The sequence below is a fragment of the Amblyraja radiata genome, chromosome 2, assembly GCF_010909765.2.
Source record: "Amblyraja radiata isolate CabotCenter1 chromosome 2, sAmbRad1.1.pri, whole genome shotgun sequence".
In the NCBI taxonomy this organism is placed as follows: domain Eukaryota; kingdom Metazoa; phylum Chordata; class Chondrichthyes; order Rajiformes; family Rajidae; genus Amblyraja; species Amblyraja radiata.
The window spans coordinates 38,878,857-39,167,214 of NC_045957.1; the positions used below are offsets into that span (position 1 = coordinate 38,878,857).

At 44.7% G+C, this 288,358-nt stretch overlaps 1 protein-coding gene and 1 long non-coding RNA gene across 8 annotated transcripts; both read left to right on the forward strand.

Moving 5' to 3' along the window:
- Positions 1-12,682: 12,682 nt before the first annotated feature.
- On the forward strand, positions 12,683-25,425 carry LOC116988507. Its single transcript, XR_004415967.1, has 3 exons — positions 12,683-12,835; positions 18,564-18,571; positions 25,397-25,425. It is a non-coding gene; the product is annotated as an uncharacterized LOC116988507 (long non-coding RNA).
- A 6,951-nt stretch (positions 25,426-32,376) lies between these two features.
- zeb1 (zinc finger E-box binding homeobox 1) lies at positions 32,377-213,401 on the forward strand. 7 transcript variants are annotated; one of them, XM_033045331.1, is made up of 9 exons: positions 32,377-32,482; positions 145,715-145,921; positions 154,941-155,003; positions 166,346-166,534; positions 175,334-175,536; positions 186,372-186,480; positions 195,238-197,003; positions 198,503-198,701; positions 210,845-213,401. In XM_033045331.1, exons 3-9 carry the CDS (start codon positions 154,982-154,984, stop codon positions 211,687-211,689), a joined length of 3,333 nt encoding a protein of 1,110 aa, XP_032901222.1. In that variant the 5' UTR covers positions 32,377-32,482; positions 145,715-145,921; positions 154,941-154,981; the 3' UTR covers positions 211,690-213,401. The 7 variants fall into 7 exon arrangements, with proteins under 7 accessions (XP_032901222.1, XP_032901177.1, XP_032901188.1 ...); XM_033045286.1 differs by lacking the exon at positions 32,377-32,482 and adding an exon at positions 32,627-32,797; XM_033045297.1 differs by lacking the exon at positions 32,377-32,482 and adding an exon at positions 32,627-32,797 and having other exon boundaries at positions 198,521-198,701.
- Positions 213,402-288,358: the final 74,957 nt, after the last annotated feature.

The window sequence follows — 288,358 nt, forward strand, 5'->3', positions numbered from 1 at the left end:
GGAAAACATGATTAACCTGTGCTGAAAACTGCCAAGTGACCAAGGATGACAAAGAGATTGCCCGCATGAATAATCTTTCTGGTGATCATCACCAGAGTGATGACAAAGCTGCGGGGTTTGCTCAGGCTTGAAAATTTGCACTATTCAAGGATATATCAGTGAAAAGGTTAGGGATCTGGAAATGAATGAGGGAGATGCATGTCTTCTCTGGCCATTTTGAAAAATGGAAGTGACATAGAGACTTTGTGAAGACAAGCTTGAGGTTAGCTGGAACAATGCTTGACCTGAGAGTGGAATTAGGTGTGTAAGAAGGAACTGCAAGTGCTGGTTTAAACCAAAGATAGACACAAAAAGCTGGAGTAACTCAGCGGGTCAGACAGCATCTCTGGAGAAAATTACGTTTTGGGTCGAGATCCTTCTTCAGACTGAGAGTCGGGGGAGAGGGAAACGAGAGATATAGACGATGATGTAGAGAGAAATAGAACAAATGAATGAAAGATGTGCAAACAAGTAACGATGATAAAGGCAACTGGCCATCGTGAGTTGTGGCCTGGGTGAAAATGAGTTACTGACAATGAGACACAACAAAACTAGTACACTGACTTGAGTGGGGTAGGGTTGAAGAGAGAGGGGCGATGCAAGGATTACTTGAAGATAGAGAAATCAATTTCATACCGCTGGGGTGTAAGCTGCCCAAGCGAAATATGGGGTGCTGTTCCTCCAATTTGTGCTGGGTCTCACTCTGACAGATGATATTAGATGAATGAGATGGATTGGATGCTAAGAGTGATGTGCTGGCCTTGGTATTGGTAATAGGCTTACTATTGTTGCATGGACCAGAATGCAGTGAAAAACTTTGTCTTGCATGCTATCCAGGTAAATCGCACCACAATGATACAATTAAACCATACATGAGTACGACAGTACAATGTTCATAAATCAGAGGAGTGGAATTTAATCCATTGGCCCATTGAGTCTACTCCTCCACTCGATCATGGGACGTTCTTTTAGGAAGGAGATGGGGAGAAGTTCCTTTAGTCAGAGTGTGGTGAATCTGTGGAATTCTTTGCCCCAGAAGGCTGTGGAGGCCAAGTCAGTGGATATTTTTAAGGCAGAGGTAGATAGATTTTTAATTAGTACGGGTGTCAGGGGTTATGGGGAGAAGGCAGGAGAATGGGGTTAGGAGGGAGAGATAGATCAGTCATGATGGAATGGCGGTGTAGACTTGATGGGCCGAATGGCCGAATTCTGCTCCTATCACTAGTGACCTTATGACCTTATGACCTTATGGCTGATCTATCTTTTCTTCTCAACCGCATTGTTGAGAACAATGGCAGCCTGAATAATTGAACAAAAACTGTTGAACAAAGAACATGAGGACTTGATAGATGGTCAGAGGGGCTACGTGAGTGGTGTGAGTATCTGAGCTGTGCAAGGTTGATCAGACAACGCAAGCCTGAAATGATATCACAGATTGTGGGGGCTGGGGGCTAGAAGGAAAATGTAGGGTTGCAAGGATAATGTGACAATGTGAAGGACAATCAGAAAATTCAAGGCCTGCAGAATTATTCTGGAAATGTAGGGTTTGCAGGAGTCTGAAGAAGGGTCTCAACCCGAAACGTTTTCCTTTGCTCCATAGATGCTGCCTCACCCACTGAGTTTCTCCAGCATTTTTGTCTCCCATGGAGGAGAACAAGTTGAGTCTAAGAATGTGGGACTTTCCGGAGTGGTCAGCACATGCCGGTCTGCAAGGATGGGCCAAGAATACAAGGCTTTAAGGGATGTTCACAAAATGCTGAGCCAGCAAGCTATGAGAAAATGCAGGTTCATAGAATGTGGCCTATGTAGAATGGATCAGAGAATGCCGGGCCTTCTATGTAGTATAGGGATGTGGGTACTGCAAGGCTAGTCCAGTTTAGTTTAGAGATACAGCGCGGAAACTGGCCCTACGGCACACCGAATCCGCGCCGACCACCGATCCCCGAACACTAACACTATCCTACACACTGGGACAATTAAAAATTTTACCGAAGCCAATTAACCTGCAAACCTGTACGTCTTTGGAGTGTGGGAGGAAACCGGAGATCCTGGAGAAAAACCCACGCGGGTCACGGGGATAACAAAAACAAAAGTCTGTACAGACAAGTACCCGTAGTCAGGATCGAACCCGGGTCTCTGGCGCTGTGAGGCGGTAGCTCTACCGCTACACCCCCGTGCCGCCCACCAGAGTCAGAGAATGATCAAGGAATGAATGCAAGGCCTACAAGTTACAGAATATGGGATCAGAAGAACAAGCGGCCTGCAGGATAGCTCAGAATGTGCAAGGCCTGTGGAGATGGTGCAGCCTGCAATGATGCTAACAGGGTGTGAGGTCTGGAGGAATGATTCACAAAGCAGGATCTTTCCAAGGATGAAAGATTTATCTAAGATTGGCCAGGGAGTGTGGGGCTTGTACAATGTGTTGCAGAATGTAATTTTGTGACAGGACTAGTAGCGAGGAGATGGTGGTGGAATGTGGGACTTGTCAGGGTGATTTGAGAACACGAGACACAACCTAGAGAACAATGGAATGTGCAAAGATAGTCAGAGCACAATATTCAGCGGATATTTTTAAGGCAGAGATGGATAGATTCTTGATTAGTACGTGTTACAGGTTGATGGTGAGCAGGCAGGAGAATGGGGTTAGAGGGAGAGATAGCTTCAGCCATGATGAATGCGACGGGTAGACTGGATGGGCTGAATGGCACAATACTAGATAGTCTGAAACATCCTGAAGAAGGTTCGGCAAATATTAGAACGTCGAGCCATGTTCCTGTCGCTCATAGATGCTGCTGACAGCTGTGTTCCTCCAGGCAATTTGTGTTGTACCTCCGGGCACATATAAGATCCTATTCTTGTATGACCTGACCCTGGCAGGCTGAAAGGAGGCATGGTCAAGATAATTAGGACTGTGAAGATGTGTTCAGAGAGGGCCAACTGTGCAAGTAGAATCGCAAGAATGGACTCAGAAAGTGGGTGCCCATTAAAGTTAGGTCACTTAGTTTAATTGGGAGATACAGCGCAGAAAAGGGCAAATATTCGCCCCACCTAGTCCGCGCCGACCATCGATTTCCCCTAACATAACACTACCCTACATTACAGTTGTGGGCAATTTTACACTTATACCAAGGCCAATTTACCTACAAACCTCTACATCTTCAGAGTGTGGGAGCAAACCGAAGATCTCGGAGAAAACCCACGCAGGTCACGGGGAGAACGTGCAAACTCCGTACAGGCAGCACCCGTAGTCAGGATCGAACCCGGGTCTCCGGCGCGGCGAGCGCTGTAAGGCAGCAACTCTGCCGCTGCGCCACCACCGGCGGCCACAGGGTCAGTCACAGAATGCGGGCCTTGAACAAAGGGATGAGCCGAGAGCTACGAGAATAGTCAGAGAGTTCAGGGCTCCTCTGTGATGGCCAGGGAATGGAGGGCCTGCAAGGGTACTTGTGAAGAGCAGAGTCAATAAACATGGTTCAAGGCACGGAACATTAAATCTCCAGTTTTTAAATAATTATTTTTCTACTCTACTGAGACTTACCCTCGTTTGGACAGCTTCCCACATTTGCTGTCATGAAATTCTAGCTGGAAGAGTATATCAATTGCTGCACTGGTCAGTGAATTTAATTACAGGAGGACAATTTGCCCAAATGCTGATATAAATAAGCCAGGCTTTCAATGTTTCTTTCTAAACTGGACACTTCACCCCCAGCAGTTGAGGATTATTGGCACTTTGTTGGCCTGCTTTGTCATTCCCAACGTATGCAATTGGATTAAATCAAATACTTCAAAGCACTGCAAAGATAATGTTCAGGAGTCCGTTTCGTAGACTGACAGATAATAGCACTTTCATAAATGATTACAGTACGTGATTATTCAAGAAGTACTGGGACAACACATCACACAGTACAGCAGGAAAGTGCATTAAAAATAAAAGTATTAGCTGTTGAAAGCTGGTGCCATACTCCTGCCTAGGCTCCAATGTTCTACCAGTGGATGCTGAAATCACTTTTGGCTCTGTTAGCAGGTGTCAGCTTTAACTATCTATCTGCTGCCTACATACCCATAGCCGGGGTCAAGGAAAGAGCGTTCACATCGCGGCCCTGTTTCCACCAATCTTTCCACCACCACGCACAAGAAGCACAAGAAGCGACAAGACAGACACCATTGTATGCAGATGCCGAGAAGTGCGTTCAGCTCTGGCTGAACAACTTCTAATCTTGTGTGTGGATTCGACAAGAAGAAGATACCTCTAGCCCACTGGTCACAGTTGAAGCTCAAACTTGGTGCAGGTAAATGTTTCGGGGTTACTTTTACAGCGGTATTTGATTTCAATTTAACTTGTGGGTCTGCTTCATGTGATGGAATAAAATAACTGTGGGAAATGGGTTGTCTATTCGCTGCGTAGAAATTCGGCAGTGAGCAGCCCCGAACCTTAGATATGTTATGTCACCTTATGCCTCCACCCTTTGAGGCAAACGCTGCCCTTTCAGAAACTGCCGTCCGACAAAACAAACGGAACATAGCATCGCGATTTCTGATAGATTTGTTACAATAGCAAAAAAACATCTCACCGATGTAGAGTGAACTGAGTTTGCCTTGCGCTGATTTATTTTTGCTCTCAGATACAATGCAGGATAATGTAATAATAGTTATTACGTTGCATTTAAATACTAATTCTGTCATTCTTAGCTGTGAAAACTTTCCTTTGACTTCTCTAGGTAAGTTAGGTGACAGTGATGATAGCATATAATGATAGCATATAGTCTACCTTATAGCATATAATTATGTGAGTTAGCTCTTTCTGAACTAGTTTATTGCAGCATTTTATCAGTTATGATTTAATGACTTTGAAATAATACATTTTATTCAATTTATAATTGGTGCCCTTATTTATTAAAAACAGAAACATATCACCTCCTGTCATTGAATTTCAATGCCAGTTTTTAGCCTGTTCTCCTGTCTTAGCAATGTACTTCTACAGCATTTCAAGCTTCTAAAAAAATTACAATTTGCCCACAATTTGATAACATCTGCAAATGTAACCATTAATTCTTCTTGAGCACATCTAAATAATTGGTTTAGTCAGTAAGTGGAAGTGGCCCAGATACTGAACTCTGGGGGTTACAGTAATCTTATAGAAACTTACAAAATTCTTAAGGGGTTGGACAGGCTAGATGCAGGAAGATTGTTCCCGATGTTGGGGAAGTCCAGAACAGGGGGTCACACTTTAAGGATAAGGGGGAAGTCTTTTAGGACCGAGATGAGGAAAACATTTTTCACACAGAGAGTGGTGAATCTCTGGAATTCTCTGCCACAGAAGGTAGTTGAGGCCAGTTCATTGGCTATATTTAAGAGGGAGTTAGATGTGGCCCTTGTGGCTAAGGGGATCAGGGGGTATGGAGAGAAGGCAGGTACGGGATACCGAGTTGGATGATCAGCCATGATCATATTGAATGGCGGTGCAGGCTCGAAGGGCCGAATGGCCTACTCCTGCACCTATTTTCTATGTTTCTATGTTTCTCCCTTAAACTTCTAAAAGATTGTGTTTTCACTCCTAGGTAGATAAAATTGCTGGAGAAACTCAGCGGGTGAGGCAGCATCTATGGAGCGAAGGAATAGGTTACGTTTCGGGTCGAGACCCTTCTTCAGACTGATGTGGGGGTGGGGGACGGGATGAAGAAAGGATGAGGTGGAGACAATAGGCTGTGGGAGAGCTGGGAAGGGGAGGGGAAAGAGGGAGAAAGCAGGAACTACCTGAAATTGGAGAAGTCAATGTTCATACTGCTGGGGTGTAAACTACCCAAGCAAAATATGAGGTGTTGCTCCTCCATAGCATCTCTGGAGAGAGGGAATGGGTAACGTTTCGGGTCGAGACCCTTCTTCAGACTGAAAGAGTTGAACTGCAGTGCAGGCACAGATTCAGGGCCTCTTTTCAAAGCCATTGTCAACACTTCATATTCAGGGCCTCTTTTCCAAGCCATTGTCAACACTTTCATTGAAGTGCACAAGATGTAGGTATGTTGCAAAGCCTACCTGAAGCGTCGCTGAAAATCTGTCGCTGCAGGTGTGCGCGATTTTGGCGCCGTTTAGAGGGGGCGGGTTTAAAACGCAATTTTCTCTAGGCTGTTCAAATCGAAGATGTTCAGCCTAGTTAATTATTAACGAAAAATCGCTGAAAGACCCCGTCGCAAAAGCTATTATTAGTTTTAATGGCCTCGTATAATAGTTATAGTAGTTTAAAAATCAATCTCTAAACCCGCGACCACCGGCAGCTGTCAGGGTCTCATAGAGCAAATAATTGAAGGTATGCTGCTTATTTTTACATTAAAAAGGGCTTCTTAAGATCCCTTTATACAAAGTTTAATATTGCGAGTAGCTCATTTTGGGCCCATTATATCCTGCAGTATTTTTCTGGGCATTTGAGGGCACAAATCTACCGCAATGTGAACGTTCTAAACCAGCGCGTTCACAGGATCCCACTAGAAAGCTGATTTAAAATGGACTTTAATTTACAGCAATTAAACACTAAATTCCTTCCATTTGGCCTATAAATTAATGTAAATTAGATTTAAAAATCATGTTTTATTGTGAATTATTTATGAATATTATTTGGACACTTAGGCTATTTAAAAATGTTAATCATTTATTAAGAAATGGATAGATGTTTAGATCTAGTAATTGAAGTTTGAAATTAGCTACACTTGGGTAACTAACTAATTATATGTTTTAATTTCAGGTCATCCAAGTAAGATTATTTTATATTTGTTTCAGAATGGTTCAATCTACGATAACTGAAAATTTCATTCAGTTCTCTTAATTTTTAAGAAGGTTATGGGCTTTTGACTGTCCACGATCACAGCTTTTTTGTTATGTCCATAGAAAATCAATAGGGAACAAGATGCTAATTTCCGAGTATGAAAATGGCCATAACTTTTTAAATACTTGAGATATGAAAGTGAATTAGGTGTCAAATTAAACTTCTTTTTATGCTTTATCTGATGGGATAAATTACAGACTTGATTTTTTAAATCTCAAAACTTTGTAACATTGCTACAAGATGGCCCTCATTTTCAAGGTAAGCAAGGCAAACTACCCATAAACAAACTGCCTTGTTGTACCACACTGTCCTCCACAATAAAGGTTTATGCAGCGATCCAGAAAATTATCAATCACTTGCCATATCTCAGGAGTCGCCCATCAATGATCAAATTCACCATTGCTTTTAATTGGCCAGTCCAGCCTTTGGTAATTTGAGGGAAAGGGGGTTTGAAGATCAACACATGCCTGGGAAAACATTAAGAAACAATGTTGAAAGCCTGGGATTGTTTGAGGATGTTACCAGGCCTGGAGGGTTTGAGTTACAAGGGGAGGCTGGATAGACTGGGACTGTTCTTGTAGGAGAGCAGAACACTGAGGGGTGACCTTATGAGGTGAATAGCCACAGTCTTTTTGCACGGGCAGGAGAGTCCAAATCTAGAGAGCATGGATTTAAGGTAAGAGGGGAAAGATTCAAAAGGGATTTGAGGTGCAACTTTTTCCACACAGAGGTGGTGCATTTATGGAACACGCTGCCAGAGGAAGTGGTAGATCTGGGTGGGGCAAGTTTTTTTTGTACAGGGACAGTGATGAGCATTTGTAACACGTAATCAAGGATGGTAGTGGAAGCAGGTACAATTGGAACATTTAAGAGTCTTTTAGATAGGTACATGGATATGCAGGGAATGGAGGGATATGGACTATGTGAGGACAGAGGAGATTTGTTTAACATGGTATTAAGGGGCTGTCCCTCTGCGGCGACCTAATCCGCGAGTTTAGAAGAGTTTGCCCTCGACTCATACTCGCAGCATGGTCGACACGAGGTCCCAGGAGGTCTTTGTAACTCTCCTTCATGCTCAAGAGTAGTCCCCGTGTACTCGAGGCCTCAGCTAGGTCACGGCGTTTTTTTCAATATGTTGAAAAATGCCCGCGAGTAAAAAAAGGTCGCCATGGAAAAAATCGATACTTTTTTTACTCGTAGGTTTAGTCGAGGTAGGTCGTGGTAGGTCGGCATGTTAGTCGTAGGTAATCGAGGGTAGTCGAAGGTAATCGAAGGTAGTCGAAGGTAGTTGTAGATAGTCTTCAACATAGTCGAAGGAAGGTCGAAGGAGATCGAAGGAGGTCGTCTTCACTCTCCACTATTCGGTGTCCAATTTTCCCGTAGCTAGTCGAAGCTGGTCTTCTACATAGTCGAAGCTGGTCTTCTACATAGTCGAAGGAGGTCTTCAACATGACATTTTTTCAAACTCTCCTAAACTCTTCTAAACTCGCCAATTAGGTTTCCGCAGTGGGACAGCACCTTTATACTTGCATCAAGAGATAATTAGATTTAACTCTTAGGGCTGGGATGTGGGGAGAAAGCAGGAACAGGGTACTGATTCTGGATGATCAGCCATGATCATATTGAATGGTGGTGCAGGCTCGAAGGGCCGAATGGCCTACTCCTGCACCTATTTTCAATGTTTCTAATTACAACATTTAAAAGACAGGGATAGGACAGGTTTGGAGAAATACTGGTCAGATGCAAGCCAGAGGGACTAGTTCAGTTGGGCAACTTGGTGGGCAGGGTCAAAGTTGGGCTGAAGGCATATTTCCGGGCTGCATAGCTCAATGACCCTGTGAGCTGCTTCCTGAACCACAGTGTGGATTCTGTCCATCCAGAGGCACAATTGACCCACTCTTCATCACATAACTCCAAGAAAAATGCAGGGAGTAGCAGCAGCCATTATAAATGCTCCCCTTTATCTCGTTCAATAGGAAGGGCCTGTGGAACACCCTGATAAAATCTGGTTTCCCACAAAAATTAATCTCCATTTTTCTTGCTCCATGAAGGCACGGATAGTAACCAATAGTCCATAAATGAACGATTCAGAGTGAAGACTGAGTCTGGCGATGTGATGTGATTGACCTGACACTTTGCTCAATCGTCCCGGCTGCAATATTGCTTCGCACCTCCAGAGAATGAAGCTAATCTTCAGAACCGATGGGAAGCTGTTCAATCTACAGGACAATGAAGGAGTAGATGGTAGAAGCAAAAAGCTGGAGTAACTCAGCGGGACAGGCAGCATCTCTGGAGAGAAGGTGACGTTTTGGGTCGACACCCTTCTTCAGACTGACGGAGTTGAACCACAGTGCTGGCACAATGTTTTTGCATTGCTCGTGTTCACTTTCACTGACGTACACAAGATGGGCCTCACGATCAACATAAACAAGGCAAGCTACCCGTAATCAAACTGCCTTGTTGTCCTCGACAATGAAGGCTCATGGAGCGATCCAGAAAAACATCAATCACTTGCCATATCTCAGGAGTCAACCATCATTGATCAAATTCACCATTGCTTTTAATTGGCCAGACCAGCCTTTGGTAATTTGAGGTGAAGGATATTTTGAAGATCAAGACAAACTGCTCGTCCACTGGGCAACAATGATCACTGCCCTCCTCTGTGCATCTGAGACCTACACTACCTACAGGAGGCATCTGAAGGCACTGGCAAAATACCATCAACGGTGTCCCTGCCACGTTGACTGGAAGAAGAGAGGAGCCAATGTCAGTGTCCACTCCCAGTAGCATGGCTCTAGTTACACTCCGGAGGCACCATTGGGATGGCCACATTGTTCACATGCCCACACCAGACTCCTTAAACAGACACTCCATTCTGAGTGTAAACCAGTATCTGTTTAGTTTAGTTTAGTTTATTGTCACGTGTGAACAGTGAAAAGCTTTTGTTGCGTGCTAACCAGTCAGCGGAAAGACAATGCATGATTACAATATGACTACAGTGTGCAGTTCCTTCCTACACACTCTATTCCGAGCTCTGTTATGAGTACAGATTACCAGGTGAAGAGAGGAAAAGATTCAAGGATGTGTTCAGTACTTGCTTGAAGAATGCACCATCTCCACTTAGAACCTCTGACCCATACTGCTCGATGTGGAGAAGGAGAATTCTGGATGGCATTGAGATGCATCATGAGCACATGCAGCTATGGAGGTAAGTGTGCACAGTCGAGGCAAGTGTGCACAATGGGGGTAAGTGTGCACAGTGGAGGTGAGTGTGCACAATGGAGGTAAGCGTGCACAATGGAGGTCAGTGTGCACAATGGGGGCAAGTGTGCACAGTGGAGGTGAGTGTGCACAATGGAGGTAAGCGTGCACAATGGAGGTCAGTGTGCACAATGGGGATAAGTGTGCACAATGGGGGTAAGTGTGCACAATGCGGGTAAGTGTGCACAGTGGAGGTAAGTGTGCACAATGGAGGCAAGTGTGCACAATGGGGGTAAGTGTGCACAATGCGGGTAAGTGTGCACAGTGGAGGTAAGTGTGCACAATGGAGGCAAGTGTGCACAATGGGGGTAGGTGTGAACAATAGGGGTAAGTGTGCACAATGCGGGTAAGTGTGCACAGTGGGGGCAAGTGTGCACAATGGAGGTAAGTGCGCACCACCACCCACCTGACCATTCAAGGTGCTGCCAACTACCCAATCTATGAAATGGTCTATAGTTCCCATATTAGCCTCATTGGCCACCTCAGAACCCACAGTTGAGTACCAGTAAAGTTGCTGCTTTACAGCGCCAGAGACCCGGGTTCGATCCTGACTGCGGGTGCGTGTCTGTACGGAGGCTGTACGTTCTCCCCGGGACCAGTGTGTGTTTTCTCTGAGATCTTCCGTTTCCTCCCACACTCCCAAGACGTACAGGTTTGTAGGTTAATTGAGTTGGTATAATTGTAAATTGTCCCTAGTGTGTGTAGGGTAGTGATAGTGTGCGGGGAGCGCTGGTCGGCGCGGACTTGTTGGGCCGAAGGGCCTGTTTCATGCTGTATCTCTAAACTAAACTAAAAGGAAGAAATAAAAGAAAAAGATGCAGCAGGACTGTTTTGTTCTTTCTAATGAATTTTCCACTCACTGTCTCCACGTAATTTGCCTGTTCGAACGGCCTGACATGTCAAACCTTTTAACTTCTCTCCATGGTCACTCTCCACATACCTGCAATGAAGTCTTCTTACTGCAGCTTTATTTGCACTTGTTAATATTGGAGCCAAATGTTCAATGTAACAAAGCAATAAATGTGGGGTGAGGAAATGTGAAGCTGTGCCTCTCTCTTATCCCAAAGGATGCAAGGCAAAGTCCATGAAGTTCTGTCAAAAGAGATAGAAAAAGATGGAGGAAATAAAAGAATACAAAGTTTAGTGCTGACTTGTATTGTTGCAAGTTCCCCAATATACAAAGATGACTATGGTCACCAGACCATCATCTCCCAGACCTGAAATCTCCCCCACCATAGCCTCCAACCTTACAGTTCCACAACCCCGCACAACCCATTTCTCTCTCCTACCTCTCCACAGGCAGAACTGCCCTGGCAGACCCATCGCTTCTGCCTGCCCCTGCCCCTGCCCCAGCCAATTAATCTCCAAATACCTCGATTCACTCTTGTCCCTCCTTGTCCGGTCACTTCCGACCCACTTCCGAAGATACTTCACACATTCTTCAATACTTCAATAACTTTAGAATCCTCGGCTCCCAATGCATCATCTTTACTGTGGGCGTCCAGTCCCTTTACATCTGCATTCCCCACCAGGTAGGTCTCCGGGCACTCCGGTTCGTCTTTCAACAGAAACCCAATCATTTCTTCCCTCAACCAACACTCTCCTCCATCTGGCGGAACTTGACCTCACCCTGAACTGAGGTTTTGTCTCCTTTCGCTCTCATCAAGTCAAACGTGTTGCCATGTGAACTGGCATGGGCCCCAGTAATACCTGCCTCTTTGTTGGTTACCTTGAAGAGTCCTTGTTCCAAACATACCCCATGGAAGGGAATGGAATATGTTATATTGCCACATGTCACAAGCACAGTGAGGTTCTTTGTCTGCGTACCCAATGTGTACAAATAGCGGCCACCTACGGCGCTGACAACGTTACAAAGCATGCCAGCTCCTCCACCCCTCCCCCCCCCCCCCCCCCCCCCCCCCCCCACCCACATGCCGGGTCCCCATTGCCCATTGTCCTTCCTCCCCATTGCCCAGCACCATGTCCCAACCTTTTCTCTGTAATATCGACGACTGTTTCAGGGCTGCCTCCTCCACCCGTGCAGAACTCGTTGAGTTCATTGATTTTAGACAATAGACAATAGGTGCAGGAGTAGGCCATTCGGCCCTTTGCCCCAGCACCAGCACTGCCATTCACTGTGATCATGGCTGATCATTTACAATCAGTACCCCGTTCCTGCCTTCTCCCCATATCCCTTGACTCCGCTATCTTTAAGAGCTATATCTAACTCTCCCTTGAAAGCATCCAGAGAATTGGCATCCGCTGCCTTCTGAGGCAGAGAATTCCACAGATTCACAACTCTCTGTGTGAAAAGGTTTCCCTCATCTCTGTTCTAAAAGGCCTACCCCTTATTCTTAAACTGTGGCCCCTGGTTCTGGACTCCCCCAACATCGGGAACATTCTTCCCGCATCTAGCGTGTTCAATCACTTAAGAATTGTATATGTTTCTATAACATCTCCTCTCATCCTTCTAAATTCCACTGAATATGTCCAGTCGATCCATATGTCAGTCCCGCCATCCTGGGAATTAACCTGGTGAACGTATGCGGCACTCCCTCAATCGTGAACATGTTTCCTGCCTCTAGCGTGTCGAACCCCTTAATAATCTTATATGTTTCAATTAGATATCCTCTCATCCTTCTAAATTCCAGATTATACAAACCCAGTCTCTCCATTCGTTCGACACATGACAGTCCCGCCATCCCGGGAATTGACCTGGTGAACCTTCGCTGCACTCCCTCAATAGCAAGAATGTCCTTCCTCAAATTTTGGAGACGAAAACTGCACACAATAGTTTAGTACTAACTTCCACCTTGACCTCAAATTCACGGACTATCTCTGTCACCTTTCTCAATATTTCAGTCTCCATCGCAGGGAGCGGACTGTTGACTGGTGTTTACTACAAATCCACTGACTCCCACAGTTACCTTGACCACCCTGCAACTTGCAGGAACGCCAGCCCTTACTCTCAATTTCTCCAACTTCACCACATCTGTTCCCAAGGTGAGGCATTCTCCTCGAGGGTATCCTCTTTCTTCAGGAAACACGCTATCCTGCTGTTGTGGATGGATCCCTCACCCCTGCCTCCTCTGTGTGACGAGGTTCTGCTCTTTTTCCCTCTTGCTCCAGATGGAACAAGGATAGCGGAGTCAGGAGATATGGGGAGAAGGCAGGAACCGGGCACTGATTGGGGATGATCAGCCATGATCACATTGAATGGCGGTGAATGGCCTACTCCTGCACCTATTGTCTATTGATAGAGTTGCCCTGGTCCTTATCTTCCACCACACCAGCTTCCATATCCAACACATCATTCTCCGACTTTTCTGCCACTTCCAACGTGATCCCACCACCAGTCACATCTTCCCGTCCCCTCTCCTTTTTGCTTTCTGCAGAAACCACTCCCTCCGCAACTCCTTGGCTCACTTATCCCACCCCCTCCCAACCTGACCCCTCCCCGGGTACTTTACCCTGCAACTGCGAGAGCTAACAACAGCCCCTGCATCTCCCCCGTCACCTCCATCCACGAACCCCAGTATCCCTTGCAAATCAGTCCGAAGTTCTTGCGGGCTGCATCAAACCTATTTTTCTGCATTTCATAGTCACAGAGTGATATAGCGTGCAAACAGGCTCATTGGCCCAACTTGCCCACACCGGCCAACATGTCCCAGCTACACTAGTCTCACCTGCCTGCGTTTGGTCCATATTCCTCCAAACCTGTCCCATCCATGTACCTATCTAAATGTTTAGTCATAGAGTGATACAGTGTGGAAACAGGCCCTTTGGCCCAACACCCACCACCCTTTGTGTGAAAAAGTTACCCCTCAGATTCCTATTAAATCTTATCCCCTTCACCTTAAACCTATGTCCTCTGGTCCTCGATTGGCCCTACTCTGAGCAAGAGACTCTGTGCATCTACCCAATCTATTCCTCCCATGATTTTATACACCTCTATAAGATCACCCCTCGTCCTCCTGTGCTCCAGGGAATAGAGACCCAGCCTACTCAACCTCTCCCTATGGCTCACACCCTCTAGTCCTGGCAACATCCTCGTAAATCTGCCCTGTACCTGTTGCAGCTTGACAACACCTTTCCTATAACATGGTGCCCAGAACTGAACACAATATCCTAAATGCGGTCTCACCAACATCTTATACAAAGACCATGTGGCCTCTTTTACATCGGCGAGACCAGGCACTTGCCTGACAATGCCTACTGGATATTTCAGTTGTTAACCATTTTATCTCCCTTGCCATTCCCACACTGACCTTTCTGTCCTTGGCCTCCTCCATTGCCAAAGATGGGCCACACACAAACTGGAAGAACAACACCTAATATCCTACTTGGCTAGCTCATGACCAACAGCATGGACACTGAATTTTCCAATTTGGAGTAATGACCTCTGGCCCATCTCTCTTCCCTGTGGCCAGGGCCGGCCTTAAGCCGATTGGACCGATGGCTCCCAATTGGGCCCCGCGAGTAAGGGGGCCCCGCGCCGGAGTAATCTACTCTCGGCTCAGGGAGGTGGGAGAGAGGGGCAGAGAGTAGAGAGGTGGAGGGGGAAGAAAGGGGTAGACGGGGAGGGAGGTGTGAGGGGGAATGGAGAAGGAGGTGGGTCGTTCGCTCACGGCAGCGCTCCCGCCCCTCCAGTCGCCGTGCTTCACGCACACAGCCCCGGCTCCACCCCTCTCTCTCCCCGGGAAGACGCGGTGAACAATACACGGAGGGCCGGGCCGGGTCTACAGGCCTTGGCTGGGAACTTGGGGCTCACCAAAATTGTTCCCAATTGGGCCCCGCAACTCTTAAGGCCGGCCCTGCCTGTGGCCCACCCTGTTGGTGCACACCCATTTATATCACTATCTCCCACCCTCCCTGCTCCTTCTCTCCCTCGTACATTCATCTCCCATCCTCGAGTCCCTCATTTCCCTTTTATTCCCCGCTCTTTCCCCTCAACCTCCTGTCCTCTTGCACCTAGATCTCTCCCTCTGGCTTCACATTCCACTCTTGTTCTCTCTGAGTCTCCTTTCCGCCTCTAGCCTTTGCCACTTACTCCATCCATTTGCCAATCACCCCCCCCCCCCCCCCCCTTGCCTGTATCCACCAATCCCTTGCCAGAAGATAGACACAAAATGCTGGAGTAACTCAGCGGGACAGGCAGCATCTCTGGAGAGAAGGAACGGGCGACGTTTTGGGTCGAGACCCTTTTTCAGACTGGCACTTGCCAGGCTTTGTCCTGCCCCCACCTTCCTCTTCCAGCTTTCTCCCGCTTAATACTACCAGTTTGAAGAAGGGTCTTGACCTGAAACGTTGCCTGTCCATTTCCGCCAGACCCGCTGAGTTCCTCCAACACTTTCTGTTTTGAACATGGTCTTAAGTCTTACTATTAAAAGTTGACGTGTCTATCAACCGATCTGTCGTCACCAAGCAGAAGGGCGTGGAAGAGAACAAGTAGCGTAAGAGTAAGTAAGGGGAGAGACGTTTTATGACTGTTGGCAGAACAATTTCCATCCTGAGATAAATAAAGTTCTATTGTATTGTATCGGATATGGCGACACTCTGGTGCATTTCGGTATTAAGAAGGAGCGGTGGTTAAAATCATGGAATGTATAAGGATTGATAGTATCGCCTGTTACTAGAGGAAGCATGGGAAGAGATGGACGTGTACGAGTTGAGAGTTTTCCATTTTCACTACAGGTGAGGCACCAGGAACCTGGAGGATAGTTCACTGCTCTTTTATTTAACAAGAGCAGCAGGGATAAGCCAGGTAACTATAGGCTAGTGAGCCTATATTGGGTTGAGTGGCATTGGGTAGATTGGTATAAATGGGCGGCACAGTGGCGCAGCCGTAAAGTTGTTGCCTTGCAGCACCGGAGACCCAGGTTCAATCCTGACTACCGGTGCTGCCTGTAGGGAGTTTGTATGTTCTCCCTGTGGCCATGTGGGCTTTCTCTGGGTGCTCCGGTTTCCTCCCACACTCCAAAGACATGCTGGTTTGTAGGTTAATTGGCTTTGGTAAGTTGTAAAATTGTCCCTAATATGTAGGATAGTGTTAATGTACTGGGTGATCGCTGATCTGCGTGGACTCGGTGGGCCGAAGGGCCTGTCTCGGCACAGAATCTTAAAGTCTAAAAAAAGTCTGAATCGGGTAGATGGTCAGATCTTTATCAGGCAATATCTTCAAGCAATCCCAGGTAGCTTAGGTTGAACAGTGGGTTATTTAGCCTTTGTCTGTTCCGAACTTAGATATGTATTCTTTGTGGTTTAGAAGATATACGGGCAATCTTATTCTAATGTATAAGTTCCTTGGGGGGCACGTCAAAGCGGATGTCGAGATGTTTCCAGGCGCAGAGAATCTCAAATAAGAGGCATTGTTACAGGATTAGGAGTTGTAATTTAAAACTGAGGTGCCTGGCAACAATGGTTCAACGCTGCTTTAGTGTCACATGTGTGAGGTGCAAACTCACAGTGACATTATTTTTTATACAAACAGTCCAGTAGACTAATTAGTACAGGTGTCAGAGGTTATGGGGAGAAGGCAGGAGAATGGGGTTAGGAGGGAGAGATAGATCAGCCATGATTGTATGGCGGAGTAGACTAGATGGGCCGAATGGTCTAATTCTACACCTATCACTTATGACCTTATGACTATACCACCCCCTGATTAGCAGTTGTACAGAAATAGTCCACTGAGCCCGCATGCATGAGTCACCATCGACGGTGCCATTTTCCAAGCCCAGTCCATGCTCCGGTTGTTAAGAGCAGTGGCCAATTCAGGCAAGTCCCAGGCTGCTGTGGGCCTCCCACCATCGTTCTTCCCTTGGTCGACCAGTAAACGACGCCCTTTCCTCGCCCGTCCACCTTTGTTCCCAAACATCTTTGCAAGAGGGTGATGAATTTCTGGAAATCTCTGCTATAGAGTGTTGAGGAAAAGAGACAATTCAGGTATATAAAAAAGAAGCAGATACACTTGTAGAACTAGTACCCACGAGATGATGAGGCATGGAGCAGATCGACCCATATGTTCATATTCGATGGTGGAGCAAGTTTGAGGGGCTGTTGCTGATGCCCCTGTCCCACTTAGGCACATTTTTAGCTGACTACAGGCGACTAGGCTGTTGCCACATGGTCGCAGGGGTGTCGCCTGTATGGTCGTGAGCAGTCTCCTCTGTCGCCCAAAGAATCGTAGCCTTTTTCTGGTCGTCGCTGCATTTTCAAATGTTTAAAACTTTTCGTCGACAGTCGGAGACAGTGGGTTTGACGCCAATGAGCGTAGCTTAACTTCTCCTGACGTAGGTGCTGTCGTAGCCTGTCGCCAGGTGACGTAGGTTGTCGCCGGGTGCTGACTTTGGTGAATTCCATTGGCGGCTACCTACGCCATCCTACATCTACCGGCGACAGGTACCGGTGACTAGGTGGTAGGTTGTTGTAGACATTGTCGTGGACATTGTTACCTTGTCGTAGCTTGTTGCGGGTGGACGTAGGTTGTCTTGATTGTCTAAGGTGTGGTCATAGGTGGACGTCCTAATGGGTCGCCGGTTGTCGGTAGCTTACCGTAGCTGGACGTCGACTAGGTGGTAGGTTGTTGTAGACATTGCGTGGACATTGTTGTAGGGGGATCCAGACGCCTATTTTTCGGCGACCTGCTACGACTATGACAGTCGCTGGCAGTCGCCTAAAAATAGCCTAAGTGGGACAGGCCCATAACTTCTATTTTCTTTTATTTTTATGTATCGGCATTAGTATTGGTATTGTTTTCTTATTTTCTTGTGTACTAAGTTAGAGTAAAAAGGTTTGTTTGTGTGGGACCCAGTCAAATCATACTATGACATAGGTTGGGAGTTCGGGACTACAGCATTAGTTTATGCGAGGATGGTGTAATAGTCTGGTGTCAGTGGGGACGCAGCTATTCCTGAATCTGGTGATACGAGCTTCCGTATCTTCTGCCAGATGGGAGTGGGGAGAAGGGGTGGAATGATTGGAGGGTAAATGGTCCTAGGTTCTTGATTATGTTGCAAGCTTTTCACTGTACCTCAGTACACGTGACAATCAACTAAACTGAAACTGAGATGGAGTTGATGCAGTGGGGGAGGAAGCGGCTGCTTTGTGTTATATACTAAGCTACATCCATGACCATCTGCATTTCTTGCGGCCTTGGGCAAAGCTGCTGCCAAATCAAACTATAATGAATACATATAGTATCTATATTACTAAAAATCTGATCTTGACCACTTCCTGTTGTTCTGTATATTGATTTTAGAAAAAATGCTGCCACTTACGCTGTGATTTTTGGCCATCTTACTCAGAGTCTCCCTCCGCTGCGCAGGACAAGTGGATTTTTCCCATTGATGAAAAATAAAAGAGTTGTTAGTGTTTAAAAAATGTTGAGATTCTCTCTCCTGAAGGCCATGCCCCGTCCGGTGGGACTATAAAACCCGGAAGTGTGGAGGTTCCTCAGTTATCTGCAAGATGGGGGAGCGAGAGGTTGCAATTCTCAGTCTGAGCTGTGAATAACACTGAACACATGTATACTAAACTGTGAGTGGTTTTACTGACCTATTAGTGCCCTTAATGTGGTTTGAAAATATCATTTGGAAATGCTAAGCTGTGTTGTCTTTGGTTTGGAAATGCTAAAGCTGTGTTGCCTTTGGTTTGGAAATGCTAAAGCTGTGTTGCCTTTGGTTTGGAAATGCTAAAGCTGTGTTGCCTTTGGTTTGGAAATGCTAAAGCTGTGTTGCCTAAGGTTTGGAAATGCTAAAGCTGTGTTGCCTAAAGTTTGGAAATGCTAAAGCTGTGTTGCCTAATTAAAGTTGCCTTGCCTAACTAAAGTTGCCTTGCCTAATTAAAGTTGCTTTGCCTAATTAAAGTTACCTTGCCTAATTAAAGTTGCCTTGCCTAATTAAAGTTGCCTTGCCTTCGATATAATTAAAAGTCTAATCTTGACCATTTTCTGTTTGCGCTTTATATTGATTTTAGAAAAAACCCTACCACGTACAGCTGTGATTTTTGGCCATCTAACTCAGAGTTCCCCTCCGTTCATCAGGTGCCGAGGATTTTTCCCATCGATGAAAAATAAAAGTTATTAGTGTTTATAAAATGTTGAGATTTTCTCTCATGAAGGCCACGCCCCTTCCGGAGGGACTATAAAACCCGGAACTGTGGAGGTACCTCAGTTCTCTGCAAGATGGGGGAGCGAGAGGTCGCAATTCTCAGTCTGTGAATAACACTGAACACATGTCTACTAAACTGTTTTCAAGAAGGGACTGCAGATGCTGGAAAATCGAAGGTACACAAAAATGCTGGAGAAACTCAGCGGGTGCAGCAGCATCTATGGAGCGAAGGAGATAGGTAACGTTTCGGGCCGAAACCCTTCTTCAGACTGATAGGGGGTGGCGGGGAGAAGGAAGGAAAAAGGGAGGAGGAGGAGCCCGAGAGCTGGGGGATGGGAGGAGAGCTCGAGGGCTAAGGAAGAGGAGGCGTTCCACACCAGGACATCTGAAATGTCCTCGTTCTTCAGGGAACGGGGATTCCCCTCCTCCACCATAGATGAGGCTCGCACCAGGGTCTCTTCCATACCCCGCAACACTGCTCTCTCTCCCCATCCCCGCACTCGCAACAAGGGCAGAGTCCCCCCAGTCCTCACCTTTCACCCCACCAGCCGTCACATACAACAAATAATCCTACGTCATTTTCGCCATCTCCAACGTGACCCCACCACTCGCCACATCTTCCCATCTCCCCCAATGTCTGCCTTCTGCAAAGACCGCTCCCTCCGTAACTCCCTTGTCAATTCTTCCCTTCCCTCCCGTACCACCCCCTCCCCGGGCACTTTCCGTTGCAACTGCAAGAAATGCAACACCTGTCCCTTCACCTCCCCCCTCCACTCCATTCAAGGACCCAAGCAGTCGTTCCAGGTGCGACAGAGGTTCACCTGTATCTCCTCCAACCTCATCTACTGCATCCGCTGCTCTAGATGTCAGCTGATCTACATCGGTGAGACTAAGCGGAGGTTGGGCGATCGTTTCGCAAGAACCTACCTGACCTCCCGGTGGCTCAGCACTTCAACTCCACCTCCCATTCCCAATCCGACCTCTCTGTCCTGGGTCTCCTCCATTGCCAGAGTGAGCAACACCGGAAATTGGAGGAACAGCACCTCGTATTCCGCTTGGGGAGCCTGCATCCGGATGGCATGAACATTGAATTCTCCCAGTTTTGTTAGCCCTTGCTGTCTCCTCCCCTTCCTTAGCCCTCGAGCTGTCTCCTCCCATCTTTGGCCAGCTTACTCAGAGTCCCCCTCCGCTCATTTGGTGCCGTGGATTTTTCCCATCGATGAAAAAGAAAGGAGTTATTAGTGTTTAAAAAATGTTGAGATTCTCTCTTCTGTCAATCATGCCATTCTGGTGGGAGGGGGGAGGGACTATAAAACCCAGAAGTGTGGACGTGGCTCAGTCTCTGCAAGATGGAGGAGGGAGAGGTCACGTCTCGCTGTCTTTAGTGGCCTTGCACCCTGCTTGAAATGGTATGAAACTGCACATGAATTTGGTGGCCTTGCACCCTGCTTGAAGTGGTATAAAACTGCACTTGAATTTGGTGGCCTTGCACCCTGCCTGAAATGGAATTTCAAGGAATAGCCGTGAGTGAACTGACAGCCCACCAGCCGTGAGTGAGTGAGCTGCCAGCACACAAGGCTTGAGTGACTGATCTGCCAGGCCAAGAATCCATTCGGCCCACAATTTCCATACTAGCCCTCTGGAAACCAGTCCCTTCAACCCACAACACCCATACTAGCGCTCCAGAAAGCACCCCCCCCCCTCACTGGCCACCAATATTGGAATTGGTGGAGAGGTGGAATATTGCGTTGGGGGACCCGCCCTCCCGTGTGATGCTGGCACCCAACGGGTCCCACATAGTCTAGTGCTTTCTATAGTGCATCTGCAGAAGTATATATATTGACTTCTCTAACTTCATGTGCCAACCCTTGATTTCCCTCTCTCTCCATCCCTCCCGCATCCAAGTTCTCTGACTAGTTTGACTGTCCTCCTGATTAATTTTTACTTTGTATGCCCGGTTGTCACCTTCCCTAGCATACAGTGATCTATTCTACATTTTCCTTGACCTTCGTCTCCTTTGATCTCTCGTTTTCACACCTTGCCCTTCCATATCTCTCGTTTCCCTCTCCCGACTCTGTCTGAAGAATGGTCTTGACCCGAAACGTCACCCATTCCTTCTATCCAGAGACGCTACCTGTTCAGCTGAGTTACTCCAGCATTTTGTGTCTATCTTCGGTGTAAACCGGCATCTGCAGTTCCTTTCTACAGATGTCGTTGGAGACATGCTGAACGTAACATAGAAAATAGTTGCAGGAGTAGGCCATTCGGCCCTTCGAGCCAGCACTGCCATTCAATATGCTCATGGCTGATCATCCAAAATCAGCACCCCATTCCTGCTTTCTCCCCATATCCCTAGATTCCGTTAGCCCTAAGAGCTAAATCTAACTCTCTCTTGAAAACATCCAGTGAATTGGCCTCCACTGCCTTCTGTAGCAGAGAATTCCACAGATTCACAACTCTCTGGGTGAAATAGTTTTTCCTCATCTCAGTCCTAAATGGCCTACCCCTTATTCTTAAACTGTGACCCCTGGTTCTGGACTCAAGTTCAAGTTCAAGTTCAAGTTAGTTTATTGTCATGTGTCCCTGTATAGGACAATGAAATTCTTGCTTTGCTTAAGCACACAGAAAATAGTAGGCATTTACTACAAAACAGATAAATGTGTCCATATACCATGATATAAATATATACACACATGAATAAATAAACTGATAGTGCAAATAACAGAAAGTGGTTGGTAATAATCAGAGTTTTGTCCGAGCCAGGTTTAATAGCCTGATGGCTGAGGGGAAGTAACTATTCCTGAACCTGGTTGTTGCAGTCTTCAGGCTCCTGTACCTTCTACCTGAAGGTAGCAGGGAGATGAGTGTGTGGCCAGGATGGTGTGGGTCTTTCATGATACTGCCAGCCTTTTTGAGGCAGCGACTGCGATAGATCCCCTCGATGGAAGGAAGGTCAGAGCCGATGATGGACTGGGCAGTGTTTACTACTTTTTGTAGTCTTTTCCTTTCCAGGGCGCTCAAATTGCCGAACCAAGCCACGATGCAACCGGTCAGCATGCTCTCGACTGTGCACCTGTAGAAGTTAGAGAGAGTCTTCCTTGACAATCCAACTCTCCGGAATCTTCTCAGGAAGTAGAGGCGCTGATGTGCTTTTTTGATGATTGCATTAGTGTTCTCGGACCAGGAAAGATCTTCAGAGATGTGCACGCCCAGGAATTTGAAGCTCTTGACCCTTTCAACCATCGACCCGTTGATATAAATGGGGCTGTGGGTCCCCCTCCTACTCCTTCCAAAGTCCACAATCAGTTCCTTGGTTTTGCTGGTGTTGAGGGCCAGGTTATTGCGCTGGCACCATATGGACAGTTGCTCGATCTCTCTTCTGTACTCTGACTCATCCCCATCAGTGATACGCCCCACAATAGTGGTGTCGTCAGCGAACTTGATGATGGAGTTCGCACTGTGGTTCGCTACGCAGTCATGGGTATAGAGTGAGTACAGCAGGGGGCTGAGCACGCAGCCTTGAGGTGCTCCCGTGCTGATTGTTATCGAGGCTGACACATTTCCACCAATACAAACAGACTGTGGTCTGTGGACGAGGAAGTCGAGGATCCAGTTGCAGAGGGATGCGCAGAGACCCAGTTCTTCGAGTTTGGTAACCAGTTTGGAGGGGATGATTGTGTTAAATGCCGAGCTGTAATCAATGAATAACAGCCTGACATATGAGTTTTTGTTGTCCAAGTGGTCCAGTGCGGAGTGGAGGGCCAGCGAGATCGCATCCACCGTTGATCTGTTGTGGCGGTACGCGAACTGCAGTGGGTCCAGGTTTTTGTCGATGTAGGAGTTGATTTGCTCCATGATCAACCTCTCAAAGCACTTCATCACCACCGGCGTTAGTGCCACTGGTCGATAGTCATTGAGGCATGTCACCTTACTCTTCTTGGGCACCGGTATAATTGATGCCCTTTTAAAGCAGGTGGGGACCTCAGACCTCAGAAGTGAGAGATTGAAAATGTCCGTAACATCGGGAACATTCTTCCTGCATCTAGCTTGTCGAATCCCTTAAGAATTGTATACGTTTCTTTCAAATCTCCTCTCATCCTAAATTCCAGTGAATATAAGCCCAGTCGATCCATATGCCAGTCATGCCATCCCGGGAATTAACCTGGTGAACCTATGCTGCACTCCCTCAATAGCAAGAATGGGCTTCCTCAAAATTAGAAGACCAAAACTGCACACAATACTCCAGGTGTGGTCTCACCAGGGCCCAGTACAACTGCAGTAGGACCTCCTTGCTCCTATACTCAAATCCTCTTGCTATGAAGGCCAACATGCCATTCGCTTTCTTCACTGCCTGCTGTACCCGCATGCTTACTTTCAGTGACTGATGTACAAGGACACCCAGGTCTTGTTGCACCTCCCCTTCTCTTAATCTGACACATTTCAGATAACTTCCTTAATCTTCAGAAGAAGTAGAAGCGTGCTTTCTTGGACATACATCAGTGTGGTTGGTCCAAGACAAATTGTTGCTAATAATCACCCTTCAGAACTTGTGGCTCTTGACCATTTCCACTTTGGCACCATTGATGTTTATTTGGCGAATGTAAACCATCTCTTTTCCTGAAATTAATAACTAGCTCCTTTGCCTAGCTGACATTGAGGGAGAGGTTGATATCATCATACCATGCTACTAATCTCTTCACAGAAGCCTGTGGAGACCAAGTCAGTGGATATTTTGAAGGCAGAGATAGATTCTTGATTAGTACAGGTGTCAGAGGATATGGGGAGAAGGCAGGAGAATGGGGTTAGGAGGGAGAGATAGATCAGCCATGATTGAATGGCAGAGTAGACTTGATGGGCCGAATCACCTAATTCTACTCCTATCACTTATGACCTTATGTCCTTATAGTACTCCATCTTGTCCTTGTTTGAGATCTGGCCTACTACTGAGGTGTCATATTTGAACTAGCTGCAGTAAGCAACCTGAACATAGAAAATATTCTAGGTGTGACCATGTTAGTGCTCAGTGCAGGTCTGTTATCACCTTCTAGCATTTGCATGCTCTTTGTCTCGCCCTCTCTCAGTGTTTTGTTTGTTTTCCTGTACCACTGCAGCACACACTGATGTTGGTCTCTGGAAACAATTCGCCAGGAGACCAGATCCCTCTCCAGGATTTTGTCCTATAGCCCGGAGACATTCGGATTAAATTTTCTAATCCTAAAATTCTGGTAGGGAAAGAGGGCACCACTCACATGGAGATTCAAGGTTAATGGTGGAAACGGGGGGGGGGAAAAGCAACATTTTGTGGAAACGGAAGATCTAAAATATGTCACCTTCTTCTAGCTAACAATGAGCTATTCTACATTTTTCTTGACCCGCATCCTCTTTGTCTTGTTGTCACACCTTACACTATCTCTATGTCTCCCTCTCCCCTGACTCTCAGTCTGAAGAAGAGTCTCGATCCGAAAAGTCACCCATTCCTTCTCTCCAGAGATGCTGCCTGTCCCGCTGAGTTACTCCAGCATTTTGTGTCTTATCTTCGGTGGAAACCAGCATCTGCAGTTCCTTCCAACACGTAAACACGGTCTGTCTGGAGCTGAGACCAGAAAAGCTGCATCATTTCAGATACAGCGGGAGGTACTGTATCCGATGTTCAAGATGTTGATACATCGGCGAGACCATAGACTGGGCGATCGTTTCACTGAACACCTTCATTCAGTCTCACTGAACCTACCTGATCTCCCGGTTGCTAAACACTTGAATTCTCTTTCCTATTCCCACAATGACCTTTCTGTCATTGGCGTCCTCCATTGTCAGATTGAGGCTAAACGCAAATTGGAGGAACAGCAACTCATATTTCGCTTGGGCACTGAGAGAGGGGGAGACAAAGAGCATGCAAATGCTAGAAGGTGATAATAGACCTGCACTGAGCACTAACATGGTCACACCTAGAATATTATTATTTAATTTATCTAACTTCAGGTACCACGGAATTCCCTATCTCTCTATCCAACCAAGTCGCACCAGCTTCTCGTTTTCACCCAACAAACAGCTAACAATGGCCTGTTTCCATTATCATCCGTTACTTTTTTTGCATACCTTTCATTCATTGTTCTTTATCTCTCTACATCATCGTCTACATCTCTCGTTTCCCTTATCCCTAACCAGTCTGAAGAAGGGTCTCGACCCGAAACGTCACCCATTCCTTCTCTCCAGAGATGCTGCCTGTCCTGCTGAGTTACTCCAGCATTTTGTGTCCACCTTCCATTTCAGAGACAGTTGGAGAGCTAGATACACTCCACGAACATTTGGGAGGGAGAAGGTTCCTTGTTGCAGTTGGCCCTAGAGGGTAATCATTCAGCTGGTGTCTGGGATTGCTCGCTGACGGCCGTAAAGCGACGGGCGGCGTTAGCGAGGCAGGAGGGAGGGGGAATCCCAGCAACGTTTGTTCGACCCAGCAACGCGTAAAGCTGCTTTTAGTGGGAAGCACGGTGCAAGTGTTTCAATGCAACAGTCGCCGTCTGCAGCAGTCCCCGTGGTTGTGTCTGGGAAGAGGCAGGACCCACCCCTGCCCAGGGGAGGGGGGGATTGCACAGTTGTGCCTGTGCGAGGGTTTGACAAAGCAATCGCAACACCCGGGAGAGGCGCAGCTTCACCAAAAAAGTGCGAGTCATCTCACTTGTTCATTTCAACGCCCAGAATGTCACAGTTGTCTGTCTGCACCAAACAGTGTGCTAATTAAACTTCAAAAGTAACTCGACGGCTGTGAAACATATCGGCCGGTGGGTGGATGGGTCCCGGCAAAAATTTCACGCCGTTTTTTTTCTTCTCTTTTTTTTCAATAAAAACAAAACCCACGCTTTGCATTGGGTCAGGAGATGGCCAAATGTAATCGGCCATTTTAGCGGAGGCGCTGCTCTTTGCACCACGTAATGGGATCTGACCTTCCGACCCAGGCCAGGCATGTCCAAGGGTCCCTTCATCAGAATCAAACTCGTTCTTTCATCGCTGCAACCGTGCAATGCGGGCAAGAAGCGAGACGGTGGGGGTTTCGGGGCTCGTCAGTCCCCCCCCCCCCATCAGTCGTTAAATAGCCCATTGCCAGTGAAATCCGCTTTAACTTGGGGGAGAAGCGGCCTGTTTCCTTTATCATCGTCACTTTTTTGCATTTATTTCATTCATTTGTTCTACATCATCGTCTATATCTCCCCTTTCCCCCCGACTCTCAGTCTGAGGAAGGGTCTCGACCCGAGAGGTCACCCATTCCTTCTCTCCAGAGCCGCTGCCTGTCTCGCTGAGTTACTCCAGCATTTTGTGTCTGAAGCGGGTGACTGACTGTCCGGCGGCGCTCTGGGCTGCCAGTGGCTGCAGATGGGAAGGGAACTCCCCCACCATCCTGGCACACACTTCTTTCCTGCCAAATAACGCACAGCCACTCTGAATTCCGCTTGGATTGCTTGTTGCTTTGCGAACGCGGGCAAAAGAAGAGATTTATCCCGAAGATAGACACAAAAAGCTGGAGTAACTCAGCAAGTCAGGCAGCACCTCTGGAGAGGAGGAATAGGTGACGTTTCAGTTGGAGACCCTTCTTCAGACTGAGAGTCAGGAGGGAGAGGGAAGCGAGAGATATAGACGGTGATGTAGAGAGGTGTGGAACAAATGTGTGAAAGCTATGCAAACATATGCAAGCTAACAATGCCCTGTTTCCTTTGTCACCGCTACTTTTTTGCATATCTTTCTTATTCATTTGTTCTATACCTCTCCACATCACCGTCTATACCTCTCGTTTCCTTTTCCCCTGACTCTCAGCATGAAGAAGAGGCTCCACCAGAAACGCCACCTATTTCTTCTCTCCAGAGATGCTGGCTGTCCCGCTGAGTTACTAACTGCAGGTTCTATTAAACCAGCATCTGCAGTTCCTTCCTACACTATTTATCCCATTCCCTTTATACAATTCTGTTCACACCAGTGAGCAAGGACAAACCCTGTAGCCGCAGTAAGACAGACAAACTCAAGCGGCAGTGCAAGTCTTGCTGTTAGTTTTAGACGTTTATACTGACTAACAGGAGGGCAAATAACTTGAGTGATCAGTGTGAACTTTTTTTTAAACTATATAATCAATCAAATCGATTGGGGGATACAATGACAAAATTATTTGAATAATGAGGAAAAAAATCCCAACCAATCCCAAAGTTCTCTGGCGGAATTGTGAAATAGTTTTTAAAAGTTTACAAAATGTAGAAATAAAAAAGTTTTTAAAATAGTTTTAAAAATTAAAATGAAGGGTTAGAATTAATAATAGGATTGACGAATGGTATGTTGCGAGTGGTGTTATTGCAGATGGCACAAAATAAGCAAATTATAACATGACGATTGTGACACTCTTTGAAAGGCGAATGTATTTAGACCTTTTTGCTTAATTTGTTTCCACGCAGCAGAATACGGTGAGTTGCAGAATAAGATTTCATATAATACTCTACAGGCGTTTACGATTGGATGCACGCAATACTGGTAATTCCCGTTCGTTTTACACCAAAACAGTAACCGCACTTCCTGATCAATCCGTTGGCCTCCGGAGATCGGAAACGCACCTAATGAACGCAGGAAGACATGGACACTAAATGCTGGTGTAACTCAACAGGTCGGGCAGCATCTCTGGCGAAAAAGCATGGGACCCGAAATGTCACCCATCCTTTTTCTCCAGAGATACCATTTGACCCGCTGAGTTACTCCAGCATTTAGTGTCTATCTTCGGTATAAACCAGCATCTGCATTTCCTTCCCACATATAATAAATGCACCTTTTTCTCTTTCAAAATAGGAATCCGTTTTCGTGGATGTATGAACTCCGAGCTCGTAGCATTTTCAAAAAACCTGCCAATCTATATTGTCATGAATAAAAAATGTCTCTTAATTTTGGTTGCAATAATTCACATGTCCAATGTCAATTTATGGAGTACTTAAGCGACCTCAACGCCATGCAGCATAAATTCTACACCCGCCACCACTGGTAATCTCCAAAACATGTATTTAGAGGTCGCATATTTATTTAAGAAAAAGCATATATATTATTTTTAACATGGGAGTAATTTAGATATGATCGGTAAAATAGGTTTTTAAAGTGGACATCCATTTTGCATCTGAATAGCAAATTCCCTTTAACTAAAATGTTTTTTTTACAGATTTAAATTTCCAGAGTTGCTATTGGTTTCACGTTCTCCTCCTTTGGGAATGTGGAAAACATGACCCATACCAGAAGTGATTCCAAAGAACAAGTGACTTCACACACAATGGGAAGTTGTTTTACTTCTGGCTATGAAATTAACATAGAATTATAGAATGATTACAGCACAGAAGGCCATTTGGCCCAATCTGTCCACATTGGCTCACCATCAAAATAATCCACTTGTTTGTCCCAGCTTCTTCTCTGTACCCATGCAACCTTTTCTCACTGAACCTACTTCCATCCCATCTGCATGCAATGCATTCCAGATTCCATCCAGATGCTGCATATAGAAATATTTTCCTTACTTACTTTTGGTTCTCTTCCCTTTTTTAATTGAAACATGTAACCATTAGTCCTCAAACCCACCACCAAAAGGAAGACTCATCATCTTTTTATATATTTCCATCATATTTTCCCTCAGTCTTCACGCCCTCTAATCTATCCTTGTAACTCTCATCCTTCATCCCAAGAACCAATCCAAAGTTTGGCATTCCTGCTTTTGTACGCTATGTCTCGATTCATAACACCCCAATTGTGTATGGCTGATTAACCAAGCTTTTCACTATTTCTAGCCACAAGTGACAATAAACTAAGCTACTTTGATAACCTCCCTGCTACCTTCAAAGATTTGTGCACAGATACCCCAGATCCTTCTGGCCTGAACCCTTTTCGACCATTGTCCTTTATTCTACATAGCATCTCTTTTTTCTGCCTACCAAAATGGGGCCCTCACATTTCTCAGCATTAAACCTCCCCTGTCATGTCTGCCCACTCCATCAGCCTGCTTATATTTTGACAGTTTGTCATGATCCTAAGTTATGTGCTACAAAAAAGTAAATTTGGAAATGTTGTCATTTGCATTTCCAAATCTAAGCTATTAATATGGAACCAAAAAAGCAATGGGCATACCACTACTCACCTTCTTTCAGTCGTAAGAAAAACATTCACCATGACTCCTTGTGTGTTACTCGGCTAACTTTGAATCTGAGTTAATGATGGCCCTTTTTGTCCAATATGCATTAACTCTGCTGAGATGTCTGTTATGTAGCATCTTCTCAAAACTCTTCTGGAAGTTCATAAATGTTCTATCAAACTGGTTAAAAACCATTTCCCATCAACAAAATCATGATGGCATCCTTTAATTAAACTAATGTTTCTCCATGTAACTATTAATGTTGCCCTGGATTGATATTTCTGAAAGCTTCCCTACCACTGAGCATAAACTGTCAGGTGTCTAGTTTCAGGCCTTATCCTTGCATCCTTTTGAACAAGGGAGTAACATTTGTAACTCTCCAGACCTTTGGCATTATTTTTACATCCAATGAACAGTGGAAACTTATGGTTAGTGCCTCTGTGATTTCTTCTGTTTCTTCCTCAAATTCTTAAAAAGCATCCCACAAGACTTTGTAGATCTTTAGAACACCTTTTGGATTCCCATTTATGTCGACAGATAATCCATATCTCATATAGTCCAATTGTCTCTTGTTTTAAATTTTACTTCCCCTGATTTTTTTTTTTGGAAAGCCATTTCTCACTGGTCTTTCCAATCAGACATGAGTAATATTCAGCCTTTTTGGTCTTTATCTTCCTCTGTATATCTTTCATTATCTTCAAAGCTCTGGATTTGTTTGTTCTCCCTTTGAGAATATTTCACATGAAAATCTGCCTGAACTGTACCCAAGCTATTTCTATCTTAAAGTTCTATGTTTTATGACATTTTTGCATGTTAACCTCTGGTTCCAATCTACCTGAGCCAGATTGATATTGGACTTTCTCCATTTAATTTTTTTTTAAATTTTGGACTTGTCTTTCTCTATAGCAAATCTAAAATTTATGATCACTTTCTCCTAAATGTACCCCTTCTGAAACTTGGCTCCCTTGATCTAACTCATTACCCAGAATCAAATCCAGCAATTCCCCTTTCCTCTTTGGATCAGAAACATATTGCTCAGGAATATCATCCTGAGCACATTTTAGGATCTCTTTGCTCTCTATGGCCTCATCATTATTACAATCCCTGTTTAACTTTGTTGGACAATGAAAGACTCCAATGTAACTAATGCATAGTTTTTGCACATCTACAATTTCCCTGAATAGTCATAGAGTGATACAGCTTAGAAACAGGCCCTTCGGCCCAACTTGCCCACATCGGCCAACATGTCCCAGCTACACTAGTCCCACCTTGCCTGCATTTGGCCCGTATCCCTCCAAACCTGTCCTATCTTTGTACCTGTCTAGCTGTTTCTTAAATTTTGGAAATGTCCCTGCCTCAACTACCTCCTCTGGCAGCTTGTTCCATACACCCACCACCCTTTGTGTGAAAAAGTTACCCCTCAAATACCTATTAAATCTTTTCCCCTTCACCTTAAACCCATATCCTCTTGTCCTTGATTTGCCTACTCTGGGCAAGAGAGTGTGTTCACATACCCAATCTATTCATCTCATGATTTTATACTATATTTGATCCTCCATACTTCTCCCATGTGATAAATTTTAGTCATTCTTTAATACCATTTTTGTTTATTTTAATGCATACAGAATTTAGTTTTGAAGCATAATGCACCATTACTTAAAGGAATGTGTAGCCATGATGCACATTATTGGTTCTCCTCTCAGTCCAAGCTTGATAATTAAAAATTGCTCCAATTGAAAATCAGCTTCCAATTTATAGCAGTCACTTTTATATCTCTGTCTGTTTATTTATAAAAAAGTCAATTTTATACATTTTAATTTCCATGCATATGTATTCCACTTTATATAATCTCATAAATGGTATAATGGTCTCATATATAACAAAAAATATATATACCTTTTCTATCTAATGTATAATGATACATATAATTCATATACAAACTGATCTGATATATACAATTTATTTATATACAGGTCACATACATTAAATATATACTCTGGATAGAAGGAATTTCTATCCTTCTATCCAGAGATTCCTTCCATCCAGTGATGCTGTCTGGCCCGCTGAGTTACTCCAGTATCTTGTCTTATCTTCGGTGTAAGCCAGCATCTGCAGTTCCTTCCTCCACTTAAAACATGTACAGCATGGCTGTAACAAATACACCCGAGTGAAATATTTGTATCTTTATCCCCCCCCCCCTTTCTTTCCATCTACGGTGCATGTTGGTGTTGCTGCTGATGCCACACACACAAAATCTCTGGGCACTTTGCTCATACTTTTAAATTTCCCGCGGCACATTGAAAATTCTGCCGCAAAACCCTTAAACCCGAGGAGGGTTGTATGAGCCAGAGGGGGGGGGGGGGGAGAGGAGGGGGACAGAGAAAGATAGAGTGTGTGGGAGAGGAGGGGGACAGAGAAAGATAGAGTGTGTGGGAGAGGAGAGGGGAAAGAGAGATCGAGTGTGTGGAGGAGAGAGATTGTGTGTGTGTGTGTGTGGAGAGGAGGGGGAAGAGAAAGAGAGTGTGTGTGTGTGTGTGTGGAGAGGAGAAGGAAAGAAAGAGAGAGTGCGTGTGGAGAGGAGAGGGGGGGGAAGAGAAAGAGAGAGAGTGTGTGGAGAGGGGGGGAACGCAACAGTTGTGTGTGGTGGCGAGGGGGGCGTCGCCCGGCTCGAGTGTGTGTGGCTAGGAGGGGGAGACGCGAAAGAGAGGTGCGTGTGGGCCAGTCGGGGGGGGCGGACGCCCAGCGAGTTGGTGTGTGGCAGGGGGGGGGGAGCGAGCGCGTGTGTTTGCGCGGGGGCCTCGCAAGCTGTGTGTGTGGAGAGGAGAGGAGGGGGAGAAGAGAAAGAGAGAGTGTGTGGAGAGGAGGGGGAGAAGAGAAAGAGAGAGTGTGTGTGGAGAGGAGAGGAGGGGGAGAAGAGAAAAAGTGTGTGTGTGTTGAGGGGTGGTGAGAGGGGGGGAGAGAAACAGCAATCTGCAGGAGGGTTAAAACCTCCCCCTGCTGCCACAGGGAGCGCTGGCAAAGGGGTGGGGGGTGGGGGGCTGGCTGGTGTGGCCGGGCTCTGGGTGGGGGGGGGGGGGGGGCTGGAGTGAGCAAAGCTGGCGAGCGAGAAGAGTCGGCGGAGAGGTAAGTGTGTCGCAAAAAAAAAAAAAAAAAAAAAAAAAAAAAAAAGCCCAAACAGAGAGAGAGCGAGAGAAAAAAAAATTATAAAAAAGTGTCGCAAAGAAGTATTGGCTGGGCTGGGCTGGCTTGCTGGTGGGTGGGTGGGTGGGGGTGGTTGCTTGCTTGCTGCTTGCTGCTTGCATGCATGCATACATACATGCGTCCTGGAATTTGACAGCGCTTATCAATGAAACGAGAGAGGGAGAGGGAGAGAGCGGATCATGGCGGATGGCCCCAGGTGTAAGCGCAGAAAGCAGGCCAACCCCAGGAGGAAAAACGGTGAGACCCGCTGCCCTGAGGCTGGGGGGGAGAGGGAGGGAGGAGGGGGTGGAGGTGGAGGGTGAGGTGGAGGTGGAGGTGGGTGAGTGGAGGAGGAGAGGAGGAGAGGGGAGAGGAGAGGCCCGGAGGGTGTGTGTGTGTGTGAGGGGGGACAGGGTGTGTGTGTGTGTGTGAGGTGGAGGAGGAGGAGAGGCCAAGTTCCCCCTCACACACACACACACCCGGGATAAAACTGAGAAGAAACAAAAGAAGGAAGGAACAAAAAAAAACTTCAACTCGGGGTAGAAAGAGAGGGAGAGAGGGAGGGGGGAGAGGAGAGAGAGAGAGTCGCCGATCTCATCGTGAAGGAGAGAGAGAGAAATATATATTTTCAACCCCCCCCCCCCCATTGGCCCGGCTTTTATTATTATTATTTGCTGAGAGAAAGGAAAGTGCCGTTAAAGTTGTGAGGCGGCGATTGTAGCCGGAGTGTGAGTGTGGAGTGAGTGTGGAGTGAGAGTGCGTGGTTTGTTTTACCTGCTGGGCCGGGCTGGGCTGGGCTGGGCCGGGCGCCTAGCGGTTCACTCACTCACTCACTCACCCTGTGTCCCTGGACCGTTATACGGCGCTGATCCTGATCCTGATCCTGCTGCTGCTGCAGCCGCTCACACACTCACTCACACACACACTCGTCTCTCTCGTCTCTCACACTCACTCACACACACACTCGTCTCTCACTCTCACACACTCTCTCCCCTCTCACTCTCACACACTCCCTCCACTCTCACACTCCCTCCACTCACACTCTCTTCCCCCTCTCACTCTCTCACTCCCTCTACTCACACTCTCTCACACTCCCTCCACCCCCTCTCACACTCACACTTTCTTTCCCCTTTCACACTCACTCCACTCCCACCCTCCCTCCACTCTCTCCCCTCTCACTCCCTCCTCTCACACTCTCTCTCCCCTCTCACACTCTCTTTCCCCTCTCACACTCTCACACTCCCTCCACTCTCCTCTCACACTCACCCCTCTCACTCCCTCCACTCACACTCTCTCCCCTCGTTTCTCTCTTATCCCTCGTTTCTCTCTTATTCCTCTCTTCCCCTCCCCCCCCTCTCTTCCTCTCCCCCATCCCCCCCTCTCTTCTCCCTCTCCTCCCCTCTCTTCCTCTCCTCCTCCCCCTCCCTCCTCCCTCCTCCCTCCTCCCTCTCTTCCCTTCCCCTTCTCGCTTCCCCTCTCCCTCTCTTTTTCTTCGCTTCCTCTCTTCCTCTCCCCCCCTCTCCTCTCTCTCTCTCTCCCCCTCCCTCCCTCTGCTCTTTATCTGTTCAGACAGCCGCCTCCACCCAGCCCGGGGCCATCAATGCAAGACAGCAACACATACATACACATACACATACACACACACATACACACACACACATATACACACACATACACACACACATACACATACACACACACACACACACACACACTATATATATATATATATATATATATGTATATATAAACTCCAGCACTTTGCCGCCTCTTCACCTACAAACTGTTTTTTTGGCCAGCACAGTAAAATGCAGTATCATATATATTCTCCAAAATTCCCCTTTTTTTAATACACTATATCGGGGGGGAAAAAGAGAAACTTAGTACCTGACGCAGTCGGGGTTAAAATTGTTTATAAGAGGAAGCAAGACTTTTATTTTTGTTTCTCGGTGGGTCCGATGTAAACACAAACTGTTTTACGAAGTTTTTGTTTATGGCTCAATTTGCAAAGGAAGGATTTGGTTGAAATGCGTGTCGTTTGGTCGTGGTACCAATGTGGTGGTAATGGTTTGCGTGAATTGCGGGGCCTCTGGGTCGCTTCGCTGAGTCGGGGACCCTCGGCGAAACAGCTATATAAGGAATACATTTACATTGCAGCCTGGAAGTAGTTGCATTTTTTTCTCTCCCTCTTCTTCATTTGCTTATTTAAAGTTTATTGTGAGTGTATGCGGAGGCTGTTTCTCAACGGTGACTATGGAATAGTGCCTTCTTCAGGGTGCACGTTACATTTCACTTCGAGAGTTGCAATGATTTTTATGTGCATTTTTATTTAGAAAGGTAGAGATTTATTTTCCTTCGGGAAAATGCAAGTGAACGGTGTGCTCATGAGCATCACCGCTCCTGCATTTTAATGGCTATTGTGTATTTTCCAAGTGCAATGATCAATTTTTAAATCCTACATTTTTGGAATAATTATCTGTTTGTTTATAATGTATGCGTTTGTCAGGTTAAATGGATCTATTTAAAAAAAAAAAAGAATATTTTCCCATAATGGTTGATGCTAAGTTGATGGGCTTTTCCCGCTGACGAAATTGTGACATGTGCGCTTGCCGCTGCGAGCGAGGGAGAGAAGGGAGGGAGACCGATGTAAACATGTTTACCTGAAAAAATGGGACTGCGACGGTGTTTAAAAATGGCTAGAAAACCCGGAACCTGCCTCTTAATCTACCGTGGCCGTCTGTAAACCCGATAGCAATGTGATAACCCAGCGGGATTTTATATAAAAAAAAGAAAAAGTATCTCCGTTCAGCAGGAGAAAACGATTCCTGGTTGTGGTGTCGAGGCGAACTGACAGGCTACAGCAAATGGCAACGTGTGCAGGTAGAAATGGTGTTAGTTTCAGCCCCCTCTGTCTGCTTCAATCTCCAGGGAGAGATTTATTTACCATGGTTGCAGTAAGGTTATTTTCCTTTGTGTTTTGTGCGGGCATAATCTGTTAAAGGTACTTTAATTTATTTATTTTACCAGTCCTTTAGCATTTTTAGATTTAATTTTGGAACTGCCCCCATGGATCTTGGAAATAGGGATGTATAGAGGTAGATCATATTTATTTTTATTTTTTTTGAAATCCACGACATGCACGCCATCGTATGCATTTCGTCTCGGTGTGTCTGTCGTTCCTTCTCTATATATGTGTTCCGGGGAGGGGTGTACTGGTCGTTAATATCTGATTAGATTGACGCCTGGAAGCTCCCGCAGAGGAGTGAGTGGAGGAGGGGAGGGGAGGGGGAAGAATGAGCATGTTTTCTGTTGGGTGGTGGTTATTGTGCAGGACTTGTCCACAGGTAACAAATGCGATCAACGCATTACAGATTTTTTTTATTTTTAAAAAAACATTGTGTTCCTGCACCTTTGCCTTCCATGGGAAAAAAAACAATTTTGTTAACGGATTGCACATTATGTTAAACGAGAGCTCTGTATCTTTAATCCTATTGGAGCAGTAATAAATCTTTAATTTTTCCAAGTCTCTGCCTATACTCTGTCTGCCCACTAGGGTAGCTTTTTTTATTTTTAAATTGTCCAGGTTAAAGTAATTATAAATCTGTTTTTTTGTTGTTGTTTACAAATTGGAAACTTCACAATTTGTTAATTGGTCATCTTATATTCGGTTTTTTGATTTCTTTATGTGCTCTAACTTTTAAGAGTATCTTATCTAAATATCAGTTTGTACTCCACTGCTTCATTCCAGTCAGTTTCATCCAGCAATGTACTAACTACAAGATACCCCCTTTTCACGTGAATAGATTTTCTTTCTTTTGAAATGGAAATCACGAGAGTTTTGGCATGGGTTTCCCCATGTTATTGTCCAATTTGGAAACGCTTATTTTGATTTGTATGTAAAAGTAAACCTCTATACTTCACAACAGGTGCTGAGAATATCAGCAAAAATCAACTTCTTAATTTAAATCTTGTGTGGAAAAAACAGCTATGGGTTCAGGCTGGCCACGAAGAATTGCGATCATTTCGACTCTTAAAGTTTGAGAGGCAAAGAACTGAAGTAAGCGACGAGAAACAGAAACTACTGATTTAAAAATAAATGTAAGGCGGATGATTCTTGACTCTATATAAAACTTGTACATGCTGGATTTACTTATGAAAGCCTTATTTTACTAGGCTCATGTTTGTAGATCAATCACTATTGCTGATTATGAAGTTAAGCGAATTGTGGTCTTCATTGCTTCATACAAAGTTGACTTCAAGTTAAGCACTTTAAGCATAAATAAACCTGAGTAATTATATTTGGGTTTGTGAAGGTGAAGAATGTTAGTGTTGAAGGTTGGAATGCAGGGTTTGCTTTTCAATACTTGGTGTCAGCATCCCATGCAGTTGGGTGCGAATTGGAAATAACATATAAGCGTAAATTGTTCCAACCCCAGAACTCTATATCAGATATCCAGTTATCTTTAATGATCTCGTTTGAGCTGTGGTCTATGGTCGTCAGGTACCAGATAGAGTGGCAAACATTTTACTTTCATTAATGGTGCATTATGTTTGCCTTATTTTGCTAACTGGTTCGCTGAATAAGTGAAATACAGCACCATCGTCATGTTAATAACCAAAAACAAAGCATTTAACCGCTGCATCCAAAGGAGCCATTATCCAACGGGAAGAGTTTTGTGCTCACATTTACAGCTCAGATACTCTTCCAAAGTAAGCTACTCCAGAATTCTGTGCCCAAACTCAGCAGGAGGCCAGCATACAAAGTACTGCTGAGTGACCCTTGACCCAGAGACTTGAATGCCTTGGTATGATTTCACTTTCACTGTATCCTTTGTCAAAGTGAATGCTTGTCAGATCAGATGTGTGTACAGACCTTTTTCAGCAAATTTGCCTGAAGGAAAGAACAAAGCAGTAGGTCATCCTGGGCATTATCCTTGTGTTTGTTTTCTGTAGTGCAGGATGGGGGAGGGGTTCTTCTTAGTTCTGAGGAGGTACCGAGCATCCACTGTAGTAGTAGGTCGGTATTTTATTTTCTGTTAGCTTCAAGAGTGGTCTTGTTCTTTACTCTGAATATGTATAGATAACTGACCAACTGATCCATGCGTCAAGCGCACCAGCTGATTTGTGTACAAAGAAAGTAGGAAGAAGAAAATGAAGGTGGAAAATACAGTGCCCACATCTTGAAGATTAGACAAATACGCCTTGAGTGTTTTTACACATTCCGTTTGTGCAGTGTAACCTGTGCGTAAGTGATAACATCTCTCGCTTTAATCATCTCATTTATTTCTAGGAAGAGTGTGTATTTCAATGATTTCATTTTTGCACTTTTTCTGAACTGTGAAGATTTAGCTAATGAGTTTAAAATTAGCAGTTGTTCTTGTTCTAATAACCAGAGTCCTTTTTGGCTAAACCTTGCATTGTTCACTGGCATGGTTCAGAAATTGGTCAGTTACGTGCAGAAAAGCACAGGGAGAAAGGCCTAGTTACCTTTTATAGATTGTTCGCTGTACCTCATACAGTTTCTGCATTAAAAGAAAGGGCCTATTCACTGATTTCAGTGCAGAGAGGCACGAGTCTTTTCATACTATGCTTGTGGGAATTTTTATTCCAAATTTACTCACAGTGTTTGTTGGAATATCAAAGATTAGCATTGCAATCATGGCTGCTGGGAACAAAAATGTTTGCAGTTTTATTTTTGTATCTTCAAAATGTGATATGTTGTGGTTGATATTTAAATCTGAACAGAACAATATTATAATATTATAACACAATTGCAATATTATGCCATTTTAGAGTATGTTACATTTGATGGCACTCTTAAGTGACTTGGAATAATGACCTTGTTTCTGAGGTCACCCATGGAACCTCTTCAAACTTTCAAACCACTAACTGTTCAGCCGTTGCCTAAGTTGTACAGTAATTTAAACTTGAGTCTTCAAATAGTTTAGTTTAGTTTATTGTCACGTGTACCGAGGTACAGTGACAAGCTGAGTATGACATGTTATACATTGGGGAGGGGGGGGAAAATGATGGAAGAAATGATAATATAAGCACTTCTTAAATTAGAATTTTGCGATGGAAAGTTTATTTAAAACTTGGGGTTTGCAGAGATTCTGATGGGGTCAATTTTTAGCTGCTATGTTCATGCTTTGTCCAGAATCGTCTACATACCGATGTTGTTTTCCATGTTATTGCAAATTAAGTGGAATAAATTTGAGGAAGTTGGACAGGAATCTGGACCGGTAGAGTAGTGGATGTGTATCCCCTTCTGCTTTATTTGTATGTCAACTAATTTTCAGTATGTATTAGAATTTGGACAGCTGATTAAGACATTATCTGTTTTACAGTAGTGTGTAGGGGGTCGTTAGATTGCAACCTTCACGTGGTCCACCCTGTTTCAACGAATGCAATCAACCCGGCGTGCACTTTCAAATAAGATCAAATAGAACAAGTTGTCCTACAACTTTAGGCTGTGCACGCCATACGCAAGAAGAAGAAGAAGAAGTAGTGTGTAGGAAGGTACTGCGGATGCTGGTCTCCCCTGACTTCAGTCTGAAGGAGGGTCTGGACCCGAAACGTCCCCCATTCCTTCTCTCCAGAGATGCTGCCTGTCCCGCTGAGTTACTCCAGCATTTTGTGTCTATCTTCATGTCTGTTTTACAGTTAGGTGGGTGCTAATGCCATTTGGGAGTCAATAATAGTTAAATGAGCCCTTTTATTTTATTTGTTTTTGTCCTTTTTTGCTCTAGCTGAATGGGGCTTGTGCTAAGAAGCACGAGGTCGCAACTGTTTATTTCTGCTTTGGCGAGATGAACAACTTCATAGCAGGGGAGTCTACTTTGGTTCCCTGAAGAAAGTTTGCCAGTACTGTAGCAATAAATGATTTAAAATATAATTTGAAATATTTCTGGATTCAAATCCAATAGATTAATTGGCCTGAGAAATGTTAATGTATAACAATAGTGTTCGATTCTTTAATTGCCTGGCACCAGGAGCCTTCCGCAGGGAGGCGTTAAGACGGAGTTTTATGAATGGCCTTGGGAGCTCTAATAAAACTGACATAACTTAGCATTATGTTTGGTGTTATGCCTAGCAGAAAGGTTAATGATTTTGTTGTCAACCGATAACTCAATCCTGCAACATCAGTCAGAACTTTCTCAGGGTAATGTCCTGGACCTGTCCACGTTCAGTAGCTTCGTCAATGACTTCCCTCCACTAGAAGGTCAAAATCAGTTATTGAAAATACTACCACCGAGGGAGTTGGATTGGAATGTAGACCAGTAGGATGCTATTTTTTGTTTGTGCAGCGTTTAGCTCTATTTAAAATTCCTGAGACAGGGAGGCAGTCTGCCTACATGCAGCTGGTTCTGAACAGTGTGCAGGTCTAATCTAATAATTGTAACGTTCACACTGTATGGGTGCCGACATGTAAGAAGCGAACTACTTTCCCTTGAAGTTCAATGGAATCACCGTAAATATGCTCCATCCCCAGCCTTAAAGAGATGTGGTGAGAATAGGAGAGATGCTACTGATCAAAACTTAAAATATACGTAGATTACATTTTATCACTGTATGCTTCGTTGTCACCTTCCCCTGGCTAACAATGATCTATCCAACATTTTCCTTGAGCTTTGTCCCCTTTGATGTCTCGTTTTCACACCTTACCCTTCCTTATCTCTGTCTCCCTCGCCCCTGACTCTCAGTCTGAAGAAGGGACTCGTCCAGCACCTACACAGAGAAAGTCAGAGGTGGTTATTCTGTGTTGGATGACCCGTGTCCAACTCGAGCTGGGCAGGTGCCTGTTTCCTTGCTCTATACCTCAAGTTCAAGTTCAAGTTAGTTTATTGTCATGTGTCCCTGTATAGGACAATGAAATTCTTGCTTTGCTTAAGCACACAGAAAATAGTAGGCATTTACTACAAAACAGATAAATGTGTCCATATACCATGATATAAATATATACACACATGAATAAATAAACTGGTAGTGCAAATAACAGAAAGTGGTTGCTAATAATCAGAGTTTTGTCCGAGCCAGGTTTAATAGCCTGATGGCTGAGGGGAAGTAGCTATTCCTGAACCTGGTTGTTGCAGTCTTCAGGCTCCTGTACCTTCTACCTGAAGGTAGCAGGGAGATCAGTGTGTGGCCAGGATGGTGTGGGTCTTTGATGATACTGCCAGCCTTTTTGAGGCAGCGACTGCGATAAATCCCCTCGATGGAAGGAAGGTCAGAGCCGATGATGGACTGGGCAGTGTTTACTACTTTTTGTAATCTTTTCCTCTCCAGGGCGCTCAAATTTCCGAACCGACTGTGCACCTGTAGAAGTTAGAGAGAGTCTTCCTTGACAATCCGACTCTCCGTAATCTTCTCAGGAAGTAGAGGCGCTGATGAGCTTTTTTGATAATTGCGTTCGTGTTCTCGGACCAGGAAAGATCTTCAGAGATGTGCACCCCCAAGAATTTGAAGTTCGTGACCCTTTCAACCATCGACCCGTTGATATAAATGGGGCTGTGGGTCCCCCTCCTACTCCTTCCAAAGTCCACAATCAGTTCCTTGGTTTTGCTGGTGATCAGGGCCAGGTTATTGCGCTGGCACCATATGGACAGTTGCTCGATCTCTCTTCTGTACTCTGACTCATCCCCATCAGTGATACGCCCCACAATAGTGGTGTCGTCAGCGAACTTGATGATGGAGTTCGCACTGTGGTTCGCTACGCAGTCATGGGTATAGAGTGAGTACAGCAGGGGGCTGAGCTATGTATGTACACTACAAAGTATATTGACACCATAAAGACTTAAATCATGATTTTGATGGAGTATTTTCTGTTGGCGGGGAAGGGTGCGTTTGCAGTAACGCTCATTCGCGCACTGCACTTGATTGGAACCTCACCCATCCACCAACATGTCGTGGCTGATGTAGCTAGTCGTAAAGCACAGAAATAGATGATTTGGCCCACCATGCATGCTCTTTATTTACAAGATGCATCGCGTCTCGTAAATGAACTAAGGTTGTTTGTGCAGCACGTCCCACACCCACAACTTCCATCACGTGGCAGGAAATGGTAGTTGGATGAGAACACATTAACCTCCAAATCACATGGCATTATGATTTTGATACATATTGCATATTTCTTCGCAGCTGGCTCGGTGAAAATCCTGTAATTCCTTGCCTGGCACTGCAGATGGCAGCAAGGCTCAATGACAGCCAGCTTGAAGTCCTGTAGCAATGGGCAACCATTGAGGCATCAATCCTGAGTGAAATTTCCTTAAATAAAGATCACATTAAAAATAAGATGAAAGCAATAATGAATATGGAAACGAATGAATTAGTAGCAGCGTACTCTGCCCTTAAAACCGGCATCGCCATTTAATAATATAACCAGTCCGACGGGAACTATGAATATCTGCCCACCTTTGGAAACCTAATTTCCCCTTTGCTTATCATATAAGCAGATAGCTATGATTTAAGAATGGCCAATGAATCTGCCGTTACTGTCCCTTGAGGAAGAGCGTTTCAAAGGCTCGTGACCGCAGAAAACATTTTGCTTTATCTTTGTTGCAAACCCTTATTTTTAAATAGGAGACATTCTTTCTGTTAAGACCCAGCATGATGTTATGTTTCAATCAAACTATTGCTCGCTGGTCCAGACTCTAGCAGGTGCAACCTACACAGCACAGGTATTAGTCGAGCAAACCACCTCTGAACTGGCTTCAATCCACTTGCATCTATCTTTAAATAATAAGACACAACCGCTGATGTGATCTCATAGAAGCCTTGCAGTATTGAAGTATTTTCGAGGTTTCGACTTTAACTGCGAACGGAAAACGTCAAATAGTTTAGAGATACAGCACGGAAACAGGCCCATCGGCCTACAGAGTCCGCACCAACCAGTGATCCCCGTGCACTAACTCTACCCTACACAAACCAGGGGCAATTGACACTCATACCAAGCCAATTAACCTGCAAACCTGTACGTCTTTGGAGTGTGGGAGGATACCGGAGTTCCCGGAGAAAACCCTCGCAGGTCACGGGGCGAACGTACAAACTCCGACATACGGACAAACACCCATAGTCCGGATCGAATTCGGGTCACCCGCGCTGTAAGGCAGCAACTTTACCGCTGCACCACCGTAGCACAGAAAATATGAACCACTTCTCATATCTTCGGAGCCGTCGGGTAGCGCTGGCCTATAACAATTATGAAATTCACTGTCACCTTCAATGCAGAAGTATTGCCTTTAGTCAATTGAAGAAAACGCTAATTGGTCAAGACCTGACCAAAACGCATGGTTTATTGGGCTGCAGTGATCTCTACCAAGGGTCTAGACCCGAAACATCACAAATCCCTTCTTTCCAGAGATGCTGCCTGTCCCGCTGAGTTACTCCAGCATTTTGTGTCTATCTTCGATTTTAAACCAGCAGTTCTTTCCGACACTATATATTTCTGAGACCTGTCTACAGCAGGCATCTCAAGGTGCTAGAATAAGAAGATCTTGGCGCTGCAAGATCCTCAAATCTATTGAGAGGGTCAGTGAACTTATGTTAGTTCCTCTCCCATTACAACGTCTCCAGAATTGAGGGTCCAGGTACCCTCAGTCAATTGGATTGGGCATGCTGCAAGATTTGCATAACCAATGCTAGACAACCAAACTCTTCTGAGATCTGTGTTTGGAAGCAATTACCAAATAGAGAAAGGACAAAATTGATGGGTGGGCTCAAAGTCTCAAGCCTCCGAGGAAAATTGCCGCATCCACATTTAGTCCTGGGAATCTCTGGTTCTTCTCTATTCGAAGTGGAGAAGGAGCGCATAAATCTGTCAGTTCCACATTGGTCATGTTAACCACCTCAACACCCACAAAACCAGAATGGATGCAAGTCATCCCCAGTCCCAAGATACTGCTGTAAAAAAATGTATAACTGAAGCATAACCTCTCCTATGTGTGTGTTCCGTTGCCCCCCAAAAAATGTTGTTAGCTTTCCTAATTGATTGCTGTATATGTTCACTCCTCTTTTGAATTGTGCAATAGGGCGCCCGATTCCTGTGCAACACCATGCATATCTCAGAGTTATAGCAGTGCAGTGGTAGAGCTACTGCCTTACAGCGTCAGAGACCCGGGTTTGATCCTGACTCCACGTGCTCTCTGTACGGAGTTTGCACGTTCTCCCCGTGACCGCGTGGGCTTTCTCCGGGTGCTCCGGTTTCCTCCCACATTCCAAAGACGTGCAGGTTTGTAGATTAATTGGTCTCTGTAAATTGTCCTTAGTGCATAGGATAGATGGTTGATTGTTGGTCGGTGCAGACTCGGTGGGTCGAAGGGCCTGTTGCAATGCTGTGTCTCTAAATTAAACTGAAAGCACTGCAGTCCTTGCTATTTAAACAAAGTGGCTTCTTTATTATTTATTTAATACGGACAATTTAGCATTTTCCTACTTCATGCACTGTGCCAGATTGCTTTCCATGTGGTAAACCTATCTTAGTTTAGAGATACAGCACGGAAACAGGCCCTTCAGCCCACCAAGACCGCACCGACCAGCAATCCCCCCACACCAACGCCATCCTAAACACACCGGGGACAATTTACAAATTTACCGAAGACAATTAACCTACAAACCTGTACGTCTTTGGAGTGTGGGAGGAAACCGGAGCTCCCGGAGAAAATCAAGGCGGTCACGGGGAGAACGTATAGACAGCACCCGTAGACAGGATCGAAGCTGGCTCTCTGGCGCTGCAAGGCTGCAACTCTACCGCTGTGTCACCGTGCGGCCCCATTCTGTATCCCTTAGATTGGATGAAGGATGTTTGATCTAAAATGTTAACTCGGTTCCTCTTTCCACTTGCTGAGCGTTTCCAACGTTTTCTGTTTTTGATTTTAGATTTCTAACAGCTGCAATTTTTCATCTTGATTCTGTATTCCTTTAGGGCCTGTCCCACTTTCACGACTTAATTCAAAACCTCTGCTGAGTTTAAAGGACCTAAAAAAAAATCAGGATCGTGGTAATCTACAAACTCCTACAACCTTCCACGACTATGTTCACAAACTCCTACGAACTCCTACGAGTATGTCTACACGACTATTTCGATGCCCTCCTTACGAGTAAAAAGTTGCAATTTTTCATCCCGACCATTCTTTTTTACTCGTGGACATTTTTTACCAAACTGGGAAAAACGTCCCAACTTACCTGATGCCACGAGTACCTACGGCTGGCATAACGGGCCGCTACGATATATCTACCAACTCCTACGACCTCCTATGGACTCGTTACGAACATTCTGCGAGTTTGAATCGAGGGGAAAACTCGGGAGAATTCGTGAATAACTAGTGAAAGTGGGACAGGCCCTTTTGTATTCTCATGCCTCGTCACAACCTCTCTGTCTTTGTCATTTATATTTCTGTTCCAAAATCCTTTTGTTTTTCAATGCAGTTTGATCACCAACATATTTCACTTGATGTTTTCAAGAGAGAGTTAGATTTAGCCCTTAGGGCCAAGGGAATCGAGGAAAAAGCCGGGACGGGGTACTGATTTTGGACGATCAGCCATGATCATATTGAATTGATCATATTGCTGGCTTGAAGGGCCGAATGGCCTACTCCTGCACCTATTCTCCACGTTTCTATTTGTGAATGTTGACACTTTATTTTTTGGTGGAATCACTGCATTCAAACTCTCTTATCGGGGCTCTTCTATTTGTAGTCATCTGGCACAGGAATGTCCTGCATGGTTTTGGTGACTGGAATATTCAGATAAAAGCCTCAATCTATTTTGATTATATTTAAAGTCACTAATTAAAAATGTTAACTCAAATTTGCTACATGTATCTCCCAAATTACCCTATGACTGATTTGGTCAGTTAAAATCTCGCAACAGCAGTTTTCCTTGGTTTTTTCCCCTTGACCTTTTCTTGTTTGTTTATTTTAAATTCTATTCATGTCGAACAGTTATATGACGAATCAGTTGCAAGAGGTTCAAACAAATTAATTAATGGGATGAAAGATCATCCTTTTTTTTTCATCCTGCCCCGCTTCCCCTTCCTCTTTCATTACTATTCTTTCTTTCCGTGAAACTTCCTCCTTCCATTTAAAGTCATTTTGTGTTTTGTTTTTTCAAAGATAGACACAAAAAGCTGTAGTAACTCAGCGGATCAGACAGCATCTCTGGAGAAAAGGAATGGGTGACGTTTAGGGTCGAGACCCTTCTTCAGACCCTTCTTTAATCTGAAGAAGGATCTCGACCCGAAACATCACCTATTCCTTCTCTCCAGAGATGCTGCCTGACCTGCTGAGTTACTCCCTCTTCAGTCTGAAGAAAGGTCTCGACCCGATACGTCACCTATTCCTTCTCTCCAGAGATGCTGTCTGACCCGCTGAGTTACTCCAGCTTTTTGTGTCTATCTTCAGTTTAACCCAGCATGCTTCCTACACTATTTATCCCATTTCCTTTATACAACAACTATGTTCGCACCAGTGAGGAAGGACAAACCCTGTAGCCACAGTAAGACAGACAAACTCAAACGACAGTGCAAGTCTTGCTGTTAGTTTTAGACGTTTATGCTGACTAACAGGAGGGCAAATAACTTGAGTGATCCGTGTGAACGTTTTTTTAAACTATATAATCAATCAAATAAACTGGGGATCAAATAAAGTGGATGGGTGCCACTTTAATTGGGTGTCACCTTTTCCTTTTCTCCAGAGATGCTGCTTGACCCGTTGACTCACTCCAACTTTTTGTGTCTATCTTCTGTTTTATCCAGCATCTGCAGTTCCTTCCGACACAGGTGTTTTTGTCCCCCGCTTATTGAAATAAACGGTAGTTTCTCTTGATTTTATTGCTTCCCAGGGTCTGAAAAAGTGGAAGGACTTCTAATCTGTCTTTTCTCCCATTATAAGCCTGGTATTATCTAACTGTTGAGCCTTGTTTTGTTGTCCTGTTTCTTCACATGCCTGTCAACTTCGCCCTGATTCTCCTACCATCTGCCAACACTAGGGGACATCAGTCGTCATAAGCCTTTCAAAACTTAATGTTGAAACTAGAATTGCATTCAAAAGACTTTCAGTAATTTTAAAATTCATATTTGAACTTCTAATTGGTTAAAGAATTTCACTGTATTTACTTCTGGTCTGCTAAAGTGGTTATTTTAACTTCGCTGGCAGGAAACTGACAGAAGTTGATCCAAGTGGAAAGTGAAGAAGAATTGGAGGTGATCAAATTCAGTAAAGGGGCTGTCCCACTGCGGCGACCTAATCCGCGAGTTCTGGCGAGTTTGCCTTCGACTCATACTCGCAGCATGGTCGACACGAGGTCCCAGGAGGTCTTTGTAACTCTCCTTCATGCTCAAGAGTAGTCCCCGCATACTAGAGACCTCAGCTATGTCGTGGCATATTTGGAAAAATGCCCTTGAGTAAAAAAAGGTCACCATGGAAAAAATCGATACTTTTTTTACTCATTGGTTTAGTCGAAGTAGATCGTAGTAGGTCAGCATGTTATAGGTAATCGAGGGTAGTCGAAGGTAATCGAAGGTAGTCGTAGATAGTCTTCAACATAGTCGAAGGGAGGTCGAAGGAGGTCGTCTTCACTCTCCACTATTCGGTGTCCAATTTTCCTGAAGTTAGTCGTAGCTAGTCTTCAACATAGTCGAAGGAGGTCTTCTATATGACATTTTTTCAAACTCTCCTAAATTCTTCTAAAGTCTCCAATTAGGTCGCCGCAGTGGGACAGCCCCTTTAGAGTCTTGCCATGTTGTTTAGGCTGTTTGTTAAATTGTTTTCAGTGCCGCCCCTGGCAACGCGTTCAGAGCCATAACAGCTTCTTGTGCACGCTGGGTACACTCCATGCCAGTGAATGTTCACAGCTAGTTGTTGAGCAATGTAACTATGGTCTGGATGCAAATTTCCCCAGCTATTCTGCGAACAGGTGGTAACTGGTACCTAACCACACTGTCATTGTTGAAATCATTAAATCGCAGATGTGGGCAGCACTCATTTTACACGCATGCACCTGTTGAACCTACCGTGTGAGGTCTGCTGTGCATAGATAGAAATAAATATGACTTGTTGACCCATACAGATTTGCTTGAGAAAATTCTGTTTATTTTTGCTCAAAAAGAGGAGTTTTGATTATTACTCAAACTTGTTGTGCTTTAATTAACATAGAAACATAGAAAATAGGTGCAGGAGTAGGCCATTCGGCCCTTCGAGCCAGCACCGTCATTCAATATGATCATGGCTGATCATCCAAAATCAGTACCCCGTTCCTGCTTTCTCCCCATATCCCTTGATTCCGTTAGCCCGAAGAGCTCTATCTAACTCTCTCTTTAAAACATCCAGTGAATTGGCCTCCACTGCTTTCTGTGGCAGCGAATTCCACAGATTCACAACTCTCTGGCTGAAAATGTTTTTCCTCATCACAGTCCTAAATGGCCTACCCCTTATTCTTAAACTGTGACCCCTGGTTCTGGACTCTCCCAGATTTTAATTTAAAAATAAGCTTGAGCGGTTTAATATTTTTGTTTTCTCTTTTCTCTTGCGCAGCAATTAAATTCCAAATGCAAATTGGCATGTGTTGAACCACTTGAGGTTACATTGTTTTATTTGGTCAGACTTGAACATATTTGATGAAGTTTCCTGATTTAGAGGGAGAACAAAAGGAGGGAATTTGTATTTTAATTTTCTTGTTAAATATTCATGGTCTGAATTGAACGCCTGGTTATAGTCGTAACATTTTGAGTAATAGTGAATTTATAAAGGAATCAACAGAGACCAAATAAGGCTCAGTTGTGGCAGATGTTATCAGCGTACAGTGCTATGTAACAAACTTGTGGAGGAAGTCGCGTCTGTGGAGGTAGAGGGATAGTCACATTTTGAATCGAGACCCTGCATCAGGACTGAGAGCGTAGTTTACTGTAGTTTATTAGTTTAGGGATACAGTGCGGAAACAGGCCCTTCGGCCCACCGAGTCCGCACCGGCCAGCAATCCCCGCACACTAACACTATCCCTACACACGCTAGGCACAATTTTACATTTATACCAAGCCAATTAACCTACAAACCTGTACGTCTTTGGAGTGTGGGAGACAATAGACAATAGGTGCAGGAGTAGGCCATTCGGCCCTTCGAGCCAGCACCGCCATTCAATGTGATCATGGCTGATCATCCCCAATCAGTACCCCGTTCCTGCCTTCTCCCCATATCCCCTGACTCCGCTATTTTTAAGAGCCCTATCTAGCTCTCTCTTGAAAGCATCCAGAGAACCGGCCTCCACCGCCCTCTGAGGCAGAGAGGAAACCAAAGATCTTGGAAAAAACCCACACAGGGTCACGGGGAGAACGTACAAACTCCGTACAGAGAAGCACCCGTAGTCAGGGGCGAACCCGGGTCTCAAGGCAGCAAGTCTACCTCTTTGGCACCGTGCCGCTGTGCAGAAGAGAGATGGTCAGTATCATTTGAAGGAACTGGCAGGTGATATTTGGGGCCAAGTGGAGAGGAGGATGATGAGCAGATGGAGCCAGGTTGGGAGAGGGTGGAAGTTGAGTTGGAGACTGGAAGGTGATAAGCGGAGTCAGTAAAGTGCTAAAGATTCTGGAAGGTGATAATTGGAATCAGGTAATGGAGCAAAGTAACAGTTGAGATAAACTGGGTAGATCAGATGGCCAACATGCCATTCAATCCAGTTCACTGATGTCTCGTTTGTATTATTATTAAGTCAATATATTGGTAACATTTTAATAATCAGACAAAAATAATGCTGCTTGAGAAAAATTGCAAAAAACTTTAAACTCCGTACTATAAAAAATTAATTTACAGAAATTGAAGTTATTGTGCAAGCATTTTGCTCCGTGATAATGTTGTCAGCTGCTCATAAAAGTTGATGTTACGTCAATACTGTTGGCATCCGTCCATACGTGAGAGATGATGGTGCGGCTTTGATGCGTCCTGTGCGGAGAGAGGGAAGGTTTCATCGGTGGTTGCATTTTCTACTGTGGCTGACTTGGCCCATCTGTGACAGGCAAACGCTCCTTCAGCATCCACAGGTGAAGTTGTCTCTGGCCGTTGTATTGGCGAACGTGTTGCTGTTGCCGTTGACCATTTTGTGGTGTTGGCACCTGGCCTCCAGCATCTTCAACCACATGCTGACGTACTACTTCATACCCACCTGGAGGTCCTTGCTCCACCTCTCCCGGTCCTCAGCAGCAGCTTCCCAGTTGTCAGTGCCAATGTTAAAATTTGTGGTGTCTCCTTTAATCGTATCCTTGTAGTGAAGGTCTTCCCCTTGGCCTCTGTGCATTGGCGACCTCCCTGTACAGTACATCTCTGGGGATGTGTCCAATTTCCATCCTGTGAACATGTCCATGCCAGCGGAGACACTTCTGCTTCAGGACCGTAGGGATGCTGGGCGTGTTGGTCGGTGAGAGGACAGATTCATTGGTGATTTTGTTCTGCCAAGAAACTCCCAGGATGCGACAAGGACAGTGGAATAGAAAATAATTCAATTTCCTTCCTTGGTGTGGATAGGTTGTCCAACCTTCACTGCTCCACCGTGATGTGCTCATGATGCTTGCTTTATAAACAGTTATCCTGGTCTTGATTGTGAGTTTCTTGTTCTTCCATGCCCGCTTGGTGAGCCTCCAAAATGTGGTTGTTGCCATTCCTGTACATGAATTGATTTCCTCATCCAGAGAGTGGCTATCACTCACTGCAGATCCTAGGTAGGTGGATTTGTTGACAGTTTCCAGCGGAGTGGTGTTTTGGGTGATTTCAGGGGGGAGTGGAGTGGCCTGACCCATGACAACAGTCATCTTAACGCTGATTGTCAGCTAGTATTTGTTGCAAGCGTGAGACAGCCCCTGATGTCCTTCTAACGTTGGGGAGATGAGTGCAGCATCATCAGCGTACAGGAGTTCCCCTCTAAGCACAATTATCGCCTTGCATACCATGAAAAACTATATTTATCTACTTGAGTGACTTGAGTGGTGTAAAAGTACTTCACATACTAATATTGTGCAGGGCAGCTTGACTGCAACACTGGATCAAGGAAAAAAATATGCTTACTTCTACAATTACATTTTGCATTCCTTCCTCCGTGGAAATGTGTTTGTTAGTGGCCTGCCCTTAATTTCTTGCAAAATTCAACAAATCTGCTCATGTGACGATAATCTTTGGTGAACCAAATTTTTCAAATGTGCACCATTTTAATTAAACTAGTCCAGTTGTGTGTTGTCTCATCGAGGACACAATGCTCACGATAGTCTTATTATTATAGGTTTGTTGCTGAGAAGAATTGCCAATTCCGCAAGCATTCTTGCATGACGATTACCTGAGGCGAACCAAATGTTCAAATGTGCACCCACTTAATGAAACCAGTGCAATTGTGTGTTGTCGCATTGCGGACACAATGTTCACGATAGCCTATTAGGATAGATTTGTTGCTGAGAAGAGTTGCGGTTTAGAAATCTAGTTGGTTGCACAGGAGAATGCAAATAAAATATCTTCTCATTCTTTGTTGCTCAGCTTTCAGGTGAAGTGATTGCAGATGTAGCCGGCAATAAGAACGACCCCCGCCCTCGGGATCCTCCTCCTCCCTTTTCCCTTCCTTCTACCCCGCACCCCCCACCAGTCTGAAGAAGGGTTTCGGCCCGAAACGTCGCCTATTTCCTTCGCTCCATAGATGCTGCTGCACCCGCTGAGTTTCTCCAGCATTTTTGTGTACCTTCGATCTTCCAGCATCTGCAGTTCCTTCTTGAACAATAAGAAAAGCCAGCTTTGTAATCATTTATCATGGGAGGAACTGATTACAAATTTAGGAAGATTAAGCTTTACACTTTAACACCAAACACATTAACTGCTCCTCCCATTGCCATACTCGCTTTCCTGTCCTGGGCTTCCTCCACTGTCAGAGTGAGGCCCAACGCAAATAGGAACAGCACCTCATATCTTGCTTGGGCAGCTTCCCCTAACTTCAAGTAACCAATGCTTTCCCTTTCTCTCTGTCCCTCCCCCAACCTAGTTCTCCGACTAGTTTCACTATCCTCTCCTTACTCTCAACCTGAAGAAGGGTCTCGACCCGAAGCGTCGCCCGTTCCTTTCTCCAGAGATGCTGCCTGTCCCGCTGAGTTACTCCAGCATTTTGTGTCTATCTTCGGTGTAAACCGGCATCTGCAGTTCCTTCCAAGACAATTGTAAGATCAATTTAGCAATTGAAGCAGAGAGGACACTTTTTTTTACAATGCATTGAAAATCTGTTTAATGTTTCATCAACAACATGTATGAACGTCAGCCTTGGGGCACCCCCGACTGAATAATGTGACTTTGTTATTGTTTCCCACCTGAGCTGTTCTTGCGACTTCTGAGGCGAGCAATGCACGTGCCAGACATAAGGCCACCAGGTAGAGATGGCCTAAATTAAGCCCAAGAGAATAAAAAGGGCCAGGCGTGGGGCCATTCACCTAAAAGCATTTGATCCTAGATTATTTTTAGCTAATGAGCCCACGGCACCCTTGAGGGAAAAACTGTTTCAGTTTCAGTTTAGTTTATTGTCACGTGTACCGAGGTACAGTGAAAAGCTTTTGTTGTGTGCTAACCAGTCAGCAGAAAGACAATACCCGATTACAATCGAGCCACTTACAGTGTATAGATGCATGATAAGGGAATAACGTTTAGTGCAAGGTAAAGCCAGTCAAGTCCGATCAAAGATAGTCTGAGGGTCACCAATGAGGTAGATAGTAGTTCAGGACCACTCCCTACTTATGGTAGGGCGGTTCAATTGCCTGATGACTGCTGGGAAGAAACTGTCCCTGAATCTGGAGGTGTGCGTTTTCACACTTCTATACCTTTTGCCCGATGGGAGAGGGGAGAAGAGGGAGTGGCCAGGGCACGACTCAAGCTTGATTATGCTGCTGGCCTTGCCGAGGTATAAAATAGTCCATTAATATGGCTAAATTTCACTTGTTAAATTTCTAAATGATTGTTTCGTTGTTTTGGTTTATCAGGATACCCTGCGTTTCATTCAGTCGATGAATTTGTAATTAATCTAACATTTCCAGATAGCATAGGAGAGAAAGTGACGTGGTAAGTTTCACCATGTTAGTTGTCACCAGGATGTTTAATACCTTTCACTATGACTGAATCGATATTAGTTCTTGGCATTAAAATCAGATTCTTGTGTGCTTCATGCATGATCATTGTAAACATGGTCAATTGGACAGCTGTAACTTTGAGAAGATTTAGGGAAATGCAAAAATGTTGCCATCAAGTGAATCCCCTTAACATTTTGTTGGTCTGCAATAGACATAGAAGGAGGATAGATACCCTGTATTTATTTATTGATATCATGAACTATTCTCTAGATAACACAAACAATATAAGCTTTGTTTAGAGACACAGCCGGAAACAGGCCTTTAGGCCCGGCGACCAGCGATCCCCGCACACTAACACTATCCTATAACACACTGGGGACAATTTACATTTACACCAAGCTGATTAACCTACAAACCTGTACGTCTTTGGAGTGTGGGAGGAAACCGAAGATCTCGGGGGAAACCCACGTGGGTCAGGAGGAGAATGTACAAACTCCGTACAGACAAGCACCCGTAGTCGGGATCGAATCTGGGTCTCCGCCGCTGCGCCACCGTGCCGCCCTAGTTGTTAAATTAAGTGTTAAGGGCCTGTCCCCCGAGCATGGGACTCCATGCAGCAAGCACGACCTAAAGGGCCTGTCCCCCGAGCATGCGACTGCATGCGGCAAGCGCGACCAAACAAGAAGCGGGGGCCGCGCGGAGGTCGAGTGAGTGACTGCGGGCCGGCAAGCCGTTGCCGCGCGGAATTTTTGAACACGGTCAGTTTTTCGGAGCCCAGTGCGATGTCGGGACCAGCTCCGCACAACCGAGCGATCGAAGTGGGACCGGCCCCGCGAGGCCATACGGCTCAAGCGACCACGTTAGGTCGCGCTTGGCGCATGGAGTCGCATGCTCGTGGGACAGGCCCTTTAGTTGCTGGCAATAAAAATGGTCGTCTTGCTTTGCTGCTTCCCACCCTTATCTTAACTTTCCAAAGATCAGGTGAATGGTCTCTTTGCTTGTGCAAAAATGCTTTGATGGCTTTCTTTATGCCAAACATAATTTTACATGTTTTTACTAGTAGTGTGAATCTTTCAAGCTAGCTACGTAGCAGCCTGTAAAACAATATTCATTCTGTTCAATTAAAAGTTTTTGTGTCGGGTCTCGTTCTCGTCTGTTTTTGGAATCACCTGCTTTATAAATTATTTGCAGGTAGAACTTTGTATCAGGAGTGATTTCAATCTGTTGTGCAAGTGAGGTGAGATCAAGTGAGGGGTGGAGGAAGTTACCTTGTACGTGGACACCTTGTTTATACAAGCAAAAGGGCAAAGTGGACATGAAATGAAAATAATGTGCTTATTTACTCGGCATATTTACATAAGACACATCAAACCAAGCCACTTTCATTCTGTCTTGCAGCTAAAATTGAGTCTGTTTGATCTGACAATGTTAATGGAGAAGCAATAGATTATCTCCCAAGTTACTGATTAGTGTGGCAGTTTAAGTATTAGTTAATTTGTTCTTTTGCACCTTACTGCAAATTGATATATTTTTTTTCCCATTGGAACTTCCATACTCTGGTGTGGTTTATAAGAATGGCAGTGAAATAACAACAATAATTTATCAATGTGTAGGAAGGAACTGCAGATGCTGGTTTAAACCGATGATAGACCCAAAATGCTGGAGTAATTCAGCGGGACAGGCAGCATCTTGATGCTGCCTGTCACGCTGAGTTACTCCAACATTTTGTGTCCAATAATTTATCAATGATCATTATTAGTTCTGATTTCCATCGGCATAGACAACCAAAGGCAGCTTCTCCTCTCTGATAATAGTGCCTGCTGTAAATGTTAGGTAGACAAAAATGCTGGAGAATCTCAGCGGGTGAGGCAGCATCTATGGAGCGAAGGAAATAGGTGACGTTTCGGGTCGAGAAATGTTATGCTGGATTATGTGCTGAAACTGTCAACCCTCTGACCTAGAGGGACAAATGGTGTCAGCTGGGCCAAGGTCACCCTGGTTAACATAATAACCTATTGCGTGTTAGGATCCAGTTTGAATTTAACCTGTAGGAAGGAACTGCAGATGCTGGTTTACACCAAAGATAGACATGAAATGCTGGAGTAACTCAGCGGGACAGGCAGCATCTCTGGAGAGAAGGAATGGGTGACGTTTCGGGTTTAGACCCATTTTCAGACTGAGTCTTCTGGCGGGAAATCCTCCCAATTATAAGAGCTTAATTTTGATAACTCCCCCTTTGCTTAAAGTCAAAGATTTATACAACACAGAAACGGGCCCTTCGGCCCAACACTTCCATACTGACTGAGTTGTCTACCTGAGCTAGTTACACTTGTTTGTTTTTCGGCAAATATCTCTTTAAATCTTTCCTATCCATGTACTTGTCAAAATTTATTTTAGACATTACAATTGTAGTTGCCTTTACCACAGCTCACAGTTCGTTGCATTTACTCATCACCCCTCTGTGAGAAAAAGTTGCTTCTCAAGTTCCCATTAAATCCTTTCCCACTCACCTTAAATTCATGCCCTCTAGTCATAGTCATAGAGTGATACAGCGTGGAAACAGACCGTGCGGCCCAACTTGCCCACATCAGCCAACATGCCCCAGCTACACTCGTCCCACCTGCCTGCGCTTGGTCCATATCCTTCTAAACCTGTCCCATCCATGTACCTGTCTAACTGTTTAGAGTCATAGAGTGAAACAGTGTGGAAACGGGCCCAACTTGCCCACACTGGCCAACATGTCCCAGCTATTCTATTCCCACCTGCCTATTGTTTCTTAAATGTTGGGATAGTCCCAGCCTCAACTATCTCCTCTGGCAGCTTGTTCCATACACCCACCATCCTTTGTGTGTAACAGTTACCCCTCAGATTCCAATTACATCTTTTCCCCTTCACCGCAAACCTATTTTTACACTCCCCTACCATAGCGAATTGTCTGTGGCCATTCACCTAATCCATGCCCCTCATGATTTTGTAAACCACTATAATGTAGTCCCCTCAGCCTCGTTCGCTCCAAGGAAAGCAGTCCTGGCCTCTCCAATCTCTCTTTATGACTCAAGTCCTTCATTTATTTTTTTCTGCATCTTCTCCAGCTTTAGCACATGATAGTAAGGCAGTCAGAACTACACTCGATCCTTCAAATGCAGCCTCTGCAATGCCTTGTTCAGCTGCAAGGTGACGACATTGCAGCTCTTGTATCAATGCCCTGCCCGATGAAGACAAATGTGCGATATGCCTTCATTACCACCCTATCTACCTGTGTCGCCATTTTCTGGCAACTACCCTTTGGACTTTGTCCAATAACATTCACTAGGGCCCTGCCATTCACTGAGCATATCTTGCCCTTATTTAACTTCACGAAATACATCACTTCACACTGGTTTGAGTTAAATTCCATCAAACAATCCTTTGCTCATTTTCTGAGTTCTTGATCCCATTGTGACAAGAAAGGGGCGGCACGGTGGCGCAGCGGTAGAGTTGCTGCCCTACAGCGCTTGCAGCGCCAGAGACCCGGGTTCGGTCCTGGCTACGGGTGCTGTCGGTACGGAGTTTGTACGTTCTTCCCGTGACCGCGTGAGGTTTCTCCGAGATCTTCGGTTTCCTCCCACACTCCAAAGACGTACGGGTTAGTAGTTTAATTGGCTTGGTATGAGTGTAAATTGTCCCTAGTGTGTGAAGGACAGTGTTAATGTGTGGGGATCGCTGGTCGGCGTGCTCGGTAGGCCGAAGGGCCTGTTTCCGCGCTGTGTCTAAACTAAACTAAACTAAACTAAACGGATACGCAAACGTACACTGATATATGTGATATTCGTAGATTAAAATGCACTGTTGAAATAGAAAGCTTAATGTGTCATGTTCTTATCAGATAATAAGTTGTTTTATTATAATAACAACTTAAACTGCCACGGCAATCAGTAATTTGGGAAATAATCTATTGCTTCTGGATTAAAGTATGACAAATATTCAGCTGGTCAGACTGCATCTTTCAAGTAAGAGCAGAATGTGTGTAAGACAGCCTTCTCAGGCATCTATTAAGATGCAGAGGAAGGGGGTGAGAACACATTGGCGAGTTAAGGTAAGGAGAGTGAAAGGAAAAAGATAAATGGCAGGGTAGATTATGCTGCAGAGCAAACGAACACTGCAAAGAAACAGGTCCTTCAGCCCATCGTGCTGCTTCGACAATGATGCCAATGTAAACTAATCCAATCCGCCTGCATGAGGTCAGTATTCCTCTGTTTCTTGCCTGTTCACTTGTCTGTCTAAAAGCCTCTGACTTAAGGGGCTGTCCCACTTGGGCGACCTAATCCGCAAATTCTGGCGAGTTTGCCCTCGACTCATACTCGCAGCATGGTCGACACGAGATCGTAGGAGGTCCTCGTAACTCTCCTTCATGCTCGAGAGTGGTCTTCGCGTACTCGAGACCTCAGCTAGGTCGCGGCGTTTTTTTCAATATGTTAAAAAAATGCCCGCGAGTAAAAAAAGGTCGCCGTGGAAAATAACGATACTTTTTTATACTCGTAGGTTTAGTTGTAGTAGGTCGGCATGTTCGTCGTGGGTAATCGAGGGTAGTCGAAGGAGGTCGTCTTCACTTTCCACTATTCTTTGTCCAATTTTCCCGAAGTTAGTCGTAGCTAGTCGAAGCTAGTCTTCAACATAGTCGAGGAGGTCTTCAACATGACATTTTTTCAAACTCTCCTAAACTCTTCTAAACTCGCCAATTAGGTCGCCCAAGTGGGACAGCCCCTTTAAACTATCAAACTTTCTTTCACCACCTTCCCAGGCAGCATACTCCAGACACCCACCATGCTCTGTTTAAAACAAAATGCCTCTCAGGTCTCTTTGAAAAATTTCCCCCCGCCACACCTTAAACATATACTCTCTAGTTTTTGATATTTCTACCTTGGGGCAAAAAGACTCTGTTATTTAACCTATGAATGCTTCATATAAGTTTATAGACCTCTATCAATTTGCCACGCATCCTTCGCTCCAGAGAGGACTCCAGTGTGTCCTACCTTCATTTAGTTAATATCCAATCCAGACAGTAATGACTATGCAGAGGTTGGACTATGAAGAGATTTTTCTTAATAGAATGAAAAGCCCCAGACCCGATTTGTCAATGATGTTTCTTACTTATGAACTTATTTGGGAAGGTATAGTGGGAAGAGGTGTGGGTGTAAGTAGACATGTAACACAGATTAGAATCTTGTGAAGAGTATGGTGAAACGGTGAGGGGTAATCTAGCAATGTTACAAAATTTTGAGATTTTAAAAATCAAGTCTGCAATTTATCCCATCAGATAAAGCATAAAAAGAAGTTTAATTTGACACCTAATTCACTTTCATATCTTCAGTATTAAAAAAGCTATGGCCATTTTCATACTCGGAAATTAGCATCTTGTTCTCTATTGATTTTCCATTGACTTAACACAAAAGCTGTGATCAAGAACAGTCTAAAGCCCATAACTTTATTAAAAATTAAGAGAACTGAAAGAAATTTTCAGTTATTATAGATTGAAGCATTCTGAAACAAATATTAAACAATCTTACTTGGATGACCTGAAATTAAAGCATATAATTAGTTAGTTACCCAATTGTAGCTAATTCCAAAATTCAATTACTAGATCTAAACATCTATCCATTACTTAAGGAAAGATTAACATTTTTAAATAGCCTAAGTGTCCAAAGAACATTCACACAATAATTCACAATAAAACATGATTTTTAAATCTCATTGACATTTATTTATAGGCCAAATGGAAGGGATTTAGTGTTCAATTGCTGTAAATTAATGGCCATTTAAATCAGCTTGCGAGTGGGATTTTGTGGAACGCGATGGTTTGGAACGCTGCCATTGCGGTGGATTTGAAGCCCATATGGCATGAAAGATAATGCGGGATTGAATGGGCCCCCAAGTCAGCTACTCGCAACATAAAATTTTGTATAAAAGGATCTTAAGAAGCCCTTTTTAATGTAAAAATAAACAACCTACCTTGCCTTGTCCCCTACATGAGATCCGTCCCGTTGTCGGGGTTCGCGGCTTTAGAGGAATGATTTTTATTCTACTATAACAATTAAATAACCCAATTTAGTTTAAAAATACCTGCAACGAACGAATTTCGCAGCGATTTTTCGTCAGCAACTAAGTAGGCTGAACAACACCGATTTCAACAGCCTAGAGAAAATCGCGTTTTAAACCCGCTCCCCTCTCAAAGGCGCCAAAGTCGCGCACACGGGCAGCGGCAGAACTGCAGCGCCGCTGAAGGTAAGTTTTGCAACATACCTAGGTAATCCGCTTGAGGTGAGATGATGAATGATAATCTGAAGAATGGAGGCGATGCTGCTACCTTTTATCTCCTTTCCCACAGTACAAGACCAAAAACCAATTGTTCCAAGTGAAACAGCAGCTTTAAATTTAGTATCTTGTATTTGTTGCTTACGATAGATATGGTGTCTTCTATGTCATAATCGTACAGAGTGGAAACAGGCTCTTCAGCCCAACTGGCCCATGTGAACCAACATGCCCCATCTGTACTAGTGCCCCCATCTATACTAGTTCCATATGTCTGCATTTGATCTATATCCCTCTAAACCTATACTATGCACTACCCTCCTCCCTGACTCTCAGTCTGATGAAGGGTCTCGACCGAAAACGTCACCTATTCCTTTTCTCCGGAGATGCTGCCTGTCCCGCTGAGCTACTCCAACATTTTGTGTTTATGTGTAAGAAAGAACTGCAGATGCTGGTTTAAATCGAAGGTAGACACAAAATGCTGGAGTAACTCAGCGGGTGAGGCAGCATCTCTGGAGAGAAGAAATGGGTTGAGACCCTTCTTCAGAAGTGTCTATACAGGTGCACAACCTTTTATCCGGAGTTCCGGAAACCGAAAAGCTCCGAAAACCGGACATTTTTTCCAGGATGTCGTCTGTACACCAAAGCTCGTGTTTGGCGCCAAACTTGACCCGAAACGACCCACGGTCAACCCAGGTCTGTACTACTGTAGCGGCTGCCTCCTCCCCGGAGACCGGGGAGACACTTAAACATCTGTAAATCATTGCTTAAATGTTAGTCAGTTAGTTTGGAGGGCTTTTATGTGAAGGGGGGGGGTTGTAGCTCCGACCCCGGCAACTCTACCCCTGGCTGCGCGGCGCTCCAAATCCAGCGCGGCCCGCGGCCGGACGCCCGCAGCCCCCAGCTCCGCAATGTTGGGAGTCGGCGGCCACAGCGCTCTGGAGCTTACTGCACGGCGACCCGGTAAGGCATTGCCCGCTCCCCGCCTCTCCGACCAGGTAGGGGACTAAGAATTAAAGTTTCCCCCTTCACCCCCCCCCCACCACATAAAATCCCTCCAAACTAACTGACTAACATTTAAGCAATGATCTACAATGATTCCCCGGTCTCCGGGGAGGAGGCAGCCGCTCCAGACTTTTCAAGCCGCCCGCGCTACCTACCTAATCTACGCTAAAAATCTTGCATTCGGAAATCAGAAAAATTCCGAAATCCGAGGAGTGTCTGGTCCCAAGGCTTTCGGATAAAAGGTTGTGCACCTGTACTAGGTATGTACAAGGCAAACTTTTTTAAACTTTGTGATAGTACCTGCCTCAACTACCACCTCCAGCAGCTCATTCCACACACCTACCACCCTTTGTATAAAATTGTCGTCCCTCAGGTCCTTCTAAATATTTTCCCCCTCACCTTAAACCTATTTTCTCTGGTTCTTGATTCCCCTACTATGCATAAAAGACACTGTGCATTAACCCTATCTATTCCTCTTATGATCTTTTACGCCTCTTTCATCCTCCTGTGCTCCGAGGAATAAACTCGTAGCCTGCTCAACCTCTCCCTGTAGCTGAAGCCCTGGAGTCCTGGCAACTTCCTCGTAAATCTTCTCTGCACCCCTTCCAGCTTAACAACATCTTTCCTATAACAGGGTTGCCAAAACTGAACACAATACTCCATGGTGGCACTGGAGTGATGTTGCCTCACAGCTCCAGGGACCCGGCTTGGATCCTGACTACGGGTGCTGTCTGTACGGAGTTTGTACCTTCTCCCGTGACTGCATGGGTTTTCTCCGGGCGCTCCAGTTTCCTCCCACACTCGAAAGACGTAGAGGTTTGTACGTTAATTGGCTTCTGTAAATTGTAAATTGTCCCTAGTATGTAGGATAGTGTTTGTTTGCGGGGATCGCTAGTCAGTGCAGACTCAGTAGGCTGAAGGGCCTGTTTCCGCGCTGTATCTCTAAACTAAACTAAGCTAAACTCCAGATGTGGCCTTACCAATGTCTTGTACAACTGTAACATAGCCTCCCTACTATACTCAATACTCTTGACTGGTGAAGGCCAATGTGCCAAAAGCCTTCTTGGCCACTCCTATCTAGCTCTGTTGCCAATTTCAAGGAACTGAATATCTGCACGCATAGATCCTTCTGCTTTACAACACTCCCCAGAGTTCCATCATTCACTGTGTAGGTCCTGCAATGGTTAGTTTTTCCAAAATATAATACCTCATACTTCTCTGTATTAAACTCCATCAACCATTCCTCAACCCACCTGCCCAACCGATCAAGATCCTGCTGCAATTTGTGATGACCATCTTCACTACAATACCGCCCACTATGTGTCATCTGCAAACTCGCTAATTATACATTGTATGTTCTCATCCAAGTCATTTATATAGATGACAAACAGCAATGGGCCCAGCACCAAACCCTGAGGCACACCATTAGTCACAGGAATGTTTGGGGACGTTACCTAGATTCTGTCTAGATTTGGAAACCAAACTTAGAATAGAATGACGTTGCTATTTAGTGACCTTTTATTGAGTCGTATGTTGATTTCAAGTCAAGTCAAGTCAAGAGAGTTTATTGTCATGTGTCCCAGATAGGACATTGAAATTCTTGCTTTGCTTCAGCACAACAGAATATAGTAGGCATGAATACAGAACATATAAGTGAGTCCATATACCATTATATAAATATATACACACATCAATAAATAAGCAGATAAAGTGCAAATAAACAGATGATGGTCTATTAATGTTCAGAGATTGTTTCAGTTGAGTTTAATAGCCTGATGGCTGTGGGGAAGTAGCTATTTCTGTACCTGGACGTTGCAGTCTTCAGGCTCCTGTACCTTCTACCTGAATGTAGCGGTGAGATGAGTGTGTGGCCAGGATGGTGTGGGTCCTTGATGATGCTGGCAGCCTTTTTGAGGCAGCGACTGCGATAGATCCCCTCGATGGTAGGGAGGTCAGAGCCGATGATGGACTGGGCAGTGTTTACTACTTTTTGTAGTCTGTTCCGCTCCTGGGCGCTCAAGTTGCCGAACCAAGCCACGATGCAGTGAGTCAGTGAGTTTGAAAGGCATCAGTTAATGAGTACCATGTGAAGACAGGAGACACACGAAACTGCAGATGCTGGAATCTTGAGCAAATAGCAACATGCTAGAGGAATATGGCAGTGACTTGCAGAAAGCGCTGTCGGCCAGAGGCTACAACTTAGGCCAAAACAACAGCTGCGTCAACCTGACCGTGCCATAGCTGGTGAAGTAGGGCTCACTGGGGCAGACCAGCGGCATCAGCGCCTAGTTTCAAGGTGAAACGACACAAAGTGCTGGAGTAACTCAGCAGACGGGATCAGTCTGAGGAAGGGTTCCTATATGTATCACCTATCCATGTTCTCCAGAGATGCTTCCTGACTCGCTGAGTTCCTCCAGCACCTTGAGTGTTCTATGCAAAATTCCAAAATCTGCAGTTCCTTGTGTCTACATTTTTATGGTTATTGCATCCTATTTTTATTCATGCTTTGTTATGCATCTCCAGATACCAATAACAAGTCACAATGCCTTCCATCAGGTAGCACCACCACCTTATTAGTTATTCATAGAGTGATGCAGCGTGGAAACAGGCCCCTCGGTCCAACTTGCCCACACCGGCCAACACACTGTCCCAGCTACACCAGTCCCTCCTTTGGCCCATATCCCTCCAAACCTACCTACAAGGGAGACACAAAGAACTACAGATGCTGGAATGTCAAGCATAAAAAAACTGCTGGAGGAAATCAGTGGATCAGGCAGCATCTGTGGCGGGAAATGGAGTGTCGACATTCCTGGTTGGAACCATTCAGTCTGAAGAAGGATCCCAACCCAAAATGTCATCTGTCCATTTCCTTCCACAAATGCTGCCTGGCCCGCTGAGTTCTACAAGCAGTTTCTTTCCATTGGACCGCACCATATCATAGATGCCTCCCCCCCTTTGTCTGCAACTTAAACATGCTTGAGTTCTAACTTTTCTTTATTCAGGTGAAATGATGTCCGCTTGGGATATTATCTGATCTGCTGAGAATTTGCACTATTTCTCTTTTCCCCACAGAATTCTATCATCATTTTTTTTTAAAGCTTTTTCATTATTCCTGGACAAATCTGAGTTCAATTGTTCTGAGCAAATTAAATTTCCAATTCAATTTGGAAAATCAAAATGGTTGGTGCAATGAGAACACCACCTCAGTTTGACTAGAAATGTATTAGTAGCATCAGAACAGTGGTTGCATGAACTCTGCCTCAAATTATTTTCAACTTGGGATAAATCTTTGAGCATTTCTGCACCTGTGTACATGGTTGTGTTATAGTTATTACTACAGTGTCCTTAATTCACGATACCAATTGTTTTATTTCTGTGATATTTCTGCTAGCTTCCAATTAGAAGAAATATACCTTGTGTGAGACTGAAATTGAAACCTGAATTTTCTCAAATGTATACTGATATGTCAAGATTTCAACAGATTTATGCTCCTGGTTTCCTTGGCAAATATCTATATATAACTAAAAGTCTCATCTTGTGTGTATGTATGTATGTATGTTCCCGAAATACAGCCAAAACGGTACAGGATAGCGCTACAATTTTAGGGGCGCCTTACTCACCATTCGCATGGGGTGTGCAGTAGCAGGTTTTGTTCCATTTTACAAAGTAATTCCCTTTATAAACTTGAATTTACTTTATAACGTGAACGGCACTGGACTCCCACTTGCCAGGCGCGTCAGCCCCACCTGCGCAGATGGGGGAGGGTTGCCGGGCTTGCCGCCATTTTCAGATCGTCATTTTGACTGGCATCACAATGGGGAGCCAACGGGTCCACGGGTCGTCTGGTATCTTTATAAATGTGGACCTTGAGGTCCACATTTTGGGCGACACGGTGGTGCTGCTGCCTTACAGTGACAGAAACCCAGGTTCGAACTTGACTACGGGAGTTGCCTGTATGGAGTTTGTACGTTCTCCCTGTGACTGCGTGGGTTTCCTCCAGGTGCTCCGGTTTCTTTGCACATTCCAAAGACGGGCATTTTTGTAGATTAATTGGCTTCTGTAAATTGTCCCTCATGTGTGTAGGATAGAACTAGTGTATTGACGATCACTGTTCAGCATGGGCTCGGTGGACCGAAGGACCTGTTTCCACACTGTATCTCTAAACTAAAACTAAATATAGCTTATAGCTAAAATTACATGGCAAAATTATTAACTCAGTTGATCCCAACAGTAGTAACCTCTGGAACAGTCCCGGTGGCATGTACTAGTGAGGGAAGGAATGGGCAGATGAGTGCGTGGCTCAGGAGTTAGTGCAGGGATTCAGATTTTTAGACCATTGGGATCTCTTCTGGGCAGAATGTGTAGGAAAGAACTGCAGATGCTGGTTTAAATCGAGGGTCAACTCAAAATGGTGGAGTAATATGCCCCTGTCCCACTTAGGAAACCTGAACGGAAACCTCTGGAGACTTTGCGCCCCACCCAAGGTTTCCGTGCGGTTCCTGGAGGTTGCAGGTGGTTGCCGGAGGTTGCAGGTAGTGGAAGCAGATAGGGAGACTGACAAAAACCTCCGGGAACCTCTGGGAACCGCACAGAAACCTTGGGTAGGGCACAAAGTCTCCAGGGGTTTCCGTTCAGGTTTCCTAAGTGGGACAGGGGCATAACTCAGCGGGACAGGCAGCATCTCTGGAGAGAAGGAATGGGTGACGTTTCGGGTCGAGACCCTTTTTCAATCTGAAGAAGGGTCTCGACCCGAAACGTCACCCACTCCAGCATTTTGTGTCTATCTTCTGGGGCAGAGGTGACTTGTACATGAGGGATGGGTTGCATCTGAACTGGAGGGGGACCAATATCCTTGCAGAGAGGTTCGCTGATGCTACTCAGGTGGGTTTAAACTAGAGAGGAAGGGGGGTGGGAACCAGAGTAGTAGGTCAGAAATTGGAAGGAGTGTTGAGAAGTGATGAGAAGATAAAGGTTAGGACCTGTAAGTTTCAAACATTGGGCCGGCAGGGAGAGGATATGGAATATGGTGATGCTAATGGGCTGTGTAGGAAGGAACTGCAGATGCTGGCTTACATCAAAGTGCTGGAGTAAGTCAGTGGGTCAGGCAGCATCTCTGGAGAAGTGGAATGGGTGACGTTTCGGGTCGAGATCCTCCCTCAGACTCACGGGGTGTTTATTTCAATGCAAGGAGTATTACGGAGGAAGTAGATGAACTTAGAGCCTGGATCAATGCATGGGACTATGATGTTGTGGCCATTGTGGAAACATGGTAGAAAGAGGAACACAATTAGATGCTCACTGTCCCGGGGTTCAGGTGTTTCAGATGTGATCGAGAGGGAAGCAAAAGAGGTGCAGGAGTTACGCTACTAATTAGGGAGATTAAGACAGCAGCACTTAGAGAGGACATACAGGACCATTTGTCCCCTGAGGTGATATGGGGAGAGCTTAGAAATAAGAAAGGTGTAAGCACTCTAAATGGATTGTACTATAGGCCCCTGAATAGCAAGAGGGAGATAGAGGAACAGATATGTAGGTTACTGAAAGATGCCAAAGCAACATTGTTGTGTTCGTGGGTGATTTTAACTTCCTCAATATTGACGGGGACTCAATACCAAAGGCTTAGAAGGGGCAGAATGTGAGGGGTGTATCCAAGAGGGTTTCCTGAAACAGTATGCGGGTAGCTTTGTTACACGGCAGGTTGCATCTTACCAACTAGATCGTGGTTTTTTGAGGTGGTGACGAAGTTGGTTGATGAGTGTAGGGTGGTGGATGTTGTCTACGTGGATTTTAGTAAGGCATTTGGTAAAGTCGTCTGTATTTGACCCAGAAGATTAAGTTGCACAAATAGGAATCTGAGGGGTAACCTTTTCACACAGAGGGTGGTGGGTGTATGGAACAAGCTGCCAGAGGAGGTAGTTGAGGCTGGGACTATCCCAACATTTAAGAAACAATAGGCAGGTGGGAATAGAATAGCTGGGACATGTTGGCCAGTGTGGGCAAGTTGGGCCCGTTTCCACACTGTTTCACTCTATGACTCTAAACAGTTAGACAGATACATGGATGGGACAGGTTTAGAAGGATAAGGACCAAGCGCAGGCAGGTGGGACTAGTGTAGCTCGGACATTGTTGGCTGGTGTGGGCAAATTGGGCCGAAGGGCCTGTTTCCACACTGTATCACTCTGTAACTCCATGCATGCATGTTTTCACCAATCTTTCCACCACCACGCACAAGAAGCACAAGACAGATACCATCGTATGCAGATGCCGAGAAGTGCGTTCAGTTCTGGCTGAACAACATCTTATCTTGTGTGTGGACTCGATAAGAAGAAGAAGTGTGAATTGGTTTACTGTTAGAAGACAGATGGTGCAGTGAAAGGACACAATTCAGGCTGGACATCTGTGGCCAGTGGAGTTCCGCAAGGATCTGTGCTGGGACCCCTGCTGCTTGTGATGTATATAAATGACTTGGATGGAAACATGGATGGGTTGGTTAGTAAGATTGCAGGTGCAAGATTGCTGGCATCACGAACTGTGAGGCTGTCAAAGTACACAGCGGGATAGAGATCAGTTACAGAAATGGGCGGAGAAATGGCAGATGGAATTTAACCCGAGCAAGTATAAGGTCAAATCTGAGCACTTTTGGAGGTCAAATGTAAGGGGGAAATATATACAATTAATGACATGACCTGATGTACAGAAGGATCTTACGGTCCCAGTCCATAACTCGTTAAACATGGCAGCACAAGTAGATAGTGGTAAAGAGGCATATGGTATGCTTGTTTTCATAGATTGGGGGCATCGAGAACATGTAGGTTACTGAAGTGATGTTGCAGCTTTACAGGACTTTGGTAATGCCGCATTTGGAATATTAAATGCCGTTCTGGTCACCCCAATACATAAAGGGTGTGGAGGCTTCGGAAAGGGTGCAGAGGTTTACCAGAATGATAGACACAAAATGCTGGAGTAACTCAGCGGGTCAGGCGACATCTCTGAAGAAAAGGAATAGGTGACGTTTCGGGTCCCTTCGCGACCGTTCTTCAGACTGAGAGTCGGGGGAGAGGGAAACCAGAGGCATGAAAAGTTACAGAATAAATCAGAACGGGCACTGATGACTCAGGAAAGGTGGAGCCCACAATGGTCCATTGTAGGCTGTGAAAGAGGTGATAACAAAGGGATATGAACAATGAAACTAGCAGGATGACTAGGGTGGGGGAGGGGCAGAGAGAGAGAGAGAGAGAGAGAGAGAGAGAGAGAGAGAGAGAGAGGGAATGCAAGGGTTACTTCAAATGAGAGAACTTGACATTCATACCGCTGGGTTGTAAGCTTTGGATCCAAGCTTTGCAGCAGAATGATGCCTGGATTAGGGAGATACAGGGAGATATTGGACAGATGGATTGTTTTCTCTGGAATGCTGGAGGCTGCAGAGATACCTGATAGAAGTATATAAAATTAGAGAGGCATTGTTCCGGTAGACAGTCAGAATCCCTTTGCCCAGGATGGTAAAACTAGAGGGCATAGCTATAAGGTGCGAGGGGAAAAGTGTAAAGGAAATGTGTGGGGCAGCCTTCTTTACACTGAGTGTGTTGGGTGCCTGGAACATGTAACCAAGGTTGGTGGTTGAGGGCAGGCACAATAGTGGTTAAGAGACTTTTGAATAGGCATATATTTGGACTGTGTGCAGGTCGATAATACATGGTAGACACAAAATGCTGAAGTAACAGGAAGCATCTCTCGATAGAAGGAATGGGTGACGTTTTGGATCGAGACCTTCCTTCAGACATGGTCTTAGCATCATGTTTTGCACTGACATTGTGGGCTGAAGAGTCTGTTCTTGTGCTGTACTGTTCTATGTTTTGATGTTCTAACTGCATACTGCATGCCTTCAATGTAATCATTTTGCACGACTTTAAAATGCAGGACGAGGTCCCCTTAACTGATCTCTGAAATGTTGAGTATACACGTTAGTTTCTGTGAGGAAGGGTGGGGAGGAAATGTGGCGGTGCCTGACAAGCAGTCACGCTCAGAATGCAAATGCGAATGTGTGTGAACTCGTGATCAAGGCTACATGTGTTTTGAATTTCTTCCACATACCTTATCAAAAATCAGAATAGTGACTGTTTGGAAGTCTTACACCAGGTGCAGTCTAAGGTAGTCAAGAGTGTTTTATTGTCATATGTCCCAAAACGGAACAGTGAAATTCTTACTTGCTTCAACAGCCTCTTCATTGAGTGGCAAATTCAGTCATAAGAGGCAAAATGGAGCAGAATTGTTTATGGAGCATTTGACTTTTCCTCATTGTTAACACTTAAGTGTTAAGTCTTAAATTGTTTTTTTGATCCCAATCGCAAAGTTATTACAGTAGCGTGCATTCATGTAGAACAACACAAGGGACTTGCAATGGAAGCAGGTGCTTACTACTAGTTAAGTACAGTGATCTGGGGAGGAAGTCTAAAGATTTGATTTGTGTCGTTATGCTGGCTTTTGACACAAGAAAGCAAGTGAATAAGATCAGTTTGGTTTTGTAAAGTAACAGATAAGAAAATGAATTCATTTACTTGCTTTGAGCTTTAACTATTGCATTTTTAAAGAATGCAGATCTTTATTAGAACTTGGTTACAAGTTAGTACCAAACCTACATGCCACATTGGCACCGTTGTAATTTGTTCTTCATTTTGGTCAGTTGCGAATTTTTAAAGAAATATTAAATGCCCATGAAGAGATCACTGATTGCAGCAATTATAAGTTTTAATCCCATTTAGATTTCATATTTCTGAAGTGAGTATAGTATGCTGATGTATATAAATATTAGTTAGCTAAAATTGTCTTTTTGTATAAATTCATGTGAATAATTTTTTCATTCAAAAAAAAAAAAAATCTGCATAATACAGATGTTGAACTCATCCAACCAACCGTTGGAAAATCGAGTGAACTGTAAAAGTCATTTAAAATCTGCAAAAATTAGATTTTTGTTTGACAAGGGGTACATTCTGTTTTGCATTTTGTGAACAGGCTGCTAAAGAAAATGTAATTGATGTAGAGTTTCATTCTATAAAGACTAGAGCATTAGAACTTTTTAATTCCAGGCATGAACTTGACAAAAAAAACACCAATTTGGCTTTGTTTAAAGGTACAGCATAGAAGCAGGCCATTCGGCCCACCCCGACCAGCGATCCCCGCATATAATAATAATAATAATAATAATGGATGGGATTTATATAGCGCCTTTCTAATACTCAAGGCGCTTTACATCGCATTATTCATACACTCCTCAGTCACACTCGGTGGTGGTAAGCTACTTCTGTAGCCACAGCTGCCCTGGGGCAGACTGACGGAAGCGTGGCTGCCAATCTGCGCCTACGACCCCTCCGACCACCACCAATCACTCACACACATTCACACACATTCACACACAGGCAAAGGTGGGTGAAGTGTCTTGCCCAAGGACACAACGACAGTATGCACTCCAAGCGGGATTCGAACCGGCTACCTTCCGGTTGCCAGCCGAACACTTAGCCCATTGTGCCATCTGTCGTCCCAACACTATCCTACACGCACTAGGGACAATTTTTACATTTTCCAAGCCAATTAACCTACACACCTGCACGTCTTTGGTGTGTGGGAGGAAACCGACGATCTCGGAGAAAACCCACGCGGTCACGGGGAGAACCCACAAACTCCGTACAGACAGCACCCGTAGTCGGGATCGAACCCGGGTCTCCGGCGCTGCATTCGCTGTGAGGCAGCAATTCTACCGCTGCTCCACCGTGCCGCCCCTGATAAGTTCTATCAGAATTTAAAATAGATCATTTGAATCGTGAAGTTTTCCTTCTTGTATTGTGTTGGAATGTTGATAACATAACTGCAGTTGTATAACAGCACCTATCATGGGTGTACCTCTATCCAATAGAATACTGTGTTATTCTCTCAAGTGCCACAAGTCAGGAGCTCTGACCTGAACTGCCTTTGCCTTTTAATCAGCAAGGTCCTACGAAGCATAATGTCGTCACAACTGGTCACTACGGTACAGGAGAGATATGCCTGGTCCCCACACTATAGGAAAGATATGTTTGCCCTGCAGATTACACAATACAGAGGGGATTCACCAGGATGATGTCCGGATTGGAGAATTATCGTTATATAGTGAGACTGGAATGAAGGAGGCTGAGGGATCAGTTCATAAAAATAGATAAGATCATTAGAGGCTCAGATCAAGTGAAAATCGTCTTCCCATGATGAGAGTACCCAGACACATGTGGGTATAGGGTTAGGGTGAGAGATATGAGATTTTAAAGGGGATTTTAGGGGCTATTTTATTAAGAGGGTGATTGATATTTGGAACATGCTTCCAGAGGAGCTGGTAAAATCAGATACAATTACTAGGGTGGCACGGTGGCTCAGTGGTAGAGTTGCTGCTTTACAGCACTTTCAGTGCCAGAGGCCCGGGTTCGATCCTGACTACGGGTGCTGTCTGTACGGAGCTTGTACGTTCTCCCCCATGAGCTTGGGTTTTCTCCGAGACCTTCGGTTTCCTCCCGCTCTCCAAAGACCTTCAGGTTTGTAGGTTAATTGGCTTGGTATAAATGTAAATTGTCCCCAGCATGTGTAGGATAATGTAGGGATCGCTAGTTGGCACAGACTCAGTGGGCCGAAGGGCCTGTCTGTTCTGTATCTCTAAACTAAACTAAACTACTATATTGAAGAGGCATTTAGATATACACTGACATAGACAAGGTATTGAAGGATAAAGACCTAACACTGATTATATGGATGGGCAAAATGGCTGGCATAAATGTCATAGGCCGAAGGTCTCATCGTTATGCTGTACAACTCTGAATCTATATTGTATTTGCTTTGAATTTTTTTATTAGAAAAACAGACGACCTGAAACTTGCCTTCCTTTCATTGGTTTTATTTGTCTTGGTTGTGTTGAATCACAGCAAAGAGTGCCTGGCATGTCTAACGTGCTGCAGGATCGGCAGGGAATTAGCATTCCACTGGACTTCATGAAGATCCAACATTGGCGAGCAATGGTGAGGACTCCCAGAAACCTCAGAACTTGACATTGATGATGATGATGGCCACACAGAAGAAAATCAAATCGTCCTTCGAACCTGCAGGAAAGCTTGCAATCACTGTTGCAAATAAGCTACCTGTTTAGAAACGCAGAGAGCTGCAGATGCTGGTTAACGCACAAAAGGACACAAAGTGCTGGAGTAACTCAGCAGGTCAGGCAGCATCTGAGGGGGGAGAAGAAAGCTGGAAAAGGGAAGAGGTGGGACAAAGGGTGGCAGGCAATGGGCCGACATGGGCGCGGGAGGGGGTTTTCACAGGCGGTTGGTTGGAGCAAAGGCCAGAGATAAGAACAGTAGGTGTGAGACGGGTTTGAAGCGTGCGGGTGTAAAGCCAGGGGTGAGGTAGGTAACAGGAGTGGAAGGGGGTGAGGGAAAAATAGGTTAGAGTCTAGGTGGGGAACAGGGAAGGGTGTGAGGGAAGATGGGGGGGGGGGGGTGTTGTGGGGGTGAAAGCGTGTGTGCGCGGGGGGGGTTAGTTAACCGAAAATTGGAGAATTCAACATTCACACCATTAAGCTACCCAAACAGAATACGAGGTGCTGCTTCTCCAGTTTGGCAGTGGAGCAGACCCAGGACAGAGAGTGAAGGAAGGAACTGCAGATGCTGGTTTAAACCGAAGATAGATACAAAATGCTGGAGTAACTCAGCGGGACAGACAGCACCTCTGGATAGAAGGAATTGGTGAAGTTTCGGGTCGAGACCCTTCTTCGCAAGCCAGAGAGGCTGCATTTTGAGCTGTTCTTGTTTGATTATTTGGTGCATTGCACTCTTGGTAACAGTAATTCAATTTTTTACCACTAAAAACGTTTTTTTGCCAGAACAAATTCATCTTGATCGCTGCAACTTGTCTGTGGTGGTGCATGTGAAACACTTAGAGGACAAAGGGATCATTTGTACTATTTCTTTGTCTAGAAACTTTGCTGTTCTGTCACAGTAACAGATTGAGAGGAATGTTTACCTTTGCTCAACATGGTGGGTTGAAGTATGTTCATAAGGGCCCAGTGCTTGTTGAATAAGGTTTGCAGTGAAAGTTGTTATTGCCTCATGCCTCTGTTATGGCTTTAATGGCTCATTTAAACTGTGATTAACATGTCATGCACCAGTGAAAATGACTCCTGGCAGCATCCTACTAGATTGTTCTTCACCCTTGAACCTAAATAATCAAGAAGCTTGTTATTGAGAAGAAAATCTTGGTTGGCATTTGAAGTTTGTGCTCTTGAGGTGTATCAAGTGCTGGATGTTGGGCCACAGGCATGAAATAATATAAAGTCTGTAAATAACAAAGAGCTCGGAAGTAGGAAAAGAAAAGTGAGGAAGCTGGTAGTTGATTAAGAGATCTGATGAAGGCTGGTTGAATGGTAGCAGATGAAAATGTATACAGAGCAATGTCAAGCATTTTGTATTTTGGTCAGAAGCGAAAGAGAGGCAATATAACAGGGATGGGGAACCTTTTCATGTTGGAATGCCGCATTAAGTTAGCTGTAATCTAATCCAAGAAACCTCAATTAGATATACTTCAAAATGTACATTATTTTGTTAAAATAGCCCTCATGACTTACTGATGTTTTAATTGTGGCCGTCAGTCGGGGAGGATTATTTCGTTGAATCTTCTTTTACTCTTTGGTATTTTAAATACGTTCATTTTAAGATTAAAATAAAAATAATAAAAGATGAACAAAAACATATTAATAAAAATAAAAGGTAGACAAAAAATGCTGGAGAAACTCAGCGAGTGAGGCAGCATCTATTTCCTTCGCTCCATAGATGCTGCCTCACCCACTGAGTTTCTCCAGCATTTTTTGTCTACCATCGATTTTCCAGCATCTGCAGTTCCTTCTTAAATAAAAATAAAAGGATTTGTTCTACAAAATTTGGATTCATTCAAAAGGCCGCACTTAATGGCCTAGAAGGCCGCAGGTTCCCCACCCCTGCAATATAACATGTAGAACTGTTTAGTGAGGTTTAAAAACATTATAATTAATTGCAGTTTTAATCACACCATCTGCACGACACGGTTGCGCAGCGGTAGAGTTGCCGCCTTACAGCGCCAGGGACCCGGATTTCATCCTGACCAGGGGTGCTGTCTGTACGGAATTAGTGTATTCTCCCCGGGACCCGCGTGGGTTTTCTCTGGGATCTCCGGTTTCATCCCACACTCTAAAGACGTGCAGGCTTGTGGGTTAATTGGCTTTGGTAAAATTGTAGAATTTGTCCCTAGTGTGTAGGATAACGTTAGTGTGCGGGGATCGCTGGTCTGCGCGGACTCAGTGGGCCGAAGGGCCAGTTTCCATGCTGAATCCCTAAACTAAACTAAATTTAAATTATAAAGTACAATGTCTATTTTTAATTTTTAACAGGATTCATTTATAATAGTCTTGAATGTCAGTGATATTCAGATAATATTGTGTTCCAATGAGCTGGCAAAGCTGGATGGTGTGCTGCAGTAACTTGACAATTTTTCTAGCAATTTCCGAAATGTGGTTTGCTCTTTTCCTTCCCCATCCTTGTGTGACGATGCAGCATCTTTCCACTGAGAGCTTTGAAGAGCTTTGGGAAAGAGGTTTTCATCAAGGAAGTTACAAAATGCTGCCTCATTGTGAAAGTGAGCAGGTCGATTGCGAATGCCGATCAGTAAATTGAACTGAATTTCATTAAAATGATCTGGTTGTCCATTTGTGTTATTGATGCACGTCAACTGTGATTACGTGGCACGCCTGATTAACACAAATAGCAACAAATGATCTCAATGGAACTTGGGAACAAACATAAATGGAATGTAAATTTTGTACGAATCTTGGAAATTCTGTAGGAAATGGAGTTTAAAAGGCATAAATAGGCTTTTGGTGAATCCATGTTCTTTGACAACTGGTCAAGAGTGTTTTATTGTCATATGTCCCAGATAGAACAATGAAATTCTTACTTGCAGCTGCACAACAGAATATGTAAACACAGTACGCTGTAAACAATATAATAATTTTTTTTACATTTCCTACACTGTTGTGTTTATTTGCCCAAAGGTTCCAGAAATATGGGTTGAAGGAGCCAGTGCCTGTACTAAGGATTCAGTAAAACTGATACTGGATGTTTAAGAAGGAACTGCAGATGCTGGAAAATCAAAGGTAGACAAAAATGCTGGAGAAACTCAGCGGGTAAGGCAGCATCTATGGAGTGAAGGAAATAGAAGGGTTTGAAGAAGTCTGAAGAAGGGTCTCGACCCGAAACGTTGCCTATTTCCTTCGCTCCATAGATGCTGCCTCACCCGCTGAGTTTCTCCAGCATTTTTGTCTAAACTGATACTGGAATTGTGTTTCCCATGGATTGCAATAACGAACTTGGTCATAGGGTATGAAGTTTTCTATGTTGCTTTAGGTGATGCAGGTGTGCCCATACCTTGCTCCTGCATTGCAGCGATCACTGCATCAATCTACTATCTGGAGATCGAAAATGGATCATATCCACACACAGAAGTCTCCAGAGAAGGAAATGTATCCCTTATTGTGGCCACAATAAGCCCTTATTGTGATGGATACTGTTGAGTGGCTCCATCAACGGACACCAAGAATCATGACATGTGTAAGAAGGAACTTCCAATGCTGATTTAAACAGATGACTGACACAGAATGCTGGAGTAATTCAGCGGGTCAGGCAGCATCTCTGGCGAGAAGGAGCACGTGATGTTTCGGGTCGAGACCTTTCTTCAGACTGAGAGTCGGGGGGGTCATGACATGCTGTGGTTCTGTCTGTGGGCCCTGTGTTTTGAAGGGCTGGTCTGGCCATGTTGTCATGGCATGTTTTATTCAGAAGCATCAGGCCATGTTCCCCATGTCTCGCAGACTGTAGGAAGACCTTCAATAACGTGCAGTCGATTGGGTAGTACCCTACATGGAACGCCCCTGAGGCCCTCCAGGGAAAGGAGATGGCGGATTCTGTTAGGTGGTATCCTGACCTGGCAATCAGTTCATATTGCCTGTCATTGGAGCTTCCAAGTAAGCATGCAAACTTTGTTTAGTATAGAGATTACTGCGCGGAAACAGGCCCTTCAGCCCACCGAGCCCGCAGCGGCCAGCGATCCCCGCACATTAACACTACCCGACACACACTGGGGACAATTTTTACATTTATACCAAGCCATTTAATGTACAAACCTGTATGTCTTTGGAGTGGGAGAAAACTGAAGATCTCTGAGAAAAACCGCAGGTCATAAGAGATATCAGTAGAATTAGGCCATTTGGCCCATCAAGTCTACTCCGCCATTCAATCATGGCTGATCTATCTATACCTCCTAACCCCATTCCCCTGCCTTCTCCCCATAACCTTTGACACCCATACTAATCAACAATCTATCTATCTGTGCCTTAAAAATATCCACTGACTTGGCCTCCACAACCTTCAGTGGCAATGAATTCCACAGATTCACCACCCTCTGACTAAAGAAATTACTCCCATCTCCTTCCTAAAAGAACGTCCTTTAATTCTGAGGCTATGACCTAGAATCTCCCACTAGTGGAAATATCCTCTCCACATCCACTCTATCCAAGCCTTTCACTATTCTGTACGTTTCAATGAGGTCCCCCTTATTCTGTTAAACTCCAGCGAGTGCCGACAAATGCTCATCATAGGTTAACCTACTCATTCCTGGGATCATTCTTATAAAGCTCCTCTGGACCCACTCCAGAGCCAGCACATCCTTCCTCAGATATGGTGCCCAAAATTGCTCACGATATTCCAAATGAGGCCTGACCAGCGCCTTGTAGAGCCTCAGCATTACATAGAAACATAGAAATTAGGTGCAGGAGTAGGCCATTCAGCCCTTCGAGCCTGCACCGCCATTCAATATGATCATGGCTGATCATCCAACTCAGTATACCGTACCTGCCTTCTCGCCATACCCTCTGATCCCCTTAGCCACAAGGGCCACATCTAACTCCCTCTTAAATATAGCCAATGAACTGGCCTCAACTACCCTCTGTGGCAGAGAGTTCCAGAGATTCACCACTCTCTGTGTGAAAAAAGTTTTTCTCATCTCGGTTTTAAAGGATTTCCCCCTTATCCTTAAGCTGTGACCCCTTGTCCTGGACTTCCCCAACATCGGGAACAATCTTCCTGCATCTAGCCTGTCCAACCCCTTAAGAATTTTGTAAGTTTCTATAAGATCCCCTCTCAACCTCCTAAATTCTAGAGAGTATAAACCAAGTCTATCCAGTCTTTCTTCATAAGACAGTCCTGACATCCCAGGAATCAGTCAGGTGAACCTTCTCTGCACTCCCTCTATGGCAATAATGTCCTTCCTCAGATTTGGAGACCAAAACTGTACGCAATACTCCAGGTGTGGTCTCACCAAGACCCTGTACAACTGCAGTAGAACCTCCCTGCTCCTATACTCAAATCCTTTTGCTATGTACATCCCTGTTTTTGTATACGAGCCTCTTGAAATAACTCCTGGCATTGAGCTTGCTTAATTTACTATCAATTCGACTTGCAGATTGACCTTTTGGGGATCACAGCACCACTTGTGCTTCAGTGACAGAGTTGGGAACGAGCCCATTATCCAGCTTAATTCTGGAATATGAATTTGCTAAGAATGACTGGAAAGTGATATGGTGGTCATGGTTGGGGTTCATCCCAATCAGCTGAGTGACACAGGACTGTCCTTTCTGTGCTTGGCGATGTACGCAGGGATAATCACGAACTGCTGCGTAAGGGCAGTCAACTTGCCGGGAGGTTTGCTCTGGCCCATCATGTGCAAGGTGGTGCCCATGACTAAACTGCAGCTGGCACATTACAGGGTCAAGAACTATGTACTGAGGGACACAGTGCAGCCACTGTTACGCATTTATGGGGTAGAGGTTTTAGTTTCATGCTTTCCTACTTACACATTGTGGGGCTGGAACGTGCTTTTAAAGAAAAACTCTGGCTTATCCCTGATGGAACGTATGTGCCAGAAAAATTAACTTCATGTGAGTTGTGTATTGCTTGTCCTGCTCTGTGAATGGCAATGCATGAATATACTGAATTATGTATTTGGAAGTTTCATAATTAAAGTATATTGCAGAGGAATGGAGCTTGTAAATGTATTGCAAAAGCAAGGAAGTTTAGTTTAGAGATACAGAGTGGAAACAGGCCCTTTGGTCCGCCGCGTCTGCAGCGACGACCAGCACTAATTTTACCCTACATACGAGGGGTAATTTATAGAAGCCAATTAACCTACAAACCTGAAGGTAGACACAAAACGCTGGAGTAACTCAGCGGGACAGGCAGCATCTCTGGAAGAATGGGTGACATTTCGGGTCGAGACCCTTCTTCCGGAACATCACCCATTCCTTCTACCCAGAGATGCTGCCTGTCCCGCTGAGTTCCTCCAGTATTTTGTGTTTATCTTCGGTTTAAACCAGCATCTGCAGTTCCTTCCTACAACATACAAACCTGCACGTCTTTCGAATGTGGGAAGAAACTGGAGCGCCTGGAGTTTACGGCGAACCTCCCAAAAGTCCGGTTTGGCGGCGACTGGGATTTTCCGTCTAGTTCTGAGCAGTTTTAAAATCCATGAAGAGTGTGCAGAAAAGATAGAACAGATTAATCTTGGGAAGAAGCGGGGTACAATTGCAGAAATAAATTGGAAAGCCGGGGTTATTCTTCCTGGAGCAACAAATATCTGGTAAAGTTGTCATAAATGGTGTGGTGTTTAGATGAATTGAATAATGTTTTCATTGATTGAAGTTGTCCTGAACCAAAACACACTTGGTTTAAGATTTGTTTTTAGATAAGGAAAGCTGAAACTAGTAAGAACTTTATCAGGCTGCTAGTAGTAACAAATTGAAATGTATTGAAAGGGTGATTATAGCTGATTGGGTTGTTGTGTTCAGAAAGGCATTAGCACAGTACATAAAGGAAAACAAACGTGAAATAAATGATTACTGTTTAATGTTTTGTGTGTCATTCCTAACTGTCACTGTATGTCATGTTCTCACTTGCGGGTGGAGCACCAAGGCAAATTCCTTGTATGTGAATACCTGGCCAATAAACCTATTCATTCATTCAAGATGAAGGAAAATTGGCAGCCATGTCTCATTTTCAAAGCTTGTTCTGGAATTCCTTCCTTAACCTCTGCACCTCAGTCTTCCTTAAGCAGCTACTTAAAACCTCCACTATTTGAACAAGCATTTCGTCATCTAACTTGCGACATTTGGTGTCAATTTTGTAAGACAACATTCATGTCAAAGCCTTTGGGCGTTTAACTGTGTTGAAAAGCAACTTGTTTCATATGTATGCTACAAATTTGTGAATATCTTCTTGCTCGTGTACATTGGAAACCACTTTGTTTGAAGTAGTTCTTTATGGAGATGGGCCATTATGCCACTAAACTTCAAACTTTGTAAAGGCTATACATTACCTTGAAGACTAGATTAAACAGTATTTTGCAATTCCTAGCTACGTTAAGGGCCTGTCCCACGTGCATGCGACTCCATGCTGCAAGCGCGACCTAAAGGGCCGGTCCCACCAGCATGCGCTTGTATGCGGCAAGCGCGACCTAGCGTGGTCGCTTGAGCCGTACGGCCTCGCAGGGCCGGTCCCACTTTGATCGCCGGAGCCGTATGGAGTTGTGCAGAGCTGGTCCCGACATCGCGCGGGGCTCCGAAAAACTGACCGTGTTCAAAAATTCTGCACGACAACGGCCTGCCAGCCCGCAGCCGCCTCGACGCCGTACGTCACGCGCGAACTTCCCGCGGACTTCGCTCGAACATCATGTCACTCACTCGACCTCCGCGCGGCCCCCGCTTCTGGTTTGGTCGCGCTTGCCGCATGCAGGCGCATGCTGGTGGGACAGGCCCTTTAGGTCGTGCTTGCCGCATGGAGTCGCATGCTCGTGGGACAGGCCCTTTACATGTGGGCCAAAATACTGGTATAAATTCAATACTACATCTATATGAATTTGGTAAATTCAAAGGTAAATTGTTGAGAGCCTCACTGGTAGTTACACTGTTGGATTTTTTTGTTATTTTTGCCAGTATCATTAACTTGAGCAGTGCTAATGCGCTATTTTTTTTTACTAGTGTTATCATCTTCTCTTCCAAAGTTACTAGATCAGAATCATTAACAATTTGAGACATTGTAAGGGGCCATTTTGGCCATTGTGATTGTTGTGGTACTCTACTGAGCATCTGTTCAGTAGTCATGAAGTAATTTGGTCTTTCAGTGCTCATCTGCATTTGTCCTAAACACTCTGTTTCTGCTGCTATCACCTGTCAGATAGTAAACTCCAGATTACCATCACTCTCTTGGTAAAAAATTAACTTGTCTTCTCCCTAATTCTGCTATCATATAATTTATGCCTCCCAAGTTTTGGTTCCCTGTCCTAAGGAAAATAGATGCTTCATATTATTTATTTTAGGCCCCTAATAGTTTAATCGGGGTGTATCAAATTTCTGGATTGCTTCATTGCCTCCAAAGAAAACAGCCACTCTCTCTAAATTTACCTCAGTGCTGAAATTTTCCAGTCTTGGCCACAGCCTCAAAAATCTTCTCTGTAACCTCTTCACTGCTGTCACATTTTTTTCTATAGTGTGGTAACCAGAGGCCTATATATTGTACTCGAAGCTGTGATTGACCCAAAACGCTGGAGTAGCTCAGCGGGACAGGCAGCATCTCTGGAGCGAAGGGATAGGTGATGTTTCTGGTCGAGACCCTTCTTCAGACTGGTTAGCATTGTATTTAGTTTCAGCACAAGTTTCTTAGTAATGTATTTTGTGTTTTGGAAAATAAGGGAAAGTGTAATTTTTAACCATCTTATCAAATAGTTCTAGACCCTGAACTCCACCAGTCACGAACCTCCAGCCTGAATATCTTCCTTCCACCACAACCGTTTGTCATCTATGAATAAGCTGGATCTGGATCCATATGGCCAAGTAATCGTGAATCCCGAGCATCTTATTTTTCTGATAAGCCCTACTAAACTCCATATAAACAACATCCACCACCCTACCTTCATCAATCTCCTTTGTCACCTCCTCAGAAAACTTAACCGTCAGTAAGGCCGCATACAGCCATGCTGGCTATCCCTAATTAGCCTATTCTCTTCCAAATGGGAGTAAATCCAACATCTTGAATTATTTTACTTTATAGACGTGTCCACAACTTCAATTTAATCACTTTAATGATCTTGCCTCCACAGCACTGAGGTAGGGAACTCCAGAGATTCACTCCCTTTGCGAGAGGAAATTCCTATGCAACCCAGTTTTAAGTGACTGGCCCTTTGAAACAATCTCCCCTCATTTGAGACTAAGCCCATCTTGCATCCAATATGCTGTTCTGGATGGATCACATGAGTTTTTGCTTTTGTGACCAAAATGCCAGGTGGACTTTGTCAAAAGCCTTGCTAAAATCTACATAAATAACAAATGGTTTGAAAGACCTTTGGACAGCTCCATAGATATATATGGTTTAGAGGGATATGGGACAAATGTCGAGCTGGGCATGTTTACGCCCTGTATGACTCTACGGCGACTTTATTTCAGTAAATAAAGGTTAAGGAGGAAGATAGTAAGGAAAAACTGCAACAGGTAATTATACAACAACGCATGACCAGTTTTTACTTGGCTGCAGTGCTCTGAATTTGTGAAGCATTGGATGTATAATTTAGTTTAGAGTTACAACGTGAAAATAGGCCCTTTCGGCCCACCAGGTCCGCGCCGACCAGCAATCCCCGGACATTAACACTATCCTATACCCACTAGGGATAATATTTACATTTACCAATTAACCTACATACCTGTACATCTTTGGAGTGTGGGAAGAAACCGAAGATTTCGGAGAAAACCCACGCAGGTCACGGGGAGAACGTACAAACCCTGTACAGACAATCACCCGTATTCGGCATCGAACACGGGTCTCATCTCTACTGCCGCGCCACCGTGCTGCCCATGTTGTGTGAGATAGACACAAAAAGCTGGTGTAACTCAGCGGGACAGGCAGCATCTTTGGAGAGAAGGAATGGGTGACGTTTCGAGTCGAGACTGAAGCTTGGCCCACTGAGTTACACCAGCATTTTGTGTCCATCTTCGATTTAAACTAGCATCTGCATTTCTTTTCTACATGTGTGAGGTTTTGTGGAAATGGTAGAATCATGAATTAGCATGGAACTCAATGATGTTGCTACAATAGAATCCTGACGTCAAGTGGGCTGTGATGAATGCCGCTGGCTATATTAAATAAAAATTGCAAGAGGAAGAATATTGAAGATATAGTTATTAACGTAAAAGGCAAGGCTTTTATTTATGGTACTGAGAGCGTAGTTGTTTTTAAATAATTGAAACATTTGCTATTTCAAAGGTATATTTATGGACCACCAAATTCCACAAAGGAAATTGAATAATGATTTATACTGCCTGGATTTGTAATTATGGGAGACCTTGAGTTAAAATAGGCTGGGTAAGACATAAGTCTCCAGTTAAAATAGGTTCAGGGAGAACAGCATGAGCTGCTTCTTTGATGAGTGTGTCATAATTACTTAGCTACTTATTACAACTCGGAAGGCAGCAATTCAGGCCTGCGCCTGCTCCCAGCACAGCAATGTCATCAATCCTATCCCCACTCTCGTTATTTTCCGTTGGCTCTGTCTGTAACGCATTCTCGCATGCCCTTAAACTCCCCCGTTTGATTCTTCTCCCACTTTCCTGCAGGAAGGGCTAATTTACAATTGATAATTCGCCAGTCAACATGAATTTGGTACATGGGACCATCCCAAGAGAAAAGAGAGTAGTTAAGGGCCTGTCCCACTCGGGCGTCATTTGCGCGTCACGCAGGTGGCGCGCGAAGATTTTGTGAATCCCAAAATCCTGGGGCGCCGCGCGCGACCGCGCGTCAGAGCCTACGTTACCACGCAGCGTGCACGCGTAATGGACGCCATGCATCGTGCTGCGTAAATGCTGTCGCGTAAATGACGCGCAAATGACGCCCAAGTGGGACAGGCCCTTACGTCACTGGGAGATTACACGATTTCCAGGATTAAGGCCAGGTGTCTGGAGCAGTGAGACGGGAGCATTAACTTCTGTCCCAGTGTGCCATCCTTTTTTCCCCCTCATTTTTCTTGTCCTTTGTCCTCTTTTATTCTCTCCCTGTGTAAAGGCAGAAGGAAGAATAATCAACAACAGGACATGTGTCCCGTTGAGTTACTCCAGCATTTTCAGTGTAAACCAGCATCTGCAGTTCCTTCCTACACATATGTGGCCTGATGCATGTTTTTGACCCAAATGTTGACAATTCCCCTGTACATAAGCTTGTACTCGCTCCTCCGCATGCATTTTTCTTCCTCTTCAGTCCAATGAATGGATTGGGAGGACTAAGCAGGCACAGATTTAAGGGTCAGATTTTCCCAGGGTAAACACAATAGGATTATCACTAATTTATGTTTTTTTTCCATAGGCTCAAAGGAATCTAGCATTATTACACATTGAGAAAAGCTTTGGAAAAGCATGGTCTGCAATTGGGGGATTTCCGTTTTATATGGGGAAATCCCGAAGTTGTTAGAAATGTTAACTATTTTATGCAAGATACAGCCTCATCTCATTCATTTATAAATGTGTTTAGTAAGAGCTGGGCTTCCCTTTCTCTTCTTGTTTGGGCTGTCCCGCAAATCAGTTGGTTGACCCTTTGTTGCACTCTCAAGCTAGTAGACCCTTCGTTTGTCAAAAGTGATCAAAAGTTTACATAGGTATGGAAATTAATTTGCTTAACTTCAAGAACAAGACAATACTTGCTGCAGTTTGTTTATTTTGATGCCCTTTCGGAAATTTGTCTGTGCCTCAAGTTTTCCAATTGGATTTTTGTTTTCCCAAGCATTTTTATTCCTGCCAAAACCTGCCAAATGGTACATTTACGCAAAACACATCTGCTGTAAGGTTGACACAAAAACCTGGAGTAACTCAGCTTTTTGGTCTCGACCTGAAACGTCACCTATTCCTTTTCTCCAGAGATGCTGTCTAACCCGCTGAGTAACTCCAGCTTTTTGTGTCTATCTTCGGTTTAAACCAGCATCTGCAGTTCCTTCCTACACATTTCGACTGCTGAAAAGGTGTTCAGCCCACGTTGTTCCAAAGATGCCCTTTGTCCCATTGAGTCCGCAACAATCATCAACGACCCATATTTGTTTGCAAAGAATTGGATGAGGCAATATTTTTTCTTGTACGGTTATATGATTCTTGGGAAGTGTTCCTCAAAGATTGTTAGAATATTTGAGAGGTTAGAAAACAGAAATAGATGGATTCTTGATAAGTGGATGGGTAAAGTGTTACCACGGAGTTGAGCAGATAAGCCTTGATTATATTAAATGGTGGAACAGGCTCAGGCAGACAAGTAGTTTACTCTTAATCCTAATATGTTCACATGTGCAGTGGAATTGCTCTCACTGGATGGTTGAAGACTATCACTACACTTGTGTGATATATATGTTACTCGCCCCTTAATCACTTTGTCTGCGTGTTATTTAGGCGTGCAGAAATTGATTGCTACATGTTTTTTTGTGAATGGCTGTTAAATTTCGGCATCCTGGCCCTTTCCGTACACTTTCTGGGCCATCTCTACCATCAGGTGTACAATAACTCCAGCACGCTTTCCTATTTTAACTGGTGCTTATTGTTAAACATTCAGAATTATTTGATTTGCCATTGTTGTCAGTCCAGATCCATGTTTCTGTAATAGCGATTGGTTGAATCCATATGGTTTTGTCTGTGCTGTTATCATTCATCAGATTTATTATACATGCTTCGATAGGGTGCTTTGTGCTTTTTAAAATATTTTTCCCGAAGTCACTTTGTTAACGAAGACCAGCTCTGGCTGTGCTCCTGAGTCAGAGATTTTGGGTTCAAGTTACATTCCACAGATCATTGAGCGAGTGGAAGACAGCTGAAGATTCCATCTTTCACATGAGAGTTCAAGCCTAAACTCTGCTCTTGTGGTTTGGCATGAAAGAGCCCACCACACTAGAAGAAGAAGCTGGAAGTTACAGTTTTCAGGCTCCTGTACTTTCTTCCCAAATGCATGAATGACATGAGTGCATGGTCAGGGTAGTATGGGTCCCCTTTTGGATTCTTGTAGATATGAAAAACTCAGCGATGAACAGAAAGTGATTATTTTTCTTTTAATGAGACAGTAAACCAAATGGAGCCATTAAATGGGAAGGAAGAAGGAGTGTGGTGACATATGGCTTTATTTACATCTCCTCTCCAAGAGTCCCTTAATACGTCGCCAATCTAGCCCTTCATGCATTCTCTTCACTTTCCATTGCTCCCATGGTGTTCAGTCACATGTATCATCCTACCGTCTTCAGCTCTTTTCCCTACCGTCCACCACCTCCGCCTTGCAACCGCATTGCCATCTCGCACAGCTGTGTTCTTTAATCTCACTGGGAAAGGTGCACTAGAAGGAAATATGTTGCTTGCTGCTAGAATCATCTGTTACATTGAGGTCCAGAGGGAGTCCTGTCAAAAACCCAAACAAACATGGATATAAACTTCCACATAATGCGACTGAAACTGGCCATTTGTTAAATGGTGTGGGATTTAAACTCTGTATTTGCTTACGACATCCCTCCGTTGCTTGGAGAGGCCTGGAGTGACACATCAAACCGCTTCCCTTTACATGACTGCAATGTCTTGTTGTTTGAATTCCATTCTTGAGTCCTCCTACATTTTGTCCTGGTGCCCATTTAAAAAAAAAAAAGCATGGGATAACGGATTATGCTAGATGCGTACTAAATACACACGGGATGAAGTTTCCCTGCCATCTAGTGGTGCAGATGGCTACGATAGATGACAGGTGGCAAATGTGAATAGCGCATGAATAAGGTCATAAGGAATAGGAGTAGAATGAGGTCATTCGGCCCATCAAGTCTACTCCGCCATTCAATCATGGCTGTTCTATCTCTCCCTCCTAACCCCATTCTCCTGCCTTGTCCCCATAACCCCTGACATCTGTACTAATCAAGAAATATTTATACTATGTCCATAGTTAGAACTAGGCCAATAGTTCTGTGGAGGAAAGTCTTCACTGGAGTTGGTCTGATCATCGCTAGTTGAAAAATTACCAACATTATTCATCGGGGAAATGATGGAGAACCTTCAAGGGGGAATGTTCAATGGTGTTGCTAAATATATGTATTTAATTTTTAAGAGGTAATGGAACAGGAGCAAAATGTCGCGCTGATTGTGTAGGTGATCAGAGTTGCAGGAGAATAAAAACCATGCTATTTTCTGGGTTTTGTATCAATACTGCAAAGGGTCGTATTTCAGATGCACTGTGTTATCATTGCAGGGTTTGAGCTGCACATCTCAGGAGACCCTTTGTACAAAAAATTCAGCCAGCAGTGATAACATTTGTGGCCAACTTCAGTGCTGTGTTAAAGTGTTTGAAGATATTAAACCTAGCACCAAGCTCTTGGTCTACTAGACGGCTATGAACTCTACTCTCCTGAATACTGATGACGCATGAGATTATCAGTATTGGGCAACACAAATGACAGGAAGGGCAGTATAACTGCGGTATTTGTGAATGAGGTATAATTGTAAGTATGCAAGTGAAAGTTGTTGGCGTTGTAGATAGTGAGGAAAGTTGTCTGAAGCTACAGCAGGATATGGATCTGATGATTAGGGCAGCATTGTTAAGCGCCAGAGACCCGGGTTCGATCCTGGCTACTGGTGCTGCCTGTACAGAGTTTGTACGTTCTCCCCGTGAACTGCGTGGGTTTTCTCCAAGATCTTCAGTTTCCTCCCACACTCCAAGAACATACAGGGGTGTAGGTTAATTGGCTTGGTAAAATTGTAAATTGTCCCTAGTGCGTGGAGGATATTGTTAGTGTGCGGGGATCGCTGGTCAGTTCGGACTCGGTGGGCCGAAGGACCTGTTTCCACACTGTATCTCTAAACTAAAAAAAACTAAAAGTTCAGTAGCCTTTCAAAAAAATTAAAATTCTCTGCCTCAGAGGCTGGCTCTGGATGCTTTTAAGAGAGAGGTACACAGAGCTCTTAAAGATAGTGGAGTCAAGGGATATGGGGAGAAGGCAGGAACGGGGTACTGATTGTGGATGATCAGCCATGATCACATTGAATGGCGGTGCTGGCTCGAAGGGCCGAATGGCCTACTCCTGCACCTATTGTCTATTGAGCATCGGTAGATGGAATTTAATCCTGAAAAGTGCAAAGTGATAGTTGTTGAAAAGGCAAATAGGAATAGGACATGGTTAGTAAATGATAGAGCACTCAGGGATGTTGATGAACAGTGAGAGACCAAGGGGTACAAGTGTACATTCCTCCGAAAGGGGAAACGGGTAGGTAGGGTGGTGAGAAGGCATTTGGCATGTTGGTGTCGGCTTGGAATATAAAAATTGGGACGTGATGTTCCAACTTTCTAAAACACTGTTTAGACTGTACTTGGAGTTCTGACCACCACACTATAGGAATGATGTGGTTGCAGGAGGATTCCAGAACGTTGCCTGTATTGGAGACCTTTAATACAATGGGGAGAGATTGGTTTGGCTGAATGAAGGAACCTGAAGGATGATCTAAGTAAAGTGTATACAATTATAAAAGGCATACATAAGACCGAGAGTCAGAACCTTTTGTCCATGGCACTCTGGCACTATCTCGTCGTGCCATGGACCCAGATCACCTCCTCCATCAGGCTATCAGCAGAGAGCAGAGGCCACCCTGACTGAAGTCCCGTCACCCCTTTGCTCCACATGGAAAACAACTCCTAGTATTCATCCAGCCAACTGAGACAAAAGCACACTGGATAGTCACCAAGTGGTCACAGGAGTGGAAGGCGACCTCATCTCCATTACACAGCTACATCTCTTCAACAGATAAAAAGCTGTCCAGGGTCTGAGCTCCCCAGAGGAGCATGGGTGAAGCTCAACAGACTTTGTACTGGAGTTGGGCATTTCAATGCCAGCATGTGGAGAGGGGGGCTCCGCCAGAGCCCACCCTGTGAATGCGGAGCCGAACAACAGACAGCCAACCATGTCATCTCTGGGTGCCCGCTCTACCACCCACCAAATGGAGCTCAGGGCCTGGCAGACATTGCCGCAGAGGCAACAACCTAGCAGCTCAACACCGGCTTGAGATCTAACTATTCCTTTGGTTTATGTTTCATTCGCAAGATGAAGAAGATCCATTATCCAAAAAAAAGGTGGTATTGGTTTTTAGGTGAGAGTAAAGTATTTTAAAGAGAATTTGAGAGGAAAGTCTTTTTTTTAATGCTGAGTGTAGTTGATATCTGGAGCTCACTGCCTGAGAAAGTGTTAGATAAAACCTCTGTTTTAGGTTAGTTTAGAGATACAGTGGAGTCTGTGCTGACCAGCAATACCCGCACACTAACACAATCCTACACACACTTGGGACAATTTACATTTATACCAAGTCAATAAACCTAAAATCCTGCACATCTTTGGTTTGGGAGGAAACCGGAGATCCCGGAGAAAACCCACGCAGGTCACGGGGAGAACGTACAAACTCTGTACAGACAAGCGCCCGTAGTCGGGATCATACCCGGGTCTCCGGTGCTGCATTTTTGCTGTAAGGCAGCAACTCTACCATGAAGGAGAAGATGAATTTGAGCATTTCATTATAGGAAGCATAGCAAAACAAGACGTGGAGCATAGCTTCACTGCCGAGTTGTCAGGAGTGCTCTACAATTTCAAAAATGTGGAGTGTGAACATTCTTCACTGGAGCTGAGTAGGTAGAGTTATCTGATGAAAAGCCTTCACGGTAATTAATTCCTAATGAGATGAATGAAAATGGTTCATTAAGTTTGAATCATGCGAGGGGATTAGAAGAAATTTTCTTCTCAGACTATGTTTAAGATGTCAAATTATCTCCTTCATGTTCATATTGTGCAGAATCTGTTCCTTTTTTTTGTGTGCACAGAGTTGTCTGAAAATGAGGAATCATATAGGATATGGGAGTGAGCAAGTTTAGATCTGGCTCAGATAGACACAAAAAGCCGGAGTAACTCTTCAGTTTGAAGAAGGGTCTCGACCCGAAACGTCACCCATTCCTTCTCTCCAGAGATGCTGCCTGTCCCGCTGAGTTACTCCAGCATTTTGTGTCCGTCTTCGGTTTATCTTCCTTCCTTTGCATTTGGAGAAAAACATCAGTGTAGACAAAATAGTTTATTTTTGTGCTTTAATAAACCCAATATAATGATCTAACCTATATTGTGATTTTATCCTTTTACTGATCTTTAATGCAGTTGTATCTTTGGAAGCTGATGCAGAATTGCAAGGATGTTGCATTTATCAAGTTATGTACAACTATAATGAGGTTTTATAGATTTGGATTAATGTAGCGGTGAGGATTGGTCATTTGCATCAGTGGGTCAATTTGCCCAGGATTTGCATCAGTGGGCAAATTTTATTATTGAAGTCATAGAAAATAATTCTACTTATGGCAGATTTAATCTTAATGAGGTCTCATTTTTTTGCATATGGAGTTTTTAATGTTCCATGCCGTAAATGAACGCTTTAATATCATTTAAAACTGCAAACTGACTAATATCGGTAACCCATTCTAAATTGCAATAACATTTGAAATTTTGCCAGTAAGTACCGTTGGAGAATTCTCTTGCAGCAAACTAAACCTTTAGTGGGCTTGTATTGGTTTAAGTTTATCCCTGGTCTGAGTTACTCCGAGAAATAATTACAGGTTTTGTGGGAGGGAGGAAAAGTGACTGAATTTAAATAATCAGAAAATGATTGCTTCTTTATAGTTGTAATGAATAAAATTACTTTTGTTAAAGTCTCTGTTTTGGAGTTATTGATTATTTAGTTAAGTTTGTCTAGGTCTATAATATTTTTTTGTGATGGCACAATATTATTGCTTGATCAAAACTGTGAAATCTCCTCAAGGTTTGCCTACTTTGAAGAAGTCCTCCTCCTCCATAGATGCTGCCTCACCCGCTGAGTTTCTCCAGCATTTTTGTCTACCTTTGATCAATACTGTGATCAGTCGTTCGCTCGTGTGTCAGACGACGCGTAGCTCGCTGTTGGCTTCCGTTGCCATCCGACATGTTGACAGAATTGGCCGCCTGACGCGTCACTGAGTGCATCGTGTCGTCGTTTTTCCGGGGATCGCCACGAGGCTTCTATCATGATCGCCAATAATGTGATTAAGCTGCTTTAATGGCAAGTCTGGTGCAGGTGCACAAGATGCTTTGCATCTGATCAGGCAAGCTTGACAATGTGCAGGAGAAAGCTCTCTTTACTGGAGCAGAAGGTCACGTAACAATCTGGAGACCAACTATTAAACTCCAAAGATGATGACCAATTCCATGACGCAGTATTCGTTCAGAAGGCAGGTGCAGTGGAGGCTTGGTGCTGAGGCTACCTGATGCATCAGTCTGAAGAATGATCCTGACCAAAACCTATTCACGCTCTCCAGGGATGCTATCTGATGTGCTGAGTTAAGTTCAGTTTAGTTTAGTTTATTGTCACGTGTACCGAGGTACAGTGCAAAGCTTTTGTTGCGTGCGAACCAGTCAACGGGAAGACAATACACGATTACAATCGAGCCATTTACAGTGTATAGATACATGATAAGGGAATAATGTTTAGTGCAAGGTAAAGCCAGCAAAGTCCGGTCAAGGACAATCCGATAAGTAGCTAAGGTAGCTGGTAGTGCAGGACTGCTTTCAGGTTGTGGTAGGATGGTTTAGTTGCCAGATAATTCCATTATTCTGACAATTTGTGTCTTTCTAACTGAAGTCTCTCTACTCCTGTGGAGTTTTGCGTACTAGGTAGAAGTCCAGTATTCATTGTGCAGAAACATACTCTCATTAACAAGTGAAATGCCATTTGAGTGATTGTCGCTGTTAATGGACACATGCCAATTGGGAACTGCGTGCAGTAATCTAGGAGCAATAAGAACCCATTATGCACGTGAGCAGATTGCTCCCCTATTTAGTTTAGTTTAGAGATACGGCGTAGAAACAGGCCCTTCAGCCTTCCAGTCTGAGCCGACCAATGATCACCTGTACACTAGTCCTATCCTACGGACCAGAGACAGTTTACAGCAGCCAATTAGTCTAAAAACCTCTTTGTAATGCGGGAGGAGAATATCCACGTGGTCACAGGGAGAATTTGCAAACTTCGTACAGACAGCACGCACGGTGAGGATCGAACCTGGGTTTCTGGTGTTGTAAGGCAACAACTCTACCGCTGTGCCACCGTGCTCACTCTGAGTAGACTTGTGGCATGCATGAATTCATCTCTTTGAACTTGAGCAACAATTTGTATCGCCGTTCCCTCATAAGCAGAATAGTGACTTTGTGCAGATGAGTGAACTCTGATCACTCCATCTGGGGAAAGAGCATCTCGATCATCTAAAGACATCCAAAATGGGGATGGACAAAAATGGGAAACCCAGCAGCCCCAACGGGGAGGGCTTTGTAAAATAGCACTCGGCAATCAAAACACAACTTCAAGGTTGTCCACAGAGTACATGACTTGAAAACAAAATGTTATAATTCTCTAGGCGGCAGCGGTAGAGTTGCTGCCTTACAGCGCCAGAGACCTGTGTTTGATCCCGACTACGGGCGCTGTCTGTACGGAGTTTTACGTTCCCCCGTGACCTGCGTGGGTTTTCTCCGAGATCTTCGGTTTCCTCCCACACTCCAAGTTAGACAGGTACATGGATAGGATAAGTATGGAGGGATATGGACCAAGTGCAGGCAGGTGGGACAAGTGTAGCTTGGGACATGTTGGCTGGTGTGGGCAAGTTGGGCCAAAGGGCAATATTCCACACTGTATCACCCGATGACTATCTGTCAGGATATTAATTTCCCTACAATTTGACTTGGATTTCCCAGCCCCCATAGAAGAATGTATCTCATTCTGCTTTCCAAAATGAGCAGTTCTCAGGATCGTGATAACAAAACAAGGTAGTGGAAGAAAATGATGAGGTCAAGGCTGGAGTACTTGGATCATTCCATTCACTCAATACATAATCAGTGTTTTGAAAGTAAAGATACCCGATATACAAATTTTAGTAAATTGATCATAAAATGTGCCAAATGTTTGATTTCAGCACATACTTCAGCACAATGAGCTCTGCTTATCCTGATACATGCACTCGTAGGTCTTGGCCTCTTCCCACATGGGGAACTATCCTTCCAGCATGTGCCTGTCAAGTCCGATCAAAAATTTATGTTTCAATAACATCGTGTTTGATTCTTCTAAAACCCTGTGAGTACAGTGCGGTCTTTTTCTCATAAAACAAGACCCTGGTCCCATGAATCAATCCAGTCCGTCTCTGCTGCACTACCTCTGAAGCGAGGAATACCTTAAATGAGGAGGCATAAACTAATCATAGCATTCCAGATATAATCTCAGGAAGCCTATACATTAGCAGCAAGATCTCCTCATCTTTGTGTTTCTATCCTGGCGGCACGGTGGCGCAGCGGTAGAGTTGCTGCCTTACAGCGTTCGCAGCGCCGGGGACCCGAGTTCGATCCTGACTATGGGTGCTGTCTGTCTGTACGTTCTCCCCGTGACCTGCGTAGGTTTTCTCCGAGATCTTCGGTTTCCTCACATTCTCCGGCGACGTACAGGTTTGTAGGCTAATTGGCTCGGTGTATGTGTAAATTGTTCCTTGTGTGTGTAGGATAGTGTTAATGTGCGGGGATCGCTGGTCGGCGCGGACCCGGTGGGCCGAAGGGCCTGTTTCCGAGCTGTACCTCTAAACTAAACTAAACTAAACTATCCCTTGCAAACAAGGCCAGAATTCCATTACCTTTTCAATAAGTTGCTGTAACTGCATAATAATTCTTCTTTGTATTACGCCGGCCAGATATCTCTGAATGCCAACATTTTTATTACCGTAACATTTTAACAGTAGCAACTTTTGTGGTGGTAAATCTTCTGCAGTGGTGGAGAATTCTGGAATGTGAACTCTCCTTAAAAGTTCCTCAGTGTAAATTTTACCAATGATATGCCGTGGACCAACCACATTGAACCGATAGCCAAGAAAACACACCAACGCATCTACTTCCCTAGAAGACTGAGGAAGTTGAGCATGTCTCCAATGACTCTTTATAAACTTGTGCAGATGCACCATAGAAACCATATCAGCGGGCCGCATCACAACTTGGTTTGGGAGCAACTCTTCCCAAAACCGCAAGAAAGTGTAGCAAATTATGGATCCATCACAAGAAGGGTCCAGACCCGAAATGTTACCCGTTTCTTTTATCCGGAGATGCTGCCTGTCCCTCTGAGTTACTTGAGCATTTTGTGCCTATCTTCAGTGCAAACCAGCATCTGCAGTTCCTTCACTACTCATCACACAGACCAGACTCCCCACCAGTGACTCCATCAACAATTCACACTGCCTTGTGGGGCAAAAAATATTTCCCACCCCAATCATTCCTCCTTCCCAATTATCAACCCATCCCATTCCTGCATATCCAGGTTTAGTTTAGAGTTGCAGCTTTTAAACAGGCCCTTCAGCCCACACCAACCATCGATCACCCGTTCAGACTAGTTCTATGTTATCCTACTTTCTCATCCACTACCTACACACTCAGGGGAATATACAGAGGGCATTTAACCTACAAACCTGCACGCATTTGCAGGGAAATTGGAGGAGCCGGACACAGGGAGAACATGCAATTTCTACACAGACAGCACCCAAGGTCAAGATCAAGTATGGGACTCTAGCACCGTGAGGCAGAAGCTCTGCCAACTATGCCACTGTGCTGCCTGGTCTTGTTGCATGCCAGTATGGATTGCTTCATTCGCTGGGAAGTCATGAATAAACAATAGACAATAGGTGCAGGAGTAGGTCATTCGGCCCTTCGAGCCAGCACCGCCATTCAATGTGATCATGACTGATCATCCCCAATCAGTACCCCGTTCCTGCCTTCTCCCCATATCCCCTGACTCCTCTATTTTTAAGAGCCCTATCCTGCTCTCTCTTGAAAGCATCTAGAGAATCTGCCTCCACTGCCCTCTGAGGCAGAGAATTCCACAAAATAGAATCATACTTTGCAATAAGTTGTGAATGGAATTGGTCAATGAACATTCCAACTTCTGACTTCAAACGGAAGGAAAGTAATTGAAGTAGCTGAAGGTGTATAGTGCTGCAAAGTTGCCTTGAGCAACAGCTGCAGTCGTGCCTGGAGCTGGAGTACTTGACCATCAACAACTACAACCATCTTCCTTTATGCATGGTTTAACTTTAAACTTTCCCATTATTGACTGGGACTTGCTCAAGGCAAGAGGATGAGACGGGGTGAATTTGTTAGTTGGATCCAAGAAGATTTCCTTAAACAGCATGTGGATAGTCCGACACGAGGAGGGACCATACTGGACCTTGTATTGGGGAACAAGTCTTGCCAGGTGACTCGTGTTACGTGGAAGAGTATTTCAGAGATGGTGATCACAATTCCGTGAGTTTTAAGATGGTTTTGAATAGGGACAGGTCTGGATGTTGGGGGAAGGTACTTAATTGGGACAAGGCAGATGACAATGTCATCAGGCAGGAGCTAGAATTGGGGGCGGTTGTCACTAGGTAAGTCCACAAATGACATGTGGGAGTCGTTTAAAGGCCAGCTGATCAAAGTGCAGGAGCAACATGTTCCAGTAAGGAGGAGCATTAAGGACGGCAGGGTAAAGGGCCTGTCCCACTGTACGAGGTAATTCAAGAGCTCTCCCGAGTTTCCCCTGATTCGAACTCGGAGAATTACAGTAATAGCCGTTCGTAGGTACTCGCGGCTCTCGTGGACATTTTTCACAGTGCTGAAAAAACTTCACGAGGTACTGCGTTTCCCGAGTACCTGCCGTTAGCATTACGAGCCGCTAAGAGACATCCACGAGCTCCGACGTAGCCGCTATGTACATTCTACGTACTTACCACGAGTTTGATTTTTTTAAATCTCGGGAGAGCTCTTGAATTACTTCGTACAGTGGGACAGGCCCTTTAGGGAATCGTGGATGAAGGAGGTCACCATCGCTTGTGCAACGTCATCTATAAACCACCACCAGAAATTCCGCTTGTTTATCAAATGACATTTTTGCTATAACAGTGAATTGTACAACAGTGAATTTTTAAACAAAAATATCTTGTGTTTGCTTGCATCAACCTTGTGTGACCAATTTGAGTGAACGTTTTAAAGTGTACTATTCTCACCACTTGGCCCTTGCATGTGATTTTTTATGTATGCACATGGAATTATGTGCCATGCAGGATACGAGGAAACATCAACTGATATGCGATCTTGAACAGAAATAATCGAACATGATGATGATTTGTCTCTTAATTTCTTAATGGGAAAAGATACACATTTGTATTGCTGTTGATATATTCCTGAGTACAGCAGACTTCTTGAGAAATGCATTTGAAATGAACTCATAATTTGAGTGATATATAGATAGCATAGTGCTTATTTGATATGTTACAATGATACAATACAATGATACCATTTATTTGTTGTCATTTGAACCTCATTGAGATAGAGTAAAGATGGAGTAACTCAGCGGGTCAGGCAGCATCTCTGGAGAGAAGGAATGGGTGACATTTCTTCTCTCCAGAGATGCTGCCTGTCCCGCTGAGTTACTCCAGCTTTTTGTGTCCATCTCAGAGTTTTGAGATAACTGGGAGTTGATTATTTTTGCTCAGTTGGCCTGCCACATGTGGGTTTCTTAGAGTAAAAGCTTGCTTCTGTATGTATAGATTCCTTGACAGCTGGTGGAATATTTAAAACAAATCCATGTAAAATCAAACTTGAATCTGGTTTGAAATGCTAGCATTGGGTATTCCGAACCAAAATATGTGATAACATTGTATCAATCAACGTTTTGGTTTTGGTCTCCTAATTTGAGGAAGGACATCCTTGTGATTGAGGCAGTGCAGCGTAGGTTCACGAGATTGATCCCTGGGATGGCAGGACTGTCATATGAGGAAAGATTGGAAAGACTAGGCTTGTATTCACTGGAGTTTAGAAGGATGAGGGAGCATCTTATAGAATCATATACAATTATAAAAGGACTGGACAAGCTAGATGCAGGAAAAATGTTCCCAATGTTGGGCAAGTCCAGAACCAGGGGCCACAGTCTTAGAATAAAGGGGAGGCCATTTAAGACGGAGGTGAGAAAAAACTTTTTCACCCAGAGAGTTGTGAATTTATGGAATTCCCTGCCACATACGGCAGTGGAGGCCAAATCACTGGATGGATTTAAGAGAGAGTTAGATTGAGCTCTAGGGACTAGTGCAATCAAGGGATATGAGGAGAAGGCAGGCACGGGTTATTGATTGGGGACGATCAGCCATGATCACAATGAATAGCGGTGCTGGCTCAAAGGGCCGAATGGCCTCCTCCTGCACCTATTTTCTATGTTTCTATGAATCAAAATTGGAACAAGAATATGAACTCAAATTATTGAAGATTAACTCAAAAATTCAATGTTTTGAAGTGAAGCTTGCCCTGAGCAATTTGTAACCAGTTGTAAAATACTCATCCATATACCTAGCTTACGGCATTCATCTTCATTTAAAATAATTCCATAGATTTTACAGATTTGAATAAAAAAGAAGTATCTTATTATGTAGGAAAGAACTGCAGATGCTGGGTTAAATCGAAGGTAGACACAAACTGCTGGAGTAACTCAGCGGGATAGGCAGCATATCTGGAGTGAAGGAACGGGTGACGTTTCGGGTCAAGACCCTTCTTCGGACAAGTATCCAATGTTACCCAAGTATCATATTGTCATGGTCAAATGGTATGTGTACTTTAAATCTCTTGCATTTGGCATTTTCACCTTGAATGTGTGGCAGTGCACCGCCCCATGGTGTGCTTTCTTGGCAATAGATGTGGCTGGTTCAGGACAGTTGCTGATGATATTTATTCTGCGGAACTTGGAAGATTTTGACCATCTCCACTTCAGCGCTATCAATGTGGACTGCGGTGTGTGTACAGCTTCCCTTCCTGAAGTCGATCACAATCTCCGTTGTCTTGCTGAGGAGCGGTTGTTGTCCAGGCACCAGGTTACAAGGTCAGCATTAACCAACCTGACCTCCCGGTGGCTCAGCACTTCAACTCCCCCTCCCATTCCGTATCTGACCTCTCTATCCTGGGCCTCTTCCACAGCCAGAGTGAGCAACACCGGAAATTGGAGGAACAGCACCTCATATTCCGCTTGGGGAGTCTGCATCCTGGTGGCATGAACATTGAATTCTCCCAATTCTGTTAGCCCTTGCTGTCTCCTCCCCTTCCTAGCTCACCCTCAGCCCTCGGGCTCCTCCTTTTTCCTTTCTTCTCCCCGCTTCCCCCCACCCCCCATCTGAAGAAGGGTTTCGGCCCGAAACGTTGCCTATTTCCTTCGCTCCATAGATGCTGCTGCACCCGCTGAGTTTCTCCAGCATTTTTGTCTACCTACAAGGTTCTCAATCTCTTTTCTGTATTCCGTCTCGGTGGTGTCATCTACGACCTTGTAGATTGAGTTGGATTGGTGTTAGGCTGCACAGTTGTGAGTGTATACGGCGTATAGGGGGCTGAGAACGCATCTTTGCTGAGCACCAGTGTAGGGGATTATCGTAGGGGATGAATTTGTCATCTATCCTCACTGGTTGTGGTCTGTTGGTCAGGAAGTCGAGGATCCAGTTGCAGAGGGGAGTGCTGACTCCAAGTACCACGAGTTTGGAGATGAGCTTGGATGGGATTATGGTATTGAAAGCAGAGCTATAGTCTGTAGCGGACACGGAGCTACAGGTCAATGAATACGAGTCTGATGTAGTTGTTCTTCTTATCCAGGTGTTTCAGGGATGAGAGTAGGGTCAGGGAGATGGCATTAGTCATTGGCATTGTGGCGGTGGGCAGTGGAATAAGGCTGCTTGTTTGGCTGAAGTTAATGGGTGCCATAACCAGCCTCTGGAAGCACTTCGTGATGGTGGATGTCAAGACCACTGGATGGTAGTCATTAAGGCATGAGACCCTGCTTTTCTTTGGCACTGGGATGTAGTGACATCTTATCAAGTCGTCTTCTTGAAGCAGATGTGAACCTCAGAACAGAGCAGGGGGAGATTAAAGATGTCCGTGAATGTTCCCACTAATCGATCCATGCAGTTCTGAAGGACGCTGCCAGGGATTCCATCTGGGCCAGTAGCTTTCCGTGGGTTCATCCTCAGGAAAATCGATCTTCTGCAACAGTGACCCTGGGAACAGGCACACGCGAGACCGTCGGGACCAGTGTTAATGTCCTGTTGGCCTTCTGCTCAAAGCGAGCATAGCATGCATTAAGTTCACCAGGGTGGGCTGCACTATCACCAGCGATGCTGCCTGACTTTGCTGTGTGGCCCATTATCGTATTCATGCCTTGCTACAGTCGACAGGTGTCTGAGTAGTAATGCTACTCAGTAGCATAACTACTCAGTATTGTCTCTTGGCATTCCTAATAGCTTTGCGGAGATTGTAGCTATGACAACAACTGAGGTTTTCTTTAAAAAAAATTTTGGGTAGACAATTTCTGCCCTGTTTTTGAAAACAAAATGAATGAACCAAATCATCACTTGTATGATCAGGTAACATTAGAGGCATTTGAATGATTAAAACCCGAGGGGAGGAAAATATGACAAGGCTGGGGTTTCCACAGCTTGCACATCTTTCCAAGCGTTAGTTGCAGAGCTGAATAAAGTGGTGTGGCTATGCCACTGGGGAAGCCCCAGGCTGGAAAATTAAATGAGTGTGCACAGATGCATCAAGCATGAGACTTTTTTGAGGAAGTCATAGAATGATACAGCGTGTAAGCAGGCTCTTCGTCACAGCTTTCCCACAGTGGCCAACATGTCCCAGCTACACTAGTCTCACCTGCCTGTGTTTGGTCCACCTGCCTACCCTCTAAATATGTCCTCTCCATGTATCTGTCTAACTGGTTCTTAAACGTTGGGATAGTCCCAGCCTCAACTACCTCCTCTGGCAGCTTGTTCCACACACTCACCACCTTTTGCGTAAAATAGTTAAGGGCCTGTCCCACTTGGGCGTCATTTGCGCGTCACGCAGATGGCGCGCGAAGATTTTGTACATACAAAATCCTGGGGCGCCGCGCATGACCTGCCTACGTCACCACGCACCATGAATGCGTAATGCGCACCATGTGCACATCACGTGCATGGCACGACGTGCACATCGTGCGTCGTGACGCGTAAATTGCGCGCAAATGACGCCCAAGTCGGACAGGCCCTTTACCCCTCAGATCCCTATTAAATCTTTTCCCCTTCACCTTCAACCTATGTCCTCTGGTCCTCGATTCCCCTAATCTGGACAAGAGACTCTGTGCATCTACCTGATCTTTTCCTCTCATGATTTTGTTCACCTCTATAAGATCACCCCTCATCCTCCTGCACTCCAAAGAATGGAGTCCCAGCCTACTCAACCTCTCCCTATAGCTCACACCCCCCTGGCAATCTTCACCTGTACCCTTTCCAGCTTGACAACAGGGAGTTGCACTTTTTCTGGAAAATAATAGTTCTATACCGATAGCTTTACGAAAACCATTTAAGGATTGTTTCCATTGACAATCTGTACTTGAGTAATTGGATAACTTGTCTAAATGTTCAAGTAAACGAAATATCTGAAAATTTTGAATATCTCATTCAATATAATATGATACTGAAAGCATAATGCAATGAAGTCCATAATATCCCATGATTTTTGTAATCCACACTGATCATATTCTATTTGCTCCAATATGGTGTATACTGTATGTGAGAGAGAGAGACGGAGAGAGACAGAGAGACAGATCATCCCTGAAACATTTTGATTATGATTATTAACAATGGATTAATCTATTAGGTTTGTCAAAGTGTACTTTCTAAAGTGCATCATGTCTAGTTATAATCCGTAAAATTAATTAGAAAATTAACCTTTAATACATACATAATGATGCGAAATTGTTGATTGTTTCCCAGTTTTGTTCATATTATTAATTGTATGCTTATGGTAACCACTCTTTACGAACATTCCCCCTTGTAGATTTTGTCCAAAGTTTTCAATCTCTGCTCACTGATCCTTGAGCCATCCACTAATGGGAATCATATTCCTCCATTTACCTTATCTAAACCAATCATGAATTTGTGCAACTATATCAAGTCTCTTTGAAAGCTTATCTACTCTCAAGAGGGCACACCAAGCTTCCCAAATCTAATCTTGTATCTGAAAATCTTGATCACTGGATAATTGTCTCCAATCTTTTCTGTATCCCTTTCAGGTCCTTCATATCTGCCCAGAGTAAGCTGAGCAGTATTAAACACAGTACCCATGCGTGGCCTGACTCCTATATATCGGCGAGACCAAGCGCAGGCTCGGCGATCGTTTTGCTGAACACCTCCACTCAGTCCGCCTAGACCTACCTGATCTCCCAGGTAAACACTTTAACTCCCCCCCTGACCTTTCTGTCATGGGCCTCCTCCACAGTTGAGTGAGGCCCAACGCAGAGTGAGGCCCAATTGGAGTACTCAGCAGTATGAATATTGACTTCTCTAACTTCATGTAACCCTTGCTTTCCCTCTCTCACCTTCCCTCCCCCATCCTAGTTCTCCGACTAGTTTGACTGTCCTCCTGATTAAATGTTATCTTTGTGTGCCTCGTTGACAGCTTCCCCTAGCTAACAATGATCTATTCTACATATTCATTGCACTTTGTCCCCTTTGATCTCTCGTCTTCATACTTTACCCTTCCATATCTGTTTTCCTCTCCCCGATTCTCAGTCTGAAGATTCAGATTCAGATTCAAACCTTATTGTCATTGTGCAGTGTACAGTACAGAGACAACGAAATGCAGTTAGCATCTCTCCTAGAAGAGCGACATAGAATATGAGCAATAAATAAATATATTTACGTGCATACAGTCATAGTAGTGCAATTATTATTTTTTCCTGTTGGGAGGAGTGTCCGGGGGGGTGGGGCGATTGGCAGTCACCGAGGTACAGTGTTGAGTAGTGTAACAGCCGCAGGGAAGAAGCTGTTCCTGGACCTGCTGGTCCAGCAACGGAGAGACCTGTAGCGCCTCCCGGATGGTAGAAGGGTAAACAGTCTGTGGTTGGGGTGAGAGCAGTCCTTGACGATGCTGAGCGCCCTTCGCAGACAACGCTTGCTTTGGACAGAAGGGCCTCTGAAGAAATGTCACCCGTTCCTTCTCTCCAGAGATGCTGCCTGACCAGCTGAGTTACTCCAGCATTTTGTGTCTATCTTTGGCGTAAACCAGCATCTGCAGGTCCTTCCTACACATGTGGCCTGACGAGTGTGTAGGAAGGAACTGCAGATGCTGGTTTAAACCGAAGATAGACACAAAAAGCTGGAGTAACTCAGCAGGCAGCATCTCTGGAGAGAAGGAATGGGTGAAGTTTCGGGTCGAGACCCTTCTTCAGACTGGTTAGGGATAAGGGAAAAGAGAGATGTAGACGATGGTGTGGAAAGATAAAGAACAATGAATAAAAGCTATGCAAAAAGGTAACAATGATAAAGGAAACAGGCCATTGTAAGTAAACGTCACCCACTCCTTCTCCCCAGAGATGCTGCCTGTCCCGCTGAGTTACTCCAGCATTTTGTGTCTACAGGCCATTGTTAGCTGTTTGTTGGGTGAAAATGAGAAGCTAGTGTGACTTAGGTGGGGGAGGGAGAGAGAGAGAGAGGGAATGCCGGGGCTACCTGCAGTTAGAGAAATCAATATTCATACCATTGGACTGTAAGCTGCCCAAGCGAAATATGAAGTGTTGTTCCTCCAATTTGCTTTTTGCCTCGCTCTGACAATGGAGGAGACCGAGGACAGAAAGGTCTGTGTGGGAATGGGAAGGGGAATTAAAATGTCCAGCAACCAGGAGATCAGGTAGGTTCAGGCGAGCTGAGCAAAGGTGTTTTGCGAAACGATCGCCCAGACTATGTTTGGTTTGACTAGTGTTCTGTACAGGTTCAACTTGACTTTTGTACTCATGTGTGTCTACACATGGAGTGCCTGGTCGCTAATATGATTCATTGACCACTTCCTCACTTTAAAAGATATACCAGGTATAGAGCCGCCCGCCCACATTCTCACGTGACGTTTAGAAACCATGAGCACAGAAACCCAGTTCAATCCACCTCGCCCATGCCGACCACAATCGCTACCTAGGCTAACCCCACTTAACTGCATGACTCCTGTATCCATTTACAAATCTCCTATCTAGGCGGTTGATCAAATGCATGTTGTTTCCACCTCTGCCATCTTTCTGGAAGCTCGTTCCAAGCAAGGACCACCCTCTGTGGGAAAACTTACCCTGCTGGCCTGCTTTAAACTTCTCCCCTCTAATCTTAAACCTGTGTCCTCTAGTCCTAGACTCTTGCTCTGGGAAAAAGATTCTGACTATCTTACCCAAGACTCTCAATTTTATAAACCTCTTAGGCCACCCCTCAAACTCCCTCCCACGTTCCAGTCAGAATAAACCTTGCCTATTTAATCACTCCCTGTAATGACAGCCTTCTGTTCCAGGCAACATCCAGGTGAATCTTTTCTGTAGCCTCTCTGTTGCGACCATATCCTTCTTGTAGTTTGGCTAGAGGGAGAGGATGGACTGGCTAGGACGTTATTCCTTGGAGCTCATGAGTCTGAGGGGTGAGCTTATAGATGTACATTAGATCATGCGCAAAATAGATGGGGTGAATGCAAAGAGTCGTTTACCCAGAGTAGTGGAATCAGAAGCAGAGGATATATGTTTAAGGTGAGAGAAGAAAGATTTAATAGGAACCTGAGGAGCAGCTTTTTTACAAACAGGGTGGTGGCCCTCTGTCTTTCAATGTTGTTATAGTCCTAGCCTCAACTACCTCCAACGGCAGCTCGTTCCATTTATCCACCACCCTTTGTGTGAAAAAAGTTGCCCCTCAGGTTCCGATTAAATCTATCCCCTCTCAACCCTAAATCAATGTCCTCTGGTTCTTGATTTCCTTACTCTGGGTAAAAGACTTTGCATTCACCCTATCTATACCCCTCATGTCTTATACACCTCTATAAGATCATCCTTCATCCACCTGCGCTCCAGGGAATAAAGTCTTACGCACTTCACCCACTCCCATAGTTCAGCCATTTGAGTCCTGGCAATATCAACATAAGTCTTCTCTGCATTCTTTCCAGTTTGACGACATCCTTCCTACAGCACAACTGGCCAAAGTGCAAAAGAATATTTCAATTGTGGCCTCATCAATGTCTTGTACTCCAGTAAAAATAACATACCAACTTTTATACTCAATACCCTACCTGATGAAGGCCAATGTACTGAAAGCCTTCTTGACCACCCTATCTACCTGTGGTACCACTTTCAGGGATCTATGCCATTCACTGTGAAGTTCTTGCCCTGGTTTGACTTCCCCAAATGCAATACCTGACACTTATTTGCATTGAACTCCATTTGACAACCCTTAGCCCACTTGCTCCACTGATCAAGCTCCTGTAAGCCTGTAAGCTTGATAATTAATCAACTACACTGTCCACAACACCACTTATTCTCGAGAGATTGGACAAACCTGGATTGCTATGCAGGTACAGCAGGCAGTGAAGAAAGCAAATGGCATGTTGGCCTTCATAACAAGAGGAGTTGGGTATAGGAGCAAAGAGGTCCTTCTGCAGTTGTACAGGGCCCTAGTGAGACCACACCTGGAATATTGTGTGCAGTTTTGGTCTCCAAATTTTAGGAAGATCATTCTTGCTATTGAGGAAGCGCAGCGTAGGCTCACCAGGTTAATTCCCGGGATGGCGGGAAGTAAAGATAGCGGAGTCAGGGGACATGGGGAGAAGGCAGGAACGGGGTACTGATTGTGGATGATCAGCCATGATCATATTGAATGGCTGGCTTGAAGGGCCGAATGGCCTACTCCTGCACCTATTGTCTATTGAATGGAGGGGTATGGACCTTGTGCAGGCAGATTAGATGATTTGGCATCTGATTTGCAGCTTGTTCATGATATTGCAGTGCCCCTTGAGGAGCAAGCTTATTTAAGTTGGTTGGTGGTCCTCAAAGGAAATGCGGGCTAAAAATCGGGGCATTCGAACTCAATACTTCAATTGTCTGCTCAACATAAGAGTATTCTTCTCTAGGCATAGGAGGGTGTTACCTTTCCTTGCCTGTGCTTCCTCCAAGCCACAAGATCTTTAGTACTGGGTACTTGGAGAGCAATTTCCTTTTAGCTACATTCCTCTGCTGGTGGGATGGCATATTCCCAGGAATTATGGTAAACAATTAGGGTGGCACGGTGGCGCAGCGGTATAGTTGCTGCCTTACAGTGATTGCAGCACCAGAGACCCGGGTTCGAACCCGACTACGGGTGCTGTTTGTACGGAGTTTGTACGTTCTCCCCGTGACCTGCGTGGGTTTTCTCCAAGATCTTCAGTTTCCTCCCACACTCTAAAGACGTACAGGTTTGTAAGTTAATTGGCTTGGTATAAGTGTAAATTGTCCCTAGTGTGTGTAGGATAGTGTTAATTTGCAGGGGATCGCTGGCCGGCGCGGACCCCGTGGGCCGAAGGGCCTGTTTCCTCGTTGTATCTCTAAACTAAAGTAAACTTTAAAAAAAAGTAGTAAGGCTTTATATAAAAATAATAATTCTCTGCTTATGTTATTGTATACAAATGTGACTGTAAGCTTCCCAATGCCTAACGGGATATGTCTACTTCCTAAAGAGGCCTAGGAAGTTTGGCATGTCCCCAACAACTCTCACCAACTTCAATTTCCGTAGAAAGAGTTTTATCGGGATGCATCACAGCTTGGTTTGGGGGCAGCTCTATCCAAGACCGCATGAAATTGCAGCAAATTGTGGACGCATCCCAGAGCATCACACAGACCAACCTCCCTTCCACTGACTGCATTTATACCTCACGCTGCCTCGGCAAGGCCCAGCAGCACAATCAAGGACGAGTCGCGCCCTGGCCACTCCTTATTCTCCCTTCACCCAGCGGGCAAACGAAGTGTGAAAACGCACACCTCCAGATTCAGAAACAGTAAAGGGCCTGTCCTACTTGTGCGTCATTTGCGTGTCATTTACGCGACAGGCTGGTTGTGATTGACGCGCGACAGTCGCGCGAAAATTGTCTAGCAGTACGACAGTCGCGCGCCAAGTGCTCTTGAGGGCCCTGCTTCTTTTGGGAGCCATTTGCGATGTCGTTCGTACTTAATCCGATCTCCGTGGCAAGGATTTTCCCAGTGAAAATTTTTCAAAACTATGCGCGCTCTACCCGGGTGGTCACCTGGTGCGGCGCTCAAATGGCCCGCCGATGGCGTACAGGCGGCGCATGGTTACAGACATTGACGCACGGTGACGCATAATAAATTAGCATGGGCAATGTTCGTGCGGCACCGTGCAAAACCATTCGTCACCACGCGGTACACGTACGCCGTCAGTACGTCAGCGTACGCCGTCAGTACGTCAGCGTACGCCATCAGTACGTCAGCATGCGCAAGGGATATGTCACGCGGGTGGCGCGCGAGGATTTTGAGCATTCAAAATTCCTGGGGCGCCACGTGTTACCGAGTGTCACTGCATACGCCACCACGGCTCATCACCAGTGCGTGACTATCTTTGATCGGACTATCTTTGATCGGACTTTACCTTGCACTAAACGTTATTCCCTTATCATGTATCTTTACTTTGTATTTGTATTGTATTGTATTCAAATTTATTGTCATTGTCTCAATTAGAGACAACAAAATGAATTTCTCTTTACAGTCAGTATCATAAAAATAAATAAATAATAAATAATAAAACATATTAAAAATAAAATAGAATTTAAAAAAAAGCACAAACACAGAAAGTCCACGACACAACATAACACAATGGCACCAAGGTGAGGAAGGCACCATAGTCCAGCCAGCCTCCCCTCTGATCTTCCCAGATGTTCACCCGTGGTCGGGGCCTTCCGAGCACCCGCAGTCGCCACCCCGGGCGGCCCGATGCTCAGGCCCTCTCGCCGGGCTGATGGAACGCAGACGCCGAACCCCGACGGTGAAAATCCTCCTCAGCGGCCCGGGCCTCCCACCGGAGTCCGCAGCTCCCGAGTCCGCAGGCCGAGCCGGGCAGAGTCGCAGGACCCCACGATGTTTGTCAACGCCGCCCGCGTTGGGAGCTCCGCGAACCACAGCTCCATGATGTCGGTGCAGCAGGTCCAGCACTCCGGGCTCCAGGCGACGATCCCCGGTAAGGCATCGCCAGCCCCGCGATGTATCAGCGCTGTCCCGCCGCTGCTGGAGTTCTGGTCGGTCCAGGCAGGAAAGGCCACGCCAATCCAGTAGGTAGGCCGCTGGGGGGGGGGGCGAGGACGCGACTCGAATAATAGTCGCGTCCTCTCCAGGAAGCGACTGAAGGACGGTATCCCCCGCACCGTACCCTCTTCCCCCACATTAAAAAAAACATAAAAAACACACTTCAACATAACAAAAAACCCCGAAAAAACAAAAAGATACCGGGGCTGAAGGTGGAGGCAGCTGGCACCAGTGCCACCGGAAGTACAACTGTAAATGGCTCGATTGTAATTATGTCTTGTCTTTCCGCTGACTGGTTAGCACGTAACAAAAGCTTTTCACTGTACCTCGGTGTACACGTGACAATAAACTAAACTGAACTGAAACTATGTTTTTCCCTCAAGGGTGCTGCAGGCTCAATAGCTAAACCTGCTAATAATCTGGGATCAAATGCTTTTAGGTGAATGGCCCTATGCCTTGCCCTTTGTAATTATGTCTTGTCTTTCCGCTGACTGGTTAGCACGCAACAAAAGCTTTTCACTGTACCTCGGTACACGTGACTATAAACTAAACTGAACTGAACTGAATTAGATAGGGAGTTATGCAGACCAGTAAAGCAAGTTGTCTGTATTTGCCTGTAGACCAGCCTGGCCAATGTATTCACATTTATCCGAAGATGTAAAGAGGTCGACTGGGCTCGATGTGCCTTTGCCGTTTCTAAATCTGGGTATTTAGGATCTGCTGGCACAATATTTATTTTTAGCAGTTTGGTAAAACTGTGTGGCTTGCTAGGCTACATCAGAGGACATTTTAAGTAGCAACCGCATTTCTGTGGATCTGGAGGCACATACAGACAGACTGGTAATTAATGACGGCAGACATTAGTGAACCATCTAGGTTTTGACAAGAGTCTGGCAGCTCTGTGGTCACCATTCCGAATACTAGCTCTTTAATTCCGGGTTATTTAATTAACTGGGTTTGAATTCCACAGCCGTCATGGTGGGATTTTTGCGCTCCTGTCTCCAGATCTTTAGTCTAGGAATCTGGATTACCCATCCAGCCGTTTAACCACAATGTTATCATTCCTGTGACTGTTTTTCATCCCTCATTACCATTTATAATTGGCAAGCTTTATTGTTGCCATCACAATCACCTCATAAATGCTTCCTTTTTCCTGGGAAGTAAATCTAAAATGGTCGTGGCCGGTGGGGGTGGTGGGGGGGAAACTGTGCGACTTTTCCACTCTGCCATCTCCAAGGCTTTGTCCATGTGTTGACTGAACTGTATGTGAACTCTCTGGTTGGTTTTCCTTGCAGGTTTTTTTAACTGAGAATCGTCAGTATGGACTGTCAGATTAATTTTATTAAAATGCGTCAGATAATGAAAATAGTTTGCCTTTGTGAATAGGTGGTAGGAAGCACCTGTCAAGGAATATAATTAGTTTCAAATGCGTTTTACTCATTACAGACATTTGAATTTCCAGAGCTGGCTATCAGGTGCTCAATAAGTTATGCTGCCTATTTTCGGTCAATAAATTGCTAGACCACCTAGATCATCGTTTAAAATATTTTCCCTTCCCACTTCATGGCTGTTATTTTAAGTTGGAGCTGCGGCTATATTTAAAAGTGAAGTAAAAAAGCACTTTTAGCCCTTTGTAAACGACCAAAGTTGAAGCGCAATATTTTATCCCCTGCATTATGTGTATTTTCTGACTTCTAGACAAAGTCAGCTGAAGGATATCTATTCCAAAGAAGCCCGTTTGTTATCCGGGGAAAGATTGTATTCACTGCAGTGGGTCTTGGTAGCAGAGACGGTGAGAGCAGTTGTTAAGGGGGATGGTTCCGGGACGCCAGAACCAACTGTTGAGCCTTCCCTAGGTGTCATGGGCCTAACTCAACGAAACACCAGTGAAGGGGAGGTGCCCACTTGATAACCCCAATGATATACTTGCACCTACACCATCAGCTTTTTTTAATGAGCTTGCTAACATGTGGGTAGCTATTTATTGCATATTGAGTTGGTCATTGTCCTTAGCATAAGTTTGTATAATCAGTTTAGATCAGGCACGTGCCGGCAGGGTAAGCAAGGTAGGCAGTGCCTCCCCTGACTACAATTATGAAAAGGTAATTATTAAATATAAATAGTAAAGATTTCAAATTCATTTACTAAATTCCGTATTTATTATTAAATGGTTATTATTTTGATAATCGATCTTAGGTGGGCATAATTCTCCCGTGCCTTTCATCCGCTGTACGTGTAATACGCGGAACTATGTTCAACTTCAACTGGATGCTGCTTCAAGCTTTTCTGTCCGAGGACGGCGAAAAGCAGCGGGGGAACAGCCGATCTTTGGCTTGAGCCAGTGTGACAGAGCCAGGCCGGGGAGGGGTGGGGGGGGGGAGGGGGGGAAGTGGAGGAGTGCCGGGCAGCAGCATCCGTTGGGAAAAATGTCTGCGTTTTTGGAGGAGAGCTGGGCGGCAGCAGCCGTTATGGTGGCTGGCCAGCAGGAGGCGGAAAAATGAGTGGATTATTTCCAGACCTTCTATGTGTATTTTGTTAGGCTATTCTCATGTGTTGTTTTAACAGCTGTCCCCAGGTTATAGACACTCAACTGATAGACGTAAGAACGGGTTCCCACAATAGTATTCAATTGTGTAGATATGTTCGTTCCTGTCAACGGCAGAACTACTTTCCTCTCTATCTCTCTCCGCGTTTAGTAATTGTTCTTTCTTATCAGTAATGTGCTTTAGATGCCATTCATTACTTCCGTGGAAGAGTGATTATCATATCGAGAGATTTTTGTATCTTTCTGACGTTAGTTTAGAGATACAGCGCAGAAACAGGCCCTTCAGACCAGCGATCCACGCACACATTAACACTATCCTACACACACTACGGAAAATTTACACATACACAAAGCCGATTAACCTACAAACCTTTACGTCTTTGGAGTGTGGGAGGAAACCGAAGATCTCGGAGAAAACCCACGCGATCACAGGGAGAACGTACAAACTCCATAGAGATAGCACCCGTAGTCGGGGTCGAACCAGTGTTGCAAGTGCTGTAAGGCAGAAACTTTACCGCTGCGCCACCGTGGCAAAATTCTGGACAAAATTGGCATATGGATGTCTGTTCCAAAGAAACCCATTTGTTACGTGGGGAAAGCTTATATTTTAACATTGTATGATTAATTTAGATTTATTTTACTTCCAGACCCTGTATTGTTTGTTAGGCTAATGCCATGGCCTAGTTTTTAATTTCTTTAGTCTGTCAGTGGTTATTTTTATGTTATGACAATTTATTTCCATGAAATATTTTACATTTTATTTATCGAGTTATTCAAATGTGCACCAGAAAGGTACCTCTTGAATAATATATTTGAATTCCCAGAAGTAAGTTCCATATTAAGACTTCACATGCAAATGATTTATAACATCTTATATTAAGGCTCCTTTACATATTTAGGTTGAAAATGTTTTCAGGAAGAGAACCTAGGTCTTTTTGATAATTTGTTCTTTTCGCCAAGAGATCACCATTTCAGGTTAGATGCTGTTATTTGTGGAATATATGTAAAGCATAGTTTGCATGAGCTTCCTTATACAATTTGCTGCAAATCACCCAAAGGTGCCAGAGGAGGTAGTTGAGGCTGGGACTATCCCAATGTTTAAGAAACAGTTAGACAGGTACGTGGATAGGGCAGGTTTGGAGGGATATGGACCAAACGCACGTGGGCAGGTGGGACTAGTGTAGCTGGGACACGTTGGCCGGTGTGGGCAAGTGGAGCCGAAGGGCCTGTCTCCACGTTGTATCATTCTTCGACTCTATAAAGCAGTGAAATGTTTTGAGCCTCTGTGTGGTAGTCAAAATCAGGAGATCACCATGAGAAAGCAGGCAAAATAATTCTGGGGAATTCTGGCCCGTCGAGTTACAAATATCTCTTCTGGAAACCCTGTTGTTCAAGTTCTTTAATTTCAGGATTCTCCAGGTGTGTGAGAGTGTCAAATAGATGGAAGTTACAGTGAGGTGGTCGCTGATAAGATGCAGACAGAAAATAGATGGGAGACCACCAGGACAGGGAAACAGGCAGAGAGTGTGCACAAATCCCCTGGGGCCTTTTCCCTTCGACAACGCATATGCTCCTTTGGATACTATTGTGAGGGATGACTGAACAGGGGAGAGCAGCAGCAGCAGTGATCCGGTCTGTGGTGTCGCTCTGGCTCTGAGGCACAGCGGGGAAGGGAAAAGTCAGGCAGACCCACAATGATAGAAGACTCATTAAATAGGGCAGCAGACAGGGGATTCTGTGGCAGCAAACAAAATTCCATGAAGGTGTGTGGAGATTTGGGCAGCTTACAACCCAGCGATATGAATATTTATTTTGTCTCACTTCAAGTAACCCTTGCGTCCCCTATCTCTCCATTCCCTCCCCCACCCACGTTGTATCAGCTTCAAAGTTGTCGTGTTGAGTCTCATTGTCTGTAACTCATTTTCACCCAGCCCACAGCTAACAACGACCTGTTTCCTTCCTCATCGTTACTTTTTTGCATATTAGTTTAGTTTAGTTTAGTTTGGAGATATAGTGCCGAAACAGGCCCTTCGGCCCACTGGGTCCGTGCTGACCAGCGATCCCCGCACAGTAGCACTATCCTACACACACGAGGGACAATTTTTACATTTTACCAAGCCTACAAATCATAGATTTGTTCTATATCTTTCAATATCACCGTTTCTTTCTCTTGTTTCCTGTTCCCCTGACTCTCAGTCTAAAGAAGGGTCTCAATAGTCAACAGGTGCAGGAGTAGGCCATTCGGCCCTTCGAGCCAGCACCGCCATTCAATGTGATCATGGCTGATCATCCCTAATCAGTACCCCGTTCCAGTCTTCTCCCCATATCCCCAGACCGCTATCATTAAGAGCCCTATCTAGCTCTCTCGCACCGACTCGACGGGACGTCACGACCCGAAACGTCACCTATTCCTTTTCTCCAGAGATGCTGTCTGACCCGCTGAGTTACTCCAACTTTTTGTGTGTATATTTTCCAGGGTGGTGTGTTGCCTCCCTGGTGCCAGGGTCCAGGATGTCTCGGAGTGGCTGCATGACATTCTCAAGGGGGGAAAGAGAGCAGCCGGAAGCCATTATGCACCTTGGCACAAATGACATGGATAGGAAGAGGGATGAAGTGCTGCGAACTGAATACAGGGAATTAGTCAGAAGATCAAAGAACGGGACCCCATGGATAGTGATCTCAGGATTAATCCTTGCGGCATGTGCTAGTGAGGAGAGGAACAGGAAGATAGGAAAGATGAATAACAGACAGGAGATGAATAACAACAGACACTGGCTCAGGAGTTGGTGCAGGGGGCAGAGATTCAGATTCGTAGACCATTCAGTTGTCTTATGGGCCAGAGGTAATGGGTAGAAGAAGAACAGATTCCATCTGAGCTAGAGGGGGACCAATAACCTTGTTGGGACCATTGCCAGTACTACTCGGGAGGGTTTAAACTAGAGAGGCAGGGGGATGGGAACCAGTGTAGTAGGTCAGAAATTGGAAGGAGTATTGGGAAGTGGAGAGTAATATATAGAAATGACTTGGACATAAACATAGTTAGACATAAACATTGGTTAGTAAGATTGCAGATGATACCAAGATTGCTGACGTGGCAGACTGTGAGCAAAGATTGTCAAAGTATACAGCGGGATATAGACCAGCTACAGAAATGGGCAGAGAAATGGCAGGTGGAGGTTAGTCCGAATAAGTGCGCGGCGTTGCACTTTGGGTGGTCGAATGTAGGGAATAATATACAATTAATGGCCTGACCCTTAACAGCATGGATGTACAGATCTACAGGAAGTGGGTGGACAAGCTTGGATTGTTTTCTCTGGAACGCCAGAGGTTGCGTGGAGACTTTATAGAAGTATATAAATTATGAAAAGCTTAGCCAAGATGGAAAAATCAAATACTAGAGGGCAAAGCTTTAAGGTGAGGGGCAAAATTTAAAGGAGGTATGCGGGGCAAGTTTTTACACAAAGGGTGGGGAGTGCCTGGAACGTACTGCATCTTAAGAGTCCTTAAGAGACTTTTGAATAGGTAAAAGAAGTATTCATTACTGATGAGTAGTGTAGCTTGAGTGTTTAAGAGATTAATAATCTAATAAGGATATGGCAGATTTGACAGTTCGAACACAAAATTGGCTTTTTATTATGGATCATTGTAAAATAATGGTTATTGGAGGATACTGCATGTATATAATGAATATGTGTTAGTTAAGGTAGAAAATGCTTTCTATTAATCTGTTATCCGATTGTGCAATCTATAAATCATAAATAGACACAGAATGCTGGAGTAACTCAGCGGGACAGGCAGCATCTCTGGAGACAAAGAACGGGTGAGGTTTCGGGTCTAGACTCTTCTTCAGACTATGATTAGAAATATCTGATTAGTGTTTAACTGCTGCAAAATGATCTGAAAAAACATGATCAAATATTGAAACCCGATCCCCAGGAATCAAATTGTTGCCCGAGTCATTACAAGCCTCAATTTTGAGGTTGTTTTCATCTAGTTTGTGCTCTGTGATTGAGGTAGGTAGCGGCAAGTGTTAACATATGCAATTGACATGACGGAAATAACAGCGGGGTAATAGAGCCAAGTTCAAGTTGTTAATCTGCCATTTTAGGATTTAATGGGGACCTTTCAGAGAGTTTTATCACCTAGGTTTTACTCGAGTAAAACTGGTTCACTGTTCTGTTGTGGATTGCACCCTGCCCTAAGCTAGACCAAAAATAATATTTGTGGCTCAGTAAAGCCTACCAGCTGAGACACAGCATTCATTTCCAAATACAGGCAAACCATTTTGCTGTCAACTAAAGCATAGTTTGAAGTGATGCAGTATTTATAAACATACAACAGTGTTTATAAAACTGCAACGGACTACGTAGGTATAAGTATGTTGTCTGCCCAGGTTTACCAGTTATTTGTGTGTGAAGGAACGGCAGATCAAAGATAGACCAAACAAGCTGGAGTAACTCAGCGGGTCAGACAGCATCTCTGGAGAAAAGGAATGGGTGACGTTTCGGGTCGAGACCCTTCTTCAGACTGGGAGTCAGGGGAAAGGGAAACGAGAGATATAGACGGTGATGTAGAGAGATATAGAACAAATGAATGAAAGAAATGCAAAAAAGTTACGATGATAAAGGAAACATTTCTGTTTAAGAAAGAACTGCAGATCCTGGAAAAATCGAAGGTAGACAAAAATGCTGGAGAAACTCAGCGGGTGAGGCAGCATCTATGGAGCGAAGAAATAGGTTACGTTTCGGGTCTCGACCCGAAACGTCACCTATTCCTTCGCTCCATTGATGCTGCCTCACCCGCTGAGTTTCTCCAGCATTTTTATCTACCAATGATAAAGGAAACAGGTCATTTTTGATATCCCACTGAGTCACCCGAGTTTTTTTAATTTACCAGTTATACATTTATCACTTACAGTGCCCTCCATAATGTTTGGGACAAAGACCCATCATTTATTTATTTGCCTCTGTACAATTTGAGATTTGTAATAGAAAAAAACCACATGTGGTTAAAGTGCACATTGTCAGACTTTAAATACACGCCATTTTTTATACATTTTGGTTTCACCATGTAGAAATTACAGCAGTGTTTATACATAGTCCCCCCCATTTCAGGGCGCCATATTGTTTGGGACACAGCAATGTCATGTAAACGAAAGTAGTCATGTTTAATATTTTGATGCATTTGTATGTTTTTACAATACTGGGTACAAAATGTGTGACATCATACATAGGCAAGAGAGTTTTATTGTCATGTGTCCCAGATAGGACAATGAAATTCTTGCTTGCTGCAGCACAACACAATATGTAAACATAATACAGAACGGCAGATAAAACTGAAGTTCACAAATACATTATTTCAACATGATTCAGATTAATCAAAAACCCTCACAGCGGCAGTACATGACAGGGAGAGATAGTTCATGATGTTTGAGAAAATGTAGTTAATGAACAAAATTCCTTGTTTAACATGCGTTCCTATGCGTTTTATTTACACTTTGTTTGGTGTCCACCATAACAGCCTTTACATGAAATTTAGAAAGTCACTTTTTTCTAAAGCATAATAGCTGATTTCTTCACTTTTGCTGTGTTTCAACATGCAAATGTACTTTTGTGCTATAAACATGGAGTATGTGACCAATTTGTACACATTCGGTAGGGGGCACTGCACTGGCAGCAGCCTGTCGGCAGCGTGTCCGTCTTTTTTCAACTTTTTTTTATTTTTTTAGTATGTTTAAAAGTGTGTTTTTAATGTTTCTTTGTGTGTTATGTGTGGGGGGGTAAGGGGGAAACTGTTTCGGCCGCCTCTTCCATGGAGAGGCGACTTTTTCAGGTCGCCTCCCCCGTGGCCTAACAGCATGGATCGGCGCCGACTTTCCCGGAGACGCGCCCGGAGCTTCAGCGGCGGGCGCAGCGTGGACTCTCGGCGTGGAGCGGGTGAGACCTCGCTGGAGGGGAGCGCTCCGTTACGCTGGCCCGCGGCAGCCGGCAGCCTGAAGCCGCAGTCTGCAGAACTCCAGCTGGTGCGGCGTTTACACCCCGGGATCTCACGTTGGGGACCCGGGGGAAGAAGAAGCTTTCACTGCCGGCCCGCGGCCGTCTTCTACCGCGGGTGCGGCATGGACTTATCATCTCCCCTGGAGGGGATCTTCGACCGCCGGCCTTGCAGACAGCGGTGCTTCCGGCTGCGGCACGGCAGGTACTTTAAAACTTTGACCGCCGGCCTGCGGCCTACACCAGCCTGAAGCCGCGGTCTCTGGTTGGGAAGAGCCGATCCTGGACTCACCTTGACTTTGACTTTGTCCCTTACCATCTGGACGCCCGCAGCAACAGCTGTGGAGGGTGGTGGTCCCGACCACGGGGGAAAATGGAGGAGGACTGGCCAAGCTCTGTGCCTTCCACCACAGTGATGAATGCTGTGGTGGATGTTTGTGTAAATTTTTTATTGTGGTTGTGTTCTTTATTATTGTACCGCTGCTGGCAACCCAAATACCACCGACCTTGGTTGTGTGGCAATTAAATTATTTCAAATTATTCAAATTTCAAATTCAAAATTTAGCAATATTCCTGTCATCTACTGAAACGTGTGTTACGCATGTTACACAGTGTCCAAGGGTGAACACCAAAATGAAAGTGGCTCCTGTTTCTTCCAGTATTTCTTTTTTTTGTCATTTCTTTCTCATGTTTTGAATAAACTTTATGGAAGTAATTGTCCATACATAATAAGACACTGCAGGTACATAATTTGATGGAAATATAGCTACTGCAAAATGCTGGTGTTACGCATGTGATGGCGGACACCAAAAATATTCATTAATTTTGGCATGCTGTTGCAGAATCTTGATATTCAGGTTACTTTCTCATCATAATTTCATTATCAATTGAGTTCTTCAAACTAGAAAATGTTCAATCTCCTTAGAAAGTTCTTTGATCTTAATTTACCATTGTGGTGTAACAGTGGTGACTCTAAAATAGTGTGGACAGCAAGAGTAACCACCATTGATTACACTCTTTGAAATATGGCCATTCTGAGCAGTTAATGCCAAATTCATCAAAAGTTTTGCTTATTACTGTGAAACATGCATCTCTGCAAAGCAATAAACTTGAAAATGTTTTGAATTATAATTAAGTTAATGCAGACATTGCCTCTTTATTTCATTGTCAAAGCATGTCACATTTTTGGTGTCCTAAAAATTGATATTTTTGAGATATAAACTGGTTGAATCAGGGAATTCATTTAATTCCTAACTTGATTTTATCTCTACTATCTCTTGCATATTTCAGTAACAACCCTTGAAAAAATTAACACCAAACTACTTGAAACAGTGGACGTTTTTAATGTTCTGTGCTGATATCTCTCCAGTACAGGTGCACAACCTTTTATCCGGAGTTCCGGAAACCGAAAAGCTCCGAAAACCGGACATTTTTTCCAGGATGTCGTCTGCACACCAAAGCTCGTGTTTGGCGCCAAACTTGACCCGAAATGACCCACGGTCAACCCAGGTCTGTACTACTGTAGCGGCTGCCTCCTCCCCGGAGACCGGGGAGACACTTAAACATCTGTAAATCATTGCTTAAATGTTAGTCAGTTAGTTTGGAGGGCTTTTATGTGAAGGGGGGGGAGGGGTGAAGGGAGAAACTTTAATTCTTAGTCCCTTACCTGGTCGGAGAGGCGGGGAGCGGGCAATGCCTTACCGGGTCGCCGTGCAGTAAGCTCCGGAGCGCTGTGGCCGCCGACTCCCAACATCGCGGTGCTGGGGCTGCGGGCGTCCGGCCGCGGGCGGCGCCGGTTGTAACTCCGACCCCGGCAACTCTACCCCTGGCTGCGCGGCGCTCCAAATCCAGCGCGGCCCGCGGCCCGCGGCCGAACGCCCACAGCCCCAGCTCCGCGATGTTGGGAGTCGGCGGCCACAGCGCTCCGGAGCTTACCGCACGGCGACCCGGTAAGGCATTGCCCGCTCCCCGTTGGTATCCCAGCGCTGCAACGCCGCCAACTCCCAACATCGCGGAGCTGGGGCTGCGGGCGTACAGCCGCGGGCGGCGCTGGATTTGGAGCACCGCGCAGCCAGGGTTAGAGTTGCCGGTGTCGGAGCTCCAACCTGCGCCGCCCACGGCCGGACGCCCGCAGCCCCAGCTCCGCGATGTTGGGAGTCGGCGGCCACAGCGCTCCGGAGCTTACTGCACGGCGACCCGGTAAGGCATTGCCCGCTCCCCACCTCTCCGACCAGGTAGGGGACTAAGAATTAAAGTTTCCCCCTTCACCCCCCCCCCCACCACATAAAATCCCTCCAATCTAACTGACTAACATTTAAGCAATGATTTACAATTATTCCCCGGTCTCCGGGGAGGAGGCAGACGCTCCAGACTTTTCAAGCCGCCCGCGCAACCTACCTATTCTACGGAAATCCGAGAAGTGTCTGGTCCCAAGGCTTTCGGATAAAAGGTTGTGCACCTGTATTGTAAAAATGGACATATCCTTTGCATGCAATGACTGCTTGAAGTCTGCGATTCATGGACATCACCCGTTGCTGGGTGTCTTCTCTGGCGATGCTCTGCCAGGCCTGTATTGCAGTCATCTTTAGCTTATGCTTGTTTTGGGGGCTAGTCCCCTTCAGTTTTCTCTTCAGCATATAAAAGGAATGCTCAGTTGGGTTCAGATCGGGTGATTGACGGCCACTCAAGAATTTACCATTTTTTTAGCTTTGAAAACTCCTTTGTTGCTTTAGCAATATGTTTGGGGTCATTGTCTTGCTGTAGAATGAACGGCCGGCCAATGAGTGTTGAGGCATATGTTTGAACTTGAGCAGATAGGATGTGTCTATTTATTTCAGAATTCATTATGCTACTACATCAGCAGTTGTATCATCAATGAAGATAAGTGAGCCAGTACCTTCAGCAGCCATACATGCCCAGACCATAACACCCACACCACCGTGTTTCACAGATGAGGTGGTATGCTTTGGATCTTGGGCAGTTCCTTCTCTCCTCCATACTTTGCTCTTGCCATCATTCTGATATAAGTTCATCTTCGTCTCATCTGTCCACAAGACCTTTTTCCAGAACTGTGGTTGCTCTTTTAAGTACTTCTTGGCAAACTACAACCCGGCCATCCTATTTTTGCAGCTAACCAGTGGTTTGCATCTTGCAGTGTAGCCTCTGTATTTTTGTTCATGAAGGCTTCTGCAGGCAGTGGTCATTGACAAATCTACACCTGACTCCTGATCTGTCAGACAGGTGTCTGTTTTTTTCCCTTAATTATAGAGAGAAATCTTCGGTCTTCCTTGGCCTGTCAGTCCATTTGCGATCAGTAATCTCACCAATGCTTAAGAAAGAACTGCAGATGCTGGAAAAATCGAAGGTAGACAACAATGCTGGAGAAACTCAGCGGGTGAGGCAGCATCTATGCAACGAAGGAATAGGTAACGTTTCGGGTCGAGACCCTTCTTCAGACTGATGTGGGGGGGGGGGGGGGGGAAGAAAGGAAGATGCGGAGTCAGTAGGCTGTGGGAGAGCTGGGAACTACCGTTTCTAGACCTCACAATCTCCATCGCAGGTAACAGACTACTGCAAACCCACTGACTCCCATGGCTATCTGGACTACACTTCTTCCCACCTTGCTTCCTATAAGGACTCTATCCCCTATTCCCCTATGCCACATCTGCACCCAGGATGAGGTGTTCCAAACCAGGGCATCAGAGATGTTGGAGATGTCCTCATTCTTTAGGGAACGGGGATTCCCCTCTTCCACTGTAGATGAGGCTCTCACCAGGGTCTCCTCTATATTCCACAGCTCCGTTCTCACTCCCCATCACCCCACTCGTAACAAGGACAGAGTCCTCCTTGTCCTCACCTTCCACCCTACCAGCCGCCACATACAACAGATAATCCTCCGACATTTTCGCCACCTCCAACAGGATGCCACCACTGGTCACATCTTCCCATCACCTCCCCTTTCGACTTTCCGCAGAGACCACTCCCTCCGTAACTCCCTGGTCAATTTGTCCCTTCCCACCCAAACCACCCCCCTCCACTGGTCCTTTTCCTTGCAACCGCAGGAAATGCTACACTTGTTGCTTTACCTCCCCCCTTGACTCCATCCAAGGACCCAAGCAGTCTTTCCAGGTGCGGCAGAGGTTCACCTGCACCTCCTCCAACCTCATCTATTGCATCCGCTGCTCTAGGTGTCAACTGCTCTACATTGGTGCGACCAAGCAAGACTTGGCGATCGCTTCGCCCAACACCTCCGCTCACTTCGCATTAACCAACCTGATCTCCCGGTGGCTCAGCACTTCAATTCCCCCTCCTATTCCGAATCCAACCTTTTTGTCCTTGGCCTCCTCCGTGGCCAGAGTGAGTCCCACCGCAAATTGGAGGAGCAGCACCTCATATTTCGCTTGGTTAGTTTACACCCCAGTGGTATGAACATTGACCTCCAATTTCAGGTAGTCCTTGCTTTCTCCCTCCTACCCTCCCCTTTCCAGCTCTCCCACAGCCTACTGTCTCCGCCTTTCTTTTTCCCGCCCCCACCACATTAGTCTGAAGAACGGCCTCGACCCAAAACGTCGCCTATTCCTTCGCTCCATAGATGCTGCCTCACCCGCTGAGTTTCTCCAGCATTGTTATCAAGCTCACTAGTGCTCTCTTTCTTCTTAATGATGTTCCAAACAGTTGATTTTGGTAAGCCTAAGGTTTGGCTGATGTCTCTAACACTTTTATTCTTGGTTCTCAGTCTCATAATGGCTTCTTTGACTTTCATTGGCACAACTTTGGTCCTCGTGTTGATAAACAGCAATAAAAGTTTCCAAAGGTGATGGAAAGACTGGAGGAAAGACTAAGTGGTGAGAGCTCTCTTAAACCTGCATTAAGGGGGCAATTAAACACACCTGAGCAATTACAAATGCGTGTGAAGCCATGTGTGCCAAACTTTATCTTCTTCTTCTTGCAAATGAAACATAAACCAAAGGAATAGTTAGATCTAAAGCCGGGTGTTGAGCAGCTAGGTTGTTGGTTCTGCGTCAATGTCTGCCAGGCCCTGAGCTCCATTTGGTGGGTGTTAGAGCGGGCACCCAGAGATGACATGGTTGGCTGTCTGTTGTTCTGCTCCACATTCACAGGCTGGGCTCTGGCGGAGCCCCCATCTCCACATGCTGGCATTGAAACGCCAAACATTATGGTGCCCTGAAATGCGGGGACTATGTATAAACACAGCTGTGACATGGTGAAACCAAAATGTATAAAAATACCCTTTAATAACATCTGACTTTAACCATATGTAATTTTTTTAATTAGAAATCACAAATTGTGGTGGACAGAGGCAAATAAATAAATGATGGGTCTTTGACCCAAACATTATGGAGGGCACTGTAATTTATATCACATATTCAATCTTGACTTCAATCAATAAAATATCGGAAATAATACCTCGTTTATGTAAATGTGGGAAGCTGGTCATAATACCTCAATAGAATGATTTACTCCATTCGGTGATACATGTAAATATATGCATGTATAGAGAATAAAGAAACTTTGAAAACATGTTTAAGAAGGAACTGCAGATGCTGGAACAATCGAAGACAAAAATGCTGGAGAAACGGGTGAGGCAGCATCTATGGAGCGAAGGAATGGGTGACGTTTCTGGTCGAGACCCTTCGTCAGACATTGAAAACATCCTTGAAAACATGTGGTATTTTCATGTTGTAAAGTTTAGTATTGTCAAGAAAATTTGGATTAACTATGTAACTCTTGTCATGATTAAAATAGAGTGAGGGGTACACAGTATCGTCACCATTTTGATGATACCCCTTCTAGTTTCATGATCTTGAGTCAAGGCATTAAGCCTTTCCAGTTATATCCACGTACCCTTACTTTAGAAAGGTTATACTGTATGTTGTGAAATTATGTACAAATATTGTAGTTTCGTTTAGAGATACAGAGCGGAAACAGGCCCTTCGGCCCACCGAGTCCGCGCAGACCAGCGATCCCCGCACACTAACACTGCAGCAGAGACCCATGTTCAATCCCGACTACGGGTGCTGTCTGTACGGAGTTTGTACGTTCTCCCCGTGACCTGCGTGGGTTTTTTCCGAGATCTTCGGTTTCCTCCCACAGTCCAAAGACGTACAGGTGTGTAGGCTAATTGGCTTGGCGTAAATGTAAAATTGTCCCTAGTGTGTTTAGGATAGTGTTAAGGGCCTGTCCCAGTCTGAAGAAGGGTCTCGAGATGTTGCCAGTCCCGCTGAGTTACTCCTGCATTTTGTGTCTATCTCCAATCGTTTTGGCCCCGCTCTGGGAGTAGGAGTGGGGGCGGATCCGGATCCGGATCCACAACGGCCGTGAGCCCCAGGCCGAGCTCGGCGATCGTTTGCCTGTTTCTGCTGCTGTTGGAGGTGAGACGTTGCGCCGCGCCAGGGTCTTGGTCCTGTCCCACTTTGGCCGTCAGTTACGCGACAGGCCGGTGGCGCGCGAAGATTTCGTGCAAGACAAAGTCCACACCCCTCCATGCGCCCGTCCCGCGCTACCCACACGATAGCAGGTCGCGCAAATGGCACATGAATGACGGCCAAGTGGAACAGGCCCTTTAGTGTGTGGGGATCGCTGGTCGGTGCAGACTCGGTGGGCCGAAGAGCCTGTTTTCGCGCTGTATCTCTAAACTAAACTAAATGAAGCTAAACTAAACATCATCGGTATGTGCTGTTTTGCAGCAACATTGACCAGGGAACGTGGATGGTGTGACTCAAGTAGTCAACATGGCCCTTACTTGTCTTTTACAAACATCGCAATCTTGATGGGTTTACTGTGGGCTTTGTGATTTTATTTTTGTTAGTTCTGAGTCTAGGGTCATAATGTTGAGCTCATCATGGCCAGTATGCTTTCTGTTGATAATGTCATGATGATGTTTACTGGTCACTTATGAAACTTATCTGAATTGACAATAAGCCTTTCGAACCTAGGTCAGCTACTGTGCAAGAAAAGTCACCAGGAAAGCCTTTTGTACCCGAGCCGGCTGCCTGCCCCTTTTCCGGGGTTACGTCCGTGCCCGGTGGGGTTAGAAAGGGAATGCGCCCTGTCCACGGGCACCCTAGAGGAGTTCCTGGACCGCTGGGCTCCGCAGGATGTTGAATGCATCCTTGACAAGGAGTGTAAGATAGCTGTATGGTAGTTGATTATGGATATATGTTTGTATTGTATTATGGTGGTGGGTTCTGGTTTGTTTTATTGTAGTGTAATATTTTTTTAATAATTGAATAAATTGTTTGAATTAAACATTTTTTTTAAAGAAAGCCTTTTGGGCCTGGATAGTGAATATCATGAGATACTGTAATTTCCTGAACTAAATTCTGCTGTTACTATGAACAAAAGGATCTTTTCGAAACATATAAAATTCTTAAAGGATTGGACAAGCAAGATGCAGGAAATATGTTCCCTATGTTGGGGGAGTCCAGAACCAGGGGTTACAGTTTAAGAATAAGAGGTAGTCCATTTAGGACTGAGATGAGGAAAAAGTTTTTCTCCCTGACAGTTGTGAATCTGTGGAATTCTCTTCCACAGGAGGCAGGGGAGGCCAATTCACCGGATGTATTCAAGAGAGTTAGATATAGTTCTTTGGGCTAACGGAATCAAGGGATATGAGGAGAAAGCAGGAACGGAGTACTGATTCTGGTTGATCAGCCATGATCATATTGAATGGCGGTGCTGGCTCGAAGGGCCTAATGGGCTACTCCTGCACCTGCTTTCCATGTTTCTATGAAACGTGCTTCAAGAGGTTCAAAAGTACTAAGCTGTCTGTTTGTATTTGGAATTTCCTTGCATAACTAGTGGCTCGTGAAACAGCAGGCGGCCAAGGTGGCGCAGCGGTAGAGTTGCTGCCTTACAGCGCTTCTCCCCATAACCCCTGATACCCTGTATATTGGTGGCATATTGATACACCGTACACATTTTAATTCACTTTTTAAAAATACTATATGTTGTAGAATAACAACATTTCCAGTGAATTGATAAATGTGAAATATGCAAATGAACTAAGGCTCGTATATATGAAAGGGAGCATGGAAATTAGCATGCTGAATCATTGGATGTTACAAATAGCTGCATAGTGTAGTATGTATGTTTTAATGTATCGTATATTTATAATATCAGTCCTTTGGAACTGAAACTGTAAAGCGGTTTCTTGTGGCCTATATTTGTTTCATATTGTTTCATAGCTTCTGTTAAAACGTGTTTTTTTTAATAAAATATTGAAATTGGTCATTTATTCCGCATGCAGAATCTAGTAATATGGATCATATACTTGCTTTGCATTTAGTTACCCTCACATGCAGAATTATTAGTGGGACTTGACTGGCTGTGTTCTTGATGGCAGGTTTTATAGCTAAATTTTTGCTAGCTGGAAAAAGGGCTTGGTCTTCAATCTTTAAAAAAAACCCTTATATCACATAATGAAACTTCAATTTAGCTTCCCACATGATTTTTTTACTTTCATTTCACAATGAAACAATGGAAGAGATGAAACCTTATTATGTCGAATCAGTATTTATATTATAATTGGCTTGAAAATTAATACTTAAATTTGGGCAGACTTGAATTAGCATTGTGGAAAGACAGGCAATGAAAGCTCTCTGCAGATATATGTGTGAAGATGCAATTGTAGATTGTCACATCAGCCAATCTTTATGAATAGTACAAGGTTCATGCAGAATCTGTATTTCATAATCTTTCTTCCTTTTCTGCTGCTTACAAAAATCTACCTCTAAAATCAATTTGAGATTCCAGTCTCATTAAGATAAAAAAACAGAATATGCTCTTCGAAATTTGTATTGCTTGCATATATTCCACAATTTGTAGCGTTGCATATTTGTTATCAATAACTTTGCTTCTTTTCTACATATTATCATTGCTGAATCCTTTGATATTTTGAATAATTCAAAAGACAGTCACAAAACCAACATCTCTAATTAACCCGGACCAAATCTCGAAGACCTTTTCCTCCTATCACGTCCCAACACTTAAACATACACACGTAGGAAGGAACTGCAGATGCTGGTTTACACCTAAGATAGACACAAAATGCTGGAGTAACTCAGCGTGACGGGCAGCATCTCTGGAGAGAAGGAATGGGTGAAGATTCTGGTTGAGACCCTTCTTCAGACTTAGAGTCGGGGGAGAGGGAAACGAAAGATATGGAAGGGTACAAAGAGAATGTAAGGTGTGAAAACGGCAGATCAAAGCGGCCAATGATCCCTTCGGCCAACAATAAACCATTCAACATACCCTTCCTTTCCCTCTCTCTCTCCATCCCTCCCTCACCCTAGTTCTCCGAATAGTTCCAGATTAATTTTACTGTTTATATGCCTCATTGTCACCTTCCCCTCAGCCAACAGTGATCCATTCTACACTTCCTTCATCATTGTCTGCTTTGATCTGTAGTTTTCATACTTTGCCCTTCCATATCTCCAGTTTCCCTCTCCCCTGACTCTCAGTCCGAAGTAGGGTCTCGACCCAACACGTCACCCATTCCTCTCCAGAGATGCTTCCTGTCCCGCTGAGTTACTTCAACATATATCCGCTTACAGTTGTTTCCTATTACCATCATTGAAAACCTTCCAATGACAAACATTTCTCATGGCTATGCCTTTGGCACTGCCAGTCTAGAATTTGACGCAGATATTGTTTGATGATCAGCATACATTTTCTGATCCTTCTGCCTTTGCCAGTAAAGGGGCTGTCCCACTGCGGCGACCTAATCCGTGAGTTCAGACGAGTTTGCCCTCGCCTCATACTCGCAGCATGGTCGACACGAGGTCCTAGAAGGTCTTTGTAACTCTCCTTCATGCTCGAGAGTAGTCTCCGCGCACTCGAGGCCTCAGCTAGGTCACGGCGTATTTTTCAACATGTTGAAAAATGCCCGCGAGTATAAAAATGTCGCCATGGAAATAATCAATACCTTTTTTACTCGTTGGTTTAGTCGTAGTAGGTTGTAGTAGGTCGGCATGTTAGTCGTAGGTAATCGAGGGTAGTCGAAGGTAATCGTAGATAGTCTTCAACATAGTTGAAGGGAGGTCGAAGGAGATCGAAGGAGGTCGTCTTCACTCTCCACTATTCGGTGTCCAATTTTCCCGAAGTTACTCGTAGCTAGTCGAAGCTGGTCTTCAACAAGGTCGAAGGAGGTCTTCTACATACATAAATCAGGGAAGGTAGTGCATCCGTGGATAACAAGGGAAATCAGGGATAGTATCAAAACAAAAGATGAAGCATACAAATTAGCCAGAAAAAGCAGCCTACCAGAGGACTGGGAGAAATTCAGAGTCCAGCAGAGGAGGACAAAGGGCTTAATTAGGAAAGGGAAAATAGATTATGAAAGAAAACTGGCAGGGAACATAAAAACTGACTGCAAAAGTTGTTATAGATATGTGAAGAGAAAAAGATTAGTTAAAACAAATGTAGGTCCCTTGCAGTCAGAAACAGGTGAATTGATCATGGGGAACAAGAACATGGCAGACCAATTAAATAACTACTTTGGTTCTGTCTTCACTAAGGAAGACATAAATATTCTGCCGGAAATAGCAGGGGACCAGGGGTCAAATGAGATGGAGGAACAGTGAAATCCAGGTTAGCCGGGAAGTGGTGTTAGGTAAATTGAATGGATTAAAGTCCGATAAATCCCCAGATAGGCTGCATCCCAGAGTATTTAAGGAAGTAGCCCCAGAAATAGTGGATGCATTAGTGATAATATTTCAAAACTCTTTAGATTCTGGAGTAGTTCCTGAGGATTGGAGAGTAGCTAATGTAACCCCACTTTTTAAAAAGGGAGGGAGAGAGAAAACGTGGAATTACAGACCAGTTAGTCTAACATCGGTAGTGGGGAAACTGTTAGAGTCAGTTATTAAAGATGGGATAGCAGCACATTTGGAAAGTGGTGAAATCATTGGACAAAGTCAGCATGGATTTATAAAAGGTAAATCATGTCTGACGAATCTTATATAATTTTTCGAGGATGTAACTAGTAGAGTGGATAAGGGAGAACCAGTGGATGTGTTATATCTGGACTTTCAGAAGGCTTTCGACAAGGTCCCACATACGAGATTAGTATACAAACTTAAAGCACACAGTATTGGGGGTTCAGTATTGATGTGGATAGAGAACTGGATGGCAGACAGGAAGCAAAGAGTAGGAGTAAACGGGTCCTTTTCAGAATGGCAGGCAGTGACTAGTGGTGTACCGCAAGGCTCAGTGCTGGGACCCCAGCTATTTACAATATATATTAATGATTTGGACGAGGGAATTGAATGCAACATCTCCAAGTTTGCGGATGACACGAAGCTGGGGGGCAGTGTTAACTGTGAGGAGGATGCTAGGAGACGAGGAAACACTTTTTCTCACAGAGAGTTGTGAGTCTGTGGAATTCTCTGCCTCAGAGGGCAGTGGAGGCCGGTTCTCTGGATACTTTCAAGAGAGAGCTAGATAGGGCTCCTAGAGATAGCGGAGTCAGGGGATATGGGGAGAAGGCAGAAACGGGGTACTGATTGGGGATGATCAGTCATGATCACATTGAATGGCGGTGCTGGCTCGAAGGGCCGAATGGCCTACTCCTGCACCTATTGTCTATTGTCTAAACCAAAGATAGATACAAAAAGCTGGAGTAAATCAGCGGGGCAGGCAGCATCTCTGGATAGAAGGAATGGGCGACCCAAAATGTCACCCATTCCCTTCTATCCAGAGATGCTGCCCGTCCCGCTAAGTTACTATGTACACAGAAACTGTTAATTCTGCCCAAATGGTTTTTGCCGAACAAAAAATCATTCCGTTTCACCACTCTCACTCCCATTGTAATCCTTGAAATCATTCTGTGCTTCAAGGTGGAATAGATTAGTGACCTTGCATCAGTAATTGTCTGATTCTTTATTTTTCGTGAGCCAATTTCTGACTTTTTTTGAGCTGAGAGCTAAAATTACATATTTAAGATATTGAGGAGGCTGACAGTCATTTTGCTTTAACTTAAACCTGTGCTCAGAAAAGTGAATTCACTAACCTTTTAACACTTTTGTCTGCTGTTCTCCAAAATTCGTGTCGTATCCTCATTCATTCTGTATCTTTATACTCCCCTTTTTCACTCTCCGCTAGTTCGTGCTTATTTGATTCCCTATGCCTTTCTTTTGATCCTTACTGCATTCACATCTCTCCCACACATCCTATACTAATAGCCATTTAACTATTGGGTCGTTCCTGCCTCCCACAGGAGCAGGTCCCATTAGTGCCATGTTCATCCTCCTCCTCTCACGCCTCGATTTGCCGACATTCTTCTTTAAAATCTCATAGGCGCAGAATTAACCAGAATTAAGCGCGACAGCACTGACGAAATTCCCCAATTAAACCCAAATCAAGGGATGGAATAAAATAGCTCAACAATAAATACATTTAATCCTCGGGCTGCCTCCGACGTCGCTAATTCAAAATTACGAGACTGAGTTGATTAACGATGACTGTTATCAAGTCGTTTTGGTGAAATATTTTTGGTGACTTGCCAATGAACATACTAGTCACTGGTTTCCGAATCAAGGAGAAGGTCTGATGGAATTGGCAGGTTTGCGCTAAGCATGTGCATCAGTGTAACCCAAAGTCATTACTCAGAAAATTTCTCATGTGAAGCAAGCGCTGTCATGTTAACGTTTATGTTGCCCAATTTCTAAGTTGACATAATTAATGTCTGTTTAAAACTAGTGGGAGACTAATACAGTTCAGTAACTACTCAATTGACCTCAACTTAGATGATCATAATTGATATAGTTATTTCAAGTTTTTTTAGTTAATAAGTTTTTTTTTAAATCCATTTTCCCCAGAATTGTTATAGTAGTTTCTCTCCCCTCCCAAACTTCCCTCCGAATTATTAGAAAGTAATTTTGCTCCATTGGTAGCAAGTGGTGCTATTTTGGTTGCTACCCTTGCTAAACAATTTGAATCGATCCATTGGTTCTTTCTCTTTTTAATTTCATTATTAGCCCCAATCCCGTTTAACATAAATCGAGAATGTGTGTTTCTTTTTCTCGTTCCTTTCCTCTTTGTGCAATTTCACAAAAAACTTTATCACACTTTCACTTTGTCCATGGCAGGGCAAAACTACTTTCCTAAATCATACTTACTGTCCAGCATGATGGCTGTTGCCCTTCAGATAAACAATTTGCAAATACATTTTTGGGACATTTTCAATGTGGGGAGGGTTTCACTTGTGCCACCCTTTCAGATCTATGGAGAAGAAGATTTTCCCCTCTGACTCCTAAGCTTTTGACTCCTCGATCGCAGTAAATATATTTTTGTTTTACCGTATCTAAATTCTCATAATTTTTCTATACTGTAAACCCTTGCAATGACAGACCACAGGGGTGGGGGGAGGGGGAAGGATGGTGTCCGTTGTTGCCGCTATAACCGTGTGAGAGTTTAACCCAAGGCCTGGAGGGAAGAAACGCAGCATTTGGGTGAGTTAAACAAGCAAGGATTCACAGGCTGGGAGGGGGACAGAGACCCCGACATCACACATGGTCCAGTGCTCACACTGCCTTCATGCTGCTCTCTCTCTCTCTCTCTACTCCCTCAACCGGGAGCAGGCTACATGGTGCCAGCTTGTTGGGTAACTGGCGGAGGTTGGGATTGGGGGGGCAGTGCAACGGGAGCCTCAGCCCGCTATAACCGAAATTCGCTGCACATTCAACTCTCGCAATAACAGACCTCTGTATCACGGATTTTGGTGATAGCAGACCGAGGCTCCCGTCGTCCCCGCGCCTCACTTCTGCCAGTACCCAACGACCTGGCGCCATGCTCAGTTTAGTTTACTGTCACGTGTGCAGTGAAAATCTTTTGTTGGCATGCTTCCGGTTACATGAGTGGAGAGAGCGTGCGGCATGAAGGCGGCGGCGTAAGGACCTGGCCCACTCCTGGTGCGCTGCATATGGGGTTCCCCAACCCGTGAATTCCTGCTTGTTTATGCCCACTCCCATACCATGTTTCTACCTATCCGGCCTGGGGTTCATCTTTAGTCAGAGGGTAGCTAATCTGTGGAACTCATTGCCACAGAGGGCTGTGGAGGCCAAGTCAGTGGATATATTTAAGGCAGTGATAGACAAATTCTTGATTAGAACGGATGTCCAAGGTTATGGGGAGAAGGCAGAAGAATGGGATTAGGAGGCAGAGATCAGCCGTGATTGAATGGCGGTGTGGACTCGATGGGCCGACTGGCTTAATTCTACTCCTATAAGGAAGCTTGTCATCCAAGCTTCCTTACGCCCACCTGTCTTGCCCCTCACTTTTAACAGGAACATACATGTCCTGTTGTCACACTCTTAAAAGCATCCCACTTTCCGTGCATTCCTTTTCCTTCAAACAACATGCTCCAATCAACTTGAGCTAGTTTCTGTCAATACCTTCAAAGTTGGCCTTGCCTAAATTTAGAATTTTAAGTCGTGGGCCCGTCCTATCTCTATCCACAACTATCTTAAACCTTGTAGATCAGTAGTCTCTGGTCCCAAAAGGCTCATCCATGAACACTTCATCTATTTGCCTCTCCCAATTTTCTAAGACTAGATCAAGAGTTGCCCTCTAAACATTGTGGGGCCCTCTACACATTGCCTGAGAAAACATTCCTGAACACATTTGACAAATTCTGCCCCTGTCTAAACCTTCTCCACTGTGACAGTCCCTGTCACTGTTGGGAAACTTAAGATCCCCTACTACGACAACCTTTTTTTCCTTCACCAATGGAACTTCTGCAGCAATGCAGCAGTCATAGGAGAAGGGTTATATCCAGTTTATACGGTGTTTAAGATGGAACTGCAGATGCAGGAAAATCGAAGGTAGACAAAAATGCTGGAGAAATTCAGCGGGTGAGGCAGCATCTATGGAGCGAAGGAAATAGGCAACGTTTCGGGTCGAGACCCTTCCTCAGTTTCAGTTGCCTATTTCCTTCGCTCCATAGATGCTGCCTCACCCGCTGAGTTTCTGCAGCATTTTTGTCAACCTTCCAGTTTATGTGCTGTTCTAAGAATCTGAGGTCACATTAAGTTTGCCATTGGGAAACATTGGTGTTGCCAATTTCTGAGGGAAGTTCCAGAATTAATCTGATCATAAAACAGGTCAATTGTTGGTCTACAAAGCACATGTTGATTCAATTTTGTATATATTATAAGTGTATTCCAAGAGAAGGTGAAATTCGAGGTTGTATTTCTGTGAACAGGTAAATAATTATGGTAGAGCTAAAGATTTTTTTTTAGACTAACCTTGAGTGTACGATTCAGAATTTAATCAGGGAACTGAGAAAATCAGCCACTGTCTAGATTTCCCTCCAGCAGTTAGTCCGATCTCATTTAATCGATGAACACCTCTTGATCCTTCAGAATAGAACCAAGAGGCCATTGAATTGAATTGAATTGAATTGAATTGAATTGAATACTTTATTGTCACAAGTGACAAGTCACAGTGATATTGTTTGCTTGTATACCCAAGGTATTCCTATGTTAAACCTATGTTAGGTCAGTGGTCGCCATCACCTATTCCTTCGTTCCATCGATGCTGCCTCACCCGCTGAGTTTCTCCAGCATTTTGTCTACTTTCGATTTTTCCAGCATCTGCAGTTCTTTCTTAAACAAGGTATGCAAATAGTCGCCACATAAAGGGGCTCCACAGATTTCCCTCTGACTAGTTTCCACTCTGACCTTGCGGCAAATGATGTCTTCGTTAGGGACACCGGTTGATCCTTTGGAGTTCAACATCAGGATGGGAAAGGAGCAATCCTCTGGTGAGGAGGGAGCAGGGAATGCCAACTCTAGTGGGGTGGTCCTGCTGATAACAATGCTTAGAGTACAGTTCTGCCATCCTCAGAAACAACACAAGTATTGGCAATACATTCTTGTCTGAATGTGATCGGAAAGGATGTCCATGTCACGTGCATCTTTACTGCTGTTGGTGATCATTGAATCAATCACCTCATTATCTGCTATTTCCATCAGCCTCGTCCAAAAATACAGTGGCGACAGAAATGTCAGAAGATAATACATTTTGAACTCTTCAATTCTGAACCCTGCGTTTGACGGCACTGAGCCTGTACTCGCTGGAGTTTCGAAGGATGACAGAAAACTTACCGGATAGAGTGGATGTGGAGAGGATGTTTCCACTAATGAGAGAACCTAGGACCAAAGGGCACAGCCTCAGAATAAAAGGATGTACCTTTTGAAAGGAGATGAGGAGCAAATTTGTTAGTCAGAGGGTGGTGAACCTGTGGAATGTATTGCCACAGACACTGGAAGATGTCATTTGGGTGTTTTTAAGGCAAAGGTTGGATAGAGTGGATGTGGAGAGTTTCCACTAGTGGGAGAGTGTTGGACCAGAGGTCACAGCCTCAGAATTAAAGGACATTCCCTTAGGAAGCAGATGAGGAAGAGTTTCTTTAGTCAGAGGGTGGTGAATTTGTGGAATTCTTTTCCTCAGAAGGCTGTAGAGGCCAAGTCAATGGATATTTTTAAGGCAAAGATAGATAGATTCTTGATTAGTGCGGGTGTCAAGGGTTATGGGGAGAAGGCAGGAGAATGGGGTTAGGAGGGAGAGATTGTTTGGCCATGATTGAATGGCGGAGTAGACTTGATGTGCCGAATGGCCTAATTCTCCTCCTATCACTTATGACCTCTTTATGAACTGCTCCAACACAATGCCCTGAAGACCCCAAGCCGATGAGTGAGGTTGCGTGTCCAAGACACATTGACTTGACGTCCAGCATAATTAACACCTGCAAAAAGACGCCTTGCTTCTCTATCAGGAGGGAACCAGACCTGTTTGATGAGTATGATCGGGAGATTCAGAGTCTAGTTAACTGCAAACACAAGACATTTTTGAAACTCCACCCTAACTCAAGGAGAAAGAAATTACTCTCAGGCACCTGAAGGCTGGAGATTGCTTCAGTAAACAACTTGGAAAACCGATTAAATTGCACAGTTTATGCATGAGCTGCTTCGTGAAAGCTAGTTTCACAACAGAAAGAGGTGACTGTTGAGCAAATTAATTTATTTAACTGATTTGATTAAAAATGGCAAGCGTATGTCTTTTGTTTACAAGCAAGTGCCCACAAAATGAAAATCAACGGCAGTCACATCTTTCTGAAAATATTTCAATTTAGAGAGCTTAGAATGTAGTATTTATATGTTACCCAACTTCTGGTGTGGTCTGAGGGCTTCATAGGCTTTTGGAATGTACATACTCAAGCCTAAAGGGCCTGTCCCACTTCGGCAACTTTTTAGGCGAGTGCAGGAGACTCTGCGCTCGCCACATGGTCGCCACATGTTCACTGGTGGTCTCTGGTGAGTCTCCTTCATGGCCGTGAGGAGTTCCCGCATTCTGGGAACAAGTCACGGCCTCAGTATGGTCGCCACAAATTTTTCAACATGTGGAAAATATTTCTGCGACCAAAGATTGGTCGCCATGGAGAAAATTGATACTTTTGTAGTCATAGGTGCAGTTGTAGTGGGGTCGCCATGTAGTTATGGGTAGTTGAGCTAGTCATAGGTAGTTTTAGTTAATCGCCTTTGCTGACCGGGCATTTTTATTGGTTCATTGGTGGGAAAGAAAACGTAAGCACGAGTTTTCAGAACCAAGGATAACCGACCGGTAATGTTAAATGCCCGCCAAACTTCACAGCTGTGTATCTCTGGCTTAATCAAAGTTGTCTGGCTTCTTAAAAGTGTCTCTACTCCTCTCCCCCTGCCTTCTTCCCTCTTCTCCCCCTTCTACCCCTTCTCCCCCCTTGTTCCAGTTCCCAGTTTGCCATCGAGTGCCACAAAGTTGACAGTCGCCGGCGGTCCGCTGCAAAATCTCCCAAGTGGGACAGGCCCTTTACTCCTTTGTACCTCTCTAGATGCATCTTAAACGTCTTCTGTCCACCACCATCTCCAGCAGCTCATGCCAGATACCAACTAATCCTTGAGTAAAAAACGTAACCCTCAGATCTCTTTAATCTTCGCTCTTATCTTAAATCACTGTGCCTTCCTGTTTTAGACATCTCCTACAAACGTAAAAGGCGCAAGCTAGCTACCCTATCTATTCCTCTGTTAATAGTGTACTCCTTTATCATGCCATCTGTCAGCCTTCTTTGCTCAACGTGTAACAGGTCCAGTCCGTTCCCCTGGTGTCTGAAAAAGGGTCTCGACCTGAAACGTCACCTATCCATGTTCTCCACTGATGCTGCCTGGCCCGTTGAGTTACTCCAGCACCTTGTGTCTTTTTTTGTACACCAGCACCTGCAGTTCCTTGTTTCTACAGTCTCCATATTACTCAAGCCCGCCACTCCAGCAATGGAAATTGGAATTTAAAGAAAAGTGGGTTTAGTAATAAAAATTATGAAATGACTGATGTATAAAATAATGAGAAGAATAGATAGGGTCAATGCACAGTGTCTTTTACTCAGTGTAAGGGAATTTAGAATTAGAGGGCATGGGTTTAAGGTGAGGGAGAAAAGACACAAAATGCTGGAGTAACTCAGCGGGACAGGCAGCATCTCTGGAGAGAAGGAATGGGTGACTTCTCGACCCGAAACGTCACCCATTCCTTCTCTCCAGAGATGCTGGCTGTCCCGCTGAGTTACTCCAGCAACTGTTTCTATCTTTAGTGTAAACCAGCATCTGCAATTCCTTCCCTCACGATTAAATGGGTACCTGAAGGGAACTTTTTCACAGGTATATGGAACAAATTGCATATTGAAGTAAGTGCAATAACAACATTGGAAAAACATTTGGCAGATACATGGATAAGAGTTTAGAGGGATATCAGCCAAATACCTTATCAATGGGAATATCTTCGATGGGATAGGTGTGAATGAGTGGGGCCTGTTTCTGTGCTGTGTGAATCTATGACTAAAACTGGTTCAATAATGCCCACCTGAGACGGAAGCCTGCAATCTTTACCCATTTGGGTTATAAGTGTCTCTTGAGTGCTTCTGCTCAGGGGCAATTAGCAGTAGTCATTAAATGTCAGCATTGACTACATCCTGTGAATGATTAGGTGATTTAAAAAAAAAAACGATGATTTTTGCTAGATCTGCAGTATAACGTACGTTGTTGCGATTTTATCTGAATATGGAGGTTTATTTGCCGTGATGAACTTTTAAGCCCACTGTCAAATGATGTGAAATATTTGGATATTTAATCTTGTCAGAATACAATGGTTGCTTAAGTGAAGTGAAAGGACTGTAATGAGGGTACAGAGAGAACAACTTAGTTTAGTTTAGTTTCGAGATACAGCGCGGAAGCAGGCCCTTCGGCCCACCGGGTCCGCGCCGACCAGCGATCCCCGCACATTAACACTATCCTACACACTAGGGACAATTTTTACATTGACCAAGCCAATTTACCTACACACCTGTACGTCTTTGGAGTGTGGGAGGATACCAAAGATCTCGGCGAAAACCCACGCGGTCACGGGGAGAACGTAAAACACATTACAGACAGCACCCCCGTAGTCGGGATCGAACCGGGGTCTCCGGCGCTGCAAGCGCTGTACAGCCCCTGTCCCACTTAGGCGATTGTTTTGGCGACTACAAGCGACTAGGCTGTCGCCACATGGAGGTGATGCCTGTATGGTCACGAGTAGTCTCCTCAAGTCGCCCAAAGAGTCGTAGCGTTTTTCTGGTCGCCGCTGGATTTTGAAATGTTCAAAACTTTTTGGCGACGGTGGGCTTGACGTAGCTTGTCTTCTCCTGTCGTGGGTGCTGTCGTAGGTTGTCGCCAGGATGACGTAGGTTGTCGCCAGGTGAAGTTGGTTGTCGCCAGTTGCTGATTTCGGTCAGCAGCTTCAAGTTCCTCGGTGTGCACATCACTTGGACACTGCACACGGTCACAATAACTAAGAAAGCCCGGCAGAGGCTCTTTTGCCTGAGAAGACTGAGGAAGTTTGGCATGAACGCCAGCATCCTCACAAACTTCCACAGTTGCACCATCGAGAGTCTGCTGACGGGCTGCATCACAGTCTGGTACGGGAACTGTTCTGCCCACAGCCGCAAATCACTACAGAGAGTGGTGAAGGCGGCACAGCACATCACTGCAACTGTCTCCCGGCCATTCAGGACATTTTCCACAGGCGGTGCCTGCGGAAGGCACACAGCATCATCAAGGACCACAGCCACCCAGCACGCAGACTGTTCTCCTTGTTACCGTCAGGCAGACGATACAGGAGCATGGCTGCACGCACCACCAGACTTAAGAACAGTTTTTATCATCATGCCATCAGGCTTCTGAACTCATAAACACATCATATATGTTGATTATTTTATTTATTATTGTCTTTTACCTACCAATGTCACTTTTATCTTATCTTTTTTTTTCAACCTTAATTTTATCCTTGTAATATCATTGCTGAGGTGACCCGTTGTCTTGTCAAACACATTTCATTGTCCCGTTGACCCTGTGTTAACCTACATATGACAAATAAAACTGAACTGAACTGAATTCTATTGGCGACTACCTGTGTCAACCTACGTCAACCGGCGACAGGTACTGGCAACTGATATGTCTTCTGTTGTCTTCAATTGTCGCCGGCAGGGTAGTTGTTTGTCATAGCTTGTCACGGGTAGACTTAGGTTGACTTTGGCTGTCGTAGGTTGCCGCCTGTGTGGTCGTAGGTGGACGTCCTAATGGGTCGCCGGTTGTCGGTAGCTTGCCGTTGCTTGACGTCGACTAGGTGGTAGGTTGTCGTAGACATTGTCGTAGGGGGGATCCATTGCCGCTTTTTTGGCGACCTGCTATGACTGTGACAGTGGCCGGCAGTCGCCGAAAAAATCGCCTAAGTGGAACAGGCTCTTAAGGCAGCAACTCTACCGCTGCGCCACCGTGCTCAGGCTACATAGAATCTGTAAAATGGCCCTTACCTTGGCAGAACTATTGAATGGTGCCTTGAATGTTTGTAATATTTGCATATATTCAAAATGTTGTTTTAAAAAATCTTTTATTTTGAAAAATTCAAAATATAATTATAAATCATAATCATAATCATACATTATTAGCCAAGTATGTTTTGCAACATACGAGGAATTTAATTTGCCTTACAGTCATACCAATAACAAGCAACAGAACACACAAAATGTTAACATGAACATCCACCACAGTGACTCCTCCACATCCCTCACTGTGATGGAAGGCGACAAAATGTTCAATCTCTCTCTTCTATGTCCTCCAGCGGTTGGGGGCCTCTAACCTTACGTTGACGGGACGATCTTACTCCCGTAGCCGGTGGCGGGCCTTCCACGTCGGGGGCGATCAAGCTCCTGTATCGGGGGGGGATCTCAGCTACCCCGCGCCGGGCGATCTACCCCGGGTCGGGGCTAGTCGAACTTCGCGCGGCTTTTGGAGCTTCCCGACATCGGTCTCTACCCGAGACTGCGAGCTCTCGATGGTGAAATCCGCAGGCCACGGTTGGAGCGTCGATCCCAGGCAAGGGATCACAGGCTCCGATGGTAAGTCCACTTCCCCGCGGTGGGGCTCAAAGTCAGTCCCGAGCAAGGCCGCAAGCTCCACGATGTTAGGCCGCAGATACGATCCGGAAAACAATCGCATCTCCGGCAAGGTAAGAGATTGAAAACGTTTCCCCTGACCCCCCCCCCCCACCAAAAACAAACCAGAGAACATTAACACATACTTTTAATAAAACACTAAAAATAACCGAAAAGGACAGACAGACTGCTGCCATCGAAGCGCCACCTGGTGGAATATGATAGTTGCTTAAGTGAAGTGAAAGGACTGAATATTTAAAAACATTTAAAAAATCAATATTAATTTTGCCCTTTTCAGTCGCCTCCTCCCACTCTCCATGTTGTGAAATAAGCTTCGAAGCATTCCTCTCTAAACGTGGGGAGTTACTGCAACTTCACACCCCAAGGGCTCACAGTTATTGTAGGAACTGCCAACATTTCCCCCAAAAAATCTGGGTTAATTTTACTCGCTCGCAGCAATTAGCAATATATTTTATTTTCCCTCAAAATTCAATTTTTAATTACTTTTTGTGAGGTTTTTCCACAATCAATTTGACTGTCACGAAAGTACCCTGCATCAACTTGTAAAGTCAATGGAGACACAAGAGACTGCAGATGCTGGAAATTGTGAGCAAAAAATGCAAATTGCTGGAGGAACTCAGCAGATCATACAGCATCTGTGGAAAGAAATGGACAGACAATGTTTCTGGTCCAGATGCTACTTCCAAATGCAGAAGGGCCCCAAAAAATTATCTGACCAATTCTCTCCAAAGATGTTGCCTGACCTGATGAGTTCCTCTAGCTGCCTACGCCACCACGTTCGCGTCACGACGCACGCATGACGCTTAAATGATGTTGCGTCGTGCATCGTAACGCGTAAATGATGTCGCGTAAATGACGCGCAAATAATGCCCAAGTGCGTCAGGCCCTTTAATGAGCCTTAAAAGATTCTGTTCAATGTGTAAGAGCAAAGTAGTTAATTAAGCACCAATTAACCGCTGTATTCCTCTGGCAACTAAACAGCTTTTATATATCTTAAACCAAATCAATATCACATTTTGTTCTGCATCAATTAGTAACAAATATCGTGTCATTTGAAGGGAAAGATTGTGTTGTAAAATGAAAAGAATCAACACTTACACATGAATTAGTAAACTGCTGACTGGTTGCAAAACTAAATCAACTTTTACAAGAATAGGTACAGGATGTTGTAAATACGAGGGATATCTGGAAATGATACACGAGTAAATTTATTTATACTAGGCAGATTACAATGCAGGGTTTTAGTTAATGTGTGTTTTGGTTTGATGTGTTAAGCTTTCACTATTCATGTTATTAATTACACTTGTCTAGAATATCCTCTGTGCCTTCAGTGCTGTTAATTGTTTGGTATGCAGCAGGGGGCATCCATTTTAGTCACGGCCTGCTGCTCGGGAATACAGAAGTGCCCAGTGCATCAGGCACTACTGAGTCAGCCTTAACTTTGAAAAGATCCTTCCTTTGTGTGATATAGCAATGCAGAGAGCACAAAGGATTTCAGATAAAACTGAAGGTAGACACAAAATGGGTAACGTTTCCACACAGTCAGAAGAAGGGTCTCGACCCATTGCTTCTCTCCAGAGATGCTGCCTGTCCCGCTGAGTTACTCCAGCATTTTGTGTCTAACTTCGGTGTAAACCAGCATCTGCAGTTCCTTCCTACTCAGATAAAACTGAGTCTGGGCTTTGGTCTGGTGGGAGCCGTGGGAGAGAGGACTGGGATAAAAGGTGGAAGGGGGAAATCAGGAAGAGGGTTGGCAATCAGCGGTGGTAGTGGGGACTGGCGTTCGAGAGGGTATTCAAGGTCTTTGATCTAGGATGTTGTGTGCACTATTGGGTCGGGGGCATGTCAGGCAGGGTGTTAATCCTGAAGAAGGGTTAATCCTGAAGAAGGGTCTGAAGAAGGGTTTCGGCCCGAAACGTCACCTATTTCCTTCGCTCCATAGATGCTGCTGCACCCGCTGAGTTTCTCCAGCATTTTTGTGTACCTAGGGTGTTAATCATTGTGGGAGGGGCTACTTTAGTGAATGTGCAGAGTGCATTGAAGGATATTAGTTGTGGGGGGGAGGGGGTGATTATGAAGGGCTTAAAACAAAGTCAGTAAATATATAAGTTTAAATGAGACCGTCTATTTGGTTTGGCAATGAAAGCTGCTCAGAAATCCCTTCACTTTGTGCAGCTGGAGTGCACGCAGTTCCATGAAAACCTGGCTGAATGGGAATGAAAACAACAACAATTATTTGGATAAGCATGGACTGATTTCTTCCAACAGCATTCTAAACTGAATTTGCAACGGAAGTGCCCGGTTGAATGCACAGGATGGTGCAGTTGGGGCTCGTAAAGCTTTTATCACATTTCACTCGAGGAAACATTCACCACCCTTAGGTAGCATTGAGATGGGGTGCGTGCGTGAAGACATTTCTAGGTGAATAAATGGAGAAAATGTATGAATCACTGCCTAGCAAAAGTTTATTTAAAATCTGATGATGCCCATATTTTGTGTGTTTCATGAGTTGATGACATTTAACATGGTCCAATAACAAAGAGCTCCCACTAACAAGGAAACCATTCATATTACCAAATATTTCTGACTGGCCCAAATGGAACAGGATGTGCACAGACCTGTCGTAGATCTACAGTGTGGAATGGTAACGGGCCACTGGATCTTTGATTTTGCATTGTTAATAATAACAATAATAATAATAATACATTTATTTGTATAGCATGTTTAAAAACAACTCGCGTTGACCAAAGTGCTTCACCAGTGCAGGTACTAATGTGTTACATACAATGGTAGACAGACCTAACAATACATACATAGGGGGAGTAGAAATAGGTTTTTGAGTCGTGACTTAAAGGAGTCGATGGCGGGGGCAGTTCTGATGAGGAGCGGGATGCTATTCCATAGTCTAGGTGCTGCAACCGCAGAAGCGCGGTCAATCCTGAGCTTAAACCTAGACCACGGGATAGCCAGTAGCCCCAAGTCGGCTGACCTTAGGGACCTGGAGGTAGAATGGTTGGTTAGAAGATTTTTGATATGGGGGGGGGGGGGGGGCAAGCCCGTTAAGGGCTTTGTAAACATATAAGAGGAGCTTGAAGTTGATTCTGTACCGTACTGGGAGCCAGTGGAGAGAGGCCAGGATCGGGGTGATGTGGTCCCTTTTATGGGTACCCGTCAGAAGTCTAGCTGCGGCGTTTTGAACCAATTGCAGGCTGGACAGGGATGATTGGCTGATGCCAGTGTATAGGGAGTTGCAGTAGTCAAGGTGGGAGGAGATGAATGCGTGGATTATTTTTTCACGGTTGTCGAATTTGAGGAATGGTTTGATTTTAGCTATGGTACAAAGCTGGAAGCTTTTACCACAGAGTTGACTTGCTTGTCAAACTTTAATGGGGAGTCAAATATCACGCCAAGGTTTTTGACGTGAAGTTTGATTAAGGAGGTTAGGCTTCCAAGGCTACCTGTTATCGTTTCGATGGGGTTGGAGGGGCCGAGTAGGATGACCTCAGACTTGCTCTCGTTAAGTTGGAGGAAGTTCTGAGCCATCCAGCATTTTGAATCATCGAGGCAGTGCATGAGGCTGATTAAATTAGACCGGTTGTTGGGTTTCAGGGGGAGATAGAGCTGTGTTTCATCTGCATAACAGTGGAAAGAAATGCCGTGCCTTTCAATGACTTGGCCGAGGAGGAGCATGTACAGAGAGAAGAGAATGGGTCCTAGGATGGAGCCTTGTTGAACCCCGCAGAAAAGGCCAGCTGGGGAAGAGAAAGAATTGCCTATGTTGGTAGAGAAACTCCCTTTTTTTAGGTAGGAAACGAACCAGCTCAGGGCAGTGCCATCAACACCAACCCTGTGTTGGTCAATTAGGATTCTATCGGGACGACAGATGGCACAATGGGCTAAGTGTTCGGCTGGCAACCGGAAGGTAGCCGGTTCGAATCCCGCTTGGAGTGCATACTGTCGTTGTGTCCTTGGGCAAGACACTTCACCCACCTTTGCCTGTGTGTGAATGTGTGTGAATGTGTGTGAGTGATTGGTGGTGGTCGGAGGGGCCGTAGGCGCAGATTGGCAGCCACGCTTCCGTCAGTCTGCCCCAGGGCAGCTGTGGCTACAGAAGTAGCTTACCACCACCGAGTGTGACTGAGGAATGAATGAATAATGCGATGTAAAGCGCCTTGAGTATTAGAAAGGCGCTATATAAATCCCATCCATTATTATTATTATTATTATTACTCTGCTCTGACAGAATGGCAGAATCCTCTCTTGATGAGATGCTTCAGATTTATACTGGCAGATCCAATCTAGTAAGATCTAACGTAGGTCGAAGGGAGGCACAGTGGCGCAGTGGTAGAGTTGTTGCCTTACTGCGCCGGAGACCGGGGTTCGATCCCGACTACGGGCGCTGTCTGTACGGAGTTTGTACGTTCTTCCTCGTGACCTGCATGGGTTTTCTCTGAGATCTTCTGTTGCCTCCCACATTCCAAAGACGTACAGGTTTGTAGGTTAATTGGCTTGATTTAAGTGTAAATTGTCCCTAGTGTAGTGTTAATGTGCGGGGGGCGGTGGTCGGCGCGGACCCGGTGGGCCAAAGGTACTATTTCCACGCTGTATCTCTATACTAAACTAAACAATACTAAATTGGTGGTAGACAAACATGCTGGAGAAACTCAGCGGGTGAGGCAGCATCTATGGTTTCGGGTCAAGACCCTTCTTCAGACTGAATTCAGACATCAGTCCCGAAACGTCACCTATTTCCTTTGCTCCATAGATGCTGCCTCACCCGCTGAGTTTCTCCAGCATTTTTGTCTACCTTCGATTTTCCAGCATCTGCAGTTCCTTCTTAAACTATACTAAATTGGTGATTTCTATTTGTTTAAAATGGGATTCCTGCATGGAGATTGAGAAGGAAAATGTAAATGAATTACTTTAAATCATTTAAAACATGAAGCACATTAATTTAAACAAAATGATGTTATCATGTGCCGGAATTTACTACTTTTGATTAGTGATAGACATCCAGTTTTGCAAAGACTGTAAATGACAAAGTAGGGCCAGTGGACGTACGCCATCTGAGTGCTCATTATGCCATGCCAGCACGCTTGAGTTTTGTTAAATGTGGGCTGATTCTAGCTCTATCCAGCCCATTATAGTTATTAAAGAACATCATTTATGCATCGCCATGGTGTACCTATTATTGGCACTGAAAATGTTAGGTTAACCATTGAAGTTCAGATTCTGGTTCAATTGGGTGCTGCCTTTTAAATTAATGTGTTTTTTTTAGTAAATCCACCATCATGATGACTCCACCCTGAACTCTACTCGAACTTGCTTTCTTCAGAGCTTCCTTGCTCATTTTGAATCTTCAGTAAAGTTGATACTTGCTTTCTCCTCTTCACTCATCCAGTTTAAAAAATATTTTATTGCATTAATAGAACTAGGAAATATTTACAACATTTTACACTCCGTACTAGATTCTTCGTCTGCATTTTGGTAGTAATTCCATTTTAATTAATTGTTCTGAAATTGCAGCTTCGGAGACCCGAATTAGTTGAAGATTTGTCTTTCTCCAACTTAAAAGGTCATGTTTTCCAAAAGGCTGTAAGCAGGTATAGCCTTGGTAGTTAAGGCTTTTCCCAATTGGAATGGCCACAATTACACACCTGCAGACACCAAGCACGACATCCGGAGGCTGCAGCGAATCGTTTGATCAGCAGAGAAAGTTGTTGGCTGCAACCTTCCCTCATTGTACACTGCAAGGGCCAGGAAGTGAGCGGGTAAGATCATCTCTTACCCCTCTCACCCTGGCCACAAACTCTTTGAAGTACTTCCCTCTGGAAGGCTACTCTGGACTGCACATTTCTTCTGCATTGTATAGTGCTCTGGTGAGACCACATCTGGAGTATTGTGTACAGTTTTGGTCTCCTAATTTGAGGAAGGACATCCTTGTGATTGAGGCAGTGCAGCGTAGGTTCACGAGATTGATCCCGGGGATGGCGGGACTGTCATATGAGGAAAGATTGAAAAGACTAAGCTTGTATTCACTGGAGTTTAGAAGGATGAGGGGGTATCTTATAGAAACATATAAAATTATAAAAGGACTGGACAAGCTAGATGCAGGAAAAATGGTCCCAATGTTGGGCGAGTCCAGAACCAGGGGCCACAGTCTTAGAATAAAGGGGAGGTCATTTAAGACTGAGGTGAGAATTTTTTTTTTCACCCTTTTGCCTCCTTTTGCTCAGGTATTTTATTTAATTCACGTGTTTAAACTATAATGTATTATTTTTAATGTTTTATGTTTTGTTCTTAATTGTTTACTGTATGTCGTGTTGTTACTTGCGAGCGGAGCACCAAGGCAAATTCCTTGTATGTGTACGTACATACTTGGCCAATAAACGTATTCATCATCTACCTAACTCCCAACTTGTCCTGTCCATTGAAGCAGCAATTGGATTATGCTGCTGAATTCTTTGAGAGAGGTCTGTGGGTCAGCGATACCTCATGACTTTGCAAGTGGTGGACGTTCACCACTTGCGACCATCTTGTAACATACGGATTAGTTCAGCTTTGCCTTCTGAATTCTTGCATGAATTAATTAATCTGCAAAAAAATTGATTAATTAAAGCTTTATGATTTTAGTGTGTTTGCATATTAGCACTGAACGCTGTTTTACTCATCTCAGTATAAAGATGAACATACTGGACAAATGTAATCTAGTTCCCAAGGGAGCAAGTCTTGTATTCAAGTCTTGTACGGCCCAACATGCCCACACCGACCAACATTTCCCATCTACATTGGTCGCACCTGCATGTGTTTGGCCCATATCCCTCGAAACATATCTTATCCATGTACCTACGTAAGCCTTATGATAGTCCCTGCCTCACCTAAAGGCTGAAACGTTATGACAGTCCCTGCCTCACCTACCTCCTCTGCAGCTCGTTTCATACACCAACCACCCTTTGTGTAAACTTCTTTTTGCGTATGGCGTGCACAGTCTAAAGTTGCAGATCAAGGGTAGACATCCAGGCCAGGACAGCATCAGTTACTGGGTAGATGGCTATGATGCCACCAGGGAAAAGCCTCAGTGGGCAGTCATTCACTGTGTGTGGGATGGTCTGGTCTGGATGTCCGCAGTCACAAGCAGGGCTGCCTGTCATCCCCCACTTATGCAGGTGATGGGCTGTTCCTGCATGGAGGGTGCGGATTCTGTTCTGGGTTAGCCATTGCTTGCGATGGAGGTCAAAACCTGGATGTTTCACTGTGGGGTCTGTGATGCCCTCTCCGTTGTTGGTGTTGGCATCTTTCCAGGCTCTACGCCACTCAGTCTTGGAGTCAAAGTCTTCCAGGGATTTAACGGAAGACCAGAAGAGTTGGCGGGACTTCAGGCGCATGTTGGGCAGATTGTTCAAGTCAGCATGGATGGGAAGGTCAGGGTTAGTTAGCCTCGATGGTGCACCAAACTTTCAACATCCTCTCCCTTCTGCGTATGCTGGGAGGGGCGATATGAGAGAGAACAGGGAGCCACTGCAAAGGTGTTGACTTAAGCGTCTCTGTGATGACCCACATTGCAGAGTGAAGGGCAGTGTCAACTCGTTTGGTGTGGCAGCTATTAACCCAAGCTGTTGAGGTTAAATCTTTCCCCCTTCATCTTCAAGCTATGTCCTCTGGATGTCGATTCCTCTACACTGGGCAAGAGACTCTGTGCCTTTACCTGATCTATTCCTCTCACCATTTTTTATACAACTATAAGATCAGCCTTTCCCCTGACTCTCAGTCCGAAGAAGGGCCTCAACCCAAAATGTTACCTATTCCTTTTCACCAGAGATGCTGTCTGACCCACTGAGTCACTCCAGCTTTTTGTGTCTATCTTTGGTTTAAACTGGCTTCTGCAGTTCCTTCATAAGATCATCCCCCATCCTATTGCGCTCCAAATAAGTTCTAGCCTGTTCAACCTCTCCACCATAGCTCAGGCCCTCGAGTCCTAGCAACATCCTCGTAGATCTTCTCTGTACCCTTTCGAGCTTGACAACATCTTTCCTATAACTTGGTGCCCAGAACTGAGCACAATACTCCAAATGTGGCCTCACCAACATCTTATACAACAGCAACACGACCTTCCAACTTCTGTATTCAATACTCTAGTCCATACTCCTCAGTCTTGCTGATCTCCAGCTCCTGCCTATCTGTTTATCACCGGCCATTCTCTTTCATTCCAGTGCACAACAATAAGATTGTAAGTGGGGCAATATTGTTGGAAGCCCCAGTACCATGCAGGGCTCTGCTAATGTGCAGAGGATTTAGTGCCAGTTAGGAGATGTTGCCAGGGTGTACGTTGTTGAGACACATCGCCCAGTGCCATACAATCATCACAAGGTCATAAGTGATAGGAGCAGAATTAGCCCATTCGGCTCATCAAGTCTACTCAGCCATTCAATCATGGCTGGTCTATCTCTCCCTCCTAACCCCATTCTCCTGCCTTTTCCCCATAACCCCTGACGCCCAAACTGATCAAGAATCTATCTCTACCTTAAAAATATCCATTAACTTGGCCTCCACAGCCTTCTGTGGCAAAGATTTCCACAGATTCACCATCCTTTAACAAAAGAAATTCCTCCTCACCTCCTTCCGAAAGGAACGTCCTTTAATTCTGAGGTTATGACCTCTGGTCCTAGACTTTCCCACCGGTGGAATAATCCTCTATCCAAGTCTTTTCACCATTCGTTAAGTTTCAATGAGGTTCACCACGTATCCTTCTAGTCTATCCAGCCATTCAGAGGATCAGGCTCATTGCATGCAAGTATCTCTTATCAACATTCCTTTTGGTGCATTTGCTTCCTGACAGCGAAGTGTATTCATAATGACTTGTGTTAATTCTATGCAGAGCTTCAAAGAATAGTTATGTATTTTGACATTAGTCATTTCAAGGCATGTAGGCTATATCTACATGTATGAAAAGTAAATTGCTTTTTGATTTAACTGTACATTGCCTTTCTGTTTCTTTCAATTCCAAATCAAAATATTGGCAACATTTTTTTTAAATTAAAGAATCTCAGTTTGTGAGCACAGCCAGATTAGAATTGTGTCTTTCCTTCCATATACAAAAATGTAATACTTCAAAATTCCTGCAATGCCCTTCTTGAATAAAATGAATATTTAGGAGTGCAGCCTGATTATCTTTCATCGTAAAATTGAATTCACTTTCAGTATTAACTCTGACTTTCCATTACAAAGAAACTCTTCAACGATTCTGACAAAGGATTATTGTTCTGAAATGTCAACTCTATTTCTCTCCACACAGATGTCGCTTGACTTATTGAGCATTGGAGTCATTTTCTGTTTTTCGAATAATGGTCGTTGCTCATTGAAACAGGCCCTTCTGCTTACTGAAGATAGACACCAAATGCTGGAGTAACTCAGCGGGACAGTCACCTATTCCTTCTCTCCAGAGATGCTGCCGGTCCCGTTGAGTTACTCCAGCATTTTGCATCTATCTTCGGTTTAAACCAGGATCTGCAGTCACTTCCTACACATTCCTTCAGCTTACTGTATACTATGCTGACCGTCAAGTACCTAACTATGCTAATCCCACTTTTGTAGCACTCTGTCCAAACCAATACGCAGTTGGAATATTGTGAGCAATTTTGGGCACCATATCTGAGGAAGGATGTACTGGCTCTCGAGAGGGTCCAGAGGAGGTTTACGAGAATGATCCCAGGAATGAGTGGATTAACATATGATGAATGTTTGATGGCACTGGGCCTGTACTCGCTGGATTTTAGAAGGATGAGAGGGCACCTCATTGAAAATTACCGAATAGTGAAAGGCCTGGATAGAGTGGATGTGGAAAGGATGTTTCCACTAGTGGGAGGGGTCTAGGACTAAAGGTCACAGCCTCACAATTAAAGGACCTTCTTTTAAGAAGGAAATGAGGATTTCTTTTTGTCAGATGGTGGTATTCTTCCACAGTGAACCCCTCACAATTTCCTCAACACTCTTCCACATATTTACATCATAGCTCTGTTGTAGAATCCCTGATTTAATTTTGAAAGATCAGGGTAATATCGAGGAATACTGGACAAATACCAGGAAATGTCAGTGCAGAAGGCTGTGGAGGCCAAGTCAATGGATATTTTTAAGGCAGAGAAAGATAGATTCTTGATTAGAACGGGTGTCAGAGGTTATGTGGAGAAGTCGGGAGAATGCGGTGAGGTGGGAGAGATAGATCAGCCATGATTGAATGGCAGACTAGACTTGATGGGCCGAATGGCCTAATTCTGCTCCTATCACTTATATGTGTTGTGGTGTTCCTCCAGCGCTTTTTCAGGAGTGTTAAAGCACGGGATGATGACCACCATGGCGTGTATTTTGGCATGTATCTCAGGTTGAAAGTGGAGAACAATATATTTTTTGTTTGTTTTGCAGTTACCAACTATAATAATGTCGTTGAAGCAAGTTCGGACACGGATGATGAGGATAAATTGCATATCGTGGAGGATGAGAGTGTAACTGATGCTGGCGAGTGCGATGCAAATGCACTAGAGGACGATTTGCCAACAAAGTGTTCAGTGTTGCCAAGGAAAGATGACTCGGATGAAGAAAATGAGAGCGCTGATTGGAGAAATGAAGAGGGTAAGTAATTTTAATTTCAGTACTTCCAATAAATAGTTTTTTTTAATGAAGTTTGATGGTTATGGTATTGTGGATTTCAGCTATCTCATGTGGATTGATAAATGCTGACAAAAAAAAAAAATCATATACTAGATAATCTGCAAACTTACAAGGACAGGTAAGGGCGGCATTGTGGCGCTGTGGTAGAGTTGCTGCCTCACAGCGATTGCAGCAACGGAGACCCGGGTTTGATCCTGACTACGGGTGCTGACTGCATGGAGTTTGTATGTTCTCCCCGTGACCGTGTGGGTTTTCACTGAGATCTTCGGTTTCCTCCCACACTCCAAAGACGTACAGGTTTGTAGATTAATTGGCTTGGTGTAAGTGTAAAATTGTCCCTAGCATGTGTAGGATAGTGTTGGTTTGTGGGGATCGCTGGTTGGTGTGGAAGGGCCTGTTTCCCCATGCTGAATCTCTAAAACTAAAACGAAGACAGCATGTAGGATCAATGCGATACCCTCTCGGGCATTGTGGACACTGGTGCCAAGGGTCGTATTCAACTGAATTTTCATGATCGCTGTTTAAGCTGGTATTGGAGATGTCACCAGAATCCTCGTGCATGTCAGCAGCCTTTCAAGACTTCCACTTTGTTCAGATCAGTTCTGTAGATTGGCTATTGCATGTTAGCCAATCAGAATGCTTAGTAATAATAACTCTGCCTAATGCACGCTTTATAGTGTAAGAACTCGCCTACTGTATTCAGTAGCTGCAGTAGACTGAATGTATGATGTACTGCATATCTGATACTGGAATGAACATTAAAGATGCTTACACCTTTACTTGTGTGAGAGTAAGGTATTTACAAGTTCAGTTTAGTCTATTGTCACGTGTTCCAAGGTACAGTGAAAAGCTTTTGTTGCGTGCTCCTGATTACAATCAAGCCATATGCAGTGTATAAATAGATACATGATAAAGGAATAACGTTTAGTACGAAGATAGTCTGAGGGTCACCAATGAGGCAGATAGTAGTTCAACACTGCTCTCTGGTTGTGGTGGGATGGTTCCGTTCCCCTATACCAGCTGGGAAGAAACTGCCCCTGAATCTACAAGTTGGTGGACTTCTGGGAGCACTGACATTTCCTGGTATTTGTCCAGTATTCCTCGATATTACCCTGATCTTTCAAAATTAAATCAGGGATTCTACAACAGAGCTATGATGTAAATATGTGGAAGAGTGTTGAGGAAATTGTGAGGGGTTCACTGTGGAGGATATCATGAAGCTGCTTTGAATGTAGCAAGCTGTCTTTTGGTTAAAAAGTGTAACAATTAAGACTTCCATCATGTTCTCCACTAGAACATTTCCCAATACTCTTGTTATTGGATAGTCTTCCTTCATCCCATTTGTTTAGTTTAGTTTAGTTTAGAGATACAGCATGGAAACAGGCCCTTCAGCCCACCGGGTCCACGCCGACCAGCGATCCCCGCAAGTTCATACTATCCTACACCCACCAGGGACAATTTTTACATTTACCAAGCCAATTAACCTACAAAACTGTACGTCTTTGGAGTGTGGGAGGAAACCGATGATCTCAGAGAAACCTCACGTAGGTCACGGGGAGAACGTACAAACTCCGTACAGACAGCACCCGTTTTCGGGATCGAACCCGGGTCTCCGGTGCTGCATTCGCTGCAAGGCAGCAACTCTACCGCTGCGCCACTGTGATGCTTTAATGAAGCATGCAGTCAATTTGTAACAGATTTTTTTGTTCTACAATTATAATTGGCAAAATTGCCTAAATGTCGCACAAATTAACTCCAGGTTTTTTATGTGTCATACTCATTTTCAGCTGGATTTTGTATATTTTCATAAATTTAAGCCTAAATTCTTTCAGTTTCTTTTTGTATAAGTTGGTATGAAGAATACAGCCTGAAATCATAAGAGGCCACGTAGTTTAAGATTAGAATGTGTTTACTGGATGGATGGAAAGATGCACAGAATCGTACTGCAGTGTTGGCCAGAAAGGATTGGCCTTGACTTTGTGTGGTCCAGTAAACACTGCTTTTGGGATGGAAAAAGGTTATGCAGTAACAACATTTTTGGGAAGAGGTCTCAAGATTGGAAACAACATAAAGGAAATCTCTGTCGTTGCATTTTTTGTAAAAGTATTCAATTGATTTTCAAGGTGCAGCTCACATTGTGAGCTTTTAAATGCATGTATTTCCTCAAGCAAAAATAATTATTTCTTTAAAGTTTGTGGTACGGTAGGTAATGCAGCCACATTGGACTCAAATGTGTTAGGCTTGCGTGATAGAGTGACACAGTGTGGAAACAGGCCCTACACAAGTCTGCATTTGGCCCATATCCCTCCAAACCTGTCTAACTGTTTCTTAAACGTTGGGATAGTCCCTGCCTCAACTACTTCCTCTGACAGCTTGTTCCATACACCCACCACCCTTTGTGCGGAAAAAGTTACCCCTCAGATTGCTATAAAACCTTTCCCCTACACTTTAAACCTGTGTCCTCTGGTCCTTGATTCACCTCCTCTGGGTCAGAGACTGTGCATCTACCCGATCTATTCCTCTCATGATTTAATACATCTCTGTAAGATCTGTAAGGCCAAGGAATAGAGTCGCAGCCTACTCAACCTTTCCCTATAGCTCAGACCCTCTAGTCCTGGCAACATCCTCGTAAATGTTCTCTGTACCCTTTCCAGCTTGACGACATCTTTCCTATAACATGGTGCCCAGAACTGAACACAATACTCTAAATGCAGCCTCTCCACCACATCTTGTACAACTGCAACGTGACCTCCCAACTTCTATGTTCAATACTCTGACTGATGAAGGCCAATGTGCCAAAAGCCTTTTTGACCACCCTGAGCTTGGTTCAGCATGCACCATATTTGCAAAACTTGACTTAAAGTGACTTTGTATTAAACATTACCACTGTCTTGGGTGACCTTATGTTAATCTATTCATCACTTAGATTTAAATGAATAAACTATACTTTTATGTGTGCTTCCATGGTAGGCACCTCATTCTTCCTGTAACATAAGTTGAGTGATCTTTGAAGTTGGCTGGCACGGATATGGTTTATATAGCAACAAAAAAAGAAGTAACATTTTTAACAATTTGTGTGGAAACTTGGTGGGAGGCACAAAAAGTAGTTGCATTTCAGCTATGTTGGCCCAGCAAATGTTCCCACTGCTAGGTCTTGAAAAATTCCAAGTAATTTTGGCATTTCAAGAAATATCTTTGAACATTGGAATTTATCCACGTTGCAAATGTATAAGCACAAAAAAAAAAGTTCTGAGATTTTGATAAGGATGTCCAAAGTAATCACAATTTTTTTGCTTTGATTTTTTTGATTATTTGTTCTAATGAAGGCAACTAAATACAACAGTATACTATTATAATTAACGGATGCAGTTGAAAATGCTTTGGTTATATTGAACTGGTAGTTCAAAGGCATGCTTTGAAATTTAAGAGAATGGATATTTAAACACCATCGATGCAGTTTGAAAAGTTGGACTTTTAATAAATCTGAATGGCACCAGTAAAATTGCCGATGTAGCTGTTTCATAATCATAATAGCTTTCTTGTTGAACTGTTCTCTAATGAAAGCCTCTGAATTGTACCAAGCCATGAAAAATATGGTAACAGTAAAAGAGTTTTTGTTAAGTGCTCAATGCTTGGATCGTGTTGATGTTTAAAGCAAGCTGTGTACAAGTCACTGAAGGCCACATGTAGGTGCCGCGGGTAACTAGCAGGGTAATATGTTAGCCTTCATTATGGTTGGATTTTCTGAATTGTGATTCTTGTGGGCCTTGGTGAGACCGCTCTTGGAATATTGTGTACAGTACAGGATGTTCCATAGAGGGAGTACAGCAACGATTCGCCAGACTGTGCGGCACGGTGGCACAGCGGTAAAATTGTTGCCTTACAGCGCCAGAGACCCGGGTTCGATCCTGACTACGGGTGCTGTCTGCACGGAGTTTGTACGTTCTCCCCGTGACTGCGTGGGTTCCCTCCCAGATCTCCGGTTTCCTCCCACACTCCAAAGACGTACAGGTTTGTAGGTTAATTGGTTTGGTGTAATGTAAATGTAAAAATGTCCCTAGTGTGTGTCGGAAAGTGTTAGTGTGCAGGGATCGCTGGTCGGTGTGGACTCGGTGGGCCGAAGGGCCTGTTTCTGCGTTGTATCTCTAAACTAATCTAAAACTAAACTAAAGTGTGGTGAACCTTCGTAATTCTCTACCCTAGAATGAACACAACAACAATTGGGATTTCTGGGCATCAAGAGAATCTTAAGGTATGGGGAAAATGCTGGAAATAGGTGCTGTTAAATGGTTGTTCGTGATCTTTATGAAGGCAGGGAATCCTCAAATCCGACTACTGTTTTCCTATGGCAACATTGCATAAAATAGGCCCTAATAACTCATATTTGCCAGTGTTTGAGGGTAGCTAAGAATGGGTAATGAATGAAATTATATCCCAAGGACCGTTTTCTGAAATAACTTGAATAAGTTGCTGAATGGATAGCAAATTAGCTCCATGGAAGGAAGCAGAGGGTGATGGTGGAAGGTCGCTTCTCAGAATGGAGGCCTGTGACTGGTGGTGTGCCACAGGGTTCGGTGCTGGAGCCCGTTATTTATTTATTTTTATTTTTTTTCAATTCAATTCAAATTATTGTCATTTGGACCCCTTGAGGTCCAAACGACAAATGTTTGTCATCTACATCAATGTTTTGGATGAGAACATACAGGGCAAGATTAGCAAGTTTGCTGCTGAAAGTTAGTGGTTTTGCAGATAGTGAAGATGGTTGCGAACGATTGCAGCAGGATCTGGATCGATTGGCCAGGTGGGCTGAGGAATGGTTGATGGAATTTAATACAGAGAAGTGTGAGGTGGTGTATTTTCGGATGTCGAACAAGGGCAGGACCTACACAGTGAATGGTAGGCCTCTGGGTAGTGTTGTAGAGCAGAGGGATGTAGGAGTACAAGTGCAAGGTTCCTTGAAGGTCGAGTCGCAGGTAGAGTCAAGGTGGTCAAAAAGGCTTTTGCCACTTTGGCCTTCATCATTCAGAGTATTGACTATAGAAGTTGGGAGGTCATGTTGCAGTTGTATAAGATGTTGGTGAGACCACATTTATAATATTGTGTTCAGTTCTGGGCACCATATTATAGGAAAGATATTGTCAAGCTTGAAAGGGTTCAGAAAATATTTATGAGGATGTTGCCAGGACTAGAAGGTGTGAGCTATAGGGAGAGGTTAAGTAGGTTGAGTCTCTATTCCATGGAGTGTAGGAGGATGAAGGGCGATTTTATAGAGGTATGCAAAATCATGAGAGGAATAGATCAGGTCTTTTACACAGTCTTTTACCCAGAGTAGGGGAATCGAGGACCAGAGGACATAGGTTCAAGATGAAGGAGAAATTATTTAATAGGAATCCGAAGGGTAACTTTTTCACACAGAGGGTGGTGGGTGTATGAAACAAGCTGCCAGAGGAGGTAGTTGAGGCTGGGACTATCCCATCGCTTAAGAAACAGTTGGACAGGCACATGGATAGGACAGGTTTGGAGGGTTATGGACCAAGCGCAGGCAAGTGGGACTAGTGTAGCTGGGACATTGTTGGCCGGTGTGGGCGAGTTTGGCCGACGGGCCTGTTTCCACACTGTATCATTCTATGACTCTATGACTCTAAAGGGGGTGTCCCACTTGGGCGACCTAATCTGCGAGTTCTGGCGAGTTTGCCCTCGACATATTCGCAGCATGGTCGACACGAGGTCATAGGAGGTCTTTGTAACTCTCCTTCATGCTCGAGAGTAGTCCCCGTGTACTCGAGGCCTCAGCTAGGTTGCGACGTGTTTTTCAACATGTTGAAAAATGCCCGCGAATAAAAAAAGGTCGCCCTGGAAAAAATCGATACTTTTTTTACTCGTAGGTTTAGTCGTAATAGGTCGTAGTAGGTCGTAGTAGATCGTCATGTCAGTCGTAGGTAATCGAGGGTAGCCGAAGGTAATCAAAGGTTGTCGTAGATAGTCTTCATCATAGTCGAAGGAAGGTCGAAGGGAGATCGAAGGAGGTCGTCTTCACTCTCCACTATTCGGTGTCCAATTTTCCCGGTTAGTCGTAGCTAGTCGAAGCTGGTCTTCAACATAGTCGAATGAGGTCTTCAACATGACATTTTTTCAAACTCTCCTAAACTCTTCTAAACTCGCCAATTAGGTCGCCCAAGTGAGACAGTCCCTTTAAAGCATATGACAGATCAGCAAACTTTGGTGCTGGCTTTCATGTTTTCATTTTACCATGTAAAAGGTGGAAGCAACCAGAGTGAAATGGTTTTAGATTGCAAGTGTGCTTCTAGGTTGGGTCTTTTGTCTTCAAGGACTAATGAAGTGAAGATTACAAAATATCTCCATACATATTTTTTCAATTCAGTTACCATTTGCGTTATATGCTTCAGACCTCTATTTATGGTGAGGATAGTGCAGCAGAGAAGCTAAAGACCGTTTTACATCTCGGAAGGTTTAACAGTATAATATCTTGAGACATTTAGTTTAGTTCAGACATACAGCGTGGAAACAGGCCCTTCGGCCCACCGAGTCCTCGCCGACCAGCGATCCCTGCACACTAACACTATCTCACACACACGAGAGAATAATTTTTATATTTTATACGAAGCCAATTAAGCTATTAACCTGTAAGTCTTTGGAGTGTGGGAGGAAACCAAAGATCTCGGAGAAAACCAACACAGGTCTGGAGAGAACGTACCAACTCCATACAGACAAGCACCCATTGTCAGCATCAAACCTGGGTCACTGGCGTTGTAAGGCAATAGCTCTACCGCTGCGCCACCGTGCTGGCCTCTAACGTACACCAGATTTGATTTGTGATTTTTGAAATATATAAGATAAATTCTTGTCTTTGCTTAAACTGTTCAAACTGGATCTCAACACTCTGTAATGAATGTCCATTAACATTGCGATGTGAATGCGTAAAGGTGTTTTCAAACCTTTTCCACAAAGTGCTCAAGTGCAGACGAGTCATCAAAAAAAAAATGTCCACGTTCACATAAAGTGAACCTCAGATGTGTGGGAGTTTACTGTGTGATTCTGTGTCAGCACAGTGGTGACAGATACGTTTGAAAGCTGCCAATTCCGCTCTCCGCTGCTAGGTTTTACCCACTTATTCAGCACAGGTTCTGAACTGCCATTCCCTGAGCTCCTCCTTCCCTGAAGCAAGGAGTTCCAACTGCAGTTGTACAGGGCCCTGGTGAGACCACACCTGGAGTATTGTGTGCAGTTTTGCTCTCCTAATTTGAGGAACGATATACTAGCGATTGAGGGAGTGCAGCGTAGGTTCATCAGATTAATTCCCGGGGTGGCGGGACTGGCATGTGATGGAAGAATGGGTCGACTGGGCTTGTATTCACTAGAATTTAGATGAGAGGGGACCTCATAGAAACGTATAAAATTCTTACGGGATTCAACAGGCTGGATGCAAGAAAAATGTTCTCCATGTTGGGCGAATCCAGAACCAGGGGTCACAGTTTAAGAATAAGGTGTAGGCCATTTAGGACTGAGGTGAGGAAAATGTTTTTCTACCAGAGAGTTGTGAATCTGTGGAATTCTCTGCCACAGAAGGCAGTGGAGGCCGATTCACTGGCGAGAGAGTTAGATATAGCTCTTAGGGCGAACGGAATCAAGGGATATGGGGAGAAGGCAGGAACGAGATACTGATTTTAGGTTATCAGCCATGATCATATTGAATGGTGGTGCTGGCTCGAAGGGCCAAATGGCCTACTCCTGCACCTATGTTCTATGTTTCCTCCTGGAGTCCACTGAGAAGTGTACATTTCTGCATATTTTTTCAGGACTTGTGGAAGTGTTCTGGCCCCATTCTTTCAGTGGGAAAAAACTGCTGTGGACAGAAGGATAAGCACAAAATATTTTTTTAATGTTTTAACAGTTCACAAGTTATAGGAGTAGAATTAGGCAATTCAGCCCATCGAGTCCACTCCACCATTCGGTCATGGCTTATCTCTGCCTCCTCATCCAATTTTCCTGCTTTCTCCCCATAACCCTTGACACCTGTTCTAATCAAGAATTTGTCTATCTCTGCCTTAAAAATATACACAATGAGTTCCACAGATTAACTACCCTCTGATTAAAGAAGTTCCTCCTCACCTCCTTTCTAAAAGAACGCCCTTTAATTCTGAGGCTACGACCGCTGGTCCTAGACTCTCCCGCCAGTGGAAACATCACTAGCGTTCAGTGAGTGCTAGCATTGAATTTGCCTTTGATTTCAGTTGATTTCAGTTTAATTATTTTTTTAGCATATTTTGTTTTTATTTTAATTATTCAATCCTGTTTTGAATGTGTTAGTACGTGATTGTTTTTGAATCCTGGAATATCAGAATCACTCGCAAACATTTTCTCGCTAGGTTAGAGTCAGAGTACATCAGCTACATTTGCAGGGTTTCACCACTCACTGGGTGCTAACCTGTCGGTAGATGATTGTACAGGAAGGAACTGCAGATGCTGGTTTAAATCGAAGACAGACACAAAAAGCTGGAGTAACTCAGCGGGACAGGCAGCATCTCTGGAGAAAAGGAATAGGTGACGTTTTGGGTTGAGACCCTTCTTCAGGCTTCTTCAGTCTGAAGAAGGGTCTTGACCCGAAAAGTCCCCTATTCCTTTTCCTTGATAGATGATTGTACCTGGGGGCCAGCTTTAAGCATGAGCGGGTTTGAAGGGTTGGCACTACAAGTGCAAGATGTGGTTCATTGTCATGTTTGTGCTCTGTTGTTCCAACAGGATTTAGTGTAACCTTGCGACTTGGTTGTAATCACAAGGAAGATGTAATTGTTCTGATCTTAAAACCTGATGCAATTTAGTATTCTTTCTCTGAATCTTTCTCTGAATCTTGGCTCTGGATATTTATCAGGATAAAGAAAAGTGTACTAGGTACATTTATTCACTTATATTCATTGAAATGTTATTTAGTCTTTGAAACTCATTTATTTTTGCTTTTCAGGAAAGAAAGAAGATGCAGACAACCTGGGGCCTGAAGCACAGATGCTCAATGATGATTGTGCAGGTACAGACTAAGTCTTTATATGGGATAAATAACCAACCTGACCCGTATGCGGTTGTTAATGACTTTGGACACAAAAAGCTGGAGTAACTCAGCGGGTCAGACAGCATCCCTGGAGAAAAGGAATAGGTGATGTTTCGAGTCGAGACCCTTCTTCAGACCAGGGGAAAGGGAAATGAGAGATATAGACGGTGATGCAGAGAGATATAGAACAAATGAAAAAAGATATGCAAAAAAAGTAACAATGATAAATGAAACAGGCCATTGATAAGTTGTTGGGTTAAGGGCCTGTCCCACTTAGGCTATTTCTTAGGCGACTACAGGCGACTAGACTGTCGCCACATGGTCGTGATGGTGTCGCCTGTACGGTCGTGATAGTCTCCTCAGTCACCCAAAGAATCGTAGCATCTTTCTGGTCGCCGCTGGATTTTCAACATGTTGAAAAATTTTCGAGACAGTTGGCGACAGTGGGTTTGATGCCAATGAGCGTAACTTGACTTCTCCTGACGTAGGTGCTGTTGTAGTTGTCATCAGGTTAAGGCAGGCTGTCGCCAAGTGATGTAGGTTGTCGCCAGTGCTGACTTTGGGTTTTTTTTGTTGAAGTAATGATTCTATTTCAAATTTTATGTCGAAGGGGAGGGTCCAGTCGCCGGTTTTTCGACGACCTGCTACGATTATGACAGTCGCCGGCAGTCGCCTAAAAATAGCCCAAGTGGGACAGGCCTTTCACATGAGAATGAGTTACAAAGAGACTCAACAAGACGACTTTGAAGCTGGTATGACTTGGGTGGGGGAGGGATGGAGAAAGAGGGAATGCAAGGGTTACTTGAAGTTAGAGAAATTCAAAATCATACCACTGGGTTGTAAGCTGCACAAGCGAAATATGAGATGCTGTTCCTCCAATTTGTGTTTGGCCTCACTCTGACAATGGAGGAGGCCCAGGACAGAAAGGTCAGTGTGGGAATAGGAAGAGGAATTAAAGTGTTTGGCAACCGGGAAATCAGGTAGGTCCAGGCGGACCGAGTGAATGATGTTGCCTGTGGTTCAGAAGTTTAATGTCACAGAAAAGAAGATGATGGAAAAAGAGAAAGATTATTGATATAAGTATGTGCGAGACGATAATGAACTCTTCAGAATATTTGCTGCTTTTTGCTGCAATTATAAAACTATTGTTGGAATAAATTAGTCAACTGCTTCTTAGTCGTACAGCATGGAAATAGGTCCTTCGGCCCACTCATTCAAACCGACCAAGATACCCTATCTAAGCTAGTCCCATTTATCTGCGAATGCTCCATGTCCCTCGAAACATTCCCTATCCAAATACCCGTCCAAATGTCTTTTAAATGTTATTATAGTAAAAGCCCTGTCCCACAGTACGAGTTCATTCAAGAGCTCTCCCGAGTTTAAAAGAAAAATTAAACTCGTGGAAGCACGTAGAATGTACATAGTGGGTACGTCGGAGCTCGGGGACGTCTCTTAGCGGCTCGTAACGCTAACGGCAGGTACTCGGGAAACGCGGTAAGCTCGGGAAGACTCGTGAAGAATTTTCAACATGTTGAAAAATGGGTGTGGTGAGAAACGAAGTAGGTATATCAACACGTTTTGGTCTTTTTTTCTTTTCTTTTTATTATTTTTCGTTTTTGTCTTTTTACTTTTTTTTTCAAGTCTTTACTTATTCTGCGACTACACCCTTTGGTAGTTTAGGGGTTTACACATTCAATAGCTCTTTCACTCTCTCTCTTTCTTGCTCTTTTTCTCTCTTTCTATTTTATTTTGTCAATATTAAAATGGAAGATGTACAATAAATGTATTTTGTCATATGCCGCGGTTTATACTACTGTACATTGCTTCTAATAAAAATATTATTTTAAAAAAAACCCAAAAAAGAAAAATGTCCACGAGAGCCCTGAGTACCGACGAGCGGCCATTACCGTAAATCTCCGAGTTCAAATCAGGGCAAACTCGGGAGAATTCTTGAATGAACTCGTACCGTGGGACAGGGCTTTATCTATCACAACTGCCACTACTTCTGGAAGCTCATTCCATACGTCTGTGTGGAAATGTTGCCCTTCAAGTTCCGATTAAACCTTTCACCTTGTGACCCATGTCTGAGAAACGAAGTGCTGGCGTTGGAGAGGGTCCAGAGGAGGTTTACGAGATTGATCTCGGGATGATGGGTTAATATATGATGAGGGTTTGACAGCACTGGGCCAGTACTCGCTGGAGTTTAGAAGGATAAGGGGGGACTCATTGAAACATACCGAATAGTGAAAGGCATGGATAGAGTGGACGTGGAGAGGATGTTTCCACTAATGAGAGAATCTGGGACAAGAGGGCACAGCCTCAGAATAAAATGATGTACCTTTCGAAAGGAGATGATGACCAAATTCATTAGTCGGAGGGTGGTGAATATGTGGAATTTATTGCCACAGACACTGTGGAGGATGTCATTGGGTATTTTTAAGGCAGATTGACAGGTTCTTGATTAGTAAGGGTGGCAAGGGTAATGGGGAGAAGGCAGGAGAATGAATGAGAGAGAAAGATAGATCAGCCTTGATTGAATGGCGGAGTAGACTTGATGGGCAGAATGGCCTAATTCTACTCCTATGACATGAACATGAACCTCTCACATTGAACCTATGTCCACTAATTCTTGATTCCCCTACCCTAGATTGTGTATTCACCCTATTTATTCCCCTTTTACAGGCTATCCCTCAGCCTCCTGTTTTCCAAGGAATAAGGTCTTGGCCGGTCCAACCTCTTCCTATAGCTCAGGCCCTCCAGTTCAACATCTTGTAAATCTTAGTTTAGTTTAGTTTAGTTTAGAGATACAGCGCGGAAATAACCATATAACCATATAACAATTACAGCACGGAAACAGGCCATCTCGGCCCTACAAGTCCGTGCCGAACAATTATTTTCCCTTAGTCCCACCTGCCTGCACTCATACCATAACCCTCCATTCCCTTCTCATCCATATGCCTATCCAATTTATTTTTAAATGATACCAACGAACCTGCCTCCACCACTTCCACTGGAAGCTCATTCCACACCGCTACCACTCTCTGAGTAAAGAAGTTCCCCCTCATGTTACCCCTAAACTTCTGTCCCTTAATTCTGAAGTCATGTCCTCTTGTTTGAATCTTCCCTATTCTCAAAGGGAAAAGCTTGTCCACATCAACTCTGTCTATCCCTCTCATCATTTTAAAGACCTCTATCAAGTCCCCCCTTAACCTTCTGCGCTCCAGAGAATAAAGACCTAACTTATTCAACCTTTCTCTGGAACTTAATTGTTGAAACCCAGGCAACATTCTAGTAAATCTCCTCTGTACTCTCTCTATTTTGTTGACATCCTTCCTATAATTGGGCGACCAAAATTGTACACCATACTCCAGATTTGGTCTCACCAATGCCTTGTATAATTTTAACATTACATCCCAGCTTCTATACTCAATGCTCTGATTTATAAAGGCTAGCATACCAAAAGCTTTCTTTATCACCCTATCTATATGAGATTCCACCTTCAAGGAACTATGCACGGTTATTCCCAGATCCCTCTGTTCAACTGCATTCTTCAATTTCCTACCATTTACCATGTACGTCCTATTTTGATTTGTCCTGCCAAGGTGTAGCACCTCACATTTATCAGCATTAAACTCCATCTGCCATCTTTCAGCCCATTCTTCCAAATGGCCTAAATCACTCTGTAGACTTTGGAAATCCTCTTCATTATCCACAACACCCCCTATCTTGGTATCATCTGCATACTTACTAATCCAATTTACCACACCTTCATCCAGACATGACAAACAACAAAGGACCCAACAGATCCCTGAGGCACACCACTAGTCACCTGCCTCCAACCCGACAAACAGCCATCCACCATTACCCTCTGGCGTCTCCCATTCAGCCACTGTTGAATCCATCTTGCTACTCCTGCATTTATACCCAACAGTTGAACCTTCTTAACCAACCTTCCATGAGGAACCTTGTCAAAGGCCTTACTAAAGTCCATATAGACAACATCCACTGCTTTACCCTCGTCAATTTCCCTAGTAACCTCTTCAAAAAATTCAAGAAGATTAGTCAAACATGACCTTCCAGGCACAAATCCATGTTGACTGTTCCTAATCAGACCCTGTTTATCCAGATGCTTATATATATTATCTCTAAGTATCTTAATTTGCCCACCACTGAAGTCAAACTAACAGGTCTACAAATTGCTAGGTTTACTCTTAGAACCCTTTTTAAACAATGGAACAACATGCGCAGTACGCCAATGCTCAGGGACTATTCCCGTTTCTAATGACATTTGAAATATTTCTGTCATAGCCCCGGCTATTTCTACACTAACTTCCCTCAATGTCCTAGGGAATATCCTGTCAGGACCTGGAGACTTATCCACTTTTATATTTTTCAAAAGTGTCAGTACTTCTTTTACTTTGAAACTCATAGTATCCATAGCTACTCTACTAGTTTCCCTTACCTCACATAATTTAATATCCTTCTCCTTCGTGAATACCGAAGAAAAGAAATTGTTCAATATCTCCCCCATCTCTTTTGGCTCTGCAGATAGCTGTCCACTCTGTCTCTCCAATGGACCAATTTTATCCCTCGTTATCCTTTTGCTATTAATATAGCTGTAGAAACTCTTTGGATTTACTTTCACCTTACTTGCCAAAGCAACCTCATGTCTTCTTTTAGCTTTTCTAATTTCTTTCTTAAGATTTTTTTTACATTCCTTATACTCCTCAAGCACCTCATTTACTTCATGCTGCCTATAATTATGTAGATCTCCCTCTTTTTCCGAACAAGATGTCAAATTTCCCTTGAAAACCAGGGCTCTTTCCAAGAGATTTCCAAGGGAAATAGGCTCTACGCCCGTCGGGTCTGCGCTGACCAGCGATCCCCGCACATTAACATTACCTTATAGACACTAGGGACAATTTTTGCATTTACCAAACCAATTTACCTACACACCTGTACATCTTTGGAGTGGATCTTCTCCGTACACTTGGCTTAGAACAGAACAGGGAAGAGATAAGACTTGCCTTCCATCACAGTGAGGAGGTGTTTGGAGATTCACTGTGATGGATGTTTGTGTGGAACTGTGGGGTGGGGTGTTATGACTGCAGGGAACGAAATTTCATTCGAACCTTTGTTTGTTTGAATGACATTAATGACACCTTTGCTCTAACAGGGTAACCAGAACTGAGCACAATACTCCAAGTACGGTCTCACCAATGTCTTGTACAAGTGTAACATAGTGTCCCAACTTCTAAACTCAATTCCCTGACTGATGAAGGCCAGTATGCCATACACCTTCTTAACCACCCTATTAGCCTGTAATGCTACTTTCAGGGAACTGTGTACTTGTACTCCTAGATCCCTCTGCTCCACAACAATCCCACAGCTCTACTGTTTGTTCACTGTGACGGTCCTGCCCTGGTTTAACTTCCCAACATTCAACACTTAACACGTCTCTGAATAGAACTCCGTTTGCCATTGCTTTCCCACTTTCACAGCTGATCAAGATCCCGCTGTAATTCTACAATACCAACTATTGTAATGTGTTCTGAAAACTTACTACATTCTCATTCAAATTGTCGATGACAAACAGCAATGTGGGCAAATAGAGAGTGTTCCTGACCTCCCATCTACCCCTCTTTGGAGACCTTTGAATTATCTTTAATCGGACTTTATCTTGCCCTATATGTTGTACATTTTATCCTTTATCTGTACACTGTGGACGGCTTGATTGTAATCATGTATAGTCTTTTCTTTGACTGGATAGCACACAAACTAAAGCTTTAATGTCAGCAAATTTGCAGATGACACAAAGCTGGGTGGCAGGGTGAACCTGTGAGGAGGATGCTATGAGGATGCAGGGTGACTTGGACAGGCTGGATGAGTGGGCAGATGCAGTTTAATGTGGATAAATGTGAGGTTATTCACTTTAGTGGCAAAAACAGGAAGGCAGATTATTATCTGATTGGTGTCAAGTTGGGAAAAAGGGAAGTACAACGAGATCTGCGGGTCCTTGTGCGTCAGTCACTAAAAGTAAGCATGCAGGTACAGCAGGCAGTGAAGAAAGCGAATGGCATGTTGGCCTTCATAACAAGAGGAGTTGAGTATTGGAGCAAAGAGGTCCATCTGCAGTTGTGCAGGGCCCTAATGAGACCACACCTGGAGTATTTTGTGCAGTTTTGGTCTCCAAATTTGAGGAAGGACATTCTTAATATTGAGGGAGTGTGGCGTAGGTTCACGAGGTAAATTCCCGGGATGGCGGTACTGTCATATGTTGATAGAATGGAGCGGCTGAGCTTGTATACTCTGGAATTTAGAAGGATGAGAGGATATCTTATTGAAACATATAAGATTATTAAGGGTTTGGACACGCTAGAGGCAGGAAACATGTTCCCAATGTTGGGGGAGTCCACAACCAGGGGCCACAGTTTAAGAATAAGGGGTGAGCCATTTAGAACGGTGATGAGGAAAAACTTTTTCACACAGAGGGTTGTGAATCTGTGGAATTCTCTGCCTCAGAGGATGGTGGAGGCCAATTCTCTGGATGCTTTCAAGAGAGAGTTAGATAGAGCTCTTAAAGATAGCGGAGACAGGGGATATTGGGAGAAGGCAGAAACGAGGTACTGATTGTGGATGATCAGCCATGATCACATTGAATGGCGGTGTTGGCTCGAAGGGCCAAATGGCCTACTCCTGCACCTATTGTCTATTGTCTATGTTTATTTTCACTGTAGCTCAGCCCACGTGACAGTAATAAATTAAACTAACCTAAACAATAGGCCCAGCACCGATCCCTGAAACACAATACTAGTCACAGGCGTAGGGGGACTGCCGTGAGGAGGGGGAGTGGGGGGCAGGACAAAGGGGAGACCTGGAGCGGGGGTACTTTGTAACATTGTCAGCTCCCTTTATGGGAGACTATTTGCATACCTTGGGTATGCATGCAAAGAATTTCACTGTGACTTGTCACATGTAACAATGAAGTATTCAATTCAGTTCAGTTCATAAAACAACCTTTCAATACCACCCGCCGCATCCTACTATGAAACCAATTCTGTATACAGTTAGCTAGCGCCCCCTGGATCCCTAGTGATCCAGTACAGCCGACCATGCAGAACCTTATCAAAGGCCAAAGGTGGACACAAAATGCTGGAGTAACTCAGTGGGACAGGCTACATCTCCGGAGAGAAGGAATGGGCGACGTTTCGAGTTGAGACCCTTCTTCAGACCTCAACCCGAAGTCACAAAATTCAAATTCTGCTGAATATTATAGCCACTGAAGTTTTTGCAATCGTTTCACCAGCTATGCTAATAGTTAGGATAATGGTGGACAAAAAGTAGCCTTGCAGCTCAGAGCGCAGAAACAGGCCCTCAGTCTGCACCAATAATAATAATAATAATAATAATCTTTATTGTCATTGTACAAGACAACAAAATTTTGTTGGAGCAGTCCTCCAGCTGCACAGGAATATGAGTATAAAAATACGTTTAAAAAAGAACTATTAAAAAATCAGACTATAAACATATAGGAGTATGGGCGGGTGTGTGAGATAGAGGGGGGGAATCAGTGTGGGAGGGGGATAGAGTTCAGTAGTGTCACAGCTCTATGGTAGAAGCTGTTTTTTAGTCTTGTCGTGCGGGCGCTCAGTGTCCTGTATCGTCTTCCTGAGGGCAGGAGGGTGAAGAGGCAGTGTCCAGGGTGTGTGCTGTCTCTAATAATGCCCTTGACCCGCCGGATGCAGCGGGTCCGGTAGATGTCCTCCAGTCTGGGGAGCTGGGTGCCAGTGATCCTCTCAGCAGTCTTAATGACGCGTTGGAGAGCTTTCCCGTTCTCTGCGGTGCACCAACCAGCGATCCCCGCACATTAACACCATTGTACACGAGGGACAATTTTTACATCTACACCAAGCCAATTAACCTACAAACCCGTATGTCCTTGGAGTGTGGGAGGAAACCGAAGATCTCGGAGGAAACCCACGCAGGTCACGGGGAGAACGTACAAACTCCGCACAGACAGCACCCGTAGCCAGGATCGAACCCGGGTCTCTGGCGCTGTAAGGCAACAACTCTTACCGCTGTGCCACCGTGCCGCCCTAAATAGCGCCAATCTTTTTTCATCAACTGAATGAATCTATGAGGCAGTATTGTAATACAAAAGCTCATTCTGTTACCTCATTGTTACAGGAACCCGTGTTCAATCATGACCTGTGTTCTCCATGTTTCTGCATCGTTTTCCACTTGGTGCTCTTGTTTCTTTGCGCATCCCAAATAAGAACTGGTCGTTATACGATCCATTTATGTTGGCAAATGACAAAGCGAACCAAAATGAAATACGGCACATGAGAGAGAAACATTTGGGAGGGAAGTGGAAAGGGGAACATTACATTTCTTGGTGAAATCATAAAAGTTTGATCAATACCTTCTGCTGCATCCAAATATATTCCCCGTACCTAATAATGTTAGTTGTCAATGCCAAGTTCCAGTAGAAGTTAGAGCGACTACGTGAAGAAAATCTCTGCCATTGACAGTGATTTTAAAAAGGAGCCTTCTGGTCAGATGTTGCAGGTACTAAAGACAAGAACTGGAACCCCAAGGGATGTGGCACAGATGCACGCACTTATCACCATAGTATTTACAGAAACAAAATCCCACCATGACCCACGGTGGAGCAGCGGTAGAGCCACTGCCTTACAGCGCCAGCAATCCGGGTTCGATCCCGACCACGGAGTTTGTACGTTCTTCCCATGACCTGCGTGGGTTTTCTCCGAGTTCTTCGGTTTCCTCCCACACTCCAAAGACGGACAGGTTTGTAGGTTAATTGTCTTGGTATAAATTGGAAAATTCTTAAATAAAATTCTGAAGGGATTATCCACTGTAAGTTATCCCCCATTGGTGAGTGGTGGAATGTAGGGAGGAGAGGTTACAGGTAAAATTGCACGACATGAAATTGCTCTGTGACTCAGCATAGACTCAATGGCCAAATGGTGAAAGGAAATATTGAAATCTGAAGTAACAATGACATATGATGAAAGAATGGATCAACTGGGCTTATATTCAATGCAATTTAGAAGGATGATAGGAGATCTTAAGAGATTAGACACGCGAGATGCAGGAAAAATATTCCCCATATTGTCACAGTTTAAGAATAAGGGGTGGGTCATTTAGGACTGAGATGAGGAAAAACTTTTACAGCCGGAGAGTTGTGAATCTGTGGAATTCTCGGCCACAGAAGGCAGTGGAGGCCAATTCACTGGATGTTTTCAAGAGAGAGTTAAATATAGCTCTTAGGGCTAACGGAATTAAGGGATATGGGGAGAAGGCAGGAACGGGTTACTGATTGTGGATGATCACAGTGAATGGCGGTGCAGGCTCGAAGGGCCGAATGGCCTACTCCTGCACCTATTGTCTATTGTCTATAACATACCATGCAGCCACAGTGACAGAGCTGAGGAGAGGAATACATTTTACATTTTTTTATACTCTAGTTCTAGTATAACTATCTAGTTATAGAGTAGATTCCTGAATATTACATTTTCTTTTGAAAAAGAAAAAAAAAAGGTCTTGTAATCCAATTTTTAATGCAACCTGTATAGATCTCGTATTTGGCTCAAGGATCTTGGTTCCTGGCATCATTGGAGTCCTCCAGTACACCGTTTTTTTCATTGACCCTGAAACCGTTAGTGATTTTAAAGGTATGTCGGGAGCAGCAGGAACAAAGCCAAACGGGCAGTTAAAATTACTGTAGTGCACTTCTATTCCTGCAGGCAGTCTTTGTGAGCCCACGCAGATCATAGTTCAAGAGTTAAGAGTGTTTTATTGTCAAATGTCCCAGATGGGACAATTAAATTCTTACTTGCAGCAGCACAACAGAATATGTAAACATAGTACATAACAGGAGAAAAAAAGTTCAGTGTGTGTATATACACATGCACACATACTCAATCTCAATAAATAACAAATATAGTGCGATAATAATGATAGTCTGTTGCAGTTCAGAGCCTATTTGTTGTCGTGTTTAATAGCCTGATGGCTGTGGGGAAGTAGCTGTTCCTGAACCTGGACGTTACAGTTTTCAGGCTCCTTCACTTTCTTCCCGATGGCAATGGTGAAATGACTGTGTGGCCAGGATGGTGTGGGTCTTTGATGATGTTGGCTGCCTTTTTGAGGCAGTGGCTTCGATAGATCCCTTCGATGGTGGGGAGGTCAAAGCCGGTGATGGACTGGGCAGTGTTCACAACTTTCTGCAGTCTTTTCCGCTCCTGGAAGTTCAAGTTACCGAACCAGGCCACGATGCAACCAGTCAGTATGCTCTCCACTATGCACCTGTAGAAGTTCAGGAGCAAGGATCACAACACAATTTTAAACCAGAATTGTGCAAATTGTTTCCTCTAGGTAACTTTGCCTTTCTGAATCATGACATCTTTCTAAGAATGTGAATTGAATGTGTCATCTGCAGGATGGCACCCTCAGCATTACACCTCTGCTTTATTTAAGTATATGCATCAAATATTTACCCCTTGGGCAAGTTTTGGAACAGCAGTTTTTTTTAAATTAATGAAGTTAATTTCATTTTAACATGTTTGTAAAACCAGTCTCTGTTAGTAATCTAACTTGTATGAATTATAATTAAATCTAATAACGAATGGTATTACACTTACGTTAAAAAAATGCACATGATATTAGACACAAAAAACTGGAGGATCTCAGCAGGTTAGACTGTATCTCTGGAGAAAGGGAATAGGTGACGTTTCGGGTCGAGACCCATCTTCAGACTAATGACGGGTCTCGAACCGAAACATCACATAGAAACATAGAAAATAGATGCAGGAGGAGGCCATTCGGCCTTTCGAGCCAGCACCGCCATTCATTGCGATCATGGCTGATCGGCCCCAATCAATAACCCGTGCCTGCCTTCTCCCCATGTCCCTGGATTCCACTAGCTCCTAGAGCTCTATCTAACTCTCTCTTAAATCCATCCAGTGATTTGGCCTTCACTGGGGCAGGGAATTCCACAAATTCACAACTCTATGGGTGAAAACGTTTTTTCTCACCTCAGTCTTAAATGACCCCTTTATCCTAAGACTGTGACCCCTGGTTCTGGACTCGCCCAACATTGGGAACATTTTTCCTGCCTCGAGCTTGTCCAGTCCTTTTATAATTTTATATCACCTATATCTTTCCTTCAGAGATGCTGCCTGACCCGCTGATTCACTCCAGCATTTTGTGTCGATCAGCGTCAGCAGTTCCTTCCTACACAATGCATGCGATATGTTTTGTTTTGGAGCTGCAATATCGAATAACTTAAGATTTATTGATAGCTAAGGAAGAAGGATGTGAGTCTGATGGCGAGAACTGCTTTCACGATTCAACTGCAGAAGATGAGCAGACCCATGATCCAAAAGTGCAGGAATACCTTCAGCAAAAAGACACAGCAGTAATCTTCCCAGAAGCACCAGAGGAGCAACATAGAAGAGCCACACCAGAACCTAGTGGACAAGAAGAAAATGGTAATTTAAGTATTAGCTCTATTGCACGTAATCTCTAACCATTTAAAGCCCTGTCCCACGGTACGAGTTCATTCCAAGAGTTCTCCCGAGTTTGCCCTGATTCGAACTCGGAGATTTACGGTAATGGCCACTCGTCGGTACTCGGGACTCTCGTGGACATTTTTTTCATCATGTTGAAAAATCTTCACGAGTCTTCCCTTGTTTACCTGCCGTTAGCGAGTCTTCCCAAGCACCTGCCGTTAGCGCTAAGAGACGTCCCCGAGCTCCGACGTACCGGCTACGTTCATTCTCCGTGCTTACCACGAGTTTCATTTTTTAAAAACTCGGGTGAGCTCTTGGAATGAACTCGTACCGTGGGACAGGGCTTTTACAAAATACACTATTTGCTACAGAAAACGAAAATAAAAACTGCAAGTGATGGAAATTTGAGATTAAAACAGTAAATTCTGGTAACGCAACAGTTTTAATGAAGGGGCCTAGACCTGCAATGAAACCTAACATTTTCCACAGATGCTGACAGACCTTATGAATATTTCCAAAGGTAGACAAAAATGCTGGAGAAACTCAGCAGGTGAGGCAGCATCTATGGAGTAAAGGAAATAGGCGACGTTTCGGGTCGAGACACTTCTTCAGACTCCAGCATTTTTGTCTACCTTCGATTTTCCAGCATCTGCAGTTCCTTCTTAAACATTATGAACATTTCCAGCATTTTCTGTTTCCATTTAATGTTTGTTACAGTTTATTTTGTCTCTGTGTTTGGTGCAATGGATGGCTTACACAAAACCTGTACTGGATGAAAAATGTAGCACTGTGTATATACAGGGCATTCTTGATTATAATGAAAAATAAAGGTAGAACAAACAAAGGTAGAATAAATAGTCTGACATCGAGGATGCAACCGTTATATAAATGATAACTAGCCTCTTATGATATTTCAACCTGATATGTGGTTAGTTTACATTCCTGTCTGGAATTCTTATTTCCTGTCTCCTGGGAACCTCTGTATTTATTTGGACTACAGACCTGGCCACCATTCATTGTAAAGGTCTTCCCAAGCACATACGTACCAAGCACCACACCACTCTCTTTCAAATGAGGTGACAAAGGAGAATGGTGAAGATAGGGCAGTGGAAGATATATATGGATGTTAAGAAGGCTTTGGATACAGTCCCTTATAGTAAGCTGATCCCACAAATTAAGATGTAAGGGATTCACGTTGACTTGGTCGTTTGAATTCAGAATGGGCTTATTCGTAGAAGACAGGGTTGTGGCGGAAGGTAGATATTCAGGCTGGAGGTCTGTGACCAGTGGAGTTCCACAGGGATCTGTGCTGGGACCTCTGCTGTTTGTGACATATAGAGATGGCCTGAATGTAAATGTAGATGGGTTGGTGAATAGTTTTGCCGACGACACCAAGATTGGAGGAGTTGCAGACAGTGAGGAAGGCCGTCAGAAGATTCAGCGGGATGTGGTTCAGCTGCAGAATTAGGCAGAGAAATGGCAGATGGGGTTTAAACCAAGCAAGTGTGCGATGATGCACTTCTTTGTTTGTGTCCTTCTTCCATGTTTCAAATGTTGACATCGCTGTCATCGTCCGTCCTGAAAAGGACGCAAGCTTCCGGCGACAATCAGTGGGAGCCATCACTGGTCGCAATAGATGACGGGGGTTGCAGAATTAGCTCGGGATACTTCCAGTTTCCAGCCCTGCGACTTGAACGCTTCTGCTATGGGGCCATCATGCATTTGGAGAGGGAATGGAAGGGAAAAGTATACAGTTAATGGCAAGACCCTGGACAGCTTTGATGTACAGAGGGATCTTGAAGTCCTAGTTCATAGCTTGCTGAAGGTGGCAGCGCCAGTGGATAGGGTGGTAAAGAAGATACTTGGTATGTTTATCTTTACAGCTATGGGTTTGTATATAAGGGTCAGGGAGGTCATGATGCAGCTCTATAGGCCTTTGGTTAGGCCGCATTTGGAGTATTGCGTGCAGTTCTGGTCTCCCAATTACAGAAAAGATGTGGAGACTTTGGAGAGTGCAGCGGAGATTTACCAGAAGGCTCACAAAAAAACTGGAGAAACTCAGCGGGTGCAGCAGCATCTATGGAGCGAAGGAAATAGGCAACGTTTCGGGCCAAAACCCTTCTTCAGAGTCAGTCTGAAGAAGGGTTTTGGCCCAAAACGTTGCCTATTTCCTTCGCTCCATAGATGCTGCTGCACCCGCTGAGTTTCTCCAGTTTTTTTGTGTACCATCGATTTTCCAGCATCTGCAGTTCCTTCTTGAACACTTTACCAGAAGGCTGCCTGGATTAGCGGATTCAGCTAATTCACGGAGAATTAGCGGTTTCAGGACGAGGTTGGATAGACTTGGATTGTTTTCGCTGGAACGTTGGAGGTTGAGGGAAATCTTGCTAGAAGCATATAAAATTATGAGAGGGATAGACAGGATAGGCAGTCAAAACATTTTTTCCCATGGTTGAAATCAAAGATCCTAGAGCGGAGCAAGATAGTCTACTCCTGCAAAATCCAATGGACTGACGTGTAGTACGCAACGGAGCATAACCTCCGCCATTTCAGTAAACCCAACCCTATCTTTGATCTGACCAGACTTCAGTTATGCGTTCAGTTAAAACAGCACATAGCTTGTACAGGGAGGAACTGCAGATGCTGGTTTAAACCGAAGACAGACACAAAAGGTTGGAGTAACTCAGCGGATCAGGCAGCATCTCTGGAGAGAAGGAATAGGTGATATTTCAGGTCGCCTTTTTCGACAGCTGCCATGACCCGTTACTGAGCAATTGCACCCTCCTCCCTCCTTTATTACAAAAAAATAAACACTTTCATTTCCCCGGACCCGAATGCTGCAAAAAACGTAATCTTTTTTTTTTGTGTTTTAAAACATTGCGGGACCAGGGTTTGTTTTTAGAAAGAAGGTAGACACAAAATGCTGGAGTTACTCAGCGGGACAGGCAGCATCTCTGGAGAGAAGGAATGGGTGGCGTTTCGGGCCGAGACCCTTCTTCAGACACTTTGTTTTTAGAAAACGGTGTTTGACCTACAAAATAAATGCAACATTCCTGTGAAGGGGGAATAAACGGCGATGTGCAAGTGTTAGGATCTCTCTCTCTCTCTCTCTCTCTCTCTCTCTCTCTCTCTCTCTCTCTCTCTCTCTCTCTCTCTCTCTCTCTCTTGCAAACACATCCTGTACGTGAATTCGCAGCTTTATCCTGCGCTACTTAATCCAAGGGTGAGCGAACGTGCGTACAGACGGACGAAAGCAACGATCATAGAGCGGAATAGCTGACATTTCGGGTCGAGACCCTTCTTCAGACTGAGTCATGGGAAAGAGGAACAAGAGATATAGATGGTACTCAGGACAAATGAATGGAAGATATGCCTGTATCTCCCGTTTCCCTTTCCCTTGACTGTCAGTCTGAAGAAGGGTCTCGACCCGAAATGTCACCAATTCCGCTCAATGATCTTTGCTTTCGTCCGTCTGTCCGCGTGTTCGCTCGCTCTTGGTGCTGGCGCTTCTCCCCTCAGACTCCAACAAACAAACACACACACACACACACACACACACACACACACACACACACACACAGCATGTCCGGCAGATCGGTGCGGGCCGAGACCAGGAGCAGGGCGAAGGATGATATCAAACGGGTCATGGCAGCTATCGAAAAAGTACGGAAATGGTAAGGGGGAAATTTAAAAAAATACCCAAAGGAAATAGATGTTTAACAAAAAAAAAGGGGGCCGGCGATCGCTCCGTGTCCGTGTCCGTGTCGGAGGGAAGGGGGGGGGAGGGAGGCTTGAATGGGTGCAGGATTTTCTGGAGCTCCTTCCTAATGGCAATATTTTGTAAGTTCAAAGTTAATAAGGAAGACTAGGCAGGAATATCAAAATGATCACCTGCTGCTGAGGAAAAAAAAAGATGATTTGTGTATGAAGACACCATGCAATGCATGCGATGCAAAGATACTAGAGCGGAGACGGATGCTGGTTACGGAAATGGCGCTAAAGATTACCCATGACCTACTACGGCTTTTTCGTCGAGTGGACTTCATGCTCCGGTCTAGGATCTTTGGTTGAAATGTCCAACACTACAGGGCATAAAGTGAGAGGGGGCAAGTTTGCTATACAGAGAGTGGCGGGGACCTGGAACACATTGCCATGGGGTGGTGGTGGAGACAGACACAATAGTGGCGTTTTCGGGCTTTTTGATAGGCACATGGAAGTGCAGGGAATAGAGGGATATGGATCATGTACAGGCTGAGGAGATCAGTTTAACCAGGCATCATGTTCGGCACAAACAAGGGCTGCATCCAGTGCTGTATAGTTCTAAGTTCTAAATGCATTTAAGTTTTATTGACCACAATCATTTTCAAACACCAGCCTCAATAAATATTAAGCGTTTAATTTTTCCTTAATGTGATTGCTTCCTTGTTGGAAGTATTTTGAGATGCAGTTCATTGGATGCAGATCTTGTAAAATATCTTTGCTGATACATATGTTGATTTTCTTTTTTTTTATATCTACCATCTTGGAAACTTCTTTGTGCACCAGTAATGTTTTGACTGTACTTTGCAAAACAAAGAAGGGTCCCAAGCGAAACGTCACTGTTCAAGTCCTTCAGAGCTCCGGCATGAACCACTGAGTTACTCCAGCATTTTGTGCTTTAAAAAAAAATGTTGTCCAATCTGTCGCGAGTAAGTCCTGTGATTTCCTTCATCATTTTCTTTCAATTTGGTTTCTTTCCACTTTCAGTATTTTTTTAACCAATCATTTTGTATATTTTTTCTCCTTTTTTTGTTAAAGTCCCTCAAAAATATAACTTCTAACTGTTTTGTTAAGAAATATTTCAGCAAATATGTTCAAAATTATTTGTAAATACTTGGAGTGCAGGAGGATGAGGGGTGATCTTATAGAGGTGTATAAAATCACGAGAGGAATAAATCGGGTAGACACACTGAGTCTCTTGCCCAGAGTAGGGTAATCGAGGACCAGAGGACATAGGTTTAAGGTGAAGGGCAACAGATTTAATAGGGATCTGTGGTGTAACTTTTCACACAAAGGGAGGTGGGTGTATGAAACAAGCTGCCAGAGGAGGTAGTTGAGGCTGGGACTATCCCAATGTTTAAGAAATAGTTAGACAGGTACATGGAAAGGACAAATTTGGAGAGATATGGACCAAACCAAACACAGGCAGGTGGGACTAGTGCAGCTGGGACATGTTGGCCAGTGTGGGCAAGTTGGGCCGAAGGGCCTGTTTCCACACTGTATCACTCTGACTCTAAATGAACAAAACAGAAATAAATAAAAAGAATTACAACAATGCTCTGTCCAATGCAGTTTTTTTGCCATCCGACCAAGATGTAATTAAGTCATGTCTTGGATAACAACTGTATTGAATCTCAACACAAAATGCTGCAGCAACTCAGTGGGACAGGCAGCATTTCTGGATAGAAGGAATGGGAGGTGTTTTGGGTCGAGAACCTTCTTCTATTCCCTGACTTTACATGTGTTTTACACCTGTAATTAGTGTGCACATAATATTTGCACGCCCAGCATTATGTTGAATGCACAGAAGAACAAAAAAAAATCAAATCAAGTCAGACCAGGTTGGACTAAGTGGTGAAAATCAAATCCAAAATAAATACTAATTTTGCAATTGAAAATGTATAATGCAGCATTGTGTACTAAGGAGTTGCTTGTAAATACACTGCTGTTATTGTGCTGTTCATTTCAGTAACAGCTTAAAAGGACAATGTCGTACCTATCATATTCCATTTTTCACGGAGAAATTCCATAGGGCATTGTTCGTGGCCTGTGGAGGTCTTTGTATCTGGTTCAAAGTGTCAGTTTTATGCTTTGGCACATATTACATCATTTACTCATCTGTCCAATTTTGAAAGAAATTACTTTGGTGAATTACAATTGTTGATTGTTAATCAGACTATAAAGAACATGTTTCTATACAGCATTGTTCCAGGCCTGACATTATTAAACTGATAAACTTGCCCATGTCGATCTAATGGTCCACTTATCCTAGCGCCACCTGCCTGCACGTGGCCCATATCCCTCTAGACTCTTGTTATCCATGTACCTGCCCAAATGTCTTTTAAATGCTGTTATAGTATCTGTCGACTATCTTTTCTGGCAGCTAATTCCATATACCCACCAATCTTTGCCTGTAAGAGATGCCCCTCAGGTTCCTATTAAATCTTTCTTCTCTCACCTTAAGCCTATGTCCTCCGGTTCTTGATTCCCCTACTCTGAGTAAAAGTCACCCCATCTATTCCTCTCATGATCTTAGACACCTCTCTAAGATCACCCTGTGCTCTCCTGCGCTCCAAGGAATACAGCCCCAGCCTGCCCAACCTCACCCTGTAGCACAGCCCCTCAAGTCCTGGCAACATCCTCCTAAATCTTCTCTGTACTCTTTCTAGCTTCACAACATCCTCATTGTAGCAGGCGAACCAAATCTAAACACAGTACTCCAAATGCGGCCTCATCAACGTCTTGTACAGCTGTAACATAACATCCCAACTTCTATACTCAATACCCTAATTGATGAAGGCCAGTGTACTGTTCTAGTTTTACTGCTCATATTCCCTCGTTATCATCTCCCCAGGCAACAATGGGCCATGTTGGGCTCTTTGGCCATCGGTGCTGGCTCCGATTTGTTCCCTACCTAACTCACAGCCAACAATGGCCTGTTTTCTTCATCATCGTCACTTTTTTGCTTATCTTTCATTCATTTGTTCTATATCTCTCAATATCACCGCCTATATCTCTAGTCCCCCTCTCCCCTGATTCTCAGTCCGAAGAAAGGTCTCGAACCGAAACGTCACATATTCCTGTATTCATGTATTATAGGGGAAAAATACATGTGAAGTTGGGTAATAGAAGAAGGGTCTCGACCCGAAACACCACCCATTCCTTCTATCCAGTCATGCTGCCTGACCCGCTGAGTTACTCCAGCATTTTGTGCCTAACCTATTCCCCTAATGTTATGAAGGGGAATGGCTACAGGGATCACCTGCGCTCATTGTCTACTCCCTTTCCTCGCAGGCACACACCTCCTCTCTTCTAAAGTAGTTGCTCTTAAAAATCCTAACTCTGCCTTGTAGGATCATACTGAATATCACAAATCATCCCACAATGTGTGCACGGCATGGGAAATCACTCTGTAAAACATTTGTAATTGCAGAAGTTCCCTAAGAGCAAAAGTGACACTTGTATATAAAGAGCACATCAACATTGAACATGTTGAACATGAGCGGTCACGGTAGAGGTAGAGTTGCTGCCTTACAGTGAATGCAGCGCCGGAGATCCGGGGTCGATCCCGACTACGGGTGCTGTCTGTACGGAGTTTGTACGTTCTCCCCGTGACCTGCGTGGGTTTTCTCCGAGATCTTCGGTTCCCCCCCACACTCCAATAGGTTTGTAAGTTAATTGGCTTGGTAAATGTAAACATTGTCCCTAGTGTGTGTAGGATAGTGTTAATTGTATGGGGATCGCTGGTCGGCGCAGACCCGGTGGGCCGAAGGTCCTGTTTCCGCGCTGTATCTCCAAACTAAACTAAACTAAACTAAACATATGGAATACAGGAAACTGTGGACACAGGAATCTTGAGCAAAACGCACAAAGTGCTGGAGGAACTCAGCAGGCCAGGCAGCACCTGCGGAGGGATGGGACTGATGATGTTTCAGGTCGTGACCCTCCTTCAGACCGACAGAGAGAAAAAGAGAGCTTCTTCTAAGTATGCATGATCTGAGGGGATTTTTCACGGAGTAGTAAAAAACGGAGACGCAAGAACTACAGATACTTTGGCAGCTTTCTCTGCACCCCCCCTCCACCTCCCCCTCCAGCACGTTTATCAGTCTGAAGAAGTGTCTTGACTCGAATCATCTTATGTCCAATCCCTCCACAGATGCTACCTCACCTGCTGAGTTCCACCAGCACTTAGTGCTTTGTCCAAATGGAACCGGTACAATTATATATAAATATTGCAGCTCTGTGGTTGAGTGCACGACAAAAAATGATTCCTTGACACAAAAGGGTATTTATTTTTAATCTTGAAATATTTTTCATGTAATATTCTGTAATGTTTGTCAACCAAAAGTACTTTTGCAGGGGACAAACCAAAATGTCCACTTTGATTCACAACTCTTAAATGCAGATGCATGGGCTGCAATTTGTGGTTTTACCTGATATATTATTAAAATGCAACTATAACACTTTCATTTTCTTGTAACTTGGAAATGGGGAGGAAAAATTGGGTGCTACTCATGTTTGATGTGGGTGACTATAATATAAACTGCGGAGCATCTTGGTCAATACAGCTCACCCCATCCATGACACACTGGTCAACCTGAGGAGCACCTTCAGCAACAGACTGGTTCCACCAAGATACAGGACAGAACGCCACAGGAGATCCCTCTTCCCCGTGGCTATCAAACTGTACAACTCATCCCCCTTCTGCCGTGGGGTAGACTGAGTCTCCCCCCCCCCCCCCACCAATCTTTGCACATCCCCAATCCTTTCCACTCGTCACTTTAATTTCATATATTGTTGTGTTTTATGACTGTTGGCAGATCACTTTCCCTCCTGGGATGAATAAAGTTCTATCGTATCGTATATTTAAAACGTGTAAGTCACAGGAGCAAGGTCGTTTATCTGGTCAGCCTATGCTTCCCAATCAATTTTAATTGTATGGGAAGCATAATTAGTAAGTTCTCTTTTAGGAATAGATGCAAATAATGTGTATTTATATATACCGTTTCAAATTTACAGGAACACCTGATGCTTTTGCACAGCTGCTCACCTGCCCGTATTGCGATAGAGGATACAAGCGTTTGACTTCACTAAAAGATCACATAAAATATCGGCATGAGAAAAACGACGACAACTTCAGCTGTTCCCTCTGTCGCTACACATTTGCCTACAGAACACAACTGGATCGTCACATGGCTTCACACAAGTCAGGACGAGATCAGGTATAAAGAGGAAACCAATTCTGCTCCAAGCGATCTCATTGAAACGTACCAAGTTCTGATCGGGCTTGGCAGGCTTGGATGTGGAGAGGATGTTCCTTCTGGCTGAAGGAGGGGACTAGAACAAGAGCCCCAATCTCAGGATGGTACACAAAATTGCTGGGGAAACTCAGCGGGTGCAGCAGCATCGATAGAGCGAAGGAAATAGGCGACGTTTCGGGCCGAAACCCTTCTTCAGACTGATGGGGGGTGGGGGGGGGGGGGGAGAAGGAAGGAAAAGGGGAGGAGGAGGAGGAGCCCGAGGGCGGTCGGATGGGAGGGTGGGAGGAGACAGCTAGAGGGTTAAGGAAGGGGAGGAGACAGCAAGGGCTAGCCAAATTGGGAGAATTCAATGTTAATGCCATCCGGACGCAAGGTCCCCAGACGGAATATGAGGTGCTGTTCCTCCAATTTCCGCTGTTGCTCACTCTGGCAATGGAGGAGACCCAGGACAGAGAGGTCGGATTGGGAATGGGAGGGGGAGTTGAAGTGCTGGGCCACCGGGAGTTCAGGTAGGTTATTGCGGACTGAGCGGAGGTGTTCGGCGAAACGATCGCCCAACCTACGCTTAGTCTCCCCAATCTCAGGATATGCGTTTACACCCTTGGATAAAAATCTTCCTTTTGAAGGTGGTGAACCTGTGGAATTCTCCACCCACAAAAGGCTGTGCAGGTCAAGTCGCTATTTAAGGAGTCCTGTATAGATTGGATGTGGAGAAGATGCTTCCACTAGTGGGAAAGTCTGGGACCAGAGGTCATAGAATTACATAACGTTCCTTTAGGAAGGAGATGACGAGAAATGTCTAGTCAGAGGGTGGTGAATCTGAGAAATTCATTGCCAAGGAAGGCTGTGGAGGCCAAGTCAATGGATATTTTTAAGGCAGAGAAAAATAGATTCTTGATTAGTACGGGTGTCAGGGGTTATGGGGAGAAGGGGGTAAGGAGCAAGAGATAGATCGAATGGCGGAGTAGACTTGATCGGCCGAATGGCCTAATTCTGCTCGTATCACTTATAAACATGAGATCGAGGCAATAGACAATAGGTGCAGGAGTAGGCCTTTCAGCCCTTCGAGTCAGCACCGCCATTCACTATGATCATTGCTGATCATCCACAACCAGTACCCCGTTCCTGCCTTCTCCCCATATCCCCTAACTCCGCTATCTTTAAGAGCTCTATCTAACTCTATCTTGAAAGCATACAGATAATTGGCCTCCACTGCCTTCTGTGGCAGAGAATTCCACAGATTCACAACTCTCTGGGTGAAAAAGTGTTTCCTCATCTCAGTTCTAATTGTCTGACCCCTTATTCTTAAACTGTGGCCCCTGGTTCTGGACTCCTGCAACATCGGGAACATGTTTCCTACCTCTAGTGTGTCCAATTCCTTAATAATCTTTTATGTTTCAATAAGATAACCTCTCATCCTTCTAAATTCCAGTGTATACAAGCCCAGTCGCTCCATTCTTTCAACATATGACAGTCCCGCCATCCTGGGAATTAACCTGGTGAACCTACGCTGCACCCTCAATAGCAAGAATGTCTTTCCTCAAATTTTGAGACCAAAACTGCACACAATATTCCAAGTGTGGTCTCACTAGGGCATGCTAAGGGGTGTATGGGGAAAGAGCTGGAATCTGATATTGAAATAGAGGATTAGCAATGGATGTATTGAATGATGAACCAAGTTCACCGAGCCATATTATCTACTGCCTCTTCTATGTATACAGAGCTAATTGCCATTTATCTACTTTAATTTTGTCTAGTGAACCCTGTTAATTTGTAAGGTTAATAGTTCCAGTAGAAGGTGGATACAAAATGCTGGAGTAACTCAGCGGGACAGGCAGCATCTCTGGAGAGTAGGAATGGGTGACGATTCAGGTCGAGACCCTTCTTCAGAGTTCTTTCCAGTGGTCACTTAAATGGAAATGTTTGATTTTGTTCCCTCCTTCTCACCCACCTCCTTCCTGCACATTTCATCTGCTCCACTGCGAAATCTCATCATGGTATGCCTACTTTGAAGAAGGTCTCCTCATCTTTCTGACGAGAGTTCACCTTACACTTCCTTATCTCTGTGTCTCCCTCTCCCCTGACTCTCAGTCTGAAGAAGGGTCTCGACCCGAAACGTCACCCATTCCTTCTCTCCAGAGATGCTGCCTGTCCCGCTGAGTTACTCCAGCATTTTGTGTCTGTCTTCGGTGTAAACCAGCATCTGCAGTTCCTTCCTACACAGAAACCCGTATCTGTTTTTCTGATATCTCCGGCTTCAATGATATTAATTCCTACTTCCATCTTCCACCCTCCGTAACATTAGTTCATCTAAAAGTCTACTGCCCATATCCTAATTTATCCTATGCCCTGTTTAACCAGTGACTTGGAAATCTACATCTGATCTAGCAGCAGTTACAGGAAATAACATAATGCCATAAGGAGCAGAATTAGGCCATTCAGCCCATCAAGTCCACTCTATCATTCAATCATGGCTGATCTATCTCTCCCTCCTAAACCCATTCTCCTGCCTTCTCCCCATAACCCCTGACACCCGTACTAATCAACATGACAATCCCAGCAAGTTGTAGCAACAAACTAATGAATTCCTCTACAATTTGGATAATGACTAAAATTCCACACTAAAACATTGTTCTCCACACAGTGGTCCAGGACAGAATATTGTAAAATTAATGTCAAATTATGTAGTTAAATGCAGTATTTTCTGTGGACGAATCTAATGCCTTAAAGCAAATGAATCCATCTTGCATATTTCAGGTTTGTTTTATTAAATTTTACACCACAGCTTTCGTTGAGTGTTTTCTGCATTACGTTGGTTACATTGCATTACATAGGGCGACACTGTGGCGCAGCGGTGGAGATACAGCCTTACCGCGGTTACAGCCCCAGAGACCCGGGTTCGATCATGACTACGGGTGCTGTCTGTACGGAGTTTGTACGTTCTCCCCGTGATCTGCGTGGGTTTTCTCCGAGATCTTCGGTTTCCTCCCACACTCCAAAGACGTACAGGTTTGTTAGGCAAATTGGCTTAGTATAAATGTAAAATTGTCCCTAGTTTGTGTGGGACAGTGTTAACGTGCGGGGATTGCTGGTCGGTGCGGACTCGGTGGGCCGAAAGGCCTGTTTCCGCGCTGTATCTCTAAACTAAATTGGCTGCTATCTTTGTATAATTTTCAAGGCGGCGGTTGCTTCAATGCCACATTTTAAACCTTGTTTACATAATTGGAAGAGAAAAATGACAAATATGGACAAGTGCTGTTGGTGTGCATATTTTCTCTGTCATTATTAGTTAACGAATGATCAAAATAGTTAAAGCCTTGTAACAGATGGCTTTTATGTTGAAAAGTAATGTTCATTCCCTCTGGGAGTTAGGCCGTTTGGGTGCACCAATTCTGAGGAAACTGTTTACATGTTGCCATTTCCACCAGGGAACAGCTCTTCAGAGAATCCATCAGGTCAAGGGAACTTGATCTCTGGGCTTCCCTTCGGAAATGCTTAATAATGTTCACACCTGATGCCAGCTCTGCAGCTCCTGGGCTGGAGACATGGAACATGGCAGATCAGCGTGGGAAAACAGGAAAGATAAACAATAACACAGTACATCTTGCCATGGATATCCGAGCACTTTACAGGAGGATAGAAGTCCCCACAGGAGGTTGAAGTGCGCTAAAGCGCATTAAGATGGCGTGTAAAGTGACCGGAGAAATGACCAGCCCTCGAGGAAGGGAGAGAGTGGAAAGATAAAATGGTTTAAGGAGACACTTCCATGGGATCTTTATGGAGGCTGAACTATTGATTTCCAGTGACGCTGGAGAAATAAAGTACCGATCCACTTTGACGTAAGAAATGGAATAGACTGCGACCCATGATCTGAGAAAATTGTTGTAATAAGATGAAGAGAGAGTATAGAGGGAATTGGCAGGAGGAAAGGGCTTTGAAATGTACTGAGGGACAAAGCCTGGGTGATTTATTTTTAAACTGTTCTTCAGCTCAATTCATGCAGGTTTAAAATTTATCCTCCATGATCTTTTTTTTTGCAGGATAATTAAAACGACACTAATTTCAAGCTCCTCTGTTGTGTTATTTAATCATGGAATAACGTTTTAAAACCGCTAAAAATTGCATCAGATCAAATTCACATGTGTGTATAAAAACAAATGGTGTGCATTAAAATCCTGCTGACGGGTCGTAATATATATATGCGGCGAGCACCACATTCCCTTCCTTGCTCACAGTAATTCTGTCTGAAGTGGCCAGAAAACTGGGTTCGATCCTGATTCACGGGTGCTATCTGTGTGGAGTTTGTATATTCACCGTGTTACCGCATGGGTCTTCTCCGGGCGCCCTAGTTTCCTCCCACATCCCAAACACGTCAGGTTTGTAGGTTAATTGCCCTCTGTAAAATTGTCCCTAATCCGGAGGGAGTGGATGAGAAAGTGGAGTAACATCAAACCATAGTGAATGGATGATCGGTGGTCAGCGTGGAGGAGGTGGGCCGAAGGGCCTGTTTCCATGCTGTATCTCTAAACTCTGAAGCGGCTTAACCTGGTTAGTGGATGTAGAGTGACCAACATGTTTCTAATTTCAGTTCTCTCAACAGAGACTCTAATCAATTTTCAACTTAAATTTTGCTGATAAATACATTTTTTTTTACACTGTAAAGCTAACAGGGTAGACCACCACCCAATTGAATAATAAAATCGTACATGAAACGGGCCGCTCAGCCTAACTCATCCACACCGATCATAGTCACACAGTATGGAAACAGGCCCTTCAGCCCAACTTGCCCATGCCTTCCAAGATGCCCCACGTATACTAGTCCCACCTTCCCCCATTTGGCCCATATCCCTCTAAACTTCTCCTATCCATCTACCTGTCCAAATGTCTTTTCAGTTATAATTCCTGCTTTAATTACTCTCTCAGGCAGCTCGTTTCATATACCCACCATTCTCTGTGTGAATAAGCTGCCCCTCGGGTTCTTTTTAAATCTTTCCCCTCTCACCTTAAACCTATCTCCTCTGGTTCTTGATTCCCTCCTCTGTGCATCTCTCATGATGTTATACATCTCTATAGGATCACCTCTCACCCTCCTGTGCTCCAGGGAATGAATTCCTCGCCTGCCCAACCTCCCCCTGCAGCTCAAGCCCTCGAGTCCTGCCACTGTCCTCGTAATTCTTCTCTGCATTCTTTCTAGCTTAACAACATCTTTCCTATAACAGGGCGACCAAAACTGAACGCAGTACTCCAAATGTCTTGTACAACTGTAACATAACATCCCAACTTCCATACTCATTACTATGATTGATGAAGGCCAATGTGCTGTCAGCCTTCTTGAACACCCGATTTGCCTGTGACGCCACTTGCAAGGAATTATGTACCATCACATCTTGATCCGTCTGCTCTGCAACACTCCCCAGAGCCCTGCCATTCACTGTGAAGGTCCCGTCCTGGTCTTTCCCAAAATGTAACTTACCTGCATTAAACACCCATAGCCATTTCTCAACCCACTTGCCCAACTGATCAAGATTCTGCTGTAATTTTTGATAACCATCTTCACTATCTACAATACCACCCACTTTGGTGCCACCTGCAAACTTACTGATCATGCCTTCTACATTCTCATCCAAATCGTTGATATAAACCACAAACGGCAAAGGGCTCAACACCAATCCATAGGCGCACCACTAGTCACAGGCCTCTAGTCTGAAAAACAACCTTCCACCATCATCCTCTGCTTCCTTTCATGAAGCAAGTTATCTATCCAGTCGGCTTGTTCTCCCTGGATCCCATGCGAACTAACCTTCCAGAGCAGTCTTCCATGTGGAACCTAATCGAATGGCTTGTGAAATCCATATAAACATGGCTACGGCTCTCATCAACCTCCTTGGTCACATCTTCAAAAAAGTCAATCAGATTCGTCAACCCCTTACTATCAAATGCATATATATCTTAAACCTCAGAATACTCTCCAGTAACTTGCCGTCTGCCTATGTTAGGCTCAATGGTCTATAGTTCCCAGACATCCTTGCAGCCCTTCTTAAATAGAGGCCCAACATTAGCCACCCTCCAGTCTTCCAGCATGTCTGCCATCTCTAATGATGATTATATCTCAGCCAGGGCACCTGTAATTTCTTCTCTAGCTTCCCAGAGTCCTCGGGTATATCTGATCAGACCCAGGACGATTGTCTTAAGACGTTCAGCACCTCCTTGACCGTAATACTAACTGTCCTCAAATCACTTTCATTAACTGTCCCAAATTCCCCAGTCTTCATGTCTTTCTCTATAGTTAAAAAGGAGAAATACCCATTGAGGACTTTGGCCATTTCCTGTGGCTCCACACACAGATGACTGCTTTTGGTATCTGAGGAGCCCTATTCCCTCTTTAGTCACCCTCTTTCAATGGTCAATGTTTCCCTTAATGTGTACCAATAAATCTCATTGTTCTCCCTTAATATTATCTACCAGACCTATTTCCTGCTCCCTGTTTGCCCTATTGATTTTCTTCTTAAAAGCCCTGTCCCACGGTACGAGTTCATTCCAAGAGTTCTACCGAGTTTGCCCTGATTCGAGCTCGGAGATTTACGGTAATGGCTGCTCGTCGGTACTCGGGGCTCTCGTGGACATTTTTCATCATGTTGAAAAATCTTCATGAGTCTTCCCGTGCTTGCCTGCCGTTAGCGAGTCTTCCCGAGTACCTGCCGTTAGCGTTACGAGCCGCTAAGAGACGTCCCCGAGCTCCGACGTACCCGCTACGTTCATTCTCCGTGCTTACCACGAGTTTGATTTTTTTTTAAACTTGGGAGAGCTCTTGGAATTAACTCGTACCGTGGGACAGGGCCATAAGTCTGCACCTCAGTTCCCAAAACTCCTCCAGTGTTACACCTGATTCCAGTTGCCTATACCTGTCCCATGCCTCCTTTTTCCTGAACAGCACCTCAATTTCTCTCATCATCCCAGCTTCCTTACGCCCACCGGCCTTGCCCTTCACTCTAACAGGGACGTGCATGCCCTGACCTCTTGGCCATACACTTTTAAGAGCATCCCAATTTCCAGGTGTTCTATTGCCTGCAAACAACTTGCTCCACTCAACTTGAGCAAGTTCTTGTCCAATACCATCAAAGTTGGCCTTGCCCCAATTCACAATTTTAACCCTGCCTTTATCCATAATCGTCGTAAAGTTAATAGGCCAGTGGCCGCTGGTCCAAAAAGACTCACCCACAAACACATCAGTCACTTGCCCTTCCTAATTTCCTAAGATCAAACATTGCCCACTCTCGTGTAGGGCCCTCTACATATTGCCTGAGGAAACTTTCCTGAACACATTTGACAAATTCCACCTCCTCTAAGCCTTTTGCACTATGACAGTCCTAATCCATATTAGGAAAGTTAAAATCCCCAACTACGACAACCTTATAAGTCTTGCAGCTGCAGGCTCTCTCCTGGAATATTTCCTCTTCTAATTCCAGTTGACTATTTGGGGGCTTGTAGTACACTCCCAACCAGGTGATCAACCCTATTTTATTTCTCAGCTCCACCTATATAACTACACTGGACGAAACCATCAGTAAACGGTGACATTCTCCTTCATCGATAAAGCAGCACTCCCTCCTCTTTTATACCCACCTCTATCTCTCCTGTAGCACCTGTGCCCTGGAACATTAAGCTTTCAGTTCTGTCCCTCTCTTAGCCAGGCTTCAGTCATGGATACAACAACCCAGTCTCACGTACCTATCCACACCCTGAGTTCATCCACAATACCCATCAGGCCCCTTCCATTAAGATTAGTGCAATTCAATTCTTCCTTGCCCTGCTTCTGTCTAGTCTGTCCACTGAACTTTATTTCATCACCATCCATACCATCTCAGCCTTTCACCTGCCTCAGTCTTGCATTGAGTCTAGCCAGGATATTTGCTCCCCTAGTGTTCGGATGCAACCCATCCTTATACAGGTCAATGGCCACATTTCCATATTAATCCACAGGCCCAGACTTTAGTCTATAGCTCATTGCATCCAAGCAATTTAACTGCTCATTTACACATTTATATGCTGCCATCGACCCAGCTTCAACCACTCTCTCATTCCAGGTACTCAACACATTTAGTTTAGATATACAACGCAGTAACAGGCCCTTCGGCCCACCGAGTCCGCACCGACCAGCGATCCCCGCACATTAACACTGTCCTACACACACTAGCCAATTTACCTGCATACCTGTATGCCTTTGGGGTGTGGGAGGAAACCGAAGATCTCGGAGAAAACCCACGCGGTCACGGGGAGAACGTACAAACCCCGTACAGACAGCACTCGTAGTCAGGATCGAATCTGGGTCTCCGGCACTGCAAGGCAGCAACTCTACCGCTGCACCACCATGCCGCCCCCAATCACTCTCTGAGTGATGAACCTCCACCCTCATATTACCCCTACACTATATCTATATCCTCTAGTTTCATCTACCTCCAATATGAGGAAACGTTTCCTGCAATCTACCCCATCTACACCCCTCAGATGTTTACATAGAAATTAGGTGCAAGAGTAGGCCATTCGGCCCTTCGAGCCTGCACCGCCATTCAATATGATCATGGCTGATCATCCAACTCAGTATCCCATACCTGCCTTCTCTCCATACCCTATGATCCCCTTAGCCACAAGGGCCACATCTAACTCCCTCTTAAATATAGCCAATGAACTGGCCTCGACTACCCTCTGTGGCAGAGAGTTCCAGAGATTCACCACTCTCTGTGTGAAAAAAGTTCTCATCTCGGTTTTAAAGGATTTCCCCCTTATCCTTAAGCTGTGACCCCTTGTCCTGGACTTCCCCAAAATCGGGAGCAATCTTCCTGCATCTAGCCTGTCCAACCCCTTAAGAATTTTATAAGTTTCTATAAGATCCCCTCTCAATCTCCTAAATTCTAGAGAGTATAAACCAAGTCTATCCAGTCTTTCTTCATAAGACAGTCCTGACATCCCAGGAATCAGTCTGGTGAACCTTCTCTGCACTCCCTCTATGGCAATAATGTCCTTCCTCAGATTTGGAGACCAAAACTGTACGCAATACTCCAGGTGTGGTCTCACCAAGACCCTGTACAACTGCAGTAGAACCTCCCTGCTCCTATACTCAAATCCTTTTGCTATGAAAGCTAACATACCATTCGCTTTCTTCACTGCCTGCTGCACCTGCATGCCTACTTTCAATGACTGGTGTACCATGACACCCAAGTCTCGCTGCATCTCCCCTTTTCCTAGTCGGCTATATCGCAGCCACATCAGGGAGAATAGACCTACCTTCTCCAGTCGTCCCTCTAACTGAACTGCTCCAACCCAGGCAACTCCAGTTGAATCTCATCTGTACCTCCTCCAGTGCTATCATACCATTCCTTCAGCATGGCGACCAAAACTGCACGCAATACTCCAGCTGAGGTCCGATCAAGGATTGTGCATAGCCTCCATGCTTCTGTATTCAGTTCCCTAACTAATGATGCCCAGTGTCCCATATCCCTTCCGAAATACCTGTATTATCACCTTCAAGGTTCTTTGGACTTGTACTTGGTTACTCTGTTACTCAATACTCTCTGAGAACACGGTGTATGTCCTAGACTCGTTAATGTTGTCAAAGAGCGCCACCTCACACTCGTCTGGATTAAACGCCGTCTGCCATTTTTAAACCCATTTCACCAACGCATCCACCGAAGACTGCCTCCCACTCATTCACCACTCCACCAATCTTCACATCATCCGCGGACTGGCTGATCATCCACGTCCAAGTCACTGACGTACATTATAAACAGCAAGCGTCCCAGCCTCCGGATTCCTGTGGGAACCACTAGTCGCAGACATCCAATGGCCAAGGCAGACTTCTTCCATCGTCCTCTATCTCCCTTTGCCAAGTCAATTTTGGATCCAGTTTGCCAACTGGTCCTGGATCACTTAGACCCTGAACCTTTGAACCGACGCTCACCTGAGCCCATACTTTCACCTCACCAACAGCACTTCCAGCTCAAGACAGTCACTCCTGCCAGAGCTAGTCTCCCTTTTATATGCTGCAGCTCGGTTAAGAAAACCTTGATCCCTAATCTGGATCCCATCTTTTCAAATGGTTGCTGCTGCTGATCCTCCACCTTGCTGAAGAATTGTTAGTAGTATAAAACCTTGGTACTTTATAATTTAACAGGACATTTTTCATGAACCTTAAGGCATGTTCATAAGATCATAAGTGATAGGAACAGAATTGGGCCATTCGGCCCAGCAAGTCTGCTCCGCCATTCAATCATGGGTGATCTATCTCTACCCCCTAACCCCATTCTCCTGCCTTCTCCCCGTAACCCCTGACACCCGTACTCATCAATGATGGTTTAGTTTAGTTTAGAGATACAGCGCGGAAACAGGCCCTTCGGCCCGCCGAGTCCGCACCGACCAGCGATCCCCACACACTTTGCACTATCCCACGCACACGAGGGATGATTTATAATTGTACCCAACCAAATTAACCTACAAAACCCTGTACGTCTTTGGAGTGTGGGAGGAAACCGGAGATCCCGGAGAAAACCCACGCAGATCCCGGGAAGAACGTACAAACCCCTTACAGACAGCAGCCACAGTGAGGATCGAACCCGGGTCTCTGGCGCTATGAGGCAGCAAATCTGCCGCTGCGCCACCCTGCCGCCCAAAGGTTGTGTGAAAGTTGATTGATTTCTGTGTTGGATTTTTACCTTTTGTTGAAAACAAGCAAAAGGCATTTTTGACAAAACTGCTGTTTTTGACAAGATGTACTTACAAAAGGTTTATTTTGTTTTAAAAAGCGCCATGTTGTAACACAGACTAGCGGAAACCGCAAATTCAAGTGCACTGAATGTGGAAAAGCATTTAAGTACAAGCATCATTTAAAGGAGCACTTACGCATCCACAGTGGTAAGTTGATTTTTTTTTGTGCTTTGGTGCCTCATATTGAGGTGAAAGCAGAGTCTTGTTGTGGAATGTTCTTAATCTTCAAATCAAGCACATTTCCCAGATTTGTTGTTCTCTCTTCAATCACCCTAAAGGGGCTGTCCCACTGTACGAGCTAATTCAAGAGCCTTCCCGAGTTTAAAAAAAAAATCAAACTTGTGGTAAGCACGTAGAATGTACGTAGCGAGTACGTCGGAGCTCGGGGACGTCTCTAATGCCCCTGTCCTACTTAGGAAACCTGAACGGAAACCTCTGGTGACCTTGCGCCCCACCCAAGGTTTCCGTGAGTCGCCAGAGGTTTTGGTCACTCGCCTGGAAAGCCTCGACCGAAGCGTGAGCTGCATCTACTGACCAAATATCCTACAGGATCTTTGCTACCGACCACACACACACACACACACACACACACACACACACACACACACACACACACACACACACACACACACACACACACACACACACACACACACACACACACACACACACACACATCGCGAAGGTGGGGGCCAGGGACAGCGGAGGAGCTCTGTCTTCGCGGTGACGAGGAAGGTGAACGGCTGCCACAGAGCACGGTAAGTCCTTTAGAGAGCGCGGGAGGGAGGGAGAGAGAGAAGGGGAAAGAAGGACAGAGAAGGGGAAGAGAAGGGGAGATGAAGGGGGGAGAGAATGGGAGAGAGAAGGGGAGGGAAGGGGGGAGAAGGAGTGGAGACAATTTAAAGAAGTTTAATAAAGTTAGCGAGCATTTTACCTTCCGGCGGATCTTCTAGGTGTTGAAAACCAAAGATCCTATAGGATCTTTGTTGAAAACGCCAATGAGCCAATCAAAATGGCCGGTCAGCGAAGGAGATTGCCTTCGACTGCCTGTAAGTAAATAGCGACCCCACTCCACTGGCTTCGACCAAACGGCAACCTATTTTCAGTCGAGGCCGGTTTTGGTTTTGTTGAAATTATCGAAGGAACATAGAAGAAGCCTCGACCACGCGGAAACCACTTTCGACCATTAGGGAGAGTGACCAAAACCTCCGGGAACCTCATGGAAACCTTGGGTGGGGCGCAAGGTCACCAGAGGTTTCTGTTCAGGTTTCCTAAGTGGGCCAGGGGCATTAGCGGCTCGTAACGCTAACGGCAGGTACTCGGGAAACGGTAAGCTCATGAAGACTCGTGAAGAATTTTTAACATATTGAAAAATGTCCATGAGAGCCCCGAGTACCCACGAGCGGCTATTACCGTAATTCTCCGAGTTCGAATCAGGGGAAACGCGGGAGAAACTCTTGAATTCGCTCGTACAGTGGGACAGCCCCATAACTTCAGAAGGGGCTTGCTTTGATAAATTGATGTTTAGAACTTTGTCTACCGATATTTAAATCGTTACCTGTTTTCTTTCAGATTTGTTACAGCTCTGTCCTTCATATATCCTTAGCCAATAGGACTAATTGTCCTTAGCCAACCCACCATATTATTTTACTTTACAACCTTCTCTCTGGCACTTTTACAATTCACTAGAACATTGGTTGGAATGACTGAAAATTAATCAGTTGGTTAAGATTTCTTGACAGAATTGCAATTACAGCAGAGAATCTATAGATAATATACTTTGGTTTTACATCTCAGCCAAAGTTAAAAGTACCAATGTGCATAACTGCATAGAACGTACAGCATAAAAGTAGACTCTTTGATGCAGCTGATGTTTATCACAGAATAATGGGCGGCACGGTGGCGCAGCGGTAGATCTGCTGCCTTAGAGCACTTGCAGCGCCGGAGACCCGGGTTTGATCCCGACTACGGGTGCTGTCTGTACGGAGTTTGTACGTTCTCCCCGTGATCTGCGTGGGTTTTCTCCGGGATCTTCGGTTTCCTCCCACACTCCAAAGACGTACAGGTTTGTAGGTTATTTGGCGTGGTATAATTGGATACCAATTGTCCCTGGTGTGTGTAGGATAATGTTAATGTGCGGGGATCGCTGGTCGGTGCGAAAGGGCCTGTTTCCGCGCTGTAAATCTAAAACTATCAGTAATTTCCACAGAAATCCTATTTATTTCATATGATCCCACTTAACAAAAGCAAACTCAACGGTGCATTTGTCAACTGTGTTGTGTTAGCTTATCTTAGCTGTACCAATAGTGGGTGCAAGAATGCAGAATGTTATTTATTGGTGGCATGATTGCCTGGCTAACTTTTCGTCTGTCAAAATAATGCTTCCAAAAATAGACTAATTGGCCATTCTGTTTCTCTTTGCGGAATTTGACTATGGGAAATCGCCATCGATTTCACGGGCCACGAATAGCTGTATTTCCAAGTACTGCTTCATGGAATCCTTTCAAGCATTAAATAAAAATGGACGCTATGTTTTCAACCAAAGTTCATTATAAAATAAGCAAAATACTGCAGGTAAATTTAAAAAAGCAAAATTGAAACTCTGAAAATAAAACATTGCTGGAAGCACTTAGCAGGCCAGACAATATTTGTATAGAGAAAGACGTTTTTTGTTTCAGCGATGGCATTTTCGGTACTGGATAAATATATATAAAATACAGGTTCTAAGGTGCAGAGAAAGGGTGGAGAGGAAGTGAGAACAAATGAACGCCTCTGACAGGACAAAATGCACCAAGATGGCAAAGAAATTAGTGGAGGAGGTGTAAATTAGAAATGTAGAAAAAATATCTGAAATTACCAGATGCAAAAAAATGGTAGAAATGAAAATTTTCTACATAAACAAAAGTACAGCATAGGAACAGGCACTTCGGCCCACAATGTCTGTGCTGAACTTGAGGCCAAAAATATACTATCACATCTGCCATGAAATAAACTAATCATCTATATTCCTCCATTATCATGATCCATATTCCTCCATTCCCTGCACATCCATGTGCCGATCTAAAAGTCTCTTCAATGTCAATATTTCATCTGCCTCTAACAAAGCGTTCCAGGCACCCTCCACCCTTTGTGTAAAAAAAACAGTTTCACCCTCTAATCTTCAATATATCCACATGATATCCACAGCCCAGTTCAGTTTATTGTCACGTGTACCGATGCATAGTGAAAAGTTTTTGTTGCGTGCTATCCAGCCAGCAGAAAGACCATACATGATTACAATCGATCCATTTACAGTATGCAGATACACCTCAGATTCAATCTTTATTGTCATTGTGCAGTGTACAGTACAGAGACAACGAAATGCAGTTAGCATCTCACCCAGAAGAGCGAACATAGAATAATGAGCAATAAATATATATACGTACATACAGTCATAATAGTGCAATTTTTCTGGGGGAAGGAGTATCCGGGGGGGGGGGGGAGGGGGGGAGGGGGGAGGGGGGAGGGGGGAGGGGGTGACTGGCAATCACCAAGGTGCAGAGTTAAGTAATGTAACAGCCGCAGGGAAGAAGCTGTTCCTGGACCTGCTGGTCCGGCAACGGAGAGACCTGTAGCGCCTCCCGGATGGGAGGAGGGTAAACAGACTGTGGCTGGGGTGAGAGTAGTCCTTGACGATGCTGCGCGCCCTACACGACAAGGGAATAACTTTTAGTTCAAGGTAAAGCTAGCAAAATCCAATCAAGGGTAGTCCAATTGTCACCAATGAGGTAGATAGTTGTTTAGAACTGCTCTCTGGTTGTGGTAGGATGGTTCAGTTGCTTGGCATCTTCACCACTCTATCTGAAAGTCCAGTGTTGACTATCTGATATTCTTACGTCCATGAGTCGATATTGTATTGATGGATGGTGAAATGTTCTTGAGTTTGATTTGAACTTGTTGGAAGAGTGCAGGAGGCCAAACTCAGGGTGACTAGACTGGGAGAGAATTAACAGGTAACTGGAAAACAGACGCATTGCTGACTAAATGGAGGTGTTCCACAAAACAATTATTCAGTTTGCAGTTGGTATTCCCAATTTACAGGAGCAATAAATGAAATATCAAGAAATATCCCGGCTTCTAGGTAAACTAGCTATTTGGAATAAATGCTTTAGATTCATAGAGTGATACAGTGTGGAAACAGGCACAACTTGCCCACACCAGCCAACATGTCCCAGCTACCCTAGTCCCACTTGCCCGCATTTGGTCCATATCCCTCCAAACCTGTCCTGTCCATGTACCTATCTAACTGCTTCTTGAATGTTGGGATAGTCCCATCCTCAGCTACCTCCTCTGGCAGCTTGTTCCATACATTCACCACCCTTTGTGTGAAATCGCTACCCCTCAGATTCCTATGAAATCTTTTCCCCTTCACCTTAAACCTATGTCCCCTGGTTCTCGATTCACTTACTCTGGGCAAGAGACTCTGTGCACCTACCCGATCTATTCCTCTCATGATTTTATGCACCTCTATAAGATCACTCCTCATCCTCATAAGCTTTCTTATTCAATACTTCTTTGTAAACCGGCTATTCTCCCATTCCAAATCCGACCTTTCTGTCCTGGGCCTCCTCCATGGCCAGAGTGAGGACCACCGTAAATTGGAGGAGCAGCACCTCATATTTCACTTGGGCAGTTTGCACCCCAGCGGAATGAACATTGACTTCTCTAATTTCAGGTAGTCCTTACTTTCTCCTCTCCTTCTCAGCTCTCCCTCAGCCCTCTGGCTCCACCCTTTCTTTCTCCCCCCCCCCCTCCCCCACCCTCACATCAGTCTGAAGAAGGGTCTCGACCCAAAACGTCGCCTATTTCCTTCGCTCCATTGATGCTGCCTCACCCGCTGAGTTTCTCCAGCATTTTTGTCTACCTTCGATTTTCCAGCATCTGCAGTTCCTGCTTAAATATTCGGAATACAAGCTTTGTTATTAATTACTTCTTTGTAGGTTAATCTTTGAAAGGTTACACTGCTGATCATAAATCTTCAGTGGATGTCAACAACAATTTAATTCACCCTGTACTTTTTTAATAATACCGTGGTATTGCAATTTGTATCTCATCTCCAACCTAGCCCCACCTCTACTCCTGGGAGGTGGGGCTACTGGGACGACAGATGGCTTGGGACGACAGATGGCACAATGGGCTAAGTGTTCGGCTGGCAACCGGAAGGTAGCCGGTTCGAATCCCGCTTGGATTGCATACTGTCGTTGTGTCCTTGGGCAAGACACTTCACCCACCTTTGCCTGTGTGTGAATGTGTGTGAGTGATTGGTGGTGGTCGGAGGGGCCGTAGGCGCAGATTGGCAGCCACGCTTCCGTCAGTCTGCCCCAGGGCAGCTGTGGCTACAGAAGTAGCTTACCACCACCGAGTGTGACTGAGGAGTGTATGAATAATGCGATGTAAAGCGCCTTGAGTATTCTAGAAAGGCGCTATATAAATCCCATCCATTATTATTATTATTATTACTCCAATCTTATGTGATTAGAAACTTGCAATAAGAATCATGTGGTATAGATTTTCTTATTGACTTGAATCAAACCAGACAGCAGATACAAAATGATCCAACTATGTCTTAACTGGCACCTGCATCATGTACTTTACCCTAGTATTCCAAGTCATGTTTGAAAGTGTGCGACCAAGGGTCTCCAGAACAGAGCCCATTCCAGCGGCCAGCCATCAAGCATTCATAAACATGCATTCTTTTGAGAGCTGTTGGCAATGGAAAATATTCTGGTGTCTGATTCAGAATCTTCAAAAACACATGGATTAATCACATGATGATTTGCTTAACTTGCACTCAAGAAGTGTGGCAGTTTCATTGTTCATAAGTTACGTTCCAGGAGAATAACGCCTATTTGGCCCATCAAGTCTACTCCGCCATTCAATCACGGCTGACCTATCTTTCCCTCTCAACCCCATTCTCCTGCCTTCCCTCCCATAACCCCTGACACCCGCACTAATCAATAATTGCCCGCACTAATCAATAATTGCCCGCACTACCAAGGTCGCAATGAGCTTTTCCAGGAGATATTGTTTCCAACTTGCAAATTTGTCCAGAAATATCATCATAGAAAAATTAATGTATAGAAGCTGAGTTTATTATAAGAGCTGAAGGTAGACAAAAATGCTGGAGGAACTCAGCGGGTGCGGCAGCATCTATGGAGCGAAGGAAATAGGCAACGTTTCAGACCGAAACCCTTCTTCAGAGCTATCTGTATGATCTATCAGAGCTATCTGTATGATCACAATGAATGGCGGTGCAGGCTCGAAGGACCAAAAGGCCTCCTCCTGCACCTATTTTCTATGTAATATACTGGGCTGTAATTTGTTAAGTTGCGCTGTTTTTTATTTGCTGTAATTTGGCCAAAATCTAAGTAAGGATCAAGGAATCAAAATCAAAATCAAATAGTAAGGATCAAGGGATTTTAAGTGCGAGTTTGAGTGCAATTAAGTGAAAGGAGTAGAATTAGGCCATTCGGCCCAACAAGTCTTTGTTTTTGTAATTCATCCTAGAAGATATCCCAGGTGACAAAACTGGCCATGCACTCAGATGACTGAATCACCTGTGGGAGTTTCTAGTAATTGCATTCATTTGCAATCCATCAAAGATGATTAAAGTGAATCTCTGGGGATCAAGAACATCACTATGTACCTATTTTCAACAGTAGAAGTCAAACACGTGTTAAATTTTCTTATCAAGCAATTTTTTTTTTAAAGCAAATTTCATCAGCATTGCTCCTTATGAACTTCCCTGCTCAAAGATGGGCGAACAGGTGGGGCAGAGAAGCATGAGGACCACTGAACCAAAAGGAATCATTTTTCAGAATCAATCATCAAATTTTAGGTGCAGTAGGAAACCGTGTAGTGCGCTGGTTAAAAAAGTATTACTCAGTCGAATCCCAACATACGGTCCGAACTCTACAGTCCAACTTGTGCTGTTTCAAGTGCACATTCAAGTCCTTTTTATATGTGATGAAGGTTTCTTCAGGGCCTGTCCCATTTGGGCGTCATTTGCGCGTCACGAATCCTAAAATCCTGGGGCGCCGCGCGTCACTGCCTACGCCACCACGCCTCACCACACGCCATGCGCGCGTAATGTACGCCAGGCTCGCGTCACGACACGCACGTGACGCGTAAATGATGTTGCGTCGTGCGTCGTGACACGTAAATGACGCGCAAATAACGCCCAAGTGGGACAGACCCTTTCATCCACCATTCCTTCAGAGAGAGACTTCCACAACCTAATTATTCTCAAGGTGAACATATTTTCCTCATAGGTAGGCAAAAATGCTGGAGAAACTCAGCGGGTGAGGCAGCATCTATGGAGCAAAGGAAATAGGCAACGTTTCGGGCCCGAAACGTTGCCTATTTCCTTCGCTCCATAGATGCTGCCTCACCCGCTGAGTTTCTCCAGCATTTTTGTCTACCTTCGATTTTCCAGCATCTGCAGTTCCTTCTTAAATATTTTTCCTCATCTCTCCTTTCATCCTTCCTGGAAGGAAAACAATTGAAACAGGTTTTAAAAGAGTTCTGATAGTCCATGCCGTTTATACCTCACCTCTTGCACTGATCTTATTTCATAATGTTAGGATAATTGAAATCCTCCATGACTACTGCCTTTTAATTTTGGACACGTCTACAAATTTGCTCTTCTGCCTACTTCAGTTTGGAGGGACCAGGTTACACCAGCCTCACCGTTTCCCACTTGCTCTAGTTCACATTTGTGCCAGAATTGCCAGCCCCAGAGCAGAAGCGTCCACGTCGCGGGGCTGGAAACTGGAAGTATCCCGAGCTAATTCTGCTACCACCATCATCTACTGCAACAGTGATGGCTCCCACTGATTGTCGCCGGAAGCTTGCGTCCTTTTCAGGACGGACGATGACAGCGAAGTCAACATTTGAAACATGGAAGATGGACACGAAAGAAGAGGAAGCCAGAAATGCCAACCAAACACAATATGTGAAACTCTGCTGTGATTTGCTCATTATATGGAATGAAAGCAGCATATTTACATCACATTCCTTAATCTGCAGGAGGGAACTGCAGATGCCGGTTTACACCGAAGACAGACACAAAATGCTGGAGTAACTCAGCGGGACAGGCAGCATCTCAGGATAGAAGGAATGGGTGACGTTTCGGGTCGGGTCGCTTCTTCGTACCCTGAAGAATGGTCTCGACCCGAAAAACGTCATCCATTCCTTCTATCCTGAGATGCTGCCTGTCCCGCTGAGTCATTCCGTAAACTGGTTGCTCATTCTTTGAAAGTAACCTTGTACTCAATCACTTCCCCCCTCTCATCTTGATATTTTAATTTTGTTATTCCAATATGTTTTAATTTTACGATAACAACCTAGTCTGCAGTGTCTATCAGAAAGATTCAGAGAAGGATGCTACTCTGTATTAGTGAATAACGATAAGCAGATTACAGTGAGCGTAAAATAGGTTCTTAAATTTTAACTTCTCCTTTGAAATCTTGTACCTGGACTTAGTTTTATTTCACAAATTTGGAGTTTTCCATCTCTGATGTCCCATGAAAATTGTCCAAGCTATATTTTTATTGGTGGATTTATAAGTATCCTCAAAGGAATATTGCACTGACAGAAAGATTGATTTAATTTTGAATCTTCATCCTCTCATCCCATTGTTACGGATTTTTGGAAAACCCCGTCAGACCAGATAATTGCTTGCAGACAATAAAAGACATTGGTACAGTTCAATTTCGGCAAACGGTTTTTGATTCTGTAATGTTTTTTAATTTAAAGTGAGGAATTGTGTTAATGCTTTCTTTTCTCTCTCTCTCTCTCTCTCTCTCTCTCTCTCTCTCTCTCTCTCTCTCTCTCTCTCTCTCTCTCTCTCTCACTGTTCTTCAGGAGAAAAGCCATATGAATGCTCGAACTGCAAGAAAAGGTTTTCCCACTCCGGCTCTTACAGCTCACACATCAGTAGTAAGAAGTGCATCGGGCTTATATCACTCAATGGCAGAGCCCGTTCAGGAATCAAGACACCTCAAGGCACTTCTCCATCCCTTTCTCCGTCAACCAACAGCCCTGCTAGAACACAACTTCGTCATAAGCTAGAAAACAGTAAGCCTTTGCAAGAACAGTCGGCCGTAAACCAAATCAAAAGTGAACCTGTGGATTATGAGTACAAAACCATGGTGGTGACCTCTGGTATCAACTGTGCAAGCTCTTTCCAAAATGGAGGATTTAGTGGCGGTACCCAGGTTACAACTTCTCCCCAGAGCGTGGTTCAAGCTGTTGTATTGCCAACCGTTGGCCTGGTCTCTCCCATTAGCATCAATCTAAGTGACATTCAGAATGTTCTTAAAGTTGCAGTATTAGAAAACAATCATGTTACTCTCCCTTCCAAAGAGGCAGGAGTTGTATCTTCTGGATTGATGCAGCAAAATAGCCATTCCCTCATCTCATCCATTAGTCTTCCCTTGATTGATCAGGATGGAACAACCAAGATCATTATCAACTACAGCTTAGAGCCCAGTCAGCTCCAAGTCCTGCCGCAAAATTTAAAAAAGGAAATTCCTCATCCAGCAAACAGTTGTACAAATGACAAAACACCAGAAGACCTCACAGTCAAATCTGAGAAAACGGAGACAAGTGCAGGAGTAAGTAACACATGCCTTCTTTGTAATGAATGTCCTGGTGGATTAAATGCACTTCACGAGCTAAAGCACTATCAATTAAAAACTGAAGCTCATTCAGGGGAGAGCAGTATTACGGAGCCTGAAAACCTCGCTGCAGCTTCAGTATCAATAGAAGAGAACACCTCTTCGGATCAAGAACCATTGAAGAACCTGTTGTCACTTCTGAAGGCATATTATGCATTGAACGCACAGCCAACATCCGAAGAGCTGGCAAAGATTTCCGTTGCTGTAAACCTGCCGTTAGAAAAGGTAAAAAAGTGGTTTGAGAAAATGCAGACTAGTCAGGTCCCAGTCCAGCCATCTTGTCCCTCCTCTCCCTCACCTGACGACGAGGGGGTCAAACCAAAGCAGTCCATCGGTCACCCGGAACCATCACCTTCTGGCGTTCAAAGCAACTCAGCAAATTCGGAAACCCAAGCTGACAAGCTGACTGAACCTCAGAATGCAACCACGCCGCCCAGTGCAACAGCAGAACCTTCGGGGAGTAGCACTTCATCCCCGACACCGCTGAACCTTTCCTCGGCATCTTCTCGAAATTCTCAAAGCTATCTCAATACACCGGACAGCAGTCAGGAGGATTTACAGTTGGAACCTCTTGACCTGTCGCTTCCCAGGCAACAAAAGGAAGGGCTGGATAGACCCACAATAACCAGTGTTTACCACAGCAGTGTTCATTATGTCCAAGAGGAGCCTTTAAACTTGTCTTGCCTCAAGAAAGAACAAACAGAAAACGACAGTGTTGACGAAGGAAACTCAACAAGTGCCAAACCTATAAATATTGCAATTCCTGCAGTCACCACCAAACTTCCCATGATTGTTGCCATCTCAAGTCCAAACAGTGTTCCATGCCTCAGACCCCTAACAACATTAAAGCAGGCCAGCGTCATTCCACAGGTGGCCTACACGTATAAAATAACTAATTCAAATCCATCTGAACAACAACAGAAACCAACTCAAGCCAACGGAAATCATCTCGTAAGTATGCTGAATTTTGGCTGTTATAAATTCCTTGCGGGATTGTCTATAAAAAGTTTCAATTGAGCTTTTTTCCCCAATTCTTACTGGTTTACTTTTACTGCTCAGTTCAGTTTAGTTTATTGTCACGTGTACTGAGATACAGTGAAAAGCTTTTGTTACGTGCTAACCAGTCAGCAGAATGACAACACATGATTGTAATCGAGCCATTCACAGTGTATAGATACATGATAAGGGAATGACGTTTAGTGCAAGGTAAAGCCAACAAAGTCCGATCAAGAAAAGTCCAAGGGTCACCAAAGAGATAGATAGTAGTTCAGGACTGCTCTCTGCTTGTGGTAGGGTGGTTCAATTGCCTGATAACAGCTGGGAAGAAACTGTCCCTGAATCTGGAGGTGTGCGTTTTCACACTTCTATACCTGTTGCCTGATGGGAGATGGGAGAAGAGGGAGTGGTCAGGGTGCGACTGGTCCAATTAGTGGATGTCTTGTCCGAGAAGATTATAATGTGTGGCATAATATTTTTAGGTTTTGCACAACAACAGCAGCTTGTTAAACATTCAATGGCTTGCTCACTGCAATGTTTGACGAGAATGTCGAATTATGTCCTATCCCTCTACACAAATGCAATTCTTGTGCACAGAAGTGCCTTGCCTTGCGAGAAGTAACAGGTGGCATTTAATTCATTGAATATCATCTCCAGAAAAGGTTTCATTGCAAATGTGCGCTTAAATGTGCAACTCAGAGAAAACTAGCTCTGTGGCCATGGGGATTGGTGGAGACATGAATGAAAATCCTTTTCTGAAATTTGCTCTTCACAACTGCCTCAGCCTCCCCTCCCCCCACTCCATGTCCTCTTTGGGCTTCCACTTTCCCCACTGGCCCCTGGCCCAAGTGCAACCATAGTCCTAGTAGTTGATTGTCACTCCTGATTCTCTTCTTGGGTGCCACGGTGGCTTAGAAACATAGACACGCAGAAAAATAGGTGCAGGAGTAGGCCGGTCGGCACGTCAAGCCAGCACCGCCATTCAATACGATCATTGCTGATCATCTAAAATCAGTACCTCGTTCCTGCTTTTTCCCCATATCCCTTGATTCCTTTAGCCCTAGGAGCTAAATCTAACTCTCACAGTAAAGTGATTGAGACCCGTGGTTCGATCCTGACTACGGGTGCTTTCTGTACGGAGTTTGTACGTTCTCCCCGTGACCTGCGTGGGTTTTTCTCCGAGATCTTCGGTTTCCTCCCACGCTCCAAAGACGGACAGGTTTGTAGGTTAATCGGCTTGGTATAAATGTAAAAATTGTCCCTAGTGTGTGTGTAGGACAGTGCAAGGATGCAGGGATCGCTGGTCGGTGCGGACTCGGTGGGCCGAAGTTTCTGTTTCCGCTCTATCTCTAAACTAAACTAAACAAAACTTACCCCCCCCTCTCACCTCCACCGCTTGGATACACAGACATTAATATAGATGCAAAGTGATTGTCTGAAAATGCATAACATAGGTGGTTGTGTTCCTGAAGGACGAAAGCCAAGAGATGAGTTGCGGAGGTGTGCCCAATACTGATGAGCAGAATGATTCAGACTCTGCGCCGCCACGTAAGAAAATAAAAAAGACGGAGAATGGAATGTACGCCTGTGATTTGTGCGATAAAATATTTCAGAAGAGTAGCTCTCTTCTGAGACACAAGTACGAGCACACAGGTAAGTTAAGCTTATAGGACTTGATATTACAATCCCCACTATAATTGGCACCTTCTTAATAGTGGGGGTAGGGGTAAAGACATTATTGGGGTCATCAGAAAGATAATCGTATATATTGTGTGCAAGTGTAGCATGTTGTGCCATTTCAAGCCAGGAATACTGTTATTAGCCTAGGAATCGGAGTGCACCCCTGTGGGTGTGCTGCGCTGCGCTGGGAATTGCGGAAGGACACCAGAGACTCTTTCAGTCATCAGCCAACTGCAGAGGCAGCTGAATGGGTACTCTGTGCCAGTTAGTTTAATTTAGTTTAGCTTATTGTCAAGTGTACCGTGGTACAGTGAAAAGCTTATTGCTGCGAGCTGACCAGTCAGCGCAAAAGTAGGGATGGGGGCCAGGCGGGAATGACAGGGAGGAGGCCGATGGCTAACGCATCGGGCTGTGGTGAGATCGATGTTGCAGAAGAGGACAAGGCATAAGCACTGGGCAGCACTGTACGAGGTGATGTTCCAGCAGTGTGTAACTGCTTCTGCTTTAAAAAAAAAATAAGCAGAACACTTTTCCTTACAATAAATCTATAAAGTAGGGGCAGCACAGTGGCGCAGCGGTAGAGTTGCTGCCTCACAGTGCCAGAGGCCCGGGTTCCATCCTGACTTTCAGGCTGTTTGGCCATATTTTGTACTGTTGAGCTGAAAGGTTATGGGGCGAGGGCAGGAGAATGGGGTTGAGAGGGGAAAATAGATCAGCCATGATCGAATGGCGAAGCAAACCCGATGGACTGACTGGCCTAATTCTGCTCCTATGTCTTATGAACTACGGGTGCTGTCTGTACGGAGTTTGCACGTTCTCCCCGTGACCTGCCCGGGTGTTCTCCGGGTGCTACGATTTCCCCCCCACACTCCAAAGACTTTCAGGTTTGTAGGCTAATTCACTTGATACAATTGTAAATTGGCCCTCGTGTGTGGGATAGTATAGGTGTGTGGGGATCACTGGTCGGTGTGGACTTGGTGGGCCGATGGGCCTGTTTCTGCGCTGTATCTCCAAACTAAACTAAACTACACTTTGAATTTAGACAAAAGTGCTGAAGAAACTCAGCGGGTGCAGCAGCATCTATGGAGCGAAGGACCATTCAGTCTGAAGAAGGGTCTCAACCCGAAACGTTGCCTATTTCCTTCGCTCCATAGATGCTGCCGCACACGCTGAGTTTCTCCAGCACTTTTGTCTACCTTCGATTTTCCAACATCTGCAGTTCCTTCTTGTACACATTGAATTTGCCTTTACATGCATTATACACGCAGAAAGAACTATTGCTTTTCAAAACAAACCCACGCAGGTCATGGGAAGAACATACAAACTCCGTACAGACAGCACTCGGAGTCAGGATCAAACCCGGATCCCTGGCGCAGTTAAAGCCCTGTCCCACGGTACGAGTTCATTCCAAGAGTTCTCCCGAGTTTGCCCTGATTCGAACTCGGAGATTTACGGTAATGGCCACTCGTCGGTACTCTGGGCTCTCGTGGACATTTTTCAACGTTAAAAAATCTTCACGAGTCTTCCCGTGCTTACCTGCCGTTAGCGAGTCTTCCCGAGTACCTGCCGTTAGCGCTAAGAGACGTCCCCGAGCTCCGACGTACCCGCTACGTTCATTCTCCGTGCTTACCACGAGCTTGATTTTTTTTTAAACTCGGGAGTGCTCTTGCACTGTGGGACAGGGCTATAAGGCAGTGGTAGCCTTACCACTATGCCGCCGTATCTATTTTTATTTATTTTTAAAATATTTTTAAATTTACATTTCTTTCCTTTCCATTTTCATTCTCTAGAGTTCCTTTCTTTGAATATTTAACCAGTCTTGCACTTACCTACTTATTTTTTCCTCTCTATGCTTAAAATTTACTGAGCCATTATCTTCTATGGCAAGGCGCAGGCTTGTTTTGCAAATATAGTTTTCTGAAAGTTTTGTGATGAAAGTTGTTGAAAGTGCAGTCTAGTAATATTACAGCAAAGGAAACAAGGCCATTGTTGTTCTCTTTAATCATCAGAAGTACTGCGGTATTAACATAAGGTCATAAGTGATAGGAGCAGAATTAGGCCATTCGGCCCATCAAGTTTACTCCGCCATTCAATCATGGCTGATCTATCTCTCCCTCCTAACCCCATTCACCGCCGCCTCCGCACATTCCACTCTCTAGGCCCTCACCCCCTCATCTTCACCATGGACGTCCAGTCACTCTACATCTCCATCCCCCACCAGGATGGCCTCAAAGCCCTCCGGTTCTTCCTCGACCAGAGGAGCAACCTATACCCAGCCACTGACACTCTCCTCCGCCTAGCGGAGTTGGTCCTCACCCTCAACAACTTTACGTTTGACTCCTCCCATTTCCTCCAAACACAAGGCGTAGCTATGGGCACACGCATGGGCCCCAGCTACGCCTGTCTCTTTGTCGGGTACGTCGAACAATCCTTGTTCAATACGTACCAGGGCCCCATCCCCGACCTCTACCTCCGTTACATTGACGACTGTTTTGGGGCCACCTCCTGCACCTACACACAACTGACTGACTTCATCCACTTCACCACCAACTTCCATCCGGCACTCCAATACACCTGGACCATTTCCGACACTTCCCTACCATTCCTTGACCTCACCATCTCCATCGCAGGGGACAGACTTCTGACCGACATACACTACAAACCCACTGACTCACATGGCTATCTGGACTACACGTCTTCCCACCCTGCCCCCTGTAAAGACTCCATCCCCTACTCCCAATTCCTCCGCCTACGCCGCATCTGTTCCCAGGATGAGACGTTCCACACCGGGGCATCGGAAATGTCCTCGCTCTTCAGAGAACGGGGATTCCCCTCCTCCACCATAGATGAGGCTCGCACCAGGGTCTCTTCCATACCCCGCAACACTGCTCTCTCTCCCATTCCCCGCACTCGCAACAAGGGCAGAGTCCCCCTAGTCCTCACCTTTCACCCCACCAGTCGGCAAATACAACAAATAATCCTCCGCCATTTCCGCCACCTCCAACGTGACCCCACCACTCACCACATCTTCCCATCTCCCCCCATGTCTGCCTTCCGCAAAGACCGCTCCCTCCGCAACTCCCTTGTCAATTCTTCCCGTACCACCCCCTCCCCGGGCACTTTCCGTTGCAACCGCAAGAAATGCAACACCTGTCCCTTCACCTCCCCCCTCGACTCCATTCAAGGACCCAAGCAGTCATTCCAGGTGCGACAAAGGTTCACCTGTATCTCCTCCAACCTCATCTACTGCATCCGCTGCTCTAGATGTCAGCTGATTTACATCGGTGAGACTAAGCGTAGGTTGGGCGATCGTTTCTCCGAACACCTCCACTCAGTCCGCTATAACCTACCTGAACTCCCGGTGGCTCAGCACTTCAACTCCCCCTCCCATTCCCAATCCGACCTCTCTGTCCTGGGTCTCCTCCATTGCCAGAGTGAGCAACACCAGAAATTGGAGGAACAGCACCTCATATTCCGCCTGGGATAGATTGCGGCCGGCGGGCATGAACATTGAATTCTCCCTATTTTGCTAGCCCTTGCTGTCTCCTCCCCTTCCTTAATGCTCGAGCTGTCTCCTCCCAGCCCCCCGCCCTCGGGCTCCTCCTCCTCCCTTTTTCCTTCCTTCTCCCCCCCACCCCCCATCAGTCTGAAGAAGGGTTTCGGCCCGAAACGTTACCTATTTCCTTGGCTCCATAGATGCTGCTGCACCCGCTGAGTTTCTCCAGCATTTTTGTGTACCTTCCAAGTATTAATATAAGAAGCGTTATGAAAATGAAAGAAAGAGTGTCTACACTGATTAAGGGTATGTTTTGTGCCAACAAGTTGGCTGGCAGTGACTAGCGGTTGTCACATTGTTAGACTAAAAACGGACAGCATTTAGCTTTCCCTGATGAAGTTGTTGTGAAAATCTATCCCTTTCAGTGCACGTCAGCACTGAAGCAGCTATCCAACACCATTTCCATAAAGCTGACGCAGAAAAGGCACTAATCCACCTCTGCATTCATGGCATCTGCTCAGTTACAGGAGCAGTTACATATTGTATGAATGAGCAGTAAGTTTTATTACTTTGGAATAGCTTGCTAGAATAAGCCAACAACTTCTTTAATCACCAACTACCGATGATACCATAAAGTTGCATCCAAAAGGCCGTTGCACATTTCCACCAAGTAATCTTCTTCTGTGATTATGCTTGGGAGGTCTGAAGAAGGGTCTCGACCCGAAACGTCACCTACTCCTTTTCTCCAGAGATGCTGCCTGTCCCGCTGAGTTGCTCCAGCGTTAGGTGTCTACCTTAGGTTAACCATGGGGGTCATTTGGACTGGAGCAGGGGTGGGGAACCTTTTCATGTTGGAAGGCTCATAGACAATAGGTGCAGGAGTAGGCCATTCGGCCCTTCGAGCCAGCACCGCCATTCAATGTGATCATGGCTGATCATCCCCAATCAGTACCCCGTTCCTGCCTTCTCCCCATATCCCCTGACTCCGCTATTTTTATGAGCCCTATCTAGCTCTCTCTTGAAAGCATCCAGAGAACCTGCCTCCACCATCCTCTGAGGCAGAGAATTCCACAGACTCACCACTCTCTGTGAGGAAAAAGTGTCTCCTCGTCTCCGTTCTAAATGGCTTACTCCTTATTCTTAAACTGTGGCCATTTTAATTAGATATAGGATTATTTTGTTGAATCTTCTTTTACTCTTTGGTATTTTAAATACGTTCATTTTAAGATTAAAATAAAAATAATAAAAGACGAACAAAAACAAATGAATAAAAATAAAAGGATTTGTTCTACAAAATTTGGATTGATTCAAAAGGCCGAACTTAATGGCCTAGAAGGCCGCAGGTTCCCCACCCCTGGACCGGAGTGTGGGGTTGTGTAGAAAGGCAGGACTGAGCAGGACCCCCCCTCCTCCTGGACCTCCCCAGACAGCCTTCTACCCTCTTTAGACTTTTTTATTTCTAACTGCCGGCGTGACATCAACCATCTCAACTTTTCCACTCCCCTAACCTACTCTAACCTCACCCCCTCTGGTCGTACAGCGCTCCGCTCACTCTGCAGCAAACATTATCATCAAACCCGCCCACAAGGGAGGTGCCATGGTCGTCTGGCGAGCTGACCTCTACCGCACTGAGGCCAGGCGACAACTCTCGGTCGCCTCCTGCTTACCCTTGGACCACGAGCCCGCAGATGAGCACCAGGCCACCATCTCACAGAGCCTCAGCTGCAGGATTTGCACTGAGTCCAGTAAGAGGTGGCAAAGTGGTTGGGACCAAACGCCAGAAGTGGAGAATCAGAGGCCAGAGTCACTCTTGTGGTGAGTGAGTGGTCACTGAGTTCAGAGGTCGGAGCGACCTGAAGAGATGGGCGTTGTGTAGGGGAAGAGGGTCTACCCTAGGATGTAATAAAATATTTTGTTTATCCCTTGGCATGTGCTTGTCTTGCCAGGAATAGCCACTGCTCGGTACCTCAGGACAGTGCAATCCAAGTTCCCTGAATCGTTCTAAAAAGAGCTTTGCACGAGGATTAACATCATCACACGAACCTAATTCGTAAACTGCATTGTGTAGGAAAGAACTGCAGGCGCTGGTTTGAATCGAAGATAGACTCAAAATGCTGGAGTATCTCAGCAGGTCAGGCAGCATCTCTGGAGTGAAGGGATTCCCACACTGACCCTTCTGTCAGAAAGAGGCCCAGCACAAATTGGAGGAACAGCACCTCTTATTTCGCTGGAGCAGCTTACACCCCAGCGGCATGAATATGAACTTCTCTAACTTCAAGTAACCCTTGCTTTCCCTCTCTCTCCATCCCCTCCCCCTACCCAGTTCCACCGGCCAGTCTTCTGTCTCCGACTACATTTTATCTCTGTGCCGCCCACTCCCCTGACATCAGTCTGAAGAAAGGTCTCAACTCGTAAATTACATTCATCTGATTTTTTTGATTAATGTGAAAGGATTCAGCAATAGTTGTTGCCAATTCTTCCCACATGCCTGATACCAACTAGCTGTTGGTGAAATCCTTATTGCCTGGTCGCCTTCCCTTTTTTGCTTGGTGTTCTTGCCAATCTCCTCCTTCCATGAAATAAATCATTCAGACTTTGCCTCTATTATGCATCCCCACTCACTCCTATTCTTTTTGTTTGGTTCCTATTCTTTTCCTGCATTAGCTCCTGCTTTCTGCCTTCAGGTCGCGTAAATCACGACTTAAAAATGCATCTCCCTCCACCCTCATGAGAGGTCTAGATCGGGAAGAGTCTCTTGCCCAGAGTAGGTGAATCGAGGACCAGAGGACATAGGTTTAAGGTGAAGGAGAAAAGGATTTAATAGGAATCTGAGGGGTAACCTTTTCACACATGTATGGAACAAGCTGCCAGAGGAGGTAGTTGAGGCAGGGACTATCCAAAAGTAAATGGATAGGACATGTTTGGAGGGATGTGGGCCAAATGCGGGCAGGTGGGACCAGTGTAGCTGGGACATGTTGGCTGGTGTGGACAAGTTGGGCCGATGGGCCTGTTTCTACGCTGTATCACTCTATGATTCTACAACTATTTTTCCTGCATCCCTCCATCCTCCAGAATGGGTGGCACGGTGGCGCAGCGATAGAGTTGCTGCCTTACAGCACTTGCAGCGCCAGAGTCCCGCGTTCGATCCCGACTACGGGTCCTGTCCGTACGGAGTTTGTCCTGTCTCCCGGGTTTTCTCCGAAATTTTCGGTTTCCTCCCACACTCCAAAGACGTACAGGTTTGGAGGTTAATTAGCTTGGTATGAGTGTAAAATTGCCCCTAGTGTGTGTAGGGTAGTGTTAATGTGCAGGGATCACTGGTCGGTGTGGACTCAGTGAGCCATAAGGCCTGTTTCCACGCTGTATCTCTAAATTAAACTAAACTAAACGTTCTACTCCTCCAAAACCATTCATCTCCCTTGCCCATTATCCCATCAGTGCTGGCCATGCCATCGATTGTTTCAGCTCTATGTTCTGGAACTGCATCCACCCCTTATCCCCTCCAGCTATTTTCCTATTGATGTCCACCAAGGAATCAATGCGTCTTTTGCCTCTACATCTCTGCCTCTGTCTTGGGACATTTTGATTCATTAAAGCTGCTTGCGATTACCGATTTGAAAATCATAGACTAAGTTGCATCTTTCCATAGGTAATTTGCAATATGTAGTACGGTTCCTTAAATTCTTTTTGCTGAATTTATTACTTGCACTCGTTAAAGTTTTATGCTATTTTCTTTTGCGTCCTTTTTTTGTATTAAATTAAGGATGAGTGCACTCAGTCAGGATCTGAGATTCTAGAGGCTGAGTCTGAATTCATTTTTGCAGCCAGTTACATTTGCATTTTATTTTACAGGCTCTGAGCAGCTCTTACCCCCCTCCTCCTCCCCCCAGCTCCCTCTCTCCCCCACCTCCGATCCTTCTTCAAGTTGTAAATTAGGAGAGTGTTCCTACTTGGGGAGAAGGCAGGAGAAGGAGGGAGAGATAGATCAGCCATGATTGAATGGTGGAGTAGACTTGATGGGCCGAATGGCCTAATTCTACTCCTATTCCTTATGACCTTATTAAGACCAGCCCTCAGCTTGCTCTGCAGGTTAATGAGATCATGGCTGATCAGAATGAAGCCTCCACATTCCCACCTACTCACAACAACCCTGTCTGAAGAAGGGTCTCGACCCGAATCGCCACCCATTCCTTCTCTCCAGAGACGCTGCCTTTCCCGCTGAGTTACTCCAGCTCAACCTTCCAACCTGGCACTTATCAAGTATCCATCTATCTCTCTTAAAAATATTTCAAGATTATGCTTCTATTATCCTTGGAGGATGAGTATCCAGACTTGCAATCCTGAGAGAAAACATTTTGACTCATCTTGTTTTGAAATGGGCAACTTATTTTGAAGCAATTACCCCAATTTCTAGTCACTACTTCCAAGTCACTAATCAGTCTTTGAAACGTCTGCAATATAAAGGCACAGCCTATCCAGCCTTCCCTCATAACTCAATCCAGCCATTCCATATCGGTCCAGTACATTATCTTTGAACTGCTGTTATATTAGCGGCCTTTCTTAAATGAGGAATTTAATAGAGTCATAGAGTGATACAGTGTGGAAACAGGCCTCTCGGTCCAACCTGCCCACACCTGCCAACAATGTTCCAGCTACACTAGTCCCACTTGCCTGCGCTTGGTCCATATCCCTCCAATCTGTCCGATCCATGTATCTGTCTAACTATTTCTTAAACAATGGGATAGTCCCAGCCTCAACTACCTCCTCTGGCAGCTTGTTCCATACACCCTCTGTGTGAAAAGGTTACCCCTCAGATTCCTGAAATATTTTCCTCTTCACCTTGAACCTTTGACCTCTGGTCCTCGATTCCCCTACTCTGGGCAAGAGACTCTGTGCATTCACCCGATCTATTCCTCTCATGATTTTGTACACCTCAATAAGATCACCCCTCATCCTCCTGCGCTCCAAGGAATAGAGACCCAGCCTCCTCAACCTCTCCCTATAGCTCACACCCTCTAGTCCTGGAAATCCTTTCAAGCTTGATAATATCGTTCCTTTAACATGGTGTCCATGGTGCCTTTTTGACCACCTTATCTACCTGCGACTCGACATTCAAGGAATCATGCACCTGCACTTCTAGATCCCTCTGTTCTACAACACTACCCAGAGGCCTACCATTTACTGTGTAGGTCCTGCCCTTGTTCGATGTCCCAAAATGCAACACCTCACACTTCTCTGTATTAAATTCCATCAACCATTCCTCTGCCAACCTGGCCAATCGATCCAGATCCTGCTGCAATCTTTCACAATCATCTTCACTATCTGCAAAATCACTCACTTTTGTATCATCAGCAAACTTGCGAATCTTGCCCTGTCTGTTCTCATCCAAATCATTGATGTAGATGACAAACAGTAATGGGCCCAGCACCGAACCCTGTGGCACACCACTAGTCACAGACTTCCAGTCCGAGAAGCAACCTTCCACCATCACCCTTTGCTTCCTTCCATGAAGCCAATTTGCTATCCATTCAGCTATCTCTCCTTGGATCCCATGCGATCTAACCTTCCAGAGCAGCCTACCATGTGGAACCTTATCAAATGTCTTACTGAAATCCATGTACACAACATCTATAGCTCTGCCCTCATCAACCTTTTTGGTCTTGACTACAGAAAAATCAAAGATATTTGTGAGACACGACCTCCCACTTACAAAACCATGCTGACTATCCCTAATCAGTCCTTGCCCATACAAATGCCTGTATAATCTATCCCTCAGAATACTCTAGTAACTTTCCAACTACAGATGTTCAGCTCTATACAGTACCCTCAACATGTGGTCTCACTAAAGACATGGTCTGTTCACCTGACCCAACGGAGTGACTATGATTAGGTCTTCAGCACTTGGGATATTAGCCTGGAATTAAACATTGATGTTGGTTTGCTTATCCTGCTGGTGCATAACTGGTGTTGTCTCCCTTGTGTTTCTGGATGCCTGCTTTGGTAGTTCTTGACTCCAAAGATACCAGAAGGATCACTGCTGCCTGATAAACCACCAGCTCTGTGTGAGATCTTCGAACACTCACTTCCTCAGGCAAGCATTGTAGTGTATCGGACCACCCTTTCTTTTCTTCCCCTCCCCAGCTGACCTGAGACATTGGTTGCTCTGTACCTGTCTCAGCCAGCTGCCATGGGAGATCTGGTTTCAAGGTGCTCTGCTTGGTGGAGGGTTTCTGAGCAGTAGATTTAGTGACTAAGGACAAATTCACCACCCGTCCAGATTCAGAAGTCACCTGAAGGTCTGTTTCATGGTCCCTCTGCCCACCAGAACCATTAACATAGAAACATAGAAAGCAGGTGCAGCAGTAGGCCATTCGGCCCCTCTAGCCAGCACCGCCATTCAATGTGATCATGGCTGATCATCCAGCATCAGTACCCCATTCCTGCTTTCTCCCCACATCTCTTGATTCCGTTCGCCTTAAGAGCTATATCTAACTCTCTATTGAATACATCCAGTGAATTGTCCTCCACTGCCTTCTGTGGCAGAGAATTCCACAGATTCTCAACTCTCTGGTTGAAAATGTTTTTCCTCATCTCAGACCTAAATGGCCTACCCCTTATTCTTAAACTGGTTCTGGACCCCCCCTACATGGGGAACATTTTGTCCTGTATATGGAATTTAATATCCCTCGTCTCTTGTGCTTCAGTCTTAAAGGAAACAGTAAAGGGCCTGTCCCACTGTACGAGGTAATTCAAGAGTTCTCCAGAGTTTCCCCGGATTCGAACTCGGAGAATTACGGTAATAGCCGCTTGTAGGTACTCGGGGCTCTCGTGGACATTTTTCAACATGTTGAAAAAACTTCACGAGCTTACCGCGTTTCCTGAGTACCTGTCGTTAACGTTACGAGCCGCTAAGAGACGTCCCGAGCTCCGACGTACCCGCTACGTACATTCTGCGTAATTACCACGAGTTTGATTTTTTTTTAAACTCGGGAAAGCTCATGGGTAAACTCGTATAGTGGGACAGGCACTTAGGTGTCCGATTCTGGGCCCATCGTAAATACAGAAGGTTTATTTTCTCTCTCGGAAATCTTCGTTTTACTTACTTTTATTTTTCGTCAATATATTCATTGTGCTTTCACTTTCCTTTGATCTTGTTTAAAAAAATCAGCATGGTTGGTTATATTGAAAGACATTTCTGATTTTAATACTCTGGCATAGATAGGATGAAGCTATTTTATTGTAGCCAGTCGGTCATCCAATACGCTCCATCCACAGAGTTCATTCGGTCTATTTTCAATAATCTTATCGGAAAAGAAAACCCGAAATCTGTGGAAAACAAATCTAATGAGGTGAGCCGCCAGTTAGCTAGTTTACGCTATATGTTTACTTCCAAAAAAAAAGTTTAAAAATGTAACTTCAAAGAGGTGGAATGTTGTTCAAGATTTAAACGGTTGAAATAAAACAGATACCCTTTTTAGGATGCATCTCAAAATTTGGAATTTGGTTTTAGAAGATTGTTTTGAATGAAAAGTAAAATGGAAATTACAAAGGCAAAGCACACAGAAGGAAATTCAATGATTTTATTTTTATTGCTAAAATTTAAATGTTCCATAAAGCATTGTAACTGTAAATGGAACTGAACCTGGCTGTAGCATTAGGGTAAGAGGGGAAAAGTTTAAAGGAGATGTGTGAGGCAAGACAATAGACAATAGATAATAGGTGCAGGAGTAGGCCATTCGGCCCTTCGAGCCAGCACCGCCATTCAATGTGATCATGGCTGATCATCCACAATCAGTACCCCGTTCCTGCCTTCTCCCCATATCCCCTGACTCCGCTATCTTTAAGAGCTCTATCTAGCTCTCAAATTAGGACGTTTTTTACACGGAGTGGTGAGTGCGTGGCATGAGCTGCCAGGGGTGGTGGTGGAAGCAGACACGTTGGTGTCCTTTAGAAGTCTTTTGGGGAGGCACAAGAATGATCCCAGGAATGAGTAGGTTAACCTGTGATGAACGTTTGTCGGCACTGGGCCTGTACTCACTGGAGTTTAGAAGAATGAGAGGGAACCTCATTGAAACATACAGAATAGTGAAAGGCTTGGATAAAGTGGATGTGGAGAGGATGTTTCCACTAGTGGGAGAGTCTAGGAGTAGAGGGCATAGCTTCAGAATTAAAGAACGTCCTTTTAGGAAGATGAGGAGAAATCATTTTAGTCAGTGGGGGGTGAATCTGTGGAATTCTTTGCCACAGAAGGATATGGAGGGATCAGTGAAGGCCAAGGCAGAGATAGATACATTCCTGATTAGTACAGGTGTCAGAGGTGATGGGGAGAAGGCAGGAGAATGGGATTAGGAGGGAGAGATAGATCAGCCATGATTGAATGGCGGAGTAGACTTGATGGGCCGAATGGCCTAATTTTACTGCTATCACATGAACATGAGATGCATATGCAGGGAATGGGGGGATATGGGTTATGTGCTGGTCATGGCATTATATTTGGCACAGACATTGTGGGCCGAAGGGCCTATCCTTGTGTGTACTATGTCCTATGAACCTTGTGAGTGTAACGTCTTTCTTTTTGTTACGCAAGTGTTGCTGACATTTAATATCTCCGTTTGGCTAGGTAAGCGACCACACCAGTGCGGGATCTGCAAGAAAGCTTTCAAACACAAGCATCATCTGATTGAACACACGCGACTGCACTCTGGGGAGAAACCTTACCAGTGCGATAAATGTGGCAAGCGCTTCTCGCATTCGGGCTCCTATTCGCAGCACATGAACCACCGCTACTCCTACTGCAAACGGGAAGCAGAGGAACGGGAAGGAGTGGAGCAAGAGGAGGCCGGGCCTGATTCACTGAACAACAGTGAGTACGCAGACATCAGGAGCCCCACTTCCCACGCGGACTCGGACGACAAGGACAGCACTGCAAGAGAAGACGAAAGCGAGAAGGACGAGGAAGAGAAGGAAAGCGACGAAATGCAAGATAATTGTGCAGAGGAAATGAGGGAGGAATCAGACGAGGAGGAAGCAGACGAGGAGGAAGCAGACGAGCAGGAAGCAGACGAGCAGGAAGCAGACGAGCAGGAAGCAGATGAGCAGGAAGCAGACGAGCTGGAAGTAGACGAGCAGGAAGCAGACGAGCAGGAAGTAGACGAGGAGGAAGCAGACGAGGAGGAAGCAGACGAGCAGGAAGCAGATGAGGAGGAAGTAGACAAGGAGGAAGCAGACGAGCAGGAAGCAGATGTCGAGGAAGCAGATGAGCAGGAAGCAGATGAGGAGGAAGTAGACAAACAGGAAGCAGACGAGCAGGAAGTAGACGAGCAGGAAGTAGACGAGGAGGAAGCAGACGAAGAGGAAGCAGACAAGCAGGGAGCAAATGAGGAAAATAGAACAGACCCAATGAGCGATGTGGAGCAGGAAAATACAGTAAATAGTTTGGAAGCTAATTCACCAGAAAAAATGTAATGAATACTTGATCAGGAATATAAATTGGAGAAGAAATGTTCTGCGATTAGTGTTGTACCATGTTTTTCTAAAAAAAAAAATTCCAGAAACACACACTATATTGCTATGTTTTTCTCTTCACTACTGTGTGGAAATCCCGGTGTGCCTGAACCTCAAACGATTAACAATTTACCACATGAACTGTGTTTAAGATATTAGGAATGATGTTTGTATAAAAAAAAGGCAAAAAAAAAAAAATTGCAAGCGAGAAATTGCATAAACTGACTGCCTTGATTCACAAGGCAAACCCAACAGGTTTCAAAAGAGTTTGCTACCAGTCATTCTGCATTACCTGTTTACCTGTGTTGCTCTTCATTTTGCCATTCATGTATTCCCATTAACTTCAACACTCTACAGCTGGGAGAGATTTCTATGAAAATTTCTAAAACAAACGAAACTCATCTATTGTAGATTTATAGCACCACAACGCTTTACTCCGTGGCTGATGCTCATCATTTCATTGGTTTAAAAGGATGTGAAAAACTTCTGCACTACAGAATTCCCTTTATACTTGTATCTAACATACTCCTAAGTATTATTGTCTACCTTTATCAGTATCACACGAGCAGGTAGTCATTGATGACATTAGTTGACCTTACTTTAGAGTGTAAATTCATTTGAAGCATAATGTTAGCCTTAAAGCAAGCTACTAGCAGAGTCAAATCAAGAACGACGTGGTAAGACTTGTAGTTAGATGTATAGCAGTCTGTTGCCAAGTCTTCAAAAGTAAGAACTAACAGTATAGTGTTTGGAGAGAACCGAGGTCAGTGTTTTAGTCACTAGTGTTACTTAGGTAAGAGAGGATTATGGTATGGAGCTTTGTACCCCCCTTGGCCTTATGCAAGACCTGTGTGCTGCAAGTGCCATTTATAAATCAGTATTATGGAAATGTGGCTCTAACCAGCCCTTAGCTTTCGTGCAAGTTATTAACAGTGTTAGCCTATTTTATTTCAGTATTATTTTAATTCAAATTACGATAACATTTTAGATTCCTATGTTTGTGCAAATTTTGTACTGTATGTCCTCAACCCAGGCAGTATTAATACCCTACTTACTGACACATGTACCTTTTAGTTTTAGGAAACTTTTATATTTATGTGTCTTATTTTTATATTTCTTTATTGTTATTTATTACACAATGTAGTGTATAATACTGTAGTTTGTATTAATACAATAATATATTTTAGTACGAAAAATGATTTGGAAGGTTGATAAGAATTCAAAGCAGAAATACAATTGGTTCTCTTGAAATCAAATTTTGTTTAAATGTTATGTAACAGTATTACTTGCCTTGGAATGTGTAGCTGGAGCATCAAAGGGGAATGTAAGACCTTTACATTCAGAATCCAATTATTTGCCCTGCCTCACTTTTAATGCATTGGGCTACTGAATTTGAAGTATATTGTTATACAGCATGGTATTTTTGCAGTTTTTGAAATTAGTGTGTAACCATGGAACCAAGTATTGAAACCCTTGGCCAAATTACAAAGTCATGCGCAGTGTTGGGAATAACATTACACTTTTTTGCTTTGTGCCAATTTGTTTTAGAATTCCTCTACATCTGATACAAGCCAGAAGTTTTTTTTTTAATTGCCTAGTTTCATGATAGTCATTTTCTAGTTTTATACCAGACTGCCCATCTCACAATAAAATGCATCAACAAACTGTCTGAACTTGTGACTTCACTGTTGTGTATTGGTTTTTGTTCCAGAGCTGGTACTAACATCATATTTTGCGCATTCCCCAGGTTTTTGGCTTATTGGCAATTGTGTTGAAAAATACCTGAGAGACATGTCCATTTTAAAATGACTGAAACATTGCCTATTTCATGGACTCTAATGCAAGACCTGTGTGTTGCAAGTGCCATTTGCAAATCAGTATTATTGAAATGTGGCTCTAACCAGCCCTCAGCTTTCGTGCAAGTTATTAACAGTGTTAGCTGATTTTATTTCAGCATTATTTTAATTTAAATTACGATGACATTTTAGTTTTCTATGTTTGTACTGCATGTCTTCAATCCAGGCAGTATTAATACCCTACCCTACTTCACATTGGAATAATATTCAGAATTCCCTAACTATGTGTTAACAACATTTGAATCAGTAAATGTCTGTATCATGGTGTCCAATTTGCAGATTAGGTTAGATTTGCTGGCAATGAGTTGCAATTTTACTAGTTTCTATTGGTTTGATGTGTCTGTGGATGGAATCCTTTTGTTTTCTCCAGCTCACAAAGTAAGTCATCAGTTTCTTTTTTCTCTCTTTTGCCTCTCTGAACAGAGCATGTGAGGAGTTTCGTACCTTGCTCTGCTCTCAGCAGCATTTGAGATTGACGTAAAGAGATACTGAATTGAAATCCCTTTTCCTGCGAGGGACTTTTGCCCGCCTTTTGAGCCCACACAAAAATGATGATGTCTTTGTGCTATTGATGAGATTGCCAAAGGTTTAGTAATGGCATATCCTGGAAATCAAAACCAGATGTATTTTTATTTTTCTGTATACCTACATGTTTTTTTAGACATGCGCTATCGGTCTGATATCTAGATGTTTGTTGGTGGCGATAGTTAGGTTTGTCGAAGATTTCAAAATGATATAGACCCGTGTGCGAAGAGGCTTGGAATTTAGTATCAAAGTATAGGGCGACATTTCAAAACGAGAAAACGCAGTGGGAATATACACAGTGGAAAATGCGCCGCAGAAGGAAATAAAGTGTTATATACAGCAGCTCCTCCAGTGGACTTGAAGGTAGCAAATATTATTCTACTATTGAGAGTATAAAGAATCATAAAGTTAATTTATGTAGCAGGATATATAAAATTGGTTGGCTTATTGTGAAAAATGCTGAAGAACTTTCAAATTGTGAAATACCAGGGAACAAAGAATCACAGTTAAGAAAGAAAATAAAAAAAGCTGTGTCTGGAAGGCATTGCATCTCTTCTGTAGGTATTTTAGGGGATCTTGCGCTATTCATAAACACTGGAATCTATTAGCATGGAAGGAGGCCATTTCATCCAACATAACAACATCAGTAGTAGGGGCAGCAGTAGATGATGCAGCGGTAGAGTTGCTGCCATACAGTGCCAGACACCCGGCGTTCAATCCTGGGTGCTGTCTGTACAGATTTTGTACATTCTCCCAGTGACCTGCGTGGGTTTTCTCCGGGATCTCCGGTTTCCTCCCACACTGCAAAGACGTACAGGTTTGTAGGTTAATTGGCTTGGTATAAATGTAAATTGACCTTGGTGGGGGGGGGGGGGGGTGGGAGAAAGCTGGAAGAGAGGTGGCAGTGGGACAAAGCCAGCCAAGTGATCAGAGGAAGAATGACACAAAAAGCTGGAGTACAGATACAGATGAGAGTTTTTGATTGATAGATAGGTGGACAGAGATGTGAAGAAGACCAGAGGCTGTGAGATAGAGGAGAGGATTGAAACGTGAAGCCAGAGGAAGGGATATGTGGAAGGGCACTTGGAAAGGGGGGAGGGGTATAGTTGGAGAAAGGTGGGGCACGGAGAAGAGAGGGGGAAATAAAAGGAAAGGGGGATGTTGTTGGTTAGTTACATAAAATTGGAGAATTCAATGTTCATACCATTGGGTTGCAAGCTATCCAAGTGGAATACGAGGTGCTGTTCCTCCAGTTTGTGTATAGAGATATTCTGTATAATTAATCTTTAGCACCGTTTTAAGATATTTCTTTAAAAACCTGTGCTAAGGGGAATAATTTCAGCTTCACGTTACTAATGTCCCAGGCCCCAGATACCATTCTAGTTTGACTACTAGCTCCTTTGACTAATTACTATCCAAGGCTTTGTCGACTTTCCTGAATAGCACTGCCCATAACTGAACTCCAGTTGAGCTCCACTGATATTTTTTCGATGCATTTTGCATCACTTCTGATCTTCCCAATCGTGATTTTTAAAAAAAATGTCTTGTCAACTCGCAACAACAAGTGCAATTTATTTGGTGCATTTAATACACCAAAGATAATCTGGAGGTTGCTTCACAGGAATATACATCGGCCAAAAACGAACACCACATCAAATGGGGGGATATCAAAACAGATGACCGAAAGCTGGTTGAGGAACTAGGTTTAAAGGACCAGCTGAAAGGAGGGATAAACTATAGAGAAATCTTAGGAGAGAATTCTGGAGCTGAAGGCACAGTTGCTGATATAGGGATTATTAAATTTGGACCTGCTGAAGAGACCAGAATTGGAACAGCACAAACATGTTGGAAGGTTGTAGAGTTTCAGGTGGTTACAGAGAGAGGAGGGATGAGGAAGTAATATTTGAAAGCAAAGTTGAGGATGTTAATATGACAACATTATTTAACCGGGAGCCACTACTAGTCAGGGCAAGAATGAAGGGTTGGTGCAAGTTGTCATGAGTCCAGCAGCATTTTGAATGGCCAAGGTTAATGGAGTAGCGTGGTGAGAGCCAGCTGGGAATGTGTTGAGATGGTCGTTGCATGGTAACAGATTTAGCTGAGGGTTTTAGCTGAGACGGAATAGAACCATAGAGGTCGTGTTTCAAAGTTTGAAATTGCCTGTCTTTGTCATGGCACGAATATGAGGTCTGAAAACCTAGTCTGCAACCAGTTTTAGATATTTATGGATAAGTAGATAGGATCAAAAGAATTTGTTCAAAACAACATCAAGCAATGTAGAGAAAGGTGTGGTATATTTTAAAGTTCAATTCGATTAAGGTCTCACACCTATAGAAACATAGAAAATAGGTGCAGGAGTAGGCCATTCGGCCCTTCGAGCCTGCACCGCCATTCAATATGATCATGGCTGATCATCCAACTCAGTATCCTGTACCTGCTTTCTATCCATACCCCCTGATCCCTATAGCCACAAGGGCCACATCTAACTCCCTCTTAAATATAGCCAATTAACTGGCCTCAATTACATTAGCTCAACTATGGTGCTTGGGGAACTGAAAATGTTTTTATCCTAATTGAGATGTTTATTTTCTTTATTTGCTGCAATTAAATTTTTCCTACATGTTTTATAGAAATTGTCTCATCAGTCTGACTTCCTCCATTACTTGATTTGTATGCAATGGTTTTTCAGTGTCTCCCCATTTACACTTGACCTTTAAATTGTCACTTAGTATTTGTATTAATTTCTAGTGTCAATAATAGTGTGGATTCATTTTATTGGTGTGCTTTCTAATATTAAGGACTTATGTTCGAGACTCGAAGTGTGATTTCCAGTAAGAATATGCCCTCCCTTCACCACCTCCAGTTTAAATTCCATTTGGAATATTTTGGAGGACCAAGAAACCAAGAACACGGTTAAACCTGATCTTATAATTTGGATTCCTCAGCTTTAAAACTAATTTATTTTCTCCTCCGATATAAAAAACAGAAAATGCTGAATATGGAGGAGTTTGCAATTAAAACAGAAAAACTGAAGTTGTAGATAAGGGAGGCCAAAATAATACGAGGAAGATCAAGAAGTGTGTATGAAGGAACTGCAGATGTTGGTTTAAACCGAAAATAGACACAAAATGCTGGAGTAACTCAGCACGGCAGGCAGCATCTCCGGAGAGAAGGAATGAGCCAAAAATGTCACCCATTCCCACCAGAGATGCTGCCTGCCCCACTGAGTTATTCCAGCAGGTTGTGTCTTTCATCAGATCCAGTCTTGCTGGGTTCGAGACTTAAAGTTACATGTCAGCCAGACCAGGTAAAGGTGCCGGCCCTGGCTGCCTGACGTTATGGGCCAGTTGGGTTTTTGCTATAGATAGACACAAAATGCAGGAGTAACTCAGCGAGACAGGCAGCAGAGTCTGAAGAAAGGTCTTGACCCGACACGTCACCCATTCCTTCTCTCCAGAGATGCTCCCTGTCCCGCTGGGTTACTCCAGCTTTTTGTGTCCATCTGCGGCCCCATTGACTTGGGCTTCAGGAATCGTCTGGGTGGGGTTTGAACCTTTGCCTCTGTGACCATGAGAGTCTCTTCCCACATCTCAAAGACAGTCAGAAGACGTGCCCTGACCAGAAAAGTGGTCTTCCATGTCCCTGCACGGATGTTGTCTGACCCACGGATTCCCTCCAGAAGTTTTTTTTTCAAGCTTCTATCGGCTGAACTGGGATTCAGATATTTAGAACATTTTTCTTGGGCATGTTGTGTAGGAAGGAACTGCAGATGCTGGTTTAAACCAAAGATAGACATAAAAAGAAGGCGTAACTCAGCGGGACAGGCAGCATCTCTGGAGAAAAGGAATAGGTGACGTTTCAGGTCGAGACCCTTCTTCAGCCTCTCGACTCGAAACGTCACCTATTCCTTTTCTCCAGAGATGCTGCCTGACCTGCTGAGTTACTTGGGCATGTTAATTTAGAGAATGCAGAAAATGTTTCCCTAGGATGGTATTGGCCATTTTTTTAATCCTGCGGGTATTGTTATCCATACTTGTTATTAAAAGAAAGTCAGTTCTTTTTAAAGATGATTTGAAATTAAGGATATGTAGGAAGGAACTGCAGATGCTGGTTTAAATCGAAGATGTGCACACAATGCTGGAGTAACTCAGCGGGACAGGCAGCATCTCTGGAGAGAAGAAATGGGTGACGTTTCGGGTCGACAACCTTCTACAGACTGAGATTCAGGGCAGAGGGAGATACATAGATAAGGAAGTGTTTGAAGATGATCTAAAATTAAGGATGTATAGGAAGGAATTGCAGATGATGGTTCAAATCGAAGATAGCCACAAAATGCTGGAGTAACTCAGCGGGAAATGCTGGAGTAACTCAGCTACCTGTGATGTTGCCTGCCCCGCAGAGTTACTCCAGCATTTTTGTGTCTATCTAAAATTAAGGAAACCTTTTTCGCTTGATGGGATTTGCCTCAATTCCAAACCTGCAAATAATGTATGTATAGTACTTCTGCCCGAAGGTGGGGATTATAGTATAGACTAAATGCAAACATCCCAGACTTAGTGCACAAGGTCAAGGTTCTTCATTGGTGTGTTGAGTTGGTCAATGTTGCTGGGTGGAAGTGGTAGAAGGAGAGGGTGCAGAGTCAACGTTTTATTGATAAAGGTGCAGCTTCTCGAAAGATCAGAATGCCGCTGATGTGAAAACAAGACCCATTTGTTATTGGCGGTGGTAGAAAATACAAACCACAATATTAATCAGATGGTTAATTAAAACAAAAATTAATTAGCAATATTGAGAAGGGACATGGTGAGATCGAAAAAAATCTGCACAGAACGCAATGCTCCAATTGATGGGTACTTTGCAATCTCCAGATAAAAACATTTACATTATCCAATTTATGCTGCTATTTGTGCCTCTCTTAAACCTCCTTTGAAACTTGGAATTCATCTAATTGGAATTCATCTAATTCTATCAGAAAACCCCCCCGTTCCCATCCATTGTTTAGCTATTCAATCTTCTCTCTCAACACTATTCACCAAACTAAGACCACCATTAATCAGTTCCACAGTGAGTGTTGTTGGTTGTCTTGTATTGTCAGTGTTACATATCTATCTAGAATTATTCTCGCAACTTGAAACACACTAGGGTTACTTTTATCACTTCGTTTCATCGGTTTGAATGCCTCTTCTTGGGCTCCCGAGCCTGCAACAGAAAACAAAGTCTTGGCCTGGTGGCTATTTTGTCTTGGATCACTGTTTTGAGGTGATCCACTCAAGTGTTTTCAGTTCCCACTACATCCTTCGAATAATATGAAGACTGGAACTGAACACTGTATGATCTAAACTCGGTAAACACAGTGTTTAGACACTTTTTGGGGCCTTACCAATCACATTTTTAGTGATTTCTCATTTGCAGGCACAGATTCCTTTTCTTCTCCAGCTAGTGGCATGTGACCAAGGAAGGGGAGGGAGCTGAATCTTTTTACAATTCTTTGATGATTTGTCTTACTGTAGATAACGGTCGCTTTGTGTTCTTAATTAACCTCTCATAGTATGTCTCTCGTAATATGCCTCTCAAATCCATGCTGATTTGGTCCTTAATTTTTTTTTTGTTCTGATATTTTTCCTCAAATTTCTATTCAGACCTGTATATCCCATAAAAATAGATTTGTAGTTTAAAAAAAGTACGTTTTTAAAAGAATAGTGCCTCTGCATTCACTTCTCTCGATATCGTAAAATGCACAAATGCAATCTAAGCCAGGAATGTTAACTTTACACTTTGATTAGTTTACTTATTTTTTTCTCCTTCAGAAGTTGTACAGCTGCATTTAAAATAATCAAATATTTTGCTATCTTGCCCATCTGATATCTCGTTAGCAAATACGGAAGCAAAATAACTATTTTCTACCTTTACCATTTCTACCTTTGCACTATCACTGCTTAGGATTTTATCCTATCCACCTCAGAGTGACCATATTCCTTCCCCCACTTTTATTTATGGAGTTATAGAATATTTTACTATTTAGGTCATAAGGCCATCAGTGACAGGAACAGAATTAGGCCATTGACCCATCAAGTCTGCTCCGCCATTCAATCATGGCTGATCTATCTCCCCCTCCTAACCCCATTCTCCTGCCTTCTCCACATACAGTAACCCCTGACATAACCACTAATCAAGAATCTATCTATCTCTGCCTTAAAAATATCCATTGACTTGGCGTCCACAGCCTTCTGTGGCAAATAATTCCACAGATTCATCACCCTGTGACTAAAGAAATTCCTCCTCATCTCCTTCCTAAAGAAACGTCTTTTAATTCTGAGGATAGGACCTCTAGTCCTAGACTCTCCCACTAGTGGAAACATCCTCTCCACATCCACTCTAACCAAGCCTTTCACTGTTTCCTCAATTATTTATTGAACGTTCCACTTCGCCTTGTATTTGTGTCCTGTTTTATTCTCTTAGAATTTTTTCCTGTTGTCCATTTAATTGGTAGATGACTCTGTTGACCCCATTGTTCTCCAGTGTTTTAAGTCATGCATATCTCATTGGGTTTCATTTGTTTTCGTTTGTTCATGGAAAAATTATTCATATACACAATGGAATACAATTGCTACGGTCCAGGAATTTGCTTGGGCAACCTGACACAATTTCTGCATCAGTTGGACAACTTCAGGAAATTGGACCATGCTATTCTGAGGGGTTTAGCATGCCTGATACAATTTGCTTTGCATGGGGAAAGGTGCGCTATTTAAAGAGGGCTTCCTCAAGAAAGTCCCAGCCCAGCATGGGGAACGTGGACCTGCTAAATATCTTTTAATCTTTGTTACAACCGCTCGCATTATAGCTCCCCTTCCCACTGGATCCCAATGTTGCTACCTAGCTCTGATCTCGGTGGGGGGCCCATCCCCACCCACACTGATTTTCAGACAAAGAAAATTCTGCCACAGGGGAAAAACCACCGACCACCATGTATCTCGCCCTAAAAAATGAAAATGTGTAATAAGCAGTCAGTACAACCTAAGTAAGGCCTTGGACACCACATACGGTTTGCAGTAGCTAGCTCACAGCTGCAAGGTTCATAGGCATGCTGTGCAATAATGTGAATATGGTTTTAGTAGTGCTGATTAAGTTCCAGGTCGTTCTATTATGATCTCCTAATCAAGTATAGGCTTGTTTCTTCTCCATAATCAAATCTGGCAGTATTTCCTCTCGTGTAGGGAGGGTCTTTTTCTTGTACCTGCATGGGAAGGCATCAGTCTGCATCTTAGTAACTTAATTCAAATTTCTCTTCTTTGGCCAATTAATTCCATGGTAGTTGAAATCTCTTTAATTATGTCTTGTGCTCATTTCTCTAACGTGTAAATTATTTCCTTCACGTATAACGTCCCTTCTACTGTGGCTCAGAGCTGCAACCATTTACATTATCGATTATTTTTTTATCTCCATCTACATGTACCATATTCTGAGTTGCTGATGTCTCTGTGACCTCTGCTGTTATTGCTATGTTTAATGAGTCATTGTTCCATCTTCTTCCTCTCCTTTTTAACTTTAAATGTTATATTCTGCGATGTTTTAATCCAAATCAACACTTTTCAAATATTTCGTAAAAGTTTGTAAAAGTTAATAAGTCTTCTTCAACCTCTGGAGCTGGTTGCCAACACTGTTATTCCAAGGTTGTCACATCAGACTTAACAGCTTATTTAGAAGTTCTGTACCTGTTGATGTGAGACAAATAAATGTGTTACAAGATGAGGCTATCAGTCTTGAAGAACCTGAATATTACTGGCATAAAGCAAGGGTCAGTCTGTGCAATATAAATGCTGTAATTTATTTTCCCTTTGTACAAATGTACAAAAATGATCCCTTACAAACTGCTTTATTTTCCTCATAATAAATGATCCTGTTTCCCACATGTGAGTGCAAGGCCTTACTTTATTTTCTAAACTAATAACAAAAATGTTTCCGTGCCGTATCTCTAAACTAACCTAAAACTAAATACAAAGTACTGCATTTATCAGCAGTTTGATCAGCAATTGTGGAGAGAAACAGGAATTAATGATCTATAACGATGAAAGCAGAACTGATGAAAGATCGTGTAGGAAGGAACTGCAGATGCTGGTTTAAACCGAAGATAGACACAAAATGCTGGAATAACTCAGCGAGGAACTCTGAGTAATTCAGAAGGGAGTCGACCCGAAACGTCACCCGTTCCTTCTCTCCAGAGATGCTGCCTGTCCCGCTGAGTTACTCCAGCATTTTGTGTCTGCTTCACAAAACAAAACACTATCTTGGTATAATGTTGGTAAACGCACACCACATTCCTTGAAGGTAGATAAAAATGCTGGAGAAACTCAGCGGGTGAGGCAGCATCTATGGAGCGAAGGAAATAGGCAACGTTTCGGGTCGAGGCCTTTCTTCAGACACATACCTTGATCCTAGAAGTAGAACATTTTTCAGCATATTTTAGAAGCAGGAAAAGCCTCCCCCACCCAAGTCGTACTAGCTTCTCATTGTCACCCTACAAACAGCAAACAATGGCCTAGTTCCTTTATCATCGTTACTTTTATGCATATCTTTTATTCATTGTTCTTTATCTCTCCAAATCACCATCTATATCTCCCATGTCCCTTATCCCTAACCAGTCTGAAGAAGGGTGTCGACCCGAAACGTCACCCATTCCTTCTCTCCTGTCCCGCTGAGTTACTCCAGCTTTTTGTGTCTATCTTCAGTTCAAACCAGCATCTGCAGTTCCTTCCTACACAAAGGTTACTGAATGTCTGAAACGAGTTCCTTTGACGTGGAGAAGGTTGCTAATCACTTCCAGCTTTGGAGAAGCAGGGAATCATTGACTACAACTTCTATACTTGAGTATTTAAATCCAAAAGTCCATAACTCAGAATCACCTGTCAAGTCTAAGGTATAATGACAGCAAAGCTATTGCCATTCAATCAAAAAAACTAGGTCATTCATTATGAGAAAAGTGGAGGGTGACAAAAGTTCAGTTGAGAAAGATTACATTCAATTTAGCTCAAATTTATCACTATGATTGCTGTCGCCAAGGTTTTTGCAAGAAGAAATGTTGCTATTGCCAACCAAGCTGCTTAAGATTTGGTCCAATTTCACAAATTTACATCTAATTTAATATTAAATTGATTGTATCACAGAGCAGATGAATGATAGCCAAGCATTTTTTTATGTTTCTCCTGTAACCCTTTTAGTGCAAGGTTTACCGAGTAATGTCTCCTCTTCCCTGAACTGTCACCTGTACATGAGATCACCAGGGTGGGCAAGGATGCCATTTGGCCCACGATATTTGTGCAAGTCAACAAAGAGCTGCATAACCTGGAAAGAGCTTCCACGTGGCAGCACTTAACCTGTAGCCCTGGAGGTCATCATCTCTTCAGGTACACATCCAGGCACTTTTTAAATGTGGTGAGCGATCAGAGTGGCACGGTGGTGCAGCAGTAAAGTTGCTGCCTTACAGCGCCAGAGACCAAGGTTCGATCCCGACTACGGGTGCTGCCTGTACGGAGATTGTACCTTCTCCCTGTGACCAGCGCGGGTTTTCACCGAGATCTTCGATTTCCTCCCCACACTCCCAAGATGTACAGGTTTGTAGGTTAATTGGCTTGGTTATAAATGTAAAAAAAAGAACTGTCCCTAGTGTGTGTAGGATAGTGTTAGTAGGAGAACTTCTTCAAAGTCTGAACAAGGGTCCCGACCCGAGACGTCACTCATCTATGTCCTCCAGAGATGCTGCCTGACCCGCTGAGTTACTCCAGCACTTTATGGTTTCTACACAGATAATGCATCAGCCCAGCCTCATTCTTTACAGAGTGTTGTCGGTGTGATTGCTCAGATAACTGAAGGTGAGTTCCTTTTCACAGGGCTTTGAGAGAGGGTCTCTTTAACGAGAGAAGTTGAAATGACGCTGATTGTCTCTTGGTCGATGGGCCGAAGGGCCTGTTTCGGCGCTGTATCTCTCAACCAAATAAATAAGTGCTTTTATTGCTCTTTCAGGCTGTGAGTTTCAGAATGCAAACAGTTCATCTGTTCACAGAAATAACCCCTGCCCCTAGTTTTTGATGCCATTCCAGAGGGACATGGCAGGATGGAGTCTAACCCAAGCAAGTGTGAGGTGTTGCACTTTGAGAGGATGAATGTAAGGGGAAAATATACAGTTAAAGGCCAGACCCTTTACAGCATTGATGTGCAGGAATCCAAGTTGGTGGTTCACTGAAGGTGGTAGATACTTTGGTTAGGCCGCATTTGGAGTATTGCATACAGTTTTAACCGTCCCATTACAGGAACAATGTGAAAGCTTTGGAGAGGGTGCAGAGGAGGTTTTCCAGAATGCTGCCCTGGATTAGCGGGTTTCAGTTACAGGGAGAGGTCGGATTGTCTTGGATTGGTTTCTCTGGAGCGTCGGAGGATGAGGGGAGACTTGATAGAGGTATATAAAATGATGAGAGGCGTGGATAGGGTGGAAATGTCCAACACTTGAGGGTACAGCTATTACATGAGAGAGGGGGAAGGCTTAATGGAGATGTGTGGGGCAAGTTTTCTTACACAGTGCAGTGGGGGGGTTGGAACACGTTGCCGGGGGTGATGGTGGAGGCAGATACGATAGTGCCGTTTAAGATGTTTTTAGATAAACATGTAGGGAATGGGGGGGATATGGATCATGCACAGGTAGGTGAGATCAGTTTAACTTGCCATCATGTTCGGCCCAAATACTGTGTGGGCCAAAGGACCTAGTCCTGTGCTGTACAGTTCCATGAAACATGCTTGTTGTTCCTTATAGCTAGGAACCTTGTAATGTTATATACTGTAGCGGAACCAAACGCGGTGAACAAGCAGTTGCTTTCTTCAGGCATTACATGGTTGTTTGGACCTCTAACATATTGTCATTGCTGCTGCTGCTGCTGCTGAGCGAGGGTGTTGTCTCGAGCTCAGCTACCTGTACACTCATGATCTCCAGCTGAGATCTGCTTATGTAGCAGGACACTCCCCTTAACCCATGACGTCACGTGACAGCCCTCGTAACCACTGACGAGGGTTCGACCGCAAGTGGTCCGACTCTCAGCTGACGCCACAACACCCCAATTAAACCTTCTCTCAACCTCCGTTCTTCCATTGAAGAATGCAACAGTCTTTCCTCACGGCTAACATCTTCCAGTTCTTAGTAATGGCTTCAAATCGCCTCTTCATCCAATACAGTTGCATCTTTTTTGATGATAATGGAGTCTCTCCTTGATCTCGGATAGGGATTTAAAAAATCACAGATGCTGGAAATCTGAAATGAAAAAAAACAGAAAGTGCCAGAAGTACGCAGCAGGTCAGGCAGCATCTAGTTCAGTTGAGACATACAGCGCAGACACAGGCCCTTCGGCCCTCCAAGCCCGTGCCGACCAGCGATCCCCGCACACTAACACTATCCTACACACACTAGGGACAATTTACATTTATACCAAACCAATTAACCGACAAAGCTGTACGTCTTTGGAGTGTGGGAGGAAACCGAAGATCTCGGAGAAAACCCACGCAGGTTACAGGGAGAACCTGTAATAAACTCCGTACAGACAAGCGCCCGTAGTCAGGATCAAACCCGGGTCTCTGGCGCTGTAAGTGCTGTAAAGCAGCAACTCTACCGCTGCGCCACCGTGCCGCTCTCTGAAAAGATAAATAATTTTAATATTGATTTTTTTCTTTCCACAGATACTCCCTGTCCAGCTGAGTATTTTCTGCTTTTATTTCACAAACACACATTGTTTCCTTTCATGATGCTCCAAGGGGCAGTTGCGAGCGCCTCCTCAGAGACTTCTATAATAATCGCCGATTAAAATGCAGCCGTGAGGTCTTATTAATGTTGCATGCTTTATTGTGTATCTAAACGCAACATCTCCAAAGCCACCCTGTTGCTGTTGCTGTTGCTGTCTCGACATCTGCTCGCACCCATAAACACGGGTCAACCATTATCCAAGCATCTCGATCATCTACCTTGTTATTTCAGGAAGCTGAACATTCCCGCACCCACTTATTTTATGACATAGATTATGCCTTGAACTTCGTGCATTCTTAGCCTTGTAAGGACGCAAGGACTTCATTTGGTCCATCCTGTGGGCACCAGTTCTAGAGTCAAAAGTGTTTTATAGTCGTATGTCCCAAATAGAAGAATGAAATTCTTACTTGCAGCAGCACAACAGAATATGTAAACACAGTACACTGTAAACAATATAATAAATGAGGAAAAAAAGTTCAGTGTATATATAAACATATACATATATATCTATATATATATACACAGACACACACATATATATATATATATATATATATATATATATATATATATATATAGACACACATATTATCTATATATATACATACACACGCACAAATATATTTAAAAACAAACAATAATAGTGCAAAAAAACAAAAACAATACCCCCAAGTCTATTGTAGTTCAGAGCTTATTTGAGGTTGTCGTGTTTAATAGCCTAATGGCTGTAGGGAAGAAGCTGTTCCTGAACCTGGACGTTACAGTTTTCAGGCTCCTGTACCTTCTTCCCGATGGCAGGGGGTGAAATGAGTGTGTGGCCAGGGTGGTGTGGGTCTCTGATGATGTTGGCTGCCTTTTTGAGGCAGCGACTCCGGTAAGTCCCTTCGATGGTAGGGAGGTCAGAACCCGCAATGGACTGTGCAGTGTTCAGCATTTGTTGCAGTCTTCTTCACTCCTGGGCGTTCAAGTTGTCATGATGCGACCAGTCAGTATGCTCTCTACTGTACACCTGTAGAAGTTTAATAGAGCCCTCTCTGGGTAGAGGGATAAAATGCCATTCACTTTGTGTGCAAATCCTTATCAACTCTCTTTGATTCTTTTCATGCTATTAACCTACACAAATATACCGTGACTAATCAACTATATCTTTAGGACACAAAAGAGTGCAGATGCTGGAAGCTTGAGTGAAAAAAAAAAAGTCCTTCTGGAGGGACTCCGTGGGTCAGGCAACATCCGTGCAGGGACATGGAAGACCACTTTTCTGGTCAGGGTGTGTCGTCTGACTGCCTTTGTGATGTGGGAAGAAACTCACGTGGTCACAGAGGCAAAAGTGCAAACCCCACCCTGACGATTCCTGAAGCCCAAGTCCCTTGAGCCGCAGATAGACACAAAAAGCTGGAGTAACTCAGTGGGACAGGCAGCATCTCTGGAGAGAAGGAATGGGTGACGTTTCGGGTCGAGACCCTTCTCCAGACTAGTTAGGGAAAAGGAAAACGAGAGATATAGACGATGATGTAGAGAGATAAAGAACAATGAATGAAAGATATGCAAAAAAAGTAACGATGATGAAGGAAACAGGCCACTGTTAGCGGTTGGGTGAAAACACGAAGCTGGTACGACTTTTGTGGGGAGGGGGTTAGAGAGAGGGAATGCCGGGATTACTTGAGGTTAGAGAAATCAATATTCATACCGCTGGGCTGTAAGCTGCCCAAGCAAAATATGAGATGCTGTTCCTCCAATTTGCGTTTAACCTCACTCTGACAATGGAGGAGACCTAGGACAGAAAGGTCCGTGTGGGAATGAGAACGAGAATTAAAGTGTTTAGCAACTGGGTGACCTGGAACTGCAATCTTGATGCAGGTTCTCAACCCTAAATGCCGACAGCAGGTGCCTCCTCCCCCACTGAGGTCCTCCAGCAATTTTGGTTTTGCTTTACGGTGCAAGTGACCTGTGTGGACTATTTGGGGCTTACTGATCTCAGCCTAAGAGGCAATTCAATTCACGGGATGAGGTTGCTGATAAAAACAATCACACCTCCTGCTTGTGGAAGTTTAATGATATGAAAATTCAATGCTAGCATTTATATCAAGAGGACTGGAATACAAAAACAGAGTTGTAATGCTGAGGCTTCATAAGGTGCTGTTCAGGCCGCATTTGAAGTACGGTGAGCAAATTTGAGCCCCATATCTGAGGAAGGATGTGCTGGCTCTGGAGAGGGTCCAGAGGAGGTTTACAAGAATGATCCCAGGAATGAGTGGGTTAGCGTATGATGAGCGTTTGTCTGCACTGGGCCTGTACTCGCTGGAGTTTAGAAGGTTGAGGAGGGACCTCATTGAAACTTACAGAGTAATGAAAGGCATAGATAGAGTGGATGTGGAAAGGATGTTTCCACTGGTGGGAGAGTCCAGGACCAGAGGTCGTGACCTCAGAATTAAAGGGCGCTCTTTTAGAAAGGAGGCGAGGAGGAACTTTAGTCAGAAAGTAGTTAATTTGTGGAACTCATTGCCATAGAGGGCCCCGCAGGCTAAGTCAGTGGATATTTTTAAATCAGAGATAGACAAATTCTTGATTAGAACCGGTGTCATGGGTGATGGGGAGAAGGCAGGAAAATGGGATTAGGAGGCAGAGATCAGCCATGATTGAATGGCGGAGTGGACTCGATGGGCCGAATGGCCTAATTCTACTCCTATAACTGTGAACTGACCTGTGCAGACCATTTGGAGGATTCTGATCTCAACCCAAGAGGCAATTCTATTCATGGGATAAGGTTGCTGAGAAAACCAGTCAAGCCTCGTGCTTGTGGAGGTTTAATGAAATGAAATATGAAATGAAACGACTGCGATGCTCCGTGTCACGATCCGTTTCACAATGTTGGTTACATATGAATGGAGGGTGAGTGGTGATCGTAGAATGATATCTCAAGCAACAGAAAATATTGGCAAAAACAAAAAAAGATTGTCCAAGAAGAGCTAATTTGGAAGTTAATGAGATTATAACTACCTGTAACAATCCTGATTTCTAAACACTGGCCTTTTAGCTGAAATAACTCCCACACTTTCAATTTGATCAAGTGTTTTTTAGCACAACTGAACTCTTTTGAAAATGTTTAAGAAAGAACTGCAGATGCTGGAAAAGTCGAAGGTAAGACAAAAATGCTGGAGAAACTCAGCGGGTCTGGCACCATCTACGGAGAGGAGGAATAAGCGACCTTTCGGGGGGGGCGGGGGCGGGAAAAAGAAAGGTAGAGGCGGAGACAGTAGGCTTTGTGGGAGAGCTGGGAAGGAGGGAGAAAGCAAGGGCCATCTAAAATTAGAGAAGTCAATGTTCATGCCGCTGGGGTGTAAACTACCCAAGCGAAAAATGAGGTACCGTTCCTCCAATTTGCGCTGGGCCTCACTCTGGCAATGGAGGAGGCCCAGGACAGAAAGGTCAGATTGGGAATGGGAGGGGGAGTTGAAGTGCTGAGCAACCGGGAGATCAGGTTGGTTAGTACGAACTGAGCAGAGGTGTTTTGAAAATGTAAAACATCTTCACTAAATCAACAGGCTTGTGCTATTATAGGAAGCTCTCAGCAGGTGTTCTCACAAGCTGCTCCCAAGACTAACATGTCATGATCACATTCAGTTGCATGCAAAAATACAACTCCATGTGACTAGCTAAGAGACGCACATGTTCTGTACTGATAGCTTTTTTTAGCCCCAGGAGCAACTGACCAAAACGGCAGATTATTAAAGTGGCACTACCTGAAATGGATGGTATGAACTATAGTGGCATGACACTGTGGCGCCACCCAGTGGCATGACACTGTGGCGCCACCCACTATGCGAACCCTTGGCAGTCGGGGGTAGCATCACGTGACTGGGTAATGGCGGGAAGGAGTGGTCACGAGGTTTAGGGGTGTGTCCTAGTATAAGTATTGAGCCCCAGGTTAACCTTCCCCCATTCGCGTGTGTGTTGTTCTCTTTTCTTCAACAATAAAGATCTCTTTGATTCACAATGCGATGCTTGCTGATTCGCCAGCCATAACACCGTGTCAAGAAGCACTTTCTTCTCTCTGCAAAAATTATGTCGTAAATTTGAAATAATTTGAGTTTAGTTTAGTTTAGAGATACAGCGTGGAAACAGGCCCTGCACCCCACCGAGTCCGCGCCGACCAGCGATCACCGCACACTAACACTATGTTTCTATGTTGCTATCCTACACACACTAGGGACAATATACATTTATATCAAGCCAATTAACCTACACCCCCTGTACGTCTTTGGAGTGTGGGAGGAAACTGAAGATCTCGGAGAAAACCCACGTAGGTCACGGGGAGAACGTACAAATTCCGTACAGATCGAATCTGGGTCTCTGGTGCTGTGAGGCAGCAACTCTACATGCTGTGCATTATAAATATTTGATATTCTGATTAATATTTTTATCTCAAATTATTTAGTTTTTTCATCTATTTTGGAGTGCATCTTCTGTTTTCAATAACATTCAGCAAAATGGGTTATCCAGTTATTTAAAAGCATGATCTTTCTGAAACCCAATAGGCGACTTCACTGCTAACCATAGGTGGAAAATCTGTAAAGTTTAATGTACAGTGGTTCACAATTTGTGTTAAAGATTTTTGCCAAATAAATAATTATTTTCTTTCACGAAATCCATGTACTTTTTATTTCAGGCCAGTTTCCCCTGAGGAATTTGTTTTTAATCAGTATTGGGCCACTGAGCAAAAAATGTCTCACAGCCTAGTGAAATGAATCAATAATTCAGAAGCATGCGTTAAAAATTGCATGCAACATTCTGAAAGCAAATATATAAATTCTGCATGGTTGACATTTATTGCTGACGTGGAGTTTTATGAGTGAAAAAAAATAATAAACTGGTCTTTCCAAGTAATGCTTTACAGACTTTATCTGTCGATATCTAAAAACGTGAGTGGGTTTGATAAAAACATGAGTTCTGCTCCATCTACATAAGTACGAGCATGGTGTTGTTGCAAATGATTACCACACAAAAGTTAGTAATAGGGACATTTGTGTCCATGTTGCCTTGCTTCTAGAACACGGGTTCCCAACCTTTTTCGTCCTGTTTACCGCGGGCAACCTTAATAGCGCATAACAATGTTATTTCACTTATTTATGAACAACTAATGATGAACAGATCCAAACACAGTCAGCCAATGAAAGAAATCCACAAATTTACCCTCTGGGTAGGCGACATTTACCCGCAGGGGGTACATTTACCACAGGTTGGGAACCATTGTTCTAGAACAACCCAAAATGGTTCTCTGCCGCATTGTCTCTACATATTATTGCATCTTACTCCACTTTAAATATATATTTTTAATTCCTTTAAACTTGCAACCTCGTCTTTACCACAAGTTTTAGTATAGTTTGAGTTTTGTAGGTGCAGCACAAAAACAGACCTTCGGTCCACTGCGTTCACACCGACCATCCATCACCCGCTGACACTAGGTTTTTAAAAAATGTTATCCCACTTCTGTATCCACTACCTACACAGTAGGGGCAATTTACAGAGGCCAATTAACCTGTAAACCCGCACCTCTTTGGGATGTGGGAGGAAACCAGAGCACCCAGAGATAACTCACGCAGCCACAGGGAGAACATGCAACCTGCACACAGACAGCACCCGAGATCAGGATCAAGCCTAGGTCTCTGGCACTGTAAGGCCGCAGCGGCTCTATTAGCTGCATCGCTGTGCAACCCCATTTGATACATTCTCTGTAACAAAGCTCTTCACAGTTTTCAGTGTAAGGATAATATCTGGTACGTGCTCTCCATGACTTAGTTTAAGTAAAGATTTGCAGGCACAGGCATCGTAACTAATATAGTCTTTCCCCATTCATGCTATAATAAATTGCAGAATTTTAACTGAATATGACTGGGCAGCACGGTGGCGCAGCGGTAGAGCTACTGCCTTGCAGTGCCAGAGACCCGGGTTCGATCCTGACTCCGGGTGCTGTCTGTATGGAGTTTGTATGTTCTCCCCGTAACCGCATGGGTTTTCTCCGAGGTCTTTGGTTTCCTCCCACACTACAAAGACGTACAGGTTTGCAGGTTTGGTATAAATTGTAAAATTATCCATAGTGTGTGTAGGAAAGTGTTAATGTGAGAGGATTCTGGTCGGTGCGGACTCAGTGGGCCGAAGGGCCTGTTTCCGCTCAAAAAACTAAACACTAAAAAATTCCCTTGACCTTTTTTCCAAAGGAAAGGACTTGAGTTTCCTCCCACCGAATCCACAGCTTCCGACATCACCAATACTTCCATTTACAGAGCAACTTTAATATTGCCAAAGCCTTTATTGGATAATCATCGACGGAAGTACGTTGATGCTGAATCAAACAAGGCAATTGTGGGGCTGATGTTTAATCTCTAGCTTTATTGTGCTTAAATTAATCTGCATTCTGTATCATTGCTAAAGCAAGCACAGGCTCAATCAATCAATCAATCAACCTTTATTGTCATCTTGCAAGCAACAGTTGTACAGTGCAAAATGAAAAGACGTTTCCCTGGGAATAGCGGAGCATCGCACATGAAATTTAAAACATTTCACACATAATAACAGTAAAAACAATCCAGTCCCTGATGGAACAGTATAAATAGTTAACAATGTTAAAATACAGTAAAACCAATCATAAAAATGTCCGGGGCAGCTGATTTGAGTGGCCAGTGCCAGTTATTAAGGTGTCCGTGCCAAGCCGCAGAATCAGGTGACTGTGAGTACAGAGTGACTGTTTAGCAGCCTCACAGCCTGTGGCAGGAAGCTGTTTAGCAGTCTGGTAGTCCGGGCTTTGATGCTACGGTATCTCTTGCCTGATGGCAGGAGTTCCAGGTGTATGTGGAGGGGGTGCAGTTTGTCCTTAGCAATTCTCTGAGCTTTTTTCAGACAGCGGCTCTGGAACAGTTCTTGTACCGAGGGTAGGGAGACGCCAATGATCCTCTCTGCTCCCCTCACTACCCTCTGCAGAGCCTTCCTGTCCGAGCAGTTGCAGGTGGAGTACCACGTGTTCATGCTGTACGTGAGTACAGACTCCACCGTGCCCCTGTAGAAAGTCCTGAGGATGTTGGTGGGGAGTGAGGCCATCGTTTCGCTGAACACCTCCACTCAGCCCGCCTAAACCTACCTGATCTTCCGAATGCTGAACACTTGAACTCCCCCTCCTATTCCCACACTGACCTTCCTGTCCTGGGCCTCCTCCATTGTCAGAGTGAGGCCCATCGCAAATTGTAGGAACAGCACCTCATATTTTGCTTGGGCAGCTTACACCCCAGCGGTATGAATATTGACTTTTCCAACTTCAAGTAACCCTTGCTTTCCCTCTCTCTCCATCCCCCCCCCCTCCCCCTTCCCAGTTCTCCGACCAGTCTTACTGTCTCCGACTACATTTTATCTCTGTTTGCTTCGTTGTTACCTTCTCCCAGCTAACAATGATCTATTCTACATTTTCCTTGATCTCCATTCCTTTTTTCACACCTATTTTCTTACCTTACACTTCCTTATCTCTGTATCTCCCTCTCTCCTGACTCTCAGTCTGAAGAAGGGTCTCGACCCGAAACGTCACCCATTCCTTCTCGCCAGAGATTCTGAGTTACTCCAGCATTTTGCGTCTCTCTTCGGTTTAAACCAGCATCTGCAGTGTATTACAACACATTTCTTCAATGTCCGATCTATTCCTTGGCACTGTAAACTAAAACCGGTACTCAATCCCTTATTAACCAACCTACTGCATGAATTAATTATTATTTATTGCACTCGTGTGCTCCATATTTCAATTGGTATTCTTAAAGAGAAAGTGCTTGGGAAGCTGAAAGGGCTGAAGGTGGATAAGTCACCTGGATCAGATGGACTGCAATCAGGGTTCTGAAAGAGGTGGCGTTAGAGATTGCGGAGGCATTAGTTGTGATCTTTCAAGAATCACTAGAGTCAGGAGTGGTTTCAGAGGACTGGAAAATTGCCAATATTACCCCGCTGTTCAAAAAGGGAGGGAAGCAGAACAGTGGAAACTATAGGCCGGTTTAGCCTGACTTCAGTGCCTGGTAAGATGTTACAGTCCATTATTAATGATAAGGATACTTAGAAACGGACGATAAAATAGGCCAAAGGCAGCATGCTTTTGTGAAGAGGAATCTTGCTCGACAAAGCTGTTGGAATTATTTGCGGAAGTAAATAGCAGGATAGACAGTCAGTGGATGTGGTTTACCTAGATTTTCAGATGGCCTTTGAAAAGGTGCCGCACGTGAGGCTGCTAAGGAAGATGAGAGCCCACGGTATCAAAGGGTAGATGTTAGCATGGGTAGCAGGTTGGCTGGATGGCAGAAGACAAGGAGTGGCAATAAAGGGGGCTTTTTCTGGTTGGCTGCCAGTGACTAGTGGAGTTCCGCAGGGGTCGGAGCTGGGGCCGCTACTCTTCACGTTGTATATCAATGATTTCGATGAGGGAATTGAAGGCTTTGTGGCTAAGTTTGCAGATAAGACAAAGATAGGTGGAGGGGCAGGTAGTGTAAAAGAAGCAGGGACTCTGCAGAAGGACTTGGACAGGTTGGGAGAGTGGGCAGAGAAGTGGCAGATTGAATATAGTGTAGCAAAGTGTGGAGTCATGCATTTTGCTAAATAGGAATAAGGACGAAGACTATTTTCTAAATGGGGACAAGGTTCAGAAATTGGAGGTGCAAAGGGGCTTGGAAGTGCTGGTGCAGGATTCACATAAGTTTAATTTGTAAGTTGAATTGATGGTAAGGAAAGCAAATGCAATGCTAGCATATTGTTCGAGGGGACTAGAATATAAAAACAACAATATGATGCTGAGGCTTTATCGGGCACAGGTCAGACCATATTTGGAGTATTGTGAGCAGTTTTGAGCTCCATATCTGAGGAAGGATCTGCTGGCATTGGAGAGGATCCAGTGGAGGATCTCGTAGAATGATGCTGGGATTGGTTTAATGTATGATGAGAATATGACGGCTCTGGGCCTGTACTCACTGGAATTTAGAAAGGTGTAGGGGGACTTAATGAAACGTATCCAATAGTGAAAGGTCTGGATAGAGTGGATGTGGGGAGGATGTTTTCACTAGTGGGAGAGTCTAGGACCAGAGGGCAGAGCCTCAGAATAAATGGACGTGCCAATAGAAAGGAGACAAGGAGGAATTTCTTTAGTCAGAGGGTGATGTATCTGTGGAATTCATTGCCACAGAATGTTGTGGAGGCCAAGTCATGGGTATTTTCTAAAGCTGAGATTGATAGATTCTTGATTAGTACGGGTGTCTGGGGTTATGGGGGAAGGCAGGAGAATGGGGTTAAGAGGGAAAGATAGATCGAATGGCGGAGTGGAGTTGGTGGGCCAAATGGCCTAATTCTGCTCCTATAACTAATGAACATGAACTATTTATATAAAACTCAAACTTATATCGGATTTTCTAGAGCTTTTTCCATAGGTACCTTCAGCCTAAATTCTTGGGTCCCTCCTCACTACACCCAGCACCCTAGTATATTCCTGATATTGCAATTTCTTGGTTAACTTCACACTGGTTTTACTGAGACCATTATTTGAAGGAAGCATGTTTTGTATTAATACGCTCTGCCTATTAAATGCAGTGGCTGGTAAAGCAAGCATGGAGTTAATCTGCTCATCACCGACTGCTGGTAAACTAATTAATTGTCACATGTGGAACTTGCATATGATTGTTAGCATTGCAAACAGCTGATGGAAACTTCAGGCAGCTTCAATCAACTGTTGGTAGTGTTAACAACTGCGCGATTTGAAAAGTGGCGATTTCGGGCAGCTGTGATTGTTAACAGTGCAAGCAGATGACTGAAACTGCCTGAAGTCTTAGCTTTTAAATTGCTACGTATCCGGCAAGCACTTATTAAGCAGCACCTATGCAATTGGTTAAAAATACCATGTGGATAATGTCGGTGATTGTATATGTGACAATGTAGGCGACAATGGAAGTACAACTGGTCAGCACCAATTTCCACCCACATCCCAAATACATTGACCCCTGAAATGGCCCCTAATGTGTAGGGAATGGATGAGATAGTGGGAAAATAGAAAACATAGAAAATAGGTGCGTGAGTAGGCCATTCGGCCCTTCCTGCCAGCACCACCATTCAATATGATCATGGCTGATCATCCAAAATCAGTACCCCGTTCCTCCTTTCTCTCCATATCCATCTCCTTGATTCCGTTAGCCCCAAGAGCTAAACCTAACTCAACTAGTGTGAACGGTGTGGACTCAGTGGACCAAAGGGCCCACTTTAAATGTCTAAACTAATCTAAATATTTAACAGGGGTGCCTATTCCATTAATCTGTCTTTCCATTTTGTTTAACCGAGGAGAACCGGAACATCTACATACTGCAAAGATAGGATAAAACTCGCTAAAGAAAAACAGAGAGAATTAACGGATGCTAATTAACCAAAGGTAGACACAAAATGCTGGAGTAACTCAGCGGGACAGGCAGCATCTCTGGAGAGAAGGAATGGGTGACGTTTTGGGTCGAGACCCTTCTTCAGATTGAGAGTCAGGGGATATGGAAACTAGAGATATGGAAGGGTGCAAAAAGGATGTAAGGTGTGAAAAAGACAGATCAAAGCAGACCATGATCAAGGAAATGTAGAATGGTTCGTTGTTGGCTGAGGGGAAGGTGACAACGAGGCATACAAGCAGTAAAATTAATCAGGAGGACAATGAAAGTGGGAGGACAACTAGGGTGGGGGGGGACGGAGAGTTACTCCAGAATTTTGTGTCAACCTTCAGTGTAACTAGCATCTTACTATTGAGGGAGTGCACAAGGTTAATTCCCGGGATGGCGGGACTGTCATATGCTGAGAGAATGAAGCGGCTGGGCTTGTACACTCTGGAATTTAGGATGAGAGGATATCTTATTGATACATATAAGATTATTAAGGGTTTGGACACGCTAGAGGCAGGAAACATGTTCCCGGTGTTGGGAGAGTCCACAGTTTAAGAATAAGGGGTAGGCCATTTAGAACAGAGATGAGGAAGACATTTTTCACACACAGGGTTGTGAGTCTGTGGAATTCTCTGCCTCAGAGGGCGATGGAGGCCAATTCTCTGGATGCTTTCAAGAGAGAGTTGGATAGAACTCTTAAAGATAGCGGAGTCAGTTGATATGGGGAGAAGGCAGGAACGGGGTACTGAGTGTGGATGGTCAGCCATGATCACAGTGAATGGCTGTGCTGGCTCGAAGGGCCGAATGGCCTACTCCTGCACCTATTGTCTATTGTCTATCTGCAGTTCTTTCCTACACATACTAATTAACCAGTTGGATACAAGGAACTGCAGATGCTGGTTCACAAAGAAAAAGACGGCAAATGCTGAAGTAACTCAGTGGGTCAGTCACCATCTCTGGAGAGCACGGATCGGTGATGCATCAGGTCAGGGCCCTTTTTCAAACTGATTGTAAGGGGGGGGGGGGGGGGAGGACATTGGTTGATACAAGTGGGGGAGGTTTTCTATACGCAGACAGTGAACAAAGGCCAAATGTAAAAATACAGAAGGTGTGAGACTGTGGCGCCTTCACGCCCATGTTGGTTTTGCACACAGCTTGTCACTGGTGGCGGCTCACCAGCAGCCTCACGAGAAGGTCCAGCCACAAGAGCTCAATAACAACCCCAAGGTCAGACGCATTAATTGGCCTCATCTGTACACGGGATATGATTGGTGAGAATGTAGGTAAAAGGTGCTTCTGGAATAAATGTGCCACAAGGTGTCTGGATCAGCTGAGTGTCGTTTGTTCTTTGCTTTCTGGCGTGGGACTGGCGACCCCGTTGCTACAGGCAACCTTCCACTGTATGACGATGAAAGTGGGACGGTGTCAGTCGCCAAAGTAAAACTCGACGTCCCAACGCTTTTTACAACCATCGGCAGGATGGGCAGCATCTCTGGAGAAAGGGAATGGGTGACGTTTCGGGTCGAGACCCTTCTTCAGACGGATATCCTTGCTGGCCTCATTGTTTACCTTGTCGTGGTGAAGAGGCTTGTGTGTCCCCATGATTCTGAGAGTGATGCCGTCGGAAGCACCAGCGTCTGGTAGGGCAGCCCATGGCGGTCAGGTCGAGGATGACGGTCCAGACTAAGAACGGTCCTGACTGCCTTCAACAATGCATACACGAAACTTGGACTTACCATCAACTGCAAGAAGACTCAGGTTAACTACCAATCCTCACCAACTGAGACAAATCGGAAAGAACCATCAATTCAACTTGGTGAAACAACCTTGGAAAATCTGGATCACTTTCCGTACCCTGGAAGTCATCTCTCCTCCAATGTCGACCTTGATGACGAGATCCAACATCGTCTTAAGTGCGCTGGAACAGCTTTTGGGGGTCTTCGAACGAGAGTCTTTCAAAATCATGACATCCGAAAAGACACCAGTATGTTAGTGTACGAGGCAGTGGTGATTCCAACGCTCCTGTATGCATCAGAAACCTGGACAACATACCGACGCTGTAGATGGTTTATGCATGCAACCTATAATGTAGCTACCTCATCACCATTAACCACGCCCCATCATATCAATATAACTGTGATATCCTCCCCTTGTTCCTCCCTCTTGGTCCGGTATGCCTGAAGGCTGGATGCAGTCAGTGCTGGGACGTGTGTGCCATGTGCTTTAATAAACGCTTTAGTAAAGGTTACAGTGTGTCAGAGTAAGCACCTTTACATGGTGTCAGCAAGTTAGACGCGCATCTCCTGTTTACCGGGTTTTTTTTATTTGTCCCGTGTGCCCAGAGTTGGGTTTCCCTTGATATGGGATCCTCATGCCGAAAACCATCTCCCCTTGTCTTTGACGCTGACATTGCGGAGCGATGGGCTACTTTTGTGTTGGATTACACTCACTTCGTTAACATTGTGCACCGGAATGACCCAGCTGCGGTCAAAGCCTCACTCCTGCTTAACCTGGCCGGTCCCGACGCCATGAAGAGAGCTCAGGCTTTCGTCTACGATCCAGCGGTCCTGGATGACAACGACCAGCTCGTCGAGCCAGCTGAATCTGCCGATGACCCGGAATGTCTTTTGCGCAAGTTTGCAGAGATTTGCGACTTGCCCTCCAACCGCATATTGGAGCGGGCTCGGTTTTTCTCACGGAAGCAGTAGCCTGATGAACCTGTCGAGTGTTTCATCGCTGACCTGCGCTACCTTGCTCAGCGGTGCCGTTTTGAGACCATGCGTGACCAGCTCACCAGGGACATTCTCGTCACTGGCATGCTTGACCAGAAACTACGTGCTGATTTGCTGCAACGGCCTGATCTAACCCTGACTCAAGCAATGCATGCGTGCCGCATCGCCGAAGTAGTTACCCCTCCGCATGGGCAGAGGGGATCTGACAGCCGAGCCATAAATCTGACTGGCGTTGCAGGACCACGTCGTATGCAGGACAACTTGCGCCCTCCACCGCGGCCCTTTCGTACATCTCGGGTCCCGTGGTCTCAGAAGTGTCCCAATTGTAATTATGTCCACCCCACGCAGTCCCAGTGCCCAGCTCTTGGAAAATCTTGCAATTTCTGCAGGAAAATGAACCACTTTGCAGCTGCCTGCAGGTCCCGTGGGAATGTGCCCTCAGCTCCTAGGCAATTCTTAAACAACCTTCAGCAAGTTGATAGTGAGATGGACTCTCAGTCCTCTGTCGGCACTGCCCCCGACTCTGAGCTCAGCTATTCCATGGGAGATGCAAGTGTTTACACTCTCCTTCACAGCCGATCTCGCCTCCCCGATCCATCTGTGCTCATTACTGTGAACAACAAGTCTTTCTCTGCGAAGCTGGATACTGGAGCAAAAGTGAACGTAATGTCAACATCACTGTTCAGCCAGATAAGAAATAATGAGCTGTTGACTGCAGATCGCTCTGTTTTGCGTGCCTATGGGGGAGAGGAGCTAACACCTGTGGGGAGGGCGACCTTCCATTGTGTGCTACAGAAATCATCCCGTGACCTGTCGTTCTTTATTCTGGACTGCGACTGTGTAACTCTACTGAGCAACCAGGCCTGCCAGGATCTTGGTCTGGTGTCTTTCGACCGTACGGTCCACGAGGTGCAAGCAGTGATGGATCCACTATCCGAGTACCCGGACCTGTTCGACGACAAGTTGGGAAAGCTGCCGCTGGTGTATAAAATCGCAACAGACCCCTCCGTGGTGCCTGTGATCCGCCCACCTCACAGAGTGTTGTTCGCCATGAAGGGCAAGGTGGAGGCCATGCTGAAGGACATGGTTAACATGGGAGTGCTGGAGGCTGTCAGCGATCCCACCGAATGGGTCTCCACCATGGTCGCCACAATGAAGAAAGGGAAGAATGAAATACGGGTATGCATCAACCCTAAGGACTTGAATCTGGTGATTAAGCGGCCCCACTACCCTATGAGGACTGTCGAAGATGTTGCCGCCCAGGTCGGACAAGCCACGGTGTTTTCCGTCCTCGATGCCAGGAGTTCATTTTGGCAAATACCCCTGGACAAACGCTCCTCGGACTTGACCACATTCGGTACGCCCTTCGGCAGGTTTAAATTTTATTCGCCCTCCGATGCCGATCGCCCAGCAGTCCCTGGTGCCCAAGGTCCTACAGCCAGCAGCTGTCCAGCAACGGATTGCTCAGAAGCACGAAATCCAGCGCCGCTCTCACGACAAGTCCTGCCGCCCTCTATCCCCACTGCTGCCTGGCCAGGTCGTCCGCTTGCAGACGTCTATCGGCTTCTCCCGACTCGCTACCGTGGTTGGGGTCGACAGTTCACCACGGTCTTACTTGGTGGACTTTGAGGGGACTATCTACCGGCGTAGCCGCCAGCACCTGTTGGCGGTCAACGAGCCTAAACTTCGTTATACTCCTTATACCCCTCCTTCGCATGCCGATCCCGCCCTCATTAACTTACCCTCTGCCCGCTGCATGCCCCGGTCGGTCCGCTTACCTCGGTCTCCTCCCTCTGCTCTACCAGGGTTCGCTCCTCCGGCCTGGTCGTCCCCTGTCAGGTCTTCTCTCTCTCCGACTTCTGCTCATTCAACCCCTTCTGCTTCACCTGGTTCACCTGTGCCTCTCTGTTCTCCTTTCAAGCCGGGGTCTCCACCCGCCTTCTCTCTTCCTCCTGTTCCTGTTCCTCCTCCTCTTCTTTCGGGTGGGGAGGGTGATGGTGCTGTGCGCACTCGCTCGGGTCGGATTGTTAAGCCTCCGGCTCGCTACGGAGACTTTGTTTAGATTTTCAGGTACTGTATAACCAACCTGCCATTGCCGTAACTTTGCTTAATTTGTAAGGGAAAGGATGTAGATGGTTTATGCATGCAACCTATAATGTAGCTACCTCATCACCATTAACCACGCCCCATCATATCAGTATAACTGTGATATCCTCCCCTTGTTCCTCCCTCTTGATCCCGGTATGCCTGAAGGCTGGATGCAGTCAGTGCTGGGACGTGTGTGCCATGTGCTTTAATAAACGCTTTAGTAAAGGTTACAGTGTGTCAGAGTAAGCACCTTTACAGACGCCATCTGAAAACACTTGAAAAGTTCCATCAACGATGTCTTCGAAGCAGCTTAAATATCAGCTAGAAAGACAGAAGAACCAACGTCAGCGTGCTGAATGAAGCGAAAACATCTAACATCGAAGGTTTCGTCATCAAAAAACAACTAAGATGGGTCGGTCATGTAGTTCAGATGGAAGACGAGTGTCTATCAATGCAAACCTTCTACTCCCAGCTTAAAGAAGGCAAACGGAAAAGAGGCGGACAAAAGAAGAGATTCAAAGACGCCTTAAAAGCCAGCATGAAGGAATGTGCAATCGACATCGACAATTGGGAAACCAATGCCAAGGACAGGAAACTCTGGCGAACCATCATCCAAGAAGGAATAGCGACCTGCGAAGCCAAGAGATGCGCAGAATTAGAAGAAGAGAGAAGAAAACGGAAAGAGAGGCAGCAACAACCAAAGCACGATCTGTCACCTGGAATTACCTGTCCTGAATGCCGAAGAACTTTCAAAGCCAGGATTGGACTCATAAGCCACCCGAGAGTCCATAAAAACAACAGAACGTAGACCATCACCCTCGACCTCGAGGGATAGCCACCACGATCCTTGCTGGAGAGGGATTGAGGAACAGGAGCAGCCAGGGCGGGCAATGGTCCCCGTCTCAGAAACAGGCTCGCCGTCTCATGGCAAAGATACGATCTCCCACAAAGGAGCATGCCCTCGGTACTGCCCTCAAGATTCAGCCCACATTTCATGCTCAAGTCTCAGGAATGAGCCCACATTCCAGTGTTTCAGAGTCATGAAATTTCACCACACAAAGTTGGTGGCCATTTATTGCCTATCACAGATGGTGATATTTCGCTTGGGCAGCTTACAACCCAATGGTATGACTATTGATTTCTCTAACTTCAAGTAACCCTTGAATCGCCTCTCTCTCTGTCCCCCCTATCCGAGTTCTCCGACTCGATTCACTGTCCTCCTGATTAAATATTACTGATTGTATGCCTCGTTGTCACCTTCCCCTCAGCTAACGATGAACCATTCTACTACATTCCCTAATCGGCATGAGCTTTGATCTGACGTTTTCACACCTCACCCTTCCATATCAATTCTATTTCAATTAAAAAACTTTATTGGCATGATAAAAAAAACATTGTTATATTGCCAAAGTATAAAACATGACATACATATTTAAAATGCATAAGTATAAATACAAGTATACAGTGCATGGATAGATATGTCCCTGTACATAAACTCACAATAGGCCTATAGCCCTTTATTGATTGCTACACGTTCTTGCAGCTGTAAGCAGTACAACACAATAGCAAGTTTAGCAATTTAATATTAATTTCTTAGTGTCAGTTAATGTCAATTAGTGTGTGCGTACATATGTGCATGTTGGTTATTCACCGCCTCTCAGGTTATGGCATGCTGCTACGTATTGTGCACCAAGATGTGCCGTATTTCCTTCGCCAAGGATTATTCTCTGTGTCTCCCTCTCCTCTGACTCTCAGTCTGAAGTAGGGTCTCGCCCCGAAACGTCACCCATTCCTTCTCTCCAGAGATGCTTCCTGTCCCTCCGAGTTACACCAGCATTTTGTGTCTATCTTTTGGGCAATAATTGTTGGCTTAAACTAAGTGGTTTTCTATCTGAGTGAGCTGTTCAGAGTGAAGCACTTTGCAGAAGAGATGGAGACTGAAGGACATTTGCGCATTGCACAATTTTTACAGCATCCAGTAGTTTGATAGTCGCAGTTGCTGATAACAGCTTTTTATCCCAGATTTATATAACTAATTACATTCCCCTGCGGCAAGGGAGAGATTTGAACATAGAAGCATTAGTCCGAGGGTGACAAGATTGCCATTATTAAGCCACGACTAACACAAAACTCCCGTAAGATCCTGTTGAAGATGTATCTGATTGAAGTTAAAATGCCTTGTCAAATCATTCACCTGAACTCATCCATCTGACACTGAGATCAACACTTCCTTTCCCTTGAAACTGCCTCAAGGGCCCGAAAGCCTCCTTATCTCACAATGAATAGAATTCTAGCCTATCTATGCCTCCATAAAAATGTCACTTTGACCTTGGCAGTATTGCAAATAATTGATTTGGCAATGAAACCTTTCAAATCTTTCGTTGTCTTCAGCCTCAACAACTTCCCCCTTGGACTCCTCTCACTTTTTCCAAGTCAACCTCGTGGCCGTAGGCACTCAGGAATGAGTAGGTTAACCGGTTGTCGGCACTGGGCCGCTACTCGCTGGAGTTTAGAAGAATGAGGGGGGGGGGGGGGACCACGTTGAAACGTACCGAATAGTGAAAGGCTTGGATAGAATGGATGTGGAGAGGATGTTTCCACTAGTGGGAGAGTCTAGGGCTGGAGGTCATAGCAGTTCCCTACACACGCTTGGGACAATTTTACACTTATACCAAGCTAATGAACCTACAAACCTATACGTCTTCATTTGGAGTGCATTGTCTGCATAAAGAGCCTGTCCCACTTTCACGACCTAATTCACGACCTTTTTTACTCGTGGACATTTTGCATCGGGCTAGAAAAAACGCCGCGACCTACTTGATGCCACGAGTACCTATGACTAGCATCACGACCTGCTACGACCTCCCTATAACCTCCTACGACCTCGTGACGACCATGCTGCGAGGACGAGTCAAGGGCAAACAAGGCAGAGGTCGTGAATTAGGTCGGGAAAGTGGGACAGGCCCTTTATAATCCATTAACCATTTTCCGGCCTATTTGCGCAGATTATCAAGATCCCATTGTCTTCACTGTCTACAATGCTAGCTATGTTAATAATATGGATGAGATGTCGAAGAGGGAAGAGTGGTTAATGTTGTGTCTCTATTTTTTTTAAAAGGCTGCAAAGAGAAACCTGGGAACTATATTCCAGTAAGCCTAACACCTGTGGTAGGAAAGTTACTGAAGAGGATTCTGAGGAATAAGATAAACATGCATTTGGATATACAGGTTGGTTATGGATGGTCAGCATGGTTTTGTATGTGGAAGATCGTATCTCACGTATATGAGATATTTGAGGAAGTAACCAAGAAGGTTGATGAGGGCAGGGCTGTAGACATTGTCTACATGGATTTCAGCAAGGTCTTTGATAACGTTCCACACAATAGACTACTTTGGAAAGTTAGATCACATGGGATCCAGGGATCATTAGCTTACTGGACAGGCAGCATCTCTGGAGAGAAGGAATGGGTGACGTTTCGGGTCGAGAGCCTTCTTCAGACTGAGATGCTGCCTGTCCCGCTGAGTTACTCCAGCATTTTGTGTGTATCTTCGATTTAAACCAGCATCTGCAGTTCCTTCCTGCACACTAGCTTACCGGAGATAGAATTGGCTTTGTGGTAGGAAGCAGAGGTTGCAGGAGGAAAGTAGTTTTTCGGACTGGAGGCCTGTGATGAAAGTGGTGCGCCTCAGGCATCAGTGCTGGGCCCATTGCTGTCTGTGATCTACATCATTGATTTGGATGAGAATGTACAATGCATGATTAGTAAGTTTGCAGATGACATTATAATAGGTAGTATTGTAGACAGTGAAGAAGGTTATCAAGAATTACAATGGGATCTTGATCATCTGGGCAAATAGGCCGAAGAATGGTTAATGGATTTTAATGCAGACAATGCACTCCAAAGACGCACAGGTTTGTAGGTTAATTAGCTTGGTATAAGTGTAAAATTGTCCTTAACGTGTGTAGGGAACTGTTAGTGTGCGGGGATTGCTGGTCGGTGCAAACTCGGTGGGCCGTAGGGCCTGTTTCCGCGCTGTATCTCTAACCTAAACTAAAAGTATGTTGTGTAGCATTTTGGGGAGTCAAAACATAGCGGGATCTTCACAATGAACTTTGGGGCCCTGGAGAGTGTTGTGGAGCAGTGGTATCTGGCAGTACGTTGCAGAGAGAAGATGACTGGGGACATTGAGTATAGAAGTTGGGACATTATGTTTCAGATGTGCAAGACATTGGTGAGGCCTCACTTGGAGCATTCTGTTCAGTTATGGATATCCTGCTGTCGTAAAGATGACTGAGCTGGAAAGAGTGCAGAGAATATTTTTGAGGATGCAGTCATATCTCAAGGGCCTGAGCTTTAGGGGGGAGAGTTTAAGCAGGATAGGATTTTATTCCTTGGAGAGCAGGAGACCATTGGGTGATCTTTTTGAAGTGCATAAAATCATGAGGGGCATAAATAATGCAATTGCATACACAGTTTTTCCCAGGAGAATCAAGGATTAAAGGGCGTAGATTTAAGGTGAGTGAGGAAAGATTTAATAAGAATCGGAGAGGCGACTTCCACGTGGCGGGAGGTGGTTGTGGGGAACGAGCTGCCGGGGGAAGTAACTGAGGCAGGACCAATAACAACACTTAAACAACATTTGGATTTGAGCCAAATGTGAATAAAATGGGACCCTCTTCGATGGGGGCATTTTGGTCAGTATTAAAAAAGTTGGGCCTAATGAGCCTCTTCCACGGCGATTTTTTAGGCAACTGCCGGCGACTGTCATAGTCGTCGCCAGTCACCGAAAAACCTGGCAACAACCTACGTCATCCTGGCGGCAACCTACAACAGCACCTACATCAGGAGAAGTCAAGCTACGCTCATTGGCGTCAACCCACTGTCGCCGAAAAAATTTCAACATGTTGCGCGACTGAGGACACTACTCCCGGTGACCACCAGCGAACATGTGGCACAAACTAGTCGCCTGTAGTTGCCTAAAAAATCGCCTAAGTGGGACTGGCCCATAAAGCTCTGATTCCATGCTGTATGACTCCGACACGAATATCTATGAAAAATATAATGACATTTGAAAGTTATATACTGTCCATGCATTTACCTCATGATTTAATTCACCTCAAAAAGATCACCCGTCAGCAAAAATAATAATTAAAAAATAAATAAAAAGCAAAAAATAAATTGAAATAAATATACTTTAAAACATTCACACCATTCACCATTACCGTATTTCCTCGCAGCTCCACAACCCGCACAATGAATAAACACATGGATCATTTGCCAGCCCCAGCTTGGCACTGGATTTGAACCAAGATTCCCTGGAGTCAATACTGGGCAATAGCCAGTTGAGTTGAGTGGAGCCAGTAGGTTTGGGCCATCTAGGTTTGCGTGGGAATCGTGAAACCTGCAGCATGCTGAGAAAAATCTGCAGTCAGGTCTAATGCCAGCAAAACCCTGGCCTTTAAACTGAAGGCCTGTCGCTCTCTGAGCTATTAGCAAAACAACTCCCGAGGCATTTTTTTTCGAAAAGATACAGAGCCAGCAAACGGGTCTGATTTTTTGCTCGGCATCTTATAGAGATGTTCAGGTGGTCTAACAACGCAAATAGGCTGTTGCAATTCTTGTATGCCAGCGATAACAACTGAGCAGTACTCGGCTTTGAAATGCAAAGGCATAGTCTGAAGTCAGAAAAGGTGTATTTAATTCAGTGTTTGATGGGTTACAGGGAAAGCAAAACTAACTTTCATTTGTCAACGTGCAGAGAATTTCAGAGTAATCTTTTTACCCGGAGCGCAAGGCAGAGCTGAAACAGTTTGTCATGACACATTCTTGTGTTCAGATAAAGTCAGTCTGTTATTTTGGAAGGAGATCAAATTGCCTTAGGTTCTTCTTTCTTCCGAATTCATTTTGTGTTTTGTAACTAGGTCAATAAAAGTAATGAGAATAATCTGAGGGAAAATTGTCAAACAAGTTCTAGTTTAAAAATTGTGTAGAAATAATTGTAACTGTATATAATAAATAGGCATACAGCATGAAAACAAGAAACGTGCCCATGCTGACCAAGATGACCCATCTACTGTACACTAGTTTCATTCCTGCACATGCTGGAAATATCGAAGGTAGACAAAAAATGCTGGAGAAACTCAGCAGGTGAGGCAGCATCTGCGGAGAGAAGGAATAGGCGACGGTCCGGGTCGAGACCCTTCTTCAGACTGATGTCAGGGGGGGGGGGGCGGGAAAAAGAAAGGAAGAGGCGGAGACAGTAGGCTTTGTGGGAGAGCTGGGAAGGGAGAGGAGAAGGAGGGAGAAAGCAAGGGGTTTCTAAAATTAGAGGTCAATGTTCTTTTAAGTGTTGTTATAGTACCTGCCTCAACTACTTCCGCTGGCAGCACGTTCCATAAACCCACCAAGTTGCCCCTCAGGTTCCTATTACATTTTTACCCTCTCACCTTAAACCTATGTCCTCTGGGTTCTTGATTCCCCTGCACAGGGTGAAAGACTGTGCATTCACCCTATCTATTCTCTTCATGATCTGGTCCACCTCGTTAAGATCACCCTTCATCCTCCTGCACTCCAAGGAATATAGTCCTAGCCTGCCCAACCTCTCAGCTCCAAGCCTGCTCAGCCCCTCAATTCCTGGCAACATTCTAATCAATCTCCTCTGCACAGTCTCCAGCATATACGTAAAATGCACAGCTTATTCTGCATTCATCAGAAATTGATGCAGAAGTATAGCCCTGCCAGTAATCAGAATCCCATGCTGTTCCTGACAAGTTATCATCTTATGCTGCATTATTTTGTGTTGAAAGTCACAGTTTCAATTGTGCCTGTAGAAAATCGTGAATTCTGAATTTTTCAGCGTTAAATTCCATTTGCCCCCAACTGTCCACTCCAGCAGCCCGTTTACATTTGCTTGAAATCTGTTTCTGTCCAGCTCACACTTGTGTGATACGTAGATATGGAAATTGTGCTTTGTACAGTCAAACCCGAGATATTAACATGCGTGAAGAAAAATAGTAGTCGGAATATCCTTGGGAGGTTCACTGCATACTTCTCTTCTGTCTACCAGAAACAGACTACCGTAAAAAACAAACTAAAAGCAGGAAGAAATAATCAGCAGGGCAGGCGGCATCTATCGAAAGAGACAAAGTGTATGTTTCGGGTGTGAGACCATTCGTCAGAGCTGAGGAAGGGAGAAAACAAATTAGTCTCGGTAACAGAGGTGGCAGGGGAGGGCAGTGGGTGGAACAAAGCAAATCTCTCCAAGGTGAAACCTTGTAACTCCTGTTGTTTTCATTTCATATTTCCAGTGTCTGTAGTTTAGTCTAGTATAGAGATACAGCGCGGAAACAGGCCCTTCAGCCCACCGAGTCCGCAATGACCAGCGATCCCCGCACACTAACACTATCCAACACACACTAGGGACAATTTACATTGATGCCAAGCCAATTAACCCTCAAACCTGTACGTCTTTGGAGTGTGGGAGGAATCCGAAGATCTCGGAGAAAACCCACGCATGTCATGGGGCGAATGTACAAACTCTGTACAGACAGCACCCGTAGTCAGGATCGAACCTGGGTCTCTGGCGCTGTAAGCCAGCAACTCTACTACTGCGCCACCGTGCTGCCCACTGGTTTTCATTGCTTTTAATTTTCTCACCTATTGCTTTGATTATTAAAGTATGCACGCACACACAGACACACACACACACAAGCACACAGGCACTCGCGCGCACACACACAGGCACTCACACACACAGGCACTCGCGTACACACACACACAGGCACTCACACACACAGGCACTCACACACACAGGCACTCGCGTACACACACACACAGGCACTCACACACACACATATACATAGACAGGCACACACACAAGCACACAGGCACTCACACACACAGGCACTCGCGTACACACACACACACAGGCACTCACACACACAGGCACTCGCACACACACATATACATAGTCAGACACACACACAAGCACACAGGCACTCACACAGGCACCCGCACACACACATATACATAGACAGACACACACACAAGCACACAGGCACTCACACACACAGGCACTCGCGTACACACACACACACACAGGCACTCGCACACACACATATACATAGACAGGCACACACACAAGCACACAGGCACTCACACAGGCATAAACACATACATAGACAGGCACACACATACATATACAGGCACGCACACACCCCTTTACACACACGCACACAAACAGGCACTCAAACACATAGGTACACACACACACGGGTACACACACACACACGGGTACACACACACACAGGTACTCACATACACACACCAACAGACAAACACACACGCACCCTCCACATTTATGTAGAGTGAACAAATATATGTTAACTACAAGAGTTGATTAAAGAGAAAAACAACCCCTTATTACATGTTTACATTCAATAGCTGTAAGCAACAGTCTATTACCAATTGCACAGTTGGAGCAGGCGAATACCACAATGTAAAACTGGATGACAGAACCTTGAAAATGTGCTGTGTTGTCTCTTGGTCATATGCCAGTGGAGATGGTGCATGGAGATATTACCTAATGTAGGTGGCCTGCAGACCTTATGCGCTAGAATGGGGTTGTTACCATTTTTCCCCCCTGGTTAGCAATCTAAGGGACTATTACATTCATTAAGTAAAAAAACGAACGATAATTAGTGCGCACGTCTAAATTGCTTGTGTAAATTAAATACTGTACTGTGTAAACGATTTATTCGGGTACCATCACAGCAAGCACTTTCAGGAATAAATGCTTAACGTAGGCACTCAAATTACCTTTTGAATCAGATGTTAGTAACAGATAGATGTTCTGGCAGCTGTATGATTCAATAGAGCTTAGTAATTACTTAAGTTTCCAATATAACGTGTGAAATATTTAAAAATGTTCTCTGCTGTCTTTATTCGGATTTCAAGGATTGCTTTGAGCATGTGCAGTCACCGAAGGGATTTAAATAATTTAGTTGTTCGAGCAGCAGGTCCGTTTTCTTTCAAGGTGGCAGCCCTAATCTGTGTACACTGTGTAGCTGCCACTGCTAGGGAAATATCCGCGCCGTGGAAGACAGTGCAATGGAGTGATGCACAGCTGTTGTGAAATCCCTCTCTGCCGCTGAGACAAATGATCTGAGTCCGCCTGTGCTAACAGGGTCAGCCCCAGAGCCCAGCAAAGAACTGTGACTGATGCAGGATCACTGCAGTTCCAGCCTTTTCCACATCAATCACCCCTCGATGAAAATCCCCAGGGGCTGCCAAGCTGCGCTCGATCTGTTCTCGTGTTGTTTACATTACGAGACGGGGTTTGTGTTATTCCCAGCTGAAGCTGCATTTTCAGATTCCCACTCATTACCTGGCGTTCATTCTGTTGCTGGCATAACAACAGTGCAAATGTTAATTGCATACAATTGTTATCCAACATTGGCGATGTAAGTGTTTCCCAGTACAAATATGGTCTAATTGGCTATGTGGTAGGATTTTGAATAACCACCACTGAGGCTAAATTAGTTGACCTTCCTATTCAATTATGCTACACTGCACCGCCTTAATATATGTATGTGCACTCCATAGTTTAAATTGAACATTCAGCTAATGCAAGATGTTTAATACAAAACTGAAGGCCTTCAGGGAGCGACTCCATACTATTTATACCAACATCAACCGTAGAATTTATTGATTAGCTGTAATCCGTTCTCATTTATATTTTGTATTGTAATTGAGAATGGCAAATAATGGGCTTAGTATAGGATTTGCTACGCTGAGTGCCACCAATCCTGCAGTTTTATCGTGGCTTTGGCGTGCATCGATAGTCTAGTTTAGAGGTGCAGCGCGGAAACGGGTCCTTCAGCCCACCGAGTCTGCACTCACCAGCGATCCCTGCACATTAACACAATGCCTACACACACACTAGGGACAATTTACACTTAAACCTGTACGTCTTTGCGGGAGTGTGGGAGGAAACCGACGATCTCGAGGAAAACCCGCGCAAGTCACGGGGAGAATGTACAAGCTCCGTACAGACAAGCACCCGTAGTTGGGATCGAACCGGGGTCTCTGGCTCTGCAAGCGCTGTAAAGTGGCAACTCTACCGCTGTGTAATGCTTGCCATTTTCCACAAGGCATATACGAGGAGCCATTGCTATCCAATCTTGGATCAACTAAAGTTATGGCAAAATGTGAGGCATCATACAGTATGTAGCAAAGTGTGGAGTCATGTGTTTTGGTAGTAGGAATATGGGCAGACTATTTTCTAAATGGAGAGAGAGGCCAGAAATCGGAGGTGCGAAGGGATTTTGGAGTGCTGGTGGGGCAGGATTCCCAAAAGGTTAATTTGCAAGTTAAATCGGTAGTAAGGAAGGCAAAAGCAATGCTAGCATTTATTTTTGAGAGGATGAGAATGCAAAAACAGGGATGTAATGCGGAGGCTTTACAAGGCACTGGTCAGACCACATTTGGAGTATTGTGAGCGGTTTTGGGCCCAATTACTGAGGAAGGATGTGTTATTGCTTGGGAGGGTCCAGAGGTGGTTTACAAGAATGATCCCAGGAATGAGTGGGTTAACATATGCCGAGCGTTTGACAGCGCTGGGCCAGTACTTGCTGGAGTTTAGAAGGATGAAGGGCACACCTCATTGAAACTTACCGAATAGTGAAAGGCCTGGATAGAGTGGACGTGGAGAGGATGTTTCCACTCGTGGGAGAGTCTAGGACCAGAGGTCATAGCCTCAGGATAAAAGGACGTACTTTTAGAAAGGAGATGAGGCGGACTCTCCTTAGTCAGAAGGTGGTGAATCTGTGGTATTCTTTGACACAGACGGCTGTGGAGGCCACGTCAGTGGATATTTTTAAGGTGGAGATTGTTGATTCTTGATTAGTACAGGTGTCAAAGGGTATGGGGAGAAGGCAGGACAATGGGATTGAAAGAAAGATAGACCAACCATGATTGAATGGTAGAGCAGATGATGGGCCGAATGGCTCAAATTCTGCACCTAGAATCTATGAACATTTCCAGAGATGGGAGTCACAGTACCAGGCATGGAGTGATATTTGTCATCAGTTTTGGTATTTCTACTGGTTTATTCGTATTGTCCATACCCAAGACACAGTGAAAAGCTTTGTTTGTGTGCTATCCAGTCGAATCTTACTATACATGAATACAATCAAACCATACACAAGTGGAACAGGGAATGATACCAGGGTGCAGACTATAGTATTGTAGGAAGGAACTACAAAAGTGGGATTAACATAGTTAGGTATTTAACGGTCAGCACAGTATACAGTAAGCTGAAGGAATGTGTAGGAAGGAACTGCAGATGCTGGTTTAAACCGAAGATAGAGACAAAATGCTGCAGTAACTCAGCGGGACAGGCAGCATCTCTGGAGAGAAGGAATGGGTGACGTTTTTGGGTCAAGACCCTTCAACAGGCTGAATATAGTGTTACAGCATTATAGCGTTACAGTTACAGAGAAAGTGCATGGTCCGCAATGAGGTAGGTTGGAAGATTGGAGCTACACCCTAGCTTACAGGTGTACCTTTCAGTATTCTGATAACAGCGGAGAAGAAGCTGTTCTTGAATATTGTGGTAGGAATAGGAATAGGAATACTTTATTGTCACATCATGTGACTAAGCACAGTGAGATTCTTTGCTTGTATACACAATGAATACAAATAGCAGCCACCTACGGCACTGACAAAGTTACAAAGCACGCCGGCTCCCCCTTTTGTCGGAGTAACTCAGCGGAACAGGCAGCATCTCTGCAGAGAAGGAATTGGTGATGTTTCACTAGGACAATAGACAATAGGTGCAGGAGGAGGCCATTCGGCCCTTCGAGGTAGCACCCACCATTCAATGTGATCATGGCTGATCATCCACAATCAGTACCCCGTTCCTGCCTTCTCCCCATATCCCTTGACTCCGCTATCTTTAAGAGCTCTATCTAACTCTCTCTTGAAAGCATCCAAAGAACCAGCCTCCACCACTGAGGCAGAGAATACCACAGACTCACAACTCTCTGTGTGAAAAAGTATTTCCTCATCTCCGTTCTAAATGGCTTACCCCTTATTCTTAAACTGTGGCCCCTGGTTCTCCCCCAACATCGGGAACATGTTTCCTGCCTCTAGCGTGTCCAAACCCTTAATAATCTTATATGTTTCAATAAGATTCCCTCTCATCCTTCTAAACTCCAGAGTGTACAAGCCCAGCTGCTCCATTCTTTCAGCATGTGACAATCCTGCCATCCCGGGAATTAACCTTGTGAACCTACACTGCACTCAATAGCAAGAATGCCCATCCTCAAGTTTCGGGTCGAAACCCTTCTTCAGACTGAGAGCCAGGGGAGAGGGAGACATAGGGACACGGAAGGATAAGGTGTGAAAACGAGAGATCAAAGGGGACGATGATCAAGCAAACTATAGTATGGATCATTGTTGGCTGAGAGGAAGGTGACAACGAGAGGTATAATCAGTAAAATGTAATCAGGAGGACAATGAAACTAGTCGGAGAACCAGGATAAGGAATGGATGGAGAGAGACGGAAAGCAAGGCTTGCTTGAAGTTAGAGAATTTACATTTATACCAAGCCAATTAACCTACAAATTTGTACATCTTTGGAGTGTGGGAGGAAACCGAAGATCTCGGAGAAAACCCACGCGGTCACGGAGAGAACGTACAAACTCGTAGTCAGGATTGAACACGGGGTCTCTGGCGCTGTAAGTGCAACATAAGGCAGCATCTCTACCGCTGCGCCACCGTGCCACCCCTAATGGTCATATGTTAGGCCTCACCATTCTGTAGCTGGGGACAAGTCATACAGTCTCTCCGGTGAGGGTTTTTAATTACCCACTGCTATCCAAGGCAAAGTAATGGAATCAGTGAGGGGAGCCAGAAAGGTAGTGAACTGTTTATGGGCCAGAGGGATCCCCGGAGTAAGTATTATGACCAAGGCTTCACTTAATGCACATTACTGACTTGCCTCTGGGAGTTCAGGGCATAATTTCCAATTTGCAGATCTCACAAACCTTGGCAGCGCTTTTAACTGGAGTAGTTAAAAGCCCCACAGAGATTGAATTACCAAACTCCAGTCACATCACAAGCCGAGATGCTGCACAGATGTTGATTAAGGTTGAACGGAATATAAGAAGGTGACTTGGTCGCCTCGAAATTAGATGCAAATAATTTACAATGGAGGGTTGTGAACAGTGGCAGATAGACCCATACAGGCTTTATCATTGTTACTTTTTTGCATATCTTCCATTCATCTATCCATCTATATAACTAAAAGTCTCATCTTGACCACTTCCTGTCTACGCTGTATATTGATTTTGGAAAAAAACGCTACGATATATCGCTATGATTTTTGGCCATCTTACTCACAGTCCTCCTCCGCTGAGGCAGCCCTGAGGATTTTTCCGATCGATGAAAAATAAAAAAAGTTATGAGTGTTTAAAAAATCTTGAGATCAGCAGATTGGTCCTCTCGCCTGTCAATCACCATGATGAAGTTAATGCCCCTTCTGGGGGGGAGGGCAGGACTATAAAACCCCGGATGCCTGGACGTGAGTCAGTCACACGAGGGAGAGGCCACAACTGATTCTGCTGTGAGTCTACTGAACTGTGAGTCTACTGAACTGTGAGTCTACCCTTTATGTGCTTTATGTGGTTATGTGCTTTATGTGGTTATTTGCTTTATGTGGTTATGTACTTTATGTGGTTAACCCTTTATGTGCTTGCAATAAATGATTTGTTAGCCAGCAATGTGCTTGCAATGAATGGTAATTTGTTAACCCTTAATGTGCTTGCAATAAATTATTTGTTAGCCAGCAATGTGCTTGCAATGAGTGATGATTTGTTAACTCTTAATGTGCTTGCAATAAATTATTTGTTAGCCAGCAATGTGCTTGCAAAGAATTATGATTTGTTAACCCTTAATGTGCTTGCAATAAATGATTTGTTAGCCCTTAATGAAATGAAATGAGTTGTTTGGCCTGTCCTGTGCTTGAAATTAAAATGGAAATGGAAATGAAATGAAATGAAATGAGTTGTTTGGCCTGCCCTGTGCTTTTGCTTTTGCTTTTGCTTTGCTTTGTTTGAGCTCACCTGAAATGAAAGCAAATGGATTGTATTGTTGGCTGGCCCCGCCTGCCCTGTGCTTATGCTTTTGCTTTGCCTTTGCTTTGCTTGAGCTCACCTGAAATGAAAGTAAATGGATTGTATTGTTGGCTGGCCCCGCCTGCCCTGTGCTTGACTTGACTTGACTTGACTTGAAATTGATTGACTTGACATGAAATGGATTGAAATGGATTGCTGGCCCTGCACTCACTGTGCTTGACTTGACTTGACCCACAGCATCCATGCTAGCGCTCCAGCGCTCCTTATAGAGCCTCAGCATTACATCCCTGCTTTTGTATTCTAGCTGTTGAAGGTGTTTAAGCGTGATGGTCGATGAAGAATAGTTGCTGAGAACACAGCGGAGATGGGAACCGGGGCACGGTGGAGAGGGGGAGGGGGGGGGGGGCGAGGAAAAGGCTGTGGGCAAGATAACAGGTGGGTGTGTGACCACTTATGTGTGCGCTAAGTTCTAGGTGTGGACTCCTATACGTATATCGGCGAGACCAAGATTAGGCTTGGTGATCGTTTCGCTGAACACCGCCGTTCAGTCTGTCTAAACCTACCTGATCTACAAACACTTGAATATCCCTTCCCATTCCCACACTGACCTTTCTGGCCTGGGCCTCCTCCACTCCACTGTCAGAGTGAGGCCCAACACAAAGTGGAGGAACAGCACTTCATATTTCACTTGGGAAGCTTACACCCTAGCGGTATGAATATTGACTTCTCTAATTACAAATAACCCTTGCTTTCCCTCTCTCTCTCTCATATTTCTGGGTACATTTCACTGGTTGTACGCTTCATTGCCACTTTCCCCGCAGCTAGCAATGATCCATTTTCCTTGATCTTCGGCCCTCTAACCTCTAGTGTTCACACCTTACCCTTCCATATCTCCATGCCTCTCTCTCCCCTGACTCGCAGTCTGAAGAAAAGACTCAACCCGAAATGTCAACCGCCCCTTCTTTCCAGAGATGCTGTCTGTCCCGCTGAGTTACTCTAGCATTTTGTGTCTATCTACAGTGTAAATCAGCATCTGCAGTTCCTTCCTATGCTGTTTACCCTTGTGTCCAACTGTCTTGCCAAAAGAACAAGACTTTCCTCGGACAAGTCCATACAACTGTTGGTGTTCAACAGCCAACCAATGTTAAAACAAGTCACACAATGACACCTTCCTCTGCTCAGAATTGGAGTGGAAGCAGATCATCCTCAATCTTGAGGCACTGTCTAAGAAGAGGAAAATAATAATAAACTTCAGGGTATAATCATGATGGTGGAGATCAGGCACGTGCCGGCAGGGTAAGCAAGGTAGGCAGTGCCTCCCCTGATTAAAATTATAAAAAGATAATTATGAAATATAAATAGTAAAGATTTCCAATTCATTTACTAAATTTTGTATTTATTATTAAATGGTTATTATTTTAATAATCGATCTTAGGTGGGCATAATTCTCCCGTGCCTTTCATCCGCTGTACGTGTAATACGCGTAACTGTGTTCAACTCACGTGCCGTGGACGCTGCTTCAAGCCTTCACTTACAACGGGCAATAAAGGCAGCTGAAACCCTGCCTTTGCCCCGTGGACTGCGCGCACGTGTGCTGCACATGCCCACAGGAGACGAGACCAATCAGACCAATCTGCGCATGCAAGTCTTTCATGATTTTCATTTCATGATAATTACAACATTCTTAAGGGGTTGGACAGGCTAGATGCAGGAAGATTGTTCCCGATGTTGGGGAAGTCCAGAACAAGGGGTCACAGTTTAAGGATAAGGGGGAAATCTTTTAGGACTGAGATGAGGAAAACATTTTTCACACAGAGAGTGGTGAATCTCTGGAATTCTCTGCCACAGAAGGTAATTGAGGCCAGTTCATTGGCTATATTTAAGAGGGAATTAGATGTGGCCCTTGTGGCTAAAGGGATCAGGGGGTATGGAGAGAAGGCAGGTACAGGATACTGAATTGGATGATCAGCCATGATCATATTGAATGGCGGTGCAGGCTCGAAGGGCCGAATGGCCTACTCCTGCACCTATTTTCTATGTTTCTATGTTTCTATGTTTCTGCGCATGCTCGGATTTTTACAATTTTCGAAAAGCCGACTGACTGCCTATTACTCACGGCACGTGCCAGGTGGGAAGGCAGGACCCGTGGCGAATTTAACGCAGAATGTTATATTCTATGGGAAGAACACAAAGATTTATATCTGGATTTGATTCGGGAGCTCAAGATAAAGGAACCACTGGGAGGTAGTGACCATAAGATGATAAAATTCAACCTGCAATTTGAGAGGGAGAAGATGAAATCGGAGTTGCCAGTATCAATGTTGAGTAAAGATGGCTACAGAGGCATGAGGGAGGAGCTGGCTAAAGTGGATTGAAAAGAGACACTAGCAGAAATGACGGTGGAACAGGAGTTTCTGGGAGTTATTTGGAAGATGCAGGATCGTTTCATTCCAAAGAGAGAGAAAAAATCATTCTAAGGGGAGAATGAGGTAACCGTGGCTGACAAGGGAAGTCAAAGACAACATACCACATTGCAAACATTAGTGGGAAGCTGGAGGATTGGGAAGCTTAAAAAAAACAAGGCAATTACAAAGGCAAAATGGGGAGAAAAGATGAAATATGAAAGTAAGCTAGCCAATAATATAAAAGAGGATAACAAGAGTTTCTTCAGATATATAAAGAGTAAGCAAGAGGCAAGAGTGGACGTTGGACTGCTGGAAAATGACGCAGGAGAAGTGATAATGGGGAATAGAGTAATAGTAGATGAATTTAATATGTTTTCTGCACCAGTCTTTACAGTGGAAGACACCAGCAACGTGCCTGAAATTCAAGAGAGTCAGGGGGTGGATGTTAGTGGAGTGTCTATTACTAGGGAGAAGGTGCTTGGAAAGCTGAAAGTCTGAAGGTGGATAAGTCACCTGGACCGGATAGGGTTATGAAAGAGGTGGCTTTAGTAGTGATTTTTCAAGAATCACTAGTCGGGAGCGGTTGCAGACGATTTAAAATTACCAATATTACCCCGCATTTCAAGAAGGGAGCGAAGCAGAAAAATGGAAACTATTGGCTGGTTGGAAACTATTAACCTGCTTTTTAGTCCATTATAAAGGATGAGGTTTCTGAGTACTTAGAAGCTGATGATAAAATAGGCCAAAGTCAGCATGGTTTGATAAAAGGGAGATCTCGCCTGACGAACCTGTTGGAATTCTTTGAGGAAATAAATAGCAGGATAGACAAAGGAGAGTCCGTGGAGGTGGTTTACCTGGATTTCCAGAGGGTCTTTGATAAGGTGCCACTTGTGAGGGTGCTAAAGATAATGAGCGCCCACGGTATCAAAGGGCAGATGCTAGCATGAATAGCAGGTTGGTTGGATGGCAGAAGGCAAAGAGTGGCAATAAAGGGGGCTTTTACTGGTTGGCTGCCAGTGACTAGTGGAGTTCCTCGGGGGTCGGTGCTGGGGCCGCTGCTCTTCACATTGTATATCAACGATTTGAATGAGGGAATTAAAGGCTTTGTGGCCAAGTTTTCAGATGATACAAAGATAGCTGGAGGGGCAGGTGGTGTAGAGAAAGCAGGGACTCTGCAGAAGGACTTGTTCAGGTCGGGAGAGTGGGCAGAGAAGTGGCAGATGGAATACAGCGTAGCAAAGTGTGCACTTAGGTAGTAGGAATAAAGACAAACAAATTTCTAAATGGGGAGAGAATTCAAAAATCAGAGGTGCAAAGGGATTTGGGACTGCTGGTGCAGGATTCCTCAAATGTTAATTTGCAAGTCGAATCGGTAGTAAGGAAGGCATTTATTTCAAGAGGACTAGGATACAAAAACAGGGGTGTAATGCTGAGGATTTATAAGGCACTGATCAGACTACATCAGACTACCGCTGAGTTTCTCCAGCATTTTTGTCTACCATCGATTTTCCAGCATCTGCAGTTCCTTTTTAAACAGACTACATCTGGAATATTGTGCGCAGTTTTGGGCCACATATCTGAGGAAGGATGTACTAGCTCTGGAGAGGGTTCAAAGAAGGTTTACGAGAATGATCCTAGGAATGAGTGGGTTAACATATGATGAGCGTTTGACGGCACTGGGCCTGTACTCGCTGGAGTTTAGAAGGATGATGGGTAAATCTCATTGAAACTTACTGAATTGTGAAAGACTTGGATAGAGTGGATGTGGAGAGGATGTTTCCACTAGTGGGAGAGTCTAGGACCAGAGGTCATAGTCTCAGAATAAAAGGACGTAGCTTTAGAAAGGAGGAATTTATTTAGTCGGTGGTGAATCTATGGAATTCATTGCCACAGACGGCTGTGGAGGCTAAGTCAGGGTGGAGATCGATAGATTCTTGATCAGTACGGGTGTCAGGGGTTATGGGGAGAAAGCAGGAGAATGGGGTTCGGAGGGAAAGACAGTTCAGTCATGATTGAATGGCGGAGTAGACTTGATGGGGCGAATGGCCTAACTCTGCTCCTATCACATATGAACAAACGGGCTTTATAATCAGTGGAGATAATTCTATGAGGTACGACTAAATGATCAGGGATTTTATGTGCACTGGTCATTATAAGCAGCAGGCCAGGTTCATAAAGTGGTTAGGAAAGTGGGAGATCCTGGACATAATAAATATTGGCATTGACTACAAGAACAAGCTGAACATTTGTAAAACCATGTTGAAGCCACAACTGGAATATTATATTCAAGAAGGAACTGCAGATGCTGGAAAATCGAAGGTAGACATTAATGGTGGAGAAACTCAGCGGGTGCAGCAGCATCTATGGAGCGAAGGAAACTGGCAACGTTTCGGGCCGAAATGTTGTCTATTTCCTTCGCTCCATAGATGCTGCCGCACCCGCTGACTTTCTCCAGCATTTTTGTCTACACTGGAATATTATATCCAGTCCTAGGTGCCACACTTTAGGAAAGATGTGAAAACCGTACAGCAACCCAGTAGAGATTAACAATAAACAATTTCAAGGGTGAAGGATATTAGTTCTGTAGACAGACAGGAGAACCTGAGGTTACATAGGATACATGGAAAATAGGGGCATGAGTCGAGCCAGCACCATCATTCAATATGATCACGGCTGATCATCTAAAATCAGGATTTTCCCCATGTTCCTAGATTCCGTTAGCCCTAAGAGCTAAATCTAACTCTCTTGAAAACATCCAATGAATTGGCCTCCACCGCCTTCTGTGGCAGAGATTTCCACATATTCACAACTCTCTGGGTGAAAAAGTTTTTCCTCATCTCAGTCCTAAATGGCCCACCCCTTATTCATAAACTGTGACCCCTGGTTCTGGACTCCCGGCTCCTGGTTGTTATCTTTTGGAACAGAGGAGATTGTAAGGGGATAGACAACAAAATGCTGGAGTAACTCAGCAGTACAGGCAGCTCTCAGGATAGAAGAAATGGACAACGTTTCAGGGCCTCGTCTTCTTCTTGCGAATGAAACATAAATAAACTAAAGGAATAGTTAGATCTCAAGCCGGGTGCTGTTGCCTCTGTGTCAATGTCTGCCAGGCCCTGAGCTCCATTTGGTGGGTGGTACAGCGGGCACCCAGAGATGACATGGTTGGCTGTCTGTTGTTCTGCTCCGCATTCACAGGCTGGGCTCTGGCGGAGCCCCCATCTCCGCATGCTGGCATTGAAACGCCCAACTCCAGTACCAAGTCTGTTGAGCTTCACCCATGCTCCTCTGGGGAGGTCAGACCCGGGACAGTGTTTATCTGGTGAAGAGATGTAGCTGTGTAATGGAGATGAGGTTGCCTTCCACTCCTGTGACCACTTGGTGGCTATCCACTTGGGTCTCGACCTGAAGCACCATTTGATGTTTCAGGTCAAGACCCTTCCCGGCAAAAGGGCCTGAAAACATTGGACTGGCTGCGGAGGCCACAAATATGCCCCGACCTTGGGTGATCACAGAGGAAGAGGACTGAACTGTCTGATGCCTTTCCTCACAGTGGAAATTTTTGATTCTGTTGTGGGGGGACATTTGTGTTGAATTCTATGATGTGTTGTGTCATTTTTTTCTTTTTTTTAATTTTTCTATGGATGTACGGAAACTTAATTATTTCTTTTATATAAAGCACTTTGGTTTCAACGCGAGTTGATTTAAACGTGCTATATAAATAAAATTTACTTACTTACTTACTTCTTCAGACTGTCAGGGGAGAGGGAGACACAGAGATATGGAAGGTACAGGGGTGAAAATTAGACTTACCCTAATTAGACTTACTCCACGACGAGATTGTAAGAGGCTCAGGTGGAGATTAGTTTATTGTAATTTCCACCAGGGTGCAATGAAATTGCATGTCCACATGAAGCACAGAGCTTCGGTACACACACTAGTGATCCATGTAACAGTAAATACAACGGCAGTATGATAGTTACGATAGACATTCATGAAGGGTCTGAACAGCAGATGGGGAGAAACTATAGAAACGAGGAACTGTTTATAATAAAACTGTATAAAGTGCTCAAAGTCTGAAGAAGAATCCCAACCCAAAACGTCACGTATTCGTGTCTTCCAGCGATGCCGCCTGACCCGCTGAGTTACTCCAGCACTTTGTGTCTTTATTTCGGGAGAAACTATTCTGCACACCTGAAGGGCCAAGTACCAGAGTAACCAGAGTGAACCAGGAGTTATGCGAGGCAAAGCTTTGAGGGATATCAGCAAGCAGTTATAGTCTGGAATTACTGGCTGGTGAGGAGTGGAGGCGCATTGTCCTGCCATTCAAACAGGGTGGAGACACCTCATCGAGTCGTTCATACAGCAACACGGTAAGTACTGGTGTAAAGGGCCTGACCCACGATGCGAGTTCACCCAAGAGCTCTACCAAGTTTAAAACAAAAATCAACAACTACAACTGAAATATAATTTGAAAAATAACCAATATTTTAAATATCTTCAAATTCGTGATTATCTGAAAAAGTACACAAAAGACTATCATAATATGCCTTCCGACTTACTGGATGAAGCAATGAAGACAAAGGCGGAATCAGCTAATCTAATATCGTACTTATATAATATCATTTTAAACATAGAAATACCCACAACAGATGGAATTAGAAGAGACTGGGAACAAGAATTAGCTATAAAAATTTCAAAAGAGAGCTGGGATAATCATTTACTACAGGTGCATAAATGCTCGATCAATGTACGACATACGCTTATCCAATTCAAAACATTACATAGACTATATTATTCAAAAACTAAATTAAATAAAATCTTTCCTAATGTTTCACCAATCTGTGATAAATGTCTGTGTCAAGAAGCTACCATAGCGCATTCTTTTGTTTTTTGTACAAAAATCCAAAAATTCTGGCATGGAATATTTGATATTTTTTCAAAATTAATTAAAATAAAACTGGTACCAAAACCAGAATGGATCATTTTTGGGATATCGGAAGGTATCCCTGAATTAAACGTGTATCAGAAGAATTTACTCAATTACGGGCTAATAATGGGAAAAAAGCTCATACTTAAATTCTGGAAAAATGCGCCCACACCAACAATAAAAATGTGGACATCAAATATGTTTGAAACATTACATCCGGAAGAGATGAGATTCCTCTTAGCAGGTAAAGCAAACCAATTCCAAAAGACGTGGTCTACGTTTATGGACCTATTACAAGCATGAGGTGCAATAGTAATTTTAAAAATAAATAAATAAATAAATGGTATCAGGACCTGGCAATGGGAGGTAAAACAACAAAAACAGACTTGGTTGGTAGTCCCCATTCTGCGGAGTTTAATGTTATAATAGAGCGATTGTCCTTACTTTCTTTTTCTTTCTTTTCTTACTTCACTTCCTTCTCTAACTTCTTTTCTAAGGGGCTTTCTTTTCCCAACACTCTCTTGCACTTCACGACTCTTGCGCACCTTCTTTACTTTCCTTACTTCTATCTTTTTCTTAAAGCTTAAAAAAAATGAAGCGGTACAAAAAATGTATTAAGATATATGTGTTGTGTATTATTGTAATTTACCGTACTTCTAATAAAAATAATTTTAAAAAAAAACAAAAAAACAAAACAAAAATCAAACTCGTGGTATTCTACGAACTCCTATGACCTTCCACGAGTATGTTCACGAGCTCCTGCGAGCTCCTACGAGTAAAAAGTAACAATTTTTTTCATCACGAGTATTTTTTTACTCGTGATGTTTTTTCAACACTGAAAAATGTCCAGGAGTATTAAAAAATACTCGTGATGAAATAAATGTTTACTTTTTACTCGTAGGAGCCCGTGAACATACTCGTAGAAGGTCGTAGGAGTTCGTAGAATACCATGAGTTTGATTTTTTTTTTAACTCGGGAGAACTTTTGGGTGAACACGCATCATGGGACAGGCCCTTTAGAAGGAACTGCAGATGCTAGTTTACACCGAAGATCGACACAAAATTCTGGAGTAACTCAGCGGGACAGGCAGTAGTGGAGGCCAGTTCACTGGATGTTTTCAAGGGAGAGTTGGATATGGCTCTTAGGACTAACGGAATGAAGGGATATGGGGAGAAAGCAGGAACGGGGTACAGATTCTGGATGATCAGCCATGGTCATATTGAATGGCGGTGCTGGCTCGAAGGGCCGAATGGCCTACTGCTGCACCTAATTTCTATGTTTCTATCGGGATAGAAGGAATAGGTGACATTTCGCATCAAGGCCCTTCTTCAGACTGAGAGTCTGGGGAGAGGGAGGCACGGAGATAAGGAAGGGTAAAGTGTGAAAAAGACTTCAAAGGGGGTGGAGATCAAGGAAAATGTAGAATGGATCATTGCCGGCTAGTAGAGGGTGACAACAAAGCACACAGATAAAATGTAATCGGGGACAGTCAGACTGGTCGGAGAACTGTGAAGGGGGAGGGATGAGAGAGAGAAGAAACGGGAGAGGGAAGTTACTGGACTGGAAATAAGATGGAGGTGGAGTGGGACCTAGTGAACGGTTCTTGTGTGGGGCTTGCACAGACTTGATGGGCCAAATAGCTGTCTTTCATGCTGTAACGTTGCATGCCTTGATACTGTGCAAGGTCTGGGATTGTGCAGACAACTTTATATATTTATATAATGTTGGTATATGGACACATTTATCTGTTTTGTAGTAAATGCCTACTATTTTCTGTGTGCTTAAGCAAAGCAAGAATTTCATTGTCCTATACAGGGACACATGACAATAAACTCACTTGAACTTGAACTTGATCTCTGTTCTAACACAGAGTGAGAACCGTGCTTCTCTGTCCACCAGCACGGCTTGAAAGGCCAAATGATTCAATGCTCTTTATTTGAATTTCAAATTTCCAGCATCAGCTGTACTGAATCTCTGTAATCCCTGTTGAGTTATTCCCCCACAGAGTGAACTGGTTTCAATGTGATCACCCTCTGCGTTTCAAAAGCAGAAGGACGAATATTCCCCAGGCAGTGACTTTGGTAAAAGCTACCGAATATATATATTTTTATATCAAGAATAAGTGATAAAATGAAGACGAAAGGCAAACATTTTTAACCATCCTCTGATTTTTTTCTAATGATTCAAATATAGGTGTATGGGCATGTTGTGATGGAGACAGTGTGATTCTGCAATGGGATATAGATTATATGGTCATAGGTGATAGGAGTAGAATTAGGCCATTCGGCCCCATCAAGTACCCTCCGCCATTCAATCATGGCTGATCTATCTCTCCCTCCCAATCCCATTCTCCTGCCTTCTCCCCGCAACCCCTGACACCAGTCAAATATATATTGATGGAGTGACTGAGCAAAAGCCTGGCAAATGGAATTAAATGTGGAGAAGAGTGGGGTCATGCACTTTGGTGAGAGAGATTGATGAACGAGAGCAGTGGACGCTGTATACATGGATTTCAGTAAGGCTTTTGATAAGGTCGCTCATGGTAGACTGATTCTGAAGATTAAGATCTATGGGATTCACGTTGACTTGGTCATGTGGATTCAGAACGGGCTTATTCGACAGAGGGTTGTGGCGGAAGGTAGATATTCAGGCTGGAGGTCTGTGACCAGTGGAGTTCCGCAGGCATCTGTGCTGGGACCTCTGCTGTTTGTGACATATAGAAATGGCCTGAATGTAAATGTAGATGGGTTGGTGAGTGCGGCTGCTGACGACACCAACATTGGAGGAGTTGTAGAGAGTGAGGAAGGCTGTCAGAAGATACAGCGGGATATAGATCAGCTGCAGAAATGGGTGGAGAAATGGCAGATGGAGTTTAACCCGAGCAAGCGTGAGGTGTTACACTTTGGGAGGTTGAATGTAAGGGTAAAGTATATGGTTAATGTCAAGACCTTCAATGGTATTGATGTGTCCAAATTCATAGCTCACTGAAGGTGACAACACAGATAGGGTGCTAAAGAAGGCATATGATATGCTTGCCTTCATTGCTGGAGGCATTGAATACAAGAGTCAGGAAGTCATGATGCAGCTGTACAGGACTTTTGGTTAGGCTGCATTAAGACTATTGCGTGCAATTCTAGTCACCCCATTACAGGAACGATGTGGAGGCTTTGGAGAGGGTGCAGAGAAGGTGTACCCGAATGCTGCCTGGATTAGAAGGTCAGCAACGGGGAGAGGTCGGATAAACTTGGATTGGTTTCTCTGGAACGTCGGAGGCTGAAGGGAGACTTAATAGAAGTATATAAAATGATGAGAAGCATAGATAGGATAGACAGTCAGAACCTTTTTTCCCAGGGTGGAAATGTCCAACACTAGATGGCACAGCTTAAGATGAGAGGGGGAAGATTCACTAGAGATGTGCAGGGCGTCTTTTACATCAGAGGTGGTGGCGGAGGCAGATACAGTGGTGGTATTTTAGATAAAGACATGGAAGTGCAGTGAATAGAAGGATATGGATCATGTACAGGCAAATGAGATCAGTTTAACGTGGCATCATGTGCAGGAAGGGACTGCAGATATTGGTTTACACTGAAGATAGACACAAAATGCTGGAGTACCTCAGCGGGTCAGGCCGCATCTCTTGAATGAGTGGCGTTTCGGGTTGAGACCCTTCTTCAGACTGGTCTGAGTCACTGCAGCATTTTGTGTCTAACTTGGCATCATGTTTGGCAAGAGTCTGTTCCTATGCTGTGCCCGACTGTTCTATGAGAGTCAAGAGTGTTTTATTGTCATGTGTTCCAGATAGAACAATGACATTCTTACTTGCTGCAGCACAATAGAATATGTAATCGTAATACACTGTAAACAATATAATAACAAGAGGGAAAAAAATGAGTATATATACAGATACTCACATGTATGTATGTATGTATGTATGTATGTATGTATGTATGTATGTATGTATGTATATGGATATGGATATGTATTATGTATATATACATAATGTGTGTGTGTATATATATATATATATATATATATACACATATATACACACACACATATATATATATGCACACATATATACACAGAAAAATCAAACAATAATATTGCAATAACAATAAAAGTTATGCAGTTCAGAACTTATTTGGAGGTTGTAGTGTTTAATAGCCTAAGATATACGTGTTTAATAGCCTAATGGCTGTAGGGAAGAAGCTGTTCCTGAACCTGGACGTTACAGTTTTCAGGCTCTTCCTGATGAAGGGTGAAATGCGTGTGTGGCCAGTGTGGTGTGGGTCTCTGATGATGCCGGCTGCCTTTTTGATTCTTGATGCCCTCTTGAAGCAAGTGGGAACCTCAGACCTCAGTAATGAGAGGTTGAAAATGTCCGCAAAACTCCAACCAGTTGGTCCGTACAAGTTATGAGAACACGACTGGGTATACCATCAGGTCCAGATGCCTTCCGAGGGTTCACCCCCCTGAACGAACTTCTGACTTCTGTTTTATGTAAAAGTTAGATTATCTATAGCGTGAAATGCTGTAAATGAGTGTAGGTTAGAGGAGATACACTTCTGCTCAAATCACAAATCTAGTGGGCAGGTCCAAAATGGTAGTTAAGCCATACAGAATTCTTTGCCTTTATTGTGGAGGGATTGGAATTTAAGAGTAGGGAGGTTTGTTACAGTTTTTACAGGATATCGGTGATACCTAAAAAAGGATATTATAGCTGGACACAAAATGCTGGAGCAACTCAGCGGGACAGGCAGCATCTCTGGAGAGAAGGAATGGGTGACGTTTCGGGGCAAGGCCCTTCTTCAGACTGATGTCAGGGGAGTGAGCGGGACAGAGATAGAATGTAGTCGGTGGCAGTAAGACTGGTGGCACAACTGGGAAGGGGGAGGGGATGGAGAGAGAGGGAAAGCAAGGGCTATCTGAAGTTAGAGAAGTTAATGTTCATACCGCTGGGGTGTAAGCTACCCAAATAGCATTGGACACAAATCAAAAGATATTCACCAGGCTAGTTCCAGGGATGAGAAAGTTGCCCTATCAAGAGAACTGAACAATTTTGATCTGTATTCTCTGGAACTTAGAAGAATGATGGCTGACCTTTTAAGGGGTCGGTTATTGAAAATGGAAGTACTTAGAAATTTCTTCTTGCAGAGAGTGGAATTCTCTGCCCCTGAGGTTGTTCATTGGATATATTTCAGATGGTGGTCGATAACCATTTGAAAGACTGTGGAAATGAAGAATTGAGCCTTTAGTGACACAGAAGAAGAGTTGAGACCAGCATATATCAGTGTACGCATATATAGTACGGGTGTCAGGGGTTATGGGGAGACCAGCATATATCAGCACATATTGAACGGTGGGGCGGGCCTGAGGAGCTAAGAGGCCTGCTCCTGCTCCAATATTCCTGCGTTCCTTACAATATGTGGGCTTGTAATACATTCTAACCAGACTGAACCCTGGGCTCTGAGCCAAGAAATAGTTGTATTTAAATGAAACAGGTGACTGAACAGTAAATGGATTGGAACATATTCTCCCTCATAGCAACAGAACGCTAAGGGAACTCAGCGGGTCTAACAGCATCAAAGTATATGTTTCGTTGAGACCCTGCACAGGACTGAGCGGGAACAGGATAGATTGCCAATACTTACCAAATAGTGAAAGGCTTGGATAGAGTGGATGTGGAGAGGATGTTTCCACTAGTGGGAGAGTCTAGGACCAGAAGTCATAACCTCAGAATCAAAGGACGCTCCATTTAAGAAGGAGACGAGGAGCTGGTGAATCTGTGGAATCCTTTGTCGTCAAGTCAATGGATATTTTTTAAGGTAGAGATAGATAGATTCTTGATTAGTACGGGTGTCAGGGGTTATGGAGGAAAAGGCAGGAGGAAGGGGTTAGGAGGGAGAGATAGATCAGCCATGATTGAATGGCGGAGTAGACGTGATGGGCCGAATGGCCTAATTCTGCTCCTATCACATGACCTTACACTGTATATGACCTCCCCGTTGGATTGCAACCTTGTCGTGGTCGGGGAGCTTGTGTGTCTCAGTGACCCCTAGAGCAATGCCAGCGGGAGATTCGTCTCCTGTTAGGGTCTCCCATGCTGGACATGTCGAAGGTTAGAGGCGAGACGAAGAGCAATCCACTGGTCCTCCAGGTTGGAGGTTGAGCACAGGGTTAACAACCCTGTCTCATAAAACAAATATGTTACGGAAACAGCAACTGAAGGAATCAATACTACTGAGTGGAGGACCTTCGTTGCTGCCCTACATGCCAGGAGGCAGTAAGTAAGTAAGTAAGTACTGTATTATTACAGTACAGAGGGGGAGGGTGGGTGGGGGCGGCAGCAGATGGAAAGGCATCGATGGGCAGGTGGAACTAGGTGGGGTTGCAGCGATTGTGTGGGGCAGAGGCTGATACAGGACAGGGGGAGTGAGAAGGGAGCAGATAATGACCAGGGAGTTCCAAAGATGGATAGTCAGGAACCTGTGGAGACTCCATAGTTGTTGAAGCTCAGATGTATTTCCTCCATTGCTCGAAGGTTCTGACCCCCCTCCCCAACACCCACCCAACCATCGACAGAAGATCAATAGGATTCTCTCAGTCACCCCGACTTTCATCCCGCATTTAACAGATCATCCTCTGCTATTTCCATCAACTCTAAAGCAATCCCGCCACTAGTTGGGTGGTCTCTTTCCCCCACCTTTCTGCTTTTCACAGGAACCATCCACCCCTCCCCCCCCCCCCCTCGCACTTTCCCCCTCAACTCATAGAGTCATAGGGTGAAACTATGTGGAAACGGGCACCTCGGCCCAACTTGCCCACTCCGGCCAACATGTCCCAACTACACTAGTCCCACCTGCCTGCGCTTGGTCCCTACCCCTCCAAACCTGTCCTATCCATGTAACTGTAGGCGATGTGGCCCCTGGCTCTTCATGTCCTCCCTCACGACCATTCAGGGACCAAAAACAGACTTCCAAAGCGATGGGTGACATTTTGGTTTGTTGACCCTGCATCGGGGCTGAGAGTGTAGAGGTGGGGTAGCAAGTCTAAAGAGGGGAGAGGGAGGGAATAAGCTGATCGGTGAAAAGTAGAAGCTGGTGCAGTGGAGGCATGATAAGCAGGCGGAGCCGGGTGTGGAATTGGGACGAGGGAGGGAGAGGAGTTGAGAGACAGAGGCTGGTGAGTGATAGGTGGAAAGTACAGGTGTCAGAGGTTATGGGGAGAAGGCAGCAGAATGGGGATAGGAGGGAGAGATAGATCAGCCATGACTGAGTGGTGGCGTAGGCTCGATGGGCCGAATGGCCTAATTTTACTCCCATTCCTTACGACCTTATCACAGATAAGGAAGTAAAATATAGGTGGGGTGAGGGAAAGGTAGATAGAGATAGAGACAGGCTGGAACCATGGTGGCACAGAGGTAGAGTTGCTGCCTTACAGCACTTGCAATGCCGGACACCCGGGTTCGATCCCGACTACAGATGCTGTCTGAATGGAGTTTGTACGTTCTCCCCGTGAAAACGTGGGATTTCTCCGAGCTCTTCGGTTTCCTCCCACACTCCAAAGACACACAGGTTTGTAGGTTAATTGGCCTGGTGTATGTGTACATTGTCCCTAGTGTGTGTAAGATAGTGTTAATGTGCGGGGATCGCTGGTCAGTGCGGACTCGGTGGGCAGAAGGGTCTGTTTTTTTCGGCGCTGTATCTCTAAACTAAACTAAACATATATGGGGGGAAAGATACGCTGATAGAACCAGAACTTTGGGGTGTGCCGGAGGGGTGGGGGGGGGGGGGGAATAGGAAGGATAGGCCAAGGGGGAAGAACCCCAGGTGGATAGGTCTGTGTCTTTGGACTTCCAGTTCAGCTGCTTTAAGAGCTGAGGACCGACGGATAATTTCAAACGTTCAAAACTTTTTGAATGACGTAAACAGCGACATAGAAACATAGAAACATAGAATTAGGTGCAGGAGTAGGCCATTCGGCCCTTCGAGCCTGCACCGCCATTCAATATGATCATGGCTGATCATCCAACTCAGTATCCTGTACCTGCCTTCTCTCCATACCCCCTGATCCCTTTTGCCACAAGGGCCACATCTAACTCCCTCTTAAATATAGCCAATGAACTGGCCTCAACTACCTTCTGTGGCAGAGAATTCCACAGATTCACCACTCTCTGTGTGAAAAATGTTTTCCTCATCTCGGTCCTAAAAGATTTCCCCCTTATCCTTAAACTGTGACCCCTTGTTCTGGACTTCCCCAACATCGGGAACAATCTTCCTGCATCTAGCCTGTCCAACCCCTTAAGAATGTTGTAAGTTTCTATAAGATCCCCCCTCAATCTTCTAAACTCTAGCGAGTACAAACCGAGTCTATCCAGTCCTTCTTCATATGAAAGTCCTGACATCCCAGGAATCAGTCTGGTGAACCTTCTCTGTACTCCCTCTATGGCAAGAATGTCTTTCCTCAGATTAGGAGACCAAAACTGTACACAATACTCCAGGTGTGGTCTCACCAAGACCCTGTACAACTGCAGTAGAACCTCCCTGCTCCTATACTCAAATCCTTTTGCTATGAATGCTAACATACCATTCGCTTTCTTCACTTTTGACTTTGAGCTATTCACTTGGGAAGGTGATCAGTGTTAATGGAAAAGGGCTGATTTTGGTAACTTGTGCTAGACTTTCAGTGGAAGACCCTCGGATGAGTGTACAAGATCACTCGTCAACAAGTAACCATACATTTGATACATTGCACAAAGACTCAACTTGGCTCCATCTGTGACACCTGATATCTTTTTATTTTCCATCTGGAAGAAAGGTGTTTACAGTGCCTTTAATAACCTAGTAACATTCCACATCACCTTACAGGCAATGAAGTGGTTTTTGAACTGTAGTTGCTGTTATAATGTAGGAAATGCACCAGTTCTTCTGGTTACATATTTGAAATGGAAATTGTTTTTAGCACCTCATTATCGTACTTGGAGCTTGCACTGAATTTGTGGTGAATCAGTTTGCAATAGCTGCTCTCATTTTATTAAGTGACGTAGAGGTATTTCTTCTTTCTTATTTTAATAAGCAATCTGGGGATGAATGACAGGGTTAATAGATGATAGCCTCTTTCTTTTGGTGGCTTCTAATAAGCTGCTATGTTCAAAACAATTTAAAATTAGTAAGCTTCAAAGCATGGACGATTTTGCTTTCAAACTGATAACAGAATTTGGCACAGAAAATCCTGTGAACATGGCCTGACTAACACCGACCGGCTAGTTCTGTACCATTTCCGTACCCCAAATTCTGCAGGGAATCACTGGCTATTCACGGCAGCTAGTTTTGGACTTCTGTGTGTGCATGGGTTAAAAGCAAAATCCTGTGACAAGCCAGAGAGGTCGGTGGTAGATGCACTAATGTACTGAGGAGGGAGGTCAGATTCCGTTTAGTTTAGTTTAGTTTAGTTGTGTTTAGAGATACAGCGCGGAAACTGGCTCTTCGGCCCACCAAGTCCGCGCCGACCAACACATTAACACTATCCTGCACACACACACACACACACACACTAGGGACAATTTGTACCTCAGCAAAGGAACCTAAAGAACCGTATTACATATTACAAATTACCCATGATTTGCAAATAGGCAACCATAGCTTTAATGAATCAAAATGTCCCAAGACTGTTCACAGAGATGTAGAGACAAATGACGCATTGATCCCTTGGTGGACATCAATAGGAAAATAGCTGGAGGGGATAAGGGGTGGATGCAGTTCCAGAACGTAGAGCTGAAACAATCGATGGCATGGCCAGCACTGATGGGATAATGGGCAAGGGAGATGTATGGTTTTGGAGGAGTAGAGCGTTTAGTTTAGTTTAGTTTAGTTTAGTTTAGTTTAGTTTAGTTTAGAGATCCAACGCGGAAACAGGCCCTTCGGCCCACCGAGTCCGCGCCGACCAGCGATCCCCACACACTAACACCTACACACACTAGGGACAATTTTACATTTATACCAAGCCAATTAACCTACAAACCTGCGCGTCTTTGGAATGTGGAAGGAAACCGAAGAACTCGGGGAAAACCCACGCAGGTCACGGGGAGAACGTACAAACTCCATACAGACAGCACCCGTAGTCAGGATCGAACCCGGGTCTCTGCCACTGTAAGGCAGCAACTCTACTGCTGAACCACTGTCTGTATCTGTTCCCAAAGAGAAACCTCACACATTTAAATAGGGTGGGAACGTTCAGCCACTACGCTACTTTACTACTTTATCTTACTTTATTTTAGTTATTTGTCTTCATTTTAATGTTCAAAATTAATTTATTTTACTTGTTAAAATCTTTTTCTTTATTATTGAAAATCCATTTGAATAATTTGTCATCTAGATTGTAGAATTATTTTTCACCATCTCTCAGTTCCTTCTGGCCCTGTACTTCCATGAAGGGAAGGCGTGGGTGAGCAGACAGTGCTGGCAGTGAGTCCAGACTGAATCATCCCAGGAATGAGTGGGCTAACCTATGATGAGCGTTTGTCGACACTGGGCCTGTACTTGTTGGAGTTTAGAAAAATGAAGGGGGACCTCATTGAAACACACTGAACAGTGAAAGGCTTGGATAGAGTGGATGTGGAGAGGATGTTTCCACTAGTGGGAGAGTCTAGGACTAGAGGTGATAGCCTCAAAATTAAAGGACGTTCTTTTGGGAAGGAGATGAGGAGGAATTTCTTTACTCAGAGGGTGGTGAATTTGTGGAATTCTTTGCCACAGAGGGCTGTGGAGGCCAAGTCAGTGGATATTTTTAAGGCAGAGATGGATAGAATCTTGATTAGTACGGGTGTCAGGCATTATGGGGAGAAGGCGGGAGAATGGGGTTAGGAGGAAGAGATAGATCAGCCATGATTGAATGGCGGAGTAGACTTGATGGGCCGAATGGCCTAATTCTACTATTCCTTATGACCTTATGACTGTAGCCGGGGTCTGGCTTCAAACAGCCCATCATTGACACCAGAAGGAAGAAGTTCCTTTATCTGGACCTGTAGAAGATTGCAGCGAATCGTGGATGCAGCCCAGACCATCACACAAACCAACCTCCCTTCCATTGACTCCATCCACACCTCACGCTACCTCAGCAAGGCCAGCAGCATAATCAAGTCACCCCTGGCCACTCCCTCTTCTCCCCTTTCACATCAGGCAAAAGATATAGAAGTGTGAAAATGCACACCTCCAGATTCAGGGGCAGTTTCTTCCCAGCTGTTATCAGGCAACTGAATCCTACCACAACCAGATAGCATTCCTCTCTTCCTCATTGGGGTCCCTCAGACTATGTTTGATTGGACTTTACTGGAATTTACTTTGCACTAAACTTTATTCCCTTTATCGAGTACACTGTGGATGGCTCGATTGTGACCATGTATTGTCTTTCCGCTGACTGGTTAGCACACAGCAGAAGCTTTTTCCTGTACCTCAGTACACGTGACAATAAACTAAACTGAACTGAGATGCTATTAGAATAAAGATGGCAGAGAACACTAGAACAAGGTCAATAAATTCTGACTGCTTGATCATTATTGATGGCACAGTGGCGCAGCGGTAAATGGTGCTGCCTTACAGCTCTTGCAGTGCCGGAGACCCAGGTTAAATCCCAAATTTGGGTGCTGCACGGAGTTTGTACGCTCTCCCCGTGACCCGCGTGGGTTTTCTTCGAGATCTTTGGTTTACTCCCACACTCCAAAGACGTACAGGTATGTAGACAAATTAGATTGGTATAAATGCAAAATTGGCTCTAAAGTATTAGGATAGTGTTAATGTTAATCACAGGTCAGCGCGGAATCGGTGGGCCGAAGGGCCTGTTTCCCTGCTGTAACTCTAAACTAAACTAAACTATACTAAACTAAACTAAACTAAAGTACAGAGCAGGAAAACGATGTGGATAAAGTGAATGGCTGATGTTCTCCCATTCTGGTCAGCTCTGTCCCGGGGGAAGGAAATATTGTCCTCCCTCCTAGTGTAGATAACCTTGGTGGCATTCCCCATGAAGTATGGGTTGCACGGTGGTGCAGGGGTAGAGTTGCTGCCTTCCAGCGCCAGAGACCCAGGTTCGATCCTGAGTACGGGTGCTTGTCTGTGCAGAGTTTGTACGTTCTCTCCGTGACCGCGTGGGTTTTCTCTGAGATCTACGGTTTTCTCCCACACTCCAAAGGCTTGTAGAGGCGTATTGGCTTTATACAAGTGTAAAAGTGTGTGTGGGATAGCGTTAATGTACGGGGATCGCTGGTTGATGCGGACTCGGTGGGCCGAAGGACCTGTTTCGGCGCAGTATCTCTAAAACCAAGAGTGTAGAGTACGAGATGCCTCTGGCATCGCTGAGGGCATCACCAGATGACTCCTGTCAAGGGCTGTATTGCCATAACAGCCACAGGCAGCAACAGCCATGTTTGTTCTCTGATGTTGGGTCTGTTGGCCGTTGCAAAAACTCAATGAGCCCTTCCGTCATAAATCATGTTTGTGTCCGACATGCAATGGAACGGAATACTTTATCGTCACATGTGACAAGGCACAGTGGAATTTTTTGCTTGCATTACCCAAGGTATGCGATTAGTCACCACGTAAAGGGCACAGACAAAGTTACAAAGCCCGCCGGCCAGCTCCTCCTTTGTCCCCCCCCCTCCCCCATAGTGGTTCCCCCACGCTGGGTCCTCCATTGCCCATTGTTCTTCACCCTGTCTCACGGCGTTCCCCCCCCCCCCCATGCCGGGCCCTCCATTGTTCCTCCCCTCACTCGTGTTGCTCGCACAGGAGGGCGGGCAGGACACACATTCCCGGAGACCCCTGTGGATGTGGCCCCTCCTCCCTCCTCATGCCCCCAATGATCTCCTGCTTCCTGGTTACTTCTCCTGCTCCTCCCGTTTGAAGTCCACACCACACTTCACTGCATCGCTGCATGTGGAAGGCACCCAAACCCAATGTAGCACCAGCACAATCTTATACCCACTGGTCTGATTAGTTAGATTTCCAAAGTCGGAAAACCGTTTAAAAAGCACTTCACCACTCGCTCGAGACGAGTCCTTTAAATACTACCATGCCTTCTGGGTGGTCAGTCCCATGATATTCTTAGAGTCATAGAGTGATACAGTGTGAAAACAGACCCTTTGGCCCAACGTGCCCACACCGGTCAACATGTCCCAACTACACTAGTCCCACCTGCCCGCGCTTGGCCCATATCCCTCCAAACCTGTCCTATCCATGTACCTGCCTAACTGTTTCTTAAATGTTGCCATAGTCCCTGCCTCAACTACCTCCTCTGGCAGCTCGTTCCATACACCCACCACCCTTTGTATGAAAAAGTTACCCCTCGGGTTCCTATTAAATCATAAGATCATGTGATAGGAGCAGAATTAGACCATTCGGCCCATCAAGGCTACTCTGCCATTCCCCTTCATCTCAAACCTATCAATTTGCTGAATCTATTTATTTACTTATGGACCATTCACCCCATTGAATTCATGCCAGCTCGCAGAAGACCCATCCCATTTCTGGAGAAAAGGGGTGACGTTCCGGGTCAAGACCTTTCTTCAGACTGAGAGATGGGAAAAGGGAAGCGAGAGATATAGATGGTTTCAGTCATCTTGTTGCATCTCATTGTCTGTAACTCAATTTCACCTAGCCCACAATGTCATTACTTCTTTGCACATCTTTCATTCATTTGTTTTGTATCTCTGTACATCAATGTCTAGATCGCTCGTTTCCCTTTCCCCCGACTCTGTCTCAAGAAGGGTCTCGACCCGAAACGTCACCGAATATTCCTTTTCTCCAGAGATGCTGTCTGACCTGCTGAGTTATTCCAGCATTTTGTACCTATCTTCCGTTTAAACTGGCATCTACAGTTCCTTCCTACACAGTCCCATTCCCCTTCCCTTTTCCCCTGTTCCTCTGCGACATATTCTCTCAAACATGTCCACCAACTCCCGTTCGACTTCTTCCATCACTCCCTTCCGCTGAGTGATTTTTACCATAAGCAACTAATCTTCTGGCATTTTGTTCGGAAATGGGGAGAAACTGGAGCACTCGGGAGAAGCCCACGTGGTAATAGGGAGAACGTGCTCAAACAACACCTGAGATCAGGATTGAACCCCAGTCATTGTAGCTGTGAGGCACCAGTGTTCACCGCTGCACCACTGTGCTGGCATTATCACGTGGTGAGCCAGACGTCAAAAAAACAAGACCTTCATAGAATGATTTTAATGAACAATTTTAACACTTCGGACTATGCCACTGTGCACCCACAGAACAGCCGATATCCAGACCGTGGGTGTGGCTTTCTCAGCCTGTTCGTTTGCTCGTGTGTCAGACGATGTATAGCTCGCTGTCGGCTTCTGTCGTCGTTCAACATGTTGACAGAATAAAGGGCCTGTCCCACGAGCATGCGACTGCATGCGGCGAGCGCGACCAAACCGGAAGCGGGGGCCGCGCGGAGGTCGAGTGATCCTGTACGAGTTGACGTGAAGTTCGAGCGAAGTCCGCGGGAAGTTTGCGCGTGACGTACGGCATCAAGACGCTGCGTACGGCGTCGAGACGCTGCGCACGCCAGTCGAGGTGGTGCGTACGGCCTCAATGCGGCTGCGGGCCGGCAGGCCGTTGCCACGTGGAATTTTTGGACAGTCAGTTTTTCGGAGCCCCGCGCGGTGTTGGGACCAGCTCCGCACAACTCCATACGGCTCTGGCGAACGAAGTGGGAACGGCCCCACGAGGCCGTACTGTTCAAGCAACCACGTTAGGTCGCTCTTGCCGCATGCAGTCGCATGCTCGTGGGACAGGCCCTTTAGTCGCCCGATGCGTCACAGAGTGCATCGTGTCGTCGTTTCCGGGGATGGCCACGAGTCGGCTTCTGTCATGATCCCCTCTCAGTCTGTAAGGTGTGTACATGATGTTCATCAGAACCAACTATCAACTGCCTTGACCACAAGGTCTGATCCAAGCCGAAGATAGACACAAAAAGCTGGACAGGCAGCATCTCTGGAGAGAAGGAATGGGTGATGATTCAGGTCGAGACCTTTCTTCGGACTGAAAGTCACGGGAATGGGAAAAAAGAGATATAGACAATGATGTAGAGAGATAAAGAACAATGAATGAAAGATATGCAAAAAAGTAATCATGATAAAGGAAACAGGCCATTGTTAGCTGTTTCATGGGTGAAAATGAGAAGCTGGTGCGACTTGGGTGGGAGGGAGATAATAGAGAGGGAATGCCGGAGTTACTTGAAGTTAGAGAAATCAATATTCATACCACTGGGCTGTAAGCTGCCCAAGCGAAATATCATCAATTCCCACGCCCTACCTGACCAAGCCTCCCAACTCATCGTTCCCCAGCCCCGCACGGCCCGTTTTTACCTTCTCCCCAAAATCCACAAACCCGGCTCTCCCGGCAGACCCATTGTCTCTGCGTGTTCGTGCCCCACCGAACTCATCTCCACATACCTTGACTCCATCCTATCCCCCTTGGTCAAATCCCTCCCCACCTATGTTCTAGACACCTCAGACACTCTCCGCCGCCTCCACGCATTCCACTCTCTGGGCCCTCACCCCCTCATCTTCACCATGGATGTCCGGTCACTCTACACCTCCATCCCCCACCAGGATGGCCTCAGAGCCCTCCGGTTCTTCCTCGACCAGAGGAGCAACCTATACCCAGCCACTGACACTCTCCTCCGCTTAGCGGAGTTGGTCCTCACCCTCAATAACTTTACATTTGACTCCTCCCATTTCCTCCAAACACAAGGCGTAGCTATGGGCACACGCATGGGCCCCAGCTACGCCTGCCTCTTTGTCGGGCACGTTGAACAATCCTTGTTCAATGCATACCAGGGCCCCATCCCCGACCTCTACCTCCGCTACATTGACGACTGCTTTGGTGCCACCTCCTGCACCCACACACAACTGACTGACTTCATCCACTTCACCACCAACTTCCATCCGGCACTCCAATACACCTGGACGATTTCAGACACTTCCCTACCATTCCTTGACCTCACCATCTCCATCGCAGGGGACAGACTCCTGACCGACATACATTATAAACCCACTGACTCACATGGCTATCTGGACTACACGTCTTCCCACCCTGCCCCCTGTAAAGACTCCATCCCCTACTCCCAATTCCTCCGCCTACGCCGCATCTGTTCCCAGGATGAGACATTTCATACCAGGGCATCGGAAATGTCCTCGTTCTTCAGGGAACGGGGATTCCCCTCCGCCACCATAGATGAGGCTCACACCAGGGTCTCATCCATACCCCGTAACGCTGCTCTCTCTCCCCATCCCCGCACACGCAACAAGGGCAGAGTCCCTCTGGTCCTCACCTTTCACCCCACCAGCCGGCAAATACAACACATAATCCTCCGCCATTTCCGCCACCTCCAACGTGACCCCACCACTCGCCACATCTTCCCATCTCCCCCCATGTCTGCCTTCCGCAAAGACCGCTCCCTCCGCAACTCCCTCGTCAATTCTTCACTTCCCTCCCGCACCACCCCCTCCCCGGGCACTTTCCGTTGCAACCGCAAGAAATGCAACACCTGTCCCTTCACCTCCCCCCTCGACTCCATTCAAGGTCCCAAGCAGTCGTTCCAGGTGCGACAAAGGTTCACCTGTATCTCCTCCAACCTCATCTACTGCATCCGCTGCTCTAGATGTCAGCTGATCTACATCGGTGAGACCAAGCGTAGGTTGGGCGACCGTTTCGCCGAACACCTCCGCTCAGTCCGCAATAACCTACCTGATCTCCCGGTGGCTCAGCACTTCAACTCCCCCTCCCATTCCCAATCCGACCTCTCTGTCCTGGGTCTCCTCCATTGCCAGAGTGAGCACCAGCGGAAATTGGAGGAACAGCACCTCATATTCCGTCTGGGGTCCTTGCGTCCCCTTGGCATCAACATTGAATTCTCCCAATTTGGCTAGCCCGTGCTGTCCCCTCCCCCCCTCCCCTTCCTTCACCCTCTAGCTGTCTCCTCCCATCCGCCCGCCCTCGGGCTCCTCCTCCTCCTCCCTTTGTCCTTCTTTCTTTCCCCACCCCCTATCAGTCTGAAGAAGGGTTTCGGCCCGAAACGTCGCCTATTTCCTTCGCTCCATAGATGCTGCTGCACCCGCTGAGTTCCCCCAGCAATTTTGTGTACCAAGCGAAATATGAGATGCTGTTCCTCCAATTTGCGTTTTGCCACACTGACAATGGTGCAGACCTAGAACAGAAAGGTCTGTGTAGGAATGGGAAGGAGAATTAAAGTGTCCAGCAACCGGGAGATCAGGTAGGTTCAGGCGGACTGAGCGAAGGTGTTCCGCGAAACGATCTACGTTTGGTCTCGCCGACGTATAAAGGGCCTGTCCCAATTGCCGATTGTTTTGGCGACTGCCAGCGTCATTGACTGACATATCAGGTCACCAAAACATTTTGGACATTTCACAATCCAGCGGCGACAAAAAAAATGTTGCAACACTTGAGGAGACACCGCGCGTCAATACGTCATCACGCCGCGTCACGCCGCGACTTTTTTGGTGACCTGATAAGTCAGTCAATGATGCCGATAGTAGCCGAAAAAATCGCCCAGTGGGACAGGCCCTTAAAGCCCCTGTCCCACTTAGGAGACCTAAACAGCAACCTCTTGTGACCTTGCCCGCCACCCAAAAAAATATCAAGGTCGAGATGACCTGCAACCTCCTACCACCTCCCACGCATATGTTGAAAACCTTCCTTGACTATGAAGAAAACTGGCTTTGACTAGACCTGCGACTAAAAATGTTGGGGGAGTGCAGAACCATGGGTCACAGTTTAAGAATAAGGGGTAGGCCATTTAGGACTGAGATGAGGAAAACCTTTTTATCTAGAGAGTTGTGAATCTGTGGAATTCTGTGCCACAGAAGAGAGTTAGATTTAACAAGGGATATGGGCAAAAGCAGGAACGGGATACTGATTTTAGATGATCATCCATGATCATATTGAATGTCTGTGCAGGCTCGAAGGGCTGAATGGTCTATTCCTGCACCTATGTTTCTATGTTATTCCAACCCCTGTTCACCCCGTTACTCTTGCATTTCCTCACCTACACTGCTTCCTGTTTAAGCAATGTCATAATTTTAAAATCTCACCTTTCTTTCCAAATTGTGAATTCACATTCACTTTCAACCCAATAACCCCAAGATATCTCTATGATTTCTCCCTTCAAAGATAGTTGCTCTATCATTAAACAGCCATGTCTTCAGCTGCCAATGGCATAAACCCTGGGCTTGTTTTTCTCAGCCTCTCTACCTCTCTACGCATCCTCCTTTATCTCTCCAGCTTCCAAGATGGCGCCCCACCCAGGTGACTATTTGCGTGCTAGCCACTGAAGCAGATCTTGAATCACTCAGTCTGAAGAAGGGTCCCCAACAAAAACGTCACTCATTCCTTCTCTCCAGAGTTGCTGCCTGTCCCGCTGAGTTACTCTGGTATTTTGTGTCTATCTTCGGTGTAAACCAGCATGTGCAGTTCCTTCCTGCACATATTACAATTGCTCCACATTCGTAGATCTTTATTCCAACAGTACCATTTCTTACTTTAAGTATTATCTTCCAAACCCCTTCCTCTCAGATCCTTATCATGCATCTATACACTGTAAATGTCTCAATTGTAATCATGTACTGCCTTTCTGCTGAGCTGGTTAGCACGCAACAAAAGCTTTCCACTGTACCTCGGTACACGTGACGAAAAACTAAACTCAAATTGTTTCTGAAAATCTCTTCCTTTGACTGACCTTCTGGTCAACTGCACAGTTTGCTCCTTATTTGGGTCGGTCACAACCTATGCTTGAAAGCCCTCCTGTGAAGTACCTTGAGATACTTTCTGTGTTAAAAGCACCATGTCGGTACAATTTCTGGAGTTTTTTTAGAGATACAGCGCGGAAACAGGCCCTTTCGGCCCACCGGGTCCGCGCCGACCAGCGATCCCCGCACATTAACACTATCCTGTACCCACTAGAGACAATTTTTACATTAACCAAGCCAATTAACCTACAAACCTGTAAGTCTTTGGAGTGTGGGAGGAAACCGAAGGTCTCGGAGAAAACCCACGCAGGTCACGGGGAGAACGTACAAACTCCGTACAGACAGCACCCATAGTCGGGATTGAACCCGGGCCTCCGGCGCTGCAAGCGCTGTAAGGCAGCAACTCTACCGCTGCGCCACTGTTGCAGCTACTCCTTTTTTTTTAACCAGATATAATTTATTCAATTATTAAAAGAATATGTACAATATTAAATGATTCAAAACAAAACCCAATGCCATCATACAAGTAAAACAAATATTCTTAAGTTACTATGTGTAGGAAGGAATTGCAGATGCTGGTTTAAATCGAAGATAGACACAAAATGCTGGAGAGAAGGCATGTGTGATGTTTCGGGTCGGGACCCTTCTTCAGACCCGAAACATCACCCATTCCTTCTCGCCAGAGATGCTGCCTGTCCCGCTGAGTTACTGCAGCATTTTGTGTCATTCATAAATTACTATTTCCCCATCCTTGTTAAGGAGGCATTCCACCCCCCGTGGTGCCCAGCGGTCCCGGAAATCCCCCAGGGAGCCCGTGGACAGTGCATAGTCCCTCTCTAGTACCACCCGGGCGCAGACGTAATCCCGGAAAAGTAGCAGGCACCTGGCTCGGGCAGAGCCCTCCACCGCCTGGCGCCGTGACTCGCGGATGGCCAGCTTGGCCAGGCCCAGGAGCAACCCAACCAGGGCATCTTCAGCCCTATCCTCTCCCCTACACACAGGGTGTCCGTAGATGAGGATGGTGGGTGAGAAGTGCAGCCAGAAGGCAAGGAGCAGCCCCTTTAGATATTGGAACAGGGGCTGCAGCCTCACACACTCCATATACACGTGGAAGACAGACTCTTCCAGCCCGCAGAAGTGGCAGGCGGCTGGCCAGTCTGTGAACCGCGAGAGAAACAGGTAGCACGTGACTCGTTGGTGCAGTACCCTCCACCACAGGTCCCCGATGCAGAGGGGGAGAATCCCTGCGTAGACGGACCCACTGGGGGGCTTGCTGCTACTCCTTGGGGTTCTACTCGTTACCAAGGAAACCAGCCTGGCATCATTCGGATTCAAGGCCTTCATCTCCAATTCCTATTTCCAGTTCATAAAGAAAGCACGTACATAGCATTTTCATCTTTCCTTCATGAACAAAAAAATATATTGTACACATTTTTAGAAATTCGTCGGGCCTGGAATATAATCTTTTTGTCACAGTGTAAGATAATTAATCACGCACAGTCATACCACGCTCTGCTTTACGGAGAGCCAGCTCTTCAATTGGAGTAAATAACCACAACGTCCTTTTTAATTTCTTCAAAGTACTTCCAAAGTATCGAAGCATGTAATTCCTCTCTCTCATAATTACCAGTGCATTGTACCACATCCAATATGCCAGTCTTCAGGATATTGAATCTTTAGTGCTTTCTGCATTATTCAAGCCTGACACCAAAAAAAACCCATTCCTTTTCAAATAGTGGCAGCTCGACTGCTGACCTGTGGGTTCCAGGATCAATTTAATTCTGCGGGTTTTTATGCTGAGCTCGATGGAATACCCAAGTGTTAATTAGCACGAAAATAGCTAAAGCAACAGGTCGCTTAGCAGCGAGGAGTCTCCTGCAGTCCGACGACCCACAGAAGGAAAGCTGCCAAAGACATATTCAGTGCCGAAGAAAGTATTGATACCAGCACAAATTATTCATCGCAATGCTGCATTTGACAGAAGAGGAAGGTGATATAAAATCATGAGAGGAATAGATCGGGTAGATGCACAGAGTCTCTTGCCCAGAGTTAGGGGAATCTAGGACCAGAGGACATAAGTTCAAGGTGAAGGGGAAAAGATTTAATAGGAATCTGAGGGGTAACCTTTTCACACAAGGGGTGGTGGGTGTATAGAACGATCTGCCAGAGGAGGTAGTTGAGGCGGGAACAATCCCAATGTTTAAGAAACAGTTAGACAGGTACATGGATAGGACAGGTTTGGAGGGATATGGACCAAAGGCAGGCAGGTGGGACTAGTGTAGCTGGGACATGTTGGACGGTGTGGGCAAGTTGGGCCAAAGGGCCTGCTTCCATACAGTATTACTCGATGACTCTTTGACTCTAAAATGAGAGAAGAACGAGGGCAGGCAATTCAAATTAAATGGGGTTGGAAATATAAAGCTGGGAGTACGTACACAATCAGTAAGGTGTCACTGTAGCTGAGAAGGCTTCTGCAAAAGTACTGTATGTAGGATGTTTGGTTTCATTGATAGAGAAAAGCAATAAAATTAAGAAACCTCTACAAATCCTCAATTATCAGGATGCATCCCAGCTTGGTTTGGGAACAGCTCCATCCAAGACAGCAAGAAATTGCAGCAAATTGTGGACGCAGCCCAGACCATCACACAAACCAACCTCCCTTCCATTGACTCCATTTACACCTCACGCTGCCTCGGCAAGGCCAGCAGCATAATCAAGGACGAGTCGCACCCTGGCCACTCTCTCTTCTCCTCTCTCCCATCGGGCAAAAGGTATAGAAGTGTGAAAACGCACACCTCCAGATTCAGGGACAGTTTCTTCCCAGCTGTTATCAGGCAACTGAATCATCCTACCACAACCAGAGAGCAGTGCTGAACTACTATCTATGTCATTGGAGAATCTCAGACTATCTTTGATCGGACTTTACTGACTTTATCTTGCACTAAAGGTTATTCCCTTATCATGTATCTATACACTATAAATGGATCAATTGTAATCATGTATTGTAATTCTGCTGACTGGTTAGCACGCAACAAAAGCTTTTCACTGTACCTCGATACACGTGACAATAAACTAAGCTGAAATTATGCCACAGCTGGAGTAATGTGTTCCATTCTGGACACCATACCTTAGGATGAATATCATGGCCTTGGTGATTGACTCGAGAATGGGTTTGAGATAAGGACTCTGGAGGAAGGAACTGCAGATGCTGGTTTGCACTGAAGATAGACACAAAATACCGGAGTAACTCTGGAGAGAAGGAATAGGTGACATTTCAGGTAGAAATGTTCTGAAGGAGTGTCTCGACCTGAAACGTCACCCATTCCTTCTCTCCAGAGATGCTGCCTGTCCCGCCGAGTTACTCCAGCATTTCGTGTCTATATTTGAGGTAAGGTCTGTCGGTTATGCGGAGAACCTGCGTTCTCATTAGTGCAGAGAAGTTGAAAAGTTAGTTTTCTGGAAATGTTCAAAGTCAAGAGAAAAAAGGTGAAACTATTTTCTGTTGGCAGAAGGCTTAATAACTAGTGAACAGAGATGAAAGTTGACTGTGAAAAGGTCCAGAAGAAACATGAAGGACCAATTTTTGACACAGTACCAAAAATGGTTGGGGGCCACATTCAGTCCAAACATACAAAAGCTTGAAAATGGTGAGCTAGTACGAGACGTGCAGTCACATTCTAACATTTAAATTGGGAACCCACCTCTTGTAACTCACTTTGGGCAGCTCCACTGCTGCCTCTGTTGAAACAGAAAGTGTACACGATTGAGGTGGGTTGGATTCAGGATTTCTGAAATGTAGAATATGCCATTAAGCTGGAAAGAGCACAGGGAAGATTTAAGGGGCTGTCCCACTTGGGCGACCTAATTGGCGAGTTTAGAAGAGTTTGAAAAAATGACATGTTGAAGACCTCCTTCGACTATGTAGAAGACCTCCTTCGACCTCCTTCGACTATGTTGAAGACCAGCTTCAACTAGCTACGACTAACTTCGAGAAAATTGGACATCGAATAGTGGAGAGTGAAGACGGCCTCCTTCGATCTCCTTCGACCTCCCTTCGACCTCCCTTCGACTATGATGAAGACTATCTACGACTACCTTCGACTACCCTCGATTACCTACGACTAACATGCCGACCTTTTACGACCTACTACGACTAAACCTACGAGTAAAAAAAGTATCGATTTTTTCCATGGCGACCTTTTTTTACTGGCGGGCGTTTTTTAACATTTTGAAAAAAACGGCGCAACCTAGCTGAGGCCTCGAGTACATGGAGACCACTCTTGAGCCTGAAGGAGAGTTACGAAGACCTGCTAAGACCTCGTGTCGACCATGCTGCGAGTATGAGTCGAGGGCAAACTCGCAGATTAGGTCGCCCAAGTGGGACAGCCCTTTTTACGAGGATGTTGCCAGGACTTGAGGGCCTGAGCTTTAGGGAGGGGTTGGGCAGGCTAGGAATTTACTTTGGAAATATGGGCAGAGAAATGGCAGATGGAGTTTAATCCAGACACATGTGAGGTGTTGCTCTTTCGGAGGTCGAATGTAAAGGGTCTGTCCCACTTGCCGATTTTTTTCGGCGGCTGCCGGCATCATTGACTGGCGGATCAGGTCACCAAAAAATTTGCGGCATGACGTGGCGTGATGACATATTGATGCGCGGTGTTTTGTAAACATTTTTTTTGAGCCGCTGGATTTTGAAATGTTCAAAGTCTTTTGGCGACACTAATATGACACCGGCAGTTGGTGAAAAAATCGCCAAGTGGGACAGGCCCTTAAGAGGAATGTATGCAGTAAATGGCAAGACTCTTCTGAGCACCTGGTCTATCAAAGGATCTTGGGTGAAAGTCCATGACTTCCTGAATGTGGCAACATTAATTAAGTTGTCAAGGAGACATGTTCATTGATTCAGGGACATTGAGTATAAAAGTCAGGAAGTCACGCTGCAGATGTGTAACACTTTGGTTAGGCCACATCTGGAGTAGTCTGGACAGTTCTGACTTTGGAGAGACGTAGGAAAGGCTCACCAGGATGTTGCCTTGACTGGAGGGTATTAGTAATGAAGAGAAATTCAACAAATGGCATCTCACTGCACCGAAGATCAATTTTCACACTTCTTCTGAAGAATCAGAAACGGGTGATGGATCTCAATTCAGGTCATTCAATTTGGAGAAAAAGTGGCATGGTGGCGCAGTGGTAGAGTTGCTGCCTTACAGCGCCAGAGACCCGGGTCGATCCTGACCACGGGTGCTGTCGATATGGATTTTGTACTCTGGAATTTAGAAGGATGAGAGGATATCTTATAGAAACATATAAAATTATAAAAAGACTGGTCAAACTAGATGCAAGAAAAATGTTGGGAGAGTCTAGAACCAGGGGCCACCGTCTAAGAATAAAGGGGTGGCCATTTAAAACATTTAATGAAACTGAAACACAATTAAGATGCTCCAAATGACCAAGGAGGCCTGTTAATAGACTCAACATTTGTGAACCACTCTTTCAAAGATGAAGAGCAATGCAGTATAATTTTATGGTGTTGTGTGTGTGTGTGTATGAGACAAAATAAATATAGTTATGTGACAAAAGCACACATCGTATTTGTTGAAAGACTTCAATGTGGAGTTAGCACTATCTGTAGCTCCTGCTGCAATCCAAACTTTACTCAATGCAGAAGTCAATAGTTGTAATTGAAATGTAAATGACCAGTCTGAAGAAGGGTGTCGACCCGAAACGCCACCCATTCCTTCTCTCTAGAGATGCTGCCTGTCCCGCTGAGTTGCTCCAGCTTTTCGTGTCTATCTTTAGTTGTAAATGAAACATCTTCAAACACCCTCCATGCACTTCCTCTGAATTTAAGCACAGCAAATGCGTTACAGCCAAAAGCTCAACTACAAAGACACTGTCCTGCAAAGCCATGATTGAATCTTCTTCTGCTGTGTTTGATCTAGCCCTTGCCCCCTAACCTCCTTCAATCACTACAACCCTCTGACATTCCTGCACCTTTTTGTGCCTGGGCGCTAATATGTTCCTTATTTAAAATGGTTCCACCATTATTTGGCTACTGAGCCCTAGACTCTGCAATTCGCTCCCTAATTTATCTCTCCATTTCCCCCTTTCATTGGCACTTCTAAAATCTTATGGTGGCTTGAGATTGAGAAGGAGGATGTGTCGGGGCTTATGAGAAGTTTTAAGGTAGATAAATCCCCAGTGCCTGACACGATCTACCCGAGGCTATTTAGAGAGACAGGGGAAGAGGTAGCAGGAGCTTAGATGAAGATCTTTGTAATTTCTCTAGCCACAGGCAGCATCCCAGAGGACTGGAAAGCAGTTAGTGTTGTTGTTTTGTTTAAGAAAGAAAATGGACTGTATAGGCTGGTAGGCCTCACATCTATTGGAGAGGATTCTTCAGATAGGAATTATTCCCATTTGGAAGCAAATGCGTCAACTAGGGACAGTCGGCATGACTTTGTACGCAGCAGATCGTGTCTTGATAAATTGATCGTGTTTTTCGAGGAGGTAACATAGATGTTTGATGAGAGTAATGCTATGGATGGTGTCTACAAGGAACTTAGTAAGGCATTTGGTAGGCCGATTCAAAAGATTAAGATGCATGGGATTAACAGCGATTTTGTCATTAGATTCATAATTGGCTTATCATAATCATAATAATACTTTATTAGCCAAGTATGTTTTGCAACATACGAGGAATTTGATTTGCCTTACAGTCATATCAATAAAAAGCAACAAGACACATAAAATAAATTTTAACATAAACATCCACCACAGTGACTCCTCCACATTCCTCACTGTAATGGAAGGCGAAAAAAAAGTTAAATCTCTTTCCTTCTTTGTCCTCCCACGGTTGGGGTCCTCGAGACTTCCGTTGTCGGGACGATCTTGGCTCCCGTAGCCGCCGGTCGGGCCTTCTGCGTCGGAGTGATCAAGCTCCCGCATCGGGGGGATCTCAGCGATCTCAGCAATTGGA

Bases quoted from the DNA above. Each gene is read 5' to 3' on its own strand.
- zeb1 (XM_033045286.1), top strand. From the start codon at position 32,740: ATGGCGGATGGCCCCAGGTGTAAGCGCAGAAAGCAGGCCAACCCCAGG. The intron at 145,922-154,940 runs GTAAGTAATTTT...TTTGCTTTTCAG, and splicing joins TGATTGGAGAAATGAAGAGG to GAAAGAAAGAAGATGCAGAC. The intron at 197,004-198,502 runs GTAAGTATGCTG...TGCATAACATAG, and splicing joins AAGCCAACGGAAATCATCTC to GTGGTTGTGTTCCTGAAGGA.